The following is a 280,141-nucleotide window of genomic DNA, read 5'->3' as shown; positions in this document are numbered from 1 at the left end:
CGGCCCAAATCAATCACAATTATGGTCAAGCTCCGAGGGTAAGCTTTTAATCAGAATAGTACCATGTTTTAGTTTGGAGCAAGCTTTTTCCTATCCAATTAATCCCACGTGACACCCTTTTCGCGTTTTTACAGCAGAACGTTTCACGCGAGACACCTTTTCGCATTTTTGATTTTTTCGACAAAGTATCAACACGTCCCAAAATTGGCCCAAATCAATCGCAATTATGGTCAAGCTCCGAGAGTAAGCTTTTAATCAGAATAGTACCATGTTTTAGTTTAGAGCAAGCTTTTTCCTATCCAATTAATCTCACGTGACACCCTTTTCGCGTTTTTACAGCAGAACGTTTCACGCGAGACACCTTTTCACATTTTGCTAGTCTAGCGACAAAGTATCAACACGACCCCAAATCGGCCCAAATCAAGCACAATTATATAGTCAAGCTCCGAGGGTAAGCTTTTAATCAGAATAGTACCATGTTTTAGTTTAGAGCAAGCTCTTATCTATCCATTTAATCCCACGTGACACCCTTTTCGCGTTTTTACAGCAGAACGTTTCACGCGAGACACCTTCTCGCATTTTTGATTTTTTCGACAAAGTATCAACACGTCCCAAAATCGGCCTAAATCAATCGCGATTATGGTCAAGCTCCGAGGGTAAGCTTTTAATCAGAATAGTACCATGTTTTAGTTCAGAGCAAGCTCTTTTCTATCCAATTAATCCCACTTGACACCCTTTTCGCGTTTTTACAGCAGAACGTTTCACGCGAGACACCTTTTCGCATTTTTGATTTTTTCGACAAAGGATCAACACGTCCCAAAATCGGCCCAAATCAATCACAATTATGGTCAAGCTCCGAGGATAAGCTTTTAATCAGAATAGTACCATGTTTTAGTTTGGAGCAAGCTTTTTCCTATCCAATTAATCTCACGTGACACCCTTTTCGCGTTTTTACAGCAGAACGTTTCACGCGAGACACCTTTTCGCATTTTTGATTTTTTCGACAAAGTATCAACACGACCCAAAATCGGCCCAAATCAATCACAATTATGGTCAAGCTCCGTCAGCTTTTAATCAGAATAAACTTTTATTTTTTTTCAATCACCAATCAAAAATTACAAGCGGACATCGTCAGTGCCAGAAAGGCACGTCCGCCCAACACTATTAACAAATTCGCATCTTTAAACAAGGAATGTCCTTTCGTCTCTTAACTGCGAACGGTTTAACATAAATTCAAATGCCTTCAAAAGGTCAACTCGAAATGACATTTACTACCGATGTGCAAAGTTTTATTTTATTCCAATAAGCCAATCAAAAATTACAAGCGGACATCGTCAGTGCCGGAAAGGCACGACCGCCCAGCACCATAACGAATTCGCATCGTCGAACAAGGATGTCCTTTCGTCTCTTAACTGCGAACGGTTTAACATGAATTCAAATGGCTTCCATAAGACGCTAACTTGAAAGTGCAACTAGTGGGGCATACAAAGTAACGGGAAAAACTAATAATTCAATAACATGCGGGCATAACCTGTGGTTATAAACGGGGCATACTCTGTAGAAATAGTAACGTGAATAATTTGGAACACTGCATGTGATTACGTCGCCAGCAAATATATTGAGACAGCCTGCGAAACATTGGGAACATCAGTAAAATCATATGTATGTTTTGATTGACTTTTTGCTGCTTTGAATCTCTGATCCTTCCTGCCTTTTGTGACACATCTGTAATTTTTTGTTTATAATTAAACCTATCGCTTCTCATGAGATTTCGTTAATATATTCATACTTTGCGTGTTATGATAATGTGGCTGTTTCCTGCACACAACAGCAATTTCAAACCATTTGTTAGCGCAAAATAAGCCAATCCAATATGTCCACAAATAGTAGACCTATTAGTGAAACATTTTTGTTGTCTTTGTGCATTTACTTTCATGTTTTTCTGGTTCATTTTTTACACACGTGTAATTATAAAGTGAAACAATTTGTAAAACGTAAATTACTCGATTCCCAAATCAACAAAAAAAAATTCGTTGATGCTGCTTGTTGTTAGCGTGTTGTGTGTTTTTAAGTGTAACAGCCAAGCTAGTTAGTTTTAAGCGAAGGTGTTTTACAGATACTTTGGTTTTAAGCAGTTTCCAAAGTAACACAATGCAACAGTCGCTCGTCTATGACGTATAAACCACAATACTTCATGACAATGAATTGAATTACTGACATAAAATAAATGTCAAACGTGTTGTTGAAAACCATCTTTCGAAGAACGTTGGCGTGAAACGTTCTGCTGTAAAAACGCGAAAAGGGTGTCACGTGGGATTAATTGGATAGGAAAGAGCTTGCTCTGAACTAAAACATGGTACTATTCTGATTAAAAGCTGACCCTCGGAGCTTGACCATAATTGCGATTGATTTGGGTCGATTTTGGGTCGTGTTGATATTTTGTCGCTACAATACCAAAATGTGGAAAGGTGTCTCGCGTGAAACGTTCTGCTGTAAAAACGCGAAAAGGGTGTCACGTGGGATTAATTGGATGGGAAAGAGCTTGCTCTGAACTAAAACATGGTACTATTCTGATTAAAAGCTTACCCTCGGAGCTTGACCATAATTGCGATTGATTTGGGCCGATTTTGGGTCGTGTTGATACTTTGTCGAAAAAATCAAAAATGCGAAAAGGTTTCTCGCGTGAAACGTTCTGCTGTAAAAACGCGAAAAGGGTGTCACGTGGGATTAATTGGATAGAAAAGAGCTTGCTCTGAACTAAAACATGGTACTATTCTGATTAAAAGCTTACCCTCGGAGCTTGACCATAATTGTGATTGATTTGGGCCGATTTTGGGACGTGTTGATACTTTGTCGCTAGACTAGCAAAATGTGAAAAGGTGTCTCGCGTGAAACGTTCTGCTGTAAAAACGCGAAAAGGGTGTCACGTAGGATTAATTGGATAGGAAAGAGCTTGCTCTGAACTAAAACATGGTACTATTCTGATTAAAAGCTTACCCTCGGAGCTTGACCATAATTGCGATTGATTTGGGTCGATTTTGGGTCGTGTTGATATTTTGTCGCTACAATACCAAAATGTGGAAAGGTGTCTCGCGTGAAACGTTCTGCTGTAAAAACGCGAAAGGGTGTCACGTGGGATTAATTGGATGGGAAAGAGCTTGCTCTGAACTAAAACATGGTACTATTCTGATTAAAAGCTTACCCTCGGAGCTTGACCATAATTGCGATTGATTTGGGCCGATTTTGGGTCGTGTTGATACTTTGTCGAAAAAATCAAAAATGCGAAAAGGTGTCTCGCGTGAAACGTTCTGCTATAAAAACGCGAAAAGGGTGTCACGTGGGATTAATTGGATAGGAAAGAGCTTGCTCTGAACTAAAACATGGTACTATTCTGATTAAAAGCTTACCCTCGGAGCTTGATCATAATTGTGATTGATTTGGGCCGATTTGGGTCGTGTTGATACTTTGTCGCTAGACTAGCAAAATGTGAAAAGGTGTCTCGCGTGAAACGTTCTGCTGTAAAAACGCGAAAAGGATGTCACGTGGGATTAATTGGATAGGAAAGAGCTTGCTCTAAACTAAAACATGGTACTATTCTGATTAAAAGCTTACCCTCGGAGCTTGACCATAATTGCGATTGATTTGGGCCGATTTTAGGTCGTGTTGATACTTTGTCGAAAAAATCAAAAATGCGAAAAGGTGTCTCGCGTGAAACGTTCTGCTGTAAAAACGCGAAAAGGGTGTCACGTGGGATTAAGTGGATAGGAAAGAGCTTGCTCTGAACTAAAACATGGTACTATTCTGATTAAAAGCTTACCCTCGGAGCTTGACCATAATTGCGATTGATTTGGGTCGATTTTGGGTCGTGTTGATATTTTGTCGCTACAATACCAAAATGTGGAAAGGTGTCTCGCGTGAAACGTTCTGCTGTAAAAACGCGAAAAGGGTGTCACGTGGGATTAATTGGATGGGAAAGAGCTTGCTCTGAACTAAAACATGGTACTATTCTGATTAAAAGCTTACCCTCGGAGCTTGACCATAATTGCGATTGATTTGGGCCGATTTTGGGTCGTGTTGATACTTTGTCGAAAAATCAAAATGCGAAAAGGTTTCTCGCGTGAAACGTTCTGCTGTAAAAACGCGAAAAGGGTGTCACGTGGGATTAATTGGATAGAAAAGAGCTTGCTCTGAACTAAAACATGGTACTATTCTGATTAAAAGCTTACCCTCGGAGCTTGACCATAATTGTGATTGATTTGGGCCGATTTTGGGACGTGTTGATACTTTGTCGCTAGACTAGCAAAATGTGAAAAGGTGTCTCGCGTGAAACGTTCTGCTGTAAAAACGCGAAAAGGGTGTCACGTAGGATTAATTGGATAGGAAAGAGCTTGCTCTGAACTAAAACATGGTACTATTCTGATTAAAAGCTTACCCTCGGAGCTTGACCATAATTGCGATTGATTTGGGTCGATTTTGGGTCGTGTTGATACTTTGTCGCTAGACTAGCAAAATGTGAAAAGGTGTCTCGCGTGAAACGTTCTGCTGTAAAAACGCGAATAGGGTGTCACGTGGGATTAATTGGATAGGAAAGGGCTTGCTCTGAACTAAAACATAGTACTATTCTGATTAAAAGCTTACCCTCGGAGCTTGACCATAATTGCGATTAATTTGGGCCGATTTTGGGACGTGTTGATCCTTTGTCGAAAAAATCAAAAATGCGAAATGGCGTCTCGCGTGAAACGTTCTGCTGTAAAAACGCGAGGAGGGTGTGTCGTAACGTCAACGGGACAGAAAAGAGAAAGCTCTGGGCTACCGTATTACATTCTTCTGGTTAAAAACTTAACTTTCACAATAATTGATTAATCGTAACCTGTTTACGCTAATTTTAGGTTGATTTAACGCTGACGGCTATGATTTCTACTAATGTTCGAAAATTCTAAAAAAGTCGCACACTTAGCGCGTAGACTTTGCATAGCTTTATTTTTTTAACTTTTAACTTTTATTAATAAAATACGTTTAATTTTTTCCTTTATTTGTTTTATTTTGGCATTTTTTGTTATTGTTTTGCAAGTTGTTATGGTACCTGAAAATTTGTGGTTAAGTTTTTGTATATGGGGGAAATTATTCTGCCAGAACAATACCGGTGTTCTACTGCAGTGCACACGTGAGTGACGTGACTTATCAGCTGGTGAAACCAATAGTATTCTATGGTGAAATGTGAGCCATAATAATGTTATTTTCAGTGTGCTTGTACATACATACACTCCAAAATATTTTTGTCTGGTAGGTTCAAGTTCGGGTTCAACACTAAACATATATGAGGTTCAACTCAAGATCCGGTTTTTAAGAAAAAGTAATTCACAAACAAGTTCGCCATTTCTAGTTCAGTTCCGGTTTGAATCGTTAAAATGCGGTAAATACCTTTCAGAGGTTTTGCTGATGCTTTTTTTGCTATGATGCATTTTTGTTTTTGAAAAAAAACACCCCAATGTTAAAGAAAAAAATATAGGTTTGTAAAATGACTGTGATTGGTCAATAAAGCGTGGGTGCCTTGTCAACAAGAAATTGCCAGAAGTCTTTGCTGCGCAGTTTTGCTGCAATCTATTTATGACTTATATAAATACTGCATACAGGGATATTACTGCCTAAGTTTCAATTATTTTTGCCAAATGTAATTGATAAACACATTTTGTACCAGCAGCTAATGCAAACTTTGTGAAACAATACTATTTCGCTTTTTGTTGATTGTCAACTTTTTTTCTTTGCAATTTGCATCATGTTTGGAAATTTCATCAAAGACTTTGAAGAGGATCCCTTTTTTAGGTACTCGTTTTTTTACCTTACTAACACAAACTAATGTACTTTTTTGTTACATTTGTTAAGACCAATGGTCGTTGTATTTTCATGAACATTGTTATTTTTCAGTGGTTTTCCATCACATTTTGGAACCAACTTGCCTATCAGAAACGCTGGAGAAAAGATTGACAGGTAAGTAATAGTCAGTGGGAAAACAACACAACTTTTTTGTTTTTTTGCAATAATAAGTCTAAAATGTCATAATTGTGATTATTTTAAGATCTGGTGACCCTTTCCAGTCAAGTTTTGGGGATATGAGTAAGTTAATGTCGGAAATGCATGGAAAAATGAATTCTCTGAAGGTAAACTTGATCATAAGTTCCATTTGGAAATAATGTTATAAAACTGTGATGTCTAAAAATTCAGTTTTAACAAACATAATAGGAATGCAAATCATTATTCAAAAAAATGCTTTTTTAACTTTTAACTAGGATGATCAAAATGGCTACAGCTTTTCATCCTCTTCAGTTATGTCTTATCAAAATGATGGGAAATCTAAACCAAAGGTGTTTCAAGCATCAACTTCTACAAGAAAAGCTCCTGGGCAGGTTTTATTATATCTGAGTTATTGTTTATACACCATGCATGATACAGATGGGTAGCAAAGGATATTCTATGTCATTGTGTATGTTGTACCTGTTTTCAATGATATTAAATTATCACCCGTTCTTATTTGTATTTGGCACATTGCAAATTGAATTTGGCACCAGTGGTCAGTTGACCTTAACTGTAATATAAGGCATTTTGAACCAAAACTGTTTTACACCTACTTTTCAGCAGCAGCCTTGCTCCTGGATTGGATCAGGTAGATCCGAGCATTAGGTATTTTAAGCAATAAAGAAAGACTAAAAACCTGTTGTGGTAAAGTTTTGTTTTTTTAGTTTTAAAAACTGATTCAAGACTGCATGACTTTTTCAATAAATTTTTTAATTGATTATGACAGGTAAAAGAAACTCACAAGACCTTGCGTAATAGTGAATCTGGTTTTGAAAAAATGGCAGTGGGGCAACATCTTGGTGGAAAAGGAAGAGTTGTAGAACGTAGAAGACATCATGAGGGAAAAATAGAGGAAGAAAGACAATACATTGAAATGGATGAAAGTATGTATTACAACAGGGAATGGTAATGACCTGTAGGCAGGTTGTTGCCCACCAAACAGTATTATATGGCCTGCATTCATCCAAGAACTCATGAAAACTTACTTAAAACTATTATAACCTGTCCTTTTTGTGTGTAAAATAGTTTTTGTTTCATCACAATCATTTGCCTGCACTTAACATTTAACACCACAGACAAAAAAACTTTATTCCAGCAGTACTAATTTTATTGGGGGTTTACAAAGAATGCATTTTGAGGTAGTTTTGCTGCTCAAAGTCTGGTTTTTAATTTCGATTTTTAACACTGAATCTGTGATAACTAGTGCAGGCAAGATATTTGATAATGGAAAATTAGTCTGACCCTCTGCAACTTTGTCTTTTTTGCATGCCCTTTGTTATTTACACCTGTCCCTTTGAGACGTTAGGTGCACCAAGTTATTATGGTTTTCTTTAGATGACAATCACAGTTTCGACAAGGAATGGGAAGATCGGACACGAAATATATCTATTCCCACATTTGAACGAACAGGAATTGGCAGCTCAAATTATCACAAGAAACCTCCACATACAAGGTAGAAGCAAATTTTGGTTGTATTTTCTGTACCCTTCTAAAAAAGGTGGGAAAACAGACCAATAATTGTTTTATTTGTTTCTTTGAAGGCAAATACAGCACGTTCAGGGAGGTGAGCACTCTTTAAGACCGCATGGACCAAGTAAAAGTGGACGCAACAAGCTTTAATCACACAATTTAAAAAATTGTAAATGTGTCAATATTTGTGGAATAAATATATGTTGTATTCGCTTCGTTTAGTATGCTTGTGTAATAAATCTTGTCAACGTGCTTTGAAACATAACGTTTGGTTTGAAGAAGTCTTTTAATGGAAAAGAGAAAATTCTGGTTTGGTGCATATAAAGCAGGGGCGGGCAACATACGGCCCGCGACGGGATTTTGAGCGGCCCGCAGACAGTTTCAGGTCTTACATGATAATGTGGCCCGCGGCCACAGTCTGCCGCAATCCCCCACTACTTGCTTACTGCGCCAAATTATAGTTGTAAATGTAACGGACAGTAACGCTCCCCAATAGCAAAAAACTTTCCCGCCGTTGTTACCATTGCACCATACGTCCATTGTTACGACCAACCTTGTGTGTGGCCTGCTTTCACGGTTTCCTTTGTTTCCACACGTGTAGCCTAGTTAGTGTTTCAGCAGTATCTAAGTCTGTGGTGTATGCATTGAATTTACTGTGGTGAATAATTTTATGTTATGTCAGTTAGATTGTTTGGACTTAATTGTAATGTTCTTGAATGTATTTGGTTTGGGTGGTCAAAAATCCGTTTTAAATCACTGGATAAAAACGCGATTAATGTATATCGATTCAGGAATCCGGCCCGCCAAGTACTTCATTTTCCCATATCAGGCCCGCCGACTGGAGAAGTTGCCCGCCCCTGATATAAAGCAATGTTTCTCAACCTTTTGTTCTGTACCTTCCCTTTTACGTGTGCAGTATATGTAAACGCCTCCCTCAAAATTGACAAAAATCAAAACGATTATATTTTACGTACAACCTCAGTGCGATAATTTAGAGCCCTATTCTTAAACAAGCAATATTTGAGCACTTAAATCTTAAAATGTAAATATGATAATGGGTAATGCAACATGATGCCAGTTACTGCAGACAGTGCTCATTATTTCTAACTTGGTACCCACTGAGCGTTGAACGAATAATACACCAAGAAATATCAAGCACGCCTTAAATCAGGGGTGGCAAACTCGTGGGGTCCGGGGGCCACATTGCAGTTTGGAAATTATGCCGAGGGCCGCATGTGATTTTGAATCTTAAACAACCTTTTCGCTACGACGGCCGCATTGCAGATCCTAATTATTTCACCAACAGCCGCCAATTATCTGCTAGTTTTTGTTTTAAAATTATAGATGTAAAGAAAAAGGTTTATATCATATTTAATGTAACGACCGCTAGGTGCGCAGCCTGGCCCTGCGCCGTTCGTCACACTAGATAACCCTTTTTGTAAAACGCGCCCGTCCTACAGCCTGTCCTCCAAGACGACCCACTCTTGCAGTTGCACCGAATGTTCTTTTTTGGCGATAAAAGGCAACGCTGACGAATAAACCAAGACGACAACGTCAATAGCAACGGCAACGGTTTTTCTGTAACCACAAATAACATACATAAGCCAGACGTACACATTATGACGTCATAGCGACCATCAAACAATAAGCAGTTTTAACAGTACACACAAGGTTTTAAACTAAATCTACATTAATCGGTCATATTTTACATTAGATTACTTCCAAATTACTCATAACAAGTCAAGTTACTGTTAAAACTGCTTATTGTTTGATGGTCGCTATGACGTCATAATGTGTACGTCTGGCTTATGTATGTTATTTGTGGTTACAGAAAAACCGTTGCCGTTGCTATTGACGTTGTCGTCTTGGTTTATTCGTCAGCGTTGCCTTTTATCGCCAAAAAAGAACATTCGTTGCAACTGCAAGAGTGGGTCGTCTTGGAGGACAGGCTGTAGGACGGGCGCGTTTTACAAAAAGGGTTATCTAGTGTGACGAACGGCGCAGGGCCAGGCTGCGCACCTAGCGGTCGTTACATTAAAGTTTTTCAACTGTTGGGTAACCAGGGCTTTACTAGCACGCGGCTAGAGGTTCCACAACTGACAATTCAGCATTTTAGCTATTGCTCTTAACATTTACAGTTTCACTTATTCAAATAGAAATTAGGATAAATTCACTTAAATTGACTGCAAACCTAGCAACTAACGCAGCTCACAAAAACGTGGCGTTCAAAGCACATGCTCTGTCGCGGATGAATATTTCAATACGTCACGAATAAACGAGAACTTCCAAGCGGAAATCACCCAAGCGGAACAATTAATTCTCGCTGTAACATATATACTATCTAATGGCGCCCAAAAATCCCAGATTAATTTCCACCTTGATGCACATGTTGAGCTGCACAGTGTGAAGATCAGTTTTAACTGTTTATTACGTCATAATCAATATTGTGACGCTTTTCGTGCATGTTTTGTTTGCACATTATAGGCCTACAAAAGTCTGACGCATATGGCTGCTAGGCTGGTAATACTCTTTTCAGTAACACAAAATCTGTTTAGGGCAGTTTAAAAATCAAAGTTTTGGCAAAAGAGTTTCTTTATATAACGGCCGCCAGTACATATATTTTAATGTGACCGTACAGCCTCAGGTGGTACACCCTTGACTGAAACTTTTAGGAACGGTTTAATTACCATCGTTTCTGTTCATAACATATGAATTTGTATTTATAAATCAAATTTTGGTAAATGTCTGTTTAAATAATAACTTTCACTTTGAAAAGTAACAAAAATTTAATATAATTAGATAAAAATCTGACAAAATACTACAATTGATGTTGACTGTTCGTGGGCCGCATTGGAGGGCTTTGTGGGCCGCGAGTTTGACAGGCCTGCCTTAAATAATACCTGCAAATATCACTCTTACATAGCGCACATAGGCCCTGACAAGTTACTCTGGCGCACACATTTAGAACTACTGATTTAAAGCGACGATATCATTATTGCGTGGCAACGACAGACCGTCGTCTCGGCCTGGCTAATTGTGATGTTTTCGAATTAGGCAAATAGCAAGTTATATTTACAAACACTGTATTTGACAATAAAAACGTAAATTAGTTTATTATCCCCGAGATTCATGGGCAAAATGTTTGAAAGCATTTGACCTGAAAAAGTACGGCCCGGTAACGAACTCCCCGCGGACCGGCACTGGGCCACGAAACGGAACTATTCTGCGACGCCCTTGTAAAATTGAAACGTCGCACCAGGGCGTCGCGACGCACAGTTTGAGAACTACTGCTTTAGAGAATTTAGAAACCTATCCAAAGACTGGAATTTTTTTCGCTTTGAACAGCTGTTCTGCAGAACAAAGGAACAAGATTTATGCGACGCAAAATCCTTGTTCTTACGTTTGTTTTTGTGAATTTAATCTGATTTAAATAGTTTGTCACACATAGACTTGCAGCAGCTGCAGTTCTTTGGTGTGCGTCAAACTGTGCAAAAAATACGACGTTTGCACACACTGTCACGGTTGGACGCTTTTGTTGATGCGGTCAATCGGGCAATCACATGACAATGGGCCTGACGCCTGGGCTGGCCAACAAAGGTTTAAAGCTGCGAAGATTTTTCATTTCTGCTTGTCTTGTTTTTACATCACTTGCAGAAAAAGTGTACGTATCATTTGCTGTTACGTTCGACATTTACTTCTCTGGCAAGATAGTGGCGCCGCGTATTTAATGTTAAATTTAGAGTGATCACATTGCGATTGCGGGGGGGGCCGGGGTAGGTGTGTTTGTGTATGCATGGCTGCCCTATGTTAGCTCAGGCACATGTACTGTACATACACTGCACACATATTATACATACAATGTGGTAATGTTTACTAACGCATTAACGTTGTGTTTGGTCAGGAATTGTGTATGTTGTGTAGCCAGCCAGTTTATTTCATACTTTGTTGTTTTTATGTTTGTTAAGTTGTTTAAATTTGTGTTTTGGTAAACAACCACAAAACGATGTGGAGCCCATATCAACTTTCGATTGCTGTTGGAATGGTGATTACTGGTTCAATAAACACATTAGCAACCAAGTAAGTATTTTTGGTGCATTTGGTTGTTTCCCTATTCGTTCTTAACACAAATTTTCAGAAGTCTTTATTGTGTTTGTAAAATAGATGGGCAGATAAACAAAGTGCACCAGGACCACAAGGCACAAACCACATCTTTGATCATCCCTTTCTGCAGGTATTATAACAATCACTTTGTGATCCTGCTTAGTGTTGTGCAAATTTAGGAGGTCTAAAGGATTTGTACACCTTTGTTTTTCCAGGCTGTTGGAATGTTTGTTGGGGAATTTTCATGCCTTTTGGTGTTTAAGATATGGTACTACTGGCACAAGTACAGAAAGAATGAAATGAATTTTGGCAATCAAAATTTCAGTCCAGTTTTGTTTCTTGGCCCTGCTTTGTGTGACATGACTGGGACATCTCTAATGTAGGTCTACAAGGAAAAACGTACTTTTTGGACTCTGATTAAACAAGTTTACATCAATTGAATTAGTGTCATTAACTACAATATCTTAACCTTTTAAGCAGTGTGGTTATGTGGTATTTAGACCATCCAAAAGCAAGTTTCTATGATTTGAATATATTATGTTACTGTAATTAATATGCATCCCCTTCCCTGAGGGGGACACTTTAGTGTTTTGTGAAATACTAAATATGTTGTGCAAAATAATAAAATCTGCCTGAATAATGCACCGTTAGATATTACCTTGTTTGTTTATTCAATAATTTTTTTCAGGTACATTGGATTGAATTATACATATGCTTCAAGTTTCCAGATGTTAAGAGGGGCAATTATTGTTTTCACTGCATTACTTTCAGTCGCATTCCTTGGTAGTGTAATTAAACGAAGAGCCTGGTTTGGAATATTTTTAACCATCATAGGTTTAGCTTTAGTCGGCATTTCAGACATAGTCTTTTCTTCAAGTGATGAATATGGACCAAATGAAATATTGACAGGTAAGTTTGCAAATGAATCGTGATGTTTTTTAGTTTTCTTTCCTGAAAAGGATACATATCATTTTGTTGGTTTTTGCTGGAGTGTTTGTTTCTTTCTATTTGTGAAGAAAGAGTGGTTTAACCTCAAATAGATAGTTATTCAAAAGTTGTGCAAATTTTGGTCACAGTTAACCCACTGGTGAACACACAGGCCCCAAAATGTTAAACTTTTTAAACAGCTACACTGGCTAATATACAATACCCAAGTTCGCTTAGTTTGTTTGTTAATGCATTGTATAGTATGCTTATAGTTCATTATACTTTGCAGGAGATTTGATTATTCTTATTGCCCAAATTATAAGTGGGGTTCAAATGGTTGTTGAAGAAAAGTTTGTCAATGGCAAAGACATTCATCCTCTACAGGCTGTTGGATGGGAAGGTAAGTAGCAGTCCCTTTGCAAAATTGGTTTGATGAATTTCTTATCTCCATAGCTTTATGATGATGTTTAGAACTAATAATTTGTAATGTTTGTCATGTAATTATTGCAGAATGTATACAGTCCTCTAAATTGAAAATTTAAGGCCTTGGTTCCACTTTACTTCATGCTAGCTTTATTGGGTAAAAATGTTTTGTCTTGTAGTTTTATTGCCCCAAACCTGTTTGACCACCTGTGGTAAAGTTCTTTGCAGAGCTTGTGAAAGCCTGGCACCCTTTGTATCATCTAAACAGCTGGCCATGTGAATTTAATAAAGTCAGCTGACATCATTGCTTTTTTTTCAAACATGATTTTCTATTTCAAGTTAATGGTTAATGTTTTATAAAAGGTTTCTTTGGAATGACCATCTTGGGAGTTTTGCTTATTCCAATGTATTACATTCCTGCCGGCGAGTTTAGTGGAAACCCGCGTGGTGTCCTGGAAGATGCACTGGATGGTTTATATCAAATTGGTCAAAATTCAACACTTGCTATTGCCCAGATTGGAAGCATTTGCAGTATCGCATTTTTTAACTTTTTTGGAATAAGTGTGACAAAGGAATTAAGTGCTACTACAAGGTTAGTTGCACAGTACTGCTTTTACATAAAACAAGCTGGGCAATCATTAAAGAAAGTTTGAACTCCTCTATTGTTTTTAACGTTTATTAAGATATGTAACTCTGTGTTTTACTACTTCCACTGTGCCTATTAAAAATCACTCATACATTGGGATTCCAACTGTTTGATTAGTATTTGCTGATATATTGAAATGCAAACCATGTGATACAGACATTTAAGTCTTGTTGCTTTCATTAATATGAAAGAGTATGAAAAAAGATAGTTCCTTATAGGCAGTGGTGGAATTCCCCAGCCAGTTCGCACCAGTTCTATAGAACCGTCTATGTCATTTTGTAAGATCAGCGAACCGGGTGGCCTTCACTGGTTACTGTCAATGGACTTGTAACAGAACCGACTGAAAAATACGACTTTTGTGATAGAACCGGCTGACAAAAAAATTGAATCCCACCACTGCTTTTGGTGTTTATTAGCATAATAAGCTGGTGTTTCCAATTTTTGCAATTATTCCAATTTTTTTTGGCAGAATGGTTTTGGATAGTATTCGAACATTGGTAATATGGGGTGTCAGTTTAGCTGTGCAGTGGGAAGCCTTCCAATGGTTGCAGGTATGTTGTTCTTTTCAGTTGGGTGTTGTGCATTGCTTTCAAATGGACCGATTTTGCAGGTTGTTGGTTTTGCAATTCTTATATGTGGAACAGGCATATACAATAACTTGATCCCAATTCCATGCCTAAATTCCACATCACCTAATGTTTTGGAAGTGAATCAGCCTGAAGAAGAGGATAAATCTTCAAATGAAAATACCCCACTTCTATACAACACTCAAGAGAAAGCATGATTTCTACTATGATTTCACCTGTGTCAATTATACTTTATGCATAAGTATTGATTAAACATAGGATTGAATGAAGTGCCAAGTATCATTCATATTGCTACATTGCTCACCAGAACTGCTTTATAGCATTAAAGGCTGCTACAGGCATTATAAAAAACCGCTGCCTCGGCCCTTTTTGTGTCTTTAAAACATTTCAAACAATTTCTAATCAGCTGAAATGACTATTCTCCTAACTGCTTGAGCAAAATATTTTAAGTTTTTTATGCGTATGCGCGTTTTTATGCGTTAACTGTGCAATTTCAGTACTCTTGCTATTTTATCTTTTAACTCTTAGTTTTGGTTTAGCAATTGCTCTGTTTTGTGAACGTTTAACGAGCCCTGTTAATGTTATATCACTGTATGACATCAGCCTGTGCAGCAAAACCGATTCGCCTTTTTTTCCAATCCGACAAATCCGAAATTTTGTTAAAATTCGTCATCATCGACATTTTTCAACATCACATCATTCAACACATTTATGCATCGCCGGAAGCAACCATTTAACATTTCCGCATTAAATTGCATGAAAGTGTTTTTGTGGAATTGAGTCTAAAAGCTAAGTGAGTAATTCAGTTTGACGAAACAAACATATGATTGCTCTTGGGCATTGTGTTAGCGCGTATGTTTTCATTTTGTTTTGCCAGAGTGCAATGTTGAGTTGTTACCAATAAACATACGCTCTCACCATCTATTATTACCTTTAATCAGCAGTTGGTCTGCACACTTTGAAGGACTAATGTCTCGTTGGTCTATTAGTTGGGTCCTAATTGATCATGGGACTTCTTTGTTCGTTGGCAAGTTGCGATAATAGATTTATAATGTAACCATTTGGACCGAAGTTGTTTTGTGGTCTGTTCCTTTTGTGGAAAATATACGGAGGTCTTCGTCAGTTATAAGTTTGTTTTACTAACTTGACAATGGCTACAATCAATCTGCTGCTCTTTTTTGTTTTAAGTTTGGAAACCTTGGTCGGAGCTTATTATGGTAAGTTTATTTTGTTATTTTCATTCATACCTAAATACAAAAAATGGCTTTTGACGGTAGACGTGTTTTTAAACTGTTTTTTTTAACAAGTGTGAATCTCAGCCACTGCATCGCACTTATGACACCAAAAGTGCAAAACCTGACACAGTGTATTAACAATAATAATTTTATTTCTGTTTCAGGTTTGTGCTAATTGTATTTACGGTAAAAGTTTCGCGTAAAAAGTACTTGAGTATAAATCTTGTTTATAATTTGTGTTTGGCATCCTATTTTTCTTCAGCTTGTCTAGCCTATACCTTGCCTCGCACTACAAAAAAATTAAATTAAAAAGACTTAATAAGAGAGGTGTTTTTAATGATTTTGACTCCCTGCACGCTTTGTAACACGTTGTTTGCTGTTCCATTTAGCGTTTCAGTGGCACGTCCTTCCCCACTTATAATGTTTAATAAAAAAATGCTTTGGTATATGAGACAACGTGTTGCCAAATATGCCCAATTTTTTCTCAATACGGTTCGAAAAGCCTTCTATCAAGTTAACTAAAGGCTCAGAAACAAACATCTATTTTTAGCTGGTGGATATTATACGAATGACCAAGACAGTCCGCAAGACACAAACAATGTGGCTTACGCAGTCACGACCACTCTCATTTCTAAAAGTACCGAAGTTGTATCAACAACCACGTTATCAAATGGACGGGATACATCAACGCAACCGCCAACTGTCGCTTCGACTTCCGAACCAAAGACACCAACTGCGACAATTAATGTTGCCAGCACTACCACGACCGCTTCTTCTTCATCATCAACAACAGGAACACCAAATGTAGGAACCGGTTAGTCAACGTTTACATATGCAAGAGTCAATATCACCTTGTAAAATGAATTTATATTTTATATTTTATTTTATAGTTACCACAACAAAGTACAAAACTACCACATTGCTTCCAAATGACGTCGACAGTAAGAAGATTGATTTTACCGAGATCGAGAAAATTGAAAACGAAATTTTAAACTTGGCCCAGCAATGTTCCACCTTCAATTCTACAATCACAGTCACGACTAGTAACATGGAATTGTATCTTACAAACAGTCATGTAACAAACAAAATACAAAGTTTGACAGAAAATAAAACTGTTATTGCCCCTGCTGGTCTTACAGATGTCAATGAAACCTACTTCATCACAGTAGGGTTTCTAAATCTATCATCTGATATAATTCGAGTAGTGAAAAACGAAATAATTGGATCCTCAAATATCGCCAGGCAAGAAGAAATTCGAATCTCATCCCATTTAAGTGTGAACTTTTTCCTAAACAAAACAGGGCTCAAAGTTTCTGCTCCTATTGCATTTTCTGTTGAAAATAATGTGATGGACACTTTACAAAAAGAGATAGTACCCACGTTAAGTAAAATGCTTATGGTGGATGTTAAAGTTCGATGTGCATTTATCAACTTGGCGAAAAAAACATACTCTAGTTTTGGATGTAAAGAAACTGTGGATGAAAATTTCGTGTCGTGTTATTGTAATCACACAACAGTTTTTGCAGTTCTACTGTCTGTAACCTACATTGAAGTCCCTGATGGAGTTAAGGTAAGTACTTTATTTGAGATTTGTAGATTGCCTTATGAGGCACACAACATTCGCACGGACATGACAAATTAGCTGGCCTATAAATTTTAATATCTTTTGAAACGGTCGAATTTTGTTCATTTACCAGCACTTTATTTAATGCATTGATCTGTTTTTTGTAGACGACATCGTTAGTTGTGGAAACAATTTCGGTGATAAGTTTGGTCATCACGGCTCTAATCCTTATCAAGTTAAGGGCACGTATTCGCAACGATCGTACCTTTGTACAAATTAATTTGTCCTTGAGTCTCCTGTTTTTGCACGTATTTAACTTGCTACATGATTACGCCCTGCAAAACAACGTCACTTGTCAAATTGCTGCAACTTTAGTCCATTTCTTCATGCTGGCTTCAAGTAAGTCGTCCGACAATTCGATTTGCGTAAAGCCATCACAGAAATCCTGTTTAGAAATTCGTTTTGTTCTACAAATATCGAGAACAGTTTTATGACGTTTTTCTTCTTTAACACAAGATGTGCTTTGCAACGAAAATAGATTTTTTTGTGTATGCATACAGAATTAGTTTTTCCTTTTTTACATATAATGGCTCCAAGTCGCTATACTATTTGTGGTACAATAGTACATGTACATGATTTGCAAATCTGCAGCGATCGCCGCAAATCTCAAGATTTAGGTTATGTGTGCAACCCAAAAACACCAGTGCAAGCAGCATATATATTTCGCGTTTGTCTATTGTTATTCAGGTTTTTGGATGATGCTAGAAGGAATAACACTTGTTCTTAAAACAACCAACCAATCTATGATGCTCACATCACAACATCAAAGAAAGTTAAATGGGATTCGGTTTGCCTTAGGCTGGGGTGTACCGGCTGCTGTCGTCAGTGTAGCGCTAAGTATCGGCTACACTCATGATATTTACATGGACAAACTGGACCTAACCACAAACGGTTCTGTGATATACAAGAGGTGTTGGCTTGCCCCTAACATGGTTATCTATTCTGTAATGGTACCAATCGGCTTGGTGCTACTAGCCAACACCGTGATTTTAGTTAAAGTCGCATACTTCGTGCATTTAAAATCTTCCCAGGCAAATCGATTTAAACCTGCAGTGAAACGGCGACAATCTTTTGTCAACTACGAAGATCTTTCTGCTACTTTAAAAGCTGTCCTGACGCTGTTACCCGTTCTTGGACTACCCTGGATTGTTTCATTTTTAGTCGGTAAGTGAATTTCATGACAGTTCTTACCCATGTTATGTAACTTAACTGTTGCAATATCAAGCCCTGCGATAATCATGTCACTGACCTACCTCATACTATATAGAAATTTAAACACCGATAAAAGCAACACGTATCGTGCAAACTGTTTTAACGGAAAGGTTTGCATGTAAGCTTTGTCCTGTAGAACAGTGGTCGGCAACAGCCGGTCCGCGAGGAGTTCTTTACCGGGCCGTATAATTTTTCAGGTTAAATGCTGTGAGCATTTTGCCCATGTATTCCGGGGATGATAAACTAATTTAAGCGTTTTTATTGCTAAATATTTGTAGTTTTTTTATGACCGGTCCGCGGTAAAATTTTACTTTCAAAAGCGGTCCCCGGTGCAAAAAAGGTCGCCGACCCCTGCTGTAGAAGCAAGTCGAAAACTTTTTTAGAAAAAACGTATCTTACTAGTTATTAAACCAAATGCCCTAACTGTGACTTGTATTACGAAACCTAAAATCCCACAAAACGTGTTTCTGTAGGTTTTGGAGAAAATCCTTCCATCATTCTCATTTACGCAAACGCAGTGGTGAACGGCCTGCAAGGCTTGTTTCTTTTCCTGCTCTACTGCATCAACTCCCGTGTTGTTCGAAAGCTTATCATGAGAAAGACGATAGCAGGTGCCTTAAGCAGGCCATCAGGTGCCGCAACAAGTGTTTCTGCTGGCACCGCAATGACCTCCAGCCAGTTTCGGAACGGAAGCAACTAAGATTCACAACAGTCTCTGGTGAAAAGTTCAAACTTTCTGACAAAACGGTTTCTGGAAACACAGCAATGCAACAAATTGATCGGCCTTGTGTGTTGTAAATATGATTGCGCCCTTTCAAACTGCAGATAGATGTAGTTAAGTGCACAGTTTTTCCTTTTCAAAATTGATGACGCACACATGTGCGCTTTTATAACGACTTGGGTTTGGAATATAGATTACACAAAGGCATTGTTAACACAAATGAGGGGTCTTGGGAATATAGGTGAACTTCGTAATCAAATAAGATCTTTTCCCCATTGCCTAATCAATTTAAATCAATAAGTAAAAAATATGACAACGTAATTTTGCATCTTCACTGCCTGTTTTTGTCGACAATTACATATGTTTGAAATATAGTAGCGACCACGTATGTCAAGCCATGTAAAGCAATTTATTAATTGAAATGCGTCATGTAAATAAATAAATAAAACAACAATAATGCGCTTATGCGCTACCAAATATGTTGCAGAGATTTTCGAAAGGCGATCGATACATAAACTACAGCATTAAATGCTAAAAGCTTTTTCTATTAGGTTGTTTTTGCCCGACATTAAAGGAGTTCGAAGTTCATGCAAATGTTAACATCGTCGCCCTTGTGTGTTTCGGACCTGGTTTGGTGCATTATTATCAACAAATCATGTCATCAACAAAATGAAACTATGCATACTCTTATTATTTATACTATGGCGCTCTCAACAAATGCCAGTAAACGACCGGTTGGCCTTCCCGGGCAAGGGCCTGGGACCATTGCAACTGACCGCTCCAGTTGTCGACCCCGTCACCTAACTTCACAAACCCAAAAGGAATCCAAATTCCCTTAACGCGGTCTTTGACAAATAATGTTGCCATAATAACCAGCTGGTCGTTAGACATGGAGATAATGAACGATTCTTCGAAAACCGGGTCTTTGTCGCGATGTGATATTTTGGTTTGCTTCTTCGAACTTTTTTCAACTGATGGCTCCTCGGTAAGCACAACGTAACAATCTACCAATATCAGAACAAACTTTGAGTAACACTTTATTTCTTTGTGTATAACTTTTTGTATATCATTTTGGGTCCAGTATCTCAAAATGATATAATAAGAAGGCCATCCCAGTAAATACTTAAGATTGGTCTTTGATCCATTATAAAGCAACGCCCAAAAATGGCTTTGTACTCGTCAATTACACTGCCATATACCCATAATAATCGATATTAAATGTGAATCTTAGAGTTCTTTATGTCCACTAGCGAGAAAGTCGGTTATTCGCCATTGCGCATCATGCAGGCTATACGCCCTTTTAATTTTTTTTATCGGGATCAACAACCCGACAAACTACCGTTTTGACTGATAGTTATGTTACCTTGGTATCTTCCTAATGTTCCTTTAGGCACATTCCGCACAGCAATGACTTCAACAGTGACAAAACCCAACATAGCATGGTAACACAACGAAAGTTGAATGTGGGGTAAATCCTGGACATATCAACAAAATTACGGTTTACAAATACTTAATTTGCTTGTTTTAAGTATATTCTAGACGCGTGTGCATTTAATGCACCTCTTGAACGGATCAACTATATTGTAGCGAGCTGTAATAAGAAGAAAGATAGATACCTCCAACTCCGACGGTTTTAGGTCCAGCCATATGTCGTTTGAGTCAGTCAACCTGTAATCACTTAATGGCACAACAATCGCACCTAATGTCTTTTTCGATTGGCGAAGTCCACCCGATTTTTCTTTGCAGGAAATCTGCAATGTTAAAATATATTTTCCAGGAAACCAGTAGTAAAGCATACTTTGTTATCTAATTTGTGGTATTTACTATTTACCCATAATAGGTTGGCCGCACGAAATTGTAACATGGCCTAAAATTTTTTACTCCAATTGGAAAATTTGAGAGTTTGTTTTTCAGCCTTTGCGGTATTTTTTATCATGCCTCTAATTCTAATACCACCTCTTCGTCCTCTTGTTTGGGAGTAATAAATTTTGAAGTTAATTATTTACCTTTTATAACACACGCCAGTGATGCTTGTGGTTTCGAAACATACATGGGTGTTAGAGACAGTAAAACGACAGTTACCTTTACATCACCATTAGAATGACATTACCTCGAGTGACACGTGACAAATGTCGTCGATCCCAACGGCATCAAATGAAAACCTCTCTTTGATATCGATTCGCGATGTGGAAAGTGGAAACAGATCGCTTCGAAAACTTCCATAAGAGCGTGGAAGAAGCGACACCTGCACGAAAATTGTGACCAGTAATGGATTGATCAGCAATCAATAACACAACAATTAAATTAAAAATGATTTACATGCGACAATAGGCTGAAAACCAATTTTATCGAGGCTCCTACCCAACGCCAAAAAAATAAAAAAGAAGGCAAAACGTCGTCCTAGCACAGTTGTCCTTAAGCTTTAAAAGAATCTAACGGTCCCATTTTCGTTATCTCCAAGACCAGTGGTCCAAAAAGCTTTTTCAATGTATATTTTAGTAAAACGCAAACTTGAATCAACAAACAATAGCTGAGTTTCTCATTTCCCACTGGACAATTCAAAATTTTAGCTGGTTTTGCACACATAACAATCGTCCAAAGGCAGATTGTGGCATTACCGAAAAGACATACTTCAGGGTTATATAAGCTATTGCTGCCAGGCATAATATCAAGTTTGTAGAGATCTTCTGGCAAATGTAATTTTATTCCGACGTTTCGACGTCCTATACAGGTCGTCTTCATCAGGGTAAATAACACTGAATGCGACTAGTACAGTGCACGATAAACGAAGGGAAAAAAGAATGAAACGCAACACGTCACAACGCAACGAAAACACCGCGCGATAACGAATGATTGGGCATCTAATCTTTAAGCAGGTGCATGTAGCCAGGGTTGCCAATTTGGCGGATTTGTCGCCAAATTCCACAGAATTGGCGTTTTTTGAGAGTGGTTGACACCAAAAAATGCAGCTGGCGGTTTGGCGGATATTTTTGTAAAATTTGGCGGTTTATTGAACTGGTTGGCAGTTGGCACCCAAGTGATTACTTTGGCGATTTTGCTTTTTTAATGAAAGTTTTGGCATTGTTTGTCAAATCTTTTTGATCCAACTAAATCTAGGTTAGATTCCTTAGCTGCGCTTTTACAACGCAGGTTAAGGTTATGTTTCATTGAATTACTGTCTCCGTCATGAATGCTCCTGTCTGGCCAACAAATACAATTGTAGTCTCTGATTATACATGAGAAAGTATGATGGGAATCCGAATGTTTGTGACGGAAGTGACATACAGCGAGTGTGGCATCGAAGTTAAAAAGTTTTTAATGTTTCATATTGTTATCTAAAAGTTGAAACCAGCTTACCACAGTAAGCAAAAGTGCATGAAAGTGGAAAACCACTTCTAATTAAGCTATTGTAAGAATTCAAGCCAAACTAATGTTGTCTGGCATATTGCATGGACTTTACTTTCACTAAATTGTATTGCGTTAAATATGGTAGTAATAATCTTGATTTTGAAACCCTAATAACTACGTTATAAAAAATCAGGTTCAGTAAATGGGTGGATTTTTATTCGCCAAGAAAATGTTCGTGTGAATAGGTGCGTATGTATGTTTACGGCTAAACTTACAATCGCCAACAGTTTTCATGGGGCACCATATAATACTTTTGTGAATATTTGTTAATGAAATTAAACAATACAACATTTTACAGTCAGGTAATGTTGGTTTTTGAACTTTTTTGGCCCGGGAGCCTGACTACAGGAAAAGACTATTTCTTGAGTCATGGAATATTCACCAACGGGCGTGATGCTTTCAGCGTGCTACAGGTACCTGTTTAAAGATTAGAGGCCTAATCATTCGTTATCGAGCGGTGTTTTCGTTGCGTTGTGGCGTGCTTGGGTTTCATTCTTTTTTTCTTAGTTTATCGTGCACTAGTCGCATTCAGTGTTATTTACCCTGATGAAGACGACCTGTATAGGACGTCGAAACATCGGAATAAAATTACATTTGCCAGAAGATCTCTACAAACTTGATACTTCAGGGTTGTGCGCAAACAGTTTCATTTTTGTTATTTGCGATAGAATGAAAAGCATTGTTTAGCAATAAAGAGCGTCCATCTTAAATTCTATTATGATTCAAATTTATTCATTCGCACGATCTCACATCAAATACCATTGGAGAAATAATTCTTGTCCCGTGAAAATAATCCCCGTGAAATTGCTTTACGGACCCCTAACGGACCGTGGACAAGAGTTTAAGAACCGCTTTTCTTGCATAAGGGAACACTTTGCATGCCGCGGTGACCATTTTTTTCCTGTGAAATTCTCCAGGATGTTAACTGGTTCGTCCACGTTGGTGTTTCACAAAAAGGCGATTTACAAATATGGAAGATTAGTCCGAATTAACAGAAATTAATTAACGCTAATTCCACTGATTGATTGGATAGTTTTGTTCCTTGACATTGTATTGATCCGCATTATTTTTCTTTGTACCTAAGCCTTGTTTATGTCAATGTACCATAATAGGCGCGTGTTGCATATTTTGACATTTAAAATCGATCCACTTGTCGTTAAAAATGTATTGAAGGTAGTAAACAGGGTTGCAGTAATTAGTTGTTTTAGTGAAAATAAAAAAAATGACAACATAAACTTTTGTAGCATTAATTATCCGCCAGTCCGCCACTTACTTTCAAATAACCTTGCAACCTTTCGTCAACGAAGTTTTCTCCTTCCAGGATTGAGACGTTTAGTTTCTGTTGGGTTTGTAGGTAAGTAAGTATGATGTGGATACGTGGTGATTTTGAATGATCTACTTCTGTGCTGTATAACGCTCGTGCTGCTGTTGACTTTGCAAAAACATTCGAAGCACTTCGACTTCTTTTTACAGTCTTGCCTAATAAACGTGAACAAAATAACTTCAAAACTAAATACCTCCAAATAAGACATTTACTAAGAAAGCTAAATCACTCGTTCCAGGCAGGTTTGCTAACTTGTTGGAAAATAATCTTAAAGGTTAGTATTTTAACATAGCGTTTGACAGTTGTTGTCGAGCATTTTTTTAAATGCATTGAGTACTAAACTGCGGTTTTAAGAAAATTGGCACAAATTTTGAAACAATTGCGAACACATTTCAATTGGATGATATACGTCGCCGTTAAACAACACCCGTCCATGTTAAAATATTAATATTAAAAAAACATTTTTTCAGGCACAATCATGAGCAGAATATGAGATCCTTATTTAACAAGAATATAAGATGGAATTCCCGGCTATTTTACAGAGTGCTGTTTTAATACCCTGTCAAGAGAAAAGCACTAACATGCGCGTCGCATTCGAATTACAATCACTTGTGTAATTAAATTCCTTAAACCGCTACCAGCAAAATATCAATCGTGTTTACCGTCACTTTCATTTTTGCCAATTCCCTTGCCGGTAAAAGCGGACTGCTCCGTCGGAACGATGTTTTCTGTCGCACAAGTGGAATTGTCGTGAAAAGCTTTTCCTGAAATCTGCATAGACATAGCACGCGCATTAGCTTGTGCCGTCCGTCGACCGTGTACGCCTCATTAAATATGCATTAACTTGTCGCTGGGTGAGCTCATACCTTGCGATGTTGAACAGGCGAGGAATGGCAAGAAGAGTTGCTGTCGCTGTCCAATGCACTCCTGTGAAACAGTGCAGTTAAGTGCAGTTTCGGCAAATTGGCAGTTGTTAGCCAGAATTCCCATCGATCTCGTGCGTTCACAGCTAATAAGCCGAGCAATTGGATTATTGCTGTAAAAGTGGTTTCTGACACAAGCTGTTTGTGCTGGCTTTATCTCGAGTGTGAACGTTGTTTGCCTGACACAAACTAGCGGTATACGATTTTTCTTTCACGACACAATGCATAAAATTGTTCTAGCGGGTTTTTTCCTAAGTGTATTGACTGTGCGATTGTAAAGCTGCCATGTACGTTTATGTATTGTCCTTGACTGCAGTGTTTTTTAACCTAACATTGTTCCATTTGAACCCCTGTTCTACAATTAGTATTATCTCCCGCGTCGTATTTTGCGTTTTGTTTAAATCAGTACGAAACGATGTTTTTACCCCTCATGCGCCAATGGCAAATGATGATTTCGTGCAGCTTACCTGCCAAACAAACGCTTTTGTTTTAATCTTTCAATGAGCGGGGACGAGGAGGGAGATACGGTACGGCTCAGATCCGAATCTGAACTTGAAATGCCAATGGCGTCGACGTTTCTGCAACAGACAACCCGCCCAGACGTCAATCAATAATTTGCTGAGTATAACTTTTGGTCAAATACTCGTTGATTGATATATTGTAGTTCAATCAGGTGCCAAAATTCTTTAACTTTAGTGTTTCTCGACAACTTCTTATTGAAAAAATACCTAGGCAAATACTATGTAAAGTGTAAGTGTTTCATACCCAGACATTGGAAGACTTCCTATTTCGGTCATGTGATATGATGGTGATGGAGAAAGAAACAATGATTCTTTTCGTCGCGTGTTTGGACTTTCTGTCAGCGTCGAAAACCCTGACTTTGTCGACAGCAAATGTTGAAGGGCTAAGCCCGGTTGATTTTGCTGCAAAAGTTTGTGTACCAATTCTACCAATGTACTTTAATTCACATAGAAGTAATTTTGTGACCTTCTAAATGCATTTATTATTTTGCAGTAAATGGTTGTGGTGACCCTGGTCAATGAGGGCCGGGTAAATTCGAATTCGACTCACCCGGTAACTGTTAATTTAATCATGCAAAATCACAATAACAACGCAAAAGCAAAAAAATCATGAAATTGCATCTACGTTAGCTGTGAATTCCCAATCATTTATTAACTTTTACACCTAAATTGGTTTGAAACACAATTTTGCATCACTTACTTCCTGATCAAGTTTTTGAAGATTTTTGCTTCGTTTGGATGATAAGGAGTGGCAGTTTTGATCTGAAGGCGCACAAATCTGTGAGAATTTTTATTTCTACCTATTTTATGATTTATTCAGTTATACTTTAGCCGATTAAGTACAACTTACTTAATGTACAAGATCGTCTAAAAACCCGATGCAATACCTCACTTGGATGATAAACAACTAGCGTTTGCAAAATAGGCAATGGTTTTTATTTCATAAACGGTTATATTGCTTTTATAACAGCAGTAACTATACATATGCATCAACGTTTTACCTTTGTTGTAAACTGTCAATGGTTTTAACGAGTCATCCATCCTGGCCTGTGTTTGAGAGTGCGCATCTTGTTTTTTACTGTCGTTACTACCATCACCTGATTCCAGCTCCTCTTCACTTGCGTCGTATGTAAGCAGAGGAGGGAGGGTAAATTGTGGAATGCTGTTCGGCGTCACAACATTTTTCATGGCGTTCTTGTGCGACGACTGAAGATTTCTGTTTCTATCTTGTTCCGACGTGGATAGGCGATCAGAAATATCACGTACGATATTTGTTGCGTGGGCCTGTACACTTTCCCTTAGATGTCCCCACATTCTTAACAGCTAACAAAGTCCAACCTAAGCTTAAACACAACACAATTGCCCGGTATAGGCGATACGAACCTCCTTTGATTTGCTATGTTTAAGTGGTTAAAATTTCTGTCCATCTGGTATCAAATCTAGTAAAATGGCAAAAATATGAAAAAATCGATTTAAGGCGCTGTCGACCAGTGAATCGTTGTACAGAATGTGATTGTTTTAAAACCGATGTAAGCGGCGCAAGGCAGGTGGTGAAATCGATAACCAGTCAATCACAACAACAAATGTAGGTAAATTTGCATGAGGAATTTGTGCGTCTATCAACGCTACTTGGTTATACATGATTATGTAACTAAATGCGTAAAACCTTCTTTAAATATTTCATGAGTGGCGCCGTGCTTAAATGAAAGCTGAAGAAACAATAGGCTGCACGGTTAAGTCAGTCTTTTCACCAGTACATCAGTTGAGAAAAAACAGTAATCAGTAATATGTACAAAGCGCATAGTCTACCTACGCTAACACTCCTTGCATTTTACACAGCTCAAAGTACATTTATCCCAGAGCCTTTTGGGTTCGTTTGTTTTCACATGAACAATGACCAAAAGACATTTGAGACACAGTCAAAGGAACTGCAGTTATATGCTTTGTCTTGCAGCTTAAGCCTGCTTACATGGTATGAGGTGATAATGCTTGCTGCGTTTGCCTATTTGTGCTGTAGAATCATGGATAAGGCAAATATTTGCTTTTCCACATCGCAGCCGCCAATAAAACGCGTTGCCCACGCGTATTCTTAATAAGGGCGAATGATAAGAATTGTTTTCATTTTATTATTGACCTGACACCATGGTTCATTACGCTTACTGATAAGGTGTGACAAACATATTAAACTTGTCCACTGTGACCTGTCAAACAAAAGCTATACTGCCCTTGAGATCATCGGCATATGAATTGCTGTGCTCTTAGCTAACTCGTCTGCAAGTGTGCTCATTTGAACCAAACTGACGTTTCGGTCTCCACGCAGTATTTTTTAACTGTAACAACGTATCTACACCCTTCTATCATGTCAAGCAAACAACGACTGATATCAAAAAAAAAAAACGCATCGTAAGTGAGCCAGAATTGATCCAATATGTGCGGATCAATACACGATCCGATTTACTCAACGTTATTGGCAATTATGATAAGCCGACTTTTCTATCATCAGCAGCCTGTAGTTTTACAAACAACGGCAAAATTTATAATAGAAACTTCTATATCACGTACCTTTTAACCTATTTTTTGGTTTATTTGTTTCATAATTACATAGCTACATAAGTTTTACTAAAAAATTGGTAACAGATTTTACATTGCCATTTATTAGTTTGCTGCCCACACTTTAAAAATAACAATAAGTGCATGCGCATCGAAGCACACAACGGCCACTAACATATTTTTACAACCCGGTAGTTATTTTATGTGTGCATACAAAAAAAGGAAATTGATTGTCCTTTAGAGGGCGGTAGCTATCTCCAACACAAATACAACTTTTTTTGTTCTTGCCACAAGACCACCCCAACAATAAGCTATTGCAACTGGAAAACGAAAAGTAGTTCAGGAAATGACTATACGGATTGTAGCCTACATATAAATAACAATTTACTATAGAACTGAAGTTTGGTTCAAATTTAGCCCAAGTAGTATTAGCGTACATAAAGGGTATGTAGGTTTTGCGCTTGTTACTAAAACGACCGAAACTGTGACATGTATGTGTACCTTGATAATGACACAACAAACTAAGAGCAAACAACGATGGTTTGAAAGATGAACTGCGAAAAATTTATTTGGGATTTAAACGTGGTATCATCCATTGCGTGAACTTTAAAAAGGATGCAAATAATTTCCTTGGATTCTAAACGTTCTTTCCCGAGAATTGTCTTTCGAAGTAAAAGATTGGGAAGTCTCTTATACTGACCAGCTGCTGTAAATTAAGTTTAAAAATCGCTTCAGGCAAAAACTTAAAATCACTGAAATTTATTTTCACCATTTTTGTTGTTTGCCGAATGTCCCAAAATTTTACGAATCCCTAAACTATTTAGATATGTTGTACATAAAATATTTTGTTTAATGCCAGAATGAACTTTGATGAATCTCGGGTCTTTGTTATTATTAAGTAAGGTGACATTTTTGGGTTGTTTGTATCCTAAAGCATTAGCAGTCAAATTAAAAATGGATAGAACATAGAAGTTTTATCGTTTTTGGTATTTGCATTGAATACCGCCCAACTTTTGTGTGCTGTTTACTCCATCGAAAAGCGTTCTATATAGAGAAGAGTAGGAGCACGTCACTGCACCAGTGCTACTGCAGGAAACAGTTGTAATTCATCAAAACTACCTGATGTATTATAGATTTTTTTAAAGATAGTCGAATAACAAGTTCTTGAAATAGTTTTCTATCAAGCACGATTTAATACACTGAGTGCGTTATTTACGCACTATCATTGTTTTTAGAGTTTATTTGTTGTTGGTGTCCAATCGTTTGTTAACCCACAGATAGCGTGCTGGAAGCTTCCGGACTCCAAAAACTGCGCAAATCAGAGGAAGCAAGCGCGTGATCATGAGAGAGGCGGACTGGCCTCCGCCCCTCACATTAGTTAGCAGTTAAGAGAAGGCAACCAGCAGATACCTCTTGTTAACAAAACGATATTTTTAGATTATTCGGAAGAATTTATTTAAAAAGGCATTTAAAAACATGGCAAATCTGAGTATGGACAGCTGTGGCAGCAAATGTCTGAAGTATTTCATCGCTGTTTTCAACTTTTTTTTCTTTGTCGGAGGATTGTTGTTGGCAGGATTTGGTGAGATAAAGTCTATAGTTTAATCATAAAATTATATTAGTGATATAGGCTACAGATTACATCAGTTTTTCGTGTTATCACCGTGTCGTTTGTTGCCTTTAACATATCATTCTTATAAACTTAATTTCAGAATATCAACTTCGTTTAGTCTTGAACAGTCGTGTTAAAACCTTTACGCGTGTTAACTTTATCGCTTTCAGCACCGAATCAATGTAGACCACTTTTGATAAAACAAATCATGTTTTTTAGCTTGTGTATAAACAGTATGTTCTTTAGGATATCAACATGGTGTAAAACTATCCCTAAGCTGACATGACATAAGAATTTATTCGTTTCAATGCGATATTCCTAGGCTCGACCATCTTTTTGGCAGCCATTTACAGCAACCGCCGGCCCTATCACGGACTGAAAGGCCCTGATGTTATAATTTCACGATTATTTTGCTCCGTGATGAATAACACGCTTTGCATTGTGCGCGTGAAAAACTTCTTGCGGAAGCTATCAATTTCACCCACTGATTCTTTGTTGATCGTTTTCAGCTGGGTATGAAGCTTTCAATCCCTCCAGTACACTCAACCAAATGATTATGAGCCTAAACGCACCCATTCTCAAGGATGGACTGTACATTCTTATGGCTGTGGGCTTGTTTCTTGCCATGATTTCGTAAGTTTTGACATGCTGCGCAAATTAATTTGGTGTGTTTTGAGATAAGTGTTGGTAAAAAATGTAAATTTACCACCATAAAGTTTCCATTGATACGACTCTATATGCAGTGCTTACGTCGTTGGTGAATGTGAAGAAACTTTGTCTGTTTCAAACATTACCCAACTTTCTTTCACCCTTTTTCCTACACATAATTGTAAATAAGTGTTCCTTGTTTTGGAATCTTTCACACGCGAAAAATGACAGTCGAACAAAACATTTATTGCGTCAAAGGTAACATATCTTTTACAGTTTTTTCGGATGCTGGGGAGCACTGGGAGAGAACAGATGTTTGCTGATTACTTACCTCACATTTGTTCTCCTGATATTCATTTTGCAAATGGTTGGCATCATTATCAGTCTTGTTAAGTACAAGCAAGTAAAGGTAAACAAAACCATTAACATCATAAAACAAATCTTATTGGAAATGTGTTTTTAGGAGACGATGATATACGACCTGAATCATAATTCGTCAAGGTTCGGACCAGCTTATCTGGCGGTAAATAATAATCGTTTTTACCAATGTCAAGAAAAAATATATAGTTTAACTCTTGTCTGACAGGCAGTAAGTGCTCTTGAAATGAAGTTTCATTGCTGTGGAGTGACTGGTCCCAACAACTACAAAACAATTCCTGTAAGTTGTTACCCAACAACGCATAATGTAAAACGCAGGTAAGATCTGTTGTTTAAATATGTTGCAACTGGACTTCAGCAATTGACGGCAATGTTTATTTTTGTTTGAGCAGGTCTGCCTCTTCAACTACAGGGGGTAAGTCAAGCAACTTAAATTTTGCATTTAACTTCAGTTTGTAATTGTTCAGTTAAACGGAATTGTATAAACAACTTCAAAATCGAATTTTGACAGTTGCCTTGAGTTTTGTGAATGGTGTTATTTTTATGCTTTATCATCAGTTGTATCCGTCATGTAATTCGCAAATAATTTGATACCCTAGTTAAAATAAAATAGTTTTGGTATCCCGGTTTGACACTCATAAGTTGGATCAGATTCAATGACACCATCAGCAGTGGCGACTCCATTGACAACCTCAACCCAAGCATCAACCGCCACCACTGATACCGCTGCCGCCGCTGCTTCCACTACTGCCACTGCAGCCGCAACGGCCACGACTCCAGCAACAACGGTTGCATCAGCTCCTGCTTCGACAACCACTACAATGGCCCCTCCAGCTTCCACTACAATTGCGACAACTACCATAGTTGCAGCCGTAGCAGTCCAGACAACAACCACCACAGTCGAACCCCCACCGCCATCTAGCGCCCAAACTGCTAGTAAATTAATAAGCTGTTCTGTAAAAAAAACTTTATTCGAAATAGTTGAACAGTTTCTTCGTGTCTCGGATCTAAAACGACTAGTTTTAAGCTTAAACATAGAAAACCTAATATAAGAGTTTTTCATATCAGTAAATTTAAACATTTTGTTGCACGAACGTTGGCGTTATATGCATGCAAGTATGTGAGTCACATATATACGTATTTGTGTTGGTGCTGAAATGCGACATTTTCTGTTTCAGCATTTTTTTACAAACGCATTGATTATTTTGCGATAATTTGGCATTTTTAAGTGCTTACAAAAGTATTAATTGTATCTGCAGCAACATCGTCATTGGCACCAGCAACAACCATGGCCACAACAATGCCACTTGGAGAACCGTACCCGGATGGATGTGAGGCAGTTATTCGCCCTTACCTTTATGCTGCTGGGGGCGTGGCCATTGGAATTTTGCTCATTGAAGTCATGGTCATGATATTTACCTGCTGTCTGATTTCTGCTATTCAAAAGGGTTATGAAATAGTTTAAACAGTTTTTGACCTATAACTGTACATTGACCGTTGCATAAATATAAATTTTCGGATTTCGTTTTGGCCGCCGTTAAATTTGGTGGCATACTAAGATAAATTACAAGTTAATAAAAGTCAAAACCTAACCTGTTTTACCGCCAGTGTTGTAGAATGTAGATTACACAAACGAATAAACACAAATCTTACCAAACTGAGACGTATTTTTAAGCAACCAAATAACTTCAGAATATAGTATTGTTACCAGCCATGTTTCATAGACTTGTCTTTGCTCATCTGGCAAATATGAACAAGTCATCCGACGTTTCGACGTACGGGGCGACTACATCTTCATCGTCTCGCTCTCTTGGTGCTACAAGAACGACTTGAGTTAATAGTTGACATTACCCTGATGAAGACGCCCAGCATAGGACGTCGAAACGTCGGATGACTTGTTTATGTTTGCCGGATGAACAACGAAAAGTCTATTAAAAACCTTTAGATTTAGTACAGCAGCCGATATGGTGGTGACTATAATTATACGAAATACCCATTGGGAACAACTTAGACAGGCAAAACAACCCAATATCTTTTAATAAAGTTTGCGTCGATATAACGGACATGTAGTTATTTATTGAAGGTCGGTCTGCAATATATTACCCGACTAAAACCGAAACTAGCGAGACATGTCTAGTGCTCTAGCGAGAATTGCTGACCCCTGGTTTTCAGTAGTATTTTCGTTGTGCCAAACGGAAATGCGTAAATGAAACAATATCAATAATGCTGTAAGTCAGCGTCTGTCAATTATTAGATGTTTCTCAAAAAGCAGTAGGCGGGGCGTCGTGTCCTAAAAGTTTGTTTTGAGGTTTATGTAAACAAGAACCTTCAGTTCTAAGTACTATTGCTTAACGGACATATAACAATTCCGGGTAATTCCTTTTTTTGAAAAACAGCAAACAATTATTTTACTTTGTTTACTTTTAATCGTATAAAACAAAGTTTAATAAAAAACAGAAATACATATAAAAGAGCCAAATACATGAATTTTTTATTTGCCGTATTACTTTTCATAAATCATTGGTACAAATTAATAGAGTGGAAATCATAAAACTGGTTTGGAAGTAATGGAGCTTTTTCGATTTTTGTATAGTTTTAAATATTCTATGTTGTGCATCTGTATCCGGGCAAGTAGGCTACAGCAATTGTCATTTTTTGGGTAAAATATAAAAATGTTTGAACCAGACCATTAAATTTCTCAATGCCTTTAAAAATGCAAACTTACAACATTTAAGTTGCAGGATGTTGTGGCCGAATATTCGGTTTCGGCCCGAACCTTTTTAGGCGGGTTCGGTGCATCACTAGTTTATACTATTGGTTGGTTGCTTGTAGGCTAGAAAAGCATGCGTAAATTTTCAACCTGGCAAAACAAATCAAGTTACCTGTAAGAATGTAAAGCATGCCCTAAAGCAGGGGTCACCAAACTACGGCCCGCGGGCCGGATCCGGCCCGCGAGGTCATTTCATCCGGCCCGCGACCACATTTTTAAGGTTGCCAAATTGTATTGATAACTTTGTAACATTAAAAGTCAATCTACTCCTTACAAAAGTTTTTCTGTGGGAATATTCAGAATTGATATTACCGAGTTTCATCGGATTATGACGCCCAGGATTGATCCAAAGCCAGTTTGTTACGTCACAGAAAAGACTACAAGTATTAATTGTGCGCAAACAAGTGCCTTCTTTTGTCACTTGTGGAGTAATATACAAGCATTGCTCGTAAGATGAGACTAATTATACAGTTTAACAGCCGGTTGGCGCACCTAAAAACGCCTCGCGGGCTAAGTTTGGAAAGACGGCGCTAGGGCATGCATGTAAACTACGCGGCCCGCGTGAATCATTATTAGCACTCATCCGGCCCGCAGTGAAAAAAGTTTGGTGACCCCTGCCCTAAAGAGACCAAGACCCAAACCGCCCGGCTATCACCAACTGGAAAGCATTTACGCATTGACATTAATGAAGGTGTCAGTTAGCCTGCAAGTCACTTGCGTAGTGTGCATGAATCTCTAATGAAGAGATCCGTAACGGTAACGCGAGCCATAGAGCATAAAAATGGCATTTGAGGTGTTGATAAAAAAAACTATAGGCCTAACCAGAAAGGTCGTCCTTGGTGTCGTCGCGCATGACTGACATTTGATTAAGTGCGGTCTAAAAGCAGTGTTTTGTGGTTAAAAACAGGTCGCAAGAGTATATATTATTTTTATTATAATATATACGTTTCACAGATAAAATATACATAGTACACTGTACATCGCCCGGATGCAATTGGTCTGTTCAATATGCCAAGCCACAAAGGAGTTTAGGCTAAATGTGAAAGATGCGTGCGGCAGCCAGATCTGAAAAATAACCTACGTAAAATAACTGGAGCTCAGGAAATGTTCGCACTGGAACACAGAAGACTAGTTTTCCATTTACAATGCCTGTTATTTGGTGTAATATCCACGAGTCAACTTTAGCGAGAATGAGGTCAGGCAATTGGCGTCATCCAGCGGTTGACAATATTTGCAAAAGCTATTATTACATACAAGTGATTGCGTTAAGTTGTGAATGAAATAAAATAAGTTTTCTTACATATTTGTAAAATGTGGCACTTAAATTAAGCAACCCAATAATAAACTCATTTTACACTTTCCTGTTTAGGGAATTACAATTGCATTGTCCACGCGATGGCAGTATGTACCATACTAAGTTCGGTATTGGGCGACGCTGTGTTGGCGGCGAAGACCAAAAAATGTGTATTGTATTGTTAGCCTTCTGTTGTGCAGTGTTGCTGTTTGTTATGTTTAGATTGTGATCTTCTGCTTACATATTGTGTACTTTAAGGTAAAAATGAAAAAAATGTGCCACAAAAATAAACAAACTTAAAATGTAAAGTGTGCAGAAAAGTAAAGTAAGGAGAAAGTGCTTTTGTAGTTTTTAAACTTGTATTTTTTACCCAAATAAAATGACAATCAGGTTATGTCGTTTTTCAAACCATTTTGTAGTGTCAGTTGGAAACAAGTTATTTTCTTGGCCTTTGGTTAGCTATTTATAGTGAACTTTTGGGCATTTTTTTGTTGATTGCGAAAAAGTTGCAGCCATAAAAAAAAATTTTGCTGTAGCAATAAAAATTTAAGATTTTCGGCTGCTTGTTACCAAATTACAACACACTTTGACCTTTTAATTTGCATTGTGTTATATAGCATGAAAACTTGCCACCATTTCATTAGTGTTATCCCATAAGCAAAATAAACTATTGATTACAACATAATAATATTATCATCACAGTCAACATTTTGTACATCTTTATTGATAGTATTAGGGGTGTTTGAAAGGTAATGTTGAAACAATTGTAATTCAAATTTCCAAATTTATATTGCAATAAATATTAGTTAACCCACAACAACTTTGGAATGTGGGTAACTCTCTGAAAATAAAATAGAGCATTGAAAATAATATATTTCATCCTGTTTCCTCTTATTGCTGATACTTAGGAACAGTAAAATACAACAAGTTACCTTATGTGGTTACATTTTCTCTGGTACTTTTTTAAACTTTTAGCATATACTTGTATAATGTATGTATGTTGAAAAATTTACAAAATGTTAATTTGTCAAATACTTTATCAAATTTGACGGACCCTCCTGCAGTTGTTGTAAGATTTTAAGATTACCAAGTAGAAAGTCTTGATGTTTGTAAAAGAGCTATATATGTATGGTTTGTATTTGAATGAAGAGAGGAGGCATTTGAATTATAGCAGATTATTGAAATCAAGCTCGGATATTTCAATAGTTTGGGTTTGGCTATAGTATTAGAAGTTTTGTTTGTCGGTAATTGCTGAGTTTTTTTTCAGACAGGTTTTAACTGCTGCTTGTATTTTAGATACACATAAACATCACATTTTTATTGGGCAATGTGTAATGTAAGTAATGGAAGGCTTCTCAGGATCAGTTCGGATTTCTGTTGCCGAGGCTGTTGACTTAAAACCGACCGCTTTCAGTAAACGCTTGCCTGGAATTAACATATCAACACTTGATACTTATGTCGAAATCACAGTTGATGATAATGTGATCGGGAAAACAACAACAAAAGCTAAAACACTTGCCCCAGTTTGGAATGAAGAGTTTAAGGACGATGTGAGTAGTAAATGTTTTTCTGCTAAACTAACAGATAAAAGTGCAATGTCAAGTCAAGAGACATTTTTTTTGTGACCACACTATTTTGCACAACAAGAAATACTTGTTCACTAATATTGTAAACAAGAATTGTTATTCATATTTTTTTATCTAGGTTGAACATGCAAGAGCTTTGTCATTTCGTGTTTTTCATGATGCTTCAGTTGGTGAAGATCATTTTGTTGCCGATGCTCAAATTCACCTTGACAAAATAACTGAAGAAAACAAACAAAATGGCTACAAAGATGTTTGGGTGGGTAAAATTTGCAAACCTATATCAAACAGATGGTTGTAGTTAGCCATGTTTCAATCCTATGTTGTAGCCTGTTTTTAGTTGAGAGATTGTTTGGCCACTAGAAAAAAATTGCTATTTTAGAGTAACTATTAACCAAAATCATGTGTATCAAACAATTTATATAAGTCATGTGAAATATCACTTGGTATTTATGTTTATGTATTTATTTCTATTAAAAATATGTTTTAGCTTGACTTGGAGCCAACTGGAAGAATAAAAGTTTCCATTAAGTTGCAAAAAGGTAAATAAAGAAAGATGCAATTCCAGGTGTTTTTTATGTTGTGTACTTGAAAATGTGTAATTTTATCATTGCAGGTATGAATGCAAAACCTAAACAACAATTTAAGCAAAACAATCGTAAGCGTGGTCGAAGAAATGCTGTAAGGAGAAGAATACACAGAGTAAACGGCCATAAATTTCTTGCAACGTTTCTTCGGCAACCCACTTTCTGTTCACACTGCAAAGAATTCATATGGTAAATTATTGATTAAATTTCAGTTCAGTATGCATATGAACCGCTTGAAGCTGGCCAATTGGTAATCTTATTTTTGTTTTAGGGGTCTTGTTGGCAAACAAGGATATCAATGTCAAGGTACTTCTGAAAGTGAAACTAATCTAATTGGTACTTATGATAAACATTTCAAGCATTTTTTTTGTTTTTTAGCCTGTACGTGTGTTGTTCACAAGCGATGTCATACTCAAGTTTTAAGAAAATGTCCAGGTTGCAAGGGGGAAGTTGCAGTAAGTCACAGCAGTTCTTAATATGCCTTCATTGTTTATGTTACCGTGTTATCAAATATTTTCAATCATTCTTGTTTTGTTTAAGGAGGACCCTCTGCTTGGTAGAATTAACTTCAATGTTCCACACAAATTTCGATCTCATAATTATTCTTTCTTCACGTTTTGTGATCATTGCGGGTCACTTTTGTATGGATTGTATTCTCAGGGCATGCAATGCAAAGGTAGTTGTCATGTGCTAAAATTTTTTGTTTGTTTAGGAAATATAACATGGTCATATAAAGATGTATAAAATATGTTAAATTTGGTCATGATATACATAACAAGAAAATACCACTATACTACATATGGCCCGCAGTTTTTCCTGTTTGTAATTAATTTAGGTTTGTGCGTAAATAAATTATTCAATGACAAATGAGTTACATCAACTCAATTTACATTATTTTTTTAGCATGCAAGCTTAATGTACACAAGCGATGTGCTGCAAATATTCCAAATACATGTGGGATTAATGACAAAGCACTTGCAGACATCATCCAACAAATAAAGGATTCAAAGGTGTCGCTGTTTATGACATTTTCTTCATTGGTTTGTTAAACTCCCTGTAATATTTTATACCTTTTTAAATTTCAGGCATTAATGTCATCAGATCGTTCACCTTCAGGTAAGGCATCAAGCTGTTTTAATAAAGTTTGTTCCTGCATAGTAAGTAGTTTGTGGCGGAGGCAGCTGTTGGTCCTCTTGAGAGTGATGAGGTCACACTGCAACAGGAAATGATTTGATTTGCGTACCCTGCATGGGCTGCTTCACTTAGAGCGACTCACTTTTATTAGCCTGATCATTTTACTAGAATGGATATCATTCTGCCTTGTGTTGTGACTTGTCAAATTTGTAAACATTGTTCATTTTCCATATAGCGTACTATAATTTGAATACAGTTACCTTTGATTCGTATGCATACTGCTTTAATATTTTTTTTAAACTGAATACACTCACTTTATTTAGGCATGCAAAGTCATATGTAAACCAACTTCAAATGTATATCTTTTCTCATTTAGGAAATAAAACAAGAAATGGAACTGTTGCTCGAACACCACTTGCCTCAACATCAAGTGACTCCGATAAAAAACTTATTAAAGTTTCGGATTTCCATTTTATTAAAGTCCTCGGAAAAGGAAGTTTTGGCAAGGTTCAGTACCCAAAAGATATTCACTCAATTTGTAAAATGGTTGAAGTAATTTTTGGTATTTACTGCACGTTTAGGTAATGTTGGCTGAACACAAGGCAAGCAAGGAAATATTTGCAGTTAAAGTGCTAAAGAAAGATGTGATAAGTCAAGATGATGATGTTGAATGTACTTTGACTGAAAAGCGTGTCTTGGCTTTGGAACACCCTTTTCTCACATCATTGCACTCTTGTTTCCAAACCAAGGTATTAAGATAAAATTTTAGTTATTAAAGCTATATATACCAGTTAAATAAATTTATTTTTTAGGAGCGACTTTTTTTCGTCATGGAATATGTTGGTGGAGGAGATTTGATGTTTCAAATACAAAAATCCAGGAAGTTTTCTGAGGATCGATCGCGGTTTTATGCTGCCGAAGTTATATTAGCCCTTATGTTTCTTCACAAAAACGGAATTGTTTACAGGTAAGGTTTTTTTGCCACAGGTGTTAGCTTGGTAATGACTGACATAACGTAATACACAGAGACATCAAGTTGGACAATATACTACTGGACCAGGAAGGTCACTGTAAACTGGCAGATTTTGGTATGTGTCGAGAAGGTGTAAGGGACGGCAACTTGGCAACAACGTTTTGTGGCACACCAGATTATATTGCTCCAGAGGTACAGCATGCTCTCTACCTATCTATGCTATAGTACACAAAAATATTCAGCAACAGATGTTTATGCTGTCTTGTATTCAAAATTTGGTAAATAATTAACTCCTATCCGTGAAATGATTCATTAGTGTGTAATAATGTATTGCATCACTGTCATGCATTTATTCCCCACCAGTGACTTGCACTGCTTACTCACCCTCTACAAATGTTTTTTTTTTATAGCCACCTAAATGGACTTATTGGATGCTATTTAATTTGCCCATACTTGCATTTTAAATCTGTTTTAGTTTTATCCGGAATCAATAAAAAAACAGTGCATTCTTAAAAAAATACATATAAATACACTAAAACATATATCCATGTGACAAAATAATACAAAAGCCATTGTATCCCAAACTGTAAGTTTACAAAATGTACATCTGTACTTGATCAAATACTATTGATGGCGCAAGGTTTGAACTGACAATAACATGTTGCCCTTTTCCGTTTGAAGCCATACTAACCTTTGATCAAAACTCAATTTAATTTTAATGAAAATACATATTTTCCCTATATTTAACAAAATTCTTGATGTGTTAAGGCAAAAAAACAAACATCTGTCCCATATGGCACCCAAACAGTTTGTTTGGTTAAACAAGCACATTATTCGTTGTTTGCATTTGTAGTAAAAGCACAAAAACCCAGGAGAGAAACTACTGATAAACATTGCCCTTCACAAACATTTTGGCCTATGATAAAAGACATTGGTTGCACAACGACCTGAATCCCAAGGGTGTTTTCATGTGATGCAGATATTGCAAGAATTGGATTATGGCGTGTCAGTTGATTGGTGGGCAGTTGGTGTTCTTATGTATGAGATGTTGGCTGGCCAACCACCCTTTGAAGCTGACAACGAAGATGATTTATTTGAGTCGATCATGAACGATGACGTTCTATACCCCGTCTGGCTTACCAAAAACGCTGTGAACGTTTTGGAAATGGTGAGATATAATAGTGCATTTAAATGGAATAGGCAACCTTAACCAAGCTATTGAGGTTGCCTTTTTATGTTATGTGGTTAGTGCACATCTGGTGAAAGAACGATCAAATTACCCGTTCAGTTTTTTGAAGTGCTGTCTGTTAAACGTCCTTCCCTAATCGATATTAATCATCTTACTTTCAGTTCATGACTAAAAATCCAGCTCGGCGGTTGGGTTGCGGATCGGCTGGTGAACCCGCCATTCTCCAGCATCCATTCTTTGCAACTGTAAAGTGGAGCGATCTAGAGGAAAAGAAAGTTACCCCGCCCTTCAAACCGAATATGGTAGGCTTCATTTGTAGATTACTACACGAAACAGAAGTTGGTAAAAAAGGTGATGTGCTGGTTATGGTTCTTCACGACCCTTTGGTTGACGCGTTATTGCAGTTGTAAAAAAAGAAGTGCCTGGGGCAAAAAATGATCAGAGTTGCACTATGCGCTGCATGGTGGTGCATGACCCTAGTTCTAGCTGGTGAAGGCCTGAGATTTCATTTCCATTTTAAATTATAGGTTAATTTAGGTTTTGCAACTAGGAGTCCCGACACAAATTTGACCTATCAAGGGCCCGTTTGGTGGTATTCAAACATGATTTGTATTTTTCTGAACTTTTCCAAAAATCTATTCTCTTTTAGGTATTGATTTTTGAAATATGGATTTGTGTTTATTGCAGAAAAACCCTTACGACACAGCAAACTTTGATTCTGACTTTACTCGGATGACACCACGCTTTACGCCGATCCCCCAGCAAGCGCTCAGCGCCATCGATCAATCAGATTTTAAAAGCTTTTCGTACGTTAACGACAAGTACTCGTCGGCCAAAGAAGCGTCACCTGTCAGCCAAGAAACCCCGAAATCGACGGCATCGATCCCCTCCACCGATTTGTAATGTGATTGACTAACGGCGGATTGCCTGGTGAATCGTTCGGACTACAACCCACACAGAAAGCAATCGACCACCGCCACCCTATGTCCCTGCCATGTCGCCAGCACAAGCCTCCTATCTGCAAGCCTGTGTCCTCTTCAATTTTGGTACTTTCGTTCGCTTCGAGTTTTGTATGCCGGACTTGTGTGTAAATTTCACGTTACCTGCACTTACAACGAGTCGTGTTTTCCGCGAGTTTCGACAAGCATTTGTGTCTCCACGGACCTCATTATGAGTCGAATGCAGAATCTCTAAATCCCTATTGTTTGTCACGAATCCGCGGTTAGGTAATTAAGTGGTGAAAACATGCTTTTGCCCAAACCTGCATTGCATCAATATCTATAACGCTCATCATCATGTTCTGGTGCAGATGTTACTACTAACCAATTAAAATAACCTATATCTGGTGCAGGCGAAAGAAATGTTATTTACCATTCACTAACATCATCACCACCGTACTAGTTGCCCTCGCCGCTACATACGGATTTTTTTATCTGCATGTTACTTCTTTTGTTGCGCTTTTCTGTTTTGTATTTGTTTTCTGTAAATTGTTGTTTACTTTGCCAGTTAAGTGAATGTACAGCATGAATATCATGATTTGCCGCATATTCTAACGTTCGATTGAGATATATTCAACTTTAGTTTTTCTGTGTCTTTCGCCGCCGCCATTATGATAACCCAACCGCTCGCTTGTCGAATAAATAAGCTAGGAGAGTTTTATTCCAATCGTGTTTTTTGCTTTATCGTGATGAAATGTATTTTATATTGCCACAATAAACTTGTTGTGCGTCTTTTAGTTGCATTGGTGTAAGAAACGCTCGTAGCTTTAGCGAAACTTTTGATGAGCGAATAACGTTGTCTTCAGTCAGTTTCTGATCTGTTGTTACCTCATGAAGAGCAACAGGAAATAAGATGACGCAGTTACAACAAAGCGAAAGTGCAGCTCACCGGTCATCTAGTTAAATTTGCCCTACAGGAATATGTTTTAACTAACACTAAAAATGTTAACCTGTCAAAGTTAGTGTTAGCAGTTTAGTATATTTGGTACTGTTTGCGAGTCTGAGTTTCAGTTGGTGGCAAGCAAGCAGGTCTGAGTAATGCTTCCCGGAAGTTGACTACTACAATGTATAGTAGTGACGACATGATCTGTTATCGATTATTGTCATTGTTTTTACGTCTTGACCTCCATGGCACCTTACAAGTTAAACTCAACCAATTTTTTTATTGCAACCTGAACCCAGAGACTTGTGTATTTCGCTTGGTAAAGGTAAACCTTGGGATACAATAGAACTATAACAAACACAAGGTTTATTTTTCACATCACACTTGGCCATGGCTAGCCAAATTACTTTTTGCTATATTAAACAAACAGATAATCTTGCTTATGTTTCTCAGCTATTATTTTTAACTGTGAGGCGTATTTTTAACTGGTGTACCCCTGTCGATGGCCTGTCTCAGTGTACTCTTCTACCAAACAACAAACAAAGTGCAGCGATCCACCCATAAACTGCCAGCAATACCATAAAAGAAAAATCATTTATTTAAAAATATTGTTGACAGAACTTACTAACTTTCACGTAACCGGCCTAAAGTCAGATGCGCTAAACTGATTTACCGAAAGACCCATGTTTGCAAAAAGCAAAAAAAAAAAATTTAATTGCAAAAAAACCCTAGATGAAGCCTCGCTCAATCTTGATCAAGAATTTCGCTTGCTAATCTATTGTTAAGAATGCGTAGGCCTACATGTCCAAATAAAGACACTTAATATGTGTTACAACCTTGAATATTTTACAAATGTCCTGACTAAAAAAGTAGAAGCTTTGAAGTGTGATCACATTTATTGTTTCAGCAAAGTGTACCACACTTGCACCAAGTTTGTTTTGTACAATGCTATAAAAGCTTTTTTGATGATACGTGAGCATCTCCTACAGCGTAATAATTGCCACTTGAGACAGCTGGGAAACAGCAAAATCATCTTCATCGGTCACACTAAGTAAATGCGAAGTCAAGACACCAAGCTAGGGTCTGGGACCAGCAACAAGAATCACGGTAAAATACGCAACATATACGGAGGCGACAGTGTCACACAAACGCACGATCGGCAAAACGACGTTTGCCACGTTTTTTTGAGATAGGCATTGGGGGAGCGAAGTAGTTTAAGGCTAAAAGAAAAATGAAGGCCAAAAACGTCATCATACACAGTAGCTGACGAGTTTGAAAACTCAACAAGCTCTAAATTAGTTTTTTGCATGGAATGTTATGCGTTTTCGGCCCGTTTTCTGTGAAGTAAACAAACGGTTATTCTGCATACATTCTATAACGCTGGGATTTTGTGATTTGCAAACATTGGCAGGTAAAGTTGATGTGTGATATGTGGCACTGTCAGAAAAAAGTGTGAAATATCGAAGAATTGGACAACGTAGCATCGTTGTTTCGAGGGAATGTCCCCAACTTTTAAAACTATTTCATCATCGACTCAGTAAACTTTGAAGCGATTATTACACTTCAAACTAAAACTTCAATGTACAAAAACTCACTTTTAACGAACGAACATAACATCAAAACAAACAAAGAAACGCTATCGTCGCAAAACCTATCACTTGCCGAACCTGTCTCTTTGGCAAGTAAACCTGAAAAACTGCAACTTATTCATTTGATAAAGGTGTTCCAGGTTGTGCCACATCCACTGTCTGGCCATTTATAGGAACTTCACATAAATGCAAAACGGGCATTGACTATTCTACAGCTTCAATTCATTGGCAATTTTGGAAGCGATATTTTTAAATGCGATGCTAGTTCCAGAAATTCTCTGCAAAAAAATGATTTTTTTTAGCATTTGCTGTATATCATGTATGTAAGGTTATAAACATCAAGAGGTAATTAAATCTGCATGATGTAAAGATTCAATGTTTAACTGTAATGTAGTCAAATGCAACTTACTTTAAATCTAACTCCATTTAACGAAAGTCTTGGCAGCTTGCAAACTTCCATTTCCCACTGCACAAGATTATCAGCATGGCCGTGTCCATGCACACAGAATAGCAGGTACTTTTCACGTTGTTCATAGTCACAATTATTCGAATTCAGAACCTGCAAAAAACATGCTTTATTACTTTTAAAAGTCACAAAAACCTTTCATAAAATTTTACATGACAATATCTTTCATGTGGACCATAAAACATATTAAAACTAACATGTCAAACAAAATTAGTGTGTGTCTAGCATGAAATTGCAAACATTGCAGAGGAAATGGACCAATAGAGACTGTACATAATGTTCATTTTCTAGACCAGTGGTTCTGAGACCAGTGCAGAAATAAGTTGCCTTTTGAGGTGAGTGGGATGAAGCACCAAATAAAGTCCACAGGTAAGAAAAATTAAAATGAACTGATTACTTTTCGAATTTCCTTCATCATTTCCTTTGGTTCCATGGCAGATGTAGTTTTCATTGACCAAGTAAATCGCAAAGACCTTGGTTTTGATTCTTTTTCAGTCTCAGGCACTCCTCTTGCAGCACTACAACATAACAATACACATATATAGAAACCTCTATAATGTTAACAATGTGCAACCTAGGTTTTAGTGCAACACTGCCACCACTAAGTAAGTTCACCAAGAGGATTAGTAGTTACTTGCATTGTCTCAAATTTAGTAGTTAAAACTTCTGCTTGAAATTGTTAGTAGGATAGTAAGTCTGCCAGGGTATTGCAAATGCTTCATCAGTACTGCCAAAGATACTGAAATGTATCTTTTGGGGGTGTTTATTCAACTACATCTACTGCAATGTAACTGTTTCAGAATACAGATAACTTTATTGTAGAAATTGACATGCATTTTCAAAACTAAGTGGAATTTATAATATATGTGTCATCTACTTTGGTTTGAACTGTTGCCTATCTCAGTTAGTTTCATGGTATGAAAAAAAAATCCTTTTTTAAAGCACTATGGTTCTCCATTTTATCTCATCAATTTTGTTACACTATAATATTTAACTAATACATAGCTATTGGATAAAATATATCAATAACTACAATTATTGCAAATATTTTACTAAATATTCATTAAAAATCAGAGTTCTGTTGGTACCGAAAACTATTCAACAATTTCAATCAATTGTTGAACTTTTCTAAATCAACACATAAGCACAAACATTTATGTTTATCTGTTTGCAGTTTCTTGTCGGAATAATGATGCTGCTTAATAAAAAAAAAACTATATTCTGTACATGCATTTGTGCATGCATGACCCAATATCATAGAAAAACATTGACCCTCAAATGGAGCAAAAAAGTGTGGAAGTTCAAAACTATTCAAGGAGTTTAAAAAAATGGTATAAAAGACAGCAAAAAGAAAATGTCTTTGCATTTTTTACAATACTGAAAAAAAAAACTTTCAGTAAAGCAGCCTAAAATGAAAGGGTAAAAAGACTTATCACTGAACAAATAAAAAATTATATCAGGGATAAACAAACTGCATTTTTGTGGCTGTTCTAGCCAAATGTAAGCGCCCCAGAACTAAGTCCCGCTATGGGTGAGCCCAATACCCAGTTTTCAATCTGATACCAGTACTCGATATTTTACACAAAGGCGCTGCAATTCCATACCCCATACTAAGTGACTACATATGATAAAACAATATTGTAACCAAATTTATCAAATTATTTGGTAATAAATTCTTTGCACCACCATTAACGCAAGGTGTGTGGTGTGATTATATGATGTTGTGTAGGTTTGCATTAAAGATTCCAAAGCCATGTTAAATGTATATTTGCAAAGTACTGCAACAGCCTAAACTTGATCTGGGAAGATATATGTTTAGGCACAATAATTTATCAATGCAAAGTAGGCCATATTTGACAAGTGGTCCCCTTTCACTTATACGCCCCTGTCATAATAAAATTTAAAAAATGCCGATTCTGCAAATCCTCCCTTAGCTACATCAGCAAACATCTCAACAAGACAAAGAATGTGAATTTTGCAAACTAATGTGGCAGAAACAACAGCCAAAAATACATTTTACTTGTGTATAAAAGGTAGCAGTATTTGGTCTGATACTGCTCAAGATATCAGGTATTAGCACCGATACTGTATTAACCGGCCAATCCTAGTCACAACCCAACAATTACAAGCCTGAAACCCAGCCCATTTTTTTTAATCAAAAGTTAGATTTACCAATATGAGCTTATGACACAAATACAACAGATTGTGCTGGATGGAAGTCAGTTAATTCAAACTTAGAGCATGAGGAAGCTTTAACCTGACCTAAAAGTTATGTGTTTTATTAACAACTTAGTCAGTGTATAGTGTTATTGTTTCAAAAGTTTAACATTGAAATAATTGTCTCATTCATTCAATGTTTTGGCCAAGAGAGGTATTTAGAGCAGCAACCAATATTGCTTATGGTGTCATTGGGCTGTTAACCCCCTAACTGCTATTGACAAAATTTTCATTCAATAATGTTAGCAGTTCACCACCAAACACTAACATGTATTGGAATACACTTATTAGGCCCAAACAGCAAACTTTTTATTTGGGGTGACTGGCAGCATGCAAAATATGAAAAATGTTTTACTCATTTGGGGGTTAACTGGGTAACCACTAGGGCTATTGAGTCAAATAAACCATATGATACATCTCCATGATTATATCTACCAACTGTTAAGGTATCATCGCAATTCATCAACAATTTCATGCCAAAAGTAAATGTTTATTATATTGGGCTTTTCAGCTGTTGACATACAATTTATATTATGCACTGTTTTAAAACCCAACTTGTTTAGCAAATTATTATTGGTTTGTATTTGTTCCATATACAGTAATGAAATAATTTTGCAATTCTGGTTAGCAAAACCTTTGCTTATAATAGTGGCCATTTCAGCTGATGACATACAAAACATATTGATTCCAGGTAAATGACAAAGATTAGTTTTACAGTTCCTTGTTCCAGCAGTGGATTGAAATACTTGTTTGTGAGATAATTTACCAAAGAAGAGAAGAACAGCAGTTGTTCTTCACAAAAAGACCCATGGCCACAGAGCCACTTGTGAACATTAGTTGACAAGAGAAAAAACTTCAAAATGTTTTATAAATGAGTAGTCAGTATTGCTGTAGTTAACATGCTCAATACATGCCAGTCAATCTACTGACCGTTCACGCTCATATCGACGCGAAAATCTCAATGATCTCCTGCAAAGCATCAGTGTCAAACAAACAAAACGGACATGTATAGAATCAGAAAAAATCGTGTCTTGGTTGTATGCACAATTGCAGCATTAAAAGTCGGAACCAAATTACCTTCTGTTAAACTTTGAAGACAGCTTACTGAGGAATCCACCAGGGTTGTCACGTGAACCTTGAGGTCCTTTTGATGACATAGCTGCACCATCATTACGATTCGACGCACCAGCCATACAATCACTAACAGATGGCGAGGTGGGTGGTGGACCATTGTATGTAGCAGTGCGGCGTTGACGCTCATGAGTCTGCGGTCCATGGTATGTGCGACGCTCTCTGGCATTTCTCGGGAACGGTGTGGTTGATGTTGGTGTGTGCCTTGCATGAACTGATGAGCGACTTCCTGGGGCAACACTTGTTGTTCGAATAACAGGAGAAGGCAACTTGCCACCAGGTGAGGTACTGCAAAAGGAGGAAGTTGGCACTTAAATTCATGATCACATACACATACTCATAGAAATTTCCATTTGGTCTATACCAGGGGTCACCATACACCGGCCCTCGAGGTCATTTCATCCAGCCCACGACCACAATTTTTGGTTTGTCAAATCTTACTGATAACTTTTTAACATTCAAAAATAATCCAATCATTATGAAAGTTTTCCAGGATTGATCCAAATCCAGTTTGTTATGTCACAGACAAGACTACAAGTGTTAATTGTGTGCAAACAATTGCCTTATTTGTTACTTGTGACGTAATATATAAGCATTGCGTGTAAGATGAGACCAACTATACAGTTTAACAGTCGTATCACCAGATTATAAATAGAATTGTAGAAAGACCATATCTTGGGGCCTCTATAAAAATCGCCTCGCTGGCCAAGTTCGGAAAGACGGCGCTAGGGTATGTAAACTTTGCGGCCCACGCAAATCATTATTAAACTTATCCGGCCTGCAAAAAAAGGCTGTGACCCCTGGTCTATACAATAATTTCATAACTTCAGGTCTGATAGTTTTGCAGTGAAATTCCTCATAATGATTTTTTTAAGGTAAATCAAGTAAAAACCTTGCATAGAAACATTTTTGTATTGTGAATTGAACATGACCTTATTTTTTAGTGGGTTTCTATTTAATAACCAGGAATTTATTCCCAATTTCAACATTTACAATAGGAGTTTTTTTTTAACTTACGTAGGCCTGGAATCAATATCATTGGATGGTGAAATCATTTTTCCACCAGCTGTGGTGGAATGAGATTTATGATGTCGACTTCGCATTGGATCTTCTGGTGGACTGAAAAACAAAACAAAAAAGCAAGTAAGTCAAATGTCATTCCCAATAACCATCATTTTATTCAGCACTACCTGGCATCTGGTGGAAGAGTTTGAGCACCTTTTTTATCTGTACAAACATACGTGTTTCTCCTTGTCATATCCGACCCCTTCCATGGCTGTGAGGTAAACAGTGAAACAGTGTTAGCAATGTAAATAGAGAAACACATTGCTGTTATTCCTGTATATTTGAAATTATGTACTTCATTCCATTTTTGGGTACCCACATACATTACTTGCTGTACTTTTACATATAGGGTTTATAAACTTAATTGATGAAACAGGAACATGTAAATTGTAATGTAATACTTATGTTTGGAAAGACAAATTTAGTGGTAATCACTTGGTCGATATTGCTAATTTTTTAACAACAAACCAGAAACATTCCCTCAACAACAGTTTGAAATTTCAGCACATTAGAGATAGTGTGTCTCTAATCTAACAGGCCCATAAAAATAAGAACAGATTTTTGGATTGGTAACAAAAGGGTAAACTCAACTAAACATTACAATATGCTTTAAAACAAACTAGAAGGGTGGCTTAGCACATATAGCCCTTGCATATACACTATAACCTATTTTAAAACATAAATATATTTCCTATGCTTATTTTGTATTGGGTCCCATATTAGCCATCGTCTTTTATAACTTTAGTCGTTTCTGCAGGCAAAAACTCATGGGTCCCCACACATGCAAAGTTGAAAATAATGCAATTCAAGAGATAACCATGAGAAAGTCCGGTGTTGTAAAGTAAAACACAGTGATCGGCACTGGGCTTAAATAATAATACTATGTAGAATACGAACTATAAAATTAGATTCACCCCAAATATTGTTTGAAGTATGTCCTATTTAACGTTTTAAAAAACTGACCCATTTTAGGGGGCTAGTAGGGCAACTAATTGGGTTCGACACACAAACTAAAAAACATATAAAAACCACCATGATTCAATCAATAGTACTGCAAAATTTCAGCCCAATCCGCCAATGTTTAAAATTTCGCCCACTAGAGGTGTTTTGAGCAACAACCGTTTATGTTTCTGACGTCATAGGGCTGTTAACAAGCCCCTAACTGCCATGGCGCAAAAACGACCACCAAGCAACCCACCAACGAGCAACATACAACTGGTTGCCCTTGTAACACTATTGCTCCGAAGAAATCTTTCATTTGTGGTGCCCAGTAACAAATATGTTTTACACTTTAGGTAATTGTGGGGTAAATGTTAGGACTACAGGGTTGAACACAACAATCGACACCTATAAATAGCATACTATACAAGAAATCCAAATTTCAGCCAATTCTGACACTGTTTAAAAACTCACCCATTTTAGGGGGCTAGCGGGGAAAATACTGGGGTTATCAACAAAAACAAAGTGGGATGCACATCTACATGAATATATCGACCATCTGTGTAAATTTCAGCCAAATCCATCAAACATTTGATGGAAAAACGAGTCGGACAAACTTCGGGGCAAAAACACCCATTTTAGGGGGCTAGCGGGGTAAATACTGGGGTTATCAACAAAAACAAAGTGGGATGCACATCTACATAACTATATCTACCATCTGTGTAAATTTCAGCCAAATCCATCAAACATTTGATGGAAAAACGAGTCGGACAAACTTTGGGCAGAAAAAAAAACAAAAAAAAACAAACAATTCGAGTAAAATCAATATGTGTCCCCTTCAGGGAAGGGGACCCATAATTACATGAAACAAACACTTACTGAAAAGCAGAAAGAAAACAAAGAGTAGTAAGTAAAAAATAAACAAAAACAAAATGTGTTCCATTTAGGAAAAAGAAATTACAAAAATTAGACAGTAAACACAAGTTTTTCATTAACAACAGAAGTACAGTAAACTATGCTGGGTATATTTGTTGATTAAGAGTATATGAAACTCAAGTGTGTACTAGGATGGAGTCACTACTGCATTATTACAGTTTAATCCCAAGTTTTCAACGATAACAAGTATAATAATAGATAAACCAAATTAACTGTAAATACCGTCTGTTAATAAACTGTGCATGTTTAGACACTGATGATGATGTTTAAATATTATTGATTTCTATCACCTGATATAATGAATAAAATTTTGACTTGAAATCTACTCAGACTAGACTTTTTATATTCATCAATTCATTGCACCAACTAGTTTAAACAAATTAGGCAATCAACAGTATGTACTATTAACCTAATAAAGTTCAGTTATTTGTAAACCTCAGATCAAGATTTGTATTTTTTTAATCAGACCAGATTGTAAATGTGACATTTATGTTTCAACAATCAGCTTCTGGTACAGTATTTGCAGATAAAAATTCAGAGAAAAAAGTGGTTCATAAGATAGTCATTAGACAACATTCACACCTTGGTTGCATCAGGTCTTTGTGACAAAGGAATTTCAGCCTTGTTAGGATTGGCGGCAGTAGATCCAATAGCAGCAGGTTTCAATGCACTGTTGCAAATAAATGTTAAACATTTTTATAACTGCCCTGCCATATATATATTACTTTACTATCCTAAGGTGTCAGCTTTACTTGGTATTTTGTAACTTAACAGTTTTTGTAAAGACATACATGCGTCACACAGTGATAATAAGGGAAATATAATCGTAATTTCAAATTTAGGAACAAATCATAACATGAAAATCAGTTGTCACAACCCTTGCTTAAAGTTTTTGTTAGGGCTAACAATAGAATAGCAGTCAAAAATTCAATAAACCCAGATTATGGAAGAACTAGTTAACCTTGACTAACATCAATATTTATCTGTATAGGATGAGATGTGAAAAGAACATGCCAATTTTTATGTTAGTTGCAAAATTTGAACAACAATTCCTGGTTTATTAAGTAACAGGCAAATGAATGAACACTGATTACACCATAACAATTACTGTGCTCGAATTAGATTGTAATTATATTTGACTACAGTAAATGTGGTAACAATTTCGACAAAAAACTCAGTCAGCACTTAATGTGGAACATTTTTCACTATTTTTGAGTTTTCAATATAATTGATTGTTGATGGCAATAACAATCCTAAATGCACTATAAAAACCCAATTTTCATGTTATTTTTTGTACCATATTGTATAAATTTTTAAATGATGTTTGTAAACTATATATTTGAAGGACTTACTCAGAACCTAAGTCTTCAGAAATGGAAGCAATTGCTGAATGAGTTGATTCACCATTTCTCACATTATGATGATGAGCAGAGGTGGAACGTGCAACACCTTTTACCACATTGTTGCTGGCTTTTGTGTCTACAACACAGAAAAATAATGTTTACCTAAAATTGGCATGTTGTTTGATAAGGATGAGAATTAATTTGTTCAAATGGGGCGGGAACTTGGCCGAATGGCCTGGCGCGCCTGACCCATATACACCTGATTGGGATTCGTCCCCAGGAGTATCCTGGGTTCGAACCCCGTGAACGACAAACGGCAATTTTCAGTTCTCGGACTGCCGCCTGATTGTCGAAAAATACAATAAAAAAAACGACAAGATGACATCCAACATTAACACTGGAACATGATTTATGACATATGCAATTTAACACAGTACATATTCGTACTGTTTTTTTTAATATTTTATGTTTTGGAGGTCAATATGTAGACTAATGGATCAAACAGATTTAAAATTTACAGAAATCAACTTCTAACTACAACCCCTGGCATTTAAAAACAAAAATGTATCTGGAATGTAATGCCTTTAATAAAATTAACCAAAATTTAAAACTCCCTGTAGGTTATTTTTGACATCATTAACATTTAACATTTGGCAGCAAATAAGAACAGGCGAAAAACCCATAATCACGAAATGAAAGTATCATACTCAGTTTTACCAAAGGAACCAGTCTGAACCACTCTTCTCAATTGGAGATAGTAAAAGGTTCCTTGAACCCTAAACTTTTTTGTTTCTTTTTTTATATTTCATTGTTTTCCTTCTACAAGCACTGCTCTAAGCAAATTTAAATCTACTCTTGTAGCCAGTATTTACATGTATGCATACATATTCTGCAAATCAATGATTTCGACTCCCGGTCTGTGGTCAGGCTTTGAAGACATAATCCGACCGACATGTGAACAAGGGTTGCAACACACATGTTATACAGACAGTAATTATATTCGTGCAATAACTAAATGAGTATTTTTAGCAAAACCTATAATTGCCATTACCTCTATTGCTTTCAGTAAAGCCTAGTCTTATCTTACCTACTTGTTTAAACATTACACACTAAACTCATTCAGCTGAATGGTTTTAGTTTCAAAGCTTGCCTGACTATTTAATGTAACTACACAGCCAATGTATGAGTAAACTATTGTAAAGCTTTGCTCTAAGCCTAAGCAATCTTGTACCAGATCAACAATCTGCCGCTTCATGAAGAGCAAGCACCTTGTTCAGAGTGATGATGCAAATACTCGCGTACTATCCTCATTTTGTCTCTCTGCTGATTGATTCCTGGCAGTACTGACAAGCATGTGATCATCTTTTCTGGACAAGCCTTCACCAACTCATCACAACCTGATTTAAAGCTGAAGCAATTTAATGCTGAATCGTTGCTAACAAAATTGTGTGGTCTCTACCTAATCTGTTGAAAAATGATACCAAATGCTTCCAAAAATAGTAAGTAAGTATGATAAAATTGCTAGTTGACAAATTGTTGGTAAAACAGAAAAAAAAACTTTGTGCAACTAGAAAAGTGGCTTTCTGATATACTTCCATTTTATATATTCTATACAATATTTACCAATTTACTACACTATACACAATTTTATCTACATACATGATTGTTTTTGCAAGCAAAAACGAATGGGTCCCCACACGCGTGTTTATGCGGATTTACGGTAAACCTATGTGGCGGTTATTTTTAGATTCTTAAGGACAAAGCATAAACTTAACTTTAAAAGTTTTTTTCCATATTCTTTTAGCATCATCATTGTCATATAATTAAAAAAAATCGGTGAAAAAAGAACGGGGAAAATAAATTCAATTTAATCTCTTGCTTTGACCTTGATATTGTGGTTCAAGTTCAGTTTTTAAACACAGATTTTCCTAGAAAGCCTCAACTGTTGTATTAGACACTACATAAAAAAGTCGTTTGCTACAAAGGTATACATAACAACTTGTTTTTCACTTAACTTTGTTTCGCAAAAACGACCGTTTAATGACCTTTTGACACTGTTTTTAATAGCATGCAGTCCTTAGTGTTCAACAATACCGTTCAGCCTAATTTATACATGACTTAAGTACTGATTCTTGAATTAATTTGTCAAAAATAAAGAAGATACGTTATGACGAAAAATTCGTAACGGTGTTGTAATGCCTACAAGTTGACCTTTAGTGACCCATGGTTATGAGATGGCCAAGCTGACAACGAGAATTTAAAGACCATTTATCGCGGCATTCGAAAAAGTTGTTTATTAAATTTCATATTTATGTTGATCAACGATGTTTTGCCTGACATAAACGAAACCGAAGTACGTTTATCGAGTTCGAATTACATCTTAGGTGTAAAACCTGCGCCAAAACTGAAAATGTGCGTGATAACTCAATAAAACGACACAGCATTGCTGCACAAAAAAACAGCTGATTACTAATCACCGAAACGACTGTCTTGTAAAACGTCTGTCCAGACGTCAAGCTGAGCACTCCCGCTCTGCCGCCTTAATCGTAAACCAGTGAATTCAGTTATATCTGACTGATAGCGTACACATATTATGGGTTGTAAAGGTAACAGGCAAAATTTTAAATACTAAACGAATATCCTGCTTAAACAATTGTTAACTTTTTCAAATATTTCTGCACCATAGGGCATGTATTTCTGCCTTAAAACTAAAACCGTTTATTTCGGGGTTTAAAGGGTAAAAAATGGGTGAATCCGAAAAAAAGATACAAAATTCTTTAAAAAACTTTACATTGCACCAAACAACAAAGCATGAAACTCCAAGATGCTGTACTTTGGTCCGTACAGCCGTTTCAAAATTTTTACGTTTTGGGGGCCTGTGGGTGAACCACTGGGTCAATCGGGGTCAAACTTCAGGAGGATCAAATTTGGATTAATAACTAACATCTCTGTAAATTTGAATAAATTTGGAGCACTCTTTCTTGACCAAACGCTTCTCACAAGCCAGCGTTAGACAGAAAAGAAAAAAAATACGGACAAAAACAATATATTCATAATTACAGGAACTGGTTAAAAAATGTATTTTGAAAAAAAAAAGAGTCTGCAAGTCTGAAAAAAAATTGGCAAATCAGCAGCAAAAAATGCAATTCGACACAGGTATTGTAAATTGACTGTTGTAAGAACTGCCTAAGCTGTAGTGTAAACTATCCTCTAAAAATTTCTTTTGGGGGGCCAAAATAGAAACACATGGGTGGTTAAGTCAACAAAAAGGATAGTACAATCTAAAGTCATGTTACAGAAATGGACCAACTGAAAGGCCAAAAAAGGATTAAGTTAAAATCATCTTGCACCTTAATGAAAAGCCCTTTCGACAGGTTGGTATATCTAACAAAAAAGGTAAACTTTAAACAAAAGTAATTGAAGTAACAAAGCAAGCTTGAAAAAAACATGCTAAAACAAATTTCACTCCCTCAAAAAATAAAAATCCCAGCAGATAGTTCTTACTTTCTGTGCTCATCCGCCTCTGTTTCTGATTTGCAGAAACACTGCGATGTACTTTTCGGGGGACTTGGTTTGATGGAGATGGCTGACCAACTTGCTTTAGGGAAAGTGCACTGCTTGAACGAGATGTCGCAGCGTCGCATAGCTTCAAACATTTTGAATCGATGTAAATATCTGGAGTGCTAAACTAATGGTGGGCAACTCAGCAAAATAAAAAGAATATCAATTGACTGAAGCGTATAATACTTGACTAGATAAAACCATGCAGACAATTTAGGTTTATTTTTAAATTGATTATGTGGGCTTGGGTAAAAAAGCTCTTTTCTAAATGTTAAACCCATTGCATTTACAGGTCAAACTTTCTTTTTTAACAAATCCTTCAAAAACATTTTCAATACATCCTTCAAAACAAGTTTAGTTCAGAAAGATGTACAAAGCAAGTAATAGATCAAAGACAGCATTCTTTCCATACTTCTGAAGGTTTGGTTCCTAATAGTAGGTATGTGGCAAAAGGGTCGTCATATGCACGAGTTCGCAGAGATCGCTCAACTTCTGCTTTGTCATAACCCATTTCAACCATTTTTTCTGAAAAAACATTTAAGAAAACTGTTTAATGTCGATGTCTATAGCAGTGCAATAAAACAGCAAGCACAGTGTAAAGCTTGGTATAGCTGTTTCCATGTCCTTCAAAAAGATGACACAAAACATAACCAGGTAAAAACAAGATATTTTTAGTTTTGTTTAATGACAAAGACATATGGACAACTTGAATATCATATCATCACAATATACTGGTAGTTATTACCAAATTGTATTGTGCTTAAGAAAAGCTGACATTATCGAATAATGATTTATTTTTGGTAAATAAAAAAACTTCAAAGCTTAAATTTTACCAAGTCTGGAATTATCCTTGTCATCAAAAGGTGAATCTACAAATGGTTTCAGTGGGTCGTCATCATGTCCGATGTTCATCCACTTGTCTAACATTGCAGCCTTTATAAACAAGCCAAGAGGAATGAGGCAAGGCACATTTAAGACAACAAACTAGCAGGAAACTACCACTCATATTTTGTCATAGGCACTAATAGCAGCTTCATTGTGTGGTTTTGTTAGGGTCATAGCAACCCAGATGCTGTAGTCCACACAATTTAGTTGTAACTAAATGCTGCAGTACACATTATTTGGTGTAGTTGGAAATACTGTTAGACACTTATAAAATCTTTTAGTTTTGTCTAGGACTCCAAGTGCGCAACCTACTGACAGTTACATCAGAGGATTTTATTTCAACAACATGATTTGCTAAATGCTATTTTAACTATTCATCTTGTATTGCCTGTGTTTTTGAATATCTTTCAAGCTTTAAAAATTCGAACCAGACCAGTTATTTTTATGGCCACAGGTTGCGCACTCCTGAATTAGATAAGACAGTTTGAAAATATGTATTTTTAACTTTCAATAAAACACAAGAAACCAACACAACTTACAGTTAACGTTCCTCGCTTGGAGGGGTTTAAAATAAGGAATTTTTTCAACAACTGTTCACAATCCGTAGACATGTAGAAAGGTATTCTGTACTTTCCTCTAAGAACTCTTTCGCGAAGTTCCTGAACATAAAGCCTCAGATTAATTTTATTTTAACTTTTATTGACAAAAATCATGGTTTAAATTGAATACAACACATCACACATATATCCTAGTCTTAGTTCACCTTCAAGTTCTGTCCATCAAAAGGTAAAGAGCCACTGACAAGTGTGTAGAGTATGACTCCCAAAGACCAAACATCAACTTCAGGACCATCATACTTTTTGCCCTGTCATGAATACAAAATAAAGTTTACCACAGGGACAAACTGAACAAAGTAAAACTGCCAAATTTTCTGAATGAGATATACATGTTTGTAGTGAACTTTGGTTACTAAAGATCTTTCAGGAGTGTTTAAATACTGTTCTAACAGGGTACATGCAATGTTATGCTGTAACCTGTACTGAAAATGGCACAGGAAATTGAATCCAGTTTACAACTTCACACTATCTTGGTGATGGTTAATTAAACGGTGTCTAGATGTTTGTTGTTTTTGGTTCTGTAATTAAATTTCCATGACAGTGGTTTCATTTTTTAAGTGTTTCATTTTACCTGAAATAACTCAGGTGCAGCATAAGGTGGGCTTCCACAAAAGGTGTCAAGTTTTCGACCTGGTGTAAACTCGTTGCTGAAACCGAAGTCAGCTATTTTTATATTCATGTCAGCATCCAGCAACAGGTTTTCAGCCTTAGAAAAAATAAGGAGGATCAAAGCGTGGCGACACCAATAATGTCAATGTACTGGAGTGTTTTTTTTTGTGTAGAATTATTTTTAGTTCTATCTGTAATACCTTTAGATCCCGGTGCACAATATTCTTGCTGTGTAAATATTGAACAGAAGAAACAATCTGCAAAATACAAAGTTCAATGGCTTGGCAACAAAGCACACATGGGGTAGTGTATAAAGGCAGGTAGTTAAACAAACCTGTCTGAATTTGGCACGTGCTTCTTTTTCCTTCATTCTTCCATGAGCGACTAAGTAATCAAACACCTCACCTGGTAAACAAGTCAGTATGATTTTGGTACTCGCACGTTGGTATTGAAAACTGAGGCAAAATATTTCGATACTGAGTACGAGTATTGATACCAATGAAATCGTTTGATACCGAGTACCGGGTACCCGTCCCATCACTAGTGTAATAGTATTCATAAGGGGCAAATCTAACTGAAAATATGTTTTAAATGTAAGGGTTTAAAATTATTTTAAATGTAAAGGTTAAAAAAATGTTTCAAATGTAAAAAAAGAAATATAAATAGATTTGTCATATATGGGTAACAGAACACGAGTGAGACTTGAAGCTTTACAATTAAAAACTTGATGTTTTGCATTTAAATTTTAACAAAGACAAATAAAGAGAAAAACAAAGCCTGGTTCAGAAATGTTATGTAATCAAAAGTCTTACCCCCATTTGCATATTCCATGACCAAAAGTAACTGCTTGCTATTTTCAATTACTTCGTACAGTTTAACTGCAACACAAAACATCAGTTGAAAAACATCAACAACTTACACGTTTTTACACAAAAAATGCGTCATTTTTAATTTAAATTGAAGTACAAAAAAGGCCCTATTTGTTAAGTCAACAGACATCCACTTAAATATTGTTACAGACTTATATGAACGGCTGTTAAACTTTTAATGGTAGATCAATTAAACAAGTTTGCAATTATGTGTAATTATGTTGCCAGACCGGACAACAATAGGGCATAACCAAACAGGCAAAAGAACCTGACAACATGATTGATGCTTATAAATGAAATCCCTGTCAAGTACAGCTTTATGTTTGTTGATACAAAATGTTTTACTTTTATTTTAGTTTACAAACCAATATTGGGATGATCCAAGTTTTTCATAATGCGTACTTCACGGAACAACTAAAAAATAAACAAATTGATTTAAATCTTTAGTGAAATCAATTTTAACAGTTTTACATTAGTTTATCCAACCTTTTGCAAGCTGCTTGGATTTAGTGCCTTCTTGTCAATCATTTTGATGGCAACCTGTTTTAGTCAACATATATTTTACTCATTTATCTAAATCATTACCTTCTCAAATTATGAATCAGCAATTTTTTGCCTTTATAGATTCACAAATGTTTCATTTTCTTTTACCTCTCTTCCAGTCAAAACATGCCTGGCAAGTTTGACTTTTGCAAAATTTCCCTTTCCTATAGTTTTCAGTATCCGGTAGTGACCAATATGTGGTTGTTCTTCCCCAGGCATATTTCTCGGTCTCAAAATTTGGTTGCTTGATGATGAACGACCTTTTTGGGAGCGAGGACCATCACCACTTCCCTAAAATATTAAAATCAGAAACTTTAGAGTAAGTATGTTTGCCATCAGAGGACACGAACATGCAACAAAACACCACAAAAAGAATTTGACAATCGTGGAACAATAAGAGCTATTAATAATTTAACCGCTGTGAGAATAAAGAGAAAAACTCCTTCCATGAAACTTCACCAGAAAAGTAGCACGGGAAAATCAAGTACGGTAAATTATACCTCAAGTCCAGTTTGACAATATCAAAAACTAAAACTCTTATATCACACTTGTGTCCTATATTACACAAAAAATGCAAGAGGACCCATAACTATTGTTTAATACGAGGTAATGCGAAATGTTTGCCCATAGTGCAAATAATATTACTAATAGACTGCTGTTTCACTAATCAATACACAGGGATCAGGGTTTTGTAGAAATTCCATTACAGGTAGTTATTTTACATACAACTGTAAGAAAACTTTCATAAATAATTCTATCACAGCCTTGTCAAATGAAAATCTTAAGAGAGAAAATACTCCCACAAGTTCAGAACAAATTTAACCATCTTCAAACCTAGCCATAAGGAATATTTTTAAAAATCTTGTTCGCAAATGCTTTCTGACATAGTGAACACCATGTATTTGGCAATAATCATTATCTATTCATGTTCATTTTCACCCATACATGAACATGTTGGCATTAAGCAAGTTATTTAAGCAACCGTTTTAGGTGTGCATAACATGTAGTTTAGATAACCTTCACAAACTCACCCCTCTGTCTTCAGTATTGTGACGTGACATATCCAACTTTAGATCAAATTCATTTCCAATCAGATAATTAAAATTTGCACCACCTGGTTTCTACAGTGTATTGAACCAGAGTGGACAAAACTACAAACGTACTGGGAAAACAAAAGTTGAACATGTCAAAAATTTGGAAAGAAAAAAAAACATTAATATGTGCAAGAGGTAACAAGAAATCTGAAACACAGTGGAAACCCCACGACTAAAGTCTTAAACACATTGTTTTGATGGAGACCACATCATACAACATCATGTAACATCACACAATATACAGTCCAATTTGCAGTGCCATGTTGAACAGCTTGAAGAGTGGTCAAAGAATCAACCGCATTGCCAATACATCTTAAGGCAAGAAAAATAGACTTTTATTTTATAGTTAAACCAAATTACCAATAACCTAAAATTCCCAACCATGTCATGTAAATATTTCAGTCAAAGGTTTCATACAAAAGTCAATTAACCACAGGTAATGGGCACTATTTTTTTCAAATAATTTACCATGAAAACAATTAATGGGCTGACTCAATCTCCAAGGAATTGAAATCAATTTGCCATTAAACTTATCAAGCATGAGGGACCACTAACAGACGCCCATTCACACTTGAAAAACAGCCTCCAGCTATTTCAGCTTTAGGCGTTCAAGTAGGTTCAATACATGGTCAGTTAAAACAAAAAACACAAAAATTATATATATAATTAAATGGTAAACCAATCTCACTAATAATAATAAAAATATGTTCTCATAATTCTTGGAACCAGTTTTAGCACACCTTTTAGTAGCAGTGTTTTGTTATTTTTAAACTTTCATCTTGTATTTTAAGACAGTGTCAGGGCCAAAGAAGTCATTTCACAAATTCAGCAGTTAGCAGTCTGAACTTGACACTACTTACTTGAACAATTGTTTCCTTTGTCCAACTGTGAACAACACTCCAATACCCTAAGTGATTTTCTCCTATCTTAAGTTAACCCTGGCATATAACATTCAGTAGCTACACTGTAAGTTTGAAGAAAAGCTTCAAAGCTTCTACAGAAATTTGACACAAATAACTTATAACAGCAGGCTTATCACAAAGTGAATTATAACAGCAGGCATATAACAAAAAATTGTCCATGTCCATTCTGCATAGACCAAAAAACTGACTTATGAAGATGCTTTTGATTCCTAACATGGTAGTTGGGGCATTGTTGGCTTGTAGTGGTTAGGGTAAATACAGATACAAGCCCATTTTAACTGTGAGTTTTTCAATGCCAAAAGTCCAGTCAGGCTTAAATCATGTAACCACAATCTAGTCTTATATTGACTTTTTGACAGTGAGCGAGTACATCTACTTGTTTTACACTGACCCTGAAATAATATATCAAATAAAATACTGAAAATAATTAGGAAACATACAACGAATTGGGAACAGTTGTTTTAAGTCTAAGATAACAATCCAAGTTGCATATTAATTTCAGCACACTGTAATTCAAAATTTATGTTACAAAAAACGTAAATCGCACTATTAAACCAGTGTAAATACAGAAGTAATATTAAAAGCTAATTAAAGCGTCATTCATCAAGGCTAAAGACATTGTTTGTTTTTGTGTGTGTTGAAGCAGAAGTGGAATATCATCCACTACACGCTGCAATACTACAGTCATAAAATCAGCCAATTACTTGTTATGGCCAAAACCAACAATATACGGAAACCATGCTGTAAGTGTGTATAAGCCAATAGTCTTGTACACAATTTATGTCTTAATTATTTATTGTTGGACTTTGATGTCTAATATTACAAAATTGTGCAAATAACATGGAGGGCTTTTTTATAAATAGGGGATTTCATGCTTTCCAATTTGGCTGATTTAAACAAGTTTACAAAAGCAAGACCAATGACCAAGTCTGTAAAATTATCAACAATCCTTGCCTTGCCAGTATTTAATAAATGTTTTGATAACAGTATGCCTGTCCCCCTACACTAATTTACCCAGATAAATTACAAAAATTTACACTGCTTCAATAAAAGGAGAAAAGGGCAACTCAGGTAAATTTAAGGGTAAATTTTACTGAATACTTTTCTCAACCAGTCTGTGGCTCTATCTCGGGGGTCGGCAGCGTTTGTAGTGCAGCATGCCAATTTAATTGTTTCATGATATTGGCTATGTTGTCACATGCCAACATTTTTATGTGTAAAGGTGGTTTTGTTAAAGAATATTTGTGCGTGTAGGCTGGGTTTTAGCACTATTACCTCATGACAAACTGATATAAATTCTCTGTATGCACTCCAATATACTCGCAAATCATATGGCTGGCTATAAAAAAAAATGCTGAAACCTAATCTATGTGATGCAATCATTTAAAAAAACATGTTAGTAGAAAGTTTAACAAGATTCACAATTGCACATTGCAAAAATCAATCAAAAAGTTATTAACTGCCAAATGATTAAACTTGTAATTTAAGCCAAAATGTAATTTAAGATTTACCCAAAATGTAATTTAAGAAACTGGAATAAATTTAAGAGCAAGTTTTGATATTAACCCACTTATGTGAACAGACCTAATAGCTTGTTTTGCATTTAGTTGTATTAAATATTAACAACATGTTTAACACCCAGAACACGTTCTACATTGCATTAAAAATGCTATACACAAAATACAAAGCCAAATTTGTAAATAAATGCCCACAATGCAATGTTTTCCAGAAGAGATCCTAGTCCTAGAAACCCTGACCTTATGTTTGTTTTTAAACCATTGGCAATAACTTTTCCATCATCACAAAAGCTAGTTAAGTATCAAAGACCACCTCAAGTCATCAACATCGTGTTTAATAAAACAGATATTTCGACACAAAACACAAACAGACTTTTCTTATAACTGTAGACATGGAAACACAAGAAATCCAGACTTTTATTGGACATAATGCGCAAACAACTCCCTAAGTGACGGTACCCAACACATATCACTCATAAAAATATACGTACGCTACCTAAACTTTCTTAAGGTTTACAACAGAAAGGACTTGTTAGTCAACCCAACCGGAAATGTTATCTCGGACTGACGCATGAATCGTTCGCTACAGCGAAGTATTATTACGTCATTTACTTTTGTGTGGGGATTGTCTTGGTTTAAAACGCGAAAACAATTCGATTTGTTTTGTGGAAAAAGAATTCAACATTTATCCAAAACTCCAATTTCTTGCTTTAAGTACAAGTATGATACAATTTACTAACCCTTTTTTAAGACCATCCTATTGATAATGGAACAATATTTTTACGGCATATTTCGGTTTGCGTGCTAAAAATTTTTATTTAAAAGGTTTCGTGTATTTATGCTTTAATAGGCCTAATCATTGGCTATTTATTCATATTTTTTATCTAAACACTCAATTCATCACAATATGGACCCACTATATTAAGCAGGGAGTCGAACCGCTTGTCATACGGGTTCAGGTTCGGTTCGGGTTCACTTGGTTTTGTTTTTAAGGGTTCGGGTTCGGTTCCGTTTTTTAAAAATGTGTATTTTCGGGTTCGGGTTTTGTTCCGGTTTGGGCAAATTATCCGGTCCGAACCGGTTTGCGGTTTTTAAACCGGTTCAAATTTTCATTCGTTTCAGTTTAATTCTACCTATCATCTTCCTGGCCTTATCAAACCCCACAAGATTTTTGACCGTGCCCTGTTATTTTTGACACGCCCTATAAGTGCTATCTCGCGTATTCTTAAGTGCGCTGTTTTGAAAAAATCACAAAATATAAAACAGACTACATTTTTTACTGGTTCAGTTCCGGTTCGGGTCCAACGCCAAACAAAATATAGGGTTCAGCTCCGGTTCGGGTTTTTAGAAAATCGTAATTAGCGGTTCGGGTTCGGTTCGGGTTTAATGAATTTAACCGCTCAAACCGGTTCGCGGGTTCGGGTTCAGTTCCGGTTCGACTCCCTGATATTAAGTGGCATTTTTTGTTCCAGGTGATCTTTTTTAGACCAAAGATACATATATGGTCGGCAGCCTGAGGGGGTAATGGAGGGCAAACCGACTCCACATAACGCCCTATGGAAAATTTTCTGACGCTGTCCAGATGCACAACCTGCGGCCGTGGGTACAAATTATGCGGTTGAGCACCTGTTTAAGTTACGTTGATGCGTTATTGCTAAATATGTGGCTTAGTTAACACAGCTTTGGTTTTTATTTCTGTTTAGCCTATGCTACCGTATTTATTATTCTCAATTTAGTTTGCCTAAAACATGGGCTAATTGTTGGTCATACCACTATCGTACAGAAATTCACAAACGTCTACTCCCTTCCTTTTAAATACTTTGCAGCAAATCCTGCGTTAACGAGAGTTGTAACCAAAACTATTGTAAGTAATCCGATAGAAGGGTGGGCAACTTTTGCTTGGAAATGAGATATTTTTTGTACTCTACGTAGATCCACTGGCCTTCGCAGTGTAAAAAACTGAAATATGTTTTTTTTTAATCACACTCACACAAAAATTATAAAACGGCAGCAGGCAATTTGGCTGTATTTTATTGATAAAAGCAACGGTGACCTATAGAGTCAAATTGAAACAGTCGTAGCCAACTTTATAAATAAAGTGTGCAAGTTTAGGTTAAACACAGCAAGCAACGCCTTAATGTTTTCATGTCAAGATAAAAAAACCAAAAACGGTAAATTTAGGTTTTTCCTTAACACAGAACATGCTTTTTAAATGAATATTTTTATATGTTTTGTCGATTAGACGCATGCAAATTCGCCACAGGTCCAAGCATGAAAAATTACCTAAACACATAAGTGATTGAGAACATCAACAAAAATATTAAGTTTAATGCTTTGCTTCACATTGTAACAACTTTCAAACTCGTTTAAAACTGAATAAAAATCACAGTGCTGGCAATTTCTTGGAACTTCCTGAGGGATGGCTTTAGTTGGTCTTTTTCACTTCTGTAGACAAAACACGAGCAAATATTCATATAACTTAGTACCATATAAATATAAATTAATTAGATTCGTAAATTGGGTACAGTTTTTTTTTAAATCCTATTTGTGACTTCCCTCCTCCATTGTCGTATTTTTCGTTAGGCGAAGTAAAAAGGCTTTTTTATTTGTTTTTGTTTTTATTCGGGATTTTTGAACATAACAAGGTTTAAGTTGAATAAATACAAATAAAAATCGTTTGCATTTATCTTTGAAATTCCGTTTGCATAAGTTTTAGTTAGAAAATCACATTTTTTGCCAGTTCGATGAGAGCCCTGTTTGAAAGCTACAAAATACCTTCCACTTCAACGCCGACCGCCTCATATTCATTGGGACGAACTTTCATTGGGACAAATGCGTTAAATGAAGGTTCATGTGTGGGTGCAGCCATGTTAGTCTCTGTCGAACTGTTTTGGATATCCATCTGTGTTACAAGATCCCATTTAGTGGACAACAAGATTATTTATTTGATTGTTCGCATCAAAGTGTATTTACCAGAACCACTTTGTCGAGGAAGTCATTCATTTGCTTGAGCGATAAAGAGTTGTGCAAAGTTTCAAGCGGTCGAATAGAGGAGGCAGAAGCTTCGTTTGTGTCTGCAAATAAAATAAACAATATTTATGGTGTTTGACAAGACAGGCAGTGTCGTTTTTGTTTAATAAGGCAACGTGCAAATATTTGAAATCGACTTCGGTTGTGTCAGAAGTATTTCCAGGTATAAAAATTAGGGGTTCATACCAACAAAATTTTAGCTCTTCCGGCAGTTTTTATTTTAATATGCCAACGTTTCGATGCCCCATACGAAACACCTTCATCAGGGTAAGGGTTCATACCTTCTGCAGAGTCAATCTTGGGGGTGTTCTTTTTCTTGTTGAGATTAGGAAAGGAAGCAGAAGCAGAAGCACTTGTTAGCACTCGGTTGCTGAAAAGTTTGCTACGAGAACCTGCGCGTCGAGGTACGTTTCAAACAACAATTTTATTTAACGTTTTGATTAAGAATTTGAAACGCAATGTAAAAGCGATTGAGCTTTGAAGTTATGGGCAAATGGGTGATCGCAGAAAACATAGCAGTTACCTAGCCCTCCTTTAAACTCGTATGGACGCAGTGGATTCATTGCGTAATGGTCGTCATTTGCTTGCGGACGCAGCGTTCTAGCGCTGTATTTCCGGCTTTGCTCCTGTACAAGAACATTTACAAAACCAATGCATGACATGATATATAACCGCTGAAAATATGAAAAAAAAACTTATTATAAAGGTGAAAAAAGTATTGACAAGCAAGTAAATCCCATCAGCAAAATTCCACTTTAAAAAACTAGAAGGGTGGCTTAGCACATATTGGCTTAGCACATATTGCCATTGCACATAGCCTACACTGTGACCTATTTCTTAACATATATTTACATCCTACACTTATTTTATATTGGGTCCCATATCATCCACTGTCTTTTATAACCTTAGTTGTTTCTGCAAGCAGAAACTCATGGGTCCCCACACATGCAAGTTGTAAAAAAAAATTTGCATTTCAAGAGATAACAATGAGAAAGTTTGGCATTGTAACGTCAAACACATTGATCGGTACTGTGCATAAATAAATATGCTATATGGAATACAAACTATTTAAACTCATTCTATTCATACATTCATTAAGGTTTTTCTATTTTATGACTATCTGAGAAAAAAGTGTTAAATAGTGAGAAAATAGGCCAAAACACAACAATCAGCTCCTATTAATGGTGAATTGCACGTGACTGTAGGGGTCTAGTGGAGTAAATGATAGGTACTAGTACTACAGAGTTTAACACAACAACCAACACCCACAAATGGTACACTCAACAAACTGTCCAAATTTCATTTAATTCATACATTGTTTAAAAAATTGAACCATTTTGGGGGGCTAGTGGGGTAAATGTTGAGGCAACAGGGTTAAACACGACATTCTACACCTATAAATGGCACATTGTACAAGCTATGTGAGTTTCATTCAATTCTGACATTGTTTACAAAATGGGCCCATTTTGGGTGGCTACTGGGGTAAATGTTGGGACGACAGTGTCTCTATAAGCCAGGGGTGGGCAAACTACGGCCCGCGGGCCGCATGTGGCCCGGCAAAGGATTTCATGCGGCTCGCCAAACGTTAGTAAATTTGAAAGAGAAGCTTACCGAGCACCGCTAAATAGTATCATGAGCATAGGCGTAGAGTTTTAAAAGATACTCGAGTGCGACTTGCGGATACCTATACCAGATGCAGTATCTGTTCCCGTACAATACTTTGGGACTAAACGCAGATACTTTTTTGCGTGCTGCAGGCCTGCAGCCTGTTGTTTCTGCCACGTAATTTTGCAAATAGTCACTTGACACAATTTCCTAAGTTCAGTTTCGGACGTTTGGTTTAGGTCTTTAGTACGCATCTACGTGTTGAATAGACGATTTGCAGAATGAGCAATTTTAACAACGATTTAGTTTTTGGTAATTTGTTACGGCGTGGAAAAAAAGTAAAAACAATTTACGGTTTCAAATGCAGCCTACTTTACACTGTTGACACCAAAACTTTGGTCACCTTGGATCAAGTTTAGGCCGTTGCAGTACTTTGCAAACGGACATTGAACACGGCTATAAAATCGTTACCCGCACAAAAGTAAAGATGGATACAAAAGTAACTTATTAACAAAAACACGTAGTGCAGCCTATGTTGCAATAAATGCCCCTTGGTTTTAAAAAAAATAGAATTGATGCGTTTCAAACAATGTTTGCACGATCAATGGAGTGGCAACAAACGTATTTGTATGTTAATATTTTGGGTTACTATGCGGCCCCCTGAAATTTAGAACTTTTGAATGCGGCCCTTGCACTGAAAAGTTTGCCCACCCTTGCTATAAGCTGTCCAAATTTCATCAAATTCGGACAATGTTTTAAAAATTCACCCTTTTCAGGGGATCAGTGGGGTAATTGATGGGGTTTAACACCCAAAAGTATAAAATATGAAACCATGATGACCCAATCAACAGTCATGTAAAATTTCATCAAAATCGAACAATGTTTAAATTCTGACCACTAGAGGTGTTATTAACAACATTCCTCAATGCTTCTCACGTCATAAGGCTGTTGACACCCCTCTGACTGGCATATAGGAAAACGTCCACCAAGTAATGCACAAACACAAGTACCATATGTACTGGTGCCTTTACTATACTGTTACACCACAAAAATCTTTCGTTTGTGGTGCGACGCAACATACAAAAACGTTTTACACTTTGGGGTCTAGCGGGGTAAATATTGGGGTTATCAAGTCAAACGAAGCAAATGACACATCTGCATAACTATATCTACCATCTGTAAAAGTTTCATCCGAATGCACCAAAGATTCCAAGCCAAAAGTGCATGGACAAACTTCATCGGAGAAAAAAAAAACTGAGTGAAATCAAGATGCTTCAGGGAAGGGGACCCATAAATATCAAATGGCGAAAACTGCCATAATTTTTTTAGGGTAAATTATTTCATTGGCAAAGCAAACACAGCTAAAACACTAAAAATTACTTACCGGTTGTCTGATGTGCACAGCAGGTGGTGGAGCGGATCGATGAGGTTTACTTGTTCGCAAAAATGCCCTCACAGCATTTGATGTATTTTTGAAATCCTCATCCTCATCTTCATCACCACCATCATCATTAATCACATCATCTTCATCCGACTCTTCTTCCTCAGAATCCGTATAAAACAATGGACGTTTCTGTAAGAGTGGTTTTAATACAACAAACCCCATTCTGGTAACCTTTAGGGCTGGTTACTGTTATGTTGTAAACCAGGGGTCTCTAACATGCGGCCCGCGGGCCTGATGTGGCCCGGGAGGCAATTTTCCGTGGCCCGCGGCGTCATTAGCAAAAAAAAATTCGTATCTTGTCAAAGATTACCAACTTTTTTTGTTTTACTCACCCGTCGAGTGTTCAGCAAAGGAAAATATATGAAACTTTAACTCACACCAGTATATCACTAAGTTAAAAAAGTCAACTTTTGTGATTCATTATGATGAAATAATGTGAATATTGTCTGATCATGAAAACCTAAACTATAGAATCAGTCTGGTTCTTTGTGTTTACTGGATAGGTTTAGCTCATGGATGAGGAACTCTTACTATTATAAAGGCCAACCAACATATTATTGACACGTGAGTATGCCTCATAGACTGTTTCAGATGCCTAGGACAAAAACCATTTCATATTCATAACAAACATTGTGTAATTTCCCGGACCTGGACTCGCATCCAAGATAAATTCAATGCTAAAGCTAATTAAAGAAAAACGAAATCTTTAAAGCCGTTAAAAGTAATTTTCGCTTTTATTACTACAGCTCTTAGGATTCATTTCACCGAAATAACATTTGCTTGGTTACACATATTAATTATCTACGAGTGATTTGTGACTTCACAGACATTGCTTTCATTGTTACCTTTGATGAAATGAAAAAAGCCTTGATATAATAGAAGCGACAACAACTAAATGGCCAAAGACTTTAGTTTGGAAAGAGCTGAATGTTAATAGAGTGGTATAGCGTGCAGTATAAAGGTCTTACATTTTGGCATCTAAGGGCGCATGTGGCCCGCGGCTTCAACGCAGAAAATTGGCCCTGGACAAAGTTTGAGTTGGAGACCCCTGTTGTAAACTATATGTTTTTTACTATCTTAGAATGTCTGTTTCTGCTATAAAGCCATGTGTGTTTAAACTTTAAATTATACTTAGGAGATTGTAAAAATAGTATCACTTGGAACACCTTAACTTAGTGGTTCTTAACCTTTTTATCACGGCCGAACCGCTCTGATATTCTTCAGCCTTTAGTCGAACCCCAACGAGTTACATCCTGGATTTTTAACCCATTTTGTTTTGTGTGTCACAATTAGCTTTTTAACAAACATAGTGGCAACAGTTACTGTTTGTCATTTTGTTAAATTTTGACATAATAATACAAACAACTTGTTTCAGGATTGCTTTAATTCCGGTAATTTTTAGTTTTTATCAAAATGAAGCATTGTATTTTTGCAAATGTGCACAAACACAAAAAAAATACCTCCGTCGAACCCCAGATTTAGCGTTGCCGAACCCCGGTTAAGAACCACTGCCTTAACTGCAGCGAGTATTGAGCTCAATTATGAATTAGACTTACACTGCTAATACAATAGTTGCTGACCTACATACCTTGTTATAATCATAAACTGATTCATTTGATCGAAACCTAACAGTTAACTTTCTGCGACTTTCATTTGCTTGTTCTTGGTAAATGCTACAAGCACTTGTAATAGTCTGTGCTGCTTTATATGATGCCAAAACTACAGCAGTGTGCAACATATCTGATAAATGATCCACTTCTTCCTCATCTACTGAGGCTTGCATAAGGGAAATTTGTTTCTTCCCAAAGACTGCCTTTTGCAAATCCTGCACACATGTAGATGTATTGAATATTATAGCGCTTGTTAAGTCATCTTAATCGTATAAGATTGACTGACTTCTCTTTACAAGTCTCATCTTAATTCTTGTACAGTAAAAACAAAAGGTTAGATGCCCCTGGTCAACCTTCTACTTAAAACAGATGTATTTGATTAATTTGTAGAAATATGGGTGACTGAAAGCGCAAATGATAAATAGTTCCCTTATAAAGGTAAAGAATACTGGTTTACACAGGATCTATCTCTTTAAGTGTAGGCATGTTAATGTTTATGACCATTCAACGTTAAAATCTTCCTAATAACTGATTTTAATTCAGAAGCATTGCTTCCTATTAAACCATTACGTTCTTTTCAAAGGGATCAATAAAAAAAACGTGAAAAAACACTTCAATATACCTTGTCTTCACTTTTAAGATTGTCATTAGCATCTTGTTTCCGCTCTGGTGATTTTGTTACAGGAGAATGCTGTAATAAAAACATATTTTTACTTTAAAAGCTAACTTTAAATTGCCGTATTTGTTGTAGTTTAGGAAACCAAAGTTATGGTGTGAAAAATATATTGTTCATGAAATATAGCTTGCTTCTACTATTACAAAAAAACATATAATTTGTTAAACATTTTTTCACGTGTAAAGTGCATAATAGATAATCCTAACTGCTTCCAACATTGCAGTGCGAACTAAGAACAATAAATTAACTTTTTCACAGTAGCTACCGCTCGGCTTGGTGGTTTAGATCCTGGTCGAAACCCTCCACCCTGAGGAAAATCTTCTTCTGGCTGATTTCCTTTAGCACCAGCACTAAAATGAAGTTCAATATGGAAACGCTTTTCTGATTGTGGATCTTCATTAGGATCTTCATACAACATGATTACAATCTAAGAAAAAAATACATCATATACAGTACTGTCAGTTACCACCCCTAAAAAGGAAGCAAAAATGCTTGACCTATTTTAAGCAATTCACACCTGGGTCATATAGTTCAGCTCAGAAACAGCATCAACATATTCCATGGCTCCCTTCCACTGTGAATCTTCTTTTTCCTAAACCAAAATAAAAATGTGTTCAAAGTTTTATCAGGTCAATAAAGGCCCCTAAAAATTCAATGTGCATTTTGATATGTTGTAAAATTATGTAAGACATAACTGGTTTGTGTTTACTATTGTATTATTTCGATTGAGGTCACAATTCAGCAAAGCTTGAGTGCACCAGTTGTACATGTGAACACAACAGCAAAGGTTTTACCAAAAGAATTTCCAGAAAGCCACAACTACGTTTTACTTTCACAAGGACAACCAGCACACAATGAAATGTTTGCTGACATTAATGAGCAAAGTTTACCAGTCTAGCAATTCTCAGAAGTTTCAAAATCCAGATGATTATGGGAAGTAAAATATGCTTTAGTTATGAAACACAACAAAAGTTGCTTTGCACATAATATACAATGGAATTTTGTAATAACATTAAACGACAAATGAAGTTTGACACAGGAGCATTATAACTGATGATCATAAAATGCTTCCTTCCTTTTTCAATACTGATGATGGGAAAATATAAAGGCTGTTTATTAGATTTATCAGTGATGTATTAAATGAAAACATACATTGCATAGTCCTCCATACTGAAGCACAGTAAGTAATGAGTGAATGTGACTTTCACTTGTGAAGTACAGACGAGTTCTCACATGACGACCTGGTGACAGCACCCCTCGTGAGTATCTAGTGATGACAGCAATGCAGGGTTCATTTAGAAGGCAGCTACACATTATGAAATCTACCTTGGGTTTAGCCTATATGTGTCTTCATCAAGATTTCGTTGTAGGTCAACCCTCATTTTGCGAAGCAGTGGAACACAATATCCTAATGCAATTTCAAGTTTTTCATTTCGAGATATGCCATATTCCTAAAAAAAATGTTTATGTATTAATGGCTTCAGCTATTTTGTCAATATTGCTAAATGTGATTACCTGTGGTATTACAACATCAGCTAGGGATTTAGAGTCTCTGTAAAGGTCAATTGATTTATCCAAGCCAAGGTTTCGATTATGTTGTAAATCGTATCTGCAACAAAAACACAAGAATAAATCATAGCTTTCATTTTACAATCTATCACTTTGGTAACAAAAATTCATGCAGCTAAAAACGTTTACTTTATGGCAAAATGATTTAAACCTGAGTCCAAAACCTGAGACTCTTTAATAAATGTGACATGTAAAGTAATATCTTAATGTTTACAGAAACAACACTTTGATACTAAAACATACCAACAATAATTTTCTATGATATTGATTTACTTTATACAGTCATATATATCTGGTATTTTGCTGATGTCAAAAGAGCCATTTTTCATTTTGAAGTCCCTTTCAAGCTTGGCCCACCGCTGCAGCATGATTTCTAATGATTCATTGTGATACAACGAGTGCATTCCTGGTTGAGAAATTTAAGACACGTTTTAGACTTTGCAAGTTGTAGCAACAATATGCAATGTCATCAGTGACAGTACCTTTATCTTTTTGGGACAATAACTTTTTCATTTGGGAAGTTAATGACTGCATGTGGTTGTAAATCTTGGTACATTTTTCATTTGGATTGCCAACAAATCTAATTGCTTTTAATACAGATGATGACTGAAGTGGGACAATCTGTACAAATACAAACAAACTTTAACAAAATATCAAATGACAAACAAGATTTTTCTTTATTATGTTGAAGGACAGTAAATAAAAAAATTAGTCCAAAACACTAATTACTTTTATAAAAGAAACACTTCACTAAAAAGAATTGAAGTACCTGTTTAAAGTCATCATCAGTTAAAGTAGCTCGTTTGTTTAGCAAATCTTGTAGCTTTGCTTTTACTCTGTGTAAAAAACAAATATGCAAGTTAGGTTTGTTCCTTGGAAAATCTGCAGAAACTGTCAAAACAAACCTGGAAACACAAAGAAGTGTTACTCACACTACACACATATTGGAATTAGCTTATCTGGGATATTCTGTTTCCTAATTTTAGTTTTCTAAAAGCTTCAAGATAGTATAATGGTACTGGTGCTACTTAAACAGGGCTAAATGCACCAGTATGCAAGCAGGGCATCAAAACCAGACATTTCACTTTAAAAAGCCAATACTGGTGTATGGTTTGGAATGTTCAAAAAAGCATCACTAGTGCAGTGCATAGAGTTTTAGGTATCAATTGTTTAATAAACTAAAGCAACTTCAGGCTATAAAACAAATTTAAAAATGTTGTTTCTTAGTTTCAAATTTTAAGCATGCAACTGATGCAAGCAAGGGGAATTGCATGTCAATTAAAATGCAATAATAAACATGCAGATTTCAATTAGAAAAGGCACTAGTGTGTCAACTTTAATGAAAGATTGTTTCACAAATATATTTTTGTATGAACAGTTTTCCACTTTTTGTGAAAATTTTGTTATCCCAACTAAATATTTACTTTGAAAAAATCTGGAAAATGTTTTTTCAAGTAAATAGTACCAAAGTTTAATTTAATATCTGAAACGTCTCAATAAAAAAATTTTGTTGCATAATTCTGAAATAATTTTGTATGGTTGTTGGGAATACTAATTTTACTTTTTCCATTTTTTCCACTTTTTTAAAACCATACTTTATTCTAAAACAAAATTAAATTCATTTTGTTGCACAACATGCAAATTTCATCATCCATAATTCTTGCAAAAACATAACATACAAAGACTGCTTTTTCCCAACAAGATCATTGCTATCTTCATCTCGGTGAAGAAGGCTATTTATAAAATAATGTAAGTGAATAAAATTGAAAGGGCTCTCGGAGACACACATAGACAGAAAAATTAACGAAAGAAAATAATCATTTGTGCAAAATGTAGGTTTATCTAGAACTGCATTCGAAAGCAAGAAAAAATATGCCACATGTGCAAAGCTTGATAAACAAAAAATATAACAAAATTTCCTTTACTTTTGCTGGCAGTCACTCAAATTGTCACCCTCATTGTCCAAAAGACCGTTCATATTGGCACTCTTCACCATTTGTACAAGTATTGGTGTTAGTTCACCTTCCAGTGCCAGTAAACCCTACAAAAACATGTTTTAGAGCAGTGAACATTCAAAAGGGTTGAACGCTAAAGATTCACCTTAGCAAAGGCTGCTGCTGTCATTTGAACCCTGCCTTCATCAGATGCATATATTTTAAGGTCGTGTCGATAAGTGCTGTGCAATCTTAATAAACCACATCCAGGAAAGCCAGCATAATCACCTAATAGCAAGAATGATAAGTTGTAAAGTCTTAAGACAGTAACAGTGATATGTAACAAATAGCAGGCAATAGAAATTAAAAGCAAGATTTGGTAAATCAAGATGTCAGATTCTGATTTTAAACCACTTCTTGAATTTTTACATGCTTTGCCTGATTGGCATGCAAATAGACTAGAAACAAATTGTCACACAACCGCATTTCAGTTGGTCAGCCTTGGTCTGTATAAGTTGAAATTGCTCTGCAAAGAATTTAGCTTGGTTGCATGTTTTAAAACTCACCTTTAACTTCACCACAAACTATACACAGAGAAGGAAAAGAAAGAAACAGAAGAGCAGTGGATACATAGAAAAAGAAGAATAAGAAATAAAATGATCTTTATTAATATTAACAATATTAATTTGGTCACAACAGATATACATACCTTGGCCACCTGGATACATGCACCGAAATGCCTGGCCCAACTCTTCAGCCTGTCTTCTTCCCGCAGGGGTAAGCTCACCACCCCATTTAAGTATGAGAAGCAGTGATGGGCCAGAGTAACACTGCAAATCTGTTAACAAGGAGGATTGCAAATCAGCTCATAAATTTAAGGCTATTCCTTTTAATGCCATACCATCTTCCGAACTTGAAGTCATTGTACGAGTTGACAAATACTTAAACTGGACTTTACGATTTATTCCTGAAAAGTGTCCATACCTAGTAATGTGCACAAATAAGGCTAAAAGATGTAACTAAACAAAACCCAGCTTTACGGTGCTTACATTTCCAAAACACTTTTCAGTTGTTCAAGCTTATTTAATTTCTCTTTTACAATTGTATCTGAATCAGCCAGTAAGCTTCTCGCCACATCCAACACCTCTTGCAATTGTTTTGGACGTTTCAACTTTAGTTTTCCAGTTTTGTGCCCATTGTACTTTGTAAAAAGATCAAAAAACCTGGAACAAATTTTATCAACATGACAATGTCGTGTATTACTCTTATTTTAGTACACTATATATGTAGACTACAATAAAAGTTACTTTTGGTGTCTAACTTCCATCTTCATTTTCTGCTTGGGCGTTCTATCACCATGCCGAACAACCGCAATAACACAACGCAATTCCATCCTGCAAGATTTGTTTCAGGCAAAATGATGTACAAAAAAACAAAAAAAAATTAAGCAAAGACCTACATAGTTCCAGAGGTAGTTGGGACAATGGGTATATCTTCTGCATCAGTTGTAATTGACCATGGAATGTGGAACTGAGGTGCCAAGTCACGCATGATTATATTTCTGCAATGTCCAAAAATATTTTAATATTGTTAAGAAAACTAGCAATCAAAGTCCAAAAATACTGTAAATAAGCCTATTCACCCAAGAACTTTTGCACAATCATCATAGTACTTCATAGAGTTTTTAACAAAGCTAAATCCATTTACATCACAGACAAACGATTTTCCATGTGCACGGAGAAAGTCAAATCCACAAACTGTTTGCTATAAAAGAAATAAGTTACAAAGCATTTTATATTAATGCATGGGGTCAAGTAAATTACCTTGAAAGCGAGACAGACTTGTCTTGCAATGAGTTTTTCTTTGGCAGAAAGGATAACAGGAAACCGAACTTCTTTACCCTCACTGTCTCTTTCCACTTTTCCATCAAGTGCAGGTGATTTTCTTGCCTCTGCATGTGCATAATCAGCACCAACAGTATATACCTGCAAACATCCCAAGAAAATGACATTTGATCCTGCATTGGTAATGTACTCACACTTGCATACCTTGACATCTGTTCCATCAGTTGGCATAAAATCTTCATAAAGGTATGAGCCAGCCCTTCTTACACAACTCTGTGTTGAATACTGACTGCTTCGATTTCCAATCTGAAAAGCATTTTTTTATTTAATGATCAGATGCACTGGCTGGTTTTGTTTATCACTAAACAGAATAATTTACCATTTGGCAAAAAATCTATGTAGTAATACTTTTAACACAAGAATATCTTTGTTGTAAAGGGAATTCCCATGACACAAATAAACAGGATGGCTTTAACAAACTAATACTACAGATAAATTAAGGACCAAAATGTTTTAGCAAATATGCTTTTCCGCCAACATTACTACCAAAGCCATGGCTACATTTGGTGTCAGACCTCTGGGCACTATTGGTATTGATAAACATAAACACAAAAATTAAAAAAGTCACAAATACATTTTCCATGTTCAACACTAAATATATTGTAGACAAAAACCACAAAAGATTACCTTTCTAAACAACTTCTGACATCCCCCTCCTGCAGAGGATGGATAGTAAATGTGTATGTTGTGGTCTTCTGCATCAACTGGTTTTTCAACAAATGGTTTGTGGAAAACTTCATTGCCAACAACAATATGATCCTCATACTCCTCAAAGTGACAGCCTTAAACAAAGGTAAACATTTTGCAAACGTGAAGCATATTATTCAAATACATGGAATTTATAATATTGACCAAAAATGTTACAAAATTATTCTTAAGAGAAAACCAGTGTGCGAAGGTATAAACATAAAAATGGTTAAATGCCAGTTTCAGATCATTTGCACAACAACCAAGCGACACATTCCTTCTTTAAATAACACATGTATTGTAGCAGACATTGGCCCAAACAATTTTTTAATCGAATAAGCATAAAGTGCAAACTTACCTTTACCACTACTGCGATCACACACAGCATATCTTGGAGTTTCTATTCCATTCTGCTGTAACATTTTGTACACAATTCTTCTATCTTGCAAGTTAAATTGAGCTTGCAAGTCATTTATCAAAAATGGTTGCCTCAGTTCTGTGTACTCCAAAGCTTTTTGCAAGGGAAATCCTAAATCAATTGTATAGAAATGAAATTTATAGAAGTGATGAGCAATTGTTTTGTTCAGTTCAGCAGAGATGTGCTTCAAACACATTTTAAAACATACATTTTTTTAAACACTATACAATCCATATATCTATTTAATGTGAAATTAACATAAATATGTTTAAGTGCGGTCATAAAGATTGATAAAAAATACATAGTTTAAATCTTAACCACTCATCAAGTTACCTGTTGAGTGAAAAGATATCAAGCAATCACAGTGTGGCCATTCACTAACAGGAGAGTTCAAAATCACCGACTCATCAAATACATCAATAGAAATGTACTCAAACATATCCAGCCTGTTTAATATTTCTTGCATAGGTTTGGATTTAGTTTTTTTTGCCATAGCACATATACCAACAATGATTTGTTTCTGGTCCTGTGAAAACAACATTTATCATGAATAAATGTCCAACTTGTTTATAAGTCTTATTACGTAATGTGTACAAGCCATGAAGTAAATCATAACAAACAAATGTTAGAATTAACAACATAATAATGTCAAAAAAAACTACTTATGTAATCTGAAACATAATCAAATGTAGAAGTAGAAACCCAAGAAATATTTTGCATATAACTCCAGGTTCCAATGGTAGTATTTTGATGACTTTTAAAAACTTGATAAAATTGTATTGCCTGGTTGGAAGCCCTCCTTTAAAAATAAGGTGCCTCAGATTTTCCATTCATCTTAATTTGATTGTGGCCTAAAATTTACTATGGTTTCCTTTTCAAAAAGATAACCTTTTCAATAAGATAATAATAACAAATTTTTTTGAAGAAAACTACTATCTTGGAAAAGTATTTACATTTACTATTTTAATTCAACTTTTTTATTTAATAACCCATGAATAATGTGAGTTGAATTTGAATGCTTGAACTATAGCATTATAATTTTACAACATATGTTTGAAATAAAACAAAATGTTGTACCTGTGTGGACCTTCGATTCGTGTCTTCAGATTGCATAAATTCCTCTTCAACTTTATCCATTTTAACCTTTTCAGATAGGACACAACACAAACGGCTAATCAGCAGTCTGCATAAAATAAGTGACGCTTGTACCATTATTAAAAACAAATAACAAACAACTGACATTATTATACACACAGTCGCACAACAATTCACATCACTCAACAACAGGAAACATATATACCGCATCCAGAATAACATAAACATTAAACAACCAATTTTTGTACGTTCTCTTGCAACAGGGTACGTTACGTTACACTTTACAGTGCAACAGAGATTTGCGAATGCTCTACAAAGTAAGTTGTTAATCTGAAAAAAAAATGGTACCATAAAATAAGGTACCATTTAAAAAATGACCACATAATATTCCATTGTAGCTACTTTTGACATTTTTGGATGATGTATTTAACTTATATTTTTACTTAAACTATAAAACAATAATTTTGTTTGAAAATACTGATGTTATAATAGATAATTATTAGCAAAACAATTCAATTTTGTTTTGAATTTATGTTGTACCTTAGAAGTTAAACCGTTTGTGCCTTATTTTAGCAAAAAAGCAAAAGTGGTTCTTTCCCATGCATGAAACATTATTTTGTTTTGGTCGAGGTTTCTCCCCAAACGTTTTTGTCTTTTATTTGCTCGGTTTATCTATTGTTATTGTTTAAACGTCTCTTTTCATAGCAAAGTGATTAATTTGTGCGGTATGTCCGGAATTTTCGCGGAAAATCGGTGTTCGCATTTTAGGCTACTTTCTAAATGCACTAATGTCCGGAAATTTGCCATCTGGCATCCAGCAAACAAAAAAATTTCTTCCCAGGTAATTCAAGCAAAGCGAAAAATGTCTCACCACGTTAACATTTAAAACCCTTATATTACCATGCCATCAATATGTCCCCACTGTGGTTTCGAGAAATTGAAAGTGTCGCGGTTTTGGTCCTTTCAGATGTAGTAATATGAGGACTAGAGTCGGTAAAAGTCATTTGGACGAATTATCTTAAAAATTAAATTACAAATTCTTGCACAGCTATTTGTGAGTTTGAAAATTGTTACAGGGTTTTTAAGCCATTGACGGTAAAATTCCGTGTTGTTTTGGTTAAAAATCTATGAAGGAAATCTAACGAAAGTCTTTTAATAGGCCAACCACAAAGTTGAGTGATCGTGTGCAGTTTTATAAAACCATCATCAAAAACAAGGGTACGATACTTGTTTAATTTATTTCAGAAAAACAAACAACAGGTCATCAAACGTACAGAGTGTTTTATCGGCACAACACTGTCAAATGTACGAAATTCGTGAAAGCATGTTTGTTAAATACTGTCTGGAAATTAACGAATTGTCAATTTCCTGTATACCACGGCACAACTTGGCCAACAGAAACATATTGCACATCTAAATTTATGTGAGCAAAAGTGCCTAATACTTGCAAACCAAATCGTTTTTTATTTTTTTTTGTGTGTTTTGGCAAAAAATATGTGAAGTTCGTCTTTATACTGGAGAACACAAGTTAATAATCTGCAAAAATTACAGCAACAACGCTTGTCGTATTTTGGATTTAAAACAATAAGATGTAAGGACACGAAGAGCAAAACAAATATGGCGTCACACAACCAGTTTATTCTGGGGCAAACATGTTTCCTCGTTCACGAATACTATTATCAGGAGCAGGGATATATAGTACGACTTGCAAGGAACTAACCACAACAAAAATCGAATTCCAAATAAAAATTCGACAAAGCTGGGCCAAGTGAAATATAAGAGAATATCACAAACGTCGTCTTAATGCGTAACAATGTTGAAATTGCGAGCGAGAAGCAAAGGTGAAAATAGTGTAACTGATACAGCGCTTGTTAAATAATGTGACGAAAAGTACGTCACCGGCAAGTGTAACGAAAAATACGAGGACAACAACATCAATTACGTCAAAAAGCAAGAAATGAAACAATGTTGACTAGAGATTAGAGTCATAAACTTGGAGATAACCAAGTGAGCATGCCGACATCCTGCGTCTTTTTGCAAAAGTCTTCACTTTTTTTGAAAAGAGTATTTCCATATTCCCTATCAACCTTTTCACTCCATGTCACAAATGCATTGTTTCGCAATAACTCGGGGCGTACATCGCGGCATCGTTATATGTTCGTAAACAATCTCGTAGGGTCATACTAAAACTTGTCCCGTTACAAGACCTGGAATTTCCAGCCTTGGGTTTGATCCTTGTAGTCAACACAGTCAGAAACTGACGAGTAGGAATTGAGGCTGCCACCTGTTGTACTAGCGTGGTACGGATATGACTGAGACATGAATTGGTGGTGTCCAGCCCCGTGCGATTGCATTGATCCGTGGTGACTTCCCGGGTGCGCGTTTTGTTGTCCAACCATGGACATGTCACCCATACCTGTGGCATGTCCGCCGGCGTGGAATGGCACTGAAGGCAAGTACGACGCTTCCATCGATCCGAAGTAAGAATGGGATGGTGGGTAGTTCTGTGGATATCCACCTGTTGCAGCAGCTTGTGCGTTGCTGGACACAGAGTACGGCGAGTGAGTGGCGTGTGCTACCGCAGCTGCAGCGGCCATGTAAGGGGAGCTACTGGTAGCGGGGACACCTGCGTATCCAATACCTCCAACGTGGCTTGCTCCGTCGCTACTGGCCCCGGGTGAAACAGAAGCAGGACTCCATATGTTTCCCGTGCTGTTGTTCTGAACAATCGAGCCGCCGTGCACACTCTGTTGATGAGCAATAGTTGCTCCTGTGCCGTTCATCATAGCCGCAGACGATACTGAGGGAACTGATTGTCCGCTAGATGACGCTGGTGATCCGGGTACAGGCGAAGTAGATGATGCTTGCGGCAAGGGAAGGTGGTTGTTGGGTGCTGCTGCTGGTTGCGCTGGTTGGAGCGATTGTTGGAAAGGTGAGGTGCTGCTAACTGGACCATTTGTCGATGGTGTCGGGGTAGTTGGTGGACTTTTCTTTTTGTTGTTATTATTACTGTTGGTGCTGCTTGTGCTTGAACTGGTGCTGCTGCTATTGCCTGACTTTTGTTTTTGTTGCTGTTGTTGAACTTGCTGACGGCATTTCGCACGACGGTTTTTGAACCAAACCTATAAAGAAGCAAATATATTTAATTGGGTGTTATTTACATTGCTAACCACATACATTCGGATGGGTATATTGTCTGGAGGCAAGTTACACAACAACGCACATAATTCAATTGAATCGAAGTTTCCCAAGACTTAATTTAATCAACTTTATACAAGACAAAAACATAGCCAAGAACAAAGGGACAAATGCCCAACGTGGGAACTTCGAAGTTGTAGACCAAATAATAAGCCGATATCGCTGCATGGGGCTGCACTTTTTAATAAAGACGCGTCGTGCAGCTTTCCCACACTCGAGCAGCGCCGCTAATCACGCTTTCGCCCATTTTGCTTCTCGCGATCGAACCGACCCAACCAACCCCGCCCCGCCGCACAATGTGTTTGCCGGCGATGACGCGATTTCAGCGCGGTGCTGTTCGCAACGCTTGTGCGGCGATGGCTTGGTGAAAGGGTGGTGTACAGTAAAGAGGGATAAACATAATACTTTAGAAAGCGATAATCCACGGTGTTATGGCGTGGTAATCGTTTGCCGACCTACATGCTAACCTAAGCGAATAATGTGGATTTCATTACCTTAAAACATGCCTTAAGTTACATACTACATTACTTTCCACATCTGGACTCCCAAAAGAAGAAAAATAGTAATACAATAAAACTATTTACCTGAACACGAGATTCTGGCAGATTGATTTTTAATGCAACTTCTTCGCGCATAAAAATATCTGGGTATCTGGTTTTGCCAAAAAGTGCTTCCAAGATGTCCAACTGAGCTCGGGTAAAGGTTGTTCGTTCGCGACGTTGTTTGCGAGTTGTGCCTAAATGATAAAAGTAAACTATAATAGCAGCCTGTAAAATCTAATAGTACATTATTCGCTGCAAACTTACTGTAAACTGGGGGTGCTCCGAATTGCATGTTCTTTGCTCCTTGGTGCATTCCTTGAATGCCTGCCGATTAAAAAAAGGTAATTTAAGACATTCGATATTTGATCAATTTCGTCGCGCGCAGTAAAATGTGTGATTAGGATTAGTTTGTCTTCGGTAAAGATTGTCACCCTTGGGTATTATTCTGCCTGACTAAATAAATACCAAGTACTGTCTGGGGCAAGGCGTAAGCCAAACTACATTAAATACAAATATGGCAGAGAGCTTTAAATTTGTGTCGTCTTTGATTCTTCTTCGATGCCATTTACATAAGCGTGATTGAATTCGTAATTTGTATTTTAAGCAATTACTTACGTTGAAAGTAACAAGCCGCTGAATCTCCTGTGATGTTTTAGTGTAGATGCAGAAGTTTCACAGAAACGAGAAGCAGCAAATAAAAAATAAAGAAAATTTGATTAGCAAAACGAATTTTATCAACAATTGGTCACTAAAAATGCCACACTTGAAAAATAAAACAAAATCCTACGAAACCAAGCAAACAAACAGAGCCTATGTTACAGAATAGCAAGTCAGATTACAAACCTGGATATGTAACAGATGGGTGAAGTAGATTCATATCATGTCCCAGACCAAGGCCGTTCATGGCGTAGTGTGGGGACTTCAAGTACGACATTCTTCTCAAATATATCTAAAGCATACAATAAAAACTTAAGTAACTTGCCTTGAAAAAGTGAACAACGTTCAAACTAGGTTCTCAGAAGTCGTGCAATTTGTCCTAATTTAAACTTCTATTGTTTTTGCAGGAGATTGGCTTCGCGTATAGAACTGGCCGTGGAAAACCGGTGCATCTTGCGTGGCTCAAAAGTAAACAAACGTCACAAAGCACGGCGCTATGTGATAATGAGGCGAGGAGGTGCACACGCCAGGAGAAATTATCACGGGATAGTTCGATGTATAGGTGCGCATTACTGGGTGGACTATATACTTAATGGTCACCTACTATCAGATTAGTGGACTTATCTCTTGTAAAAATTGTTTGCATTTCATCACCTAAGGATTTGTTGTAAAACAAATTGCACTATAATCGCATATATGTATATATATATATATAGTTTTGTACACACACAACAAGATGATCTTGGCCACTTTTTTAGTTTTTCACATTACACATACCGGTGTGTTTACTTAGCGCATTTTTAAATAAATTATCGCTAATTGTTTTGGATCAATTTCTCACGGTATCCAATCATACATATCAGATCTTATCTGAAGGGAAGAGGGACGGCGAAACTTTCACACAACAATCCTGTTCGTGCGACTAGTAACCAAATAAACAAACCCCCGCAACAATTCATGGAGTTTGTTTATTTACAATTTGCATAGAACGCATTTTTCTTAGACCCAACAAAATAGAATAAACTTTTTACATTACCACAGAATTAATACTATAAACTAAACAAAAACAACAAACATTTAAGTATACGTTACGTGCAACACATATTATACCAATAGATATTTACCGTTCAAAGCGGTTGCTCCGTGGGTGAGGGTAAATGTGGACTTTATGAGTGTCGACAGACTATATATTTCAACACGTTTAGACAATAAACTACTGGAATTGCTGAAAAACAAAATACGTTACATGTTAGTGTATACCAACAAAACGGGAACGTAGTAATGCACCAACTCCTTTCTATATTCTCACACTATTTTAAAGATTTCTCACATACTTTAAAGAGTATGCAAGATTGTTATGCTTTCCGGCAATCATTCACGTGCATGAGTAAAGATGTCACTGTCAATATCTGAATAGATTACTCGATAAGATGAATAGATTTCTTGCTGTAGCTGTAATCTAATACTGCCAACCTCACTAAAAAACTGTGGTAAAATCTTTTATAGACACCTAGGCTCCAAATTTCAAATCATATCCTCTTTCATAAATCCTTGTTGCACAAACCTTTGGCTCAGCTCATTGCCAGTGGATTAAAAACTGCTTCTAAAGTCAGTCTACACGTCACAATCGGATAAGAGTGATGTGTTGTCACGAGGATATCAAGAGCAAGTAATCAAAATGCAAGCATTTGCGCTCGATTTAAGCTCCGGTCGAGTGATTGGAAAAACGAAAAAGGGAAGAGGCAAGGAGCGAATTGAGCGCTCGTTGCATGAAAAAAGAAACAAACCAGCGAGGGTGGACAGTACTCCTCTCTGCAATGAAAGAAACAAGGAAATAGGAGTGATAAAGAGAAAAAAGGTCGACAAGGAACTCTGGCCCGGTCCGAGGGTGACAACAATCGGAACCTAGGCAAAAAGGTTTCAACCATTGAATCCAGCCTTTACCATGCAGGTGCGCTCCCCTACTGTGCTTTTATGTCCATCGCCAACCCTACTTTGAATTGGTGTTCAGCTGCACGTTCAATTAGCACGCACATGTCGGAAGTATTGCCAATTACTGCAGCTTTTACGAACTTCACATTTTTAGGGTCACCCACTCAATCATTTGGTCAAGTGTAAAAAGTTGAGAAGATTAATGCAAGTCGTACAACTTTGGCAAAATGCGACACTCGTATGTGCGGTAATGCGAAGCCGAAGCGGTCTTTTGATGGCCCAAAGGCTTAAATTACCCTCTTCATGTTGGACAAAGCCGGTCAAGTATGCAATACTTGAAACCACAAAGGGTTGGTCAGTTGCGAACGCGATGGCCTACGATTCGTCCGGACAGACAGCAGAGGTCGTTTAGGGTGTAAACTCTTGCACATGTCACTAAACATGATCTCTTTGATTTGTCTATTGGGGCAGGAAAGGTTAGAGCAGGCCGTAACCGGGAACAGACTCCGCAAACAAAGTCTTCGCGTGTTTCAAAGTCCCGGTCGTTGTTTAATTCGACTGCTACCGTACAAACACAGACAGAGCAGGACATTGCTAAAATGCGTGCACAAATATAATTTGACATCAGATTATTCAAAGTCGTTGACCAATACCATTTAAATATTACCAAAGGCATTGAATTCTTGCTTGTTATGTAACTTTAAAAATATTTAACAGCGCAGAGCATAACACCAACAAGACTGACAAGTTAATTGCACTGAGCGTTATCAATTTCTGGAAGGAAGAGTTATCATGAGATAAGATGCCTTATCGAAGGGGAAAGTTTTCGAACTAAATGCAAGTGCAATCACTTAGTTTGGCCAAACTTCCCTTCGCACCTGATACGCCAGTGTTTCGGTGATATGGAAGAGGTTCTGGGCGAATCGTGGCGCGAACGGATGTAGCAACGTCCATATCAGCGGAAACACAGCAGGTAAGCGAGGGACAAAGGAGGTTTACCTTCGCACTGAGAGCCATCACTAACTGCGAATTACATCTTGTTGTTAAAGACCAATTACAAATAACCCACAGTGAGAAAACAGCATGATATACTTAGGTCGCAATTACCTAAACGATTAACTGTGTTGATGTACTGCCAAACCTGGAAACCTTCGATGCCATCTTTTTCAAACATTATAAGTGTATTGTACATGTTTTTTTTAGATTAAAAACATTTGTCCATGTACACTATTTAAATAACATATTTAGATAAAAAGTCATAGTGTCCACTTGTCTAACGTATTATATTTGTTATAGATTTTCAGATGGAAATGGCTTGGTTGGGTTGTGAAGGCGAAGATCGGTTTGTCCTACGAGAAAATACGTTTCCAACAAAATGGCGGTCAAATTCAAGTGCAGCATGATTGCCAAGACTGTACTGCTAACCAGTGCTAAATTGGTCAATGATTTTATTTTGCCGTATACACTTAACGAATAACGTTAGCGTCATACAATAAACTTTAGTTTTACTTGCAATTCAATTTTGTTAATGGTCATAAACAGCGAGTACATATCAGTGCATTTATCGCGTTCATTTCAGGCGAATCGTATGACGGCGCCGACAAACAAAACTCGATTCTGATTTTGTGCCATAAAACTTGCGCGGACAGCGGAGTGTGTTTGTTTAACAAACCGGGACTATTTTGTCTGGCCGGATATCACTTCATTTCGCAAAGTCAATTATCTATTTATCCTGTCTTCGTACGATACGAAAAATAAATTCAAAAGACAACAATTCACAAATTTTACCTACTGTTCGATATGGCCACATGTCCAACGATTTACAGTAAATGACTCCAATTGTTTTTAGGTATGTGTTTCAAAGATGCCGTCGCACACAAGCTAATACTTTTATTAGCATCGGTAACAGGTGGTATATCCGGTCCAAGTAATTGGTAGTTGTTTGTTGTCGTACTAAACGTGCGGTATTAACCTTTTTTATCAAAATCAATCCAGGATTTTGTAGTCCAAGTAAAAGTGGCGTATACTCTCAACAAATATGTCAAATTCCGACCCGCTTAAACGTAGAGCAGAGAAACAATGGAAGTGCGCTGCTTACAAATTTAACGGACTCACTGTTTTAGGACGTGCAATTTGCTGCGCGGTGTGTGACGTGAGCTCAATCTCTGGCCGACCACTAGTCGCATATCGTGTTAATCTCCGTCACAATGCGGACCTCAAACCTAATTGGTGGCATGGCGGGCCGCCAGTTACAGCACGATACTGATTTATCATACACTAGAACGCACGCCGGCCAATAAGCAGCGGGGTACTGCAACAACTTTGCATAACGCCCCGCTGATGTTGTTGCAGCCACATAGCACGACAAATGTGCAACACAGATGCCCTTCATTTCCATTTTCGACGCATCGGTAATTGCTTTTGCTTCGTGTGAGGTCAAAGCGCATCTGCTTATTGCTATTGTCTCATGTATTCTAATGACAGCATTGGTTTTAACAACAACATGTAGGTAGTGGAAATGAACGCCTAAGTCAGGTGCTGTTTATTGGAAACGTTACATTGCATATCACAGAGTGGTAAGCCTCTGCATTACTTCTACAGTTTTGGGGTCATGATTTCCAAATTTACCCTGCAGCGTCTATTTGAGGTTTAGATGCTGTTGAGAGAAATTTATAAATTTCCAAAATTATTTGAACTAATTTTAAACCACAAATCGCATGTTTCTATTTAAAAATTTTGTCTATATTTTTTAATAAACTAAATACATAGGGATCATTAAAATAAAATGCATTATTTTGGATTACATCCATGTCGTTTGTAATGACTCAAACGCGCAACGAAGAATATTGATTTTTTTGGGATTGTTTTAATAAAAACAGCAAAATCGGATTTGGGGAAAACCTAATTAATGACCATTTTAAAACTAAAAGTTTAAAACACACTATTTCACAGCAAACTGCAGGCAACCGTTTACTGAGAAACGTCGTTTGTTTGAATAATGAATGTTAAAAAAATATTCGACGAACAAACGAGGTGTGTTCTGCCAGTCACGTGCAGTAAGCAGCAGTGTTTAATGCTGGCCGTTTTCCCTCACGGCGGTTTGTATCGTGCTGCGAGCGACAGCCTGGTTGGTTGCCGTCAGGCTTTGTACGATGCCTGTCAAACACGTCATGCTCAGTAGTTTGCGCTCATTCGAGCGGACACAAATCAGCGGGATGTTGTGGTGTGATTTTAATACACCAGCGGACGGCGCACAAATTTGCCAACAAATTTAATAGGTTCGACGGAATGGCGATTTCTTTGCCTGGACTTCGGTAAAACTATTTTTCAAACACGCCATAATTGTAAACCTTTAACAAATACGAAGTGAAAATGTTGTTGTATAAGTTTAGTTTATCTTACATTTAAAAATTTAATTTTAGCAGGTAAACTTTCTAGTACTTGATTCGTCGGTAATTCCCCATTTTAAATTTAACTCCATTGACTGCAATTGTCTCAGGGGAATATTTTATTCAGTTTGCACATTTTTAAGACCTCCACAAAACGGTACTATTCGTCTAAAACAATGCGTAACGATATAAAGTCATTAATTTAGGCGTACTTTTTTGTACAACCTAATGACTTTCTCAATGCACTGCCATTATGACAATAACCGGTTTATGTTGACAAAAAAATGATTGGAGACTCGACATTAGACCCTGAACTATACGTTCAATGCTAAAATCTTTTGTAAACCACGTGAGTGCTATGTGTCCGGCACTTAGACCCCAGTTGAAGCGTGAGATTTGACCACCCAAACATGACTTGGTCAGTGGGGAAGTGGCCTCTTCAGCGTTTGCAGTGGATGGCGCAGCCGAAAAACTGTTTGTTATGGCACTTCAGCGAATGAGATTTGACACGGCTATAGGTAACTACATGTCTAATATGTTCACTGACAGATCAGCTGCAAGATGCCCATTTAGTCCTGACTAAAACAAGATGCCTCATTATAGAGAAACAAATTTCTCACTACCACTATTACATTTAATGGACACTATATTGACAGACCAAGTTGAAACTAGCTGAGGTTTATAGCGCCATTTTCGCAATTGTTCTTTTAGTTCGTTAACAGAGGTTAGGACGGCAAGCGTTCGCAGCTGCTACATTGCTACTTTCAGGGCCATTCCAGCCTTATAATCCATTTTCATGTGAAGGTTATTCACATTACAACATTTTTTATCAAAACATGCTGTCAGAGAACATTCACCATAACGTTAAATCAAAGTTTGGTCTAAAATAAAACAGCCACCGCCTCATATTTTAAAAACAATAAAATGGCGTCGAATTTGGGTCTGGTTACAGTTGGGTTGCTTTAAACTTGCGAAATTAGTTTTAGAAACCTGTTTTAGGTTATATTCCCGTTTTTTAAGATTTTATTCTGATTTCACAATCAAAGTGATTGGAACCAAGATGTTACCGACATTTTAAATTACCTTATATTACCTGGGCAAGTAAAATGCTGTATAATTATCAGCAACTAGTTCTGGGTGCTACAGACATAGCTTAGGCTAATTGAAGACTAAGAACAGACAAATGCCTTTAACCATGCCAGGTAAACAACTAACCAAGGTGAATCATCAAATGTCAGACTCCAAGTCTTCCCATGACAGAAGCTTGCTTGAGTTACCAATCTGGTAAATACACTCAACTATATGCTGCCCGTATAAGCTAGATGCGTACTCTAATTTACAACCAAACACTTAATACGCGAGAGAAAAATATTACTATGGGATAACTAATTCAACTGATAACCAATTTTTCAGCGCGTTTCTTTCCCAAAAAAATAATCGACAGCACCAACGCTAAATATTTAGGTCAGCTGTAAAACCAGGATAAAGCAGTTCTATTCAATATTGTTTCCCAATGTTGTAAATGTATATTTTTCATGTACAAAACGGCTCCTTTCTCGTCTCACGCCCCAAACCTCACACTTTTCGTGTCATACGCTCGCATGGCTGTGATTAATTATGATCGATTGCCGGCGAAAAACTAGACAGCCTGGGAGAATAAGTACACCCTCACGCAGGGAGAGGTGAGCGAAGAGCGGCGCACTAAAATGTTTGCAACAAGTCAAGCGTAAACCAGTAAGATCAAACGGGTCATCACGCTACTTTTTACTTGTTTATTTCTCTCCCAATTACATGTACAAGTTTCAATAGTGCAGAGTACGGTCTTATTTAATACGCTGACATGCGTTTTAGTTATACAGCTGAGTATAGGTTCGGGCATAAGGTATATACTTACGTTGACATTGTTCCGCCTTGCATAACTGCCTGTTCACGGTTCATAGGCTTCCTGGACCGAGCGTTTAAAAACTCTATGCACCTTACATAAGTCAAGGATAGACACAAGTCAAGTTGTTACAAGATTTTTCCATTTCTATCTGTCTATATGCTGACGTACAAGTCGACAGTTAAAGTGTCGATCCATACAAATTGCTTTTGATTGCGAAAGCACGCACCATGCACTGTTGGGTAAGGGGTCTCTTGGTGGATGCCCAGCTTAACAGCACTAAGAGAAAGCGCGCAATGATTAAAGATAATAAGCCTCAACTAAAACCGCGAAGAGCATTTTTGTGTTTAGGAGAAAAGTGTCATCGTCCTGAGCGAGTCTGCAGTACGTCTTCACCGTATTAGCCTACATGACTGCACAAATAATGGAACAACTATAATAGTATCTCAAATAGATTGAATAGGCATTATTCAACGAACACCTCAAAAACCTCATTGCAATCGCTTTTTATAGATCGTTAGTTTTAATCATAACAATTTGCTTTGAATAATAGCAGCCAAAAGTTTTGCCACGAGGCAATATGCTGACGGAGCGCGTGAAAACGGGATTAATTTCACGCAAGACTCCCTGTGCGTTGTCGTTCTGCAAATAGTGGGAACTACGCGGTGGAAAACGGCAGAAGCAAACCTTCAAAGTGACCAGCCGTGAATAGTAATGGGATACTGATTCAAAGCGTTCTGCGCAAACAAATGGACAGTTGATACCGACTTAAAACCCGAAGCACAATTTTGCAAATGTTGACATATTGCTGCTCTCTTTAACGGCGACCCGAAAAAGATTTAGTTTCGAGTCCACAGAAGGGCAAATTCACATCAGTGGCAAACGCAGCAAACCCATTTTATGAAAACTTAGTTTCTGTCTGTTTGTGTTAACTGGGTGAAGCTAAATCCAATAATGCCATTGACGACTTGTCCAAACACAACGGCAAAATAAAAACAACAATTAACTTAAATGTTTACATTAATACACATATTTGCAAAACATCAGTTTCTCGTACCTACAACTTTTGACATGTACATCAGAACGACATCACGCAAATTTCTACAGTATGAGTAAACCTCTACAACGAAGCCACCATTTTATAAAGTGTGAGACACCGACATGTGGCGCGCAAAGATGCGGGAAAGCGCGATTACAAACTAGGCAGAACAATTCACCATATCTTAGACTCGCACTGTTGACTAGTCAACGCCCTGTATCATACCAGCTCGACCATATCAATATTTTACCCCTTTTGCCAGCAACAATATTATTAAAGCTGTATATTTGTTTATCTTGGGTCAAACATACAAAATAGTACTTCGGCACAGTTTAACACAGCACAATAACGTCCACGATCTCAAGACTGAAACATTCCAGTTTGATTCGGTGCCCTGGGCGCGTAAATGGCCACAAAAGTGTGTTCATCACCACCAGCTTGTAATTGAACAAGAGTTGAACCGAGCAACGCAAATTGGTATTCGGCAAGACGTATATAATTAGTGAACCTCACAAACATGCTACAATTTTGCACTAATGTAAATGTCAAGTGGTCTAACTGAAACAATTCACGCCCTGTAAACCACCGCTATTGAACTTGCTTAAGGGATTCTCTATTTTTTAACAAAATTTAAGTTTGTCCAAGATAATTGTTTTGCAGTGTTTAAAAAAGATGACGATTACAACAAGTTAATTTTTTGACTTTTTATCCAACATGCATTTGACATTTATTTTAAATTTTATGGAAACAATGACTAAATTAACAAAAATATATTTTAATTGATAACATAACACAGTAGCAGATGAGTATAGACAACAAATAAAAATACCAAATTTTCTACACATTGTGGATAAGCTTCATCAATCCTTATCTCATCAGAATCAGTGTTCTGTTTGTAATCACCTTAAACAAAGGCCTAATCAGGATAAAATCGCAAAAGAGCATCTTCGTTGATTTTAACGCTACTTTCCAACAATTAAGCCTTCTTTTCCAACAAAACGACTTATTTTATACACTATAATCATGCCATCGCCAATCCTGCTACCTCACGCCTGCCGCCTACAAGTGAAGTGAGGATTATCTTCAGCCAATGCTCTCCGCCAAAAGAGCCCCTAGAGGTCGGTCTTTTTCTGAAACGCGTTTTTCGCTCTATTCACCGTGCTTTTTGCTCGCTACGTCAACAGCAGAAATTGAAAATCGCCTGCAGGTTTTACGTTCCATGGCGCATAAATTTTAAATTAATTAATTACATGAAAAATATACCAATTAAACTACTACTCTTTGTAAAATGGTATTTCATTTTTTAACAAAATGTCGTCGTAAAAACGTTGGTACAATCACATTTAAACCACGTTTAGTGAATCTGTCACTAGAAGCATTTTATGCGGGTAAATTTAAAAAATCGAATTTCTTGTTTTCGACAAGATTGACGCTTCCAAAGTGATTCGGCAGTGAAGGGGTGGACGGTAGTCAAGTGTTCTCTACCGAACTTACGTGTGGCCTAGGGCTCTTTAAACATGACAAGAGTTGCAAGGTCATTAAGTCGTGAAATTTTTGGAGAAGTTACCACTTGGTAAAACCACAACTTTAACACATGTTCCACAGAAATAAATAAAATTTTGTGAATGGTTTAGCAGGTATCTCACACAAGGTTAAAAATTGAGATTCGAGTTTTTTGAATTAACATGAAAATAGGTTAAAAAAAGAAGAATTTTAAGTTATCGATCGGGTAGACATCGTTGTAGGTTTCACCAGAACGAGTTTTTTGTGGAGTGGGTCGGATTAAAACTACTTCAGACGTGTGAAAATTGGAGTCGACTTAAAAACAACGTGCGAGTAGAGCGTCCGTCAAGAGCGTCGTTGTTTTGACACTGGACTCGTTCCCAAGCCTATGCTTACAAAGTAAGAACAAAAATCACGGCCCATCAAGTGGTCCACTCCATCAGGTCCATTCACATAAGCATGTACTTGGAAATTTTCGCACCTCTGCCTGTGTTTTCGTTGGCCGAATAAACTTGTGCCTACTCTATCTTCTTCTCACTGACAGCAACAGCTCATTACATTGACAAACTACCAAACACTAACTAACTTGCAACTATAAACATATTCAATGTTGCAAATTCGTGGTAGCTCTTCTTTAGGTTTTACCAAAGAGCATTAACAACAAAAATATTTTTCTGCGAACTTAACAAATTGCGCACAAACACGTTTAAGGCAATGCCCCCAAAAGATGATAAATAACACAATATAAAATAATTATATTAATCTACATTTGTGAAAGGCTGGTAAGAACTCAACATCGGACTAAAAATTAGGGTTCAAAAAAAATATATTGTAAAAACATTATATCAATAATTGGCCTACTGCAATTTATAATGAGACTTTATAAAAAGGTGTAGCCTATGTTCGAAATGGTGACTGTTAATATTTTCAAAATGTTTTATTCCATGTTTAAACAGCTTTTGCTAAATCTGTTTGATGTCAAAAGCTAAAATAGAATAAATTGCCAAACTCAAGCTTTATTTCTTTACATAAGGAAGGATGCATCATGCTTGTAAGCGACATGAGACAGGATAGTAAAAGAAGTCCACTGCATTGAATTTTAAAATTGGTGCAAGCTGATTAAAGTGCGTGTCCGTGCTAAATTGTTTCCTGCTCGATCGCTCCCACAACGACAAATCTTCACATGAAATAGACAATCGCCATCGATATTAATCTCTCAACGGGAATGCAATATTTTTCGTTTGCGATAATGCGCACCTAATCTGCTTGGCCTCAATATCTCATTCCGTGTCGTTGCTTCCGCGGCGGGTTTCCAAACGAGCAAACGCATTTGACCCGATATTACATGCAAGCAGCCTTTGAGCGATTATACCTCATACACAGCAAACTCCGTGTAGCGTCAAATGGTCTCTAAGTTTCAATACACCTTCTATATCTCATGTAGCATATCTTTACATGTTTACAGTGTGTGACTGGTGCGAATTGAACGTCGACGCGGAACCATATTTGTACATTGAGGTCTTCTACAGAAAAATCTCCCAGAAGTGACGCGTGTCGTGGTATTGTGTATCATTAAAATATGTCATTGCAGTTATAATGCCGCTTTGTGAGCTTTGTTTGTATACATTATAAACATGCTCTGCACGTACACGAATTCATAAACTGGGCGAAAATGCGATTAACAGTGGGACTGGCAAGAAATTCTCCTGTGCTGAACCGGTGCTCAGATACTAGCGCACTAATTACAAGACTACGGTATAAGTTAAGTGGAAAAATTCCTTTTCAGTGTTTCCACGCCAGTAGATCACAAGTCAATTTCCACGAAGGATTTGGTAAGCGAATGCGCACATGTTCGCACCACGATAATAATTAATAAGCGCTATCAAGTGGTCGTGCTCAGCTATCCTAACTTACGCGGCGTTGGAGGCACTTTGTCTCCATTTTTTGTGCGGCCAAGAAACTACTTGTGGCCCTTCTCGCAAATTATTTTGAAAACGGTAATTATTTACACGATGAGATTGAGCTGCGCCCAAACTTGCGCTGCGGTTGATCGTAATTATCACAAAATGCCGCAAGATAATCAGTAATAGTCCGTTTTCTGGTTCTGCCACTGTAACAAAACAATTTTTCTGCAACATACAATTAAAGTTATTTTGCCACAACTGTTAACTTAGGCACGTATTTTAAAATATATCCGTACGACACAGACAGCCCACAAAAAAGCAGTCTAAAACTGCAGTTTTAGTAACTGCCAGCACCTCAAAAAACAAATTAATTAAAAACCGAAAGTGATTATTTTACTGCGGATTAACAATATCCACCCCAAGTGGATCTTGTAAAGAAATAGAGAAAATGGTAATAACATTCATTTAAAAAATACGAAATCCAAAATAATGGTTTCGTAATTTGGCTTTAACGAGTCAATTTTGTTTCTAGAAACGTTACCATGTGGCACAAACTCTAATGCTGCTTATATTTTGTCAATAAAGGGATACAAACTCTACCTTTCGAAATTCTGCTTTTTTTATTTTTACATTCATTTAAAGGTAACGATACTACATTACACTTACTTCGACACAGAGCACACAAAAATGTCAATAACAGTAGCAGATGGAGACCTGAGCATAGTTTCCTTTTTTTAACTAAAACCAACCGTTTATATTGTTATTTTTACCAAAGACCAATTTACAAATATATCAATTAGTAAGGCGATATCTTGTTCAGCGGATTATTCATTCGATTTTCTGATGCCGAAAATGCACCCAAGTGACAAATTAGTGCCGCTGGTTTTCCCAAAGCTCGCATTAAAATGTAAATCCTGTTACTTCTCATATGAGATCTAATTCAACAGTTTTAAACCTTTCGGACTGCGTGAAATGCAACTATGGGGGTTTCTTCCTCATAAAGTAGGTTAATCTGCAAATAAACTTGCTATTACTGTCGACTGTCTTCAGGTATTTTTATCCATTTCCATTTTTCATCCAACTACAAACAACTAATCGCACCAGCGATGAGTTTAAACCGTTCAGCGACTTTTTTCTCGGGGAGGGGGGGGTGTTTGTTTATGAAGAGATTCTTTTGCAAGGCCGACGCCAGCGAACGTAAACATAATATTATACTTGCTACAAACAACTCGTGCCCGCTAAGCAAATACTTCGAATAATGTAAAAATAAAAGCAATGGAGAGACCGAAAGAATTCTTATTGCACATTCTGAATTGAAAGAACTAGTTAAAACATTTGTTATTTTTTAAATTTTTTGACGGGAGTGAATAGTCACGATCGAAATAAAAATTTATTTTTTGAATTAAGTTTGTCAAATGGTTGCAATTTTTCAGTAACGAGAAGGTATATGGTTTGTTATGTCACAGTCAGCCATTTTGTCTCCACAAGAAATTTCGTTAACGTAGGAAAAATCGTGTTGTAAGATTTTTGCACATATTTATTATGCAAGTGTAGTCATTTTCAAATTTCTCGGGTGTGTCGTGTGTTGTTAAAGAAACCACAGAAAGAAATTTGAAAATTAGCTTGAAGCTATGAGATAGTTTAATTGCAGGCGTGCGTATTGTCTGCTAATCGCCGTAAAAGCAAAAGTCCAATGACGCATAAATGAAAATTACACCTTTGTCATACCTTGAACACGACTTCGATCCTGTTTGGTTTAATGACAACATACAAATCTCATCCTATTGCGACAAGCCAAGCGCCAATTACCACAATGAACAAAAGCTTATGGTTTGTTTCAAGTATGCAATGCACAAAGCTGTGGCAGATTATACTGAAATAAAAAAGAAGCCTGTGAATCAGGAAAACATTTAATTATACGTTGCGTTCCGACATCTAACCGCCAACGTTGAGACATTTCGTGTCAAGTATATCCACTGCAAGTTATTTTAAGTCGGTTTCTCAGTAAAACGCCGGCGTGTTGATTATACCAATGTCTTACTTAGAAGCTACTTTAAATTACCATAATTTTCATTGGCAAACGTGATTAACTAGGTTCAAAATATTTCAGAATGTTTTGTTTTTTGCACAACATGGTGCGTTGCAGCAACGTGGATGGCGTTTTTGTGGTATTATTTCAGCACGCGCCAGGGCAGTTTACTTCGGGCGATCATCGAACAGGCACGCGTTGCAACAGATCGCCTTTCAGGTACAGAACAATGAGTGGTTATAAATCTCAAAGCAAAAGCAGCGATTAATTTCAACGATAATCGACCAGTTGCAGTTAATCCCGTTCGAACGCGTGACGACATGAACGATTCATTGTTTAGCAGTAATTCGAACAAATGGCGCTGATGGCAGGTGCTGGCCGTTGCCCCTCCATTCGCACGCGCTTACTAGTACACGCCCAGCTTCAACGAAAACGACATCGTTGCTCCAAACGATTGTTCGTTGGTGCAAATCTGTTCGCCAACAAACCGAATTAGCGGCAACAAAATGCCCAATTAGTATCTAATTAAAAACTAGGGTAAAATAGAAGGACCGAATAAAACCACCGAAGCACCAACTGGGCGTAACGGTAATTATAAGATTATTAAACTTTTGCGACAATGTTCTAGATAGTGATTAGCAAGGATTGAAAATAAATACAATAAATATCTTTCAACAAATTCCCGCCCATAGGATTACTGTATGCCAGCAAGTAAACATACTTTAATTGTTTTCTATAAACTTACCTTCTTCAAAAGCGGTCAGCGAACGGACGGTATAGAAGCAACAACTGCAGAAAAAAATACCTAATACAAAAACAAAACTTCTAAGAAACCCTTGCTTATTCATATTACACCAAAAACATATTTGATCAAGCCTTGAGTTTCATCTCAGGTAATGAAAAAATATACTTCCAAGGTTTTGGTATGTTTATGCGCAAAAAAACTCACTGTCAAAAAGTTACTAATACACTTTGAACACACCGTCCCAAATCAAATACCTCTCTAAATGTTAGAGTGCACCACCCCAATTGTCTCGCTCGTCCACAGAAAAAGATACGATCATTGGCTTGTTGCTTGGGCAAACAGTGATTTCTGCAAAGGACGCCTAATCGCCTTAACGCGAGTTTTTTTTACACTGTCGACATGGGTGATCACCCAACCTAAAGTGATGCAGGGATGAACATGGTAATTCAGAAACAAGGTTCGCGGCCTCGCTTATCTGGATAAGTCGTAAATTTCCTTATAACTAATCCCCATGTAATGGTAGAAAAATATGCAAATTTTCCATAGTGAACGCCATTTTGTAAAGTACCCGTGAGCCGGAGCATTACGGGTAAGGCAAGAAAGGGGGGCATTTTTTGATTTTTGTGTAATGTGGGCAAACGTTTTATTCATGGCCCGGAATCTTATCCACCAGAAGCTTTTAAACTTTCCCGCCGTGTAGCAGGTCCATTAACATTTGACACTTTAAGCTGGATTTGCGGATTATAATTGTCGGTTTCATATAGAATATATATCCAACAAAGCAGATGGTTTTGAGTATTTTTTCCGATCCATCTGTTATCTGCAGATATGAAAACTCCGTATGGATTTTGGCTCGGATCACATACAAAAGGCGGAGGAGAAGCAAAACACAACTTGAAACTTAAAAAATGCAGTGGTCGATCAGCATCGGCAAGTACGTCAATTACCAAACGAAAATGGCGTGACAAACTAAGAGCGCTGCTCGTGACGTCACCTGTGGAAGCCGCACGCAGCGGTAGTTAATCGCAAAAACAAATGTTGTGATGTCGGGTTTAAAAGGCCCTTTCTGATGCCTCTAAGAATCAAACGAAATAGCACAAGTCCGTTATCACAACAAATTCTTGTCGCACGTGTACCAACGATTTTAGTAGTTTGTCCGAGTGTCTGTGACGTCTACAAAGGGTGTTTATAACAAAGATTTAAGACGATAATTGTTTCTGTTACAAGCCACGAACAAACAGGACAACATTGAATGGAAGTGATCCAATATTGTTTTACGCAGTTTAAACCAAGCGACTATGGAAGGTTTATATTTCTAGATTTTTCAATTCAACTAAAAATCTATTTATTGGAATTTTTGCTTCGCTTTGATCAATTCATCGTTCTGGCCTTCGCTGGCAGTGGCGTGCATTATGAAATCTTAGAATGAAAATCACCAGACTGCTATTTAAACAAGTAAAATCGGTTGTGATTAAGATTTTTATCTTAATTTGTAAAATGATACGAGCACTGCAGAAATTTATGTAAATTGAGTAAGCATGGGTGACAACCGTCGTGCAATAATTTTACCGAGCTTTGTTGAAAGATAACTTTTTGATGGGATTGCAAGTTTTTACGAGTGCTTTTCTTGTAAACAAAGGGACTTGGCCGTACATCATAATTTCGCCTAAGTGTGCGCCGGGCTCGTTTGTCGCGACAGGTCTATAGAAAACGCTTCGCGCGCGTTTACCACATCAAAGTTGACAGGTAATAATTAAGTCGGTTACAACTGGCCTCCAATCTCGTCGCAACATGACTGACCACCAGCACTTGACGCAAACAAGTGCTCGGCTGCACAGCATGCCCGAAACTCCTCCGTTTCGTTTATAAACGAAGCAAACTTACTTGCAAGTGGGTGGCCTATCAAGCACTGACGCTCAACAAACTAGGCGCCTGTAAGTTTCCGACGTTGACAGAGTAAAAACAATCGACTGTACATAATTTAAAGTTCGGACACGAATTTAATATTATTAAAAAAGAAAAAATGTTCTGTACTTCAGTTATTCTCTTAGTTCCCATTAAAGTTTTCACCGCCTATCTACAGACTACCGCTGATACTGGCTGAACTAAGCCAACGCCTTTTCGTCCACTTATCTTTCGGCAAACGGAGGTTGAACGCCACAACAGAGCGGAGATTGATTCTTAAGATATGGGCACATGTTTATGCTAATACCCTACTAAGAAGCTTTATCCTGTGTACAAAATTACAATCTCTATTCTACTGTTGTTATGGTTTACAGATCTCAACGCGACTACATTGTATACGTTTGAAACGTTACCAGTTACCACTCCACGTCTTGAAATCCCCTCTAAGTGACGTCACAATCCCGCAGTGTGTCAAGGGCAGTTGTTGTTCCGAAATATTTTCGACGGTGTGAGTCAGTGGTTGTGAGTGATCGTTGAAAAATCAAGCACTGACGTTCGCGGACAACTCTGCGCGCTGGGGTTCGACAAACTCTGCGCGCTGGGGTACAAGAAAGTTATTTGTGATGTCAATAAACATCGCGCCTCTATTTTCGAGACGAGTTTGTATCGCATCTAAATCTTAACACTGCGGCTAAAATAACCTTTGCACATTCGCAAATAAACCAAGATGATTCCTTAAAAAAAAAAAAAAACTGTGAATGTGAACGCAATTTTTCCTCGGGTAAGATAATTCGTTTATTGCGCTAATTCCGATGAAAAATAACTTCCGTTTAGGTCTACCGATTCGGTCAATAACAAACTTTTCCACTTAACATGAGTATTTACCCGTTAAATTAAGGGAGTTGTTTGAAAAGTAACTTTTAAAAAGTTTATCACTCCACATTTTGTTTGATCATTTCGCGTTTTTAAACAAAAATGGCTAGATACTGCTATAAAACAAAGCATGGAAATGGCTCAATGTATTTCAAATCCCCTCAGGGTGGCTTCAACGCAATAGTCAATCTGAACACGAATAAATGCGCATCACAAGTTATTGCAAGCAAAATAAGGTACGCCTTACAACAGTTAGTTAAAACCAACGATGACCTCCAAAAGTGCTTTGTGGCCGTGAAAACACTGGGAACAAACAATACCACAAGAACTGCAAAATTTAGCAATACAGATATATGAGTGAAATCTATCAAGTTGTCATATTTTTATCGAAGGAACAAAACGAAAAGATGATGATTTAGTATTCAACACTGATGTACAAGAAAATAAAAACAAAACAAAAACATACGGAATTGGTATTGGACAATGCAAGTTTAAAGTCAAAAATTGCACTTATTTGTCGTCTGTTTGGCTTGGTGGAACAATTACAAGCGGCGCAGCCACCAAAAAGGCGTGGAAGCGACAAGAACAAACCAACAAGGAAAATAGAACACGACATTGGACCGCAGTTGACGTGGCGTAAACCGCACCGCAACTCCATCGTAAGTAGTGTAAAGAGCGGATGAAGTCCAAGCACAAAAGCTTTCACGCTTTAAAGGCGGTTGAAGAGAATTTAGGCAATTAATATCGCCCATGGCCAGTGGCACGTTTCAGGCACATCGAGCAAGAACAAATTTGTTTCCACTTCAAGTTGGCAAGCTGAGAACATCGAAAATTGCTGCACACGCAAGTTTTTGCAGCGAACTGCACCTTCGTGTAACAGGAACAGATGTCGAATCTCAGGTCGTCACATCACCACGCACTTTTCATCGTCCTTTATAACTTTCGACATGTTTTCACCTAAACTTGTCTGCAGGCGCTCTTCCTCTTCCAAAGCCCTGTATGTTTGAAATATGTAAAGCCAAGTTAAACTAGCGCTAAACCTTTGTTAATCACAAAACATAATGTAATCTATGAAAAATCTTCACACACTTCCGTCAACTTTGCAATGACTCCATGTTGCACAGACAGGGAAAACTTTGTCAGACTCTTAGTAAGTAACTAAATTAATTTGTTGCAAACTTTACGACAAAGGAAAACTTACATCTGCTCCTTTTCATTCATATCTTGCATAATTCGATCTCGTTCATTCACCAAGCGAAATTTCTCGTCAAGCAAAACCTTTTCTCGTTCTTTTTGAGCAAGCGTCTTCATAACATCTAATCATAAAAGTTGGGGTTAGTTTGGATGGATTGAGATGCTTGTAAGTAAAAAACAAGGTGATATAATTGTGAAACAATTACGAGTTACAAAATCATCTTCGGGCTGGGTGGTCGAGCTTAATTAAATCTCACCAGTCAAAAACAATCGCAAGCATGTGTCGTCATGGCTGGACAACGCAGGTATGATGGACGAGATAGAAAGGCCGGTGACAGCTTATCACAAACAAGTTCAACTCATACAAGCAAGTTACAACATTACAGGAGGCACGCCGTGTTACGCAAGCGGAGCGGTATAAACGACCAACCTGGACAACTTTGGTGACTAATTTCAAGTTCCCGACTAACATTGAAATGACCGAGGCGGACAAGGCCAAGCGAGCGCTTGAACGTGGCTATTAAACAGACCGCAGCGCAAACCGAGCCACGCCCGGTGAGACAGCTAATTAAAACGCTCATGTATAATTTAGTTCCCGCGCATATTTACATGAACAGCAGTGGCTAACATTATAAAATCAAAGGCGTCCACAGAAACAGTGGTAGCACGTGATTTTGACCGCAAAACGCTTGGCGAAAAAATGTCCACGCCCGAGAGAGCCGCCGTTGCCGAACGACAATTACACGGTTGAGAACAATGCGGCGCGTACACAAATCCGGCTTTAATCCAAAGACAATGCGTGAAAGTGGTGCACTCGAAAAACACGCTCGGTGGTTATTAAAGCAAGAATCTTCCTAAGGCCTTTCAGACGTTGTCTAGTTGATTGCTAAATTACCCCCCAAACTCGCGACATTGTTAATCCAGCAATACAATAGCTCGTGGCGCAATTACAAGTCGTTGGGCTTGTTTGGATGACGGGCACGGCAGTATTACTTGGGCAAACAATTAATGATTAAGGATTCCATCGCGTTGTTTAGCCATAAATCGCGGCGGCAGATTCGACACGACTAGGCGATTCATCAGCCAAACACAAACAAACAAAGGCGATATACATATCGCGGCGTATGTTTGTGTATAAAACAAGCGCAAGGCGGCGGGGCGAGGACTGGGCGCTGCAAAAGACCGCGAGCTACCTAGAACCGAACATGAACTAGCGAAAAACATTTCTTGGAAACAAGAGACATGGCGGATGCGCATATTTGAAACTACGCAAGCAACTCGCAATGGCCCAACGCGCTTTTTCATCACAATCGATTGGCTCGTGACAGACAAAGACGATGCGTTGCCATGAATTTGACTGATTACGTTCGCCGCAGCAAAATTTCAAGTGGCCTTCACCTTGTGAAGAAGCTAAAAATCGATAATTTACGATTCATGGTGTGCTCACGTGACCCTTATCCTTGGCAACGGTAAACAGAACCGGCAAGACATTACGACGCCGCAGTGATTGTGACGCAGAAACTACCAGCGATTGATGACGTCAGTGCCAGGAACGACGCCACGCGACAAGGTCCGCGAGTGACAGCGAGCAACCGTTAATTTGTGTTGAAACATTGCAATTCCCATTGTGTATACAAACAAGCACGCTATCCCGGCAGCTTAATGGCATGGCAGGAATGGACGATCCGAGGCGTTGTCGATCAAAATTCTGCGCAGATCTAATCACGATTGCAAACGCGCGACACCAAGCCGTTTAGCAAGTGGATTAAGCAGACTCGGCCCACCACCTTAGCCCGCTTATATATGGCAAGTGTACACACGTGAGCAGCAAGATTCAGTCGATAGCTTTGATCCGAGAATTGTAATCCGATTTCTGCCACCATGACCGATTCACACGCGTCAAATAGCGAGGGTGAAAAAGCGCATCCGAGAGCCGAATCACGATGAAGAGGTTTCGGCTACGCAACAACGTTGAACGACGATCGGCTATGATAAGGTTGAGCTTTCTTAGTAATGACAGAAAAGTCGTTGTAATAACATGCAAATGCCGGGATTTCCTCAACTTTGACTCTTGCGGAGGGTAATTCCCTGTCGAAACGAGTCCTTGCCCACTACTTAAAACAAAACGCCTTGAATGTGAAGGTAGGGTTTCAAGGCGTCCCTTTAGTAAACTGAAATAGACGGTAATGCAGTTCGGAATGTTTTGAATTTGTATTAGCGCGTGATAACTTTTGTATGCGTTTCAACTACGCCCTGATGCTATGGCAATAATTTATACCTTTAGCGGCAAAAGTCCGAACGGTATGGAAGCATAGCTTTCGTTTGAAAACATTGTTTAAAATTTTTGTCATGAAGCAAGCAAGTTTTTACTATTATTATACACAAAACGATAAATCGGCTACACAAGATGTTACACACAATCCACCTAGAGAAAAACTCGATGTTTTTGACCAAAATAGCCGGACTTTTCGTGCTCACGCAAGAACCACAAAACAGCGTCGGAGAACACCTGCTTCCGGTTCGAAAACTCATCAGCAAGCAACGACAAGCGGCGGCAATTGGACAAAGTCCCAATGTAATGTCGACGATAAAGTGTGCGGATGCCACAAGCTTTTATCCACTCCACATCTACATGCGTTTAATCCTGTTTATGGACAGATTAACATTTCTTAATGTCTTGGTGCGTCAACACGGAGCGGGCGAGACGAGTCGAATCCTGTTTCTTGCGGTGGATGCGACACGACCGAACAGGCGGGATTATACGAGAACGAAAACGCTCTGGTGCGAAAGAACAAGTCCGTTTGGACAAAGTTAGGATAGTTCTTTGTTGTTGATAAATGATGAGGTTTGGTTATCGACGCCAGCTAGCGTCGCCGATGCAAACCGCTAAGCGTTTAAAGTGTGTTCGGGCGACGATGTAGGCGAGTTATATTTATCCTAGTCTTGTTGTGTCAACGGAATGTGCTGGCAGCGAGACGACACGATCCTGGGATTTAATTAAGTGCATCGACAACTTTCAATCCGCCTTAAACAATAAACATGCCAGACTCGTTGCAATTTCCATATCTCGCTGGTGAGGTTTTACAGTTTCTATTTGTGGGAGCGAATTTCATTCAATCCTGGTTTGCATGCGTACAAACAACGGAGACAACCTTGTGCAGGGACATAAGCCTTTTCTAATCACAATTCAATTTTCAATTCTGGCAACAACGAACGAAGAACAATCGATTTCATTGATTTCGCGTAAAGCATGCGAATGACATAATCGTATGCAATTAATTTGTAGCCTTTGCAACTGAACTGTTGTTGGATAAAAGCCATGTGGAATATCAGTAAATTATTTCGGAAAACTTCATTGAAACAATATCAAACGTATAAATGCACTAAATATATGACGGTTGGGTTTGTTACCTTCAATCTCCATCAGAGGTATAAGTTCCTCGTGAATCTTGTCAACCTTCTCCAGTATCTCTTGCTCCTCTTCCCTGCAAATCAACATACACAACAACATCATTATTATTATCATAGCGCGGTGTTGACGCAAGCGATGGCTTTGATGTAGCGACGATGGGGAGTGGAGGGCGATTTACACGACAACCGACCGACGTACACAGTCCACCTTTCACCCAAAAATATCACCGTCCACGCTTTTAGGATTTTCTCAAATCGACCGTGGTTGCTTGATTTCAGCAAATTTGCTTGCGTGATTGGTTGCACAGCGGCAAAAGTCGTCCTAACGCTGTAAGAGTGGCCCCGCACACGTCCGGCTTAAAACGCAAAAGTGCGCAACTCTCCCGAGAACAAATAAATAGGAAAGACATTGATGTCACGCATGCGCATGTCCAATACTGGCTAGCCACGAGTTTTGCATCCTGCTTGTTTTATTAATAAACAAAAATGTTTCTTCTCGGCAACAACACATATCCAATATCGTTGGAAATCTCGAGATACCCTTAAAGCGATTAAAAACAGCGCTCATATTTCCAGCGGAGCACGATTCCATGCAAGCAGCAGGAAGCGAGGTTTCCCACAATCAACAATGAGATTTCCCAGCTTAAAAGTTTCTTGCCAAGTAATGCACTTTCATCAACAAGGTCATACTTACATCAGCGAAAGTTGATCCTGTTGACGAAGGATTGCGTTTTTCTTGTGCACCAACTGAAACCATTCCTGCATAAGTTGCCCTTCCCTCTGCTTATTGCCTCTGTTATCTAAAAAAAGACAACAACTTAGTGGGGTGTACGTTAGGTGTCGTAAAAGGTATACAAGCTGCAGAGATGGCAAAGCGCATATCGCCGTTGACGTTTCGCGGCCGTATTGTTTAAATAGCGGCATCGTCACAATGAGCGTTACGTCACGCGAGACGAGGGTCGCGTGAAACAAGTCAACAGGCGTGGGAAATAAAGATCGATGGCCCTGGAGGTGAGAAAAAACACAACAACAATATCACACAAGTCATTCACTAAAATGTACTATCCAGCAATCAAGTCAGTAAATCCAACAATGGGTATCAACGTTGATGGAATTCAAGTTTATACCACATGTATGCACACTGACTGATAGTTTTATCAAGCAATATATTTTGTCGTATTTGGAATGCCAAAATGGGGATTTTTTACGAATTTGTTTTTACTCCCCTGTTCTGTCTCTTTTTCAGTAATAAACACTTTTATTAAAACCGCAAGAAAAGATCCTCGCCAGTTCTTTTACGCAATAATATTTCATCATCTTGTATGAAGTGATTTTGACAGGGGAAGTTTTACCCAATTCCCTGAAGCACCCCAGGGTGTTGATATGAATTCGCGCAGTGTTGTGGATTCAAACATGTTTTGCGACTTTATCGGTGTAGACCAGTAATAAACAGGTGGTCGGCCGAATCGACGTGTAAAAATGCGTGAAAATCGCTGTCGCCAAATTAACATCACGTTTCACAAATAAAGCACATCGCCGGCGCGCACGGTGGTCGGACGTGGCGTTCTCATCGCCCTGTTGTAAGTTGGACAGCCTGCGCCGAGCCGGAGACTGCTGAGCATCGGCGAAATGAATCACGCACTTATTTCTTCTCATTGATCCGCTGCTGTCGGGAATTGAGACGCCAGTCTACCACACGACACTCGCCATGATGAAAAATGAATGTGTGCCGGGCTCCGATTGAAGTTTACTGAAACTGGGAATTTTTCCAACACCGGCGAAGATTAACACCGAAAGGCCTAGGCGCGTGGCGCCGTCTTGTGGTCACGTTCAAAGCGATTGCAGCGAGACAACGTCATGTTTTTGTGAAATATACCAAGTACCGACCACTGAACCGAAACGCAGTCAAAATCGTAACAATAAAAAGACCAAATGCAACCAATCACATTTTAGGACATTCTGTTACTTTTTGTATCTTTTTGGAGTTAAAACAAACGTGACCATCAGAACCGCAAGGAGAAACCGTCGAAATATATTGAGCAGATACCGCCGTGCCAGGGTTACGGTGATCCCGATCAGCTTGCCCTCAAAAAGATATCGCTTTACATAAGTGGGTGGCAATATAAATGCATGACGAAATCGGCCAAACAGCCAAGGGAGTCTTATGTAAGAATAGTTTCGATGATAGCAGCTTGTCACGCGATCAACAACTTCTAAAAGCGCACAACTTTATCGAAATTCATCATTCACAAACTATATATCGGTAAAACAAAAGCTCAGTTTTTTTTGGTTCACCCAAATTGTCCCCGGTTTTTGCTTCAATAAATATATGGAACGCCCGTTTTCCTACTTGGTCCACACTTACAAAATGCCTTAAACGAGGAAGTAAATATTTAACAAAAGTAAGAAAACCAATATTTTTATTCTGCTTAAGTTACCCAACTAAACAGAAATAAAAACTGGTAAGAAAAAGGAATTCAACAAAAGGGGCCGATGTGGATACGCTCACTTGAATGAGTGACAGGTCGCCCTCAACAAGCAAACGAGTGGCGGTCAGTCCAAAACGACAAGACTTCAAAATGTTTGAAGAATGCTGGGATAATGTGCGGCCACCCACACTGGCGCCAAAACCTTTACACATTCACCTAAAGTTTGGTGAATATTTAATAGTTGGGCGTAGACGTGTTGGCCGGAATCAATGGAGGCGCAAAGCGACAGTCGGCAGCTGCAACACCAACAAAGTATTGTGGGGTTGTCACGACACACTACAGTGCGCTGACTTGACGGGGGTTGGGTTGGTAAGGTAACATCAAAACAGCAACCCACGCTACCAACTTTCGACGTGTCACTTATGTGGGACGTGTCCATGTGTGGCACGTACGACCTGGTCGAAATTGAAAGCGGAAAAAGCGTTCTGGTGCGCTTTGTCCGTCGTTCTTGTCAAAATAAATCGCCAGCGAGCGACTCGTGTAAGCGCACACAGATTGAAAGGTAAACGACGTGACATGAAATCCGAAAGTCAAACGATAACTCTTGGTGGAAAAGCAAGACCACCAAGGCGGCATCGATCACATGAATTTAAAATTAAACCACATTTTATTGCTTTCAAACTGCCTTATAATTTCACGATTTTTGTGAACGATCAGAAATCAATGAAAATTGAATATTCGTAAATAAAAGTTCAAAATAGTAACGTAGTCATGTTTTACACACAAATACTGGCTCTGATTTTTTGCTCAAAGTTTAAAATGTTGGAAGAAAGCAAATTTTTTTTTAGAAAGTCACAAAACGTTATCGGTATACGTAATTTAGGAAAATATTTAAACAGCCCTGAAAACCTTGTTCTCCGTTGGATTTAGCCATTTAACACAGAAGCGGCTATGTGTGGGGTAGACACACGTAACAACCGCTGTGACCAATTCATTTCAAGCTAATTTAGCTGTTACGCACATTAGCAAGCCGCCAGCAGGCAACCCTGTAAGCATGATTCACGCAGGGTAAACTGCGCTGAACAGAATGAGACTCAGTGGGTCGTTGAGTCGGCGACGTTTGGTCAAGGTAGGCGGTCTCTATCCAAGTCGGTCGGCCATATTGTGAGTAGCCGATAGCATCATATGTAAACTTACTGTTGTAAACAGACTTGGCGCGATGAAAGTGCAAAACGAGCCACAAATGATCAGCGTAACGTTGCACAACAAACAGCTAGCAGTGTGTGGTACACTTGTACACCAAGCAAGCAGTGTATGAATTTCGCTCTAAGAGCAGTCAATTAATCCGGATCAGAGTTAATCTCGACACACAATCAAAATACATTTGAAAGTGTTGCCAATAGCAGGTGCTTGGGAGAAATGGCTGTGCGGTGATCAAACTCCTTCTTTAAAGCGCGAAAATTTTATCAGCGCAGGGATTTGACAAGTTTGATGGGAACACTGTTGGCAGCGGCATCGACATATCGGAAGGCATAAAGGCCACGGCTAATTACGAAATCGTGTTCGATGGAACAATCTACAAAAATGGCCGACATGCCACTTGCATCTTCCTGACGTTATCGCGTGACGTGGAGGCCACGGGCGCCGACGTCTGAATAAAATTGAGGAAACAGTAGAACATGACGCCCAGCCGAAGAATGTTGGAAGAGTTTACACACTAACCTAAATACACAGAAAGTCCAAAACAGTCTGCTACATAGAATACTGTTTGTGTTTTTAAAACGGTTAAATTCCTACACTTGCAAAAGATATTGATTTAAAACCCATGTAATTTTTTGGCAAACATAAAACAACGTTGCAATAAAACATATCGGTTTACAAATGCAACTATCAAATAAAACTTATGAGAAACAAAATATTATGTTTAGGAAAGAGGAAGAAGAAAACTATTATGAAGGAGAAAAATAAGTGAGAACCCCAATACTCTAACTGGCAAATAAAAAGAAATGCTTGCATGAAAAAAATTGGCAAGCTCGAATACACTGAATATGTTGGCGTGCTTACTTAATCCCAACAATATCAGCTATCGCACTTTCACTGTAACTCGAGATGTGCTGGGTGCTTGGGTTGCATGTACGGGAGACTCGGCTTGCTCCCTGACCTTACCATGAGCAACAAACAGTAAAGAGGTGAAGAGAAAATACACAAGGGAAATAGCATGGCGGATGGTTTGTGCATGAAATAGCCATTGTCTTGGCTTAAACGGTCGCTATAAAGTTTTACCATCGAAATTCAGTACAAGGATGGGTCATATACTAATGGTTGAAAATCAGTGCTAAAGTTGGCTGTGAAGTTGCTAAGTGAAGTTTCATGGCAAGCACTCACAGGCGCGAGAGCAGGAGCGGCGAGACGAGAATCTCTCTAATCCTGACTGACAAGGGGTCGACCTTGTAACTGACATCGCGCGCAAGATAGCATCGCCAACAAATTCGCGACAGCCAAGCAAGTCGCACGCGCAAAGCAAAACCGTGCGCTACGTGTTCTAAAGCAGGCGACAAGAAAACAAAAATTGGCGAGAAGAGCCGAGTGGCGTCAAATGGGAAAAGAAATTTGGCCAATTTCCCCCAATGCTACTATCTTCTTGACGAAACGATGCCATTCTCTTTCCAATTTAGCGCGTTCCGCACTTAAGATCCGATGCACGCGACTGATCCGCCCTCACAATTGTGATGAAAGGAGCAGAGAGACATCGTTACATCAGCCAATTTATCAGCCACGAAAATGACACCTTACACAGTTTGCATGTAATTTTAAGCCACGTATATCCAATACACAATGTTTCAGGATACTTACACAAAGGTTAACTGTTAACGTATATTCTTCCTTCGGCGTCGGCCATTTTGTTTGCGAAGTCCAACTAAACATTTCTCTAAGACCAACTTTTTTCTGCACACTGCGTCTCAACCATTTTTTATAATCGCACGTTTCTAGGAGTCACTCGTACATCCACTGCATTCATAGTCCAATTTCGGCGTCTTTTGCCAAATACTAGATCCGATACTCAGCGCAAGTTTTGAAATACACGTACTCTCAAGTCGTGCTAAGTCGAAAACTAACGTGGCGGCAGCATAGGCGAGGACATATAAAGGACAGTTAGTTACGGGAAGGGGATTTAGGAGCAAAAGCAGATCGACGGAGCCGATTATAATTTTCAAGGAAAACCACCTAAATCCGATCAAGGATTTTCAAGGCTGCTAGGCGCCGATTTGGATAAGGCGCGCGTTACATCAATACAAAGAGAGGTGAGTTTGCTTCGGGAAGACTCAGTCGCCGTATTAGTCCCAAGTGCGGGTCATTAAACTGCTACAGGTGTACGGGGGAGATAAAGCACGAAGATAGGTGGCTTAAAGCAGCTTCATGTCAGCAATAATAAGATCAAACCTGGCAAGCGAGCTTTCTATCCAGACACGACCTGACTGGGTAGAAAGATATCATCAAGTGTTTTTGAACCAACTAAGTGTAGCTTCAAGTTTTAAAGTGCTTAATTCAGTTCAACAGGATTATGGGAGCAAATTCGATTTTTTGGTGGATGATAGGCAAAGCACAGACCGGACACTTGCGTTCAGCTTAATAATGCATCATACAAAAAGCAGGGTCCTGCCAATTAAGACCAACCAGTTCCAATTAGCCGAAACGTTTAAACACGACAACGGACCGGGGCAGATTACGAAACTGAATCGCCTCTTTTTGCGCGCGGGATTAGTTCCTATAACATTACAAGATTAGCGTGAAATTTTAATGAGCTCGAATATGGAAGTGGTAGCAATCGAATGGGCACAGATGGGGAAAGAAAGCTTATCCATCCTTTTGCTAACTCAATAGTATAAGTGAGTTTGTAGAAAGTTTTATCTTCACGACACATTTATTTTTCACATTAGTTCATTAAAATGTCTTACCGGGCTTTCACTTGGGTCTTGACATGAACAAGCCTTTGAAAATCAGGCTTCGCGTTCAAATTCAAAAACTGTCTTACTAGCTCTGTTTTCTATAATTTTGATAGACTGTGTCACAAACCAAGATTCCCTGCCTGTGGAGATATACGAGGTAGATGGTATTTACCAGAGCTAAATTTGCTTAAGCTGCCAACGGGCGTTAAGTTTGGTCTGATTCCAGGATACCACTCACTTTTAGAAAAAAAGTGATGCAGGATCAACCAATAGGAAGACAAACAAATTTAGAACATAATCGTAGTTGCGTATTGTAGTTCAGTATGCAACTTTTGCACACAATATTCTGTTTGTTGATCATCTGCTTTTAAGAGACGAATTATACTGCAAACCATGCTGACAAAACTCACAACTTACTTGTATTTTTCAGTTCCTGCAGTTCCATCTGCACTTCAATCGACCGCTCCTCGACAACCTTGTGTTCCTTTTCCAACGAAATGCGTTCTTTTTCGAGCTAAACATAAAAAATATTTGGATATATCTCGAAATTACATGATGCAAAATGTCCTCAACTTACTTCGCTTACAACATCTAGCGTCGGATTTTCGGAAATTGATTTCTTTTGTAAAGCTGTGCTTAACCTCTTATGTAGTTCGGAGGTACTTGCAACAGATAAACGATCAACTGCGATAATCATATGTTGAAAAGTCACAAACAAGTTTCACAAGGAATAGGAAAATAAATTTAAATTTCAGTGCCAAAAATAAGTGATAAAAATCTTATCACCCACCAAAAAATCAAGAACTAATGGGGCGCAAAAAGCATACAGGAAAACAAGGTACGTTTTGTGAGGTAAGTAAAAGTAAAATGCGTGTGTAAGATCGCAGTAGCTCCTACCAAGCGATGTTGCTGCGGTTTTTTTCCTCCTTTCAACTTGCGGAAGTGGGCTGATGGTGGAATTATCATCTAACTGCTGTACACCATCTGTGCCGTAATATAAAAAAACATAATAACATTCAGTGCCTTTGTCTACAGCAACAAATATATTATATGACAGATGTAACTATGTTACTAGATACGATTAATACCGCCCATACTTGTGTAGTTTTCAACAGGCTGGGATTCGTTTACTTGCGACTCAGTCGATAGGATAGTCGACCCGTTGCCCCGATGTTCTGCAACACAATGTACTTTGCACAAAACAGCACTTGAGATCAGTTACAAAACTCTACCATTGCCTGTCACGGCTTCGGCGCTTGCAGACAAGAGCGGATCGCTGGGCGGAACGCGTAAAGTTTCAGAAGACGTCGACAGGTCGTCTACTGCGGGAAACACTACTTGCTCTGAACTTATGTGAGGAATGTGTGGCTCGTTTAAGGGCTCGGATAGTAAAACCCGTGTTGAACTTTCGTTTGACGAGGAAGTAGCCACCGTTTTTATTGTCGGTGATTCCGGTCGAGTCCTACATGGCTCTTTAGCGACACTTGTGGTCGTACTGGTTTCACCAATGAACACATCAGCGTTGTGGGATACAGTTTTCTCGCACAAGCTGTCGTCGGTACTGTCACGGTGCTGTGATGATTCAAATCCACTCGAATTGTCGCTTTTCGAAGTGGAAAACCTACTATTGTCGCGGAAATTTACAACGCTATCAGATTCCGAGGTAGTCGAGCTTTGGGATTTCGTCTCGTCAAGATGTCCGTCACTGGCCTGTCGCTTTGTTGACGTTCCTTCCACGCTTGACTGGTCGCTGACGGACGGTGCTGCTGAAAACACGATGACAGTTAAAGAAGACCGCATCCGCAGTACAAACAAGCAAACACTGAAGCAAAAGCAAAGGTTTTTGCCCAATTTACTGCACAACCAATTATCCTTACTTGAGCGAAGGGTCGGAGAAGTTGCATTCGAATCGCAGCTTTCATTTAGTTGCATTTCTTCCGGGTATTTAGGAGGAGATGAAGAACGACCAAGAGTGGCTCGAGCTTCGTCAATTAATCGCTGCGCTCGTTCACTTACTTCTCGCTTTGAATTCTGTTTCGAAAAAGTAAAACAAAAAACAAACATAAAGAGCGCTGCAAATAATCGGAACTCGCAACATTTTTCGATGTGAGTCAGCATCGTGAGAAAGATCGTTCCTTCTGCTGCAAAGTTCAAGTTGCAAGCGCGGTTCGGCTTAATTGAATAACTCGCGTAACGTTAAACCTTGACAACACACGCATCAAGATGACGTCAAGGGGTGAAGGGAAAGGGTGATGGACAGGGAGGTGGGGCAACAAAAACTCTTCCTGTCGGCAAGAGGGAAGATCACTGGTAGTAAAGTTCGTGAACCCAGTGTAATAGGATTAGCGCAATGACCGTGGCAGAAAAGCAAACAAATGCTTGACAAGGGTCAATAATTATTGCTTTGCTTCATCCAAGTCCCATTTCTAACATACATATTCGGGCAAATTATATTCAAACTAAGGTAATTTATACGCTGCAAATCATTTGCATAAATGTATATTTAACAAAGAATCAACTGGGTACTTTATACTGTATTGCAATTTCAGTAAAAAGTAAATTCCCTAATGCCAACAAGACTATGTAATAATTAAGTTATGATGAAGTATTTTTGACAGTATTTTTTAAAAACAGTTAAGAAGTCTTACAAAAAAATGGTTGCTGGGAAAAGGGTGCGCTTCCGTCCCATGAGGCCTGTCAGGGATCACGCGTATCTAATTAAGTGCGTGAAACAGTAAATGGTTCGGAAACGGGCCTTATCGAGACAACGCTGCTTAAAAAACGTGAAACCAAAGAAGTGACCACTTAGCACGACTACTCGACCTGCACTAGGCATTAAACAAACATACACAAGCGGCTAGAAGAGCGGCAAAGTTAAAAATCGTCAAGCACAGGCGGATTACATGGGGCCGTACCAAGGTCACTACGAAGCGCACCCTTAACAATGTAGGCACAAAGCAATGAAAAAAGATCAGTTTTAAACCATTAAAACGCAAAAACTTTCACGTAAAGCGGATCGAGAAACAAGATGGCGGGGTGGGTTGACGTCTCGTGGAAAGCAACGCAACACATAGAGCGAGTTATGCAACGAGGTTTGGGGCGGAACGGTTTAATTCCGAGTGACAAACGCGAGGCTGACAAAGCTTGGGACCACCGCTGAGTGGAGAGCCCTACACACTATGGGTGGCTTCGACCCGCTGACAAATGGGGATTTCGCTAAAACATCTTTTCACTGTCGTCAAATAGCGACGCTATGATGTTGGTAAGGATTTTTTTCTCGTGTTCCAGTGCATTTTTTGAACTCTTACTACCATAGTATGAAGGCCAAAAAGACAAGTAATTGTTTGGTATCAAATTTTAACATTAGAACCATACGTTTTAAATTACTATCATGAAAATACGACATAAACGTATAATCAAACCTGTCGAAATGTATTTTGACCTAACAAAGTGACAAAGGCAATCCTGTGCAAATAAGGAATAAAAGTCAGAAATCTGCTAAATCATTACCACGTTTACTTGTGACTTGGCTTTTTCAATCAACTCCAGGGTTTTTGCTTTCTTATTTCGAGCTGCTGATGATTTCTGCACAATGTGTTGAAAGTTAAACAATTATGTTTCAGATGATAGTATTCGCCGACCTACCAATAATTTATCCACTGTTTCACGAAGAGGATCATCAGATACAAGTTCTTGTTTTTCTGATTCAACTTCAGCTTGTTTCGGTTTAGCTTCGAACTTTGTTTCAAATAAATTTAATTTGTTATCAATTTTCTGCTGATCGAAATTTGAGGAAATCTAAAAAACAATTGCGATTTGCTGATATTATTTTTCGCTAATTGTTTTGCAACGTGTAGAGCAAAAAACGTTAAAGGAAAAAAGCAATGTTTTTACTTCGGTTATTAAAATAACTGTAACCTACTTTGTTCAAAATGGGTTTGCAACATACCATTGCTTCCTCTTTTAAATTGTCATCATCATTTGCAAGTTTCAAAACAGTGGACGGCAAAGCTGTTTCCTTATCATGCGATTTGGCAACAATAATTTCCAAACTTTCTGAATGAGTTTCGTAAAAGGAAGTGTCTGAACCACATTCGATGGCAGAGTCTTTGCTCAACGAATGTTTATTGATGGGAGAAACATTTGATTTGGCCGACTGTACTTTGTTATCATGTAAGTTAATTTCAACAGGCAAACTAAGATCTATATCGTCGACATTTTTCACACTTGCATTGTCGTCACTTTTAATGCTGGTATCATCACCATTGCCTTGAACCAAGGTGGCGATTTCTTGCAGCTTTTCTGATTCATCTGCATGTGACCCACAGTTTAAATTGCTTTCTGTTTTATCATCCGGTTCTGTTGTTATCGTTTCTTTTATGTCTGGTTGCGATAAGTCAACTGGTGCATTTTCAATGTCGCTTTTGTCAGAAGCTGTTGCATCAACGATGCTGACCTCAGTTTTTTCCGTTTTAACTTGCAAACTTTTTAGTACGATATCGATAGGTAGTTCGGCGTTGACTGTGTGAGGTTCAACAACGGGAATCGCTGATGATACTTCGGGCAAAAATACGGATTTGTTTTCATAACGGAAAGTTTTAACAGAAGTTTCTTTCGGGGTTGCGCGTTCTCCAAACGGACCAGGGCTAAATTGTTCCGAAAATCCGTCGCTGTTTTCTTCCAGCGCGTCATCGAGAGCAGCAGAAAAAACGTCATCTTCGTCTTCTTTCTCCTCGAGATCTGACAACAACTTTACCCGCGCACTTTCGTACAAACCAGTGTTTGTTTGTGTTTTGTGAAGGATAACTGCTGGCGATGAACTTGTCGCCTTTGGATCTGGTACTTTACTTGGTAACTACAAACAAACAAATGAGTTTCTTTATGTTGACTTCAAATGAGTTTGCAATAAACTGGTATGCGATTTTTTAAGCTTTCAGAGGTTAAGCAAAAAGATACAAGCCGGTATTTGAGTGTAAAACATCGCAAGGTTTTATTTCACCTGACGATGACGATAGAAACTGTCGAATTGTTGTGATGTTTTACACTCAAATACTCGCTTGTCGCTTTTCGCTCTGAATAATTAGAACCGTTCATACATAGTGTACCTAATTTCGGAGATTTGGTTTGACACCACAGATTTTAAAACCAAAATATAAACAGTCTTATTACGGATCGGTTCTTGATAAATAGACATGTTTTTCATTTAAAAAAAGCAAGCTGTTTGATTTACAAATTGTCTAATGAACGAAACATTTTTTTTGTATATATTTGAGATAGAAAGTATTTTATGAAAATTGTTAACTGTTACTGGCAAAAATATTTGACAAAGGCCCAAACCTTTTTTTGTTCCAAGCAATTACGAATTTGTGTCAGAAACGCAATGAGATTGTTTTTGTCAGATAAATACATCGGTGTTACGTCTTCAATGCCGGATAAACACATTGAATTAAAACCATCAACTGCCTTGAAAAGAAACAATGATAGTAGAATAACTTGCTCAATACAATTAAAAACTTTTCATACTTTTCTGATATTCTGCTTGCCGTCAAATGATACAAGTGTGTCGTAATCTCTAAAAATAGAAAAAAAAATAATTTGAATACATGCACATACAATTAAGCGAGCTTGCTTCCTTAATTATCTGGCGAAAGACATATGTACGCATTAGAAACACCGTTACGAAAGCAATAAATTTATGCACAAAACACGACTTTTATCATTTCCTAACAAAATGCTAACATAGTTTTGTTTGGATTTTAATTCGTCCGTTCAATAAAAATGGTAAGTAAAGGAAAAATTATCGTGTCATCCCAATTTTAGTGTTCAAACTCACAAGCTTGCTCGTACGTCGCTTACACTGGCGTAAATGGCTTATTGGTTACTTACACTAAATCAGGTCGGTAATGGTGCACAATTGCACACAAAGCAAGCCCGTTGCGCCATGACGTGGTAAAGTTGGTAACTTTAACTCCACGATGATTTTCTGTGACTCTCTGGCACCACTTGAGGATGGATTTTTGGTTTTCTGTCGCTGGTGAGTTGTTCGTTGAATTCAGCGATTCCGCTGGCTGGGAGGAAAGGAAAATAAACCACTTAACTAACATGTAAAAATTCGTTGGAAGTTTGCAAATATCACAAAAACTTGTAGCTAACTGAAAACTTGATTTTTGCAGTACTATGATACACTATTACATAAAAACTAAAGTCTGTTTCAAACGTTGCAACAGAATTTTCAAAATTAATTGGGGAGGTCAGCACCCAGCAACAAACAAGTTGCAATTAAACGCGCCTTCTATAGGGTTGTCCGGTTTTATGGAGTCTACTTTACAGCTTTAGCCGTCTGGATGACGGTTGTTATATAGGCTAACAATCGGCCAACCAGCCCTATTGACAAGTTTGGTATGTCAGCATAAAAGTACATCGGTTCTTGTAACCAGAGACAGTGTGATTTTCACACTTCCATTACCCCATGCATTAAGCAACAATGATACAAAAAGCATCCTTATTAGTCATTGCATTACATGTTTCTGTCAACCACACATTAATAAGTTATTTGGGTGTAACCATTGTTGTCATGGCTACAAAAAGATGGCTCTCTTCCATCAATGAAGGTCTGATGACAATCTTGTGACAACCAATCATACAAATGTTCATATTATTCGGTATGAGTTAGTCACTCTGTTCCTTATGTAGGTTATGTTTTTAGCTATACACATGCCTCCAAAATTCTCTGGGATAGTACATTTCTTGATGATAAATATATCTTATTCTTAGTTACCATAGAGAAAAAAACATATCAGTGTCAATCCAAAAGCACAAGAAAGAGGGATGGCAAAAAAAACTAAAAACAATTAGGGTTGTACTGCCAGTAAATGTTTGCACATGCCTGCAACCGGCAACAGAAACATACTATGTGCACTAAGGAAGGAAAAAAGCAACAATCTAAGTTGATGTGCAAGTCCACTTACCTCCACTTGTGAATGAGGTAAAAAATCAACAGATGGACGCAGCCTGCGCTTTTGCTTCGGAGTTGATGCATGAGATGAAGCTGAATATGCAAATAGTTTAACCTTCATATTATTAAGTGCCAACCGATAGATAAAATTTGTAAAGGCACCAAATAATTTATTTGGGTTCAAAGTGTTAGAATTCGTTAACATTATTACTTTAACATATGTGTTGTCATTATAACAGCAAATGGCAACAAAAATCACCTTATTTTTTTAACAAAAATGACATCACAAATATTATTAAACTGTTTTAGCAAGTGAAAAAAATGAGATATAAAGTCTTTTTGAAGTTTTTTGAACAGTCGGCAAGACTATGTAGGTGTGAATATACCTGCATCAGATGAGCAGCTTTGTCTTTTTTCTTGACCCACAGCAGATGTTGTTGTGACTTCATTTTCATCCAACTGTTCTAACCTATGACACAATAAAAAACATTGAGTCTATTACTTTCCCAATCCTATGAAGGAATAAGCGCAATAAATTATTCATCATTTTTTAAAGAACAGACCTTTTATTTTGCAAACTGGAATCTTGACTGACTGAAGTGTGTTCTGATTGTCCACTGCTTGTACTGGCATGTCGGCTTATGGGCTTCAAATTTAGGCCTGTTCAGGACAAAAAAAGTTACCTTTAAATTGAACTTACAGAAAAAACAAGTAAAAGTTTGTTTTTAAAGATTTCAGCATTTCTTGTGAATATCAAATTAACCACCGATAAACAAAAACTAAATTGCAAAAACTGCCACTCATTTGCTCGTAAAATGGTAAACAAAACACAAATTGACATTTGAGAAAACAAAAAAACAAGTTGACCTTCAGTGTTATTAATGAGATTTGATGATGGTGAGAAATTGCTTGGATCAGCATTTGATTGACTGAGTAGCTCTATTTTCTGAGTCAGTTCATGCAACTCCGATTGTGCAAACGATGAATTAGAAATGCTGTTACCTCCAAGAGTGCTACCACGAGAACTTCCATCAACTGGGTCAAACGCAAAATCATGGCAAAATTAGAGAAATTATTGGATGATGAATCAAAAATAAAATCAAAAAATAAATCTGTAAAGCTAGGCTACTAACTGTCTGTGTCATCCAGATCGCGAACATCTGCTACATCTATATTTCCCAACCCAATTGTGTCTTCACTTGTTGTACTTCCTGCCATTGAGGCAAGGTCATAATCCCTGATAAATGCAACTATGTTTGAATAAATTAAAAACGCCATCATTAAATTGGGCTTTTGCAAATTTAAAAACAAAATACTTCAAAACTTAAAAGGCTGACGTAACATATATTGGCATTGCACATACACTATATTTGACATTGGGTGTCATATTTAGCATCGCTTTTATAACAATGTTTGTTTTTTTAATCAGAAACTAATGGGTCCCATGTAAAGTTGTTTATTATGTTGCTTCTTTTGAGGTTAAAAAGGGATAAACATGTATAAATTTGTCACATTTTAGTCGACAATAACACAACACAATAATTCACACCCCACAATAGCACACTCTACAGTACACTACTTCTTATGAATCACAAAACCACAGTGACTCAACCAACAGTCTATTAAAATGTCGAACCCAGAGGATCACTAATTCATATTTTTTGCTATTAAGCGCAGAATTAAAACAATTTGTAATACAAACTCTAAACATTGGTAACATCGGTTTTCACTGAGGTATTTCTTTGTAAGTAGCAAAACCATAATTCTTGGTCAGTAATATAAACCAATTAAGGCACCTTCTAAAAACATGTACTCCTGATGTATGTAGGTGAGATTGATTTGTTCTTATTAGTTATAATAATGTTACTCAAGAATGTCAAACCGGCAACCTGTGGACAGCTTTTAACTTTTTTATGACCAGGAATTAATTTATCAAATTATGTGCTAACATAACTCTATGACCAAAAGCAACTGCTACCACTTTACTGGGTTCAAAACAACAGGACTGTTTGGATTAATTGAGACAGCTTAAACATACAGACAAACATATCGCATGTAATCTATTGCATAATTCAAGGGATTTGTAAACAAAAATTGAATAAAAGCAATTTATGCCCCCTTCAGGAAGAGGAATCCACACAAATGGCAGTTATAAAGCTTGGTGTAGAATTGAATACGTATTGTACAATATTTTAACTTGCACTTGAACTTAAAAAAAACTTACGTTGCAACTCCTTCTGACATGAAAACACATGTCAATGAAAACTGCAAATTTGCTGATTTTAGCTTATTTGTAAGTGGTTTTAGTGGCAAGTCCATTTGTTGCACAGTTGGAACATCAGTAATGTATTGTGCCATATCAAGTCGAGTAGTTGCAATAGCTTTTCTCTTGCCACTCTGTGCTTCCTGTTAAAAAAGAAAGGAGAAACTGTTGGTCAATGAAACTAAAATAATATAGAAGAATCAAACATGAAACTTTGTTTTTATTAAAAAAGCAAATGAAAGATACAACTTACATTTTCAAGAACAAATACCCAGTCTTTTGGCATAAAACCATTTTCATGCTGATTTTGAAAAAATGTAATGTTGATTTCAAGGGATTCTTGATTGTGAGCAGCCCAATTAACAGTCCCCTTATATGGATTTTCTATACTTGGTCTCCAACTTTGAGCCTGCAAATAAACACAATTTATCTGCAATCACTAACAGTAGAAGTCCTGTGAATTGTTTTAACCAAAAAAAGCCATTTTCTATTTAATCATTAATCCAATACACTATTTGCTATTCTTATAATGGATATAATATTTGTTAAGTTTCAATTTGAGTGCAATTGCATTTAACAACGCAATTACTTGTGCAAACAGAATACAATGGGTCCCCATACTTAAATAAGCAAGTTGGTAATGTTATTTATGTGTTGCAATTTTCAGACATTTTCAGACAAATTTGTGTGTTTTTCATATTTAAGTTTTATCCACCAAACATTACATAAAAAAAATGCAAAATACCCCAAAACATGCAACATCAATATACAAACCTACATACCTTTCCAGATAATCTCTTTTTACGCCGTGTACATACAATTGCAAGCTTAAATGGTTGCCTGAAAGAATTTTTAAAATCTCAAAAATGTCCAATCTTGGGCAACATTTTTTTAACCGCTTTGTCTTACCATGATTTTGTTCCGTGAACATTAAGTTGATGAAGGGTAGCGGTAAATTTATACCTGGATGCTTTCTTTCCCACATGTTTCAGTTTACGTAACATTTTTCGTATCCATGCAAAGTTTATTTACAAACAAAATCTCTGCATTGAAAAAAATCACACAATAACCCTTCATTTTTAAGGCATATATATAATTAATAATTTAACTTTTTAGAAACACATAAATAACTTGTAAAAATCTCAAACACACACATGTGTGCAAGATGGAGAAATACAGTGCCCAAACGAAGACAATTTTGCTGAGGCAACAACCTTCAAACCTGAATATGTGGCTTTCGTATATATTATCAATTTATGAATTCAATATAATATTCAATGATTTACTATACACACCATTTGACCTAATAACTTAATTTTTGCAAAAACAAGCGGGTCCCCAAACATGTCTGTATGTCAATTAGCAACGGTATTAATGTGATGTGAATCTTTTTTAGATTTGAAAGGACAATTTATCACAAAGCATCAATCAATAGTTTTTGACTAACTTCGTTTTACATTATCATAATTTTACAAATTTACAAATGTAGTGGACAGAAAACACTCCTAATCCTCTTTTTCTATCTATCAAATTTAGTCTTACTACTTTGCATCCACATACATTTAAAGACAACAGGCCAGAACAAAAAATACATGTTCTGTTTTGGTGCACCAAACCACACCAATATCATTAATATTTGGTAATTTTAAACATAAACAATAGGTCACTGGATATTCTTGAATAACCAACTATAGCTTCTATAACAATCACTAGACAGAAAACAATCCTCTTCTGCCTGACATGTTCCTTAAAGACTTCTTTAATCCTCATAATAAAATGTAGAAAAAATGATATTATAGGGAATGGTGTATTTTACACACATATAAGAGTAAAAGTGTCAATGCTGCGTTTACTAAACAAGAAAAATCTGCAAAAATAAAACCTGACTTTCAATGTTTTTGAACAAATTATACATTTAACCAGCAGTTCCTCATCTCTGTAACATACACAATTTGTGTTAAGTTGTAAGGTTGTTTGGTCTTCAAAAACATATTTTCTATTTTAACCCCTAAAAAACTTTACCAAATGTCTGTAGTCTGTACATGGTGCAACTTTGCTGCATAGTAATAGTAAAACAGTAACAGGTTTACAAAAACAATGAAACAATGGATAGGCAGTTTAGTATTTTGCTACTTAGCAAAGGTGCATACTCCTATTTTAAACATGCACTTTGAGGGCAGTCTTTCATTAAGGCCCATTTTTAGCACACGAAAAATAGTTATTACAAGTTTATTACAATAAATTTTACGAATTTCACTGTTTGATATATATATATATATATATATATAATATATATAACATAGTATATATTGCATATTTTCGAGGAGCCCTTCTCACAAAGTTTAAATAAAAGCATGCAAAAACATTTTTCTTTAAACATGTTTGCCAACACTTAAACGTTAAAGTTCAATACAGTTTAAGTTTTTTAGTTGAGGTTGAAAAAGTTTGCTCAGGTTTTAAGCACAAGCTCAGCAACTCTGACTCTGACTCAGTAATCAGCATTTTCCTATGTTTGTCAAAACATTCTGTTTTATTTTTAATCTGCAGTTTTCTGTTTTTTCTGCTTCCTAGTTTTTATATGATCCAACACAATTAAGTAACACCAATCACTCATTAGACATCATCACATCACTACAAACATTAAACCGTATGCTTCAGCCTCTAGCTCCAACTCCAAGAGCATTTGTTGATGTACGGCTGTACGCGGTAGAGCTACTTACACCATAACTCACGTCAGTCGCACATTTAGCGGACCCCTTTAAAACATAAAGTATCGCATGTACAGCATGTATCGCATGTATCGCATGTATAGCATGTATAGCATGTATAGCATGTATAATCGTTTACCGCATGTACCCGGGACTTTCCCTAACTTGTGTTGTAAGAAAATTAAATGTGAGTAGAAGTAGACTGTACAAAGTAATGTTGTTAAAATGTGCCTGCAGTTAAAAGACCTAGGCTCACTAGTCACTAGTTTAATTGGTGTGTAACAACAAAATTAAGATAAAAATTGATAGGAGTTTGACTGGTGAAGTGGTTGTAATTGGTTTAAAGTCAGTACTTTGTGCAACCTCTTGCTTTACGAAACTGATCAATGCTCCACTGCAGGCACAATTTTACTTTATAAAATGTACTACTTTCTGTGTTACATTTTGTATTGCAGATTGGTAAAGTTTTTGCGATCAATAGTAAATCATTCATTGTTGCTGTTTTTGTTGCACAAGTTCAGACAGTCATTTTATTAACTTCATTTTAAAAGTCTGGTATTTTATAGTGATGCACCGAACCCGACTAAAAAGGTTCGGGCCGAAACCGAATATTCGGCCATGAGGCCGAATAATTTCGGCCGAATCAGGCCGAACCTAAAATCCCCTTTCTTATGGATGTTTTCAACTAAACCTTGCGTTGTTGATGCGAGAGAACTTAATTTTGACAAACTAAAATCACTTTCACAATGTATAAGCTTTAGTAAAATCTAATATTTTGCAGACAACGTGGCTTGTATTTTATAGATACAACAAATAGTTAGTTCCTGATGTTTCGCATGGGCGAAAATAAAATTTAAGGCCTAAATTCAATGCAACAAAAAAGTTCGGTTTCGGCCGAATTTTTAAAAAAGTTCGGGCCGAAACCGAAACATTGGAAAACAGCGGATTCGGCCGAAATGTTTCGGCCAACCGAAACTTCGGTGCATCACTAGTATTTTAGTCTCATTGTTTTTCATGCAGCAGATTCGTAACAGAGTGGTGTTAATTTTAATTGTATTAATTATAGTGTGTACACTTTACTATGCTTTCTGGTGCAGGATTTATATGTTTTTGAACTAATTCATGATTCCATTTTTCAGCTTAACTTTCAAGATAAATGTTTAAAAAGTTACTGCTAGACAAGTCCAACAGTTTTTCTGAAAACATATTTGGTTATCATGTTTTAGTTTATTGACAGTGTTGTCCTAGTAGCAGTACAAAGATTCCAGCTGTTAATTATGATTGTACTGTTTACTCATTTGCTGACATTATCAATAATATTTTGTGTTTTTTATGGTGCTTCTTTGTATTTTTTTATTGTAACCCCAAAGACTAAATTGTAATTAAAATAAATTAAAAACCTAAAATACTTGTTGGAAACTTGAATTAGGTTTGCAAGTACTGCACAGATGGCTAGGGTAAATTTAATTTCAGAACATCAGCTAATGACTGCATAATGTATCAGTTGTCCATAAGTGGAAAGTATTGTACAGATGCTGAACGGGTTTTGAACTATATAACAATGCAGAATAGTTGACAGGAGAAAATTCCAAAAAATGTCCACTAGTATGTCAGTGCATTAAAATCATAAACGACGTGCAGATAGGTAATAATATAATTTATTCAATTTTTAGTCAGAAGGTGCAGTAAAAAATACCAAATACACATCAAAAACATACTAAATTTAGTTAGCAGACGTGGAAAATAATGTGGTAAAACAAGTGGGGATAAAGGAAAGAATACTTTTTGACAATCATAAACCATTAGTACCAGAAAAAGGTGAAACACAGCAGATAGAGGTTGATATATATGCCGCAGAACTACTGAATCAAAAAGGACTTTATCAAATGCACAACAAAGCAGCACCTATTTTGTTGTAATTATAGACAATACTAGGTACTGCTTAAAGCATATGCATTCCAAACCATTTCTTGCTTGTGGACCAGCAAGGATAGAAAAAATCATATTTTATCACACTGACCAACTTCCAGAACCTATCATCAATGATGACTAGACTTCTGCGTCTTCTCCATTCTAATGCACTAATCTTTGCCAGCTGACAATCAATTAGAAAGTAAGATAAAAGTTGAGACTGATAAGCAACAAACTTTAAAGCCAAATTCCAATGCAAGTCATCATCACACTTCTTTGTATAATCCAACTTTAATGGACCAAACTTTGCCAAGTTTGTTTCCACATTCTCTGAAGGACCCATGACCATAAAATTGCCACCAAAACAAGCTGATAAAAAGCCAGGAAAACACAAATAAATGTTTTAGAGTTCTGAGATTTGAATTTCATTCATTTTGTTGTTTGCTTGTTTTTGCATCGGCAACTGTGAACTGATTCTTCAATAAAGGATGTTGAAATAAAACACTGCTTGCTTTAGTTTTCTATACCCTTGCTTGCCTAACACATGTAATAGACATCCTGTAAGACAAAAGTCTTTAGATATTAGTTGCAATTGCAGCAGTAGAGCACATGAAGACTGTTACATTCAGCCTAAACCATACTCAATAAATCAGTCAACTGCAGTGCAGACCAAGACAAAAGACAAAAAACTCGTACCTCATGTAGTTATAGCATTGCAACTGCGTAGTAAAGTACATGCGGTTACTTACAATACAAGTTGGGGAAAGTCCCGGGTACATGCGATTAGATTTAGTATATAGGCTGTGTACATGCTATACATGCTATACATGCTATACATGCTATACATGCTATACATGCTATACATGCTATACATGCGATACATGCGATACATGCGATACTTTATGTTTTAAAGGGGTCCCATTTAGCTAATTTTCGATAAGTGGCGCAGGAGCTGAATTATTTATTTAGCGGCAAAATAGGAGAAAGGTTAGGAAGTAGGTTTTTGAATATTTTTCATTATATTTATTCATTATTTGAGTTGATTTTATTAATTTTTTTACGATAATACCTAACCCCCACCCTAATAGTAACAATCGTTAGATATACCGTTTTTAATAGCTCTTTTCGCCACTTATCGAAAATTAGCTAATTGTGCGGCTGACGTGAGTTATGGCTTGCTTATGGTGTAAGTTATGGCGTTATTAGATTTACCGATGTACGATTCTGCCATCCATAGATAACTTACCAGAAAAATATTTCACGCGTCAGTAAACATGAGGTTTGGAACTTTGAAGTCGCTTTAGCCTTTATGTCTAACTACGGGGGCACGTCCCCTGGGGGGCGTGTATCAATTTTTAGGTGGGCGCGAGCCCTGACCTGTTTTGCAAATATACTGCATTGTTTTGAAATTTGCATTTTTTGCCTTCTTTGTGGTTGTTCTCCTATGCTGCGTTAGTAAACCGCCTAATTAATAAACCAGGCTTAGTCAACGTATGAGGTCATATTTAGGAATGTACCGAATAATTTTCGGTTCGGCCGAAACCAAATTAATCGAATCATTTATGACGTCACGCGCAGTCGCACGATACGCGTTAGATAGGAAAACCTCAGTTTATCTGCCCGGCAAACAACTCAGAATACCCGTGTTTTGTCGTTATTTTAGTTCTGTGGGATTTAGTATTGTCTCGGGTTTGATTGCCAGCCTGCCAATGAATTACTGATTTGTTGATTGGAGTGCGAAAAACGATAATACATTAAAATTTATAATACTTGACGGCTGACGCGATTTTAGTTATGGCGTAGTTTGGAACATTGTGTGGTACCCTACAAGGCTGAAGGGCACGTTTTCCGCATCAAAATTATGTTTGAGAAAGATGTGGTTTCGGCGAAATCGCAAGACATTATTCGGCTAAAACCGAATCTTTTTTAAAATAGCCGATTTTAAAATAGCCGAAAAATTCAGCCAACGGAATGTTCGGTAACCTATACATCTCCAGCCATAATACACCCAACATAGCAAACGTGATTACTTTAATATTTATAAATGGCAGTTGCAAGTTGATTAACGTATAGGCTACCTTGTTCCGCAAATATTATTCAGTAAAAAAACGACAACGTAAGTCAGCAATTGGTGAAAGTGGCAGTGTAGTGTATCCTACGTAAGGAGATCGAGAATGGGCACATTCTTGAGAACAAGGTTAACTTTTATTATGTTTCAAAACTTTTATTAAATACAATTTCAACACTGCAAATTGTATTCATTTGTAATTGCAGAGGAGGGGAGGCTTGAAGCGGATAACCATCGTTCAAGGTGGACGCAGTACCAAAACGGTAAAGAATCGATGCTTTAGTGTTTATAGATTGTTCGAAAGGTACGCAACATCGTGGCTCTTGAATTTTCAACTTTTTTGTCCATTTTTAAAATTTCTTTGAACAAACACAATTTTCGCCCTAAAACAACCTGTACATTGCAATTAAGCACAGTTTTTTTCCCACTTATGTTACATTTAATTAACTGTTACAGCGAGAATTAATTGTTCCGCTTGGCTGATATAAGTTCTCCTTTATTCGTGACGTATTGAAATATTCATCCGCGACAGAGCATGTGCTTTGAACGCCACGTTTTTGTAAGCTGCGTTAGTTGCTAGGTTTGCAGTCAATTTAAGTGAATTTATCCTAATTTCTTGTGACTATTTTGTTTATAGTGAAACTGTAAATGTTAAGAGCAATAGCTAAAATGCTGAATTGTCAGTTGTGGAACCTCTAGCCGCGTGCTAGTAAAGCCCTGGTTACCCAACAGTTGGTATGTTTTATGTTCTTACTTGATTTGTGTTTAACTTGTGTTAATGTGTATTTTAACAGTAACTTGACTTGTTATGAGTAATTGTAAGTAATTTTAATGTAAAATGTGACTGATTAACGTGGATTTAAGTAAGACTTGTGTGTACTGTTAAAACTGCTTATTGTGTGATGGTCGCTATGACGTCATAATGTGTACGTCTGGCTTATGTATGTTATTTGTGGTTACAGAAAAACCGTTGCCGTTGCTATTGACGTTGTCGTCTTGGTTTATTCGTCAGCGTTGCCTTTTATCGCCAAAAAAGAACATTCGTTGCAAATGCAAGAGTGGGTCGTCTTGGAGGACAGGCTGTAGGACGGGCGCGTTTTACAAAAAGGGTTATCTAGTGTGACGAACGGCGCAGGGCCAGGCTGCGCACCTAGCGGTCGTTACATTAAAGTTTTTCAACTGATTGAAAACAAAGTGTTCAATCTACGGAAATCGTTGAAAAATAAAGTTTTTCAACTCACGGAAAAACTGTTGAAAAAATAAAGTTTTTCAACTACGGACACTGTTGAAAAAAGCTTTTCAACTGATCGAAAACGGAGTTTCAACTTTGGACTTTGAATTGTGCATAAGCAAAGTTATCAAGATGGTTGAATCTCAACACACTCTTGTCAATTTGGTAAAACGTCTGAACTTGGCATATCAGGATGCAGAGGAAATTATGATTGATTCCTCGAATGTACAACAGTTAAAAGAGAAGATTTCATCCATTGATGTTTTGTACGACGAATGTGTTGGCAAACATGCAACACGACTGGATTTTGTAAAAAAGAAAAAGGAAAGAAGGACAATTAATGCTGCGCTCTCAAGTTTGCGAAGTGGCAAGCAAGAATTTGATGCGCGCACAAATGAATGGTTAGAGGAAGTAAGGCGTTCCAAACCGCCTGAACATTCGAGTAAGGAACCGTCGGTCAGCGATTTTGGTTCAAGAAGTAAGACTGGTTCATATGCTAGCTCGAGGTCGAGTTGCAAGCGTACTGAGGCGCGTGTGAGAAAAGAGGTCGCACTTCTAGAAAAAGAGTTTCTGCAGAAAAAGATGCAAGCAGAAAGCAGCCTTTTGCAGAAAAAGATGGAAGCAGAGACCAATCTTTTGCAGAAAACGATGGAAGCGGAAAACCAGATAAAAATTCTCGAAGCTGACCACAAGATAAAATCCGCCACAGTTGAAGCAGAGATATGGGAAAGGACGTCTTCATCTGGGTCATGTTTTGCTGGATTTCAGCCAGAAAAGCAAGTTGATTTACCAGTCCTCTTCTCACCTGAGACCAAACCCGAAGTAGTAAAAGAGGAAAAGCAAGCATCAGACTCCGGCATTATTAATAGAAGCAGTTCAGAAGCGCAGGTAACGGACATTCCTTCCTCCTCGCGTTGCGAACCTAAACCAAAAACGGAAGTGCTGAATCATGAGCCGGAGGTGAGTGACCTGTGTCGTGTTGCTGCAGTCTTGAAGGCAGGGATGGAGCTTCCCAGGCCACAGCTATTGTATTTTGATGGTGATCCGCTAATGTACACGCGTTTCATGATAAGCTTTGACGAAAATATTGGTCGACGTGTAGACAGCGACAGTGTGAAGCTTAATTATCTCATCCAATACTGTAAAAAAGAAGCACATGCAATGATTGCCTTCTGCATTGGCCTTGACCCTCCGGAAGGTTACCGAAGGGCTCGAGAGTTGTTATTCGAGCGTTACGGACGTCCTATCATTATCGCACGTGCATACGTGGATAAGCTAAGTCATTGGCCTTATCTGAGATCCGATGATACCGACGGACTGATAGAGCTAGCACAGGCATTAGAAGAGTGTCTGGTGACCCTGACTCATCTGGGATACTTCGCAGACATCAACAATTTTGAAAATATGCTGAATATAATAAAGCGATTGCCGTTTGCACTACAAAGTCAATGGAGAAGACATGCTGCTAAAATTGAAAGGAATGGGGAAGAGCCTCGTTTCTGTCACCTTGTTGAATTCGTTAAGAAAGAAGCGTACATTGGAACCACGATGTTTGGTCGAGTGTTGGGTCCTCGGAAGGACAGAGATACGCAGAAAAGGCGCAGCAAATCTCCTACGACGAGGACAAGAGCATCGACTCATGCGACATCGGTTGCTCCGGGAAACGAGCGTAAGGCTGAACCGAGAAGGCCTCAGAAGCAGGGATGTCCTTTGTGCAGTAAATCACACGACCTTGGCAATTGCGACGTGTTCAAACGGAAAACCTTTGTAGAGCGAAGAAAGTTTCTGCGTCAAGTTCGGCTGTGTGACAATTGTTTCGTAAAGGGTCATATAGCAAGAACATGTAGTTTACCAAGCTCTTGCACCATCGGCGGATGCCGTGGAAAGCATCACAACCTTCTGCACTGGACAGAATGGAAGACTTCTTCGACTGCACCCGTGCGCGAAGCGTCTACGCAGGCCTCAGAAGAGAAACCGACATCATCAAATGCAACTGTCACCTGGACTTGCATGAGCACTCATGCAGAGAGTGTGTACCTTAACATAGTGCCGGTAAAGGTTACAGCCAGTAATGGCAGAAAGCTGGAAACTTACGCCTTTTTGGACCAAGGATCGACTACAACCTTGTGTGACAAACGACTGATCAAGCAGCTGGACGTCGGGGGGAGAAAGACAACGTACTCCTTGACCACTGTCAGTGATAGGTTACAGAGAAGAGAGGGTTTGGCCGTCGATTTAACGGTGGCGTCGCTCGACGGGAAGCAATCCGTACGATTAAACGACGTTTTGAGCGTGGACAGTTTGCCAGTCTCCCCAAACAGAATACCGGAAGGCTCGCTTTGGCGATGGCCTCACTTGCGTAATTTAGAGTTTCCTGTCTTGCCCAATGGGGAAGTCATATTGCTGATTGGAGCAAACGTTCCCGAGGTGTTCTGGATAAATGATGAACGAAGAGGCGGAAGAAAGGAGCCAAGTGCCGTGCGTTCTATGCTCGGTTGGTCGCTTGTAGGTCCTTGTCATAGTAATGGTTCAAGAAGTTCACAGATACGGGTGAATTTTGTAACCTCGCAGGACGAAACGTTGCACCAACAGATAAAATGCATGTGGGAAAGCGACTTTGGCCAAACCGCGTTATCACCCAGAACGACACTGTCGAAAGAAGACAGATACGCATTGAAGCAGATGGAAAGCTCAGTGAAGTGTCATGACGGACACTACCAACTGCGATTGCCGTGGAGGCCAGGTGCTCCAAACTTGCCAAATAACCGTGCTATGGCAATAAAGCGTTTGTCATACTTGAAACGGCGATTGGAAACTGATTCGCAGCTGTATGAGAAGTACAAGCAAACGTTGGATACCTACTTGAACGAGGGATATGCCAGACGTTTAAACGGCGACGACAAGGAGCCGGAAGATGGCGCTGTTTGGTACCTGCCGCATCACCCGGTTGTACACCCGCAGAAACCTGGAAAGGTGAGGGTCGTCTTTGACTGCGCCGCCAGATATCATAATATTTCGCTGAATGACCAGCTTTTGCAAGGCCCAGATTTACTCAACAGTCTTTTTGGGACGCTTGTCCGATTTCGCCAGGAACCAGTTGCTTTTGTCGGCGATGTTTCACCAGGTAAAGGTTGATCCGATCGATACATCTGCACTAAGATTCGTTTGGTGGCCTGAAGGCGATTTATCGCAAGAACCCGTTGATTACCAGATGCTGGTGCACATATTTGGTGCAGCCTCGTCTCCTTGCTGTGCTGGGTACTGTTTGCAGAAAACTGCTGAAGATAACAAGGAGAAATTCAGTTCTGAAGCGGTTTCGACAGTGAAACAAAACTTCTACGTGGACGATTGTTTGAAGTCCGTAAGGAACGAAGACGATGCAATCAAATTGGCTGGAGAGTTGCGTGAATTGTTGCAGCTCGGAGGATTTCGGCTCAGAAAATGGGTGAGCAACAGCGAGCGTGTGTTGTCGTCAGTCCCAACCGAAGATAGATCTGTACAGTCCATTATATTAAATGTTGATGTAAAGCACATGGAACGTGTGCTTGGAGTGTTGTGGAATTTTCGCTCCGACGTGTTTGAATTTGACGTAAAGGTCAAAAAGAAGCCTGTAACGAGGAGAGGAATACTTTCCGTGGTCAGCTCCTTGTTCGATCCCCTGGGTTTCGTTGCGCCTGTCATATTACATGCGCGAAAGCTTTTGCAGGAGCTTTGCAAAGAAAATTATGGCTGGGATCAGGAAGTTCCACCGGATATAGAAAAGAGATGGAACGCATGGATTTCTGAGCTTCCAGGTCTATCAGAAATTAAGATTAAAAGGTGTTTTCAGACCACTGGACTTGAAGTCAAGACGCACGAGCTGCATCATTTCGCAGATGCGTCTTCCTGTGGATACGGAACAGTCGCATACTTGCGAACAATGGATGAACAAGGCAATGTGCATTGTTCTTTTGTTACTGGAAAGGCCCGTCTTGCGCCTTTGAAGATGGTGTCTATTCCCAGATTGGAATTGACCGCAGCTACTCTTGCTGTCAAGATGGACCAAGTTTTAAGGCAGGAACTTGACTTGGATATCGGACGATCCGTGTTTTGGACTGATTCAACTGCAGTTCTCCAATCCATTTACAACGTAAATAAACGGTTTTGTACCTTTTTCGCCAACCGACTGGCGAAAATTGAGGAAGGATCCGACGCGTCGCAGTGGAAGCATGTTCCTACTGCATTAAACCCAGCTGATGACGCATCTCGTGGGTGTACTGTAAAGGCTTTTCTCCAAAACAAGCGTTGGTTCACCGGACCTTCGTTTTTAGGCAGCGATGAACGTCACTGGCCTACGAATCCCGTGAATACCAAAGATGTTCCCGAGGAATATTTAAACATGAAACCGAAGCAAATGTTGGCTGTGCATGTTGCAGAGGAGCAGTGTTTGTTTGATGATTTAATTTGTCGCTATTCTTCATGGAAGAAATTAAAGAAGGCAGTTGCTTGGCTCCAGCGATTCGTTGACTATCTGCGTTCTAAGAAGAACCAACACCTATCCAAAAGACTGACTGTCGCTGATCTTGAAAGTGCTGAGCTAGCGATTGTCAAATATGTTCAAGGAAGACAGTTTTCTGACGAAATAGAGGCATTGTGCAAGTGCGAAGACTTAGATCGCACCGGGAAGAAGAAAGTCATGAAGAAACTGCCATCAAAAGCTCTTCATAGACTCAATCCTGTTTTGATTGGTGGTGTGTTGCGAGTGGGTGGCCGCCTGGAAAGGGCACCGATTCCCTTTGAAATTAAGCACACGATGATTCTCCCAAACGCACATCACATTACTACTTTGATTATTCGCGAGACACACGCTAATGTTTGCCATTCCGGAATGTCGCACACTTGGGCAATTGTTCGTCAGAGATATTGGATTGTGCGATGTGGTGTAGCGGTAAGAAGAATCCTTGGAAACTGTGTGTTCTGTCGAAGAAGAAATGCTTCAGTCTCGAAACAAATGATGGCCGACTTACCTGTTGAGCGCACGACTCCGGGTGAGCCACCGTTTTCGTCTGTGGGTGTGGATTACTTTGGACCCATACTCGTGAAACAAGGAAGAAGCGAAGTCAAACGATACGGTTGCATCTTCACGTGTATGACCGTGCGTGCTGTGCATTTGGAAGTAGCGCACTAGCTTTCTACTGACTCGTTTATTGACGCTTTCCGAAGGTTTATTGGAAGACGGGGAAAGCCCAGGCGCATTTTCAGTGATAATGGAACGAACTTCGTCGGCGCTGAGCGCATACTGCGCGAGTCTCTTGAAAAATGGAATCAAACTCACATCGAAGAACGTCTTCGCCAGTGGGGCGTTGACTGGTCATTTAACCCACCTGCCGCCAGTCACATGGGTGGCGTCTGGGAACGTCTAATTCGTTCGGTGCGCAAGATTTTGAATGTATTGTTGGGACAGCAAGTGCCTTCTGACGAGACGCTGAGTACGCTGCTTGTTGAGGTCGAGTTCATCCTAAACTCGAGGCCCTTGACTCCCATCAGTCTTGATCCTGCCGACAGAGAGCCTCTGACACCGAACCACCTGCTTTTGATTGGGCGACATGATATCTCGCCACCCGGAGTATTTGTGAAGGAAGACAACTACGTTCGACGGCACTGGCGCCAGGTCCAGTACTTGGCCGACCAGTTTTGGGTCCGATGGACAAATGAGTACTTGCTGACGCTACAGACGCGTCAGAAATGGCAATTTCCCGAAGAGAACCTCGACGCTGGTGATCTGGTCCTGTTGGTCGACAACTCGGCACCACGAGGAAAATGGCTCACCGGAAGAATCGTGGAAACGTACCCGGATAAGTCCGGGTTTGTGCGAAGTGCTTTGGTTAAAACGCACGTTGGGTCGTTCAAACGACCGGTCGCAAAGTTGTGTTTGATTATGAAGGCTTAAAGTGTTGTGTTTGTTCGTTACGTTTTCCTTTCTCGCTGTTTGTGTGTTGTAAAGATGTTCTCATGGGTTCGCACATCGTCGGGGGGTATGTTACAGCGAGAATTAATTGTTCCGCTTGGCTGATATAAGTTCTCCTTTATTCGTGACGTATTGAAATATTCATCCGCGACAGAGCATGTGCTTTGAACGCCACGTTTTTGTAAGCTGCGTTAGTTGCTAGGTTTGCAGTCAATTTAAGTGAATTTATCCTAATTTCTTGTGACTATTTTGTTTATAGTGAAACTGTAAATGTTAAGAGCAATAGCTAAAATGCTGAATTGTCAGTTGTGGAACCTCTAGCCGCGTGCTAGTAAAGCCCTGGTTACCCAACAGTTGGTATGTTTTATGTTCTTACTTGATTTGTGTTTAACTTGTGTTAATGTGTATTTTAACAGTAACTTGACTTGTTATGAGTAATTGTAAGTAATTTTAATGTAAAATGTGACTGATTAACGTGGATTTAAGTAAGACTTGTGTGTACTGTTAAAACTGCTTATTGTGTGATGGTCGCTATGACGTCATAATGTGTACGTCTGGCTTATGTATGTTATTTGTGGTTACAGAAAAACCGTTGCCGTTGCTATTGACGTTGTCGTCTTGGTTTATTCGTCAGCGTTGCCTTTTATCGCCAAAAAAGAACATTCGTTGCAAATGCAAGAGTGGGTCGTCTTGGAGGACAGGCTGTAGGACGGGCGCGTTTTACAAAAAGGGTTATCTAGTGTGACGAACGGCGCAGGGTCAGGCTGCGCACCTAGCGGTCGTTACAATTAACCATAACATCGAGTATCGTCGTACGGTACACCAGAAGTGCCACTCGGTTATGGATCGCTTTCATACGCTGTCAAAAAATATGTAAAAAATAACCCGTATTGGCTAAACATATAATTCATGTTGCATGTTTGTAGTGCTATTAAAACAAAATAACTTAAAACTCAACCACAAAAGGACATTTTTATGTTGTTAAGTTCTGATTCCAGTCTCAACTCTTTTATATTACTGTAGTCGTCGGCCCCTGTACGCCAAACAATTTACGCGTATCATGTTTAAGCACACTTTGACAATTAAACATTTATCATGCTTGTTTTCACTTTGTTATGGTGCTATGATTTAAATTTGCTGGAAGCTATCAGTATTTTTTATTAGTTTTTGACATAACAAACCATATCGTAGACAAGTCAATAAGACTTCGCACAGCCTAGTGCTAAAAGCAAACGTTTTTGTTGCTTATTTCGATAAAGTAAAAGCCGGCAATTAATATCATCATTGATGAATAAAAACAGCACTACTGAAAAATATAAATGGCCACTCGATTGAGAGTGCCGCGACACCGTGGTTGGGATATCGGGTATATAGACGCGCATCTTTTCAGATCATCCAAAAAATGCTAACAGTTTATAAAAACTTGGAATGGTACTTTCAGATGTTTATGATGTGAACTTAACATGTCAAAACTACACCATAATTTGTCAAAAAACGAAAGTCATAAAATGTATTCCAAACCACAGATAAACACTCACCCGTAACGTGAACAAGACACACAAACATCTGCCATCAAATATCTGCATCAGATTGTTTTCAAGGCCGGTTTGCCAGCAATAGGCCTACACAAAAAATTCGCCACTTTTGCGCAATGATAGAAAAAAAATGAAAATAGACGCGCATTATCAAATGTGTGTCACATCATAGTCTGTACATTTGCAAAAGTAACAATTACTTCTGCAAATATTACTTTTGTGACGTTACCAAGCGCCTGCTGAGTATTTGTGGTGCGAACATATCAACACATTCTAGTGATTAATTCGCACAATAAAGACACATTGACCTATGTACAGCAACATTTCTCAAAAATATTTAACAAAACAACTAGTTAACGAGTTTGTACAGGCCTACTTTCCCATCACTAAAGCCTAGTTTTTCAGTTTTAAGCAAATTCGAAAGCAGGTTTAAAATGGTTGTTTTGCCTTTTTGTTTACCCATTTTTTGTCATATATTTGTAAATTGCGACGTTATTATGCATCGATAATAATTATGCCCTCATTGACCAATATTTCCAAATTTCTCTTTCAAAAAAAAAATAGATTTTCAAAATTTTTGTTTACAACAAGAAAAAATTGTGCAACACTTCTAACGTAGAAAATAAATGTTTCTTTTCGTTGGAAACTAAATTTTGTTGTGATATGAAATAATAATTTCTATGTCTTTAACCTGCTACGAGACTAACTTTACTGTCTGACATCACGTGACAGTCTTGTGACGGCTTAATCCGCAACACTGGAATTAATATTTTTGGAAAATGCATTTAGTTTTGTTTTCTCCAAACTCCATTTTCTTCATTATTTTTATTGTATAGACTCTATTCATTATTTAGTTTGTTATTGTTTTGAAAAAAAAGCTGTAAACGGGAACTTTATGGCGGTTGGTGACAAAAATATCATTGTGAGGTAGCGGATTTCAAAAAATATATTTCCCTACACCAAATGAATGCAAATCAGCCGTCGAATCAGGGTGTTGACTGTTGACTGAGTAGTAAGTACACTTGCATGGCAAAGAATTTCGACTTCGTACAGTACTGTGCATCTAATTTACGCACGTTTTATCTGCAGTTTTAAAGTATACTCTTTATTTGAGTGTATATTTAGACAGATTTAGGTTATTGTTTAGTACCGATAGTTAGGTAACGTAAATGCACTATGCACATAATAAAAAGCTATATTGTTTTGAGTCTTGTTGCAATTCAATTAAAGCTTTGAAATGTGAAAACAGGAAAAATATTTCACGATTTTATTTCATGTGATTTGGCAAAACTTGACCTGCAGTTACCTGGAACTGGAATAGCAGAAATACTTGCACATGAAACGCAAAATCGGCAAACTGCTGATTATTTAGGAGGATAGCCAATAGATGGATTTTTCTGCATGTGTGTAACAATACGATAGATTTATCGTAATGCCGCAGTTTGCTTAAAATGAAGTACTAAATTTCTGTTGCCTTTGAATACCACAGTTGCGCTTGGTAACCTTTTTTCGTGCAAATCTCGTGCAAAAAAGTGCAATTCAACTCATAGTAGGTGCCGCAAAACTAGAAAATACTGCAGCTGTCCTTATGCGATAAATCATACATACTGTAGTTAACTTTAAAACATGCAATACTGCTGGTATTGCAATAGTCCTAACACCAACATTTTTAAGTTATGTCACACTAACTTTTTCTCTCATCAAAAAAGATTACCTGCAGTATTTACGAGCATTGGTGCATTAAAATGAATTACCTGCAGTATATATATATATATAATATATAATTTCCTATCCAAGTACGTAGCGAAGTACCCAGTGGACTTAGCACACTAGGTGGACCTGCAGTATTTGAATGCACACAAAAATTCCAATTCAGCAATTTTGTGTTGCCCTTTGCCCCCAATAGTGTGTAATATATTTAATAGGTATGTGTCATCAGGTACATTGTATCCTGATTTTTATCCTTATCTTTTGACATTTTAGGCCAGATAACTATCTGAAAATAATTTGGCCTTAATAACGTTAAATCTGCAACATGGGAAGTTTGTTTCGAAGTGAAGAAATGTGCTTGGCACAACTCTATTTGCAAAGTGAAGCAGCTTTCGCTTGTGTTAGTGAATTGGGAGAACTTGGATTGGCCCAATTCCGTGATGTGAGTTTTGTGTATCTTCATATCAGAGCTTGTCAACCTTTTTGCTTCAATGCACACTTTGTTTTTCTTGTTTAAAACATTAAATATTCGCCCACACAGATAATCTGTGGTATTGTATAGGTAATTTGTATTGCCCACTTACACACAAAGTGTTTGGAGGTAGATACTACCTGTTTCCTGAAGTAATTGTTTTTTAATAATATGATTATTATGACCTCATTGACCAATATTTCCAAATTTCTCTCTCCCAAAAATTTTTTTTTATAATTTTTGTCTACAACAAGAAAAAATTGTGCAACACGAAATTTCTTTTTACCTCTTGTCTATAATGACGGACAGAAGTAAATCCAATTGTAGTAATTGACATGTAATCTGAAGTAAAATTGACAGGCTTTTTTATGCATGCAGTGGTATGTTATGCATGTTATTTAAACAAAATTCCAAACAATTTTTAAACTTCACTTTTTCACACGTTTTGGCACATTATCTTGAAACCCTTGCTTCAAAGCTTTGTATCCCCAGGCGCTAAACATGCCAGAACTTATACAATTTATTAAATATATAATTGCAAAAAATAATTTTTCAGCTCAATCCTGATGTCAACGCATTCCAGCGCAAGTTTGTAAATGAGGTGAGAAGATGTGATGAAATGGAGAGAAAACTGAGTAAGTGTTATACTAAAAACCCGACCCTTCATTAGTTTGACTTTATTTTTTATAAAGTTTTCTTTTCAAAGGGTTTTTGGAAAGGGAGTTAAAGAAGGACAAAATTACAATTGATGATAATGGTGAAAATCCACTGGCACCTTTGCCACGAGAAATGATTGATCTGGAGGTATTACATTTATTCCAACTGTTTTTGTTTACGGACTAGATCTTAGTGTTTCTTTCCATTCATTATTTATTTGGTATTTGTAGGCCAAATTTGAGAAATTGGAAAATGATATGAAAGAAGTGAATATGAACCAGGAAGCTTTGAAACGAAATTTTCTTGAGCTGACTGAATTGAAACATATTTTAAGAAAAACACAAAACTTTTTTGAGGAGGTAAGAATACGTACAAAACTTTAGGATCCTTAAATACACTCTCTACTCCTGTGTTTATTTAAACTTTACAATAATATTTATGGACACCCATCTTTAATGGATTGTGATGTCTCTTTCACAGCTGGTTGAAGTAGTCATGTAGATGTGTCTTCTGTGTTGTTTTACTATAGTCCCACCATTTACCCGACCTGCTCTTTAAAATAAGTCAAACTTCAAACAATGCCTAATTTGAATGGATAGTTTGTACTTGACATAAACATAAACATAATACTAATCACTATGTTTATGGGACTCAATACAAAAAATAATACAAGAGAATATATAAACGTATGGATGTTCTAAAATAGGTCATAGTGAATGTGCAATGGCAATATGTGCTGTACTACCCCTTTAGTTTTGCATGAATACATGTTGCATGTTTTTACTTGCTAACTTGCTTTGTTGTTTTTGTGCTTCATGCTTTTTAATTGCAAGCAATGTACTTAAGTTTTTTTTAATGTTGCGCATGCTTTTTAAGTTTTTAAAAATATTGTTTTTGCAATGTGAAAGTCAGACAGAAAACCCAGGAATGTGAGAAAGTTTTCAGGATGGAACTAGAAGAGTAGTCTGTTTAACCAATATTGGGTTCAGATAAATGTGCACATAGAAACAGATCTTTTGTTTTCAAAAAAGTTGGCTGCATGTACATTGACCAAGTCCCATCCCTCCTTTATTTTGGATTTTAATGTGTTGTTTTTTTGTTGAGCAAAATGTTTTGTTTTTTTGAATATCATGTCTGTTTGCAATTTGAGGTCATCTTTATTTTCTCATTTGATGCCACCTCAGGATCCATCATGTGTATACTATGCTTACTGGCTGTTGTTTGTATCTATTTGTCTTGAAATGCACGAAGGATTAGTTGGTAATATTAAAAACAATCCTTTCATAATACCACATATAGCAACATGCAAATATGAGGTACTGAGCATGCTAACCTCCTGCATGTGTAACCCTACAGTTTATCAAATATTTATGCTATTCTGTTCTAAGGTCTTGAATTTCATAGTGGTAATAAGTAAATTATATTGTGCCCCTTCATTTATGGGTTATACTTAAATAACTACCAGTTGAATGTTGTGTAAATCAAATGTAAAACAAATATGTGTATAAGTTGTGAGTATATATGTTGTGTTCTTCACTTGTTGTGCATGTTGTTTAATCAAGGCTGCAGTGTTACATGACCAACAAGATTTAATTGGCCCTGGAACTGGAGACGAAAGTGCTCAATCACTTCTAGCTAATGATATGGGTCGCGTGCCTTTTACTAAGCTCGGGTGAGTTTTACTAAGCTCAATGATATCAAAAGAAGAATGAATTTATTGCAATTAAATGAAGGTATTATTTTATGTATGTCAGTGCTAGTAATTTTAGTGCAGACATAAGAACAGTTACAGATTTTTTTTAACTTCTAGCCTTCATATGGCAAGTACAGTGTATATAGATTGGTGTTGATTTGTATCTGTTTTGTCTTTTGTGTGTGTGCATTTCTCAGCCTGCTCAATTTCTTTCAGCTTTATGGCTTGATTTGCCTGGGCTATTTGTGAATTACTAAGTAGGGAGAAGCAAATGTCAGTAAGTAAGCAATGCAGAACAATTCAGGTCTTCATGTTGTATGATGTCATGTGATTTCTTACTCTCCTAGAGATCATAGCTGCATGTTTGCTTTCACCTCATTCTGCTTTCCAACTTAACATCTGTACTATTATTATCTTTCCTCTGCTTGATTACTCATTACTAACCAGCTTTATCAATTGATTTGTTGACACATCTTGCTTTGACAAATGGATGCTGCACTCTTTAAATGCATTTCTGTTCCATTCTAACCTTTAGATGGAAAACTATGATTCATATGAAGAAGATGCATTAGATGAATTTCGCCGTCAACAACAAACCTCACTAAAGCTTGGGTAAGACTTGCAACTGAAAGTAAGCAGACAAAAGTCAATCCCAAAAATGTTTAATATGACAGACAGTGAAAGAAATATTGAGCTTGACAGATTGGTGCAGTTGTAATTTACAGAAAAAAAGCATACAAAGTTGTGTTGTTACTATATGACTGCATATATTATTATATATATTCCAAGCAACTTATATATTTTTTTAGATTTGTTGCTGGGGTTATACTTAGAGAAAAGGTGCCAGCATTTGAAAGAGTACTGTGGCGTGCTTGTAGAGGAAATGTGTTTTTGAGATATACTGAAATCGAAACTCCATTAGATGATCCATATACAGTAAGTTTGTTTGTGAAAGTTGCAAAACAAGCAACTAAATTGAACCTGTGTTTACTACAGGGTGACTCTGTGAACAAATGTGTTTTCATCATTTTCTTTCAAGGTGACCAACTGAAAAGCAGAGTCAAAAAAATCTGTGAAGGGTAAGAAAAGATGGTGTTCAAATATAAATGTTGGAATGTTTTCCAAACGTAAAAACATAGTATTAGCACACACACAAATCAAAAAATTGTTATAAACCTCTTAGAAACAAATGCTTTTTTACCAGATTTCGTGCCACGCTTTATCCATGCCCTGAAACTCCTCAAGAGCGTCGTGAAATTGCTGTTGGTGTCATGACTCGCATAGAAGATCTTCAAACTGTAATTACTTGCATTCATTTTAAGTCTTGTGAAGAGTTTATTATGGGTCCCCTTCCCTGAAGGGGACGCATCTTGATTTCACTCAGTTTTTTTTTTTTTTCTTTTTTTTTTCTTTTTTTTTTTTCTTTTTTCTCCGGTGAAGTTTGTCCATGCACTTTTGACATGAAATCTTTAATGAATTTGGATGAAACTTTCACAGATGGTAGATATATTTATGCAGATGTGCCATTTGCTTTGTTTGACTTGATAACCCCAGTATTTACCCCGCTAGACCCCAAAGTGTAAAGCGTTTTTGTATGTTGGTGCGCACCACAAACGAAAAATTTCTGTAGTGTAATAGTATACTAAAGACACCAGTACATATGGTACATGTGTTTGTGCATTACTTGGCGGACGTTTTTGCACATGCCAGTCAGAGGGGTGTTAACAGCCTTATGACGTCAGAAGCGTTGACGAATGTTGTCAATAACACCTCTAGTGGTTAGAATCCTAAACATTGTTCGATTTGGATAAAATTTTACTTGACTGTTAATTGGGTCATCGTGGTTTCATATTTTACACTTTTTGGTGTTAAACCCCATCAGTTACCCCACTGACCCCCTAAAATGGGTGAGTTTTTTAAACGGTGTCAGAATTTAGTGAAATTTGAAATACTTGCAGAATTTGTCATTTATAGGTGTCAATTGTTTTATTTAACCCTGTAACCCCAATATTTACCCCTCTAGCCCCCTAAAAAGGGTAAAATTTTTAAACATTGTCAGAATTTGATGAAATTTGGACAGCTTATAGAGTGTGCTATTTATAGTTTGTGTTTGCTATGTTCAACCCTGTTGCCCCAACATTTACCCCATTAGCCCCCCAAAATGGGTCCATTTTTTAAACAATGTCAGAATTGAATGAAATTTACATAGCTTGTAGAGTGCTCCATTTATAGGTGTCGAATGTTGTGTTCAACCCTGTTGCTCCAATATCTACCCCACTAGCCCCCCAAAATGGTTCAATTTTTTAAACAATGTCTGAATTGAATGAAGTTTGGACAGTTTGTAGAGTGCACCATTTGTAGGTGTTGGTGTTCTGTTAAACTCCCTAGTACCTATCATTTACTCCACTAGACTCCTAGAGTCATGTACAATTCACCATTGATAGGAGCTGATTGTTGTGTTTTAGCCTATTTTCTCACTATTTAACACTTTTTTCTGAGATAGTCATAAAATAGAAAAACCTTCAAAAAGGTATGAATGGAATGAATTTAAATAGTCTTTACTTCATAAATCATATTTATTTAGGCACAGTACTGATCACTGTGTCTGATGATACAATGCCAAACTTTCTCATTGTAATCTCTTGAAATGCATTATTTACAACTTTGCATGTGTGGGGACCCATGAGTTTCTGCTTGCGGAAACAACCAAGGTTATAAGAGACAGTGGCTGATATGGGACCTAATATAAAATAAGTGTCAGATGTACGTATATGTTAAGAAATAGGTCACAGTGTATGTGCAATGGCAATATGTGCTAAGCCACCCTTCTAGTTTATATCCGTAACACTATGTAGAATAAACATTTTTTTAATGAAGTCCATGGTCAGAAAAAAATAATTAATAATATTGTTTTTGTAAGGTACTGAACCAAACTGATGATCATCGACGTTTGGTTTTGTCTCAAGTGGCTCGAAGCATTCGAATTTGGTTCATCAAAGTTAGAAAAATCAAATCCATATATCACACTTTGAATTTATTCAATGTTAACATTGCTGAGAAATGTCTGATTGCTGAATGCTGGATTCCTGTTGTTGATCTTGATCGTGTGCAACTTGCATTGCGGCGTGGTACAGTAAGTAGTTAATTAATTTTAAAAAAATCTTGTTTGCTGTTATTTGATAAAATTGTTTGTAGGAGATGAGTGGTTCTTCTGTTCCTTCAATATTACAACAAATGAAATATGAAAGTCAGCCACCAACATACAATCGAACAGATATGTTCACATATGCTTTTCAAAACTTAATTGATGCATTTGGAATTGCAAACTATCGGGAGGTAAATCCAGGTAAGTCAGGAAACATGAGTTAAACATTTTTATTTTATTGCGGATCCTTTACTTTAAAGGGACGCATATTTATTTCACACTTTTTTGTGTTGACTCATATAGCTGGTTATCCATTAGCCACTTAAAATGCATCATGTCAGCATTGCAGTAGGGCAGGGGTGGCCAACCGGTCAAAGCCTAAGAGCCACATTCTTTACTTTGTTTCAACAAAGAGCCACATTATGCACACGGGCACACATGTTCGTTGCCTCGTCCCTTCCTCACACAGAGACCTGCACTTAGCCAGGTTTATTCTAAATGTCGCACACCAACATATTAACGACACAATTTGACTTGTACAGACCATGTGACAGTTTTCAACAATAAATGGTTTGCATTGTCTTTCACACAAAACTCCCATTTCAACGAATCCCAAAAGCAAAAACATATGAATTAAAATATGCTCTTTTTTCTCATTCTATCAATAACGTGCAGTGAGATTCATGTCTGATGAATTACTAAGACCTTATTTCTCTCCCATTTTAAAGGCTAACTGGACAAAAATTGTTTACTCAAAAGATCTTCCCTGCTGAGGAAGCGTATTTTCATCTAACGCGCAGGTGCCCTTAACTTATGCGCCGAGTTTTACAAAAATTCCAAGTGGCGAAACTAAATTCATTGCGACGTCACTAATGCATTCACCACCAACAATCGCTCACTTCAAACCGAAGAGAAACTGCCCGTAAAATATAACGTTCGTCATAACCCGAAAAACAACGGATTGAAGCATTATTTACTTTGCAAAACACATTTGTTGTAAATATTGCTGTTGCTTTGTGTCTCATTCGCATTGTACGCAACAATGAGCAACCATTCATTGTTCATCAATTGAATATATGCCATCATAATCAAGGCATTATTGCCACATAAGGTTGCAGTTTTATGCCATGGTTTGTGGCCATACCGATAATAAGTTTGTTCAAAAGCAAAATTGTTAAATCTTTACTTTAAATTTAACGATTTTTGTACCAGATCGCCACAAACTAACCCAAATATACACAATGGCTGCAAACTTCGACAACAACTTAAGAGCCGCATAAAACCAGGCGAAGAGCCGCATGCGGCGAGCCGCGGGTTGGCCACCCCTGCAGTAGGGGCTGATAAAACAGTATGGTATTTTGACCTACATGTTATATGTAGCGCAGGCACTCCACTAGCTTTCAAAATTGGATTAAATCCATAAACATGCCTGAATTGCATAAAGTTTGAACACTTATGGCATATATACTTTAAGCATATTTATTGCTGTGCTTGACCATGAGCTCCAGCGTTTTTGGTGTTTATTAAACAATTAGGATGTGACATGACCAGTGTGTTTCTGCAAGCAGAAACAATTCTTGCTGCTAAAAAAACTTAAAAATATGTAATGTAAAAGTAATGCATGTGTATATATTATATATATTTTTCACTTCAGAATTTCAGTGTATGTAAAAAGAAATAAGAGGAAAATTACCCCTCTAGGTACAACTTTTATCTGTTTTTTCAGCCCCCTTTACCATCATCACTTTCCCATTTTTGTTTGCTGTCATGTTTGGTGATGTTGGACATGGATTTTTGATGTTTCTTTTTGGCCTTTACCTGGTTATCAATGAGAAAAAGTTCCTAGCAAGCAAAGATAATAATGAGGTAGGAAGTGTCTTTCATCATACTTCTAAGCTTCTTGTGTTTGAGTTTAGTTGTGTTAAGGGAAAAAATAAAGCTGCACTTTCCTCATGTGCCTTCCTGATCCAGGACAATAAGTTTCATGCTGCCAAATTTGAAAGTTTTTACACTTTTTTTCCTTTGTAGATTTGGGAAATGATGTTTGGTGGACGCTACTTGATACTGCTTATGGGTCTCTTCTCGATGTATACAGGATTTTTGTATAATGAATGTTTTTCTCGTTCAATAAATATATTTGGTTCTTCATGGAATGCCACTGCAATGGATTATTCGTATGTCCTGCTTTATTTAATACATTTTTGTTAAATTATCTTCATCACTTGTGTGTAAAATAGAACTGGGGCACTAAAGTCTGCTACTTTGACATTGGATCCAGCAAAAAATGGAGTGTTTCGTGGACCAAATTATGCTGGTCCACCTTATGCATATGGAATGGATCCGGTTTGTTCAGCAGTTTTTCATTATGTTTATGACACAAGATTGTAATATTGATTTATATTTAGGTTTGGCAATCAGCTTTCAACAAAATTACATTCAGCAACAGTTACAAGATGAAAAGTGCTGTTATCCTTGGCACTGTTCAAATGATCTTTGGTTTAATACTTGCTTTTTGCAACCATGTGTAAGTTCATTCAACATTGATTAAACTCGCAAATAAAACACGTTTTGCTTTTTTATTAAAATGAAATATGTCAGTACGCAACTTTTAAGTTTGGGTTGTTAAGTGTCCACATGTATTGAGCCTTTTGTCACCTTAGGTACTTCAAAGACAGACTGACACTCTATTGTGAATGGATCCCACAAATGCTTTTCTTACTTTGTGTTATTGGCTATTTGTGTATAATAATCATCTACAAATGGATTGCTTGGAATGCCAAACATTCAGCTGTAAGAGTTAAAATACTAAATTTGGGTAGATGTTTTAAAACTTTTTTTATATTGAATACAAAATCTATAGTGTACATTGCTTAAATATTGATCATAATGTAATGTTTTTAGGCAGCACCAAGTCTCTTGATTGGCTTAATCAACATGTTTATGTTTACTGCACCAACTGCCAAAGCACACACTTTATTATATTCTGGACAAAATCCAGTGCAAATATGTGTAGTGCTTTTGGCAATTATATGCATTCCATGGATGTTATTTACTAAACCAATCATTATCTATATTCGACACCGAAAGCAAAAGCAGCAAGTAAGCATGCTTTTGTATTTATGTGTGCATGAAGACTGCTGACTTATATGTTTACCTGCACTTGGGTGACCACAAATCAGTATGCTTGAGCATTCAATTGAATTGTTGATGTTGGTCAAAATGAATTTGGCAGCTTGATTTTGTCCTTTGCTTTCGATTGATACGCGTATTTAGATCAGAAATGTCGGTAATGTTTACACTTGCTGTGCATTGCAAAGCCCAATTAATGAAGCTTTATGGGAAGGGATAAAGATTGGTATACTTAATTTTTTTTCATCAAGTGGCTGCTTACATAAGATTACTTGTAGATTGTACTTGTGGGTTGGGATTAGTTGTAGATGTTTACTTGTGGGTTGGGTAATGGGTCAGATATTAAAAATGCTCAAATTATATGTCTTACATGTGGTTTTTGTTGCCCTGTTAATTTGTTAGTGTCGATTCATAGTACTGTGACTGTATGTTTTAGTGTATTGTTCATGTTGATCCTGTGTACAATCCTGGCAGTACAGTCTCCTCTAATATTCAACATGGGGTATGTGGTGACTTGTAGTCCACATGTGCAGTTCTCTGTTTTTCATGGGTTGTGGGCATGTTAATTTCATTGTAGTGATGGTGGCTATTACACTACCATGTAGCATCCATACACAATGTTTTTTGGGGTTAAGTTATTTTTTGTTTTGTACAGGCCAATCAATGCATCTCTGCTTGATTTTAAAAATATAAGTCAAATTTGGTTGTAAATTTAGTTTTGAAATCATGTTATCATTTTTCTTTGATTTTAATTCTGGTAATGTGAAGGTGGTTTGATGCATGGGGTTTGTTTTGGGGCCTGTGTATTAATTTCATTTGATTGTATTGCAAATAGGGTACTACTACATATGCTGGAATAAGGGTTGCAATAGATGATACTTCAGATGAAACATCTATTATTAATCATGACCATCTGGAAAATGCTACAACAATTGACTCAACTGACACGGACAGTGTTGCTGAAAAAGAAGAAGAGGTTGGTTAAACTGATAATTCATATTATAGGGTTGTTATCTATGATCCTGTTTAAATTGGCAGTTCGCAACTAATACTTTTTGACGTTTGTCGCAAAAGTCTCATTTTTTTTAGTTCAGCATGAGTGAACTAATGATTCACCAGATCATTCACACCATTGAATACTGTCTCAGTTGTATTTCTCACACTGCATCTTATCTGCGTCTGTGGGCTCTCAGTTTGGCTCATGCTGGTAGGATTTCGACGTACTAAACCTGTATGATTATCCTTCTTAACAGCATAGTTTGTTTATTTTTTAGAGTTGTCAGAGGTTTTGTGGACAATGGTGATGCACAGTGGTCTTGGAATGAAAGGAGTTGTTGGGGCATTTATGACCTTTGCTGTTTTCTGGTAAGATTTTAGTATGCCATTTTTAATTTACATTCCTTTATTATTATCTTATTCTTCATTATTAATGATGGACATTTGTTTATTTTCAGGGGCTTTGCTGGATTGACAATTGGAATTTTGCTTGTAATGGAAGGTCTGTCAGCTTTCTTGCATGCTCTACGTTTGCACTGGGTGGAATTTCAGAGCAAGTTTTACAAGGGGGAGGGGTACATGTTTGCTCCCTTCTCTTTTGAAATTATAGTAGAAGGAAAAGTGGATGAGTAAAATGAAGCAGTTTGTGAATTTACAATTATTATTGTTGTGTATTGGCAATGTGTAGAATATATGTATTTGAACTGTTGTGCAATAGTTTCATGTTGCAAGAATTGTCCGTGGAAACAATATATATAATAAGGCAGTAACTTGGTGCATTCTTGTGTTTAAAAGCTGTTTAAGTTAGCGGCCAAAACCTATTTGAAAACAGTAACACTTATCCATTATACCAGAACCGATATTATTAGTTTCCCAGCATCTTAAATGACGTGGGGAAGAATTTTTTTTATCTAAGTTGTAGAGGCCCCGCCCCGCCCCGCCTCAACATTGTGACGACCATCCGATAAGCGTTTTATCTTGTCGTCTCCAGTATAATAACAAAGTACGCAAAAGGAAAACTAGAAACCACTAAAATAGATAGGGGGTATTCCCTGTATCAGACAGGTGGTTTGCGCGGAAAAGGGTTTCAAACTTTGTAACGTAGTAAGTAGGGAACAAATAGACAAAGTAAGACAACTAAATAAGTAGTAAATAAATAATAATACCCGTTGTTGTTGGTAAGAGGCCAAGTTAGGTTTTATTTCCGGCTTAGGTTTGCTGCCAGATAAAATATGAAAAAAATCTGTTCTATGATAGGGATATAAGCATGGGCGCCGCCACGTAGGGGCAAGAGGGGGCACTTGCCCCGCCTTGGAATTTCAGTGTACCTCAATTTAACATATTTAGCAGCAAACCTAATCAAAGTGGCAGCGTGGGGATTTGTGACATCGTTCAATGCTTTAACTTTTAGGCAACTCAATTGTAAAGTACACGATTTATGGCTTCAAATGTAACAAATTCTTGATGCGGTAAAGTATCAGCCAAAATTTGCCCCCTCTTGCAAAATTTTCTGCCGGCGCCCATGGATATAAGATATGATATTTTTGGATTAAACGAGAAAGGTATCGTTGGATAGTTCTAGGTAGATATTTAAATTATCCGAAGGAAATAAGTTTTTTCATGGAATAATTTCAGTCATGGTTTTTAAAGTGAAAACATGGGGTGTATATGGGTATATCGTTTTAGGTATATTACATTTTTGCATGTTAACAGTTGCGCATTATGAGTAAGTTGCAGTGGGGAAAAACTGGGTCCACTGGTCGAGTCCTGGTAAAAAAATGGCACGCAGACACACGACGTCAAATAGATGTCGAAATGTCGTCGCGACGTCGAATCGACGAACTTCGACGTTCGGTCGTTGTCTGTCCGTAAGAACTAGGTCTTTTAGACGTCCAGTTTTGGTAAATATCAGACCAAACCAGAGAGTCAAAGTTTAGACGTCTTTTCGACTTACATATTTGGTCGAAATACGGGCCAAGTCACACGTCATTTGTTCGGACATTCTTGGACGTCGTATAGACGTCAAAATTTGGTAGATTTTACGTCGGTCACATATGAACTAGTTATCGACGTCCCTAGACGTAGAAATTTTAACTGATCTTCGACGTCATTTTTTGGTAATTTGCAGTCCTAGCCTACATCCAATAAAGGTCAAAAATTAGTAGATTTTAAAACTTGGCATAAAGTTGTGTCGTGACAACGATGTTTTTCAACAGTCCTTTCTTTGCGAGTTCAAAAACACTACTTTAGACTCAGTACAAGTTGAATGGATTTCGACGTCAAATTGACGTCCAGCTAAACACGTCTTAATTTGGGACCGTTATTGACGTCTTTTGCGTTTGCACTTTCGACCAAACATGTACCAGGTTTCGACCACTAGTAGAAATACCGAGTAAGTTTCGACGCCAATTCGACGTCCAGTTAAACACGTCTTAATTTGGGACCGTTATCGACGTCTTTTGATTTTGCATTCACCAAAACTGTACCAATTTGCGACCACTGGTCGTGACCACAATTCGACGTCTATATGACGTTCATGTGTCTGCTGGGAAGTTACGGCAACGTAGCTAACCTGCAACGAAACAGAGCTAACTTGCCACGCAAGATAGTTAAGTTGCTGCAAGTTAGTTAACTTACAACGCTTAGTATTGTGGGACATCTCCATACATTTAGATATGAATTTCCCACAATAGCCAGGGGTCGGCAACTTTTTCTGTGCCATTAAATAATACTGAAAATTTATCGCGGACCGGCCTTCAGTCCAAATACAACAGATGTGTAGGAAATAGGTAGGTATGTGTATTACGTGTTCTTTATTCGACTTGCGCTTCCGATTGTGCTAACAGCAACAGTCCAGCCGTTGGTTAGTTTTGTTTTATTATAACACCAACACTAATGCAATTTAAACGTGGCTTGACGTAGTGTGATTCATACGCCCAACCGAAATCGAACAATAGAATATGTATGGGCAAAGGCTGGGGCGAAGCCCAGTCAATTCTGCCCAACGAGAACTTGAAAGATACGGTATATAAACACATATCAAAACAACGTCATTAAACTACGCACGTGGGATCTGTGATTGGCCTGGAGGTACAGAACATTTACACCCTATGTCAAAACATCAATTAGCAATTATATGGGATGTACCTCTGCGGTCTCACGCAATCAAACACTTGAGGTATATAAATCACGTAATGGGAAAACTTACAAGTCACGTCCGCTCTTACTCATGACCTCAATACGAATATTAGGTCATTTACGTTACAGATGTTTAGCAATGAAAAGTTTTCACATCTCATAAGTTAATCAAAGCATTTACCCTGAAATAGTGCTGATTTCGACACACTAGTTTTCTAGATTTGACGCATAGAATTAATGAAGTGCTCGAGGACCGGAAAAAATACCCTGGTGGGCTACATCCAGTCCAGAACGTACTTTGGAAAATCCTCTAAATCAGAAAATTTGATTTCGTAGTGTTACTATACGGACAACGTTTTTGTGTATTTTCGGAACCGCCCCGCTAGAAGAAATTTTTAGATTCGCCCATAAGATCTAGAAATTTACCACATAAGATTTTTACAACGAGCTTTCCCCGGACGGAAAAATAAATGTTGGTACTAAAAGATAATTAAATGCTTGCAATGAAAAACAAATGTCTGTAAAAAACTGTTGATTTACCCTTGTGTTAGAATTAGATCAAGATGAATCTAGCCTACATCAGACGCAGCATTGTTTGCGTTATACAAAAAAGGCAAGTTGCTTTAAAAACAAGTCCCAATTACGGGCGTCTGAGAAGGAGTTATGAAGGGAGACCGGGCACCCATAAATAAGGTTGATGACTCTTGGTTTAGGCTCTAATTTTGGAGCAATAACGAGGTGATGGCTGAATGTTCAAATTCGGGGATCCAACGAAATAAGTTGTTATGTTGGGAATTTGTGCGGCATTTCTGACAGTGCTTAGGCTAGCCAGTCATGGGTTCCGAATCCCACAACGGGCTAGATTTATGTACCGTATTTACCCGATTGTAAGCCGCCCTCGATTGTAAGCCGCATTTGGGGGTGTTAAAAAAATAATGTAAGCCGCCCACGATTGTAAGCCGCACGCTGGAATTTTAGATACGATTGTTTCTTAATACATGTTTCTGTTGTTATATGGTATGACTATTTGCCCATATCTGTTAGCTACGTTGATAACTGTACCCGACAGAACGTATATCGACGTATAATATGTACACGCATACATGTTTTGAACCCCAAATAATTTAAAATGTTGGAGTGTAGAAATAATTTCGGTATAAAATTAAAGTATAAGCCTCCCTCGATTGTAAGCCGCCCTCGATTATAAGCCGCACAAACGGCAGCTAAAAAACAATATAAGCCGCGGCTCACAATCGAGTAAATACGGTACCTTATTATTTGAAAATGCTTCTTGTTTGAAAAAAATGTTTTTGGGGGGTGGTTGGAACAATTTAACAACATGGTATATTCAAACAGTTTATAACTTTTCACATAAAATCCATTAATAGACTTTGAAAGATAACTACATCAAATGTAATTTGTTTTGTTTATGCATTGATACTATGTGAACAATGATTTTAAAAGTACTTTTAAAATCATTGATGTGAACGTTGTCAAAAATTATTCAAGCATGACCTAAGAGGTCAAATAGAACTGGTCAAATTGTGGAGTAAAATACAGAGAAAGAAGTTTTCGCTCAATGCACGTGATTGTTTTCGTCACCTGACGAATAAGACGATCTCGTGACAAGTCCGATCCTCAAATGCCAGTGCGATAGCGAAATTTTATTTTGTAATCTGAGTGTTGTAAAGCGTTTCACGGTCTAATTGTTCACTATTGAACTTAACTACAAGAATTGAAACAGTGTAAGATATTCGGAGAGGTCGAGCCTGACTTAAATAAGCTTGATCTGCTCGTTTGAGCGTTTTATTCATCATGGGGAGCATGTTTCGAAGTGAAGAAATGTGCTTGGCACAACTCTATTTGCAAAGTGAAGCAGCTTTTGCTTGTGTTAGTGAATTGGGAGAACTTGGATTGGCCCAATTTCGAGATGTAAGTCATTTTTTGATACCTTTTTTGATAAAAAACAACAGTTGTATTATTGCATTACTCTGTTTCAGCTCAACCCTGATGTGAACGCTTTTCAGCGAAAGTTTGTAAATGAAGTAAGAAGATGTGATGAAATGGAACGAAAGCTGAGTAAGTGAATTTAAGTTATTTCAGTATGTTTGTGGTAAAAAACTAATTCAATGATATAACTGTGACCACAAGCATACTTGGCAGCCAGTCTGCAGAATATGACAGTTCCGATGAGATTTCAGGCATGCAGTACCACTAAGTCTGGCATGTGTGTATTACCGCTAAAAATTTTTTCAAAAGAGCTCACACCTGCAGCTGCCATACTCTGCACACTGGCGTGACAGTATAAATCTTTCTTTTTGTAACCGAATTTGTAGTTGCACATAGTGACATGAATAAGGTAATGTATTTGTACCTTGTATGGGCTATCTGTAAATACCACTTGTATGCTGTGACCAACCTGTAAATACTATATGAATGCTGTAAATACTATATGAATTAGTGGTTATACTCTCCCCAACCCAAATAGTCATAACCACCAGCATGTTATGACACAAACAAAAAACGATACTATTAACCACTGATTTACAGGTTGGCCACCTTGTGGCAACAGGGGTTGTGACATTTTTGGGACACCTGTCACGTTTGGGACAGGTGTCACGGACACCCGTTGTATGTCACCAAATCAGGGACAGGCTGTCACTAAAGTCGCTGCGGATTTGGGTGTCCCTAATTTTGGGTGTCCCTGATCTTGAGTGTCACCAAGAATAAATAGCAAGACATGAGCGGGTAGGCGCAATTGCTTACTTGCAAGATATTTCTTGACTTTTGTAAGTATTATTGTTTAGGAAACGGCAGTTAGTATTGACATTTGTAAGTATTATTGTTTAGGAAACAGCAGTTAGTATCGACATTCGTAGGTATTATTGTTTAAGAAACAGCAGTAAAACAATGTCCAATGAAATAACGAGAATCACAACCAAAAGTCGATTGATTATATGTCCAAAAATGCTCACGGTTAGGGCTATTAGGGTCGGGGTAAGGTATTAACACTTAAAATTAAATAAAACTAACCCAAAAAATTAGTTACTAATGTAAAAATTTAAAAAACTTATTTCCCAACCCATTTATAGCCGCTAAATAAAAAATTCAGCTCTTTACGCCCCCTTGTGAAAGCGAGTTTGTGATTCTCGTTATGGTGTTAGTCGCTCTACCCAAAATCAGGGACACCCTGTCACAAATCAGGGACACCCTGTCACAAATCAGGGACACCTGTCACAAATCAGGGACACCTGTCACAAATCAGGGACACCCTGTCACAAATCAGGGACACCTGTCACAAATCAGGGACACCTGTCACAAATCTGGGACAGCCTGTCAGTGACAGGCAACGAGTGACACCCTGTCACTAAATTGTTACAGCCCCGTCTCCCTTGTGGTGCGTAAATGACTACTTTGTGTTCTGTTTGTGGTGCATCTAAAATATACAGGATCGCTTGGATCACTTGGATCGCTTGGTGCATTATTAACACAGCTTGGTGCACCGTTATATAACTTGGTGCACCTTTATATCACTTAGTGCATCTTAACATACTTTGGTGCACATTTAGATTACTTGGTTTACCCCTATATCGCTTGGGGCACCTTTACATCGCTTGGTGCACCTTTAATCCACTTGGTGTACCTTTATATTGCTCGGTGCAATTTTATTTTGCTAGATGCACCTTTGGCTAACGATATAAAGGTGCACCAAGTGATATAAATGCGCACAATGCGAAAATAAAGCTGCACCAAGCGATAGAAGGGTGAACCAAGCGATATAAATGTGCACCAAGCGACATAAAAATTACCAAGCTGTGTTAATAATGCACCAAGTGATCCTGCATATTTTAGATAAACAAATCTGTTAGAATGTTTGGTTTGTTTAGACTTACAATTTTGTTTTTTGATTATGTTTAGGGTTTTTGGAAAGAGAGTTGAAGAAAGATAACATTACAATGGATGACAATGGCGAAAATCCTTTAGCACCTTTGCCAAGGGAAATGATTGAGCTTGAGGTAACAGTTAAAACCCTTTTTTCTAGTAGACACACGAATGTGCCAAATAAGTTTATTTGCGTATAACAACAGTTGACTAAATGCTAAGTTACTGCATGATATGCGATATGAGAAATATTAGACCAAAAGGGATTTCTGAGATCAGATTGAACATGATTCTCTCAAAATTCCAATCCTAGAAGCCTTGTCATATTAATAATGGTTAATACATATTTTTACCAGGCCAAATTTGAGAAGTTGGAGAATGATATGAAAGAAGTCAACATGAATCAAGAAGCTTTAAAGCGAAACTTTCTTGAATTAACAGAGTTAAAGCACATTTTGCGAAAAACACAGAACTTTTTTGAAGAGGTAAGGCTCATACTGGTTATCACCACTGGGTATAGGTTAAATCTTTTGTCTTATTCTGTTTGTCCAACAACTTTGCATATGCAGGCCCCCATAAGTTTTTGCCTGCAGAAACAACTAAGGTTATAATGGCGCTTTATATGGGATGCAATAGAAATAAGTGTAGGAAATATATGAACATTTTAAATATGTTATAGTATACATATGTGTAATGGCAAAATGTGCTAAATCGCCTGTTGTGTTACTTTTTTATTATTTTTGGTACAATTGGTATCACACTTTCTATCTATTATTTTTAAGGATTGTATGGACTTGTGCACACAGTGCATTAAATCTCATTGACATAAACAAACCGATATGCCTGGGGAGAACCCTGTAATAACTTCCTATTGCTCTTCCTAAATATAAACAGTAATCCAACGTGCAAATGAACAGGCAGCAAAAGATGGTGCTGTTAAAGTAAACCTCTAACATGAAAATTTTGTTTGTGGCATTTTTAGTGCTCGCCAAATACCATTTTTCACAAAACATTGTTTGTTTGTTTTAGGCTGCAATGTTTCATGAGCAGCATGAAATTTTTGGGACTGGGCCAGAGGATGAGAGTGCTCAATCACTTTTGGCAAATGATTTTGGACGTGGACCTTTTACTAAGCTTGGGTAAATTTCTGTATCTACGCAACAAAATCGAAAGAGTAACATTTATCTTATATTTTAAGATTTGTCGCTGGGGTAGTTCTAAGAGAAAAAGTGCCAGCATTTGAAAGGGTACTGTGGCGTGCTTGTCGGGGAAATGTGTTTTTGCGCCACACTGAGATTGAAACACCGTTAGAAGATCCACACACGGTATCAGTAAACACTAAATTATTTATTATCATGTAAAAAAATAAAAATAAAAATGAACTTGTTTCAACTTTAGTTTTTGACATATTTTTTTTGCAGGGTGACTCTGTAAACAAGTGCGTTTTCATAATTTTCTTTCAAGGAGATCAATTGAAAACTAGAGTAAAGAAAATCTGTGAGGGGTAAGTGACACCTGTTTTAGTCCCAAAATTATACACATAATTTGATTTTTTGACATAGATTTCAGGCCACACTTTATCCCTGTCCTGATGGTGCTAATGAAAGACACACTGTTATTGGAGTTTTAACTGCTCAAATTCAAGACATTCAAGTGGTAAATTCACATTGGTTCATCAACCACAATCCTGGGTGCAATACCAAACCTATTATAATTGTCGACTTAATGGAAAAGTTTGCATTAATTTGCTGACATTGATTTTGCACCTGTTACCATTAACTAAGATATGTCAGTGGTAGACAGAATCAAATAGATCGTGCATTTTTGTGTGTGTGTAATATTGAAAAAAAAGTTGGGAATGGTAGAAAACCAATGTGAATTTACTGCCAATTATTTTGTTGACAGTTTATATTTTAGTCCAAAACTTATTATGGGTCCCCTTCCCTGAAGGGGACACATATTGTTTTTGTCTATATTTTTTTTTTCTTTTTTTCTTTTTTCTTTTTTCTTTTTTCTTTTTTTCTTTCTAACGCAGATTTGTTCCCACGTTTTGGTCAAGAAAGAATGGTTCAAACTTTTTCAAATTGACACACATTACAGATATTGGTCTAAAGATGGTCCATGTGAATTTTGACCCCGTTTGATCCCTCGGTTCACCCACAGCCCCCCAAAACGTGAAATTTTTAGCGCGGATTTGTTCCCACGTTTTGGTCAAGAAAGAATGGTTCAAACTTTTTCAAATTGACACACATAATAGGTATTGGTCTAAAGATGGTCCATGTGAATTTTGACCCCGTTTGATCCCTCGGTTCACCCACAGCACCCCAAAACGTGAAATTTTTAGCGCGGCTATTGTTCCCACGTTTTGGTCAAGAAAGAATGGTTCAAACTTTTTCAATTTTACACACATTACAGATATTGGTCTAAAGATGGTCCATGTGAATTTTAACCCCGTATGACCCAGAGATTCACCCACAGGCCCCCGAAACGTAAATGTGTCTAACGCTCGTTTGGTCAAGAAAGACACTGTAGGCAGAAGTACCAAGAGAGTAACTCACTGGTTTACGATAGCGGGAGGGCTCAGCTTGACGTCGGACAGACGTTTTACGAGACATCGTTTCAGTGATTAGAAATCAGCTGTTTTGCACAGCAATGCTATGTCGTTTTATTAAGTTATCACTCACATTTTTAGTTTTGGCGAAGGTTTTACACCTATGACGTGATTTAAGCCTAATAACCGTGCTTCGGTTTTGTATATGTCAAGAAAAACTTTGCTAATAAAAGTTAAGATGAAAAAATTAACTTGACTTTTTTGCCAAATAAATGTTTTTTTAAATGCTCGCTGTCAGGTTGGCCGCCGCATGATCACGGGTTACTTAAGGTCAACTAGTCGGTATTACAAACACAGCTCAGAACTTTCTTCATAACGTAGCGTTTTTTTAACAATCAATTTAGGAGTCAATACTCAAGGCATGTATAAATTAGGCTTAACAATATTGTTGAACACGAATGACGGCGTGCTATTGAAAACGGTGTCAAAAGGTCAAACAGTCGTTTGGCGTGTGCACCCTGAGAGGTTACTACAGGTCAATGGTACTCGTTTTGCGAAACAAAGTTAAATGAAAAACAATTTGTTATGTATACACTTTTTAATTTAAAGTGTCTGTAACACAACTGTTACAGCTTTCTAAAAAAAATTGCCCGACCTTGGAGGACTATATCTGGGTCAAAGCAAGAGATTAGATTTAAGTCTTTGCTACGTTTTTTTAATGTTTTTGTAATTACATGACAATAATAGTGCAAAAAGAATATGAACAATTTTTTTTATTGTTGGGTTAATGCTTTCTAAAAATTTGTCCTTAAGAATGTAAAAATCACCGCAACATTTGTTTACCGTAAATCCGCACAAACATGCGTGTGGGGACCCATTAGTTTTTGTTTACAAAAACAATCATATGTGTAGATCAAATGATGTGTATAGTAAATTGGTAAATATCGTATAGAATATATAAAATGGAAGTATATCAGAAAGCCACTCTTCTAGTTTTTTTGGATTCTGTTTTGCTTTTGTACACATGTAGATGTGTTGCTTTTCTTGTCAGGTTTCGGGCTACTCTCTATCCTTGCCCAGAAACTCCACAAGAACGCCGTGAAATTGCTATTGGGGTTATGACACGCATTGAAGATCTCCAAACTGTAATTATTCAATTTCACTTATTGTGATCTATCATGGCTTTATCCTCAATGTTACTTTTATAATAAAAACACTAAAATCAGTTTCTAAACTTTTTGCTTTTTGTGCATTTCTAAAATCCAACCAACTTAATTAAACTCAGTTTACAAATTGTAATTGACAGCCTTGAGTTCAGTCATCTTCGGTAAATGGCTGCAGTGACCTATTTTGGCCAATTTTATCAGTTTAATAACAATGATAAATAGCACTGATACATTACATTGCAACATAGTTTTTTTCAATCAAAGTTGACTATTTGGATTTGGAAGTACATGCATGATTGTTCTGCAAACCACTGACATATTTTACAATCAACCTTGCAACATTTAGATTCACATCTTTCTTTTGTGTAGGTTTTAAACCAAACTGATGATCATCGACGTTTGGTTTTGTCTCAAGTGGCTCGAAGCATTCGAATTTGGTTCATCAAAGTTAGAAAAATCAAATCCATATATCACACTTTGAATTTATTCAATGTTAACATTGCTGAGAAATGTCTGATTGCTGAATGCTGGATTCCTGTTGTTGATCTTGATCGTGTGCAACTTGCCTTGCGCCGTGGTACAGTAAGTAATAACATAGTTTGAAAAAATCTTGTTTGCTTTCATTTAATAAAAATATTTGTAGGAGATGAGTGGTTCTTCAGTCCCTTCAATATTGCAACGAATGAAAACTGAAACAGCACCACCAACATACAATCGAACAGATATGTTCACATATGCTTTTCAAAACTTAATTGATGCATTTGGTATTGCAAACTATCGGGAGGTAAATCCTGGTAAGCAAGAACCCAGTTTAATTTTGTAGTTATATATCATATTCGGTGAAGGGGACATGTGTCATAAAAACCTGTTGCTGCCAGGCATATTGTAAATAAAATAATCGATGTTTCGATATCCCATACAAGACACATTTATTAGGATAATGGCATATCTTAAAAAACAAATTTCTTATGAAGCGACAAAACCATCAAAAGACAAAAAAGCAGTGATAAAAGCTTGTACAGCTACAAACTGGCACCAACGCAGTGATAAAACAAAGTTGAATGGTGTTAAAGCAGCTGATGGTTTTGTCGCTTCATAAGAAATTTGTTAGAGCTTAGAGCTTCACCCCACTATCCCCCTAAAATGAGTGAAAGTTTTAAACAACGTCTAAATTGGATAAAATTTAGGCAGTTTATAGAATACGCCATTTTGAGGTGTTTGTTGTTGTGTTTTACTCTTTTAGTACCACTGTTTATCCCACTAACCCTTAAAATGAGTATAATTTGTAAACAAAGGCCAAATTGGATAAAATTTTGGTAGTAGGTATAATATTCCATTTCTATGTTTTAATTGTTGTGTATCACTATGTACCCCACTGTTACCTTATTATCCCTAAAATTGGGTACAATTTGTAAACAATGCCAAATTGAGGTAAAAGTTTGACAGTTTGTAGAGTGTTTTATTTTTAGGTGCCAATTATTCAGTTTTGACCTTCAACCCCCATTGACACCACTTTAGCCCCTAAAATGGGTGAACTTTTCAAACAATGTTCTTGATCGCTCTGTTTCAACTTAGCAACAAACTTTATTATGGTTATTTGGTGAAATGCATTATTTACAACTTTACATGTTTGGGATCCATGAGTTTCTGTCTAAAGCGATAAAGTCATTGGCTTTTATAGCACCCGTTATAAAATAAGGGTAGGGAACAAAATATATGTTTTGAAATAGGTCATAGTATATGTAAAATGGCAAAATGTGCTTTGCCACCCTTCTAGTTTCACTTTTATCTTCAGCACCTTATACCATCATCACTTTCCCATTTTTGTTTGCTGTCATGTTTGGTGATGTTGGACATGGATTATTAATGTTTCTGTTTGGCCTTTACCTGGTTATCAATGAGAAGAGGTTTCTTGCCAGCAAGAACAACAATGAGGTATGTCCAATTACTTGATTAATGTTGCATCACCTAACAATGCGGTTTGGATTTCCGTAGATTTGGGAAATGATGTTTGGCGGACGTTACTTGATACTGCTTATGGGTCTCTTCTCGATGTATACAGGATTTTTATACAACGAATGTTTTTCCCGTTCAATAAATATATTTGGTTCTTCATGGAATGCCACTGCAATGGGTTACACGTAATGTCTTTTTCATATGCGCAGTTTGTGTTCTTTAAACAACTTTAGGTTGCTTTGAAGGGCAAAAGATTTATCTGAATTCGAAACACTGACATTGGATCCAAAAACAAATGGAGTATTTCGTGGACCAAACTATGCTGGTGCACCTTATGCATATGGAATGGATCCGGTTTGTTCAGCAGTTTTTGCATTATGTTTATGGCACAGGGTTGTAATTTTGATTTATATTTAGATTTGGCAATCAGCTTTCAACAAAATTACATTCAGCAACAGTTACAAGATGAAAAGTGCTGTTATCCTGGGCACAGCTCAAATGATCTTTGGTTTAATACTTGCTTTTTGCAACCACATGTAAGTGCATCACATGGACTCATAGTTAACAATAATTATGTGCACTTTTTACAATAATTATGTGAAATGCTGCTGCTAGTTCTACCAAAGTACAGGGTCCAGGAGTTTCGCACTTTGTTGCTTGGTGTATTGCAAAATCAATCCATTACGTCAGAAAACAAGCCCTATTGTGCTGAAATTATAAACAATTGTTTTTAGGGCGTTTCTAGGGCGTTTAAAATTTTAGCCTGATGGGCCCAGTGGTTACTTTTACAGCCTATAATATGTGCACAATGTATGTATACACTAGACAAGGGCTTCTCAACTGTGGGTCTCGACCCAAATTGGGGTTGCAAAATTATCATTTTAGGGTCACGAAAGATAACGCGTTATTATGTCATTGTCACAATAAATGGTATACAAGCGTACTAAATCATTTTCTCGTCCTGTTCCATCATCTTTAAGTTGTTGTTATGCCCTTGGCCCTAGCTTGGCTATTACTCTGTTCTATGCCATTGATATTGTTAAAATGGTTATGAAATCACAAAGAACTGTTCACCAAGTATTTTCTGTTCCAGTAGGTTCTCGTTTATTTTTCATGGATGTTTATTAGTTAAACATCGTTCATGCACATAGGCCCATTGAGGGGTCACATAGAAATATCTTTTCCAAAATAAGGTCACAGAGCAAGAAAGTTTTAGAAGCCCTGCATTAGATAGACCCAATTGAGTGTCTGGTTGAGAATCGAGGCGGTCATGAACAAAAGATTTACTATTCAGTTTTTCGGTGATAAGAAATCAGCGTTTAGCTCAGCAATAGTATGTGGTTTATTGAGATACCTTGCTCATTTTTAGTACTGGCGAGAGTTATATACCTTAGATGTGATATAAACTCAATAAACAGTACTTCAGTTTATTGCATGTCACGCAAAACATGTCAGGCAAAACATTGTTGATTAACATAATGGTATAAAAACTAGATGTCACTAAAGAAATGAACTCCGCCATAAATGGATATTGTCGGCTTGGCCCCTGCATGATGAGGAGTTATTGAAAGTCAACTTATAGGTATCGCAAAACTCATTTACATTTTTTTTAACACAACGTAGCTTCTTTAGCAGAGCGAAGAAAAGTCTACGAAATATGCCTGGAAACAAATGCTATATTCGTAGCCCTTTTGAGGTTTGATAAATTAACTTTAGAAACAATACTTGTCAAAGTTAGGCAAAAACGCAAAGGACTACATGCTACTGAAAATATGTCGAAAGGTCACTAAACAGTCATTCGGCGACCGCATGACAAGATGCTTTTGCAGGTCCATGATACATGTTTTGCGAAACAAAGTTGAGTAAAGAATAATTTGTTACATATACCTGTGCTGCAAAATTGCTTCATAATTTGTCAGTGTCTCTAATACTATCTGGGTTTTTATTGCATAAACAGATGTGTGGGTTTTTTTTACCCATTCGTTTTTACTTACAAAAACAATAACAGGTGTTTATAGTAAATGAGTTAAATAAAATATAAATATTGGAAAGCCTCCTTTCCAGTGTGTAATTGACTGACTGTAAAAAAAACTATTAAATAATGTTTTCTGCAATTCTTTTATTAGATATTTCAAGGACAAGCTTGCTCTGTACTGTGAATGGATCCCACAAATGCTTTTTTTGTTGTGCATTATTGGCTACTTGTGCATTATGATCATATACAAATGGATTGCATGGACTGCCCAGGATTCTTCAGTATGAACTTTTTAATTTTTACATGTATAATCATTGATCCAGTTTGGATAAAGTTAATGTTTGCTTAAAGGCTGCACCAAGTCTTCTGATTGGTTTAATCAACATGTTTATGTTCACTGCACCATCAAAAGAAAACCATACTTTGTTGTATGTTGGTCAAAATGCAGTGCAAACATGTGTAGTAGTGGTGGCAGTTCTGTGTATACCATGGATGTTGTTTGCCAAACCAATTGTACTCTATCTTCGTCACAAAAAGCAAAATCAGCAAGTAAGTGTATTGGTTTTGCTCAAATCTTGTAAGCTGACCACCAATATTAGGTGTGATGTAATTTTCGGTCATGATAGACAAAAAAGTCATTTGAGTGTTATTACCAGAAAATAAAACAGTTGGTTTTAAAATATGTTTTTGACACCTATGTAAATGTAATTTTAGTATGTTGTCCCTGTTGATCCTGTGTACAATCCTGACAGTACAGACTTTTCTCATGCTCAACATGGGGTATGTTTTATCATGTTAAAAGCATGTGCAGTTTTCTTTTCATTACAGACAGGATTTTGTTACTTTATTTTTGGCAGCTAGTGGTTCTTGGAAACTGAAATATGCTTTAAGGCTGGGTTGGCATGTTGTTGTGTGATGTGTGATTTATCACATTGGAAACACATCATTTTGAAATTAGTTTATGATTCTTTCTTGTTTTGTTTTGCACTTTTTAGTTCCCTTTATTTTCACTTATGTGCTGTATCAGTTGTATTGCAACCTAAATTTGTATTTAACATGTATATAGGGTGGGAGGACTTATGGTGAATATGCTCGGGTTGCAATGGAAGACAGTTCTGATGAAGCATCTATTATTCATCATGATCAACTGGAACATCCCACAACAATTAATTCAGCTGATTCTGCAATTGAAGTTAAACAAGAAGAGGTTTGTTTTTGACCCTGAAGGGGACACATGTTGTTTTTTTCTGTATTTTTTTCTGTCTAATGTTGGTTTATTATACACATTTGGTCAAGAAAGAGTGCTTATTCTAAAGTATTCTAAAGAAATTTGTAGCTTTTTATTGGATTCACCAATTTTTCACCCCTTAAACCCTGAAACTTTTTCAAATGCCGCGATAAATTGTCTTTAAATTCTCGTTGTCAACTTGGCCGTCACATAACCACGGGTCACTAAAGGTCAACTTGTAGGCATTACAACACAGATACAAATTTTTTGTCATAACGTATCTTCTTTATTTTTGACAAATCAATTCAAGAATCAGTACTTAAGTCATGTATTAATTAGGCTAAACGGTATTGTTAAGTGAAAAACAAGTTTTGTATTTTTATGTATACCTTTGCAGCAAACGACTTTTTAATTTATAGTGTCTAATACAACACTAAGGCTTTATAGGAAAATTTGTGTTTAAAAACTGACCTTGAAGGACAATATCAAGGTCAAAGCAAGCGATTAAATTGAAAGCATTTTCCCCGTTGTTTTACCGATTTTCCCCATTGTTTTACCGATTTTTGTAATTATATGACAATAATGATGCAAAAAGAATAGGGACAAAAGCTTTTAAAGTTAAGTTAATGCTTTGTACAAAATTTGTCCTTAAGAATCTAAAAATAACCGCAACATTTGTTTACTGTAAAACCGCATAAACACGCATGTGGGGACCCATTCGTTTTTGCTTGCAAAAACAATCATGTGTGTAGATCAAATTATGTGTATAGTAAACTGGTAAATGTCGTATAGAATATATAAAATGGAAGTATATCAGAAAGCCACTTTTCTAGTTCGTTTAGTATTTAAAATTTTTCCTTAATTGGCCAAATAGTTACTTATACAAGTTTAAAGAGCTCTTCTGGCAAATGTGATTTTATTCTGACATTTACAGTCCGTAATATGTGTACACTGTCAGTCAGATAGCACCCTCAAGGGAATAATTCACTGGTTTACGATTAAGGCAGTTTAATGCAGAGCGGGAGTGCTCAGCTTGACGACGCTGACTTTTAAAAAATTCTGTTTGAAAACTGACATTGAATGACAAAATCAAGGTCAACGCACTAGAATAAATTGAAATTATTTTTCCCATTCTTTTTTACTCCTTTTCCTAATTATGTGACAATAATAATGCAAAAAGAATGTGTTAAAGTATTGGTGTTAACTATTGGTATGTTAACATTAAAAAAGGTTTTCTAAAGCTCACAAGTTTGTGTTGTTTTTATATATTTTATATATATATAAGCAGGCAAATATTAAATTTGCTAAAATCTAAATATTCTATTTTTTAGATTAAAAAACAGAATGACAACAAATAATGGTTTTACAGCCATACCTGCTATTTTACATTATTGGTTGTTAATACCTTAGCCAGCATATTACCCACTTTTAAGTTAAACTCTTTTTTTTTAGTTTGTCATGAGTGAGCTAATGATTCACCAGATCATTCACACCATTGAATTTTGTCTCAATTGTATTTCTCACACTGCTTCTTATCTTCGTCTGTGGGCTCTTAGTTTGGCTCATGCTGGTAGGTTAATGACCAAAATATAATGTATTATGTAGAACAATTATAATAATCACTTCAAATAATTGTTTATTATAGAGTTATCTGAAGTTCTTTGGACTATGGTGATGCACCTTGGTTTGTCAATGAAAGGAGTTCTAGGAGCAATTATGACTTATCTTGTTTTCTGGTAAGCTATTCAGGTTATATTGCCTATGACGGGCCATGTTAATATTTGTTTTTAGGGGATTTGCTATGATGACAATTGGAATTTTGCTTGTAATGGAAGGCCTGTCAGCATTCTTGCATGCTCTACGTTTGCACTGGGTGGAATTTCAGAGCAAGTTTTACAAGGGACAGGGATACATGTTTGCTCCCTTCTCTTTTGAAATAATAGTAGAAGGAAAAGTGGAAGAGTAGAAAAGTTAATACCGCTTGATTTTTATTATCCGTGTGTTATATTGCCTTAATTTTGCAAACAGTATAATTTCATTTAATGTCTTGTTACAAAAGAATTGTGTGGAGGAAATAAATGGTGTACACTAGCAAGAGTACATTGTGTGTCCTGTACGGTGTTTAATTTTAGGACAAATCACAAAAGATTTAAGCCACATCATTTGCACAAGAACATAGCATTGTTGATGACAAGGTCATGGTCAAGCTGTTGGTTTTAATGTTTAGTAAGGAACTCACTGATGCAAGTTGCTTGGATGATCACTATATTCACAATTTTGTTCATAAGTCCTTGATAAGCCTTTTGTTCTTCGAACCCAAAACTCTAGGAGAGAATGACCACCAATTTTGTAATATCAAGAGCTCGGGACAAACAAAATCCATAGGGCAACAATATGTGCTTGGGGTAACAGCACTATTGCCTAATTTTAAGACACTTGCCCACCAAGTGAGAATGGAACTCGAATCCTAAAATTGTAGTTGTAATACTACCTCTAAACTGGATGAATTTGCTTAACACACTTTACCTTTTGTAAAACCACACATACACATACATGATTCATCTCAAATCTTGTACTCATTGCACAAAAAACACATACAAGTAGGCACATGTAAGATACAGTGATGTGAATGGAGAAAATACACTACCATCAAATGAACAGGTTCATAAAATATTGCAAAGTACTTTAAAAAAGGCAGTTTAAAAGCGCAAAGAGTAATCAACATTAGGCAAAAGGTTTGGTAAACCACGATGTTGTGTATATATATAGAATTAGGCAAATAAAAAAATGGTGGTTAAAAGTAGTGTTGTGGTGTTCTTTTTTCTGCTTTCTGGATTCTCTGTAAAGTTCATTGGTTTAACATTTCCACCATTTTGTTTGCTTTACTGGTGGTGGAATTAAATTACAATTCAGTATGTTGAGGAGCCTTCGCTGACTGGGTTTGGTGTCCAAAACGAGCCCTGCATTTAAAGATGAGCATAAATCAACTAAAAATGGCTTTCTTATGTGTGGTCAATCATTTCCACTGTGTTATTTTCAACACACATATGCCATTTGCTGTAATTACAAGGATAAACATTTGTTATTTTAAATTGTTTTCAAGCAAACTGACCCCTACCCATCTGTACATATATCCAAATGGGTAATAGTGTTATTATGGTGCAAAAATGTTTAGATTTAAAAAGGCAAACTGGTAAATGGCATGGAATGCATTTGTTGAATTTAATCCAACCCTTATGAAACGTATCCATTTTCCTTTTCGCGTATTCAAGCTGGGGCAAAATTTACAGGGACCAACTTGAGGTTCCTGTGAAAGTTTGAACTACTTTGAAGCACTTTTAGTCAACCAAACATATGTTAATTTCAGCAAAACAGGAAATAAAAATCTAGATAAAAACAGTGGAAAGGGACCATGTAAGTAAGAGGCTCTCTAATGAAAAAAACAACAACTTTACAACATTTATGTTGGTATAACCAAAATTTCTTCAGTCCTGTGACCAACACCACAAATTCGTTTATTTTTGGCTAAAAGCATGGCTTGACACTCATCTATATGGACAACTTATGACTCACGATTTCACTACAGGTTTGACCATTTCTTCCTCAGCTGGTTGTCCTGCAGCTGGATATGTACCCTCTTTTTTCATCATTTCCAAATAGTCATAACCTGGATGCCTAGGTTTCCAACTGTGTTCACGCAAAGTAACTAAACACAACAAGAACCTCTTTGTAAATTACTAAGTTGGGTTACATGTCAAATTATCATCCCCAAAACATAAGGGGCATATTATTTCAAAATTGAAATTAAGGTCACAGATCTATAATTAGAGGTACAATATAACAACATTCAATGAAACATTACATTAGAATTGGTTGAATGTCTCAACATGTCCTATTTGTATTATGTTCTTACTGCAGCTTAATATAGAAGTGTATGGTTTACTAAGGGTAATTGCATGTCAGTTCAGGATTATAGGCACCCTTGTCATTAGCCAATCCACTATTACCATATAAATTTGTAGCAGTTTTTCTCCTTCAAAATCATAGTGTGGTTACACAAAATAACAAAGCTTAAATTGGTATGGTACTTACACGAGGTTGCTTCTTGCCCGTTTAAACATTGGTTTATCCACAAAGTGACTTCATCTATGGTTGGGACTTTTTCAAACTTGGCAATAACTACAGAATTTTCCTGTGCAAAATTTTGTACATGAGAGACACACATTTCCCATATATTTAAAATAAAGTTTTTGTATGAATTACAAACACACCTTTTTGTTTAAAAATACAAGGGGGAGTTGCGTTGATTTTGCCCCAGAGTACACGTACCACACATATTCCCCAACTGATCCAGCAGACCTGCAAATGGCACAAAAACAATATTTGCAAACCTAGCAAACATGTGTACTCAAACACAATATTTAAATACGTTTAATCAAACAAATGCCAGATAATTTGTGAATTTAGAAATGTTTCAACAATCGCTGATGTCATCATCAGTACAGATGGTCACCTAAGCTTTCATGTAAATTGAGTACATAATTAAGAATCAAAATAAGGCCTTGAGAAGTCACATCAGCCATAGTGATAAAAAATGATCTTTTTCGAGTTAAAAAATGGCAAACCTGTGGCAAGTTTGAACTTACAACATTTAACAAGCAATGATTTTTTAAACTTACAGATCCATCCATGATAGAATGGCCTTGGATGTAATTTCCTGATTGGACGCCATTTTCTTCAGTGTTTTGGACAAAGCATTTTGCTTATTGACACCAGATGAAGTTTGGTTAATGAACTGAATCACCAAAGGCTTGTCTTCATCCAATATTTTGTTAAAGTTCGAAAGGGTTATTTCATTCTGAAAGTAAAAGACAGTATATTATTCACACAGATAGTTAATATACTGGTTAAGTGTGCTTCCATGCTAAAGATGTCATAAAGTTCCAAAACAGATATTACTTATAGGTATCATAGTATTCTGAAACATATCCTAATAAATAGTAGGTCTACTACATAAATACCCATTGGTTATCAGCTGGAAGTTCGATAAACTTTTGAATATCAGAAAAGCTGTTAAAAGGGACTGGCCGCTTAGAATGGTCTACTGAGTTTTGAATTAAAAAATTCTTTCCATTCCAGCTTTTGATATCATCTGCTTCAGCACTGGGCAAAAAATATACGTAATAACAACTGGTAAAAGTGTGCAAAACTCAATTAATTAAAATGTTGCAGTTTGTTTTAGACACCAAATAACACATTTGTACAGAACAACATGTTTACATGATTTTTGCATCCTCATCTTTGACCATTAAAAAAGGTGCTTGTTTGCCATAGTATCTTGCTGCCTTAACAAAGTCTTCCTCCCCTGTAACAGTAGAAAAATTAGGAGTAAAATTTAAGTACAAAAATCACATCCAATGTTTGTGCATCAGTGAAAACCAACAATAGTAAAATCCTAAAAAGAATATGCAAAAGTAACCTGTTTTTGTATCAACAATTCCAATGACCATATCTGTATTCTCAGGAAGGGTTTCAAGCAGTTTGTCTTTAAGTCCCATTATCGGCCAAGGCATTGAATAACTACAAAAATGATGAAAATTCTGGTTTCAAAATTGGCCTGCATATTATACTCTACTTGCTTTTACCATCTGGACCAACAAACTGTCAGGAAGGAAGTTGTTAATTCACATGCAAGTAAGCCTAGCAGCTTGGAAAAAAACTTACTAGTGAATGGACTGGATCATGTCATTAAAAGACCAAACGCCTTTATACTCATGAGCTGTTCTTTCTTCATTCTGACGATAAAAAAACATCCTAGGAAATGTGTGCAGTTTTTCCTTTTTGCATATGTCTGGCCAGTCAAAGCACTCAACACGATACAGAGGAGATTTCATTTGTTTTTCTGCAGAAAGTGATATTATAACTTTACCTGTGCGAAACATACCAAACACAACATAAGATGAGTCTCATAAAAGATTGATAAAAATGTGCATAGCGGTGACATAAAGTTGTACTACCAACTTACTTGTGTAACCCTCATGAATTTCGGAATAGATGGACAAAGCAGCTAGGGACTTTGGGTTGACTGAAAAATAAAAATCAATTTTATTAGAACAAGCAGTTTAAAGTTTCATTGAAGCACATAAACATACATTCCAAAGTAAAAAGCACAACTGCAAATTCTGTTCCATTGATAACTTCTGTATAAGTAACATCAGTCAATCTTGGTAGTGTTTTAAAGTCATACAAGTACAAATCAAGTATCTTTCTACTAGTGTGCACAGAAAACGCCACTGGATCATCCTGTGTTGTCTCAACTACAAAAATAGTTTGTTAGTATCACTGTGAATTGCAATGTACACATAACATAATGTTTTACCCCCAGCTGGTTCTTCTTCATTTTCTTCCTCGTTTTCACCCGTTTTACTGTCATCTTCATTTGGTTCATTGTCCTCCTGTTCTCTTTGATTTTTTGTTAATAATTGGTATTTTTCCTCGACCTCTTCAAATGTTTCACTCAAAAGAAATTGTTCACTTTTTCCTGATTCAGCCTAAATAGGATAAATATGTTACTGTATAGTTTGTGAAAATATCCAAAAGGCAATGTTTTATTGCACAGGTCTTACATGCCCAATGATGGTGACATGAATTCTGTTCTTCTGTACCACATTGCCTGCAGCACTTTTCTGGACATCTCTGCACAGTCATAAATAGTTGAAATAATGCAATAAACAAGATATGAATGCAATTTATACCCATTGACAAGAACACATCGAGCAGACAGAAAATACTTGGCACAGATTTGGTTTGCTATAAGACGTGCCCTGTCCATTTTTCCATTACCAGCAACAAACAAAAATATTTCAGATCCATCTTCGAGCTTTTTTTGAACATAATTATACATTACACTGGCTTTGTCATTTCCATCAATTTCTTTCTGTGTTAAAATAATGTTTCTCATTGAAAAAAAACTACAAAAGTGTGGAAGTAATAAACCATTTACCACAAGCTGGTGATCAAAAACCATGTTTTCAAATGTATCGGCCAACAGTTCAGACTTTAGAGGATGAACAAATTGACTGAGTGGGCATTCACCTTGCACTAAACCCACTGTGCACATGGATATCCAAACCTCACAAAAATAAAGCATTAGTTACAAAAGAAAAACCTGTGATTATTCTTGGTTTTATGCTAGTAAACTGTAAACTTTAGCCATAAAAATTAAAATAAGTAACTATATTTGGTACTTAAAATGTAAGTATATTCGGTACATGAAAATTTGTGATAATTTTTTTAAAAAAGCACATTGTTCACTTACTGCCCCGTTTTCACCAATTTTTGGTGACTTTGGCATTAATGAATTTACAAGTTCAAAATCAGTACCATAAGCAAATTCAATTTTACCCTTCCATTTAAGTGCAGATTGAACAATCAAGTTGTGGACTAAAAATAAAAATCTCATGTTAAGAAATGATTTCAAACATAATACTGTTTCTAAAAAAAAAAACTTACATTCTGACCCCATGACTTTTACATATGCAATAACAATGTTTCTTTTTCCAGCACACTTGTTTCTTAGTGACACCCAATTGTCAGTGGATTCAATTGGAACTAATATTTCATGATTAAGTAGGCTGCACAATAAACATACATAAGTTCTGGTTAGTGATGCAACAGATCAGAATTGGGATACTGATCATTTGACTGAATATTTTAAGACAACTAAATTGTGTGTGTTTAGTTTACAGTTGTTGGTTTTGGCTGAATCAAAGTCAAACATTCAGCTAAATCTAAATTAAAGTTGCACAACTAAGCCATTCACCAAAACAAAAACCTTAAAAAGTGGTATTACTAGCTTTGATATGGAATAGGTCAGTTTTTGCAATCAGTGATTCATGTTTTTTCAACCAGTAAATTAAGTAATACTAAAACAGTCAAACAAAAATATCACATTATTGAAACTTACTGAAGAATATTTCCCTCAGCTTCATCCTGAGTGGTAATCTGATCTGGCTGCAAATCTCCCACCATCTTACCATTCCTTTGTAAGAAAAATATATATAGCAACAAATCTTGCCTTTTTAATGTGGCCCCCGTCACAATTTTATTAAAGTCTACAACATAACATTACAAAAAGAAACAGACAAGAAAATGTTTATGTACAAATATTTTCTTGAAATGACTTCCACATTATTGGTAATTTATTTGCAATATCTTCCCATTCTACATTATGACCTCAAACTTCCATAAACAATGCTACACATTCAACCACTTGCTATAACAGTCACTCGATTGCCTCTCCTTGCAGTAACAAATCATTTGCCGTGTAGTGTTAGTTTCAAATTGATTTTAGTGCTAGTAGCGTGTGACCGTTCCATAATATATTTATGGGAAAAAAGGACAGATCGGTAACAGAGCTAGAGGTTTCCAGAAAGAATGGATAAACTATTTTTAGTCGAAATAAGTGATTAACTTGTATATGTAGCAGCAAAGAAAAATATATTTGGCCCGCCCAAAAATGTTGCAATTCATGTGGCCCACAGTAGTAAGTAGGTTCCCCACCCCTGATATATAGGTGACTTACCTGAAAAGAAGTACCTCGGTTGCATGATCAGCACATAATTCGGACTGTGAGATTTTACAGTCAAGTATGCCAATATTTGTTCCATGTTTTTGCAGTGTTGCAGATGCTTGCTGGAGTACTTGAAGGGATTGATTGACAGCTTCGTTTTCTTAAAAAGTCAATAAAATGTATTCAACATTTGTATGTATTTACTGTTTCCAAACAGTTGTTAAATTTGCCCGAGTATTACACAAATGACATACCATTTTTTGGTATTAGAATCACACCAAATCCTGTTGATGATTCTTTACTGATGCTAAACTCATTATCAGTTATGAGCGGAACTTTTAATCCATTTGCTCCAATACTTAGGTAAAGTAATAAAGCAGCAATGGCCAACATGATTAAGGTTTCAGGACAAATATTGCCTGTGAACAAATTAGGTTGACTCAAAATATATCGGGAAACATAGCTTGTCATTCAATGTACACCAAAGTTATAGAGGCAGATTGCAAACACCAACATTCTTGCAAAATCTCTCATGGTGAGCCACACACAGTAATACAGTAGTAAATAAAATGTAGTAACTAAATCCATAGCTTTCTTGATACCGATACTAAAACCAGATAAAAAACTTAGCACCACAGCTTATGCTTTTTCTGACAACATTTATCTATCTAAAGATCAACTTTTAGGTATTCAGTGCATAACCATATAACCGGTAATTTCATTGCACAGAACGTAATTAATACAACTTATGAACAGCGAATGGGTTACAGACAGTGTTAAGTATAAGTCCATGAAATTCTGAAACGCAAAACTACATCTACTCTTTTCACATGAGTTGGTATTGGTAATATACTGACACGAAAAAACCCAAACGTATTTTCCACATAGGTCCTGTAAAATGCTCCCCAAATTCCGTGAAAAAATGTGCACAATAAAGACTGCACGGATTTGGGAAGTTGGCCAATCTGCTAACAACCTCACCACACTCGCACTCCTTCGAAAGAACATACGGCGACAGGAAGCTACCAGTTGTAGTACGGATAAACCTCGTCTTACCACTATCCCCACATCTCCTTTCTGATTTCTGAACTAGCGTATGTTAGTACTTAGCAGCTTCCACCTTCCGGATTCGCACAGATGGATGAGATGGGAACTTGTTTAAGGTTTGCAACTGTACAAACGTATTTACTTTAATGTATCTCAACCATTCGGCAGGTAATACAATACCAAAATATGCTCTGACTGAGTCTGAAACGGTCACGTCTAAAACTGCGGGCCCACTTGGATCACTTGGCCCGCTTGGCCCAGCACTTGGCCCGCCTCATGCAATTGGAAAACTGCGGGCCCGCTTCTTGCAAGTATAAAAACTGTAGCCCCACTATATATCCAGTGCTTGGCCCGCCTCTCGTATCGAAAAACCGCGGGCCCACTATATCCTGTGCTTGTCGCGTCTATCGCAAGGAAAAACTGCGGGCCCACTACATCCATTGCTTGCCGTTCAGATCTTGTCGAAATCAAAATTTAATGACATGTGACAGGCGTGTCCACGGCTTTATCAAGCCGGCCCGCAGTTTTTATACTTGCATGAGGCGGGCCAAGTGCTGGGCCAAGCGGGTCAAGTGCTGGGCCTAGCGGGCCAAGTGGGCCAAGTGGGCCCGCAGTTTTAGACGTGACCCAGTCTGAACCGATATTTAATGATCAGTAGCAATAATATTTCTATGTTTTTAACCACGCATGACTAAAATTCCCTAACGGTGTTTTATTATTTCAAAATCATTTCACCAGGGCTGCCAAAGCTTGGGTTTTGCCCCAAGATCTTGGGTTTTTACTTGACGTCTTGGGTTCTTGGGTTTTATTTTGAAAATTATAGCAATTCTTGGGTTTTGAGTCTTATTGATGAAATAGATATATGTAAGAACTATTTTAACGAGAAAAGTTTTTCCGGTAGTTGCACTGTTTGGGCCATTTTATCATCTCTTTTATTTTCTCTCTATTCTAGACCTTAATTCTTTCTAGATAAGTATACAGTGAAAGCAATCGTTACACTTAAAAATGCAACTAGATCAATGTCCGTTAAACATAAAAACTGCGAACCATCAAAGAAGTTTTAAAGCTTTTAAATATACTGTAGACATTACTAATTTTATGAAAAAGAAAACAGATGATGATCATCAAACAGCCAAGAGTGAACTGGCGATTGCTGCATATTTTATTGAACATAATATTCCCTTTGCTTGCATTGACCATTTCCTACCAAAAGTTTGTAAAGTTGCATTTCCGGACTGTAAATTGTCAAATATTTGTCAATGAAACGAGTAAATTTCCTAATTAATTGCATTTCTAACCACATTTTGCATTCTTGGGTTTTCATTTAAATTCTTGGGTTATTTTGCTGGGAGTCTTGGGTTTTGTTGAAATTCTCATTGGCAGCCCTGCATTTCACTGCTCACTGAAGAGTAGATCACTTTGTGTCAGTTTGGCCAGTGAAAACATTTTCTGGGTGGTTGTATGTGTTACTCAACCAGCGCAACCAAATATGTTGTCATTATGAGCTGTTTTATTTCTCTTGGCGTTAGAAATCGTAGCAGCTTAATTGAATTATTGAACTCAAACAACCACATGACTTTTATTGAAAAACATTACATAATTTTATACATTTTAGATGAGGATTTTTTTTTATATTTTTAGTAGTTCACAGGTTACGTCTCTGTCACAGCGTTAGCACTGTGTATTACTGTGTGGCAAACTATCGTTAGTGAAAAGATGGAAGTAAATTTCGCTGCCATAACCATTCAAGTAAGCAGTATTAAATCAGTTGAATACTATATATCTTGATCAATAGGATTAAAAATTTGAAACAACTTTATCTTTATTTTCTAGAAAGCATGGAGAGGTTTCAGAATTCGAAGAGGTTTTGAAGAAGTTCAACAGCACTACTACGATCTAGCTGCAAATATTGATGGATCTGATATGTACCACAAGCTACCAAAGTTGTGTAGAATGCCAGAAGGAACCCAAGTGCTTAAAAGGCCTGGTTTAATTTACACTGACCCATTTCACAAATCTGATAGGACAGAATTGTTTCAGCAATCTGCAGGTACACATAAAATTATGGCAGTTTTCATTTGAATTCATTTTTGTGCTTTATTTTTAGCACTGTCATAGATAGTGTATTGTATATTTTTATAAATTGCAGATTTTTCAATTAATGGTTCTGAAAATTCTGTTGAAACAATTAACAAAGGGTCTGTGGAAGAAAGTCATGATTTCCATGTCAGTTACAATGAAAGTGTTTGTGCTCAATCTACCACTAGTTTATCCCAGAAACAACTACTAAACAAAAAAAGAGATGTCACAATGGAACTGCTGTGGGTTCAGCAGGCAATTGAAAGCAGACGAAACTATTTAAATGTGAAAAAGCAACTTGCAATATAATATTTCAAAATGTCTGTTGTTGTTGACATTATATAACACTGTGACATTATTTGATTGAATTTGTAATGTATGTGTTATTTCATACCTTTCATTTTTATGAAAAAAATTAGGAGTGATGATCAAATAAACATAAGAGTGCAACGATAAAATTGTTTTAATCGGTTTCACTTCACATTCCACTGATGCTATTTTTTGTCACTTTTAAAAAAGAGCCACATTAAAACTGTTGTGGGAATTTATTGTGATGATGACATGCTTTTCCTTTTTCAACAAGGCAATAAACGATTTTTCACCAAACGATTTCGCGGTGCTTTATGACACATTTATGACAACTACATTGGTGAATTTTATTGTTGTAATACTCACGGCCTACACATACAAAACTGTCTGTTTTCTGATTGATATTTTAGTCAGCCGACACATACGGCGTAGGGCATTTTTCTTAATTAAGTCGGTCTTACAAGCATTTCATGTGCAAAGGCCTTCAAACCTACACTTGCCGTGGATTCAAATCCACGACAGAAGCCTATTCGGAGCGTCAAAGATGGGCAACAAAGTCGTAGGTGCTTGGACCACGGAATTGCTCGATTATTTCGCCCCGGCGCATAACCTCTAGGACCACGTTTTATGTAAAATGCACGTGCATTTATTTTCCACTTTATACAAGTTACGCGCAGGATGTAATTTAGCACAAGAGGAAAAACAATAGTATATTTGGTCAAATTGTTTTTTTTGCACGTAATTGAATTTACTATCTGTTACACGAAAGGTAGGCAACTAGAAAACGTTTGTCATAATGCAATTTTACACGAAGTCCTTTCTCGTCACCGATTCACTGTGGGAAACAGACATGCTCGTGACAAAATGCACCGGAACTATATGCATAAAACTGTTCGAACGTTGTGCTCCAGTTCATAGCAGCGGCCGGATCGTTTTGTAGCGGATTAACCGGATAAAAAAGGAAATACTTTTGCATTAGAAATATCGCTGACGCAGAAGCACAGCTTTTTAAAAAACTTTTCGACAATTTTTGCTACTAACGTTGTGATTGGGTTAAAGATTTGCAGGATGTGGATGATACGTGCAGGGCAAAACTAACTAAACTACAAAATATGATAGAACGAGTGCATGGCATTATTGGAGTTATTTTGTTGGGTGTTATATGCTGCAATGCAGGTTAGTATAATACTGGTGGCAAGATATAACTTATAACTAAGCTGTAACTGTAAGACACAAGTCGTATTTTTAGAGTTCTACGTAGCCTGCAGCGGATCTGAAAGCACAGGATTCGAAAAAAAACTGACATGGAGTAACAACTGTACACAAGTTTGCCAATCTGATTGCAATAGTACGATGGGTAAGGTACCTGTTTTTATGTTACGTAATTTGTCGTAGTTTACGCTTTCTTACTCCTTCAACTTTCTGAGTTCTGAATTTTTGTCATTAAAGTAATACATTTTCAAGTATGTATACAAACATAGTGTTTATGCAGTGCTAGGCTGCGTAACTGTTTTCTTTTTAACTTTTAGAAACATTAAGCAATTGCACCACGAGAGTTAGCCAGACAAGCTGTGGAAGTACGTCGACATGTGTCACAAACCAAGGTTGTGTATGCAATGATCCTATAGCATTCAAATCCACACAAGCTTTAACCATTACAAGAGACATTTACTGCTACAACAGTTCAGTGACCGTCAGGTAAAATCCTTGCCAAAGATAGTACGAATTATTATTGCTGCACTTTTTTTTGTAAAGATGGAGATCGTTAAATTTTTGTTAATTTATGTAGACTGGATAAATGTGCGATGAAGCATTATGGTTTTGGATTAGGAGATATCTTTTTTGGGCAACCAAGTGACATGACATATGCGGAAGTTTCAAGCTCATCCCCCAACACATCATGTTACGGTTCCACAGTGTACACTGATGGTCCCATGTACCAACTATCGTTTACATTTGGCAACAAAGATTTGTGCAACATTGTCACTGAGGTTGTTAATGCCATGTTTCAACACGACTTTAGTTCTAAAAACTACGCTATGAATGTTTTTTTTATCAACATAACACAATTCTTTTCAGCAAAATTCGTCACACCTGACATTTAGTGTTGGTGTTCACGCATATGCGGGGGCAATTGCATCTGGCATAGATCGGACTACTACGCTGTTCCTTCAGTTTGACTGCCATTATCCAAGAACCTACACCAAGTCGTATGGAAAGGTTATGCCACAATGCAACGAAACGTTTGTTAATGGCAGTTGTACAGGTAATTACTACGAAGGCGCAGAACTAGAACGGTTTCAATATCTATGATTATTTTAAGGTTCGACGTTTTATGCTGGAAGAATAGCAGTAACCAACTTGGTTTTTGACGAACGATTGTTGGACCCTTCTTCCACATATTACAACTACACAAGCTTTGCAATGAGAAAAATAGTCAGTGTCAACAACAATTACTAGCTTACAAAAGCATTTGTAGATTAAGCCGTGCTTTGTAAATACGTTTCAGATTACCCAACTGTTTTTGGCCATTGGCGTTCCTGTCAAACGAGTGGTAATATTTGGACTTTCCAACGGTAGTGTTGTTGCGGATTATGTGGTAGAAGTTGCCCCGGCCTTAGGTGGTGCCGGGAATGCACAAACTGCGATACAAGACATCACACAATATATTAACAACTACACTTTTACAAGTCAAATACCGGGCGTGGACTCCAACTTTTTAAATCAGTACAAATTTGGTGCTGTTATTGTTAAAACAGCCGGTAGGTGTTGAGCATATATTTTTTGTTGTCTCAAACACTATTGCATAATTCCATCATTTTTGAAGATGCTACCGTTACACAACAAATCCAGAATCCCTGTTACAGTGGAACAGCTACATGCGACTCAAGGGCAATCTGCACACCGTTGTCGCTTGGTTCCTATACCTGTCAGTGTGCGTTGGGTTACGTTGACGTGCAGCCATCACAGTAAGTGATTGCTTTTCAATTTTTATGACAGATTTAGAAACGTAACACGCATTAATCAAGCACGGACTATGAGTGATTTAAATATATACATATATATAAGGTAGCTATATTTTCTAAAAAAACACATGAGAAACAGGATTTTTGGGCGGAAGCGGAAATCGCTCGAAACGATTGTTTGAGAACTGGCGCACTTCCTCTGACTCATGCCCAGTAACAAGTGTTTTAACGTTACAGGCCGGGTCGTGTATGCCGTTCTACATGTTCATTGACCGCTGGACCGTTTTGCCTTAACAACGGAATTTGTATTATTAATCCAACAAACGGATTGCCTTCGTGCCTTTGTCAAGGACGATACGAAGGAAATAACTGTGAAAATATCAGTAAGTATAGGCTATAAAATCTATCTCACATAAATCCGGTTTTGCACATAAATACATTCCAGAGCAAACCACACGTGAGGAAGTTGTTGCTATCCTGCCGTGGATTGCGGTTGGTATTCTACTGCTTTTCGTCATTGTTATAATGGTGATGTACACACGACGGCGAAGATACTTTCGGAAAACTTTTGCAGATCACTCGTTTTTGCCAGATGCCGGGTAACTAGGCTATTAGTTTTTCACCATCTTAAATTTGTTGAGTTTTCCACTAGGTTATTGTTTATAGCCATGTAAGCTAGGCTATGCTAAAGAAGATATGTGCCATCAGTAGATCTTGAAATTGCTCAATCACAAAAGGAAAGATCTAAGTTAATAAGAATACCAATTAAATCAAAAATAAGCTTACATATCAAACTACGTTTTATTGTTACAGACCTAGCAACTCGGATGCCGTTGTTGGATTAATGCACCACGGACCTGGTGGACATCATAGTTTTCTCGAATAAAAGCATTTATCCATGTATAATATATAGATTTCATGTTCATACTAGTAAATATCAACACATTTTTTAAATCCACATGTTTGTTGCATTGGCTACTGGGCGAATAAGTTTAATTAAGTGCAACCGGTAATCCGACTCTAATCTTTTGAAAGTGCATGGGCATAGAATTACATGCAGCCTAATAACGCGAGCGCCCAGTTAAAAATAATTTTATTGCTATGTTCGCAAGCAATCAGTGTCGTTCTACACTGCAAAAAAACAAAGAGCGGCTTGTTTTGGAATTAGATGAAATACAATTACATAGACTGTAATTTTACTCAAAATCTAACAAAAACGTTTTCATTCCTGAATAAGCCTTCTTCACACCGACAGATGGCTCGTTTTATGATAAGTGTGGTTCCAAAGGATCAGTCAGTCAGATTAAACAGATAATCGGCAAGCAGTAGAAACAGAAGGGCATTAGGAACCGTACAATTTCAGTTTGGTTGGCAGGTTTGAAAGACGTTTCGTTGCAGAGCTTTACATTTTATCTTATTAATGTGTTCACTAGAAATAACAACGGATGGAATCATACAGAAGTGAAATGTTGTTTGTAAACATGAACAGTTTCTTGAGGTTTTTTGTTTATTTTGCGTTGTTTCTACAAGCGTTCTGCACAGAGACAGGTATGGAATTATTTTCAAACATATAAAACAAACAAAAGTTTTGCATTAGTCCCCATTATCTATGTAACTGGAAAGCGTCTCTGTTCAAAAAAGATCGTTTAACTGAACTTAAAATTGACGTTTTTAAGTTAAAAAACAAAAATTTAAACCATGATTTACATTTAAAAGTAAGTATTACGAAGACTGCTAACTAATCAATAAGTACATTTTGTATCTATGAATTCTCTTTAGATGCAAGAAGGGGTAGTAATAACGCTCCTTCGGTTTCATTCGTCACGATGTCAAGCGGAAATGAGTTAAGAATATCGGACAATCCAACGTTAGTAGTGAACGAGAAACAGCCAGTTTCACTTATTTGCCAGTTTGCAATGGCAAAAGGTGCAATCTTACGCGAAATCGTCTGGTACCGGGAATTTGACGACGGGACCAACGTGAAACTTTTAACGTATGACGCAATCATGAACATAACCCAGGTACACCACACCCAAGTTCCTAACAATTTAGACCTTTATGGAAATCTATTAAAAATAGAAGCGAGTGACTAACGCTATACGTAAGGCTTATTTTAATAAATGGTGTTAGCAATTTTTAATTCCCGAAGTTGATTTACTAGGTTAACGATTTGGCAAGCAAGAATATAAAAGGCCGAGGGCCAACAACACTGCAAATCGACAGTACTTCACCTACAGATGATGGCTGGTATCAGTGTCACGTGGGAATATACATAAACAGAAAAATTTTAGAGAAGGTCGGATACATTTATTTAAATGTTTTAGGTAAGTTGTCTGTTGTAACCTAAGGCAAAGAAGAGACAGACACCGTCAGATTTTTTTACAATTTTGCAAATTGATTTTTAGTCCCCCCATCAAAAGTCCGGATAGCTGTGCACAATTCAATCGACGGAAATTCGCTGTTTCGGCACAATTTTAGCCTGGTTTGTCGGGTGGAGCAGTCAAAACCCGCAGCAAACCTTGTATTCACGCGCAACGGCAAGGAAATCAAAGAAATTAATCACGTCAATTCTACAACCCTTCTGGGTGGTATGGCCGAAAGCTACGCAGATTTATTACTTACCAAAGGTTGGTGGTTTATTTCGTTTGGAATATTTAACAACAAATTATAAAAAAATGCAAACATATGGTTCAATCATATTTTCAACATCATTTGATCACCAAAACATGTGCTGGTACGTTATGCCCTTGACACGGATTATGTTGTAATGGCCGAATATATTGACAACAGACGTGTCCAGTGACGTAAAAGCATCAATAACATCTGGAAATTTGGAAATTAAAGACCAGGAGACTCAAGTGAAATCGATAATTCGTTACACAGTACTTCACTTAAAGGTAAAAAATGTTTTGTTACTTGAAACATGCTCAATATCAACAACCAAACCGTAAAATATTTTCAGTATTCTAAAAACAAAGCGGATATCCAGCTACATCAAAAAATCATACACAGGTCCTATCATGCAAATTTGTTAGTAAAACATCTTGCAGTGTAGAGCTTTAAATTTGGTGAGGCAACAGTCCATGCGTAGAGGTCGAGAATTTCGCGGATATCAGTAATTTATAGTAGACATTACTTTGCTTACCGGCCATCAGCAAAATATCAGTGGGTGTAACTTCATTACAAGTTAACCCATGGATGAAGGTAGTCATTAACACGGAATTATGTGAACTGTGTTTGCCCAGCCAGTAAGATACATCGTTTTTGCGTTTCAAAACAAATTTTGCACGATTCAGCACCGATGTATTAGGTTTTCGGACTTTGGACCTAGTGCACAAAAAACAAAACACCCACTATTACGCATTGTTTTCATCGACAGGCGCAGATTAGTGGGACCAAGATGTGGGAAAGTTCAAGCTATCTTCTGTGGACTCTCTACCCGCAGTACGATACCGATTCGGAATATGGCTGTCTTGCCAAACACGAAAGTCTGGAAAAAGCAAAATACGCTCTTCAAACTTTGAGTGAGTATAATAATAAAGGAAAAAATATTGTTAGTGTTTTGCAAATTAGAAAAACATTGGACACCACAGTCACACAGACACACATTAAAGAACAATAAAAAACTTTACCACCTTGGACTATTGTTATGAATAAAAGTACTTTCCTTATAGGCACAAAGGTATAATATATTCCCATTTTTTTTCAAAATCTGTAACCATACAAGAATAAACACCAGATATGTGCAACAATTTTGTATGTAATGTAAACATGTCAATCTAACTTATTATGCCTGTAGCCAGTGTTTTTTTTAAGGTGTTTTATCCGTTTCGGTCCTCCAAATTTCTCCAGCGGTTTCCCAAAATTTGGACTTGCAACTACAACTACAGTTTTTGGTATTTAAATGAAACACTTGTGGTCTCTTAAAACTACTTAGCGGTCACCCAAACCAAACCTTAAAAAAACCTGCCTGTAGCATATTTAAAAAAGTTCTGACATTAGACAGAGAAGGCTTAGCATTTACTGTGTAAAGTCATGTTTCCTGCAGGACCACCAACAGAAGAATCACTTCAAATTGAAGTAAAACCTAATCAGCCATCACTTGGAAGTAATGTAATTTTGCAGCTTAACCCTGATTTACTGCAAAATATATTTCCCAAGCCAATTTTACTTTGGACAAATGATTTGGTAAGTTTTGTCATCATCACTATAACCTGTTACATTTTTACTATAATTCATTTGTAATTTGAAGGGACACATGAAAAACAAACAAAAGTTTTATGTGGGGAACAAATTATTGTTGCGAAACGTCCGAAGGAACAATACAATTTATAAAGTGCAGGCCTTCAATGCCCTTGGAACAGCTAGTACCAAAACTATACTTGTTTTAAGTGGTAAGTTTGCAGGTGAACAATTTGGAGATAAACAATCCAATAACAAACAAATTTAACTGAAACCATACCTTAGTTTAGTACAAATAAGGCTAAAAGCGTAAATATGGTAACATTCTGTCAAAAATGATGAAACTTTCATTTTACATTTCAGATAAAGGAGAGTCCAAAAATAATAATGCAGGTAAACAAAAACTATATCACTTTCAAAAAATCAATTACATGCGATGTACTTACAGCACATTCCATATCACTTAATTCCAATATTTTATATTTTCAGGTCACTCAGGAAGCATAGCGTCTATTCTAAGACAGGATTTACATTACCAAAATCGGATTTGTCTGCTTGTTACTATTTTTGTTCAATTTTTAGAAATTGTGGTCTGTAATGATATGTGGTAGTGTTCGTTACAATTATTTGCCTTCAGTTTGAGTACAAAAATAAACTGCTTACCATAGTTTGGAAATTTATGCAAATGCAGTGACAGCTGTTTTGCCTTCATTATTAAGTAGACGGTCCTTATTCACCATGGAAAAAAACTTGAACTTTTCCCCCATTTTCTCAGGATTTACCAACATATCATAGCTTCCAATAAGTTTTCTTTTCATCTCTTCGCTGTCACTGTTTCTTAGCAACATCTGAAACACATTTGGTACATCAGTTTGTAAAAAAATTTCAACAAGTGAATTTCATTAAATTAGAAAGTTAAAGAACAATTTGTATAGGTCCCCACACATGTGTTTGTGCAGATTTACTGTAAACAAATGTTGCAGATATTTTTAGATTTCGGACAATTTTTTAGGACAAATTATTAGATAGCATAACTCAACTTTCAAAAAGGTTTGTTTTTTCATCTTTATGTTCATCAACAAAGTTTTGCTTGACATATACGACACCAAAGCACAATTATAGAGTTTAAATCATGTCTTAGGTGTGAAACCTTCACCAAAACTGAAAATGCATGTGATAACTTAATAAAACGACATGGCATTACTGCGCAAATACAGCTGATTTCTAATCACCGAAACAACTGTCCACAAAAAGGTCTGTGGGGGCGTCCTCCTGCTCTGCACTAAACCGCCTTAATGGTAAAGTTACTCCCTTGGGACTTTTATCTGACTGACAGTGTACGTATTTTATTCGTTGAAGGTAACCATTTGGCCTATTAAGGCAAAATTTTTAATATTTACTAACTAAGTAACCTACTGTAAACAATTGTTTAAAATTTCAGCACATTAGGGCTTGTATTTCAGGACTAAACTAAAACCAATTATTTCAGGGTTAAAGGGGTAAAAAGGTAATAGTTTTAATGCTAATAAACTGTCATTAAATATGAAGTCAAAAATCATTGAAAAACACCTCAAATTTTAAGGTTGGCTTGTGTGCTAGGGGTTGTTGACACCTGCTTTTCATATAATACGAGAAAAAATCTAAATAGATTATAGTGTGCAAAAACACCCTTGCAGTACATAAAATAACACTTAATCACACCTACCATTATTCTGGTATCTATTCCCATGTTTTTCAAAAAAGATTGTTGTGTGATTGGGCCACATGTCATAACATCACACCTTTCAGCAATTTCTTTCAAATATTTAAAATCTACATCAGCTGTAACATCTGCTTCACCAACATTGGTCAAGACATCAACTATTTTATGTGATTTAAACCCCTAAAAAACAAGTATGTTTGTAAAGCTTTTTTTTCCATTTTTTGCCAACATTTACCCTCAAGGTATGTTCTTTGGATCCAAAATGACCATAATCAGCAATTAGTGCAGATCCCCCATTATGAGCAATACGTCTAGCAATTTCTTCAATGATTATGCCACTTCTGGGGGAGACCTCAATCTTCTGTCTATGTTCATTTGGCTTTTAAGTATATAACATATAAGTCCGTGAAAACAAATTTGCTATTAATTTATAGTAGTATACCTTACCTACCTTAATTAGGGTGCGGCAAGCTAAAGTTGGATGAGGTAATAACACAAAACGAAAGTTTGGAAAATTTGATGTTGTGCATACATCAACATAAACCTCCTTCCAAATGTTATTATCTTTTACAAACTGGTGGACTGGAAGTGCATCAAAGAACTCATGTGCAATAAAAAAGGTAAACTTTTTTGCAGGTACATCTTGAATTCTGTCATGCCAAAACATATCTTGACCGTACTTGCTTTTTCCATGTAGCGTATAGTGCAATCTAGGTTCAACCTTGGAGGTCATTTTATCAGAATTCACTTGGCACAAGTTTTTGTGCTGAAGATTTGAAAGATAAAGGCTGATTTCCACCAAGTGAATGGATATTGAAATGTTTTTCAGTGTATTTCCTAAGGAATTAAACGTCCGAATGACATCCTCCATTAACGTTCCACGACCAGGCCCCAGTTCAACAACCTGAACTTCAGTTGGTGAACCACATGCCAACCATTCATTCACTATCCATATAGCAATTAGCTAAAAACACACAAAAATGTTACTATCTCACATTGAAGGAATTATTTAAATGAAAAAAATACTGACATGCTCATTCAATATTAGATTACGCGTGTATTAACTGTGTAAAGTACAGCCCCATTACCTCTCCAAACATTTGACTTAGTTCAGGTGATGTAACAAAATCTCCATCCTCTCCAAACATGTCCCTTTTCATGTAGTAACCCTAAAAAGGTGCACTACATGCAGCATACTTAATGCCTTTAACAATTAATAAAATATTTTCCTAGTTTTAGGCATCTTGACACACTACATTCTATTACATATTTGACAACATACAAATGCATCAAAATACTTACCTCGTCTGGGTCGGTTAAAGCCTGAAGCATAAAATCTGCAACTGAAATTGGGCCTGTTGTTTTGATCTTATCATGAAGATGTTTTTTCAAGGAAATTGTTTGTGCTTGAACATCTTTCTGGAAGTTTTGGTTGCATGTTGCGACACTAGCTATTGAAGCAGCAAAATGTTTTTTCTTCAATAAAAGTGATTCTTTCAGAAGTCTCAACATTGTTTTATTTTATGTGCACAAACAAGCTGAAATTATATTTCACCCCAAAGTTTAACAACAAAATATGGTGTATAAAAAACATTTTAAAGTAATGTAACTCTCAACACACTGATTTAATTGCAAGCAGAAACGAATGGATCCCCACATATGTGTTTGTGCAGATTAGTTGTGGTTCAAAGATAGTGCAATGCAATGATTCTGATTTCTGAAGGACAAACTAGTAGAAAGCAACGACCTAAATTAAAACCTTTATATTCTCTTTCCAACATAATGGTGTTATACAAGTAACAAAAACACTGGAAAAAATAATTTCAATTCTTCAAAATATTTAATTTTTAGCAAAATGTTCTTAACAGTGTTTTTTTGCAACGCCTGTAAATTGACCGACAGTAACCCTTCGACATGAGACGACATCCAAGCTGACAATGACTGTTTATTGACCACTAATGAGGTTTTGGAAGACAAGTATCTTTTAACTTTTATGTTCAACAACGTTTCGCCAGATTTATAGGAAACTAATTATCGCTTAACGAGTTTATAACTCAAAAGTAAAACCAAAGGGAGACTTTGTGGTCACGTGATTTGAATCTTCTTGCATGCTCGATTGGGACATTCCCTATTTGTATTTTTTTTCTTTTTAAGTCACTAGAAAAGTAAATATCCAACTGTTGTGTTCGGTGATCAATCCTTTGGAATCCCACAGATCACCCGAAAAAATGCATCGCAAACTTGGGTTTAATTTTAAAAAAATCGAAAGAACTGATCAGACACGCATAAAAAACTACACAAAATTTATCACGCATGACCGATATTGCAAGATCAAAACCAGAAAATGATGTTGACAGTGCACAGTGGTGGAACCACGGCTTTTTAACTCGACCGCACACAATCGGCCATAAACAGTATCGTCCAACCGTTAGTCGTGATCAACAAACTGACCTAATAGTTTATCAAGGTAAACGTCACTTTTCTAAGTTGGAAACTAGACTTAATAGCAAAACATGGAAGCAGGACGAACTCCAACTTCGGCAGCAAAACGCAAAGCTATGTATAAATGTGGTTCACCAGTCGCTTGGCGGGAAGAATACAAAAATAGGTGTAAAGAGAGGCTGAAGGGAAGCAGATCTAAACTCTTGGACAAGTACCGAAAAATAGAAACAGCACAAGATAGTGGCCTTGAAAAGTTAATGAACGAAGAGTGGCTAAAAATGCGTTCTGAAGGATTTCCGTCTCATCATTTTGAAAGCTTTGATGACATACTAATTACTTTAGAAAATATTAAAAAAGAATTACTTGAATGGGAAACAGAAACAATTTTACAAATGGAGTCTAATACAATTAATGCTGATATTGACCACCATGAACTGAATGATTCAAGTAGCACTCTACTTTGTCCCATCTGCAATGCAGGTTATCTTGCTGTACAAAGTGGCTTTCTGATATGTTCATGTGGATTAAACATCAATCTGGAGCAAGACTCTCTGTCATTAGCAAACGTTAAAGCATGTCTGGAGGAAGGAGTTTCTGGTCATTCTAAAATTTGTAATTTGCGTCCACAATTTAGTCTTGTTGACAACTTTGGAAACTCTAATCTTATGGTAACATGCTCAGGGTGTGATTTCATGTTTATTGTTGTGTAAGTCCATTTTTGCTCCACAAGTATGTCACCTGTGATAGACCTGATGATATGTTTTGACAAAATTTAATGCACAAATTTGGACCTAGAAACTTTATTGTTAAACTTGGTGTGATAATATTTTATGTTTTTTTTTTCTTTTGGAATTTAATTTGTTTATTGAACCCCTTAGATGCATGAGTGTAGACATACCTTAACTTTCTTCCAAGAAAATCATACAAACGAAGTTAGGCAGATAAAAATGCAAATTTTTTATCTACACTGTGCAGTTTGTTCAAACTCTTTGATTTATTGCCCATAAACATAAACACAAAACCACTGCAGTCTTTTTTTAAAAAAAATTAAGAAACATCATCCAAAATAAATTTTCCAAGTTTTCCTTCCCTGTAGGCTGTCAGGAAAACTTCTGCTGCAGCTTTCTCATTTGGCATTTCTACCAGTTTTTTTCCGGTTCCAGTAAGGACTGTATTTTTACAGAAATAGTTCCTATCCTTAACAATAGACATCAGTACAGTTCTTGCATTGTCAGAGGGTTCTGATAAATTGAAGTATTCAACATATCTAAACAAAATTACAATTGATTTGAAAAATCTTTGAAAAGTTTAAGCTAGTTTACACAAACCTGAATTGTTGTTTCTTATTTAAACAAAACAGAAGATAGTCCATTATAAGTTCAGGTCCAAAAACATCACTTTTTATGGTGTTGCATGCACCCAATTTCATCGCATCATGAAAATTTTTAACTTTAGGTTGAAAAATGCCTGGTGTGTCAAGTAACCACACTTTTGGTTTGTCATACACCTGCAAAGAGTAAAATTGTCTCCACCTCCTCTTGCTTAAAAAATAAATATCAGGCTGTGACCAAAACTCTTTGGATCTGTCATCAAAAATACACAACCCACTTGTACTCGGTGCATGACAGCCCTTGTATGTCCTGGGGATTTTCCAACTGAGGTTCCAGCTTCCTTGTTTAATCTTTGTTTGCGAATTGCATTAATTAATGATGATTTCCCCACATTAGGCAAACCAACTACCATAATGTGATAATCCATTTCACTGGACAATCTTTGTACTCTCGAACCTTTAATTAACTCAACACAACTTGGAATAATCTAAAAATACATCTTTATGGATTAAAATTATTTTCACATTTCATGTTTTTTAATGTAAATGCCAGTAGCAACGTAATTCATCAAAAATCCTTTCAAGTAAAATTTGAACTGTTACCTTTTGTGCTGATTTGTGAACAGACTTTTTAAAAGCACAATTAGCAAACAATACTTGTTTTGCTCCTTTTTTTCTGTAATGGTGATGTATTGCATCAATCTGTTTCTGTGTTACCTGTTAATATAGATGGAAAATATCATTGTTTATTACCGTTGAAAGTTTGGGATGATCTACCTCTATTAGATCAGCTTTGTTTAGCACAATGACGTATGGTTTTCCACCCAATGATTGACTCAAAACAGGGTTTCTTCCAGAAAATGGAATACGAGCATCATGTACTTCAATCACACAGTCTATTGCACTTACTTGGGCTCTCATCTTTGTCAACCCTGCAAAACACGAGGTGGAAAAAATAAACAAATTTCAAAATGGTCAAAATATGTTAAACAATTATTGCCAGTGTATCTACATAGATTATGAAATAGGTACTACTTGACATGTAAGATGCAGCCAACAAAAAGGCATCATTTATATAAATGCCTTTTTAAAGGTTTTTGTTTAAAGTCTCTGTATTTTATTTGTTTGACATTATCTAAGTTTTACTAATTTTAGGTCATTTTATTTAAAAGTTTGTGAACCACCATTATAAACCTTATGACAACCGAGTGCTGTAGTTTAATGCATGTTCATGTGATGTTTTTAGCTTATGAATTCCTGTAACAAAAAGTTGCTGCTTGTTGAACATCTCTTTGATATTGCAACATGATACAACAAAATGTCATGTGAAAAAATTTGGGTGGGCACAGTTTTGCTATTAATTAATTTCTGCCTCATATTTAGGTTGATCAAAAAGAATTGAGAAGCACTGGTACACATCTTTTACTACCTTTTGACATGTGAGCAGGAAACCAATGATTTAAGGATTTAATTCCACCAAAGTCAAATTCCTTTCGTACTTTTAATGTTCCAGGTGATGATGTTTGACAGAAACAGCAGTTGCCAACACGCAACAAAACTTTATTTGCAGTTTTCACTACAGTCTTACCAAACATTGCCATTTTATCAACAAACTGCAACTCCACATGTTACAGAAGCAGTTTTGGTAAAGCACAGCTTGTGTTTGTTGCACGTCAAGTAACAGCTGTACGGTACGGTATCCTAAAGAAATGACACGATGTTTTTAAAAAACTGGACACCAAGTTGTGTGAAGGGGAAATACCCGATTTGTTTATTGCATAAAATACAGTGATATTTTGATTCGGAGTTCGAAAAGATCTTTGATTTAAATTCCTGTAAAATAATGTTTTTTTCTGAACAAAACAAGTATTAGGCCTAAGAAAGACCGTAGATCGCGTAAGTCAGTTGAAACAAAAAAAAACATTTAGTATAAGATGTCTATTGTCCCGTCATGCCTTGCAAGTTGCTAACACATAGCATTAGCAAAGTCTACAAACTCTACATGAAACAGCAAAGTTATGTATTATGTATACCATATTTACTCGATTGTAAGCCGCCCTCGTTTATAAACCGCCCTCGATTGTAAGCCGCATATTGAGGTGTTAAAAAAATAATGTAAGCCTCCCTCGATTGTTAGCCGCACTCTGGAATTTTAGATACGATTGTTCTTTAATACATCTTTCTGTTGTTATATGGTATGACTATTTGCCCATATCTGTTAGTTATGTTGATAAATGCACCCAACAGAACGTATATCGACGTATAATCTGTACCTGCATACATGTTTTGAACCCCAAATAATTTAAAATGTTGGAATGTAGAAATGATTTTGGTATAAAATTGATTGTAAGCCGCACAAACGGCAGGTAAAAAAAAATATAAGCCACGGCAATCGAGTAAATATGGTACTTTGAGCATTGGAGGTCCTTGTCCCTGCTCCTGATGCCATGGCTATTAGTGACTGGGAAGTAGTTGTGTGTCAGTAATTTTTCTTTGTCGAACTTGACGAACTATATTATGATATCAACCAGATTCGGTAATCAGCTTTTAAAATATATTGTCCATTTCTATGTTAAAACTGCCTAATTACCACTTGTCCTCAAAAACCATGTAACTGTAAGTCACTATCATAAAAAAATCTAAGAAGAAATATTGTAATGTCATATTTTTTGAAAAAAGTGTTTAACTGCAATGAACATTGAAGAGCAACGTTAAGGTTTTTTCACCCATAAAGAACAAATAAAATAAACAACAGGTACCCAGTATGCTTTAGTAGAACTGCTAATCTTTATGTTAACATAGAGTATAGAATTCCATAACATCACAGCCGCTTGTTGATAATAAGTTCAGGTTTTCACTGTTAATCTGGGCAAAAGAAGTCACACATATAGACATTTTTAAATGAAACTTAGCAGTCGAAAAGTTTAGACCAGTGGTTCCCTACCGGGAAGGAATTCCTCCCTAGGGAGGAATTTTATGAGTTCAGGGGAGGAATTTCATAAAAACTGCAAAAAAATTACATTGGAAATGTTATACAGAATATTTTTGTATGTACATTATTATGTCCATTATAATTTGGACCCGGTTCACATTTGGTAAAGGATTCTGAATGGACATCCCTAATTATAAGGTCTATTTCAAATTGCTATAATTTTTTATGTTATATTTGTTTTTCTTCTTATGGGGAGGAATGAATAGTTCGAAAATGGGCGAAGGGAGGAATGTAACAAAAAAGGTTGGGAACCACTGGTTTAGACAGTATTGTAAAAATGCCTTGTTGGCTACATGGAACCCATATATGTGGCCCATAGTTGGACACTCCCGTGATTCAGAGAATAGTTTTTTTACTCACTTAATAGTAAAAAACAATAGTTGCTGCTATCAAATTGTTAATGTGTTCATATTACCTGTTTAGTTGCAGTTGTGTAAGTTTTCTATCGCCAAGCTAAAACGTTTTTTAAAGTTAATTTACTGGTTATTTTGAAATTTTTGTAATCTACTTTTGTGCGTTTTAGGCATTTTAATTACTATTATTTAAACATTGTTATGGAAATTTTTTTTGGTCAAAATGTACATGACTTTGAAGAAGATGGTTATGGAGTCCAAATTTAATGGTATACTGAGAACTGTTGTTACCCAAACATTTGTGCTGAATCCAACCCATCTTTCAACAAAAAATTCAAAGTGCATCATATACACAACATGTTACGGTGCAAAAACATCTCTGCTAAGACCAACTGTTTCCAAATTGGAAGGACCGTTTTACAGCACATCTTCTAAAATTAAAAAGAGTTTAAACCCAAAAAGCGAACTTGCTCGACTTTTTGAAATAGCTAAACCCGAACTTGTTAACATTTCAGGTTTGTTGTGGTGTGTTGTTTGTGTGATTGGTCTGATAATTACACTGAATTAAATGTCAATGAAAACATTGATGAGTGAAATATTGGTTTCTGCTATTTTGCATTGCAATGATTAAAAACAATTGTTTAATTTGAAAAGGAACTAAGCTATCACTAGTAAAAATATAATTACTTTTGGGCCTCTAATCTTTGAGCAGGTTCCTGTAGCACGCTGAAAGCATCACATCTGTTTTGATGTTCATTGTGTTGCCCCGTTGGTGAATATTCCATGACTCAAGAAATGCTCTTTTCCTGTAATCAGGCTCCCGGGCCACAACAGACGCCGCATTGAAATCAATACGGTGGCCTTGTGATACCGCATGATTGGAAAGGGCCGACTTCTTACCATCACTATTGGAAACATCCCGTTGATGCTCTTTTCGTCGGGTGTTGAGTGACCTTCCAGTCCCCCCGATATATATTAACGGACAATCGACGCAGGGAATATAATATACAACACCACGTTGTTCAAAGGTATTGATTGGATCTTTCGGGTGACTCAGTAGCTTGCGGAGAGTATTGTTGGATGCCAACTGCTATGCCGAAGTCATGCAACATACGCCGTAAAATATCCGTCAGTTTCGGTATGTACGGAAGTGTCACAAGTTGCCCGTCGGTCACAGAGAATCCAGTTGGGGTAGCCGTTAAATTTCAAGGCTTTGCAAAACTTTGTTAGTTCCGCTTCACAGTCGTCGCTATGAGTGCACAAGCGTCATGCCTGATCTTTTAAGGAACGAACCACCCCTCTTTTCTGGTATGTGGGGTGATGAGAACGAAAATTTAGATAACTGCTGGTACTCGTTACCTTGTAGTACACTCTCGAGTACAAGACACCGTCATCGGTTCTTGTGACTTGAACATCTAAAACCCGACGAAAAGAACATTAACGGGAAGTTGCCAACAGCGATGCGAAGAAGTCGGCCCTTTCCAATCACGCGGTATCACAAGGCCACCATATTGATTTCAATGCGGTGTCTGTTGTGGCCCGTGAGCCTGACTACAGGAAAAGACTATTTCTCGAGTCATGGAATATTCACCAACGGGGCAACACAATGAATATCAAAACAGACGTGATGTTTCAGCGTGCTACAGGCACCTGCTTTATGCAGTTAGTGTTATGAGATCATCTTGAGTATTTTGAAGACAAATGATGGACTGTTTTGGTATTTATTACCCTGATGCAATAAAATATTGTGCAAATAACTGAATTTACTGTATCATATTTGTAAGAATTTTTTTTGCTAAAACCATTTTTTAATTAAAGGGGCCATTGCACTGTTGGTGGTCAGCAGCTCCATTACACTGGCAGTTCCTTTTTGTATGGGTAAAATCATCGACTTGGTACAGTCAATAGCAAATGATGCTATGCCTCAAAGTGAAATGCAACCTGTGGTAACAGGTTTGTGTGCATTGTTTGTTCTTGGAGCAGTAGCAAATGCTGGAAGGATTTATCTTTTACAAACATCAGGTAGATAACGTGAGAGTTTTTAGTTTTGATGTTGAAGTAAATCTTTTTTACAGGACAACGGATTACAAAAACTTTACGTGAAAGAGTTTTTGAAAGCATTATGGCACAAGACATGCAATTTTTTGATCAATCTGCAACTGGTGAACTTATTAATCGATTAGCTTCAGATGTTGAGATTGTTAGTGGTGCTGTGACACAAAACCTTTCAGATGGATTACGTTCATTGGCACAAATATCAGCTGGGATTGGAATGATGGTATAAATTACTTTGCGAAATTTAATAATTTCTGCATTGATATCATAGGTTTGTTGTGTAGTATTTTATGTCTCCAGACCTTGCAAATGTAATTTTAATGGTTCTTCCGCCAGTTGCCATTGGTGCCGTGGTTTATGGCAGGTTTATTCGTCAAATTACTAAAGATACACAGACTTCCTTGGCAAGAAGCACACAGGTAGGTGTGATAATTTGTTTGGTAGTTTAAACAAATCACAATGAATTAAAAAAAATAATGTTTGGTTGTACAGATGGCAGATGAACGGATCAGTAATATCAGAACTGTAAGATCTTTTGGAAAGGAAAGTTTTGAGTGTAAAATGTATTCTAGAAAAGTCAATGATGTATTGCAATTTGCCCTAAAAGAAGCAAAAGCTAAAGCTGTGTTTTTCGGCATGGTAGTAGAGTCAAGTGCCAACAATGTACTTATCTAGCATTGTTTTAAGTTACATTCCTTTGCACACAGACTGGTCTTGCAGGAAATCTTATCATGGTTTTGGTATTGTACAATGGTGGAGTAATGATGCATTCTGGTCAAATAACTGTAGGTGATTTGTCTGCATTTCTGCTTTATTCTGGTTATGTTGCCATTTCAATTGGTGGTATGAGCAACTTTTTCACTGCCATAAACAAATCACTTGGAGCAAGCTCACGTCTGTGGGAATTAACTGATAGTGTCCCAGTTATACCATTACAAGGTTAGATTTTGTAATGAATGCATATTACTAAAGCAGAGTGTAAAGCAATTTATATAATTTAACCTACTTTTTTTGTCATTTTTTTGTTATGGCTTATATCAGGGGTGGGGAACCTACTCAGTACTGCGGGCCGCATGAATTGCACAACATTTTCGGGCGGGCCAAATATTTTTTTATGTTCAAATTCCGTGTAATCTTCGAATTCCGTGTAATAATACCCTAAGCACACAAGTGATTTTATATTTCATAGCTCCAGATTGGATTTTTTCTTTGCTGTTACTTGTTTGCAACAAACAAGGCTTACAGGTTCATCACTTAATTCGACTAAAATCTGTCCATTCTTTCTGGAACACCCTAGCTCCATTTAAAACTAACACCACATGGCAAATGATTTGTTACTGGAAGAAGAGACAATCGAGTGACTGTTACGTCACAAATACAGCAAGTGGTTGAATGTGTGGCAATTTTAATAAGTTTGGCGTCAAATATAGAAATGTCGAAGTCTTTTCAAGTAAATATTTTTACATAAACATTTTATTATTGTTTTTTTATGCTACGTTTTATGCTGTACTTTAACAAAATTGTGACGCGGGCCACTTTCAAAAGGCAAGCGGGCCGCAGGTTCCCCACCCCTGGCTTATATTGTTCATGTTTACCAATGTGTGATGATTATTTTCAGCTGGAGTTTTTCCTGACAACACATTGTTAAAGGAAGACATAGATTTTAAAAACCTTTGTTTTGCATACCCAACTAGGAAGCAACACAAAGTATTTTCTGATGTAAATATTTCATTCAAGTCTGGCAAAGTCACAGGTATTGTGTCTTCAGTATCAGTATTGAAACATATGACATGACAGTACACAGTTAAAATGTTGTGTTTAGCAATTGTTGGTCCAAGTGGTTGTGGAAAATCTACAGTTGGTGTTTTGCTTTTGCGATTTTATGACCCTGATACAGGTGAAATAGCCATTGGTGGCCAGAACATCAAAGGTATAAGCCCAGCATGGATTCGCAATAATGTTGGCATTGTATCGCAAGTAAGTCACAATAGCCTGAATTCCAAACAATGGTATGTGGACTATGTGCAATGTACATTGACACAAAGCTGAAAAAATAAAATGCACACTTTTTTTATTTGCAGAACCCCATTCTGTTCTCTGGAACTGTTGGGGATAACATTACATATGGCTCCTTGTCCCACAACCAAGCTACTATGCAGCAACTTGAAGAAGTTTCAATACAGGCCAATGCTTATAAATTTATATCATGTTTGCAAGATGGTTTTAACACTTTAGTTGGAGAAAGAGGCATAACTTTATCTGGGGGACAACAGCAAAGAATAGCAATTGCCCGTGCACTCTTGAAAGATCCCAAGATTTTATTACTTGATGAAGCTACAAGGTAAAAAAATTTTGTTGGTTTGTATTATGGGTCCCTTCCCTGAAGAAGACGCATATTGATTTTACTCTGTTTTATTTATTTTTTTCCCCATAATGTTTGTCCATGCACTGATGTCCTGAAATATTTGGTGGATTTGGATGAAATTTTTACAGATGGTAGATATGGTGATGTAGATGTGCCATTTGTTTTGTTTGATTTGATGGCCCCAATATTTATCCCATTACCCACTAAAATTGGTGAAATTTTGTTCAAATTGGATAAAATTTTGACAGTCTGTTCATTTTACAATGTTAAGCTGACAATCGTTGTGTTCACCCTGTATTTTTATCCCACTAGCCCCCTAAAATGGGTGAATTTTTTAAACGATGCCTGGATTAGATGAAATTTGAAAAGTTTGTTCATTGTGCCATTGTTAGGTGTTGATTATTGTGTTTCACCCTGTAGTGCTAATATTTACCCTTCTTACCTTCTGAAACAGGTGAATTTTTCAGAATATTTAAGTGAAATGATGTTTTGACAGTAAAATATGCTTTTTTAAAATGTCAGTGTTTCACACTATGTAGGCCTGCAAACAATGTCTGAATTGCTTGAGATTCAGACAGTTTGCATGATTATTTAAGGCGCACTACTGATCACTGTGTTAGACTTGGTTATTTGTTTACAACGTTGCGGTTTTGGGGACCCATGAGTTTCTGCCTGCAGAAACAAATAAAGGTTTTTAAGAATGTTGGTTAATATGGGACATAATGTAAAAAAGCATAGGTAATATATTACCATTGAAAATTGGTTGTAGTGTATATGCTATAGCCATTGCAAAATGTGCTAAGCCACCCTTCTAGTTGTGGTATCATATTTTATTGGTTTGGGTGCAGAACCCCATCAGTTACCCCACTTGATCCCTTTAGTGGTAAATTTTTTAAACAGTGTCGGAATTGGCTGAAATTGGGATAACTTTTATTTGCCATTTATAGGTGTCAATTGTTGTGTTCAACCCACATGTTCCCCAACATTTACCCAACTAGCCTCCTAAAATAAGTGAATTTTCTGAATAATGTTCAAATGAAATTTGGACAGCTTATAAAATTTGCCTTTTATATGAGCTGATCATTGTGTTTAACCATGTAATCCCAATATTTACCCCATTAGGTCTACTTTCCTTTTTGATACCAGACGTATTTTAACCATTCTTAAAAGTATGATTCTTTTAATTTGTATCAAATTCGTAAATAACACAAAAGGCCAGTCAAATGGTAAACAATGCTCAAATAAACTGATACCTAACCTGTTATAACATTACATGCTAAAGAGGCAAATATAAATTAGATGTTTTAAAAGACAATTTAGTCAATTTTAGTACATAATTGTGAGTAGCATTTCATAAATCTGCAACTGGTTGCACAAAAATGTGTGTCCCTTACCATTTGCAAAAATCATGCAGTTTTTTAACATAGCTGAGGCCAAATGTCACCATTTGAGTTTATTTTTAGGCACGTCAATTGATTCTTAATTTGTTTTTAACATTGTCGATTAGAAGAAACATTGCAAAGGTTTGAAATACCTGTGTTATGTATTACAAGGCATTGATTTTTTATTTTTACTTACTTTTGTATCCATTCATTTGAAAACAAAATTTGTAAACCCAAAACCACTTTTGGAAAGACAATGACAGCAATAACGCTAATGAGAAATATTGGTTTGTTAAATTCTATTTCTAAGCAGAAATTGTTAAATCCAAATCCAACATATACACATTTGAAATATGTTATTAAAACAGTTTTAGATGGCCCACTACAAATTATGTTAAACTGCACTGTTCCAAAACAAATCAGTTGCAACTCCCAAAATATTTCAGTGCTCTTGATGCTGAAAGTGAAGACCTTGTTCGTGATGCACTGGAAAAGGCAGCGATTGGTCGAACTACAATTATCATTGCACATCGGTTGTCAACAGTTAGAAGAGCAGATAAAATTATTGTGTTTGATGAGAATGGGTCTGTTTCAGAAAATGGCTCCTACAATGAATTAATGAATCATGAACATGGAGTTTTCAAAAGAATGGTTGAAAAACAGAAAATATTATTTTCCTAACCATTTGCTTCATATTTTGGTATTTTTGGGGTAAAAATATTGTTTTTGGTTCGTTAAAAGTCAGATGTTGTATGTTTGTTTTGTGCATTGTCTTGTTGCAAATTTATTTACCGTATTTTACGGACCATAAGGCGCAACTTAAATCATTTTTTTCCTCATAAATTGATCGTGCGCCTTATAAGCCGGTGCGCCTAATGTATGGACCAAGTAGTGCTTTATTGCTTTGTTTAATGAGCTTTATACGGTAACCCATACTCCTTAAAATACGTTGCGTTCTATAGCCCGGTGCGCCTTATGTATGAACAAAAAACTAATCAAAGCAATTTATTGACAGTGCGCCTTATAATCGGGTGCGCTTTATGGTCCGTAAAATACGGTACTATGCAGAGTGCTTACACATTTTGTGTTGTGTCCCCTTTCTGCTCTTTGGCAAAGATGAACTGAAACAAATGTTTAAAAAAAACATGTATTTCCGCACAGTTTCTTTTTATCGCTGAAAAAAACAACCACTTTGTAACCAGTGTAAAATTTTTTCCAAGTTTTAGAACCTTGGTTAACCTTTATCCAACATTTACTTTTTGCAAACCATGTGTGATTGCACTTTTCATTAATGATTTTTTTTTCTGTTAATTATAGAAGCAAATTAAACAAACCTCAAAAAACTTGTTCAGATCACTAAGCAAAAGGTAGGCATTTATATTGTCTGAAGACAAAATGACTAGTAATTTCTTTAAGACCTGGAGATGTTTGGCTTCAACCCGATGTTCAATCCCACCCTCAAGCTGTATTAATATGAGCACAAGTACACAAAATTCCAAAGTTTATGACATTGTGATAGTTGGTGGTGGAATGGTTGGAGGTGCAATGGCTTGCGCCATTGGTAGGTTGTTTTTTAAATGCCAGAAAATTATTTTAGCTATTGAAATTTGTTGACAATTTAATATGTTTCCTATAAAGCCAATATATTAGCAATCAATATTTTATTCTTGAAGGACGCAGTAGTTTTTTGTCACAAAAAAGAGTTTTGTTGTTGGATTCTATGAAAAAGAAAAACCAGAGCTTATCGAAAAAAAATGGAGGTACATATGGGACCCGAGTTTGTGCTATTTCACCAGGAAATGCTGAATTTCTTGAAAAACTAGGTGCATGGAAACTAATTCCCCATTGTGCCCCAGTTAAAAAAATGCAGGTATGTAAGTTTGCTTAGCTACACAAAATTATTAAAGGAAATATTTTTTTGGCTAATCAGGTTTGGGACTCATGCTCCAATGGAATGATTACATTTGAACAAAACAATATGTCCGAAGACCTTTGCTACGTCGTTGAAAATGACATGATTACTGGCAGTTTTTCGAAATTGCTAGAATCGAAATTCAATGACCAAGTAGAAGTCCAGTACAACTGTAAAGTAGTTTCCTGTGAAAACCCACAAAACTTTGCTTTCAAAGATGGTAGGCAATCTGTTCCATTAGTAACACTCAAGCTTAGCGATGACACCGAAGTCAAAACCAGACTTTTGGTAGGGTCACATTGAAAACTTTGTGAAAACCAATAGTCTTTGTTTCAACTGATTTATAGATTGCCGCAGATGGAGCAAATTCATTTATAGCACAGTCATGTGGTGTAAATTACTTTAAAAGACCATATGACCAATCTGCAGTTGTCAGCAACTTAAGATTGCATGAACGCGGTGAAAATATTGTTGCCTGGCAAAGGTTTTTGCCTACAGGTAACTAACAGAGTAGTTGTTTATGGTAACCTTAAGAATACAATATATGCATGTTAGAGGTATAATAGTATATTTCTGGAGTAACAGAAGCATTTTTATTAGTGTTGTATTTGATCAAATGTGCAGTGCCCAGGCATGTTTTGCCACTGCCACTAGGGTTGGGATTTCACAACTAAATTAAAAATTTCAGAGATCAGGATTTCACTCAAGTTGAAAAGTAAATTGTATTTTTTCTGCTTGGGTGCATTAATACTGTAACTCATGTGACAAAGATGCGCAAATAAATAAGCAATTAAATGTGACATGAATAAACACCAAAGCACTTACCATTATTATTTTAATATCTCATGAGTTACCATACCACTTATAGTTATCATTAGGCAATGTGCCACAGTACATCCCAGAAAATTGGCAGTGTTTCACAATTTTAGCATTCTTTCCAAAATGAAACATCACAAGTATGCCCAAGAATGCTGACAGGCATTGTATGATTGTCAAAGAAAAGGAAAAATTATTTAACACCTACAAGGTGTCAAATACTTGCTTCCACCTCCAGTACCAAGATTCCAAAAAATGGGATTTGGGGACCAGGATTAAAGTGGACCCCAGACCAAACTGTCACCATAACTTTTAAATGTTTGGTCTGACATTATAGCCCAGTAAAATTTTATTTGCTATTGCATGCACTTGGTCTTTCCAGTGTTCCAGCTATTTTATTCTCTCAGGACCTATTGCCTTGCTTCCTTTGGATGAAACAACAAGTTCTTTAGTTTGGAGTACAACACACCAACATGCAAAAAAATTACTTGAAATGCAGGAGGACGAATTTGTGTCTGAAATTAACAATGCTTTTGTAAGTTACTTTTTTGTGTTTACAAGAAACACAATTTATTGCAGTAATTTTTTGCTGGGATTAGTTATATTGGTCCCCTTCCTTAAAAAGGATCGCATCTTGATTTCAATCAATTTTTTGTCCATGCACTTTTGGATGAAACTTTTACAGATGTTAGATATAGTCTTGGATGTGACATCTGTTTCGTTTGACTTGATTACCCACTTATTTATCCCGCTAGGCCCCAAAGTGTAAAACATTTTTGTATGCGGCTGGGCACCACAAAAAAAAGGTTTCTTGGATGTTTTGTAGTTTAACAGCTAAAGACGTCAGAAGAGTTGATGAATGTTGTTTAAGATACCTTTAGTGCTCAAAATGTTAAACAGTGCCTTTTTTGGTAATATTTTACAGGACTGTTGTTAGGGTCATTGTGGTTTAATTATGGGTCCCCTTCCCTGAAAAAGAAATACGTTTTTGTCCGTATTTCTTTTTTCTGTCTAACGCTGGTTTGTGAGACGCGTTTGGTCAAGAAAGAGTGGTTTAAATTTATTCAAATTTACAGAGATGTTAGTTAATAATCCAAATTTGATCCTCCTGAAGTTTGACCCCGATTGATCCAGCGGTTCACCCACAGGCCCCCAAAACGTAAAAAATTTAAACGCTGGTTTGTGAGACGCGTTTAGTCAAGAAAGAGTGCTTTAAATTTATTCAAATTTACAGAGATGTTAGTTAATAATCCAAATTTGATCCTCCTGAAGTTTGACCCCGATTGACCCAGCGGTTCACCCACAGGTCCCCAAAACGTATTTTTTTTAAAACAGCTGTACTAACTAAAGTACAGCATCTTGGAGTTTCATGCTTTGTTGTTTGGTGCAATGTAAGGTTTTTTAAAGAATTTGGTATCTTTTTTTCGGATTCACCAATTTTTCACCATTTAAGCCCCGAAATATTCGGTTTTAGTTTTAGGCAAGAAATACAAGCCCTATGGTTCAGAATTTTTTTAAAATTTTAACAATTGTTTAAGCAGGGTATTCGTTTAGTATTTAAAATTTTGCCAGTTACCTTTATAACCCATAATATGTTTACGCTATCAGTCAGATATAAGTCCCAAGGGAGGAATTCACTGGTTTACGATTAAGGCGGCAGAGCGGGAGTTCCCGGCTTGACGTCCGGACAGACGTTTTACGAGACGGTCGTTTGGGTGATTAGAAATCAGCTGTTCTTTGTACAGCAATGCTGTGTCGTTTTATGGAGTTATCACGCGCATTTTTAGTTTTGCCGAAGGTTTATAAATTAGGCTAAACGGTGTTGTTGAACACTAAGGACTGCATGCTGTTAAAAAAGTGTCAAAAGGTCATTAAATGGTCGTTTTTGCTAAACAAAGTTTGAAAGTAATTGAAAGTATTTTCCCCGTTCTTTTTTCATTGATTTTTTTGAATTATATGACAATAATGACGCAAAAAGAATACGGACAAAAACATTTAAAGTTAAGTTAATGCTTTGTGAAAAATTTGTCCTTAAGAATCTAAAAATAACCGCAACATAGGTTTACCGTAAATCCGCACAAACACGCGTGTGGGGACCCATTCGTTTTTGCTTGCAAAAACAATCGTATATGTAGATACAATTGTGTATAGTATAGTAAATTGATAAATATCGTATAGAATATATGAAATGGAAGTATATCAGAATGCCACTTTTCTAGTTACTTATTGGTTTGGGTGTGGAACTCAATCAGTTACCCCACTGAAATTTTTTTCAACAATGTCCGAATTGGATGAAATTTGGACAATGCATAGAACGCATCATTTTGAGGTGTTGATTGATGTGTTTTACCCTGTAACCCCACCATTTACCTCTAAAATGGCTGAAATTTGTGAACAATGCCAAAATTAAATTAAAATTGGACAGTTTGTAGAATATGCAGTTTTGGGGTGTCGATTGTTAAGTTTTACCTGGTAGAAACCACCATTTACCCCCCTAACTCTAAACCTGCATGAATTTTTCAAACAATGTCTGAACTTGATGGGATTTGGATACTATGTACCTCATATGGTATGATTATTTTAGTAGAATATTGATTGCCATGCTTCAACTTACAGCCCCAATCTAATGATGGTTATCTCAGAATTTGCATGTTTTGCATATGTGGGGACCCATGGGTTTCTGCTTGCAGAAACAAACAAAGGTTAGAAAAATATTGGCTACTATGGGACAGAACATAAATATATTCATGATTCAAATAGGTTTTATGGTATGTGCAAAGGCAATTTGTGCTAAGACACTAGAGTTTCTTTCCCGGGATCCCGGATAATTTCAGCAAAAAATTTTATCCCGGGATTTTCTCTTTGTCCCCGGACAAAAATTGAACGCTTTTATAGTTGCACTCTTCAACCAGAGGTGCAACATCCACAGGGTTTCCGTGAATTAAAGGGTTCCCTGAGGTTTCTTGTAACAATTCAAACAAGAATGATAAATAGTTCTATTGTTGCGAACAGTACAACAGTGTTAGAACCCACGTTATAGCTCTCCAGTTGGTAAAAATCTAGCAAATTTAAAAAAATATTTTTAGTTTAAAAAAATTAACTTAGAATGTAACTGGCAGCTCGATGGCGGCCTCGTGATCATATTGCATTGATGCTTTGCCGGCCCACTAAAAATAAAAATGAAAAAAACAAAATAAAATTATCAATTTAACAAAAATCGAATAAAATCCTAGGATTTACCGGGATTGAGGTTGTTTTTGTCCCAGAATCCCGGGATGAGCCAAAGTGGCAAATTTGAGAATCCCTATAAGATACCCGTCTAGTTGGTTTTATGAAAAAAATATTGAATAATTATGTACTGTTAATTTATTGGAAATTTTTCATTTTAGTGGCAGGATTATTCACAACAAGATATCGTTAAAAGCCTTGAAAGTTTTACTTCAATGTTGTTAAGTTTCGCAAAATCAGGTCAGCAATTTGTTTCTTTGTTTAAAAAACAGTTAATAAATTTATTTTTTGTCACAGGTAATGATGTGGTTATGCAATATCCCCCTAGTGTTGCTAGCATTGCTGGAGATAGATTTAAATTTCCACTTGGTTGTAGTCATGCTAATGAATATGTCAAACCAAGAGTTGCATTTATTGGAGATTCAATACATAGGTATATATATCTGTTTGTAATTGCAGCAATACACACAAACTAAAAAAATCTACACATGCCTATCAGAGTACACCCACTTGCAGGACAGGGAGTTAATTTGGGATTTCGGGATGTTGACTGCCTAAGCAGAGTTTTGGATAAAGCTGCATATGAGGGAAAAGATTTAGGTAAAACTGTCCCGAGATTGTAGTCTGCAAATAAACTAATAGTCTGTGTTTTCAGGTGCAATAAATCATCTAATGGAATTCGAATCAGAGCAACAAAAAAGTAACATACCATTTGTAACAGCCGTACATAGCCTTAAACACATGTTTTCAACTGATTCTACACCCTTGGTGGCTATCAGATCAATAGGCCTGACATTGTGTAATTCAAACTCAGTACTTAAGGTAATTATGGATTTAGTACAAGGCAAACTTTGTTTACAAACCCATATGGAATCATTGCAACATTACTTTTTAGAAACGATTTATTGAGCAAGCAACTACATGAAAATCAACTTTTTCTGGAAAAAAATGACTTAAACCACTTGAAGTAAAAGCGCTGAAAAGCAACTTGAGCAGAAAGAAACAGCAGCTTTTTATTTCTAGTCTTCCATTCCCTGCAAGCAACATTTACAATAAAAATGGAGTAGATACAGTTTTAACTGTACTCGTCTACCTGTCATATGTTCTTTGTGCTTCAAGATTGTTGTGCAAAAAGTTGCGATGGAAAATAGCCATGTCTTCTGGCTCCAGCATTTTTGTTGTTTCACTTTGGTTTGATGATGAAACTTGTTTTTTTGCAAACCACTTTTCATCGAACTCCTCACGACTCTAATATAAATATGGCATGATGAGTTGTGTGTACAGACAAAAACATTTAAAAGAAATAATTGCACTAAACAGGGATTGTATAGATCTGTAACTAAAAATAAGGATTGGGAGAAAAATGCTAAATCTTCACAACATCCTTAACCTTTTCAACGGATCTATCTAGTTTTGACTTTTGTGCTAAATTGTCACCTATATTTTTTATGGGAGCACAAAGACAAAATAAAAATATTTGTAATTTTTTTAAGTTTTGGGTTATATAATCATATTATGCAATATGTTTTCCAACAAATAGAAGACAAATAATAAATGGAAGGATTTCTAGCAACATATTAACCTCTCATTATGAGTTCTGATTGGGTCTCATACTTGGCAACAACTTTGTTTCAAAAAAGAATGGGCCCATCATAGTTTATCACAGAAAAATCCTGAACTAGTATTATAACAAATAAAAAACATGATGCAAACAATATAGAACCAGCTGTTATATACCTGTTTGAAAATAATTGCATGCAAACTGTGTAAAAATATAACAAAATGTGATGTAACAAGTGCATCAATTTTTGTATGACTAAGTAAAGAGGTTTTCCCAACAGTACAACTACAATACATGAAAGTCAGTTCATTAAGTTTCATGGCCAAATACGCTTCAACAATTTTAAGACATTTTCTTTAATTTACCTTGCTGAACATTTTATTATGGTTCATCCAAAATTTATGATGCCATTGTTGTGTGTCCATCTGCAACTCTTTCAGTTGTGTTTCTAGGGGTGAATCATTTTTATTTTTTAGAATTGCCAAAGGTCTTATGTTTGATATCTTGTCAGGTTTTCCCACATATACTCTCTGTGCAACAGTCCTACTTGTAGCAGTGGCAGTAATTGCAAATTGTCTCCTTGTAATTAAAATGGCAAAGTTTGACATGATGCTTATTCCTTTAGCTCCATTTGCAGCATATAAAAATTTCTTATGTCTTCATTTGTTCTAATATTTTGTACAAAAGCTTGGTGGAAAAAGAAATAGTTTTGATATTTTTGCAAAACATGCAAGAAAACTCGAAAAACAAATTTCCTTTTGCTCTCCAGTACATTCAAAAGAAATTGTCACATATCAAATGCTCAAGACTTTTTAACGCAGAAACTTAAATGGCAAACTATGTTTTACATGTCATATACTAGTTATCAAAGGTCATCACTGAACAACCTATCTTAATTCTCCAGTTAAATATATAATTTTATCTTGCTAGTTTGCTACTGCAGGACTCCACAAAAATTTTTGCACGGCCCACAATAAGTGGTAAAATGTAAACTATTTAAATCGATTTATTCTTGTGGTAATCGTTAGATAAGAGGTTTTCACTACAAATCGTACCCTTCAGTAGAATACCACAATTAATTGGACTCTAAGTTAAAAGTTAGTACAGCGAGTTACTTTATTAGCTATACTGTGATGTAACAATGGAACAAGAACAACGTTGTGTGAAAACGAAATATTGAATAAGTCAGATATTCATCTACCTATGCACCAACAAAGTGAGTATCTTTATATATACACAGTTGGATATTAACGACCCAAAGTGAGCGGTCACGCCTCAAATTTGGACTGTGAACCACGCTTTGTGGATCCCAAAGCTGCCATCATCAAAAAGATAAAATATGTTGTATATTCGGGGATTTCCCTTCTAGTGAAACGAAACGTTCTGCAAAACAACACCACCGTCATTTCGCCGAAATGGGAATTCGAGTTTTTTTTGTGGAAATGTATGTGATTTACCCGTTTACCATATACATGTTTCTAAATGTTTTTTGTTTTTTTGACAATCAGGCGGCAGTGCGAGAACTGAAAATTGAACACAATGTTTATTTGGAAAAAAAAAAAATTTGTTCGGGACAAATTTATTTAAGTTTAAAACATTATGGCCATGCTTTTTAGCTAAATTTATTTTATCTTTAACTTTTAAGTAGCTAATCGGGAACACTAAATTAAAATTCTACCTCAAAGTTTGCAACTTTTAACCAGGACTTTCCAACCACGCCCAGGAGGCAGTCCTTGCGGTGGTCGTTCGGTTTTTTGTTAACCCAGGACCTTTGCCAATAGCCGTATTTTACCTGGGCCTACAGTTTAATAGGTTTGGTATGGAGATCTGCAGTTTTTTATTTCGTACTTGACTGTTGGGTTTTTTCAAAAGTATTACAGGATAAGGAGAAATTAGCAGTAGCAACGTCGTACAACGTTTCGTCGCGGGTAGCCTGGTAGTAAATTATAGCCTCACGGTTTACAACTATGTCCAAAAATTCGAGCAAATTGTAATTTGTTTTGTTAACAACGGATTTTAACAAGCTTTGTTTCCAAATTAAATTTAGTTTTAATTCTAATCCCACTCTTGAAGAACTAACAATTTGGCCGTCTGAAAATTGGCGGTTCCTAATTTTTTCTCGGCACAGGAAATGCTTTACGTATTGCCACAAATTAAAGTTTTCAATTTTCGAAATATTGCTTTTCTCAAATGAAAAATTTTGATAATACTTTTTTAGGTCGCTTTTTGATAAGGTCAAATAAAGGCAGTATCTGTACCCAGCAGTTACACATTGGGCGTTGGTCCAGTTCATACTCATATCACGTAGCAAGTGTTCTGTTACAGTATGATAAATTTCTCTGTCCTTGTTGTTTAAATCCAGTTCAGTTATTTTACAAATTACATCTTCTGAGGTAGCGTGGTACAACGGATAATTTTCAAAAACATTTTTTTCAGAAATTTGAGCGTTAGCGTGGTGTAAGTTAAGTTTTCTTTTTATTGTGATAGGGATTTGGCTTTTACTTGGCATATTCTGGGGCATTTGAGATAATTTAGTGTAAAACAAAATGTATGCACCACTCTGTATTCGATGTTCAACGTTGTCCCAATTAACATGTTTGATTTTTTTGTCATTATATTCTAAAATTCTTTGCTCCGCAAATGAGTAGGCCATGTAATGTCCGGAACTGGATTGCGCGCCAACGTGAACAATTGCACATTTTAAAACAAACACAGCATCTCCTAGAGTTCGCAAATCCGGTAAAATCTTTTTGGTGCATTTTCCGTTAATACTGGATCTTGGCAATACGATCGGCAAAACGTCGGAAGTTGAATCGAGTTTTAAACTTTTTTCAAACTGTTTTTTGCTGCCGCAAGTGGAGCAGTTTGCCAAAACGATTCCATTGCAACATTTATCGAAATACTTGCTTAATTTACTGCCAGCAGCTAAGTTTTGGTATATAGGAACAAACCAAAAGTTTTGCTCCGGTTCCATACAGGACTGAACGCTTTTACAAGTTTTGCAGGTGGTGGTTGACCGAAATTGATGTCTTGGATTAAGGCCACAGTTTTCTAGCAGACTACCATTTTTATTTTACATTAAAAATTCGCCAGCATCATGTTGATTATTAAAGTTCCATTTAAGATTATTACAGATATCTTTAATCAAATGGCGATGAACCTCAACGTCGTACGATTTGTTACTCAATGAATGTAAAAATTTAGCAACGGGGTCAGAAACAGCCGTACGAGGTGATTTAACAATTTTTTGCCCCATGAGGAATTTGAGTGATTGGAACACAGCGTTTGACCAGCACGTGTTACCAAAGTTTTGCAAACCGACGGATTGGTCATTTTGTTCCTCTAAATGTCGTTTTATTGCAAAATTACACTGTGGTGAATTTTCGACTAGGGCGTATGCAATCAACTGACGGAAAAACTTAGGGTCAAATTTCCCAAGGGGTTGTTTTGATACGGTCGAAATAATCTGGTCTACTCCATAACAGACGCAAACTCCGCAACTTAGCTGGTCAGTTTGTTGTATTAAAGCGTCCGGAAAAACTTTATCTTGGAGCCTGGGTCTGTAATTTTATTTAAAAATGGCACAAGATAGGACTGTATTATCTTAACGAGTTCGTTTTGGGTATCTTTAGCGGAATCGAATACTTTTAGTTCCATTTTATCTTTACAAAATCATATGAACATGAAATGATTTTTCCATAAGACAGGCATAAATAAATTGTTTTTAATTTGACCGTCTGTTGACCGAGATATGGGCTGCATCGCTCCTTGTAAGTTTTTAAATGGCTTGTTTTTTAAAATTTGTTCAGTAACGCAGCAATCCAGCATCCCAAACTCAGATTCCAAAAAAGTGTTACCAATATTAACCGATCGGCGAATATACGAATCTACGACATTACTAGTAAGCCATCCAAAAGTATCCTTAGTGTGAACATGTGACAGAAGTGCGTCGCGTGTGGAGTTTTTTGGTTCGGTGCACAGTGAACACAAATCTAACCAAGTTAGTGAACTGCGGTTGGGCGTTATTAATGCCTGACTTAAAATTGTTGCGTCATTAAATGTGACATGGTGCCAAATATAATTTGCCAAGGATTTCACCATATTTGCAGATGGACAGATGGCGTTGACGTAACAAAGGAAAAATGTGCCAGTGTTGGGGTCCTGGTTAGAGTATTGTTACCTTTATTTCTAATATTCTGAAATCGAATTCGTTTTGCCAATTGTGGGGAGGAATAAAAGCTTTTCGAGTTTCGTTTACGTTTTTTAAACTGCGCCAAAACTAGAGGTGCGGATTTTTCGTCTGTTTCAGTTTTTGACGCGTTGATATTTAAATGCATCAAACTGTCAGCAAATTGTTTTTCCTGGACTTTTATCGCTTTATGGTATAAATCAGCGGTTCCCAAACTGGGGTCCGCGGTCCTTTAGGGGTCCGTGAGGCAATTTTGGGGTGACCGCGAAGCGGGTAAAGTAATTCTATGACCTTATTTAGCGTCAGTTTGTCCCACTGAATAAGTTTAAATCAAGAGAATTGAGAAATCGACTGTCTCCATTGCTAAACAATAGCCATTATTGAATGACAACTACCAAAAATGCAATTGTTCGTACAGCTTTTTGTCTTGTCTGTAATGTCAGAAGCTGTCTTTAGAGTTTAGATCAGGGGTTCTTAACCAGGGGTACGTGTACCCCTTGAGGGTACGAAGCAGTAAAGCAGGGGGTACGACATGCAGGGTGAAATCATACCGTATTTAGGCATATTTGTAAAGAATGCGTCACAAGTTACTTTGTTATATGTCTAAAACGGGTTGGTTTTGTACTACTTATTATACTGTATTAATGCATGCATCCAACACGCAAGTTATAAATAGCTATTATTAAAATTATGTTAATTCCAATTATTACGATTTTATTAACTACCGTCGGCGGTTTAGACAGGGGGTACGAGAAAAATTTATGAAAGCTCCAAGGGTACAAGCGCTAAAAAGGTTAAGAAACACTGATTTAGATCATTATTATGCGCAATTTTGCATAACTAGCGAAAATCCTGCAATCAACTTTCGTGTTTCTGAAATACACATTCCAGCTTAAGGACCGCGAGCCCTCGAAATAATGGCAAAGGGACCGTTTTGACAAAATAATGAAAAAGTTTGGGAACCACTGGTATAAATGGACAAAGTCGTCTATTCGTGCCACCCTTTTTCCGTCGATATAATTTTGTTTCTTGTCCCCGAAATGCTGTTCTATAATTCCTTGTGTGTTATTGTTTATCAAAATGGTCTGAAATTTTACATCACCTAATTTGTCACATTTTTTGGAATAATTTTGGTACAGTTCATGCTGCTCAGGTGACGTGTCGTCGGCAACATGGCGAGATAAATCCCCTAGCAATAAATGAGATGTACAACAAATTATGCTTATTACCCGTTCAAGTAATATTTTGAAAAAAGTTTGATTGTGGTACAAATTTTGTTCAAGATTTGCTGACAGTTGTATGTTATACTCGTCCGAAACAATGATTTTTTTAACATTCTGTCGTAACGATGAAAAAATGGGGATTTTTTTCTGGCAAAGCATCATCACTTTTTCCAGTAAAAAAATAATCTGCATCATCACCTGGGTCCAATTCAAAGGTGTCATTGTCAACGTTTACATTTAGAGAGTTATCGAGTCTATGTTTCAAATTGTTGAAATGTTTTTGTACAAGGGGACTGTTTTTTTCACAGTGGGTTAAAATGATTAAACTAGCAACAGCATCATCTAATTCCCCAATGGTTTTGCAAGTAAAAAGCAAGTTTATCCAGTATAGTGCCGACTGAGCTAATTTCTTATCGGACCAGTGTTTCAGGCAAAGAATTTTGGCTGCTTTCATGGCATGACTGTAACAATTATGCACTATTGTGAGTTTTAAATCATCTTTAAGCGGCAACCCAAGTAATATGCGATAACATCGATTGTATTATTCAAGTCGCGATTCTCTACATAGGGCTTTAAGAACCCCATTCCACATGGCCATGGATCCATCAATAATTATAAAAGCCGGTTTTCTAGATACTTTACAAATTTTTACAACATTCATTAAAAACGACTCGAGAAAATGGCTGATGCTGTTATGACAAGTGGTAACGTTTGTTGCCACCGGAAGTGCCACTTCCCCTTTAGTAGGGTTTCTTACTAAAAGTGTATACACCTGAAAATCGGAGTATCCATTTTGACTACGGAGGCAACTTCCGGTAGCATCAAAGTACACGATATCTTTCAAACAAAGATCGAAATAGAGTTTTACTTGTGGATTTGAATACAATGTTACAGATGGGGGGTGAATGCATATTAGGCGAACAAAAGCTCGTTTTTTTAACTGGAGAAAGTGCAACAAATTTACAAACCATAGTTTGGAATAGTGGAACATGGATTTACCTTCGCTTTTTATGTTGCGAAGCACGGATTGGGAGGGTAAATAAGTATGTGCACCTAACCACCGTTCCGCTTCTGTTAAATCGTCAAATAATTTTCTTTGCAATTTATTCGCACTGAAATTGAAGTTGGCGTTTAAGTTGCTCCCGCCTTTTACCAGATACCCGCCGTCTCCGTTTGCAACCCTTTTGGTGGTTTCGCATGCCTCTTACAGTTACTTGGCCTTCAACTCGATCCACGAACGAAATCAAATCCACACATATTTTTATTTCACAGTTGCAGCATCTCCCGTGGGCACAATACAGTTTTATTGCTCCTTCGAGGTAGCTGTCGGAATTTGGCTTGATAGTGTTGACATTTTGGGGATCTCGCAAATAATGACTTTCAATATTCGGTACGCAATTATCATATACTTGGCGTAATTTTTTTAAGATAATGTCTTTATACGCATTGCTTCCAAATTTATTTGAAGTGCGTTTTTTCGTAACGCTTTTCCAAGTTTCAAGGCCGATGTGAATTTTTTCTTGCAGATTTACGTAAACATTATGCATTACAGTAGTAGTTTGCTTTTTTAATTTACCAAGCTCGTTCAAAACATTTGTCGAAATCCATTGCTCATCAGACGAACTATTTTGAGTTTTTTTTTCATTTGTCGATCTATACTAGAGTCGCTTATATTATCCGAAAAATCACAAAGGTTCGGGTGAGCTGACTCGGCGTCCGTATCAGGTGAGAGGCTAATGTTATCCTCGGAAGAATAGTTAGAACATAGCGGATGAGTTTTAACAATATTTTTGAGAACGGGAAGTTTTATATTAGGGGATGCTGAGGTGCTGTTACTGATTTCTGCGCCAGTGGGGGCATAACGGTACACGTGTTTTGGGTCGGCATTTACAATCTAACTATTACAAAAATAATGAAGCATGTTCCATTGCTCGTTGCTAAATTTTTGGGGGGTGACATTTTTAAACACACACCGTGGATGAAACCATTGTAAACATGATTCACATTCTACCATTTGTTCTCCGCACCAAACAGTTTTGCAAACACAATATGTTTTTTGGCGTGGCGTCCCTTTATCGTGTGAAACCTCGGAATTTGACCGTATATCACCTGGGTTTAATTTTAAATGTGACCCTTGAATGCATTTTCTAAATGCCAGGTTTGTAACCCATTTATATCGAATCATTTTTAACGTTTGCTTAGTAATTTGAAAATGGCATTTTTGTAGATATTAAGCAGTTATCGCATTTTTAGGTAAAGAAGAGTGATTAGGGTATCTAGTTAGTTGCTTTGCCAAAGCATCAATACACTGTTTGTTATAATCTTCGTTTCTTTGAATGCCATTAGTCTTTTCATTTTTACAGAACGTTTTAATAATTTTAATATTTTCCCTTTCAAACGCAAAAAGCTTGTTCACACGGTCAGAATGAGATTGATTTCTCCAAAATAAGTTTGTTTTTAAAAAGTCTTGAGCAGATCTATCGTCAAACTCCGAGATATCATGTTTTCCAAAGAACAGGGCAATCGCTTTTGCCAAACGATCTATTACGTTTTTGTGTGCCCCACCAATTTTAATGAGAGATTTGTTGTAAGCTACACACCCACAATGCAAAGCTTTAACATTTTGCATAAAATTGTTTATTTGAAGCTGTTCTTTTTTGTGAGGGGAGAATACAAATGGTGATTTCATCCACGACCATGTTTCGCGTGTAAGAAAACAGTCCGTGAGAAAAAAAAAAAAAAAACTCATACACAAACCGTCGGCGACTTCTGGGAAGAACACGCACAAGAAGCATAGGTAGATTCTGAAGACACACATGAAGAAAGGGAGGAACAGCTGAGTCCTGTGGATTAGTGAAAACCCACGGCTAGTATTCTTTCCTCTCGTCGGTATGCCTCGCACCACCTTCGTCGGAGCCGTCACTTTCACCGACGAAGCCGCCACCTTCGTCGGAGCCGTCCCTTTCACCGACGAAGCCACCACCTTCGTCGGAGCCGTCACTTTCACCCACGGAGCCGTCACTTTCACCGACGAAGCCGCCACCTTCGTCGGAGCCGTCACTTTCACCGACGAAGCCGCCACCTTCGTCGGAGCCCAAACGTTCGTCGAAGTTGGACGCTCCAATTTCCACATCGATCGACGCGACACAAGGTAGTCCGACACAGAACCAAATATGAATCCTCCTGTCGCCAACAATCACTTTTTTAGCTTTACTCTTTTACTATCTACATTGGCGCAAAGTCTGCTTCTATTGACTTACCACGTTGAGTTGATGGCACAGGATTATGCATCGCGGACAGCAACGTCTCGACTTGATATTCGAGGCTACTCATGTATTGATAAAGCCCCAAATCGGAAAGATGTAAGTTCCCATTCCAGCAATCATCGAGGTCTGGAATGGTCGAAAAAACTGCAACCATATCGTCTTGCCAACTTTTCTAGAATTACGTTGACACCGGCAACGCATTCCATATGGTCTCCCGCCTGCTGGAGGATAGCTGCAACTGCAATCTACACAGAAAAAAATCTTTTGTAAATTCATAAATAATCATAAATGCAATATCAACAAAACACCTTGGCCTGTGGATAGGCTTTCTTGCACGCGTCAATCAGTTTCTCTCCTTCTATATCGATGTGGTGGGTAAAACGACACTGCCCAGATGCAATGTCGTTTGTTCCCAGGGCAAGAATTATTAGGTCCACATCAATAAAGCGGGTTCCTCCAGCTAGCTCCAAACATCCGTGCTTCATTTTTCCACCTGGAAGAGAGATTGCAGATAGAGTGAAGATTTCACTCTGATTACTCACCACGCGAGGGCGGACGATGTTTCTGCCGTTGCTGTCCGTCACCAGCAACACAGAAGGAAGTGGCGACTTCGCAGCACGGAGATAACATCTGCTTCTCGCTGACACCAAATGCATAATCAACAGGACGTGTTCTCTTTCCTCGTCGATGAGCCATGCTTCTTTCTTTCAACCAGTTTACTGTTATCAAATACTGTATTGTATCACTGAACAAACAAACTTCAATTACATTTTTTATGACCAATTACTTTGATTACTTTATGGAAAAACAATATTAACAATTAGGACAATCAATAACCACAAACGTTTGTCTTATTAACAATTAAGATCAGATAAAAAAATCTTTTATTAATAAGCAAGTCAGGCATGTAGTACGTTTTATGTAAACTTTAGTCAGGACTAACTATACCACGAGCAGGGCTGCCACTTTGGTTTGAATGAAATATTCTAGTCTGACCTCAAAAAATATCTAGAATCATCTAGATTAAAAAACAAAACATCCAAAAATATATCTAAACATAAAATATTCCAATTTAATGTAATATATTAGCCAAACAACAACGTGTATGAAGGTTTTCAATATAAATTGATCTATATTTGATGCTAAAGAAGCTTACTTCTTCCTTTTCATCACTCTATTTTTTCTGTTTCAGTCATAACATTATAACGTTGAGGCTTTTGTGGTTATCTGGGTGGAACATTCGTAGGCTTGTACAGTTCCTATGCTGTTTACAAACGTCAAAAAAAAACTATCTAGATTTTGCATCCATCATCTAGTTCCCATTTTTTACATCTAGGCTTAACCAAAACTTTTTAGATCTAGCTATAAAATATCTACAGTTAAGTCCTGACCACGAGACAAGACCTTTGTAGACGACAAAAATATCCTGGAGCGTACAACCTTATAAGCAATATATATTTTAAAATACATGTTTTTAAAAAGATATTGCAAAACAACGCATACGTATAGATACAATCAAGTATCACTCAGCCATATAACAAATTTGACATTTGAATTACTGTATGTTAAAAAAAACAAAAAAAAAACTCCAAAAACATCAACCTTATGATCTCTATAAAGAATAAAATGCTGTCAGAAAATTCTGGCATTGTTAAATATTAAAGCGCTAGGGGTGGTAGGTTGTAGACATATTCGTCCGATTTTTATTGCAGAAATGGATAGTACCCTACTATATGTTCTTAAAACACTCGTCAATATCTTTCCCTGGGGGCCGGAACATAATTTCGTTGTTCGTCAAACTTTCAAAAAACGTCAATTTTGATAGGCCCCCTTAAGCAGCACATTGAAGTGCTAGGGGTGGTAGGTTGTAGACATATTCGTCCGATTTCTATGGCAGAAATGGATATTACCCTACTACATGTTCTTGAAACACTCGTCAATGTCTTTCCCTCGGGGCCGGAACATAATTTCGTTGTTCGTCAAACTTTCGTCAAACGTCAACTTTGATTGACCCCCTTAAGCAAATGGAACACATTGAAGTGCTAGGGGTGGTAAGTTGTAGACACATTCGTCTGATTTTTATTGCAGAAATAGATAGTACCCTACTATATGTTCTTAAAACACTCGTCAATATCTTTCCCTCGGGGCCGGAACATAATTTCGTTGTTCGTCATACTTTCAAAAAACGTCAACTTTGATAGACCCCTTTAAGCAAATGGAGCACATTGAAGTGCTAGGGGTGGTAGGTTGTAGACATATTCGTCCGATTTTTATTGCAGAAATGGATAGTACTCTACTATATGTTCTTAAAACACTCGCCAATATCTTTCCCTCGGGGCCGGAACATAATTTCGTTGTTCGTCAAACTTTCAAAAAACGTAAAATCAAAAAGGCGCTCAAATCAAATTTGGTCATGTTTGCCAACCTAGGGCGGTACCTTGTAGACATATTCGTCACTTTTTTATTTCAGAAATTGATAGTATACAAGTAGACGTTTTCTAAACAATGGTCTAAATCAGTGGTTCCCAACAAGGCCCATGGCCCCCCAGGGGGGCCACGAGCTGTGTTCCGGGGGGCCACAGGTGTAGATTCACAAGAAACACTCACTAAAAGCCATTTTCTTTTTAACTTTATTCCCAAATTCAATCGACTATTTCACATGCTATTTGTCGACAGTGAGGTTTATCACAATTACGGATTCTTGGTTACTCTATTCGACCTGTTTAAAGTCGAAATTAGTACCGAATTCCAACACGAGATTGCCTTTTACATTTTTCAAGGGGGCCACAGGTCCTTCAGGGTTACTTAAAGAGGGCCACGAGGCCAAAAAGTGACTTTTAGGGGGCCACGGTCTACCAAAGGTTGGGAACCACTGGTCTAAATCGTGCCTTCGGGGCCGGAATATGATTTCGTTGTTCTTAAACTCGTCTAATAACGTAGAATTGACGTTGCTTTTCCTGTACCACTCATTTGTATACATTTTTTTCGTAAATCAATACTTTTCGAATGGATTTTGTTTAAAATATTGTTTGTTGCGGAAAATGAAACGAATTTGTGATTTGCTTTTTCATAATCGAGGTTTTGCTGAGAATTGAAAAATTCAACCGTTATGTGGTAAACTGCGTAAGAAAAAAATTTCGTCTAAAACCTTTTCGAGTTTCATTTCGGCGAAATGACATTTGTAAAACAACCACCGATATAGGATATACAGCAAGATGTTATCATGTTCAAATACGGGTAATTTGACTTAAATTAAAACCTTTAAACATAAATAAATTAGGCATACGCCAACCCTGTGACTAGACTTGTTGTTTTTAAAACTAATAACCTTGTTCTAAAAAATGTCTTGATTACAATTGTTTGTTTTAACAGCCATCAGCCATGCAACATTACGGAACAAAAATGCGCTGGGTTAGGATTAGAACAAATATAAAAGGTGCCAAGATAGAACAAATAAATATCGTTTCTTGTATCCACATTTACACTAATTTGAACAATTATATCGTACAGACCAGCCGTATACACTCAAATTTTTGCCCCTTTTAAGAATCTGAAACCAAATAATTGTTTATTGCTTTAGCTTTGCATGTGACTCTAGTATTACTGCAATTGCAGTTGCTGTACCTCGGAGTTTTAGGCAGTTGTATTTCCTACCATAGTGTTGGAGACATGTAGATATTGATTTATTAAGTTTATTCTGTTTAAAATTTTGCTCATATACATCAATACATTGATTAAGGTTTAATTGGATTGAATGTGTTGTCATATTGTGAACTGCACATCTGCTGCTGCACGTGCACTCCCACAATCACCAGAAGCATGCTTCTTTTCGCTACTACTATTACTTCCCATGAATCCATTTCCTCAATCAAAATATCAGTGGAAACAGCAGTCAAGTGGATTAACCCAGCATATGTGTTCCAATGCTTTGCAAGCTAAAATCGTAAGTCCTTTCAAAATGAATGTAAAATGATTTTTTGTCGTATTTTTATGTATTTTTCAAGGTTATCTTTGTACACTGATCTGTGTCAGTTTCAATACGATTATGTGGATAGTTTTGGCCATATTTATTTTCATCAACTGCTGTCATGCTAAAGATGATCCAATTGGACATAATCAATGGTTAGGGTACCACAGACCTTCTGAAGGTCACATTGATGTGATTGGTAGGATTTTGGGTTATTGTATAAATTAAAATTGAGACGATTCCAAAGTTATGTATTACAGAAAAGATGCTTCATCCAACAGTGTTCTGGGAAAAGTATGGTAGCATTGGAAAGCCTGCATTATTTAAAGGAGCAGCATTTAACATGCCTGCAATATCAAAATGGACAGATGACTATTTGCTACAAAACTATGGGGAACTGAGAGTAAGTTTCGACATTATGGTTGATTGTAATTTGATATTATATTGTTTTCTTGCTTGTGTGTGGCTAGGTGAAACTTGAAAGCAAACATGAAAAGGCATTTAAACCAGAAGGCAACTTGGGTATGGGTCAGGACAGCATTAGGTATTTTATAAACACATACAAAAATAAAGATAAATACATGGTTTCCCAAATTCCTGACCCACTATCTAAAGAAGTAACTGTACCTCAGTGCATTTTATGTGGGACACTGAGAAAGCGCATTTTAGAAGCTAACATTTGGATGAGTTCAGGAGACACTAAAAGCATCTTGCACAGGTATGCTGTTCTACATAGGTCATGAAAAAAATTCCTATTATAATCAATCTTTAACAGAGATGCAGATAATGCTTTTAACTGCCTATTGAATGGAACCAAGGACTGGATTTTAATTGATCCAAAGCATCAAGATTTGCTTCCTATTGCTGTTGAAGCGGGTAACAGAAAATGCCAGCCAGGCCTACTATATTTATTTATGTACATCTTAACTTTTACATTAGGTACACCTTATGGAGGATTTACCTTGATTAACGTAAACAAAGTTGACCTGAAGAAATATCCCAAGTTTAGAGACGTTCCTTGGTATTATGCAAATATTACAGCTGGAGACTGTCTCTTTTTGCCAAAAGGTTTTTTAATTCCTAATTTTAAGAAGAAAAAACATTCTCCAAGATTTTTTTTCATTTAGGACATTGGCATCAGGTTCGTTCCTATGGCGAAAAAAATTTGGCAGTGAGCATTTTGTTTTCAAGAATAAATGAGTTTGATGATGAAGGGTGCTCAAAGGATGATTTGCCTCCAGTGGAAATGCTATCTGATGTGCCAATGGTTTGGACCTACGATGGTTTTGCTGCACAAACAATGGGAAACACTGATCCATTTGAGTTAAAGTATGTCAGCCTTAGTATTTTTTCCATGGAAATTGATACTTACAACAATATGATGTATATTAGTTTTGGTCATTGAAGACTTATTTTTATTTACCCATGTGTCCACAAACATTCAGTAACAAGTCTCTGTATGTTAGTGACACTGTAATTGAACTATGTGAGAGTGGAAACGGTGTAATAACTCAAAAAATATTGGATGATCATGTAATGACCACTGCTGAAGTTGTGGAGGATGAACATCACGGAACAATAGAACTAAATGTGAATGACATATCAATACCAAAGGAGAACTTCGAAATATTACATGAAAGAAGCATCCAAGTAAGAAAGTGATTTTATCAACATGATGAAGTTGTGCAAACATAACCTGTTCATGCTTCTGCAAAAAGTTGTGCATAGCAAATTCAGATGGTGTGTAAAAATAAGTCATTTTAAAAGATGTTAACATTGTCTTTGGTAATTAGATAATGAAGCTACTTGATCAACAAGATTTAGGATATTTTCCATGTGATAATATGAGCCATGTTGATGTTGAAATGCTGAAGCAAATTGCCGACATTCTTGATCCAGATCCCGCAAACACCAAAGACTATGAATTTTTGAGCATAAAACCATCTGATCTGAGGTTATGTACTTGAACAGATTGTGTTTTGTTTTTGGAATTTGCAAAAGTTCTTTACAAGATTTTGTCTTATTTACAGAAAAACGATTAAATCTTCGGTGAAATTATTGCCACAGGAGTTTACACAAAAATATGTGGTTCAGGGGGGTTCTCGTTATGGTGCTGATTGGGTTCTTGGTGTGTTGGATGCTAACAGTGATGGAGACATAACACTCTCTGAAATGAAGACAAATATGGAGAAGGTGTTGGATAGATATAAGAAAAAAATGATGAAGGACATTTCAGGTAAACTAAAATTGCACTTCGGTAAAGATATGGAATGTTTACTTTTACATTGTTTTTATTTTGTGAAGGTCCACAAATGGACAAGGCGATAGATTTTGGTGCTGATCGAAGTGAACTGTAGTGGATTTTAAAACTATTTGTCCTGTTTAGGGAAATTGTATGTTTTTCCCGTTTTTTAATTAAACAGAAAAGGGTATGTAATTCTACATAAGTATCATTTAGTCAAGAGTTATACACCAAAAATTACAGCAGAAGTCGGTCGTTGGTGGAACCAGTCAAGTTGGCATCTAATCTAACCACACGTTAGGGAAAGAGGGTGGGGTTCGACAGGAAAAGAAACCCTGCCGGATAGTTTCGAGCGTCGGAAGAAAGGGTGCAGCAAACACACTGTGGATGTTACCTTTGAATTTGTTAAAAATTCTAAAACTTGAAAACTAAATCACACAACGCAAGTGATTTTGTTAGGTAACCCACGTGCACACACATACTAAAACAGGTGTTTGTGACAAACCAAACTTTTATAGGCTATTGGTGTACAGTTAAAAAATACCGATTATAAAATCGTAGCCGAGAAAATTAGTGGTTAAGTGATACATCAACAGTGGCAACGCTATTACAAAAAACATGTTAGTAGTGGTAAAGTAGTAGTAGTAGACTAGGGATGCCATACGTCAGGATGTCAGGGAATTTAGTGTTTAAATCTGCGACAGGGAGAAATGTTAAAATGTACTTAAAAGTCAGGAATTTAAGAAAAAATATTGATATACTATGAAACTGATGTACCAACGGAGACAATTTCTAATAGTTACCCACAACCGCGTCTTTACCATGAAACGTAAAGAGGTAAACTGGCGGCGGGCAGGTTAACGGCTTAACGCACAAGGTTACTGTTTCGTTTTGCAGTGTGTGTGCGAGCGTAACAATACCTGTTTGTTACTAGTTGTCTAACACAGTGCTCTTCAACCGGTGTGCACGGTGCACCAAAATATGCATGGGGTGCACCAGTACGAAAAGGTATACAAGGGTGCATCACAAACTTTTAATGGACCATCATAATTTGACTTTAAGGATAGAAAAAGATGTAGCTTTCAACTGATGAATAAATGAACCTCTGTATTTTGGCGTATATCTACGTCAAAAGCCGTTTTGAGCAGAGTGCGATTGACATTAATTTACGTCAAAAGTTCTTGGTCACAAATGCAGCTGCCCGTCAATGTACATCGAGAACAAACAGGCCACGGCATTTTTCATATCGCTTTTTACCTCAGTTTATCTTTTAAGTAAAGAGGGTGCATGAGTTCGTCACAACAACTATAAGGGTTCACCAAACCAAAAAAGGTGAGCACTGGTCTAACAATCCGCGTTAAATACAGAAATCTCAAGAAATCACAGCGTTCGATGCTACGTGGGCACGTGGGAAGTTTCATTTGCTTTAACTGTGTACCTAATATGGAAGGAATTAACTAACAACAAAAATTCGGATGTCGTGAGATATAAAAACGTTTTTACAGTGGCATTTTATTTCAAATTTAAAAAGATCTTTAAAAGGGCGGCTCTCAGTGTTTTTTTTTCTGTGACAATTTGAAATTGGTCCGAATAGTTTTTAGAGTGGCAAAGGTTGGCGACCCGTGATGTATGTGCATATTGTTTCAAGGATAGTGAGAGTAGTAAGCTTAGCCTAATAAACTTAACAGAAGCCTACGCAGAAAGTTAATTAACAAGGATCCAAGGGCGTCCGCAGGTTTTCGGTTAGGGGGGGTCAAGGTGGGTTCACTCTGACCTTTCGGCCGGATGCAAATTTTTTTTGAAAATTTGACCATTACACCATCCAGACAATTTATCATTTTTATCAATGTTTACATTTCTACGGATTTTTATCAAAATTGGCCAGAGCACAAATTATCAGAGTTATATAATCGTTTTATTGCACACTATTATCATGTTCAAGTGAACCTTGCGTATGGTGTAATATATACATTTGGGGTAATAATGCACTTTGTTTTGTCATAATTCATAACTGCGTGGTTTCCGCAGCGATATCAACAGCAAATTTGAAAATTAGCGATTGTTCGAATAGCTTAGTTTCAATCTGCCAAGGACTGGTAGAAGTGTGGCAAGCTGTAAATGCAGTTAACCAGTAGCCTATATGTGGTGATTTAAGATTTGCAGTGAGCCTAAAAACATTTGAGCATTTGGCACTAATCCCCAAAATCAATTATTCTGATATCTACGAACCACAAATCACCATATAACTGCATTTGTCAAAAAACTGAAGAAATTGAACAGCAAGGGTATGATAGAAATTAAAAAGCAAGCGTAGGCTAATGTGTATGATTATGTGGATATCGATGTATCCACAGAGTAGGCCTAAAAAGTTTCTCGGTTTAGAACTGTCTCGTTCTTTCGTGGGTATCAACAAAAAAGAAAGTTGCCTATTGGTACCGGAAATAGTTTTATTTTAGCAAATGTTTAGAATTAACCCCTCTCCCCAACGTATTGATAGATTTGCGCCACGCTCTGATATATATCAAAAACATTTATTGGAAGTGTATCCAAACTTAATTGTTGTTCGAATTTTGCTGGCAAGTCTCGGTACTTGTACGGTAGAAAGATCATTCAGCACAATGAGGCGGGTCAAAACATGGCTCAGATCAACCATGTCTGGAGACAGGCTATCCGGCTGTGTATGATGAGTGTCCACAGAAGCCGAATAAACTCGGAAAAAAATTCGTTCATCCAAAAAGTCATCGAAAAATTCGGCAAAGACCCACGTCGACTTAACTTTTTATTCAAGAACTGATTAACTAAACTGGTGGCTGATTGTTCTTTTCTGTATGGTTCAATGTTACGAACAGCTTCATTGAATTCACGAAATACGAGATGATTTTATCTGAAACTATAAGTTATCCTTCTTCAGATTTTTGTAAGATAAAGCCAGTGTCCGCACTAGTAATGTGGTTCTGAGAGTAGGCTACAGGAGCTCAAGTTGTCGAATTTTGCGATTACGGGTAGCTCGTAGGTATCTTCGTAAATTAATAGAGGAAGTGGGATACTCCCGAAGAAGGGTGATGATCACAATCGGAGAGCTTGACCAGCCAGTCATCACTCGTATCACCTTTACCCCTCCCCCCTTTCAGAAAATTGCCTATACTTTGCATGTTCTCGCTTTTTTATTTTTCATCCAACAATTTTCCAGGGGGGGTCAGCTGACCCCATTTGACCCTATGTGCGGACGCCCTTGATCGTATCTAATGTTTTCTCGTGTCGCTGTCCGTGTTACTTCCGAATATTCTAAATTTATTCCGCAATAGAAGCAATTGGATCGCAAAAAAGGTTAACCCAACGGTTCTCAAACTGGGGTCGGTGGTCCTTTAGGCCTTTAGGGCTCCGTGAGGCAATTTTGCGGGGACTGCAAAAAGCTGGAAGTAACTCTAATTTAGCGTCAGTTTGTGCAACTAAATAAGTTTAAATCAAAGTGAAATTGAGAATCGACCGTCTCCATTGCCAAACAATAAGCTTTATTGCATGCCAACTAACAAAAATGCAATTGTTCGCGCACAATGGTAATGTTTTTGTCTTGTCTGTAAAGTCAGATTTGGATCATTGTTATGCAGAATTTTACATAACTGGCTAAAATCCTGCAATCAATTTTCCTTTTTCTGAAAAACACATTCAGGCTTAAGGTCCACAAGCCCTTGAAATAATGGCAAAGAGACCGTTTAGAGAAAATAACGAAAAAGTTTGAGAACCACTGGGTTAACGCAACTGCGGTCCCCGCAAAATGCCCCAAAGGACCGCGGGCCCCAGTTTAAGAACCGCTGCGTTAACCATTTTTGGGATCCAAACACTTCTATTCCGGAATAAATTTAGAATATTCGGAAGTCACACGGACGGCGACACGAGAAAACGTTGGATATACGATACTCTAATCCTTGTGAATTAGCTTTTTACTGGCTTCTGTTTAGTTAAGTTTATTAGGCTAAGCTCACTACTCTTACTATCCTTGAAACAATAAGCACATATATCGGGGGTCGCCAACCTTTACCACTCTAAAACCATTCGGACCAATTTCACACAGAACCAAAAAAACAATGGGAGTCACAAAAGACCTTTAAAAATTTGAAATAAAATGCCAGTTTAAAAATGTTTTTATGTCTCACGACATTCGACCTTTGGTTGTTAGTTAGGTTCTTGCATATTAGGTACACAGTTAAAGCAAATGAAATTTTTATTTGTGTATTTAACGCATGTTGTCAGACAACTAATAACAAACAGATATTGTTACGCGCGCACACACACTGCAAAACGAAACAGTAACCTTGTACGTTACCCTGCGCGCCGCCAGTTTACCTCTTTAAGTTTCATGGTATAGACGCGATTGTAGCTAACTACTAGAAACTTCGTTGGTACATTAGTTTCATAGTATATATATATATATATATATCTTTTTTTCTTAAATTCCTGACTTTTAAGTACATTTTAACATTTCTCCCTGACGCAGATTTAAACACTAAATTCCCTGACATGCCAGGGAAAATCCTGACGTATGGCAACCCTACTTTAATGTCATAACCAGGGAGTCGAACCGGAACTGAACCCGAACCCGCGAACCGGTTTGAGTGGTTAATTTCATTAAACCCGAACCGCTAATGACGATTTTCAAAAAACCCGAACCGGAGTTGAACCCTATTTTTTGTTTGGCGTTGGACCCGAACCGGAACTGAACCAGAAAACAATTCAGTCAGTTTTATATTTTGTAATTTTTTTTCAAAACAGCGCACTGAAAAACACGTTAGATAACACTTATAGGGCGTGTCAAAAATAACAGTGCACAGTCAAAATTATTTTGGAGTTTGATAAGGCCAAGTAGATGATGGGTAGAATTAAATCGAAACGAATGAAAATTTGAACCGGTTCAAAAACCGCAAACCGGTTTGGACCGGATAATTTGCCCAAACCGGAACAAAACCCGAACCCGAAAATGAACATTTTTGAAAACCTGAACCGAACCCGAACCCTTAAAAACAAAACGAAGTGAACCCGAACCGAACCTGAACCCATATGACAAGCGGTTCGACTCCCTGGTCATAACTACGTCCTAAAAATACTGATAAATGTACTTTTAACGACTACGTTAGCGTGCGCTTGACTGAATTACGTGGATTATTCGAGAAATAAGGCTTGTGACGACATAGAACTTCATTGTCGAACGTAAATGTAAAATTTTACAGAAAGTTTATTGAAGTTACCTATGGAAGCTGTGCTAAATTGCGCGGACAACATTTTCTGCGCGGATTACACGTCAAACGCCTAAATTTGCGCGGGTTACAAGGGAAAATCCGAAATATTGCGCGGAGGATAAATCCATCCTACGTTCAACAAAATACATCAGCGGAATTGCGCGATACACTAAATATCGCTTTCAGTGGCGACAATCGAGCAATGTTTTGCAATCGAACGTTTTATAGGCAGCACTGAGCGCACAACTTCCGTTTTGTCGAAAAATGCCCGAAATTATACCGCTCGCGCTCAGTAACGAATGGACCGACACCAGAGTCCGCGCCCCGGTGGTAGCTGACCACTGCAGTACGTGTTTTTGTGTCATTTCGGCAAATCGGTTTTCTAGATCTGACGTATAGCCTTGAAGAAGATTTGAAAGCCAGAAAAGGGCCTTGGTGGCAGTGGCGGCTCGTGCCTAAAATTTCATAGTTTAAGCAAAATAATTAATAGCTTCTTCCTTGATTTCCAAATGACAACCAAGAAACTGTTTTTTTTTTATCTATCTAGTGCTATCACTGCAAGTGCAAGTCTTTTTGGAAATAATGGTGTTCCTTAGAAAAATTAGAAACATAACATGTCCATTATATCAATACACAAGATTGCACTTGGTTGCAAATACTGTCCACATGGTGTGTTAAGAAACCAAAACTTGAAATTGTCATCACTAAGGAATTTCAAGATTCCTGTTGCTTGTGTTGTCATCCCTAAGGTATTTCAAAATTCCTGTTGCTTGTGCAATTGTTCTGCATTTAATATTGCCTGAATTTCAGTGAGGCATTTAACTTCACAGTGTGAGTAGTTCTTGTGGTTGCTTATTCCTGCATGACATATTTGGAATAGAAGATGTTTTATCCCAGTTTTCTTAACTTTTTATTCAGGTTTTTATTATAAAGGTTAATCGTGACTTTTCAAAATGTTAGATGACCTTTTTCTTTTTGGTAGATACACTTTCTAATTCAATGATAACTGCAAAAACTAATGCCCACTTACAGTCATCTTAAAAATTCACGACTAACCTTCAAACAAATAAATTAAAACATGGCAAAAAAATTGTTTAACTGTACTCACTGTCGAACTTAGAATATAGCAAACGGGTTAGGTTTTGGAGCACAATATAGACGCGGAACAGACAACACAACTACAGCGGCCGGTTCACACGCTGCGTGATTGGTGGAGCTGCGCGAGCCGCAGCACCCTGTCGCCTATTTCGCCCGGCATGTAGCTTTTCCAAGTGCGCACAAGTGGAAAACGTCATGAAACGTCACGATTCGTCATGAAACTGGAGCTGCAGTTCCACCATAGATAACATATTAATGCCATATTTTTTTTAAATGAAAAAAATGCCGATCAAGGCGGAAATTATACTTGTAAAAATTATACTTAAGAATAAAAAATAAGTATCATAAAAGTTATCTGTATTGTTGTGGTAGGAATATTAGGTGAAAATATCTAGGGGGTGCTGCAGCTCCGCAGCACCCTACCACGAGCCGCCCCTGCTTGGTGGGCTACATGTGGCCCAGGGAACGTACTTTGAAGAAACCGCAACTACAGGATCGTACGTAATTATTTCGTTTCATTATAGCCCTTCTTGGTCAAGTTGTGTGTTGTTTTTACAACAAATAAAAATGGAATGCGACACAAAACTAGTTTTTGGTTAAACCCCTAAAAAACATGATTTTTTTAGTATGAACAAAAACATGCATGTTTTACTGCAAAATCCACGACATAGCTGTCTTTGACAAAATACTTCACCGTTCACGGCCATATGACAAAAACAAAGTGGTTGCTGTATTTGGTGGAAAAAAATTCCAACGTAACAAAACACCTAAATTCATTGGTGGCGAAACCACTTTCTTTTGGGGATTTATTAAACTGGTATGTCAACGAAAACCATAAGCCTAACACATGCTGTGAAATGGATCAGGCTCAGGGCTGCCACTTTTGTTTCAATGAAAAAATCTAGTTTGTCCTCAAAAAATATCTAGAATCATCTAGATTGAAAAATAAAACATATAAAAGTATATCTAAACATAAAATAATCCAATTTAATGTAATATATTAGCCAAAATACAACATACATGAAGGTTTTTATTAGAAATTGCTTTATATCAGATGGTAGAAAGCTAATTACTTCTTCCTTATCATCACTAATTTTTTTCTGTTACAGTTATAACATTATAACGTTAAGACTTTTGTGGTTATCTTGGTGGAACATTTGTAGGCTTATACTGTTCCTATGGTCTTTACAAACGTTAAAAAAACTATCTAGATTTTATAGCCATCATCTAGATCCCAAATTTTACATCTAGGCTTAACCAAAACCATCTAGATCAGCGGTTCTCAAACTTTTTTAATTGTTTGTCATAACGGCCCCTTCGCATTTTTTGGGGCACTCGCGGTCCAAACTAAATATAGATTCTTTAAAATTTCAAATAAGTTACCTTTGCAAAAGAAAAATGTTTAGTTACCAAATAATGTAATTTATTCCTTTCGAAAGCATTCCCACAAAAACAAACAGAATTTAGTTTAGATTCGTAAGATCACTTTGCGTGGGAATGTTTCAAAGGCGATTTATTACGCTACAAACAAGACTAAAACAATATGAACATAGTGCGCTAACATTCGCCTCTGTTTGTTACTTGAAAATGAAGTAAAAAAACACTTCTTGTAGAAAACTAAACACGTAGAAAACTCGTTTGTCTATCTAATTTTTGCTCATATACTCGCAAGATCTCATATTGCAGGGCTACTCGAATAGTTTTTTGAAAGGCGCAGATAGAAAAGGTAAAAATACCAAAGGTCCAGACACATCTGTAAATAATGCAACATGTCTTAGCCAACTTTGGTTATAGGTAATGAGGAAAATAGTGGTACAAAATTACCACATTTCTGCAAGCCAAATGTTTCTGTCAGCATAACAAAAGCTTGAATTTGGCACTGACCATAAATTAGGTTTTGGCACGACGACATACAAAATACAGTTTATCTAGTTTTGCAGGATTACTTCCTAAGCCCTAAGGTAGTAATTCAAAATTCAGTTATTGCGTCATAGATACAATTGTGCGGAAACAATCGCCGTTTCATTAATAGTCTATTGGAGTTTGGAAATACTTGATGCGGTACTCCGCTGCAACTATCAAGAAATTAACACACAATATAGCGTATGTGGCCGCAATCAAAAGACCGTCGGGGTCCAAATCCAACGCCCCAAAGGGCCGGATTTGGACCGCGGGCCGCCATTTGAGTAGCCCTGTCATATTGCATATGGTTGTAGAAATACTTTAAGTTCCTTGCGGTCAGTGGCGTAGCAGCCACTTGGCGGTTCTGGCTCTGCGCCAGGGGCGGCAGGCTGCAAGGGGGCGGCAAAATGACTTAAGGGGACACTTCTGGATAAAAGTCAATATTTTTCAAAAAACGTTTTTTGTTCTTATAAAAAAGGAAATTTTATCAGGATTCTGAATCTGTAAGCCTTTTTTTTTTATTATTATTTATTTGTCAAAACTCACTTCAAAGTGAGGCACCTAAGACCTACAGGGGCACCCCCAGTTGTAAAGCACACAGAACATGGTTGTCTCTTACAAACACAAGTCCCTTGAGGAAAAAAAATAACTCAAACAGCTAGATTCAACCATTTCCAACAGGTTTTCGCTGGAGCGAGAAACTGATCTTTGTTTTTCTGGTGAACGCAGTATCAGTGAGGTTGTGGAATGAGAAGGTGTTGCTCTTTGTGCTAGGAATTTTTCGAGCTAGAAAAAGCTTTACTCATGATTATATTTTTTTAGGCAAACACTTGGCTTAGTGAACCAGTAGTCTAATTGCTCATTAACAGATACTTTTGACTCTATTACTATAGCATAGCTTAACCTACCAATACTGTTGTGAATAACTGCAAAAATAAAAGCCGTGAGAGGATTTCTCAAAGCTCAAAATGATAAAGTCTTATTTACGTTATACCATGAATGATGATCGGCTGTCAGCTCTATCGATTCTTTCTAGAGAAAGAGACTAACGTTCAAAAACTTGATCTCGAAGATATTATCGCTGATTTTGCTTCGGCGAAAGCTCGAAAAGTTCAATTTTGAGGCAACTATTGATCTTTTATTTGCCTGATACATTTGTTCTCCATTTTTTGTCATTTATTTTTGGCCTTAACGCTGAGACAGTGAGGCTTCTTTCTCGAGCAATATAGAACTTCTGAGACGCGGCACATTATTTGTAATTATTTTTATTGAAAAGATTGCTTGAACATGAAACTATTTCAAAATTTGCTGCAGTCTACTTAGGGCGGCATTTTCAACGAAAGCCAGGGGCGGCAGCATATGCTCCTACGCCACTGCTTGCGGTACCCCTGAAATCGCGTGGCGGACCCCCAAGGGACCGCGGACCCCAGTTTGAGAACCGCTGATCTAGATCTACCTATAAAATATCTAGAGTGGCAGCCCTGATCAGGCTCTAAGAACGATTGTTTCGAGCATCACAGTCAATCGTTTTCCTGTTTATGTGACAAATCGACTAATAAAGACAGGTGAAGGATCTGGTGCATGACAGTGGGAACACGTTCCAACGGCGCTCAACAAGGCCTTACAAACCTCTATCGGGATTTAAAAGTTACTGCGTTGGTAAAATGCGAGAGATAGTTTGCCGGACCATTGTTTTTGTGCAACTGGGGTGATCCATGTTCTGCAAGTCATTTTAGATGTTATACCCAAGCAGTTTGTTCTAAAAAAACGAAGAAAGTTTATCAGCATAAATTAGTTGATCAATCGAAAAAGGGTGGCGAACTGAAAAATCGGGGAAACCTGTCCCAAAGAACTTTGACCTGTCCTACCTAGAATGGGTCGGTACGAAGCGTATTGCTGAAAACAAAACATGGGATGGGACTTCGAAGTGGCTAAAATGTGGTGTGAACAGCCTGTTTAGTAGTTTGTAGTTGCACCAATTTTGTTCGGAAATACTTATGTAAAGTCCGGAACGCAACGCTAAGGGGAAACTGAAACTCTCTTCCTAAATACGGTCGAGTGCGGTAGTTTGGTGACCAATTCGTTAAAAGAGACCTTGTCAAGACGTAGTGCATTGGTCCATGAAAGTCATGTTTAAACGAAAAGAACTAAATCGGCTTTTAATCGGATTGCAACACATGTTGCAGTAGGTAAAGGTAGAAATTCATAGAAATCAGCAATTACTGGCGCTTTTAGAACCACTCTGGACCAAACAATTAAGTTGCAAGTGTCGCTCGTGTTTTTACATCTCCTGCTACTTTGTTTGGTAAACGGCAATTTGGGCCTTCAAGCAGGACACCGAATTATTCAATTGGTTCTGTGTTTAAAGCCGAGCACAAAAATGCATACCTACAAAACAGAAACCAGAAGCATTTGCTCTGGTTTAAGCACCTGGTTCCATTCAGTAATCCTCTCTGCCAAGTTTATTTGGTAGTAAAACATACAAAAACTGTTCCAAGTCACTCAATGAAGCAACAATGAAATATATTCTACTTACATGTTCTAATACGAATAGAAAGGACTAAAACTTCCCCAATTAAAATTAAATTACAAGCATATTTTAAAGGCTAATACCTTGGGATGCGTTTTCAAACAACCTGTTAGTGTTTAAATCAGTTTTTTTGCATGCACTTATCACATTTACATTTTTGTAACTTATTGCAGGTGTAATCAGATGTTTATGACCAGTTCATCTGAATTACAGTGCACTGTTATAAGCTTCAACACAATCATGAACAAACAGTACACAGCACATTAATAATCAAGTAGTGGTCACTGTAAAATATAAGTGAATATTTCTATCTATGAATGGAAAGATAGCAATAAAGTCAATAAAGGTGGTAATAATAAACATATTTACACACTGACAACACTAATGCATCAAAAAAGCAAAGAAACCACCAAGGAATAATTTAACTATGGCCAAGCGTGGGTGTATGAGGGCTAACAATTACATACAAATGTCTTTTAACCGCTAACCACACAATGATGCATCTTACAATTTTAAATATTGCCTTCAATGTAGTCACAAAACAATTGCAGTTAATGACGAGATTGTACTCACAAATTCTGATCCGAATGTCATGTGTGTACATTTGTAACAACTTTGTTGACAATTAATACATAAAGACAAGGAGACATTGATGTACTTAAAAACATCAAGAAGCAAATAGCAATTTTATCCAGCATCATCCCACAGTAATGACATGAAAGTATCCGAAGATCCAGACAGCAATTATATGACTGATATGCAACTTAAAGCACAGATATTTGCTTGCATCAGCCAATTGGAGTAGTTCCAAACTGAATGAGTCAGTCCAAGTAAAACAGGGTTGCCCCATTAACAGCACCCACCTTTGTTTCCATCCACAGGTTTACTTGTTATGTCAACATTCGCGCGTTGACCTAAAGACACAAAGTACATTTGACTTATACCCTACATTCCAGGACATTTTGTTTTTTTAGCAGGATTGTTTCTGCTGACCCACACCCAAAACATGCATTTTTGTGACAAACAGATAAAAGAGGAAATGTCCAAAAAACCAACAATAAAAGTACTGAGCCACATATAAGTTGATGTTCGTTTTAGGAAATTAATAGCAATTCTAGAAACAACAAATTTTCTATAGCCTAACAAATTCAAATAAAAAACAAACATTTTTTTAGTGGTAACATTACCACAACCAACATATGTTCACCTACAAATTCAAGAAAAGTAAATAAAAAGGGTGGCATTACCAACTGTAAATGTTTCATCAATGTAAAAAGCTACAGCAAAAAAAAACTGGCTTTTCATCATTTGTTTCTCACCAGGTGAGGCTGCTGTTCCAGGACCCATTCGATTTTTGATTTCAGCTGCCATTGTCATAAAAGCTTGTTCCACATTGTTAGCTGTCTTTGCGCTTGTTTCAAGGAAGGGAATTTTTAAGGTATCAGCATATTCCTAAAATTAAAATAGGATGTAAGTCTAGCGTTGTTACATGGCACTGTAACATGGTACCTTTGCAGTTGTGTAGTCGACAACTTTCTTTGTGGTTAGGTCACATTTGTTTCCAACAAGCAGCTTGTTAACATTTTCACTGGCATATCTATCTATTTCCTGAAGCCATTGCCTTACATTATTGAAGGATTCCTGAAAGAATTGACAGCTTTAAATAATCAAGAAGCAAAATTATAGTATACTTTAAATAACAAATTCAATGGTTTTGTGTACCCAATTTTAGAGGCTAGAAACCAAATATATATCTGACGTCATACTTCACAGACATCACTTCTGTCTAACATTTATAGGTTACCAAATAAACTCAATATTTTGTTTTTCATTTGGACAGCATGAGCATGTCGCAGTTCAAACAGGATTATTGAACTTGAATTTTACAAAAGTAAGGCTTACTTGGTCAGTAACATCATACACAACAATGATACCATGGGCACCCCTGTAGTAGCTCGATGTTATGGTTCGAAATCTTTCTTGGCCTGCTGTGTCCCACTATAATTAGAAAGAAAAGGTAAAATTATACATACTTGGCATGTTTGGCAAGTCACACATTGAATTGTAGTTTCTGTAAACTGTTAATAATTTTAGTGTTATGAAGTGTTAACTTTGATCATTTCTGCTCTAACATTGTACCAGGCAGTGGCATATCCAGGGTGTTTTGGGGGCCCAGACCCCCTTTTAAAAAAACTGTCTGTAGATTAAATATGTCAAAATTGTATGGCTTATTGCAGCCTGACAGGAAGTCATTGTTTGAAAGTCATGTGTATTTCATCTTTTTTATGGCTTATCTAATCATCAACTATGATTTTTTCTTCTAAAATTAACATATGACACTTAGGCTTTTAATGTTATATTGTTATGATGCCAAACTAACTGCTAGTTGCAAATATTTTATTATTGTTATGAGAATATGGTAACCTCCACAGTTTTTGTCTTCTTGTAACAAACTTTAAGTGTATCTGTGACTGTAATTGTGCTTTTTGGAGATCTTTAAAGTTTATATTAATGAACAAACGAGCATATCTTAATTACACATCAGTCACGATTATCTTGCAGCTGCAGTTTAGCTGTCCTATGCTAGATAGTGGCATCATGATCTGTAAAAAAGCTTTTGCTAAAATCAACTATTGTTCTCTTTGTCAAATGGATGACTGGGAATAATAGATGCTGGTGTCACTCGCCTTAGCAACCTTGAGCAGTAGACAGTTGCAAGTTGAATTGAGTTCCAGGCTTGCACTTTAGAGTTAGACAAAGCACATTGCCGCTTTACGATTTGAATTGAAAAATGGAATAGGCAATGAAACAAATACATACTGGTTGTTTGACATGTAAATTACAAGTATTCACATGTGGCCAAGAACATTTATAATGAAAATTTCCCCAAGCTGGATAAATGCCATTATAGAGCAGTGTTAGGGAAATTTCCAATTAAAATGTTGGTAATCCCCGGTACCAGGGCTCGAAATGATTCGATTTTTTTAACTGTATTTGCAAGAAAATATTGCAATATTGCAATAATGCTTTAATGTCTATATTTGTAATCAAGTGTAAATATTATGTAACCCCCCACAGTCCAACCATACATTCATGTAAACTTACAATTTGAAGTTTAATCGTTTTTCCATCAAGCTCAATTGTTCTAATCTTGAAATCAACTCCAATAGTACTGATGTAGCTCTCAGTGTATGTATCATCCTGAATAGGCAAGTGTCAAGTTTTATGTGATTATAACAATACTTATTTCAGATGTTAATTCTACAAGGAAACTTTTTCATGTGCATTTTGCGTTAACATTTTTTGCCTCTCATTGCAATATACAACAAAATTTTAATGCAACAGCTAATACTGCTTACTGCAAATCGTAACAGCAAACAAGACTTTCCTACTCCAGAATCTCCAATCAGCAGCAACTTGAAGAGGTAATCACTAAAAATACAAATTATTCAATGAAAACGATGGAGAGTACATTCTTGAAGAAAAAGCTGAATGTTCTTGTTGAATAATTGTTGAATAAGAAAAAAACAAATTTCAAACAAACTACGAAGGTGACTTTCTGATATACTTCCATTTTATATATTCTATATCCTATTTATCAATTTACTATGCACATCATTTGATCTACACATATCATGGGCGATTCTAGAAGGGGGTGTTTGGTGTTTGGACACCCCCCTCAGAAAATTGGTGAAACTCGCCGTACTCCCATTTTGAAAAAGATGTGCGTAGATTAAATAGGCCAAAAGGGTTAAAATGAAGAGTATATTGCGCTGACAATACAAAAGTGATTATCTGCCAAGGACGCTAAGTTTAAAGTGCTGACTGCACTAAATGTAATGTATTAAAATGTTTTTGCATTTAAACAAAGTTAAATCTGACTAAACTGGTTTAGAACGTTTGATGCTATATTGTTTATGAGTAGTCTAACATGTAATGTTTGTCACAAATATTTGATCGATGTAAATCATGTTGTTAAGGTACAGGTATATAATTGGTAACTTGCCAACGCTTGGCATTTTTTATGCCTTGCATGGAAACCAACTTTATTGCATTCGTAACGTTGCGCAACTTAAAAGGTCAACCAATGTTTCAAAACGCGTTCAGTTCAGGCCTTAATAGCAATGCAAGTTTTTTTTAAGTAACTAACCTAGTTTGATACCTGACAGTAACGTTTATCTTGCAACAGCAGTTTTGCTGAGTAAGCCAGATAGTAGAGTAGTAGTTGGGAATTTTAACGATTTCGCTAAAATCAATGGTTGTTTATCTTTTTTTATCTTTTGGATAACGGGTAATAACAGATGGCACTCGCTTTGCGGCATGCCAAAGTTGCGAGTTAGGTTTCGGTCTTGTCTTTTCTAGTTTGAACCTGCTTGCAATTCTGGACAAAGCACTCTGCCGCTTAACGCGTCGTTTAGAACCAGAAAATGAAATTGGCAACGAAACAATTAACTACTTGCCATTTGAGGTAAAAATTAAAAATGAAGTATTTCGCGTGAGGCATATTATGATATAAACTTGTTAAATTTTTTAGTAGCAAACATCAGAATAGAGCGACTTCAAAGGTGCATTGGGGTAATAATATTTAGGTCACATAACGTGGAGACGATTAAACAGCAAACTCAGGTTTAAGTACAAAAAAGTTCCTCTTTTTGCGGCCCACCAAAAAAATTTATTGGTAAACATTTTGTGTTGAGTTAGAGCAGGGGTCGCCGACCCGCGGCTCCGGAGCCGCATGCGGCTCTTTGATCCCTCTGATGCGGCTCAGTTTTTGAATTTACCAAATGTTGTACATTTGAATAAAAATTATGTGACGATTATGCCGAACACAAAAGTCGAACACGAAAATTGAAGTGCAGTAGCATGACTGTACTCACTTGTTGTAGTTACCTGCAACCCCATCTCTATACCATCAAACGTGAAATGTGAAAGAGGCATACTGGCGGCGCGCAGGTTAATATGCAATATGAGACAATACTGTTTTTGTTTGCAGTGTGTGTGCGCGTGTAACAATAGCTGTTTGTTAATTGTTACGTAACAAACGATTTAACAAATGAATACAAATCTGCAAAAACAGAATATGCAACGCTCCGTAAAGTTGTTTTCACTGCTGACAAGACTAGTATACCAGTGTGTCTAATATGCAATGAAACACTAGCTAACAACAAAAAGTCGAATGTCATAAGACTAAAAACGTTTTGCATTTTGTTTTAAAACAACTTTGTGGCTCCCAGTGTTTTTTTACTACGTGAAACTGGTCCGAGTGGCTCTTTGAGTAGTAAAGGTTGGCGACCCCTGAGTTAGAGCAATGTCCTTTAAACTCCCTATTTAAAGAAACGAAAATGATCAGGGCGGGAACTATAGGTTATGTTTTTGAATTTATAAACAATGCAACATCACAAACTTCCCGCGTCAATGAAAGTACAACAGTTTTTCCCAAGCCCAAATCTCTGCTATGCATTAAGCACTGTGTAGTTACAAAAGTGATACCTTGCGACCAGAGTTTTTTGGTGCGTGAGTGACGTCAAGGTTATGACATTTTAGCAGGGGGAATACCCAAATCGTATTATCGCATCGAGGAATTTCCCAAATAATTGTTGGACAACCCCCTTAAAAAATTCTAGATATGCCCGACACATATGATTGTTTTAGCAAACAAAAACAAATGGGTCCCCACACGCCTGTTTGTGCGGATTTATAGTAAACAAATGTTGCGGTTATTTTTAGATTCTTAAGGAAAAATTATTACAAAGCATTAACTTTAAGAGTTTGGTCCGCATTCTTTTTTCATTATTATTGCCATATAATTACAAAAACAGTAAACAAGAACGGGAAAAATACTTTCAATTTAGTCTCTTGCTTGACCTTGATATTGTCCTCTAAGGTCATTGTTTAAACACATATTTTCCGAGAAAGCCTTAACAATTGTATTACAGACACTGAAGCCATTTGCTACAAAAGTATACATAACAAATTGTTTTTCACTTAACTTTGTTTTGCAAAACGAGTACCATTGACCATAGGCGTCGATTTAGGGGTGACCGGGGTGACATGTCTCCCCTCCTGAAAAAACAGGGGTGACAACATATGTATTGTCTCCCCTGTTTTTTGTTTGAAATAAAGTATTGCCAGAAAAACCACATACACGCCTATGCCGTAAACCAGCTGTTTGTAAGATTGAAGGTCACAATCAATGACAAACGCAAGTGTCTCGTGGTTTGTTATGCAACGTAACAATGGTTGCAGTAACAATCGGCATTGTTATGTGATAGTTAATTGATTTATTCCCAGCACAGGGTGGTGGTTAAAGTATCTTATATTTGCTTTATGTTAACTGCAGAAATGACTAGTCCAGGGCTGTACAACATCTTCGCCATGACGGCCGCATTGCAGATCTTTATTTCACCAAAAGCCGGCCAATTGCCTGCTTGCTTGTGTTTTAAAATTACTGATGTAAAGAAATATTATATATTATATGTCAACCATCTAATGGCGCCTAAAAAGTTGAGATTAATTTCTAACTTGAAGCGCAGATTGACCTGAAAAGTCTGACGATCAGTCTTAGCTGTTTATGACGTCATAATCTATATTGTGACGCTTAGCGTATCTGGTTTTTCCCATTGTTTGCATACAACAGGCATAAAAAAGTCTGCAACGTATGATCCCTAACTGGTAATACTTTTTCAGTTCCATAAAATGTGTTTAGAGCAGCTTGAAAATCAAAATATTTGACAAAAGAGTTTTTATTTACGTCACGGCCGCCAGTACATATATTTTAATAAACATGTTCACGCCCGCAGGTTGTGCCCCTCTGTTCTAGTCAAAGTAATAGGCATTTTTGCAGCCAAAAGCAAGCAACCCTCGAATAAGACGTTTTCTGTTTAATGTTGAGTCATTTGAAAATCGTCACACGCAATGTAAATGAACATCTTGAACAACGTACACTTAAATCCTGTCGCAATTTCACTATCTGACTGTGTGAAAGTTTGCTCTATCTGCCAGCTTTATTTTGTTACGTGCAACCAAATATGGGTCATAACTTAGATCGTGCGGTCGCCAGGACAACGGAGCAGTTAACGCAACTGCCCTAAAATTATGGGTTTTAACGGCTGATGGATGTTTTCAAAACATGGAAAAGTCTCCCCTAAAATGTTGCCAATAGTTAAAAAATCGACGCCTATGCCATTGACCTGTAGTAACCTCTCACGGTGCATATGCTGATGACCGTTTAATGACTTTGCGACACCATTTTCAATAGCACGCAGTCCTTAGTGTTTAATAATACCGATTTGCCTAATTTATTTGTACATGACTGTATGGTTCTTGGATTGATTTGTGAAAAATGAAGTAGTTATAACCAGGGCAAGAAAAAATGCAAATTTCCCAGGAAGCCAGCAACAATTTCCCGCCACTGTTCGGTAAATCCCCCTCATAGATGCCGAACACGGGTATGCTGCATACCCGAGAATCGGACCACCGTTAGTAATGCGTTATATTTGCGGAAATTATTCTAACACAAGCCAATACGTAACATACACAATTGATTACAATTTCAACAAGAATAGTGGTTTTCCTATATATTGCCAGTTTATATATACTACATCATATTTAACGATGTATCACATATACCATTTACTATATTTATAATGGATATATATTGGGGCCCTATCTTTTTCCTGGCACCTTATAACATAATTGTTTCTGCAAGCAAAAACGAATGGGTCCCCACACGCGCGTTTGTGCGGATTTAAAGTTGCAACTTTTACAAAAATTAACATGTTATAGCTTGTCGCTGTTGACCTGTGCCCCGCCACAACCTTAAAATGTAGAGACATCACGCATCATGAGGTCGGCTGTTTGAACAAACTACCAGAAGCTGGCGGAGTAACGTTATTCTACCGCAATATTTATTTTTGACTTTTTGTCCACCTGTCAGACAAACGGCCAATAAAAATTTCCCTCGAGTAGGACAGATCGAGGGAAGAAGCATTCCAACTTCCCCACTTTTTCCCACCATGGTCATGACAAAAAATCGTTCTTAACTGTGTTTGTAATACCTACAATTTGACCTTTAGCCCTGGTCATGCCACAGCCAAGCAGACAACAACAATTTAAAGACCATGGATTGCGTTATTTTTTCATCTTCATGTTGATTAACAACAATTTGCTTGACATATACGAAACCGAAGCATTTATAGAGTTTTAATCACGTCTTAAGTGTGAAACCTTCGCAAAACTGAAAATGTGCATGATAACTTAATAAAACGACATGGCATTGCTGCGCAAATACAGCCGATTTCTGTGAGCCAGTGAGTTACTCCTTTGGGACTTCTATCTGACTAACAGTGTACACATATCCTGGGATGTAAAGGCAACTATTTGGTCGATTAAGGCAAAATTTTAAACACTAAACAAATAACCTACTGCAAACCATTGTTTAAAATTTCTGCATATTAGGACTTGTATTTCGGGCCTAAAACTAAAACCATTATTTCGGGGTTTAAGGGGTCCAATAAAAAGTTAGATTTTCTTTAGAATGCCTTACATTGCACCAACCAACAAAGCATATAACTCCTAGATGATACTTTAGTCAGTACAACCGCTTTAAAAATTTTACATTTTGGGGGCCATTGAAGGGGACCCATAATGAATTAAGTATCTGAGTACATAAACAAGAACATCCAAAGCAAGATATTTTACTTACTACTCAGGATTCATTGTCATGACCTATCTTGTACGACCTGAAAAGATGCACACACTGTTTTCTGCTTTTATATCAAATAAGCAGTTTTTGAAACAGCAGAATGGCAAAATTATCCAAAACAAATTTGACCTAAAAAACAAATTTTCAGATTTATAGTTTTACACATCTTTCGGGCAATGACAGTTTTAGGCAGTAAAATCCTAACTATTAAGTCAATGAAGGAGTTTCTGCATGAAAACAGAAATATTAATACAGACACTGACAAATTAAGAAGCTGTTACAACAAATCTGTGTTTTATATGTATATATATATATATATATGTTAACCTGCAGTAAACTATGGTGATGGTAGCCATGCTGACAATCAAGCAGCAACTTCTGCCAGAAAACCCTTGACCAAATTGCTGAGCTTTTCATGCAATTAACCAGATTTGTTAATCGTGTCCCGAAACTAAATGGCTAAGATGAGCACAGGGGCAAAACAACAAACAAAAAGGTACCAAAACAACAACCAAGCAAGACATGAAGCCACTGGATGGACGGCATCTGAACACACTTTTAAATATGTTTTGGATTAAACCCTGGGCACAACTTTTTCTATCACAAGGGCAAATTTAAATTTGTTTTACCCACTCATGAAATCAAATGTGGGTTTTCAGCAAATACCACTTGACTGTTGTAACTGTTGACAGCTGTACCCTTACCCCAACCGAAATAGCCCCAATCGGCAACATTTTTACAAAAACAGCAGTCTACTGGTATTTACAGGTTTGCAATAATGGCCACAAAATATTTACAGGTTGTCCATAGCATTTAGGGAGTGTACACTAGTTTGGAAAAAATACGTGAAGAATTTATCCCCTGGGCAATATTTAAGATTTTTCCTTGTAATCCGTGCAAATTTAAGATTTTGACTTGTAATCTGCACACAAAAAATATTGGGTGTTCAATTTCCAAGAAGTCTGATAGCACAAAATTTTTGAAACGTTATAAAAACGAAATGGTGTAGAGTTTAGCAGAGCAACTGTGTTCGCAATGGAGCAAAACAGGTAAAGTTCTTTTATTGCATTTATTTTTGTTATTCTTTTTGTTGAATAGTCTTGCAGGCATAACATATAAGTTGCGTCAGTCGTTAAATCCTCGAGCATGCACAAAAATCTGTGCAAATATTTTGATGAAAACAAATCCTCCATACCTAAAAATACTTTCCAATCTGGTGTATATACAGTAGCGCTCGCGAGTAGTGATTCGCTAGCAAACCAGCACAAAGCGACTGTAGGTCTGTGTTATAGATATAACGCATCTAAGCGTGACTACTGCTTGGGAAAGGTGAAATTTCAGGGAACAGGAAAAACTGGATGGGCAAACTGAGAGTTACAGACTTGCACAATTATCATCTCAACACTTTGTGACACCATACACCATCTAAAAGTTGCAGCAGGCTAGTGCCCGCAAAAAGTTGATTCCAAGTAACAAATGCACATGCACACTTTTGGTCTGTTTTAATGCCACACTGTTGAGCTTCAAAATCAAACAATCCTTTGTTGGTTGTGAAATTGTTTTAATGGTCCCAATAAAAAAATAGTACTTTTTGATGAGATTTATAGCAGACTTCTGCTGGGTTATTCAGCTGAAGTTAAGGTAATATCAATGTAATATTTGTGTTAACAGAAAATTTGTCATTCGCCATAAAATACAGACTTTCCCAAAATATGCACGATTTTTACCCTTGTCATTCTAAGGTGCATTTCATCACTAAGACAGCTTCAAGTGCTAAGGAAATCTTTCTGACCACCTGTTCCAAACGTATCTTATTGAACAAATTCTGCCTAAACGAATGTATATCGTTTTTTTCACAAAATTGTACCGTTACAAACGATTTCTTTCACCAAGAGTTTACTCTTTGACGTCAGTGAAAAGACGTGGCATGATTTGCCTTTCACGCAGTCATGTGACACATCCAGCTCTAATCTAGAAGCAGCCTTTGTTCGCCCATTTTCGTCTCTACCACAACCGTCATAAAAAATTCGGCAAAAAATGTGCAACATTTGTTTTTTGCTTTACACTATTTTTTTTTAATTAATTGAATATTTAAAATGTTTAATAAAAAACAGGTACAATACATTATTTTTTCTTAAAAACAGAAATATATATTTGGCCGTATGAAAACTTGGCTCTCTACCAGAGTTGGGCATGGATCCGGATACCGGATCGTGATCCGGCAGGATCTTCGTTTTTTGACGGATACCGGATCGGATCCGGATGCTACTTTACAGCTGCCGAATCAGGATCCGGATTATCCAATCCAGTTTTTGTACAACATACTCAGGGAAAATAATATAATATTTGTGAATTTTTGTTGTATAAAATATTATTCTTCCCCCCATGCATACTAAGTGCATACTGCATATAGGCCTAGTGCACAAAATATCAGGAAGGATTACATTTTTGTCAAGAAGGCTGAAATTGTATGGGGCAAGTATTCAAGTAACCGTCGAAGGCAATATAAATAGAAACTTAATTGAATTGAACATATTTGCTGTGTGTCGTGTGCAGTCGTGCACCCTTATTACTCATAAGGTTATGAGTGTGTTCTGTGTTTTTTTGTGTTGTTGTAAAATCTGGTTATCACATGACATAGTAGGCCTACCGTAAACAGTAACGTGCAACAAGGGAGTAAGGTCATACGCGTTATACGCCGTTATAGAAGGTAAAAATTTGATGACTAAGAAGTTGCATACTTCAATGGAGGTTATATTTCTTTTATGTTGTAGGATGTTAATATTTCTTTGTTGTTTCAGGCTAGATGTTACATTTAGATAATTTTTGTAGTGAACTAAACAGTTCTAATACAATTAGAAAATTTTCGGATATTTTTCGGATCGGATCTTATTGTTGCTCGAAAATTTTGGATCAGGATCGGATCGGCGCGGAATATCACAATTCAGGATCGGATTTCGGATCTCAAATTTCCCGATCCACCCACCTCTGCTCTCTACTGCATGTTCAATTTTTACAGAAACTGGTGATGCCTGTTTTTATACGGAGAAAATTTACTTTTGTATGGTCATCAGAAGGAGACCAAGGTGACTTCAACAATTCACACTTGGCTACATCAGAAATGTCACATAAATTCCCGAAATAACATCGTATGTCGTTGGACCACTCAACGATTGTTAAATCCTTTGAACTTCTTTCTGTCGACTTGGAACAATCAGCAACAATGTTGTTACTTCTATAGGATTCAAACCCTGACCTTGAACAACACAGGTTTTCTGTACCCACACTTTCGCTATCATTTAACGGGCTTATTCGCTTACTAATAAACCCATCTAGGGTAGGGTTGCCATGTTTGATAATACACAATCCCTGACAAATTTATCTCAGTTTTGCTTTATTTAACCTTTGTGGTGCACAGATTGAGCTGCACCGTATGAAGATATGTCTTGAGTGTTTATGACAGGGGTGTCCAACCTTTTTGGCCAAAGGGCCACATGCGATTTACGAATGATTGCGCGGGCCACTGAGTGTTACTGCTAATTTGGAATCTTAGAAATAGCTGTCTTATAATTTCTAATTAAAATCCTCAAACCGAAATTCTAATCTTAGAAATGTGTATTATCCTCGTTTACAGTTATAAGAACAATAAACACACCAAGATATAGTTAAGTCAACAAGGTTTTTCCCACACGTCGACATTTCAATGTGAAGTTTGGCACTGTTTTTTCTCTGACAAGTTTGGTAATATTCAGTGAGATGGACGATGGAGCAATGCAAAGCGATTTTTCCATATGGCTGTCAGAAATTACTGATCTTACAGGGGATTTAAAGTCACATGTCAACCTTTCTTGGAAAGTTCTGATAGCGTTACTTGCTTTTTGTTTCCTGTTTGGCATAATCTATATCACTGCAAAGTGCGGAAGATGTTTTACTGCTAAATGCGTTTTGCGCGAGTCTCTGATACCAGATGTATCTCAATGAACCACAAGTCAGATTGTGACGTAACAATGTAAAAATTGTGATGCGTAACAATACGCATTGTGACGCAATAAAAAGTAACTTGAACAGTTGTGTATTACTACTCTATTAACAAAGAAATAAAGCAAACAATAAATGCCAATTTTTCGGAATGAAAGTTCGCCATAAATAACGTAGGCGATTAAGTTGCCAATATGAGTCATTTCAAAAAATACCGCGCGGGCCACTCAAAACCTCCGCCGAAAATCCTGCGGGCCACGGGTTGGACACCCCTGGTTTATGATGTCATAATCTATGTTGTAATGCTTGTGGTACCTGTATTGTACGCATTGTTTGCACACAATACGCGTACAAAAAGTCTGACGCTTATGGTACTAGGCTTGTAGCACTCTTTTTAGTACCACAAGAACTGTTTAAAAAATCAGAGTAGTATAAAAATCAAAATACTTTGCAAAAGAGATTTATTTACGTCACGGCCGCCAGTGCATACGTTTTAACAAACCTGTTCACGGCCGCAGGTTGTGCACCTCTGATTTACAATATTCGAATCACACGGAAGGCGATACGTGAAAACGTTAGATACGATAGTCTCTGATCCGTGCCAATTAAGGCTTATGTTACACTTGGCCAACCATTTTCGTCAGCAGTGAAAGCAGATGAACTACGTAGCATTGAATGCTGTGTTTTCTTCTGACGCGGATTTTTATTTCTGTATTTAACGAGTATTTTTAGACAACTAGTAACAAAGAGGTATTGCACACTGCAAAACGAAACAGTAACCTTATGCGGTAACCTACGAGCCGTCAGTTTACCTCTTTACGTTTCATGGTATATAGTAGACGCGGTTGTAGCTACTAGAAACTTTCTCCGTTTGTACATTAATTTCATAAAATATACATAAATATATGTTTTCCTAAATTCCGGACTTTTAAGTAAATTTTAACATTTCTCCCTGACGCAAATTTAAACACTAAATTCCCTGACATGTCAGGGAAAATCCTGACGTATGGCAACCCTAATCTAGGGTTGCTTATTGACACCTTCGTTTCATTCTGTACAATATGAAATGCAAAGTTATTAAGCAATGGCATTAAGTTAAAATGGGCAGTGCTGCGTCAAATACCCGCTGTTGCACTCTGTTTTTATCCACGCACGGCGCAAAGGCATTTCATTGTGACGCAACAATAACGATACTGTGACGATACACGTCAAATCCAGTCTGGTGGCACGCGCAATTATCAATTTTAAAAATCTTTTTGTTTGATAATGCAGCAGATTTCAAAACACGACGGAATGTTGTAGGGAGGGCTACGACACAACGAAATTGTGTTTCAATAATATCTGGGTCAAGTGTGTTTCATGCCGCTCATGCGGCCCAGAATATTAAGGTAAAAACCAGAGCATAGCGTACGTTTTACTTGTTTCCGAAGAGATCGGTATTTGGTCTTATAAGGTACCGCCAAAGTATCGGCGACCAGACAGTATTCCATCCCTATATTTTTGGGTAGAGCTACTAACACGATATGTTTCAGGAAATTCAAAAGTGCTTAATTTTTGATAGGTGGCGTAAAGAGCTGAATTATTTATTTAGCGGCTAAAGAGGGGTTGGTTTGGGATGCAAGTTTTTGAAAATGTTACATTAGTAACTAGTTTTTTGCTAGTTTTATTGAATTTTAAATGCTAATACCTTACCCCGACCTTAACAGCTCTAACCGTTAGTATTTTTTGAGATATACCGTTTTAAATGAAAAAAGGGCTCTTTGCGCCACCTGTCGAAAATTAAGCACTTTCGGATTTCCTGAAACATATCGTGTTAGTAGCTCTACCATTTTTGCCCTATTTATTTACACGGCATATATTTATTCAAGTAATTTGACGTTATAATGTTTTTGCCGTTGTTGACAATGTTTACCAGCTGTAAAAGTTTGGTCTCAATTAATCAAACATATCATATCAAAATCAAATGCAAATATGTTGAAATTAAACTGTGTCTTCTTCGGTCGAAGCTTTCCGGGAAGCAGACCGTTAACTATAATCTGTGGACTTGCTCGGTAGCGGATTCAAGCTTTACAGTATGTCTTGGAGACCATCAAGAAGTAGGTAAGAAAATTCGGCAAAACTGCTCTGCGAACGAGACAACCGACAAATTTATGTAAGTTCTATCTGCGATTTCAGCACCCGTTTTAGTCTAATTGTGTTTCAACTTTTAGAGTGCTATTGTGAACCCAACAAAAAAACTTGCACTGCGTGCTCAGTTGCCTTGTACTGTAATTGTTAGCAGATGACTCTGATAGTGGTGCCACTTCGATACTCTCGAGCAGAAACGAAAACCCATTTCTTTTTTTTTCTTTTTTACGTTTTATGTTTACTGCTATATTGCCTGTTCAACTAACGTTGCCCCCAGTTTCTATATTATTGTGCGCTAACCTGTGAGTCCCCGAAACATATAAGGTTTATACGGAAGGTGTAGCTGCAGCGCGTTTAACATCCACCATTTGTGTCCTTTCCTTGTTGTCGTTTAACATCTCAACGCTGTGTCTCGATCTCGTGAATACTGTGCTTTAACGATTTGTTTCACATATCTACACTTACCATCTCAGTCAAGAGTTAAATGTGATGACTCGATTCGAGTTATACATATCTAATGTTATAATTAGTAAAGTAAACTCAACCGCAACACAGAAACACGTCTGCGCAAATTTTTGTTTTACAGTACGACTAGGCGTCATACCGACACAAACCGGTGTCCCATGCGACAAGGTCGAAGCTTAAAAACTCAGGCCTATGGTGGGATTCAAACCTTCGACCAGATCGGGCCTAACAGGGGCATACGTACGCTCTATCAACTGAGCTCAATAGCAGGCTGTGTTGCCTGTCTATATCAGGGCTCTTCAACCGGGGTTCCGCGGAACCCTATTCCGTACTACCCTTACAGGGGTTCCGTGATCATTAAGCGTTGCACAGGGGTTCTCACAGGTTCGGTGTACAAATCCAAACGTAAATGTAACAAATGTCATTGTTGCAAACAGCAACGTTTGTCTGTACAATCTAGTTAAATTTGGTTGCACCATTGATCAATTGTGACGTAATAAACACAGCCTTGATACACTCAAAAAAAATTGCTAGATAAATCTAGAAACGACCGTTACAAGTAACATGTCAATGCGTTTCAGTGAATCGTTGAATTAAAGTCAACTTATATTGTGTGCTTGGAGTGTGGTAAAAATGCATGTTTTTTCTTTGATGTAGCCTACTTCTATTACATTCATTAAAATTATTTTATTGGGGTTCCGCAAAGTTTGACAAATCACTTTGAGGGTTCCGTGCCACAAAAAAGGTTGAAGAACACTGGTCTATATTGCTATACGTTAGAAACTTAAATCTAAACGAGGTTCCCCCCCATTGGTGTTTACTATAGTAAATAGGCCAAATCGGCCACAGTTAAATCACGGTAAAAGCTTTCGCTGTTAAACGAAATAATAATGCGCGTGGTATCAAATGTAAAGATCAATGAGGTTTTTGAGGCGCCGTTTGTAAAACTATCTGTAAGTTAATTAAATTAGCTAAATCGGAATGAGCGTGACTTTGTCGTTCTGATATAGCTAAATCGGAATGGTAGTTATACATCCCGTTTTGACATAAAAAACGCATTATTTTACAAACGGGGACATTACTAGGTCCACTGAACGACAATTTAAAGTTGTTATAGCCCCATGAAGGTTTAATTTACACAAGTTATGTTGCCCCACATCACAAAAATATGTGATCAATCATTGCTGACATCAAGGAAGCAATCATGGGACGGGAGGCGTCAAATGGGCCCGCATTTTACATCCTGCGTTGACTGTTTCCTTATCTCACAGTTCTGCCTTTTTTCTTTGTGAGTGCGCATCAGCATCTGGTTTCAGCTTTGTTATGACAGTTTGTAAAATCTAATCCAAAATTGGCGTTGCGAATCGTTGTAATTGTAATTGAGTGATTTAAATTGAAAAATGGCCGCAGAGCACGGAGGTAAGTTGTAATGCAATGTATAACAAAAAAACACAGACGGGAAACAAGACTATATCTTTAATATTGTGTTGTATTTTGTTCACATGCGTCTTAATGAAAACACATTATGATAATGTAGTAGAAACACATAAGACACAGCTCTGTAGTTATACGTTGAAACAATAGTGAAAGCACGGAAACAAACGCAAAAAAGTAGCAGCCGAATCTAATGAAAAGAAATGGACCTAGTAACTGGGTTTTTGCATAATTTCGAAATTACTAACAAAAACGCACAACATATAAGTTAGTAAAGAACAACGAGCTGTTTAAAATATAGTGTAAACTTTTTGCTTGAAAATCACCATTTTGTGGGGTTTAGCATGGTTGTTTCGTAGCCTAAATAAAAAGCCAGCAGCAGAAACAAGTCTAGGCCAGGCAATCAAGCTTTTATGACAACTGCAGTCTGTACGAGTTTTTAAGAATACTTTTCGTCGATGCATTACGCATTTTCTCGCAACGGGAAAATCGTGCTTGTGCTTCATATAACATCGGTATTTCAGCATTCGACACGCACAATAGTACCAACAGACAGGAGCCCTCTCGGGAATAGCGCGCATTTTTTGTGCACATGAATAATTTATTATTTCTTCCTATATTGCCACTCGCAGATACTCAAAGTTTTATGAGCTAAACAATAGTCTTTTGTCTAAAAAGAATCTTAAATTGGTGTTTTTAATATAATTTTTATTTAAAGTTTGTGTTTTTTACAGTTTCCTACGCAGCTGTTTGGTTCCTTGTCGTCATAGTGATAGTGAGTGCCATCATTGTGTTGTTCTACATGTTTTTCACGAAGAAAGCGTGCTTTAAAAACTTCCGGGCTTGCGATGCGTTTCTTGAACCCCAATACCAAGCAGCTAACAAAGCACTAGGTGGGGAAACTGCTTTTACGTTGGTTACATAAACCAGTAGTTCTCAAACTTTTTTTGTTGCGACGCCTCTGGAAAAGTTTTCTAGACTTTCTAGACTTGAGGTCACTTATTATTAAAGTTGTGTTTATTGATACAACAACAAAAAGCCATCAAACGGAATTATTCTGCGAAGCCTTTGGAAAATTGAAACGACGCACCAGGGCGCCGCGACGCACAATTTGAGAACTACTGACATAAACCATTAACTTGAGTATACGTTAGTTGACAATGGCTCAAACACTTTTTTACTATTTAATGATTGTTATGATGCAGAAAATATTTTTTTTTAATACCGGTAGCCCTACTCAACGATTCAGCTGGGTGGTAAATTGGCTGCACAAATTCTTTTTCGAAATTTTGAAGGCTCATTCACTTGGACTTTAGAGTAGAGGGTCCCAACCTTTTTGTGGCCACGGAAACAAACAATTGTATTTGACAAAAGCAAAGGAAACTGAAAAACACAACATCAGTCTGTAACAGTCATTGAATTCTGGTCATAAAGCTTGTCGCAAAAAGGGTTGTCCTAATGTGGTAGGCTACGATGTCGCTGTATAGGACAGTGGTTCTCAAAGTATGGGTCGCGACCCAAACATGGGTCGCGCAGGGTCAAAAATTGGGTCGCGCTATAGTGATTCAATTCTGAACGAACTATTACTGCATTAAGTAAACACAAACGAATTTACCTCATGTAGAAATAAAGTCACCTCACTCGACCACGTTGTACAGTAAAATGAACCAATCATTGCCACATACAGAAGGCTTCCAACTTTACTGTTAAGCAAATGGCGATTGTAACGTCGTAGCATGGGAAATAATAGGACAAGTTAATCATGCGAAACTGAACTTGGAGATGTAACAGTTAGCGTTTAAGGATGAGTAAGCATTCGTACAAGGAAACATTTTTAGATTTGGGATTCACTTCTATCAACGATCATGGTGCTGCAAAGCCACAATGTGTTGTGTTATGCCGTGTTGTGGAACGAATCGACGTCGTTAAGCCTGCAGCCATTTTGACATGGGCAGCCTCCTATGCGGCGACGACGTGGCCTCAAAATTGCAGTCCGCCTCGTTATCGAACAGCACAGTTAAAAGTCGAGTCACAGACCTTTTACTGAACATAAAATATCAAGTGGTCTCTTGAATGAAAAATAGAGCCGTGCATTGAAAATTTATGAAAGAAAAGTTTCAATTTCAACAAACCCGCTAAAATCAATCAATCATTTGTTTATAATAAATAATTGTTTCATAGTACTGTGTACTGCAAATGGCCGTCTGCGTCTTTTTTCATGCATATCAGAAAAAATACATTTTTTGATGTTTGAGGCTTGGGTCGTGAGATGTTCATAAAATTCAGATTTGGGTCGCGGTCAAAAAAGTTTGAGAACCACTGGTATAGGATAACAATCTCTAAACCTTGTCAGTAAAGTAGCCTACAAATGGTATTACGTAGTAAACAAATATAGTTCATTGCTATGTTGAGTTACAAGCAGGGCCCACAAAAGGGGGTGCATCGGGTGCGCCGCACCAGGGCCCATATTGGAGTTCAAGGGGGGGCACCTTTAAAATTGAAATCTGCAATTACGCAGGTAATTTTTGTTGCTGATTTAAAGCGGGTAGTCGAACCGCTTGTCGTATGGGTTCAGGTTCTGTTCGGGTTCACTTGTTTTTTTGGGGTTCGTATTCGGTTCAGGTTTAAAAAATGTATATTTTCGGGTTCAGATTTTGTTGTTTTGGTCAGGGAGTCGAACCGGAACTGAAACCGAACCCGCGAACCGGTTTGAGCGGTTTATTTCATTAAACCCGAACCGAACCCGAACCGCTAATTACGATTTCTAAAAACCTGGACCGGAGTTGAACCCCATATTTTGTTTGGCGTTGGACCCGAACCGAAACCGAACCAGTAAAAATGCAGTCTAAGTTATATATTTTATACTGGTGATTTTTTTCAAAACAGCGTACTGTAGAAAACGGGAGATAACAGTTATAAAAGGCCAGGTAGATGATGGGTAGAATTAAAATTAAACGAATGAAAATTTGAACCGGTTTAAAAAACCCAAACCGGTTTGGACCGGATAATTTGCCCGAACCGGAACAAAACCCGAACCCGAAAGTATACATTTTTAAAAACCTGAACCGAACCTGAACCCCTAAAAACAAAACAAAGTGAACCCGAACCAAATCTGCACCCATAGGACAAGCGGTTAGACTCCCTGGTTTTGGTTCGTATATTTTCGGGTTCAGTTTTTGTTCCGGCAAATCACCCGGTACGAGCCATTTTACGGTTTTCATACTGGTTCAAATCCCCTTTCGTTTAATTTAAATTCTACCTATCATCTTCATGGCCTTCATTAAACTCCAAAAGAAGTTTGACAGTGCACTGTTGTTTTTGACACGCCGTATGGCTTTTATTTGACGTAGGGATATATTATATATCATATATACTTCAGTCAGCTGTTTTGAAACAAACTCACAAAATATAATACAGGCTGCATTTTTACTGGTTGGGTTCCAACGCCAAACAAAACACAGGGTTCAACTAAGGTTCGGGTTTTTAGGAAATCATAGTTAGCGGTTCGGGTTCGGTTTGGGTTCACTGAAATAAATTGGTCCCGCCCATTCAGCGTTTTAGTGTCACCCTTTTTTACAAGACCTAAAAAATGTGACTTGAAATTGTTTTTCAATGAATCACTTTCTTCCGTAGACCTTTTCCGCCTCAAATGTAAACAAATTGTTTGCGCTAGTACCTCGTATCAATCGCCAGTCACGATTCAATTGGTGCGAAGATAGCCCTGGGCAATGCAGTGAACGCGAGAGGCCGAGAGCATCTTCTTGTAAGGTGCAAGTCAAAATCCGAACCAAGTACATTACCGTTAAATACCACAGTTGGTTCCCTATTGAGGCAGATCGAAGCATGTCGACACAAGAGTTAGTTTTCTTTATTGAAGCGGGCGTGGTGCGCCCAATTTTAAAGCCGTTTCGCGCAAAGTGTGAAACTGTGAAGCCATACTTTTTGTAATTTGTACGGAACTGACAAAATTCTTTTCTTGTAGCATGTCGTCAATGGTTTCTTTAAATGACGCTAGTGTTGGTATAAAATCCGCTAGCATAGATACGTTAGATTCACTGGATGACGATAGCCTGTGCGATCCAGACGAGTTTCAAGAAGGCAAACCTAGATCTAAAGCAAGTCTAAATGAAAGCGCAGTTGTGTATTCCGACGCTTCTTCATCCAATATAGGAAACCTTTTCCGTGCTTTGAGCAGAAGTATATTCACTGTACAAAGCAATAACAGCACTAAATCTGCAACGACAGTTGCTGATGGACAAGGTATCAGTAGAACTACTGCATGCAGGCTACTGTAAAACACAACCACTTGTGCTATGCCAAGGACTTGCAGTCTTGTTTATTTGTTTTTTATTGTTGTTAACTACTGATTTCCTTTTCTAAAAATGAGACCAAATATGTTTTAAATTGGTCAAATTTAATGAGACATTGCAGATAAAAAACTTTTAGACTAAAGTTTATTTAACTATATTTGTTTTTAGCAAAGTCATATGATGAATCAGGTGATAGTGAATCAAGTTCAGACAGTGAAGAAGAAACCATTCGGCACATGCAAAAATCCATCCGAAGATCGCGAATCTCTCTTCGGAGTTCTTTATCACAACAAAAGTCCACTGCAGGTGAATACACATTATTACAGATCATGTTCAGAAAAGCTGGCCTCTTTGTACAAGAAGAACACAAGTACAAGAACAAATCAGCAAAACTTAAAACCGATATGTTTAATGTTTGGCTTTTGACTACATATTCTTTAAAGCATCACACATTAATTTATGAGACATTGAAGGACACCAGTGAGTGATGAAGTACTGGATTGATCCCAAGAGGAATTTTATTAATTTACAGGCAGTCATCAGTCATTAACACCTGGAGATATTTCAGGATCTTCATTTACCAATTCTTTAGCAAGTCTAACATCAAGAGAACAGGTAAAAAGTGGTGTGTGTGTAGAGTTAAAAAAATGTGATTGAACAACCGAAAAATAGCTACTTTCCTTGGTAAAAATGCAAAATCATCAAAAAATACTGACATAATGCTTCCTTTTTTCAATTTCTTTGTTTGTCAATGAAAAAAACAACAACAAATTTTGACAAATTAAAAGAATTGCAACCTCTCATTTTGTTTTATAGGTTGAAACTCCATTGTCTCTTTCACCCATTCATGGCAATGTGAATGTTGCAGAGTGGGATCTTGATGCAGGACAAAGCAATTTGGATCTCATGATGCATGAAGTAGGCACAATGTGATAATTGTGGCAAAGAGCATGTCGTTTTTATATGCTTTTATGTAACTTTTGTTGTGCACATGCTTTTCATCTACCTTCATAAATATTCTGCACAGATAGATAATTGATGGTCAATCCCATAATCAGCTAAATTGCACAGGGATTGTGAACTGTAGCCCATCAATTGTCTGATAATGGCATAAAAAGCTTAGCAAATTGGTTATTATGGGTCCCCATCCCTGAAGGGGACACATCTTGATTTCACTAAGTTTTTTTTCTCTGGTGAATCTTCAATGGATTCGAATGAAACTTTCACAGATGTTAGATATAGTCTTATAGATGTGCCATCTGTTTCGTTTGACTTAATAGCCTCATTATTCCCCCCCCCCCCCCTAGACCCCTAAAATGGGTGAAATTTTAAATAATGTCTAAATTATGTGAAATTTGGACAGTTTATTTATTGAGCCATTGTTAGGTGTCAATTGTTGTGTCACCCTGTAGTCCCAATATTTACCCCACTAGACCCCTAAAGTGGGTGATTTTTTTAAAATAAAGTCCGAATTGGATGAAATTTAGCATTTATAACTGTCGATTATTGTGTTTCACCCTGTAGTGCTAATTTACCCTTCTAATCCTCTAAAACAGGTGAATTTTTTACAATATTTGAGTGAAATGATGTACAGTTTGTAAAATATGCTTTTTTTAAATGTCAGTGTTTCACACTATGCAGGCCTACAAACTTAAAACAATGTCTGAATTGCATGAAATTCGGACAGTTTGTACTACATAACCTGATTATTTAAGGCACACTACCGATCACTGTGTTGGTCATTTGTTTACAGCGTTGCGGTTTTTGGGACCCATGTGTTTCTTCTTGCAGAAACAAATAAAGGTCATAAAAATTCTTGGCTTATATGAGACCCAATGTAAAAAAGCATAGGGAATATATTACCATTGCAAAATAGGTTGTAGTGTATATGTTATAGCAAAATGTGCTAAGCCACCCTTCTAGTTTGATACTAAATTCATCTGTGTATATTAAACTTTTTTTTAATGTTTGTTTGTTTATGCAGGCAGAAACTGATGGGTTCCCACACATGAAAATTTGTAAATAATGCAAATTTTATAACCTGTCTAAATTTCATCTAATTTGGACAATGTTTGAAATTCACCCACTTTAAGGGTTAGTGTGAGTAACTGGTCGGACTGCAGGGTAAAACACAACAATCCTATAATCTGTTTTAAGATTCATCCAATTCAGACAGTTCAATTCAGACACATTGTGCAATAGTTAATTTAAACTAATCTAATACCAAACCACAATAAATCTGCAGTCCTGTGAAATTTCATCCCAATCGCACGCCTAACGCTTTAAATTTTTGCCACTGGAGGCATATGCGGTGGCGCCACCACCTTGGGTTTGTAGAGCACGGTGGCGGCTACCGTGGATATTTTGGTTTGTTTGTATTGTACAAGAAATTTGGGAATAATTCTGCTCTTAAACAAGCGTACTGGCGAAAAAGCAACAAATGTGCCGAAACTGCAACAAGTTTTCGTTATTGCCTTGTTTATGACGTCAAACACACAGTTGTTGGCAGTGAATGTTTGGCCATTACAATGCAATTATACTGTTAGAAGTAGGTAATTTGGGTGATACAAGAGCAACAACTTGAAGAAACAATTTCTTAAAATTGCTAAAATAATAATAAAGTTAAAGCAAAATGTTCCAAAAGATTACTATTTCAAAAAATATTTGTTTAAAGAATTTGACGAATGTTGCATTGTATTGAAAGTTTATTGGGCTTTGAGTTGGAGCTCTTGAGGTTGAATCCATTAGTGACGTCATGATTTACGTCCGCCAACTTGCATTTTTGTAAAACTCTGCCCCTATGACTGGAGGTGTTTTTAGTAGCAATTGTTTATGCTTCTGACATCATAATGCTGATATTGCGCTGCGAAGTGCCAAACTTCGCCCAAATGGCATGGTGACCCGACCACCGAGTGGCAAACATACTTTTTGTCTTGCCTACGTATTGTTCTTGGCTATACAATGAAATTGTGACATAATATATATATAATGAAAGGTGGAAATTGTTGCAACATTGGTAATAGAATAGGGACTGAATCCCAGAATTAATTTACCGAAACTTAACTCAAATATAATGTTACCTTGCCCAATAAGATGTAGTTTCCCAAACTAAATTTGGCAACGAAATCCAGGATGAAGTTGCAGCAGCAATGGCAGTGAAGCCACTAATGGAGGGTGAAGAAGATGACACGACAGCTTCACCTGGAAATGTTCCGATATCCGCATGTGGAACACTTGAAATAGCCCTACAATATTCTGTTGCGGAAAGAAAACTTCAAATAACAGTTGTTGAAGCTAATGATCTTCCTTCAAAAGACCGAGGTGGAGCCAGTATTATTCAGGTATGGTTTACATATTAATAATATGAACTGAAAGAGCATTTTTGACTGTGACAATTTTTGCATCTCAGATACCTTTAAATGTTTGTAGTTGCTAGTTGGTGTACTACATTGACTTATACAGTATTTAGTGTGTTTTAGTTGTATGTATTTTCTCCAGCAGCAAAGTTAGCCCACACAGTTTTATCTCTGACACAATGATGTACACCTTTTTTCCTCAAAATCAGGTCAAATGAAATGTGTGTTCTGGACTGTCAGCAAGCGTATTAAAAGATCATGAAGCAATATTTGGTGCATACTGGTCACATTGCAAATAGTTGTCTAATGTTTCAAAATTTTATAGATTTTACATCATGAATTGCAATGTTTCACTTTTCCTTTCTACCAGTTACCACACTAGCTTCTGAAATAGGTAGCTTCTGTTAAAAGATTCTGTTTTGTCTCATAATTAAAGTACTGCTGTATGTTATCAATGATTTTTACTGTGCAAAACCATGAAGAAATGCCACAGTCACAAATTTTAAACCTTTTCAAAAAAAGTTTATGAAACTTAACATGATGTGTTTGCACAGGTTCGCTTGGTTGTCCTCCCAACAAAACGAAAACGTTACAAGACCAAGGTCCAACATATAAACTCACCAAGATTTGCTGAAACATTTAAACTGTCCCAGATTTCACCAGAGGACCTCAAAGGACTTGGTTTAAGACTACGTCTATATGGAATTGGAAAGGTAAGATTTGGTTATTTTAATTAATTTAAAAGTACTTATATTTATTTTCCAGCCAACAAGGATAAAAATTAAACAATTTAATTGACGTTATCTAAATTGTAGGTAAAAGATCGACTGATTGGGGAGGCAACTGTTCGATTTGATGAACTCAATTTGATTAAAGATCCCCAACTCACAGTCACTTTGCAGCTAGAACCCAGAATGGATGTCAATGTATGTATTTTTATGGGTCCCCTTCCCTGAAGGGGACACATATTGTTTTTGTCCGTATTTTTTTTTCTGTCTAACGCTGGTTTGTTAAGCGCATTTGGTCAAGAAAGAGTGCTTCAAATTTATTCAAATTTTGTCAGATGTTAGTTATTAACCAAAATTTGATCCTCCTGAAGTTTGACCCTGAATGACCCAGGGGTTCACCCACAGGCCCCAGAAACGTAAAATTTTTAACGCTGGTTTGTAACGCTCGTTTGGTAAAGAAAGATTGCTTCAAATTTATTCAAATTTGGACATATGTTAGTTATTAATCCAAACTTGATCCTCCAGAAGTTTGACCCCGATTGACCCAGCGGTTCACCCACAGGCCCCTGAAACGTAAATGTGTCTAACGCTCGTTTGGTCAAGAAAGACACTGTAGGCAGAAGTCCCAAGAGAGTAACTCACTGGTTTACGATAGCAGGAGGGCTCAGCTTGACGTCGGATCAGAAATCAGCTGTTTTACACAGCAATGCTGTTTCGTTTTATTAAGTTATCACTCACATTTTCAGTTTTGGCAAAGGTTTTACACCTATGACGTGATTTAAACCTAATAAGCGTGCTTCGGTTTCGTATATGTCAAGCAAAACTTGTTAATCAAAATAAAGTTGAAAAAATAAACTTGACATTTTTGCAAGATAAATGTGTTTTTTAAATGCTCGTTGTCAGGTCGGCCGCCGCATGACCACGAGTTACTTAAGGTCAACTAGTAGGTATTACTAACACAGTTCAGAACTTTCTTTCGTCATAACGTAGCGTTTTTTTGGCAATAAATTTAGGAATCAACACTCAAGGCATGTATATATAAATTAGGTTAAACGGTGTTGTTGAACAGTAAGGACAACGTGCTATTGAAAACGGTGTCAATAGGTCAAACAGTCGTTTGGCATGTGCACCCTGAGAGGTTACTACAGGTCAATGGTTTTTCAAAACAAATTAAATGAAAAACAAATTGTTATGTGTACACTTGTAGCAAATTGCTTTTTAATTTAAAGTGTCTGTAACACAACTGTTACAGCTTTCTAGAAAAAATTGTGTTTAAAACCCGACCTTGGACGACAATATCTGGGTCAAAGCAAGAGATTAAATTAAAGTATTTGTTTCGTTCTTTTTTAATGTTTTTGTAATTATATGACAATAATAGTGCAAAAAGAATACGAACAAAAAATGTTTATTGTTGGGTTAATGCTTTCTAAAGTCACCGCAACATTTGTTTACTGTAAATCCGCACAAACACGCATGTGGGGACCCATTAGTTTTTGTTTACAAAAACAATCATATGTGTAGATCAAATGATGTGTACAGTAAATTGGTAAATATCGTATAGAATATATAAAATGGAAGTATATCAGAAAGCCACCCTTCTAGTTGTTTTTCAATTTTGTACCTATTGTTCACCGTCACCAAGCCTTTTTTATAATGACAGCGAAGTGAGCCAGATTCTTCCGCAGCATCTCAAAGCGAAAATGACATGTCATCAATATCTACCTTGACTCATGGTGGAAGCTTGCCGGAGCTTCTTCTTTCTTTGTCTTACAATGAAATGACTGGAAGATTGTGTGTCGAAGTGGTGAAGGGTTCCCATTTTCGAAATCTTGCAATGTCCAAACCACCAGGCAAGCATTACACAGTAGCATGATTTTTTTTTTAAAAACATAGGTTTGCATAATTTTAATTGCTTCACTTTGTAGGGATGACTCTTTAAATTAGTATATCCGGATTATTCAAATCCTAAAAATCTAAATTTAAAATGTCAATTCAGCAAAACTGCTTTACTCTTTAGGCTTAAAAAATGTGGAATTAGACCACATGCACAGACATTCGTTTTGTCCATGTGTTTAGGAAATAATCATTTACCCACATGTTATTTATTGTTGTGTGTAAAATCATATACTTTTGGGGGCTAGATTTACAGTTACTTTTCGAGATTAGGTGCACTGCATGGGGCACCTAGAAGTGACATTGGACTAAAGTCCATAAGAAAGACTATCCAAGTCAACATGTGGCACCTTTTCTGATCAAAATTTAAAAAAATAATTGCTGTTTAAAAATAAAATATTGGGAACATCTAACATTTAATGTGTGTGCTAAATCAAATGGTGAAAAATTTGTTTTCATTTGCTAGATACTTACGTAAAAATTGTGCTACTGAACTCATCATGTCAGGAAATGGCACAAAGCAAAACCACAGTTCGGCGCTCCCAACCAAATCCGGTTTTCAAAGAGACTTTTTATTTTCAGGTATAATATTTCCAGTTAAAATTCTATTTGAAGTCGCTTTAGTTATTTTTTGTAGGTTGTAACATGTTTTTTTTATCAAATGGCTAGGCATACATAAATTGGGGGTTATCCACAAATTGAGGCTTTTTATATTTTTCACTACCCTAAAAATGATATTATAGTACTGAATCTACATTTTCTACAAAAAGCTGTGATTACAAGTTAAACACAATCGGTAGTTATTATGGGTCCCCTTCCCTGAAGGGGACACATATTGATTTTACTCGAATTGTTTGTTTTTTTTCTTGTTTTTTTCTGTTTTTTTCTTCCTTTTTTTTTTCTTCCCAAAGTTTGTCCGACTTGTTTTTCCATCAAATGTTTGATGGATTTGTCTGAAATTTACACAGATGGTAGATATAGTTATGTAGATGTGCATCCCACTTTGTTTTTGTTGATAACCCCAGTATTTACCCCGCTAGCCCCCTAAAATAGGTATTTTTTCCTGGAAGTTTGTCCGACTCGTTTTTCCATCAAATGTTTGATGGATTGGGCTGAAATTTACACATGTGGTAGATATAGTTATGTAGATGTGCATCCCACTTTGTTTTTGTTGATAACCCCAGTATTTACCCCGCTCGCCCCCTAAAATGGGTGTTTTTACCCAAAGTTTGTCCGACTCGTTTTTCCATCAAATGTTTGATGGATTTGGCTGAAATTTACACAGATGGTAGATATATTCATGTAGATGTGCATCCCACTTTGTTTTTGTTGATAACCCCAGTATTTACCCCGCTAGCCCCCTAAAATGGGTGAGTTTTTAAACAGTGTCAGAATTGGCTGAAATTTGGATTTCTTGTATAGTATGCCATTTATAGGTGTCGATTGTTGTGTTCAACCCTGTAGTCCTAACATTTACCCCACAAGCCCCTAAAGTGTAAAACGTATTTGTATGTTACTGGGCACCACAAACGAAAGATTTCTTTGGAGCAATAGTGTTACAAGGGCAACCAGTTGTATGTTGCTCGTTGGTGGGTTGCTTGGTGGTCGTTTTTGCGCCATGGCAGTTAGGGGCTTGTTAACAGCCCTATGACGTCAGAAACAGTAACGGTTGTTGCTCAAAACACCTCTAGTGGTCAAAATTTTAAACATTGGCGGATTGGGCTGAAATTTTGCAGTACTATTGATTGAGTCATTGTGGTTTTTATATATTTTTTAGTTTGTGTGTCGAACCCAATTAGTTGCCCTACTAGCCCCCTAAAATGGGTCAGTTTTTTAAAACGTTAAATAGGACATACTTCAAACAATATCTGGGATGAATCTAATTTTATAGTTTGTATTCTACATAGTATTATTATTTAAGCCCAGTGCTGATCACTGTGTTTTACCTTACAACACCCGACTTTCTCATGGTTATCTCTTGAATTGCATTATTTTTCACTTTGCATGTGTGGGGACCCATGAGTTTTTGCCTGCAGAAACGACTTAAAGTTATAAAAGACGATGGCTAATATGGGACCCAATACAAAATAAGCATAGGAAATATATTCATGTTTTAAAATAGGGTATAGTGTATATGCAAGGGCAATATGTGCTAAGCCACCCTTCTAGTTTGTTGTGTATTCAATTTACTAAAAGGGTTTAGCTGTGCTTCTAATATAATTGCCCATTTGAAATAGTAATCCACCCAGGTAGCTGTGCACAGTCATAAATGCACCCTATGTTCTTCACAAGAAAATAGAAATTGCTCTGCGCTTGGGCAGGTTAACTCTTTTTTCAATATTGTATTTTAAAGATTAAATTAGAAGTTTTCTGTAAAACAGGGCTCAGAAAAAGATCCCAAGATTTTACATCAAGCTTGAGTCAAAAAGATTGAGCATTTCTGCCTCAGAGGATAAATACACTTGGTGTTTTTTTTCAATGTTATTATATTTTGGACAGGTTGCCCTGTTTCAGCTGGCTGAAGTGTCGCTTATGGTAAGCGTGCATTGTACGCGCACAATTAAACGCAAATTCATGATTGGTTGGATTTCACTTGGTCAAAACAGCAGCAGTGAATCTGATGAACAACATTGGTTGGAAATGAGAGAAGCAAAGGGGAAAGTTGTCAGTCGATGGCATACACTGGTAGAATCTTAGGCACTGTCAGAATTTGCATGTTCCTTTTACCTATTATATTTTTTTTATTTTTTGTCTATACTTTTGTAGTCTAGCAAAGGACAAGCTAGTGCTATCTTCATCTTAACTAGGAGTATATATATATATATATATGAGTGTGTGTGTGTTTTATTTTGTACATGCTATTTACCACAACCTGTATCTTTTGTCATTTTTAATAAATTGTCTGCCAACTACAAAAAGTAAATGCAGTATCGAAAAAAGTAAAATATTCTACAAAATCAAGTGATGCAGAGCTGAATGTGCAATAATTTAAACTCTGTATGCTGTGATCTTTTCACACAGTCCCCAAAATTTTTTTTTAATCACTGCATATTCAAGTTTAAATTTTATTGTTAATAAAGAATCCAGCAATATTGTTTGTGTGCCAATATTTCCAACTTTCACATGTCCTAATGTTACATGTACAAAGCTCATTCGAATAGACAAACTGATGTAACAAAAGTGCAAAAACATGTGCTTTTTGTTAGTAAAAAGGCTAAACATGTAGGTATGATGTAAGGATAGCAGCAATGTACCACATTAACACAACACAAAAATTAAATCAAGCATCATGGTGGTTGGTTAGATGTTTTCAGTTGCATAGCAAGCATTGACAAACCTCGAGATAATTTGGAAAAATATTAATTGCACAAACTATAAGTTCAAAAAGGCAAATATCACAAATTTTTGAACTTCAGTGTGTTGTTTACACTCACAAGCATACTAAACAACATCATTTTCATTTGCTAAATTTTGCTGTCTTGCTTCATCCAGAATATCTCTGGCCCCCTTTTTTAACAGAAGCAAAGCTAGATCACGCCCAAGATGCCCAGCGGCTTTAAGAAAACCAGCATCCAGTAGCTTATGACTAGTAGTGATGCTTGCAAACTCACAACATGTGTCAGGATCCACTGGTTCAATCTTCAGAAAAAAAATGTAAGGATTTCAAAAGTGTATGCAATTATTCTAGTTTACACAACCCTTTTATCACAAAACAAATACCTGGACAAGTATAAATTAATTTGCAGGTTTCTTTGAAGATTACTCAGAGCCTGTGATTGATTACAATTTTATTTTTGATGCAAGAAGTAATATGGGTTTACATATGTTGCTTTCAAACACAGTCTTAATTAGTTGATAGCTTGTTAAAGCCAGTTTTGCTTACCACACTTGCTTCTTGATTTGGCAGCTGTGTTTGCATTGTTTCTATCAACGACCTTGATCCATTAAGATTAAATACTCCCCCAGTCATATAAAGCTGTGATTAATTGACATACAATCATAGATTAATAGCACACAAGTCAGACATTAAAGTCAATTCAAAGTATTTTTTCACCTTATATACAAAGGAATTTCCCAATTTTAATGAAATAACAATTACTCTAAGTTTTGGGTGGACAATACTTTTCTTCCAAACTACAATGCAAATTATTTTCATCTTGGTATTTGTATTTACATATACCCTGCAGCTATGCATATAATAATGGTATTAAACACCAAAATAAAGTGTTATGCAAAACTATTCGAGGTACCACTTGAAAATAAAATTCAATTTTGTAATGGATAAAATAATAAAAAGAAATACCTGTGAATCATCAATCCATGTATGTACTGCCTGTGGCACTGAACATCCCCCACCCTGTATGAATTGTTGCATATTATATTGCAGGTTTTATTGCCAAATTAAATAAACAAAACCATGAAATACTGTACTGAAATTGCAGACATGTCACTTTAAATCAGTGCTCTTCAACCTTTTTAGTGGCACAGAACCCTTGAAGTATTTTGTCAAATTTTGCGGAACCCCACAAAGAAAAATCTTAATAAGCATACAATAGGCTCCAGAAAATGTGTGCATTTTTAACCAGTGGCGTGGCCAAAGGGGTGGGAGTATACACATGTTAGTTACTAAATCGGCAAAAAAGGAAATATTTTTTAAATTTTTAGGAAATAATTATCAAAAAGACACTTGGTTTTTTATTAGCTCTCTGAGCATAGCGATGGAAAGAAATTGTAAGACTTTAAGTAAATATTAAAGTAAACAACACCAGTCATTAGACTAGAGAAAACACATTTTACGCCTAGTAAGGAAGGGCCGAGCCGAGCCAGAACCCGAGTACTCGGTACCGAGCATCGCTGTTTTTTTTATGCGCGGCCGAGCAGTTGCACAAACTGACCGCCGCGTGCTCGGCCGAGCATTAACGTGAGATGCTCGGTGCTCAACCAAACAGAACATTTGCAGTTTTAGCACATCCCTAAGACCTAGTGTTACTCAGGAAATAGGAATAGCAGATGATCTTGGATTTGTTATTCAACAACTTCAATATTTGGCACCCCCAAAATGTTCTGTTGCCTATGACACTGGTTTTAGTCAACACACCCCAAGCACATAATATAAGTTGACTTCAATAAAACGATTTGCCATGTTACTTGGATTGGTCGTTTGTCGTTTCTGTATTTGTCTCACACTCCGGCCACAGAGTAGCAAAGCTTGGTTTATTACGTCACAATTGATCAATGGGCTAACTAGATTTGGTAAACTAGACAAGGTTAACTAGATTGTACAGGCGAGCATTGCTGTTTGCCACAATGATATTATGAATCATTTTTGAATTGGTACAAGAAAGCTCGGGGAACCCCTGCGGAACCCTTAAAGTTCATGGAACCCCTGAGAGAGTTGTACAGAACCCTAGGGTTCCGCGGAACCCCGGTTGAAGAGCCCTGCTTTAGATAAATCCCATTTTAAAAGGATTGATTAGCATCACATTTTTTTGTCAAATACTACTAATTAATTTTTGTCAAATACTACTAATTTGTCAAATACTAGTTTTCCAGATAATTATTCAAACTGAATTACCAAAGTTTTCAAAAAGGCACGTTCAGCCACAGTTCGTATAACAGTGTCACGATCATGAAGTTCCTCAACAAACTTTATGCTCTGTGCATCATCAGCTCTTGTCTCAATAGCCAAAGCACCTTGACCAATTGCATATAGGCATTGATCTGTCTGTTAAAAACAGAACACTGTTTATTAAACATATGACATAAAAGCATTGAAAAAAGTTGCATGGGCTTTTTGAAAATAACAAATAAATTGAAATACATGTTGGCTCACAGGTAAAATATAAGAAATTCGTTCACTCCACCCCATTCTCTTCACACCAGCAACTGCTAATATTATTGCTGAAAAAGTATCAGCAGAGTCCAACTTGTGAAGTCGAGTGTTTAGGTTACCACGCTGTAGACATTATGCATTAAGGAAATGTTTTGGTACAACTTGCATGAATGATTACACACATAAAAATGCACACTTTTTTACACAACATATTTTAACAGTAATCAAGGATACAATGCTTTTAAACTTCAAATGAGGAAAAAGTTTCTTCAATTGAGCAATACGACGCAAGGAGCTTGTTCCAACAACACTGTAAAGCAACAACTGAAATGAATACTTAGCATCAAATGCTTATCACTATCAACACACACTGTTTCAGGAGTGAAATTAAAATTTATTTGTTTAAGAAAATACTTCACTCAAAAAGCTTTAGCCGCAGTTTATTACAAACCTCCCTGTAGATAATTCTTTAAGCGTTTTTCCTTTGTTTGTAGGGTGCATGATAACAGCATCCCGGGGATCTTCCCGTCTATAATACCAGATATATACATGGATTAAATCAGGTGAGGATAGTAATTAAAATGAAGATAAAAAAAATTGCTGATACATGTATTGTGTTTTAGGCTCCACTAAATTTGGAATTAAAATAGTAATGCAAACTATCACTTTATTCTTTTAGTTGGTGCCTTTTTATCTGCAATTTTTTTGCACAGAAAATATATTTAAAAACTACAGTTTAAATGCTGTTTAATATAATCAGACATCTTTTGTGGTTATTGCAAATTGACCTTTTTTACATGACAAACTGCTACTACCAAGACCTTAGATGTACTGTGGTAATTTACAAATCCTCACATTTGCTACCCTTATGAAAGCATTTTTTAAGAAGTTTCTTGAGGTGACTGACCCTTTACCAAACAAATATAATAACTAAGTTTTTGCATCAACACCAAATACCCTCAAAACTCATTTTTGATGTAAACTCTTCAAGTCATTTTAAAGTAAATGCCCACAGAAGATCTATATAATTCACGCTTAGCAGCACTAGTGATTTTAAAACGTCAACTTTAGGGTTAGCAAACTTACTTGGATACAGCTGATATGGTCAAATTGGTAGGCAGTGTAGATGGCATATCTTTCAGAGAGTTTACAACAAGGTCCACCTTATGAGCAAGAAGAGCATCTTCAAGTTCTTTTGTAAAAAGACTTTTCTCACCGGTCTAAATCAAAACAAATGTTATTTTCTAACTGTTTAACAACTGTTATTTTCTATCTAACTTATCCAATGTATACTCATAGTAAAGTTTTTTGGGGGCCAGTCTGTTAGACAAATGTTGGGTGCAAACACATGTTTATTACCTTTGAAAGAGATTTATCCAAAATTTTGTCCCCAATTGTGCTCATCTGAACTGTACGAAAATAACAGTGTTCAACAAAACATACAATAAAAGTGACAAGTTACAAGAACAAAAGGCTCTTACTGATTTCAATTCGAAGGTCATGGTGCAACTTTTTTAACTCTTGTACCACCCAGTTGGTTTGAATCATGGCCAACTGTACAGAAAAAACAAACAATTTAAAACCAAACCATTGTTGTGACAATCGATAATGACGTTCTACAATGTAGATGATTTGCTACATGGTGGAAAAAGTTATATTCATATACATGCAACAAAGATAATGTCAGTCTCTTCAAAATACACAAGTACAAAAAATAAAAATCATATACTTTATCTTACCTGACTTTTTCTTGTCCCAACCTTAATTAGCTTATTGTCCATTATATGTTCCTTCCAGTTATGTGCCAGGGTGTGAAAAAAAACCTACAAATGGAGTCTCTAATCTGCGATAGTAAATGAGTAAATGCTTGAACGGAATGCTGCTGAGTCACTCTGTCTGACTCTGGAGTCTGGACTGATAAGCTGGGCAGTCCAGATTTTAGCTGCAACGAAACGGCTTTTTTCTTTCATTCTTGTAAGAAAGTAGCGAACCGGATGTATTGCATTCTTTCCTTCGCTCTCGTGGCATGAGAATGACAGCAGTTCAGTAGAGGTCGTCGCGCAGGCACGATATTTCATGTCATGCATTAATTATACACGAAAAAGGAGGCGGATAAGTGAGGGATCTGTAGTGCGGCGGCTACGGCTGTTGACGAGGAACATATTGTGCAACCCTAGCACACTGCATCTACCCGGTAGATATAACTAATAGCCTAGTCAGGTTTTTGTTACTGTAGCCTCTAGGTCACATGCGGCGAAGAGGCGATAAATCTCCAATCTCTAAACCATGTCTACTCAAATAGTTGTGTAGCGGTCTTGCGGCTTCAGTTGTACAAAGGTAAAAATACAAAAGTTAAAATTGTGAAGTCATTGCATTTGCATAACTGACAGGGGTGATTAGGGCTAGATCCACAGGATTCCACACACACGCTTGCGCGCCAGCGCATAGTCGGTTTATTCTTTTATAGCCAGCGTTTTACGCCGGCGCGCGAGCGTACGCTTTGGACTCGGCTGCAAAGCGTGAGGTTTCGCTCACAAGGTGGCGCGGAGCTGGAAACCACGCTCGCGTTTTGCCGAGCCGCCCGAGCGCGCGAGCGCTGGCTAAATAAATTTGATTTAGGCTAGATCCACACAGGATTTCTCGCGAGCTTAGCGTACGCCCACGAGCTGCCCCGCTGGCGCAGTGACGTCCACACAGACATAAAACTCGAGCTCGCGCGCTGGCGTTCCGGCTCACACAGCCGCACTTTCACTGGGATCTCTTTTACATGTGCTTTTCACATGGTCAATGTTTGGCTGTACCATATCGGTTAATATAGATAAAGGTTATTCTTTCTATCCTTATTATTTATTATAATTTGAATTTAGTTCTGTCTGGTGTACTTATAACAGTGATTAAGGAAGTTAGCTCACGCCGGCAAGCCAACGCAGTTTTGAAGTGTGAACTTCTGATGTTCAGTAACTTCACTTGCTGGGCGAAATGCATATCATGTGTGTAGTGCATAGTGATTTTTGGGCATTGTTAGCAAAACACATGTTGATTTTGCCAATGCAAACTTCCTTAACCATTGCTTGAAGTATTGTGGGTGTGTTCTGCCGTAGGATCGCAACCGACCGCACGAACCTGGCGGGGTACGTCCGGTTGCATAAGACGGTGGTTGAACCCGCGGGTTCTGCTGGCCAAATGAAACCCGCCTAAACGGAAACACCAGCTCGGTTCCTCGGAACGTTTCCTGTGATCCCGTAATAGGCAGACCCGGGTGTCCCGAGGACAGTTCGTTGCGATGGAAGTTGGATCAAAAGTGGCCGTCGCTCATCTCCTCTGCTTCTTAGCTTTTGTAAGATCGATGGCGGGAATCTCAGATGTTGATCGATGTGGAAGTGGAAGGTGATGACTGTTCTCGTCCCGGTTGGCAGATCTGAAAAAGTCAAATCCTACGGCAGTACTTTGCTCTTTTATGTGTGACTACGTAATGTTGATCATATGTATTATAGACAAAATAAGCAAACATGCAAAAAAAATAACGATAACAATAAAAGCACACTGGGATAAAACTGTAGGAGGAGAATGAGAACCAAAAATCAGTGTATGTGGAGAAGGAAACAAAGCTGTGAGTTAATTGTTCTGGTGTGACTGGAAGCCTGGAAATGGAAACGGAGGTGTATCACTGGATTGGTGGTATTGCATCAGTAGATGCAAACGGTATTTTTTTACAAAGGAGGAGCGTGAGAGCGACTTTGTGACGTGTGGTATTTCTTCCTATACTTTTGGACCTCGATAGCAAGTTGACCTTGAGCCAATCGCGGTGCTTACACGGGGATGAAAGTAATTCTGACTGTCAGCCCTTCTGGTGTTGTGACTATGAACTGACGAAATAGGTGTAAACAGGGTGTTGTATGTGGAAGGTAGTGCACCGGAATGAAACGCGTGCAACAGTTTGGCTAACTCTAGTTTATAAATGTCTCTAATTTTCAGAAGGCGCATATGGTAATATATGGGGGTGGCGCGACAGTCCAGATTTTAGCTGCAACGAAACGGCTTTTTTCTTTCATTCTTGTAAGAAAGTAGCGAACCGGATGTATTGTATTCTTTCCTTCGCTCTCGTGGTATGAGAATGACAGCAGTTCAGTAGAGGTCGTCGCGCAGGCACGATATTTCATGTCATGCATTAATTATACACGAAAAAGGAGGCGGATAAGTGAGGGATCTGTAGTGCGGCGGCTACGGCTGTTGACGAGGAACATATTGTGCAACCCTAGCACACTGCATCTACCCGGTAGATATAACTAATAGCCTAGTCAGGTTTTTGTTGTGTTGTATGTGGAAGGTAGTGCACCGGAATGAAACGCGTGCAACAGTTTGGCTAACTCTAGTTTATAAATGTCTCTAATTTTCAGAAGGCGCATATGGTAATATATGGGGGTGGCGCGACATCGGTAGGTGATGCGAGTGATGGCTCGCAGGGTTTTGTTGTGTTTAATGTCGTCACAATTATCGTTGCAGTTGCAGTCAGTCATTTTACCTTAACAGCCAGACAAAGATCTTTCCCGTTTGACTTACTGGACAAGATACGACGAATCACCTTCCATGAAACAAATTGAACTGAATCCAATGAACGGGGATGGCAAGAACGGGGTTGTGATAACTAGACAGGAAACGGGAAAAGGAGATTTTGAGAATAATCCAATGCCAAAAAAGGAAACTGTTGATGAACCAACGGATGAAGAAAACGAAATGTCAAGGTGGAGAAGCATAGGTTGTGGAATATTCCGATTTCTGTGCGGAATCAGGAAAGAATGGGATACATCGGATGAGTCGGAGGTTGTATTTCCGACGCTGTACCAGAGAAGTAGAGAGAACCGGACTTTTGTTTGGTTCGAACACATTCCGAGGTTTGTTGCTTGAGAAAATACCCCAAACAAAAGTGAACAAAGCCTTCACTAAAACCATTTTTTTCAAGATTTGTGGGGCTAATAAACCAAAACACATAACAATGGAAATATTTTGTCATTTCCAAATCGTCCTAGCAACGCACAAAAACACAATGCACACACACGCAAGGCTGATGACAATCGTGTGTACAGCATGCCTTACACGGACCAGAAAATGTAAAGGAAAATTCCAGCTCCCATGATCACTACGAGTCCGGCCGTAAGAAGGACCTTCTCTCTACTTCTCTGGTACAGCGTCGGAAATACAACCTCCGGCTCATCCGATGTATCCCATTCTTTCCTGATTCCGCACACAAATCGGAATATTCCACAACCTATGCTTCTCCACCTTGACATTTCGTTTTCGTTTTCTTCATCCGTTGGTTCATCAACAGTTTCCTTTTTTAGCATTGGATTATTCTCAAAATCTCCTTTTCCCGTTTCCTGTCTAGTTATCACAACCCCGTTCTTGCCATCCCCGTTCATTGGATTCAGTTCAATTTGTTTCATGGAAGGTGATTCGTCGTATCTTGTCCAGTAAGTCAAACGGGAAAGATCTTTGTCTGGCTGCTTGGTAAAATGACTGACTGCAACTGCAACGATAATTGTGACGAAGAAGAGCATTGCAGAGTAATACATGTAGTGAAATTTGGAGAGGAAGGCTGGTGTAACGTTTCTAGGTAGCCTTTTTAGTCTAAATTAACTATTTGAGCTATCATAAAAACGCCACTAAATTTAGAGTATAATCTTACGTTAATGTAGATTATATTATCTAGTTTATTTAATTATTACGTGAGTTCACTAATTCCCTTATTGCTTTTTGTGTAAGAACGAACTTTTAGTTAAAGTTAAATTACTTTATGAAGATAAAACCTGTCTATAAACCAAACCTAGTTCCACTCCACCAAGTGATTTTATTAAAAGAAAACACACAAACAATTATTATACACAAGACATAATGTTAATACATACAACTGCCAAAACCACAGTAATCTGACACTGAGTCCTAAAGAAACTGAATTCAACAAGCGTACAACTTCACAGGCAACAACAGGGCAATCAGTCCAGCATACACGCTGGACGACTGCCCGAGGATAATTAACACTCTCCCTTTCGTAACGAAAGAAACGGTATAAATACTATATGTCGTAGGTATGTGAACGCAAGAAAGGGCGATTACATGAAAAGCGCCAATACAAGAGAATGATGAAAGTTACACAACTAAACAGAATTAGCAGGACTGCCGCATAAACCACCACAAAAGGCACCCTTTTCAGTGCACCCTTTCCATAAAATCCATCGTAAACGTCTATGCTACGTTGCGCTATCCACCGGAAATTAGCGAACCTGTGGTGTGAGTTCCTGTGTTTTTTTTTCACTCGGTTCAAACCCATGACGCTCCGGGGACGAATCCCGACGAATCAATATTCTGTCACTAATTTCGAAAAAAGGCAAATTCCAAATTACAGGACGTTATCCACGACTTCAAGGTGTTGCAGCTTGTTGGCTGGTACGAGGTGCAGTTAGTACGTTGGAAAAATGCATTTATTTTATTGTTAAAATAAAACACCGTTAGCTGCAAAAAATAGGACAAATGGTGTTTGCGGTTGTAATCAACAGCTGCTTAAGATTACTACGCAGCTGTTTAGGACTACTGAATAAATTTAATCCATTTGCTAATTTCTGTTATTGTCATGTTCGCCTGTTTAATAAAGAGCAGGCAAGCCCCAGCACACCAAGTGATTTACGAGTTCATATTTGGATACGTTTTTCGACAGTTTGAGCAACCTTTATAGTTTGTCGTTAAGTAGAGCGCAAAAGTGAACCCGCTATTACAGTTTGTAAAAAAGTCTCTTTTTTCTAAAAAAAAGTAGACTTTGTGCGTCCGTTGGTTTAGTTTAGGATAATATAGAGTCGTGGTTGAGTCAAGTGGTAAACAAATTCACATTTTAGTAAATTTGGAAGCTGCAAAAACGTCTTTTTAAATGACATTTTACCAAACATTTGTTTGAGTACCTGTAGCCTACGGATCGTTATCATATAAAACTATTTGATGGACAAAACTGTACCATTTCGCGCAACAAGTTTAATTTTAGTGGAGTCAACTATTATTTAACTTTGTCTACACTAAATAGTATGACCACATTAGTGCCGCACTTATTGTAGTGAATTTTGTCTGCATCGGACCAAGGAAGTTTTAACCACCACTAAAATGTGCAGGTTTGTAATAACAAATAAAAACGGTTGCGTTGAATAGTTCAGATAAAACATTATAGCATCTAACGCGTTCAGACAGTTCAAACAGTGTTTACTTGATTGATTTGTTTCGATAAAGACTGGTAACCATTTTTGCACAACAATACACAGTCCGTTTATTGCAGCGGTTCTCAAACTTTTTTTAATTGTTTGTCATCACGGTCCCTTCGCAATTTTTTTGGGCACTCGCGGTCCAAACTAAATATAGATTCTTACAATTTCAAATAAGTTACCTTTGCAAAAGAAAAATGTTTAGTTACCAAATAATGTAATTTGTTTATTTCGAAAGCACTCCCACAAAAACAAACTGAATTTAGTTTAGATTCGTAAAATCACTTTGCGTGGGAATGTTTCAAAGGCGATTTATTACGCTACAAACAAGACTAAAACAATATGAACATAGTGCGCTAACAATCGCCTCTGTTTGTTACTTGAAAATGAAGTAAAAAATCACTTCTTGTAAAAGACTAAACACGTAGAAAACTCGTTTGTCTATCTAATTTTTGCTCATATACTCGCAAGATCTCATATTGCATATGATTGTAGAAATACTTTAAGTTCCTCGCGGTCCCCTGAAATCCCGTGGCGGACTCCCAAGGGACCGCGGCCTCCAGTTTGAGAACCGCTGGTTTATTGTGTTTAGCCTACAGCGCTTTGAAACTTGTTTTTCTAATAGTTTTTTTGCTTGAATATTCGGTCGTTTTGTCATAATCATATCGTTTGACGGTGGATCATGAAATTTTTCAGGTTTATGTTTAAGGTCATTTAACAAATATATATTAGGTAAGTCTAGGAATGGACTGGGATTTTTGCTAATACATAACAAGCAAGGTGAGGATGACCTAATAGTACGAATGGTAGAAAGTACAAGATGACAACTTGCCTGGTACATGGTAATTGAGGTAGATAACATCATTGGGCCACTTCGAGACGCAGTGGCAACAGCAGAATACAAATGGCGGGCTTCATAGGGTACTGCCGAAGTCCCTTTCTGTATGTTTATTTACACTCCAAGCACTTTGATGCCCGAAATACTGCTTGATTAAGCTAAGTCCAATAAACGAAATGGTGTTTAATGTTAGTTAGTTCATTTAATATTTCTGAAAAAGAATTGGGATTTTGATAACGTTGAGTAATGTGTTGATACAACTCATGCTAATATATTAATGAAGGTGAGCTTGACGTAACGGTGCGAATGATAGGAAGTAAAAAAAATATCAAATAGTGACACCTGTCAATTGTGCGTGAGAAATGATAGTCATGTGACGATGACAAAATGAAACTTGCAATCACGTGACAAATAGCTTTAGTGTGACGTTAACACACCTGACGAGGAAAATTTATTAATTTCGTTTCAGTGTGTTCCGTTGTGTTCTCAATTATAACGCTAATTTATTATGGTGTAACCAGACCCCATTTTACGGAAATCCCGAGACTTGGTCGTGAAACTGATACGGAATAACAAGCAATGGACAATAAGACAAACTGGCAAGCTTTTATGTGCGAGCCTTAAGGATACGGTTACAGCGTGACGCTAAATTTGAGCGGTTTAAATGAAACTGACTAACAAAAGTCAAACGTCATCGGTGTATATTAACTGTTTTATTAAGTCAGTTCAGTCGAAGTCCACCGGATTTCTGTTCATTTATTAAGAGGTCACGCATAAAATATCGTAATCGTGGAGTTCAACCTTTCGCAGTTGTGTTTCACGCAGTATTAAGTCAGTTAAACTTTAGTTTTCAGGGTACTAGCGTGCGCTATACTCTAACTTTAAACTCAACACCGTACTCAACAAGTACTGGTGATAAAAACACTTTTTCCGTAGTAATTGCGCGGTTTTGAGTTAATAAACTTTGTGCAATGGACTAATGTCTCGTAATCTTATTATTTTCTCCAGTTTCATGCACGCCAAAGTTCGGTAACCCCTAAGTGGTAAACATGGCTGAAACATTATTTGCCGCAAAGGTTACTTTTGATTAGTATCTCCGCAAACGAACGAAGTCATCATCCAAAGGGACTATAGTTCGTGCTGGACAAGTCACTCGCCTCTGAATGGGCTTTAAAGACTTGTTTACAGCACTACATATCACACATTAAACAAAATAGGAGGACGGATTTTACTGCGGGACTTAAACAGTCTAAAAACGTAAGTATGACATACTTTTTCGAAATATTAAATGGCAAATTTGGCAGCTTTTTTAATGCAAGAATTCTGTTATTCTTAAAAAGCACCATTCGTAACTTCATTACCCTTTACGTAAAACACTACTTGAACTTTTAAAGAAACCTTTAGGCTAGATTTTGATCATTTTACAGTAAACTTCAGTTAATCTTACAATTGCAATGTTATTGTTACCCCCACCACGTCTGAACCAAAAGTTTTGCATAAATTGTATGAAAATGGAAAGTGGGTGCGTTTATAGTGGTAAGTGGGCCTTGATGCGGAGCTGCAGGCCACTTACTAGACGACATAGGCGTTGACAGTGTTTTTTAAGGTGTTTTGGGGGACCGAAACGGTCCAAAATTTGGCAAATATGGCTATTTTTTGGTATTTAAATGAAACACTTGCGGTCTCTTAAAACTACTTAGCGGTCACCCAAACCAAACCTTAAAAAAAACCTGGACGTTGATATGATTTTATTCGTTGAAGACTCCCAGTTAAGTTGATTTAGTTTTTTTTCTTTTAAGGCTTTTTTTTATAAAACCAACGTATCTGGCACCGCAGAAACTTTTATATGTGATACTTACAGACTGCAAAAAACTATCTTACTGTAACGTGGTTAATATACGCTTTTCGACCCAACATGTCTAGATATACTGTAATACAATTTTGTGTCCTTGTAGTTAAAATGTACTCTGTATTTGGGGTGCCTAAATAAGCACATGCTTTCAATTCATGGGTTTTAATTCCCGGTGCGTACATGTTTTACTAAAATTAGGGTACATAAGCTAATTCTAATTGGCCTTATTTTGATGGATTATAGTCAACGGTTTGGGCTAAAGGTCAAACACATCAATTGACACAGCGTATCATATCGTGCTCTGTCTGACCAATACAGACACTTTAAAAATGATCAAAATTAGAAAGCTAGCAACTGCGAAGTCCCAAAGAATACAACAAGCACATCAAACGACGCACGGCAATGTTATGTCGTACAAACTGTCCATAGGTGCCTCTTTAGCACATTTAAAAAATCATCAGGGGTGTCAGCGAACAGCGAATATTCCAAACCGCAATTGTCAACAACACAAAAGCACATAGTAAAAACACACCAGAACACAACCGAACATTAGAAAGCATGATTAGGGGAATTTTTGTGCAACCGAATATAGCCGAATACAAGTAAGGTTAAATAAAACTAAAAGAGGAGAAAAACTCATGTAACACAATCAATTGTGCAAAAAAGCCATTTTATTTAGCTCCACTTAAAAACAGCAGCATTTTAACCACTGCGAAACAACCAGCAGCATTTTAACCACTGCGAAACAACCAGTAAAATGGAATGTTGGAGATAAGCTTTTGGAACAGAAACGATTTCCTGCTATGCTCAAAGCGGAATTTCCTATAGTGAAACAGAGCCAGATGAGCACCACACAAATGTGTTAACTCTCAGAGCAAAAATGACTACATTTTGTTTTTGCGAGGTAAAATTCCCTCAAAACCTTAACGCCTATAAAAAGGTCAAGTCAATTCTCCTAGGATGATAAACAAAAAAATTGAAAGTTGGGGCTTAGTGTTGAACAAAAAGAATGTGGTGCTTTCCAAAAGTACCAAGAAACAAATAAGTTTGTGGTGCTTTCAGCAGTACCAGGCAAAAGTTTCACTTTCCGTTTGGTTGCTTTCATGCCATTGACAGATTGAGGAAAAAATCCCTACACCAACAGACCGTAAACCGAAAAATCTTGGAGTGTCTGTTCAGTGTTAACCAACAAGAACTTTGATAGTATTATCTTAGAGATTAGCTTACATGCATTTTTCGAAACCGAATAGGCCCGGGATTTCCATGTTATTTTTTCATGGGCCTTTTACGATCACTCTTAGCAATTTTTATTTCTTTTTTCCTATTTTTAATAGGCATTTCCGCCAAGCGTCCAATTGTCGTATGTCGTAAACAAAATGCTGTAAAAAACGTATGCCTAGGCCCAGCTATAGCAGTTTTCAACTAAATGTGTGTTTTTATCGTATTTGTAGTCATAAAGTAACTCCCAAGTTCAAATACTATACCCATCAACTTGTAGTCGAAAAACAACAATCACGAAACTGGCATCTTATGCATCTGTCCATTTGTGTTTCCCATTAACGAAAGGGAAAGATACTGCGTACACTGTGTGCCGTTTTCAAAAAAACAACAAAAACCTTTCATTATGGGTAGAGCTACTAACACCATAACGCAAATGACAACCAAAGTCGATTAGGAGGCGTAAAGAGCTGATTTTTTTTATTTAGCGGCTATAAATGGGTTGGTTTGGGAAATAAGTTAAAAAAAAAAAAAATTTTACATTAGCAACTAATTTTTTGGGTTAGTTTTATTGTAGTGCTAATACCTAATTACCCCGACCCTAATAGCCCTAACCGTGAGCATTTTTGGAGATATAACCAAATCGACTTTGGTTGTGATTTGCGTTATGGTGTTAGTAGCTCTACCTTCATTATGCGCGAGCATAGCCTATTGTCACGATTCTCCTTTTACACACTTACTGAACCATGGCGCTGGTGCTGGTTCACATGTTTTTGCGCAATGAACCGAAACAGTACCTCTAAATACTGGCGCGGAGGAGAGTCGGTTTGATATGAAATAGTTTACATCAGAAGCATGTTTTTCCCTGGTATTTAAAGTATACACTAACATAACAGGCGAGTTACTAGTATATTTCTGAACAGATTGTTTTGTGTTTACACGATACAGTGAGTTTTCCTCTTGGAGGAAACACATTTCAACGGACAGGAAACATGTGTTACAGGCGGTTTGTGTCGTTTTAGCTTTCGCAGTAACATCGTGTTTTGCACTGTGCGTAAAAAGCACTAGTGTATTGTGGATAGTCTATGTGCCGCCATTTTGCTCTTGATTGTTCATTGCTTGTCATTTTTAAAGGAATTCTAATTTCAACCGTATTTAAACTGTCTAGGTCAGATTGCCGTTATGACTGCAGGTGAAACTCGTGCGAGATGGAGCAGCAAACATCAGTTTCTTTTGGCATGCGTTGGTTATGCTGTAGGATTGGGAAACATCTGGAGATTCCCATACCTTTGTTTCAAGAGTGGAGGAGGTAAGTAAATAAGCATGCTTTTGCCAACATTTTAGAAAATTAAACGTTTTGTAAAACAAACTTTGACTTTTCTCACCGCGTTTTTTTTATATGATGCTTGGTTGGTTTTCAGGAGCTTTTTTAATACCTTATCTTACGATGTTGATCGTATGTGGAATACCACTTTTGTACCTTGAAATGGCAATTGGGCAATATACAAGATATGGACCTGTACAGGCGTTTAATATACTTTGTCCGCTGATGAAAGGTAAGCAAACGTTACGCGGCTCATACATTATTTTGGAAGATTTTCAGTACAAAAAATCGCTTGGTTACAATTGTTTTTTAGATCGTTTCATAGTGAGTAGCATTAAAAGTCATTGTGTATTTACAGCGTTGTCAGCGTGCTAAAAGTTTAAAATTCAATGATCATAAACCGGTTTTCGAAACTAAGTTCAAATTTGTGCGCTTAGTTGTATGGGTAAGAACGTGCATGAATGTATCAATATGGTATAAAACACTAAACATAACCGCCGACCAACTATATACGAACATATTGCGTCGATGAACACATGCTGTCCCACAAATTTAGTTCAACTGCTGAGTGGCGACAATCTGGTGGTGGCTAGCCCGTTTAAGCTATTTGTTTCCCGAACAAATGAGGTAGCTGAGTATGAGTCTTTACCGCGCTGTGTTGACCAAAGTTGAACAGGGTCATGCCTTTTTAACAAATATAAAGCTGCGTTTAACTGAAGAAAAACATTCGAAAAACATTTTATTCATTCTCTTCTGTTCAAATATTTGTGAATGACATGGGTCCCAACCAGTTGAAATTTTGGAACTAGTGGCGCCTTTTTATGACAAAGGAACTTCAAACTGTAGGATTGTTTGTTTAACCCACCACAAGTTCCCAGTAGAAAATTGGCCCGGAATGACGTTGCGAAATATTTAAAATCTCTTCGCTGGTAACATAATGCGAGGTGCTTTTACTGTCTGATCCCGTCTATGACGTGGCAATAACCACATCTTTGTTAGGTGATTAGGTTTTTTAGATTTATTATTATTTAAACACGCATCTTTCATAATCTTTTTTGCAGGTGTTGGTGTTGCCACCGTGGTAATAAGTTTCATTCTGTGCACTTATTACAATGTCGTTATCACATGGGCTTTATACTATCTCTTCAACTCCTTTCGTGCTACTCTGCCTTGGTACAGCTGCAACGAAACTTGGAGCAGTTCGAATTGTTTGGAAACAATTAATTCTTCCTTCAATTCCACAGAATCGGTTGTATCTACAACACAGGACTTTTTTGAGTTAGTATTTTTGTATTTTGGCGAACCGTCTTTTATATACTGAAACCGTTCCCCTCTGTGATCGAAAAAAAACATTAAATTTCGAGCGTTCGAAGGAAACACAAGCGTGCATTTTAAATCAGTTAATATTTCCGCTGTTTAAAGTAAATTGTGTGCATCTTACAAGAAATAAGTTACATGTTGAAATAAGTTATATGATTGTCTTTAAAATCGAATGACGAACGGGTGATCCAAATTTGCTTGGTTGTTTGGGAACATATTTTACGTTTTTCAGTCCGGTTTTAGCTATATATATATATACATGAAAAACTGTTTTTTTTTCTGTTAAAGCCGTATGGTATTGGCGAAAACCAGTGGTATTGAAGACATGGGATTTATGCAATGGAAACTGTTTGGATGCTTTGTTTTAGCCTGGGTTTTAGTGTACGCTTGCATTTTCAAAGGAATTAAATCTGCGGGAAAGGTTTGTTTTCTGACTTTACCAAATGTCACGAACATTGATACCACTTTGACGGGTAAAATATAAACATAACCTTTGTCATTTAAAAAACATATACGTGATTTCGCAGCAAACTTAAAATTAAACGCCACAATCTTTCATGTGTCATTTAAGTAACCATTGTTTTGTTTTTGCAAAAAAAGAAAGAAATGCCTTTAAACCAGTTTTCGAACATTTTATTACCAGGTCGTCTATGCCACAGCAACGTTTCCGTATGTAGTTTTGATTGTGTTGTTGGTCGCAAGTGTTACCTTGCCTGGATCCACAAACGGAATTCTGTATTTTTTAAAGCCTGTATGGGGAGAGCTACTTAATGCCGAGGTAAACAAATCCTATATACATGCAACACGGCTCCTTGACATCTATAACGTTCCTGGTTCTCTGTTTAGGTTTGGGTGAACGCGGCAGCGCAAAACTTTAACTCCATAGGAATAAGCTTTGGTTCTCTTGTGGCATTTGCAAGTTACAACCCACGCAACAACAATTTATTAAAAGATACTTTGTTTATTTCCACCATCAACAGCTTTACAAGCATTCTAGCAGGTGTGAACTTTGTCTGATCGATAATGGACATATGATTAAATCGCAAAAACACTAAGGTCCAAACGGGTTTGTGGGTTTCAATCCCACCTCGCATTTTAGCGATCCCTAAGGAATTGGATAGGTTGTGCAAAAAAGTAAAAAAAAATCGTTGTCGGACTTCAATGCTGGCGAGTCAACCCAATTTAAGTAACACTTGTTTTATTTGCAGAACTGACATTGTGAAATGTAAAATGTCCCGAATTACAAACTTTATAACAATTAAGCTATCGTGAATCATATGTATCACTACGAACCGAGGTTGTCTAAAAACGTTGTCTTCAACTTCCAACAATTGAGCTTTCGAAATTTAATTATATTTATGTGTTTTAGGTTTGGTGATATTTTCGGCAATGGGACATATGTCATACATACTAGGCAAACCTATACAACAAGTGGCAACACAAGGTCCTGAACTTGTATTTATTGTGTATCCACAAATATTTGCCAACCTACCAGCCGCACCGGTATGGGCGGTGCTGTTTTTTTTCATGTTGATTTGTCTTGGAATTGACAGTCAGGTAAGTTGAAAAAATTTTTTACAATTTGAAATGTGATTAAGATTCTAGAAAAGGCACCAAACCTCGTTTAGTTCAGTTCAACAAAAACAAAATTATTACCCAAACCATTTCTCTCATTGGACCCAGCGGTTGTTGTGATATCCTTTATTTAAAAGCCAGTCAAATATGTCAGCGGTTAAATTTAAATTATGTTGTGGTTTGTGAGACGAATTGTTTTGTTTTTACTGTTTTCAGGAAATGCGTGCTGGTACTGGTAACGTCGGGTTTTGTCGGTCGAAATTTAAAACGTTGTATTGTACATTTACGCTTGTTCGTAAATTTGCTTTCAATACGTTTTGGTTATTATTGTAGTTTTATTTACTCGTTTGTAAACAAACATGTATTTCAGTTTGCCATGGTTGAGGTGGTAAATACGACGATTATGGATTCACGGTACTGTCGCCTCCTACTAAAAGTTTTCAGGAGAAAGGAATTTATTTCTTTGGGGGTGTGCATTATTGCCTTTCTGTTGGGAATTCCCCATCTAATGCAGGTAATAATAGTTATTTGTGGTGGTACGATTCGATTGGATATATTATTTTCAAACGTTTATCATACACTTAGGGCGGTATTTACGTTTTCACATTGTTGGACCAGTACACAGCAATTGTATCTCTCATGTTCCTGGCTTTCTTTGAAGTCGTGGCTGTGTGCTGGTTATACGGAGGTTGGAATGTTGCAGCCAATGTTAGGGAAATGACCGGCCAAGCCCCATCGAAGTTTTTCACTGTATGTTGGGTTTTTGTTTGCCCAGTGCTGATCGGGGTACGTTAACGTAAACTTCTAACATTGCAACTAGGTTGAGTTGGAGAGCATTCGATTTGTTTCTTGCAGGTCATTCTGGTCTTCAGTATAATTCAATATAAGCCTGCCAAATACGGGAAAATGCATTTTCCTGATTGGGCAAATGTAATTGGTTGGTTCATTGCCCTTGCGTCGATGATGTGTATTCCAATTTGCGCTATTACCACTCTGTGTGCTCTGAAAGGTTCTTTCATTGAGGTATTATATGTCGATACTGCTTGATTTCGCTGATCATTTGCACAATGAAATATTCCTCTTTGAACATTGTGTCAGTAGTTAACAAATTTCATAAGTTATAACTTTTCGCAGAGATTAAAAAAATCAATTCAACCACGGACTGATTTGATACATTGGAACGATTCACCTGGAATAGAACTAAAGTTTTCAACAAAAGACAATACAGGTCATCTTCTAGACAACAAGGATTCAGATATTATTGGCATATAAACACCACCACATCGTACCGCACTAATAATAATTTGCATTTTGTACGACACTAATTACAATGTGTAACTATAGTCTTATATTATACTCAAGAGTGTATTTGTTTGTTAATCGTGTATATGCTGCATATTATCTTTTAGCTGAACATATATGTCAATATCGATGCAACTACATTTTATATGGTACGTGGTTTGCTTTGAATTCATTTCTTTTTTGTATACGTATGTATGTCAATATCAGTTAAAAATATTCCACTTTGTGCAAATAAGCGCATACTATTTTTAAAATATTCCATTTTGTGCGATTGAGCGCAATATACGTGAATATAATTTGCTGCTGTTTTGGCCGTTAGGGTAAAATCACTGCTTGGCAAACCTCACGCCGACAGTCACCAAAAGTTCACACGAGTGTGCTATTTAAAGTCAACTTGCATGAAAATACACAAATAAAAAAAACTTTAATTCGTGCATCTTCGAAATATGTTTTACCAGAGCAAGAGTTCGAAAACTTACAAGCAGAAAGAGTTTTAAGCTGCTCTTCGTTTTGTATATGCACTAAAGTGATTTTAGGCAATGTTTTGCTGCCGTCTCAGTTACTATACTAACAGAAGTCATGGGAAAAGTTTTGATGTTACGAATAAAATCATTCCGAGTTGGGTTGCGTCTTCGCGACCCCTTCAAAAATGCTTGGCGACCCCTTTGGGGGTCGCGACGCCCAGGTTGAGAAACACTGCGTTAGTCGAATACACTTGCAATTGTGGATAAGAGACGG

At 37.1% G+C, this 280,141-nt stretch overlaps 28 protein-coding genes and 1 long non-coding RNA gene across 43 annotated transcripts; 18 read left to right on the top strand and 11 right to left on the bottom strand.

Annotated features, from left to right (window-relative positions):
• Positions 1-5,158: 5,158 nt before the first annotated feature.
• Positions 5,159-7,794, top strand: LOC145215104 (myeloid leukemia factor 1-like). The gene is made up of 7 exons (XM_080083758.1): positions 5,159-5,823; positions 5,926-5,988; positions 6,077-6,158; positions 6,288-6,404; positions 6,800-6,956; positions 7,408-7,525; positions 7,614-7,794. The coding sequence occupies exons 1-7, from the start codon at positions 5,777-5,779 to the stop codon at positions 7,690-7,692; spliced, it is 663 nt and encodes a 220-aa protein (XP_079939884.1). The 5' UTR covers positions 5,159-5,776; the 3' UTR covers positions 7,693-7,794.
• A 3,556-nt stretch (positions 7,795-11,350) lies between these two features.
• Positions 11,351-15,148, top strand: LOC145215012 (solute carrier family 35 member F6-like). Its single transcript, XM_080083666.1, has 8 exons — positions 11,351-11,619; positions 11,704-11,773; positions 11,859-12,022; positions 12,332-12,552; positions 12,860-12,970; positions 13,357-13,585; positions 14,109-14,190; positions 14,250-15,148. Exons 1-8 carry the CDS (start codon positions 11,546-11,548, stop codon positions 14,421-14,423), a joined length of 1,125 nt encoding a protein of 374 aa, XP_079939792.1. The 5' UTR covers positions 11,351-11,545; the 3' UTR covers positions 14,424-15,148.
• A 68-nt stretch (positions 15,149-15,216) lies between these two features.
• LOC145215010 (putative adhesion G protein-coupled receptor E4P) lies at positions 15,217-19,365 on the top strand. The gene is made up of 6 exons (XM_080083664.1): positions 15,217-15,443; positions 16,012-16,275; positions 16,352-17,031; positions 17,193-17,424; positions 17,773-18,249; positions 18,771-19,365. Exons 1-6 carry the CDS (start codon positions 15,377-15,379, stop codon positions 18,995-18,997), a joined length of 1,947 nt encoding a protein of 648 aa, XP_079939790.1. The 5' UTR covers positions 15,217-15,376; the 3' UTR covers positions 18,998-19,365.
• Positions 19,366-19,408: 43 nt separating this feature from the next.
• LOC145215011 (uncharacterized) lies at positions 19,409-26,508 on the bottom strand. The gene is made up of 11 exons (XM_080083665.1): positions 26,196-26,508; positions 25,895-25,956; positions 25,439-25,596; positions 25,141-25,251; positions 24,617-24,677; positions 24,413-24,521; positions 23,700-23,905; positions 21,129-21,263; positions 20,635-20,769; positions 20,382-20,493; positions 19,409-20,022 (listed from the first exon to the last, which is right to left on the bottom strand). Exons 1-11 carry the CDS (start codon positions 26,506-26,508, stop codon positions 19,718-19,720), a joined length of 1,707 nt encoding a protein of 568 aa, XP_079939791.1. The 3' UTR covers positions 19,409-19,717.
• Positions 26,509-29,142: 2,634 nt separating this feature from the next.
• LOC145215013 (tetraspanin-18-like) lies at positions 29,143-35,743 on the top strand. Of its 2 annotated transcripts, XM_080083667.1 has the most exons (8): positions 29,143-29,326; positions 29,866-29,989; positions 30,281-30,413; positions 30,468-30,527; positions 30,591-30,700; positions 30,775-30,797; positions 31,034-31,318; positions 31,642-35,743. In XM_080083667.1, exons 1-8 carry the CDS (start codon positions 29,221-29,223, stop codon positions 31,845-31,847), a joined length of 1,047 nt encoding a protein of 348 aa, XP_079939793.1. In that variant the 5' UTR covers positions 29,143-29,220; the 3' UTR covers positions 31,848-35,743. The 2 variants fall into 2 exon arrangements, with proteins under 2 accessions (XP_079939793.1, XP_079939794.1); XM_080083668.1 differs by lacking the exon at positions 31,034-31,318.
• LOC145215009 (calcium-independent protein kinase C-like) lies at positions 35,723-41,647 on the top strand. The gene is made up of 16 exons (XM_080083661.1): positions 35,723-35,996; positions 36,151-36,288; positions 36,520-36,571; positions 36,646-36,805; positions 36,888-36,922; positions 36,995-37,071; positions 37,157-37,292; positions 37,520-37,626; positions 37,702-37,732; positions 38,127-38,257; positions 38,332-38,499; positions 38,563-38,717; positions 38,777-38,915; positions 39,703-39,891; positions 40,074-40,214; positions 40,600-41,647. Exons 1-16 carry the CDS (start codon positions 35,790-35,792, stop codon positions 40,813-40,815), a joined length of 2,082 nt encoding a protein of 693 aa, XP_079939787.1. The 5' UTR covers positions 35,723-35,789; the 3' UTR covers positions 40,816-41,647.
• A 1,023-nt stretch (positions 41,648-42,670) lies between these two features.
• Positions 42,671-59,745, bottom strand: LOC145212514 (MAP/microtubule affinity-regulating kinase 3-like). 2 transcript variants are annotated; one of them, XM_080080652.1, is made up of 22 exons: positions 59,595-59,745; positions 58,672-58,854; positions 58,507-58,560; positions 58,386-58,434; positions 57,964-58,029; positions 57,486-57,556; positions 57,352-57,408; positions 57,114-57,248; positions 56,689-56,790; positions 56,465-56,584; positions 55,874-55,973; positions 55,453-55,565; positions 54,984-55,125; positions 51,489-51,615; positions 50,719-50,806; positions 48,387-48,472; positions 48,214-48,315; positions 47,143-47,484; positions 46,996-47,034; positions 44,246-44,366; positions 43,792-43,941; positions 42,671-43,660 (listed from the first exon to the last, which is right to left on the bottom strand). In XM_080080652.1, the coding sequence occupies exons 1-22, from the start codon at positions 59,622-59,624 to the stop codon at positions 43,592-43,594; spliced, it is 2,346 nt and encodes a 781-aa protein (XP_079936778.1). In that variant the 5' UTR covers positions 59,625-59,745; the 3' UTR covers positions 42,671-43,591. The 2 variants fall into 2 exon arrangements, with proteins under 2 accessions (XP_079936778.1, XP_079936779.1); XM_080080653.1 differs by lacking the exon at positions 46,996-47,034.
• Positions 59,746-64,112: 4,367 nt separating this feature from the next.
• On the bottom strand, positions 64,113-78,201 carry LOC145212702 (inositol hexakisphosphate and diphosphoinositol-pentakisphosphate kinase 2-like). 3 transcript variants are annotated; one of them, XM_080080925.1, is made up of 31 exons: positions 78,052-78,201; positions 77,308-77,500; positions 76,915-77,085; positions 76,497-76,651; positions 76,014-76,115; positions 75,789-75,950; positions 75,608-75,729; positions 75,425-75,526; positions 75,273-75,359; positions 75,015-75,188; positions 74,867-74,949; positions 74,675-74,803; positions 74,532-74,549; positions 74,132-74,253; positions 73,957-74,072; positions 73,711-73,764; positions 72,801-72,867; positions 72,514-72,652; positions 72,305-72,437; positions 71,978-72,071; positions 71,789-71,913; positions 71,615-71,729; positions 70,980-71,054; positions 70,728-70,889; positions 70,409-70,477; positions 68,117-68,305; positions 65,651-65,753; positions 65,409-65,519; positions 65,071-65,171; positions 64,873-64,999; positions 64,113-64,542 (listed from the first exon to the last, which is right to left on the bottom strand). In XM_080080925.1, the coding sequence occupies exons 1-31, from the start codon at positions 78,184-78,186 to the stop codon at positions 64,523-64,525; spliced, it is 3,555 nt and encodes a 1,184-aa protein (XP_079937051.1). In that variant the 5' UTR covers positions 78,187-78,201; the 3' UTR covers positions 64,113-64,522. The 3 variants fall into 3 exon arrangements, with proteins under 3 accessions (XP_079937051.1, XP_079937052.1, XP_079937053.1); XM_080080926.1 differs by lacking the exon at positions 74,532-74,549; XM_080080927.1 differs by lacking the exons at positions 73,711-73,764; positions 74,532-74,549.
• Positions 78,202-79,288: 1,087 nt separating this feature from the next.
• Positions 79,289-83,725, bottom strand: LOC145213682 (homeobox protein OTX2-B-like). Its single transcript, XM_080082044.1, has 6 exons — positions 83,591-83,725; positions 82,653-82,758; positions 82,425-82,451; positions 82,074-82,133; positions 81,852-82,003; positions 79,289-81,191 (listed from the first exon to the last, which is right to left on the bottom strand). The coding sequence occupies exons 2-6, from the start codon at positions 82,741-82,743 to the stop codon at positions 80,268-80,270; spliced, it is 1,254 nt and encodes a 417-aa protein (XP_079938170.1). The 5' UTR covers positions 82,744-82,758; positions 83,591-83,725; the 3' UTR covers positions 79,289-80,267.
• Positions 83,726-99,798: 16,073 nt separating this feature from the next.
• Positions 99,799-120,929, bottom strand: LOC145213332 (EH domain-binding protein 1-like). Of its 2 annotated transcripts, none has more exons than XM_080081561.1 (25): positions 120,776-120,929; positions 120,649-120,706; positions 120,120-120,275; positions 119,828-120,009; positions 118,737-118,840; positions 118,471-118,638; positions 118,167-118,263; positions 117,990-118,072; positions 117,617-117,696; positions 116,535-116,716; positions 116,172-116,220; positions 115,986-116,111; positions 114,598-115,503; positions 114,294-114,446; positions 114,159-114,233; positions 112,526-112,679; positions 111,881-112,414; positions 111,746-111,823; positions 111,546-111,632; positions 111,226-111,332; positions 111,066-111,162; positions 104,967-105,072; positions 104,273-104,346; positions 100,869-100,983; positions 99,799-100,662 (listed from the first exon to the last, which is right to left on the bottom strand). In XM_080081561.1, exons 1-25 carry the CDS (start codon positions 120,868-120,870, stop codon positions 100,572-100,574), a joined length of 3,957 nt encoding a protein of 1,318 aa, XP_079937687.1. In that variant the 5' UTR covers positions 120,871-120,929; the 3' UTR covers positions 99,799-100,571. The 2 variants fall into 2 exon arrangements, with proteins under 2 accessions (XP_079937687.1, XP_079937688.1); XM_080081562.1 differs by having other exon boundaries at positions 111,881-112,411.
• Positions 120,930-127,916: 6,987 nt separating this feature from the next.
• On the top strand, positions 127,917-133,713 carry LOC145213106 (uncharacterized). Its single transcript, XM_080081344.1, has 3 exons — positions 127,917-130,757; positions 130,909-132,908; positions 132,987-133,713. Exons 1-3 carry the CDS (start codon positions 127,917-127,919, stop codon positions 133,711-133,713), a joined length of 5,568 nt encoding a protein of 1,855 aa, XP_079937470.1.
• A 3,536-nt stretch (positions 133,714-137,249) lies between these two features.
• Positions 137,250-147,838, top strand: LOC145213331 (V-type proton ATPase 116 kDa subunit a1-like). The gene is made up of 21 exons (XM_080081560.1): positions 137,250-137,418; positions 138,005-138,083; positions 138,155-138,252; positions 138,336-138,464; positions 139,668-139,777; positions 140,608-140,734; positions 140,795-140,877; positions 141,003-141,096; positions 142,719-142,931; positions 142,994-143,144; positions 144,670-144,809; positions 144,972-145,117; positions 145,181-145,286; positions 145,349-145,467; positions 145,604-145,733; positions 145,845-146,042; positions 146,509-146,574; positions 146,908-147,048; positions 147,162-147,279; positions 147,347-147,437; positions 147,527-147,838. Exons 1-21 carry the CDS (start codon positions 137,302-137,304, stop codon positions 147,699-147,701), a joined length of 2,631 nt encoding a protein of 876 aa, XP_079937686.1. The 5' UTR covers positions 137,250-137,301; the 3' UTR covers positions 147,702-147,838.
• Positions 147,839-151,717: 3,879 nt separating this feature from the next.
• Positions 151,718-165,061, top strand: LOC145215636 (V-type proton ATPase 116 kDa subunit a 1-like). Of its 2 annotated transcripts, none has more exons than XM_080084364.1 (21): positions 151,718-152,138; positions 152,207-152,285; positions 154,125-154,222; positions 154,445-154,573; positions 155,118-155,227; positions 155,287-155,413; positions 155,510-155,592; positions 157,691-157,784; positions 158,175-158,387; positions 158,449-158,599; positions 159,601-159,740; positions 159,801-159,946; positions 160,007-160,115; positions 160,179-160,297; positions 161,888-162,017; positions 162,088-162,285; positions 162,451-162,516; positions 162,803-162,943; positions 164,417-164,534; positions 164,610-164,700; positions 164,756-165,061. In XM_080084364.1, exons 1-21 carry the CDS (start codon positions 152,022-152,024, stop codon positions 164,928-164,930), a joined length of 2,634 nt encoding a protein of 877 aa, XP_079940490.1. In that variant the 5' UTR covers positions 151,718-152,021; the 3' UTR covers positions 164,931-165,061. The 2 variants fall into 2 exon arrangements, with proteins under 2 accessions (XP_079940490.1, XP_079940491.1); XM_080084365.1 differs by lacking the exon at positions 157,691-157,784 and adding an exon at positions 155,651-155,744 and having other exon boundaries at positions 151,741-152,138.
• A 457-nt stretch (positions 165,062-165,518) lies between these two features.
• Positions 165,519-171,976, bottom strand: LOC145215637 (thioredoxin domain-containing protein 16-like). The gene is made up of 20 exons (XM_080084366.1): positions 171,791-171,976; positions 171,549-171,696; positions 170,931-171,005; positions 170,477-170,598; positions 170,283-170,407; positions 169,968-170,096; positions 169,720-169,901; positions 169,591-169,660; positions 169,344-169,515; positions 169,117-169,281; positions 168,990-169,049; positions 168,689-168,866; positions 168,444-168,544; positions 168,245-168,329; positions 167,986-168,127; positions 167,644-167,822; positions 167,236-167,323; positions 167,057-167,156; positions 166,538-166,670; positions 165,519-165,924 (listed from the first exon to the last, which is right to left on the bottom strand). Exons 1-20 carry the CDS (start codon positions 171,927-171,929, stop codon positions 165,867-165,869), a joined length of 2,451 nt encoding a protein of 816 aa, XP_079940492.1. The 5' UTR covers positions 171,930-171,976; the 3' UTR covers positions 165,519-165,866.
• A 2,200-nt stretch (positions 171,977-174,176) lies between these two features.
• Positions 174,177-175,268, top strand: LOC145215639 (IQ domain-containing protein C-like). 2 transcript variants are annotated; one of them, XM_080084368.1, is made up of 3 exons: positions 174,177-174,332; positions 174,417-174,633; positions 174,781-175,268. In XM_080084368.1, the coding sequence occupies exons 1-3, from the start codon at positions 174,300-174,302 to the stop codon at positions 174,969-174,971; spliced, it is 441 nt and encodes a 146-aa protein (XP_079940494.1). In that variant the 5' UTR covers positions 174,177-174,299; the 3' UTR covers positions 174,972-175,268. The 2 variants fall into 2 exon arrangements, with proteins under 2 accessions (XP_079940494.1, XP_079940493.1); XM_080084367.1 differs by having other exon boundaries at positions 174,733-175,268.
• A 647-nt stretch (positions 175,269-175,915) lies between these two features.
• LOC145212151 (uncharacterized) lies at positions 175,916-179,131 on the top strand. Its single transcript, XM_080080190.1, has 11 exons — positions 175,916-176,147; positions 176,221-176,328; positions 176,501-176,669; positions 176,761-176,962; positions 177,051-177,237; positions 177,295-177,407; positions 177,481-177,733; positions 177,799-177,940; positions 178,175-178,320; positions 178,383-178,536; positions 178,751-179,131. The coding sequence occupies exons 1-11, from the start codon at positions 176,084-176,086 to the stop codon at positions 178,821-178,823; spliced, it is 1,611 nt and encodes a 536-aa protein (XP_079936316.1). The 5' UTR covers positions 175,916-176,083; the 3' UTR covers positions 178,824-179,131.
• A 109-nt stretch (positions 179,132-179,240) lies between these two features.
• On the top strand, positions 179,241-182,786 carry LOC145212152 (immunoglobulin superfamily member 21-like). 3 transcript variants are annotated; one of them, XM_080080192.1, is made up of 11 exons: positions 179,241-179,312; positions 179,371-179,485; positions 179,717-179,958; positions 180,099-180,261; positions 180,343-180,564; positions 180,728-180,834; positions 181,317-181,461; positions 181,971-182,125; positions 182,190-182,331; positions 182,483-182,512; positions 182,609-182,786. In XM_080080192.1, the coding sequence occupies exons 2-11, from the start codon at positions 179,383-179,385 to the stop codon at positions 182,728-182,730; spliced, it is 1,431 nt and encodes a 476-aa protein (XP_079936318.1). In that variant the 5' UTR covers positions 179,241-179,312; positions 179,371-179,382; the 3' UTR covers positions 182,731-182,786. The 3 variants fall into 3 exon arrangements, with proteins under 3 accessions (XP_079936318.1, XP_079936317.1, XP_079936320.1); XM_080080191.1 differs by lacking the exon at positions 179,241-179,312 and having other exon boundaries at positions 179,314-179,485; XM_080080194.1 differs by lacking the exon at positions 179,241-179,312 and having other exon boundaries at positions 179,319-179,485; positions 181,986-182,125.
• Positions 180,548-185,391, bottom strand: LOC145212154 (protein arginine methyltransferase NDUFAF7, mitochondrial-like). 2 transcript variants are annotated; one of them, XR_013856653.1, is made up of 8 exons: positions 185,124-185,391; positions 184,910-184,990; positions 184,273-184,785; positions 184,057-184,200; positions 183,825-184,001; positions 182,783-182,967; positions 182,566-182,711; positions 180,548-181,427 (listed from the first exon to the last, which is right to left on the bottom strand). XR_013856653.1 is itself a non-coding variant. In XM_080080196.1 (7 exons), exons 1-6 carry the CDS (start codon positions 185,331-185,333, stop codon positions 182,797-182,799), a joined length of 1,296 nt encoding a protein of 431 aa, XP_079936322.1. In that variant the 5' UTR covers positions 185,334-185,390; the 3' UTR covers positions 180,548-181,427; positions 182,783-182,796. The 2 variants fall into 2 exon arrangements, 1 of the variants encoding a protein (XP_079936322.1); XM_080080196.1 differs by lacking the exon at positions 182,566-182,711 and having other exon boundaries at positions 185,124-185,390.
• Positions 185,392-186,152: 761 nt separating this feature from the next.
• Positions 186,153-187,349, top strand: LOC145212156 (RPA-interacting protein B-like). The gene has a single exon (XM_080080198.1). The coding sequence runs from the start codon at positions 186,335-186,337 to the stop codon at positions 186,971-186,973; it is 639 nt and encodes a 212-aa protein (XP_079936324.1). The 5' UTR covers positions 186,153-186,334; the 3' UTR covers positions 186,974-187,349.
• On the bottom strand, positions 187,239-189,326 carry LOC145212155 (mitochondrial ribosome-associated GTPase 1-like). The gene is made up of 6 exons (XM_080080197.1): positions 189,023-189,326; positions 188,371-188,525; positions 188,197-188,310; positions 187,872-188,081; positions 187,592-187,770; positions 187,239-187,530 (listed from the first exon to the last, which is right to left on the bottom strand). The coding sequence occupies exons 1-6, from the start codon at positions 189,192-189,194 to the stop codon at positions 187,311-187,313; spliced, it is 1,050 nt and encodes a 349-aa protein (XP_079936323.1). The 5' UTR covers positions 189,195-189,326; the 3' UTR covers positions 187,239-187,310.
• Positions 189,327-191,086: 1,760 nt separating this feature from the next.
• Positions 191,087-198,093, top strand: LOC145212149 (ATP-binding cassette sub-family B member 10, mitochondrial-like). The gene is made up of 10 exons (XM_080080189.1): positions 191,087-191,453; positions 192,757-192,960; positions 193,014-193,216; positions 193,278-193,412; positions 193,486-193,632; positions 193,701-193,932; positions 194,612-194,746; positions 194,816-194,970; positions 195,075-195,334; positions 197,187-198,093. The coding sequence occupies exons 1-10, from the start codon at positions 191,162-191,164 to the stop codon at positions 197,419-197,421; spliced, it is 1,998 nt and encodes a 665-aa protein (XP_079936315.1). The 5' UTR covers positions 191,087-191,161; the 3' UTR covers positions 197,422-198,093.
• Positions 198,094-198,135: 42 nt separating this feature from the next.
• LOC145212153 (ubiquinone biosynthesis monooxygenase COQ6, mitochondrial-like) lies at positions 198,136-204,262 on the top strand. Its single transcript, XM_080080195.1, has 10 exons — positions 198,136-198,301; positions 198,414-198,610; positions 198,671-198,940; positions 199,000-199,150; positions 199,876-200,003; positions 202,858-202,936; positions 202,994-203,129; positions 203,196-203,296; positions 203,352-203,518; positions 203,592-204,262. Exons 1-10 carry the CDS (start codon positions 198,136-198,138, stop codon positions 203,619-203,621), a joined length of 1,425 nt encoding a protein of 474 aa, XP_079936321.1. The 3' UTR covers positions 203,622-204,262.
• On the bottom strand, positions 203,581-204,941 carry LOC145212157 (cytochrome c oxidase assembly factor 8-like). Its single transcript, XM_080080199.1, has 3 exons — positions 204,623-204,941; positions 203,790-203,944; positions 203,581-203,730 (listed from the first exon to the last, which is right to left on the bottom strand). Exons 1-3 carry the CDS (start codon positions 204,863-204,865, stop codon positions 203,625-203,627), a joined length of 504 nt encoding a protein of 167 aa, XP_079936325.1. The 5' UTR covers positions 204,866-204,941; the 3' UTR covers positions 203,581-203,624.
• An 11,167-nt stretch (positions 204,942-216,108) lies between these two features.
• LOC145214867 (uncharacterized) lies at positions 216,109-219,339 on the top strand. 2 transcript variants are annotated; one of them, XM_080083475.1, is made up of 13 exons: positions 216,109-216,172; positions 216,308-216,371; positions 216,675-216,878; positions 216,940-217,101; positions 217,163-217,305; positions 217,373-217,620; positions 217,678-217,778; positions 217,842-217,970; positions 218,030-218,231; positions 218,369-218,552; positions 218,696-218,856; positions 218,933-219,138; positions 219,207-219,339. In XM_080083475.1, exons 4-13 carry the CDS (start codon positions 216,981-216,983, stop codon positions 219,257-219,259), a joined length of 1,548 nt encoding a protein of 515 aa, XP_079939601.1. In that variant the 5' UTR covers positions 216,109-216,172; positions 216,308-216,371; positions 216,675-216,878; positions 216,940-216,980; the 3' UTR covers positions 219,260-219,339. The 2 variants fall into 2 exon arrangements, with proteins under 2 accessions (XP_079939601.1, XP_079939602.1); XM_080083476.1 differs by lacking the exon at positions 216,308-216,371 and having other exon boundaries at positions 216,115-216,172.
• Positions 219,340-229,825: 10,486 nt separating this feature from the next.
• On the bottom strand, positions 229,826-238,768 carry LOC145213461 (ras-related protein ORAB-1). Its single transcript, XM_080081746.1, has 7 exons — positions 238,613-238,768; positions 233,268-233,340; positions 233,014-233,109; positions 231,811-231,906; positions 231,418-231,549; positions 231,228-231,360; positions 229,826-230,822 (listed from the first exon to the last, which is right to left on the bottom strand). Exons 1-7 carry the CDS (start codon positions 238,630-238,632, stop codon positions 230,758-230,760), a joined length of 615 nt encoding a protein of 204 aa, XP_079937872.1. The 5' UTR covers positions 238,633-238,768; the 3' UTR covers positions 229,826-230,757.
• A 7,758-nt stretch (positions 238,769-246,526) lies between these two features.
• LOC145212594 (synaptotagmin-16-like) lies at positions 246,527-259,995 on the top strand. 3 transcript variants are annotated; one of them, XM_080080766.1, is made up of 11 exons: positions 246,527-246,601; positions 247,351-247,509; positions 251,095-251,232; positions 251,459-251,541; positions 251,743-251,844; positions 254,058-254,267; positions 254,837-254,995; positions 255,098-255,208; positions 256,671-256,860; positions 257,370-257,485; positions 259,403-259,995. In XM_080080766.1, the coding sequence occupies exons 1-11, from the start codon at positions 246,583-246,585 to the stop codon at positions 259,598-259,600; spliced, it is 1,485 nt and encodes a 494-aa protein (XP_079936892.1). In that variant the 5' UTR covers positions 246,527-246,582; the 3' UTR covers positions 259,601-259,995. The 3 variants fall into 3 exon arrangements, with proteins under 3 accessions (XP_079936892.1, XP_079936891.1, XP_079936893.1); XM_080080765.1 differs by lacking the exons at positions 246,527-246,601; positions 247,351-247,509 and adding an exon at positions 250,572-250,876; XM_080080767.1 differs by lacking the exons at positions 246,527-246,601; positions 247,351-247,509; positions 257,370-257,485 and adding an exon at positions 250,572-250,876 and having other exon boundaries at positions 259,403-259,465.
• On the top strand, positions 251,852-252,891 carry LOC145212596 (uncharacterized). The gene is made up of 2 exons (XR_013856745.1): positions 251,852-252,066; positions 252,163-252,891. It is a non-coding gene; the product is annotated as an uncharacterized LOC145212596 (long non-coding RNA).
• Positions 259,400-264,695, bottom strand: LOC145212595 (porphobilinogen deaminase-like). Of its 2 annotated transcripts, XM_080080769.1 has the most exons (12): positions 264,476-264,695; positions 264,218-264,290; positions 264,096-264,145; positions 263,823-263,956; positions 263,188-263,265; positions 262,971-263,046; positions 262,737-262,859; positions 262,479-262,628; positions 261,207-261,260; positions 260,787-260,879; positions 260,624-260,673; positions 260,372-260,542 (listed from the first exon to the last, which is right to left on the bottom strand). In XM_080080769.1, the coding sequence occupies exons 1-12, from the start codon at positions 264,515-264,517 to the stop codon at positions 260,431-260,433; spliced, it is 1,035 nt and encodes a 344-aa protein (XP_079936895.1). In that variant the 5' UTR covers positions 264,518-264,695; the 3' UTR covers positions 260,372-260,430. The 2 variants fall into 2 exon arrangements, with proteins under 2 accessions (XP_079936894.1, XP_079936895.1); XM_080080768.1 differs by lacking the exon at positions 260,624-260,673 and having other exon boundaries at positions 259,400-260,542; positions 264,476-264,690.
• Positions 264,696-270,664: 5,969 nt separating this feature from the next.
• On the top strand, positions 270,665-279,839 carry LOC145214013 (sodium- and chloride-dependent GABA transporter ine-like). Its single transcript, XM_080082434.1, has 12 exons — positions 270,665-272,069; positions 275,051-275,191; positions 275,304-275,438; positions 276,268-276,484; positions 276,815-276,947; positions 277,170-277,304; positions 277,373-277,526; positions 277,896-278,083; positions 278,472-278,615; positions 278,687-278,887; positions 278,957-279,124; positions 279,236-279,839. The coding sequence occupies exons 2-12, from the start codon at positions 275,065-275,067 to the stop codon at positions 279,371-279,373; spliced, it is 1,740 nt and encodes a 579-aa protein (XP_079938560.1). The 5' UTR covers positions 270,665-272,069; positions 275,051-275,064; the 3' UTR covers positions 279,374-279,839.
• Positions 279,840-280,141: the final 302 nt, after the last annotated feature.

Source organism: Phallusia mammillata, chromosome 2, assembly GCF_965637545.1.
Source record: "Phallusia mammillata chromosome 2, kaPhaMamm4.hap1.1, whole genome shotgun sequence".
Classification (NCBI taxonomy): Eukaryota; Metazoa; Chordata; class Ascidiacea; order Phlebobranchia; family Ascidiidae; genus Phallusia; species Phallusia mammillata.
This window is presented reverse-complemented; position numbering and strand designations above follow the sequence as displayed.

Excerpts from the sequence above, each read along its gene's own strand:
- LOC145215104 (XM_080083758.1), top strand. The coding sequence starts at position 5,777 with ATGTTTGGAAATTTCATCAAAGACTTTGAAGAGGATCCCTTTTTTAG. Across the intron at positions 5,989-6,076 it reads GCTGGAGAAAAGATTGACAG|ATCTGGTGACCCTTTCCAGT; the intron begins GTAAGTAATAGT and ends GATTATTTTAAG. Across the intron at positions 6,159-6,287 it reads GAAAAATGAATTCTCTGAAG|GATGATCAAAATGGCTACAG; the intron begins GTAAACTTGATC and ends ACTTTTAACTAG.
- LOC145215012 (XM_080083666.1), top strand. The coding sequence starts at position 11,546 with ATGTGGAGCCCATATCAACTTTCGATTGCTGTTGGAATGGTGATTACT. Across the intron at positions 11,620-11,703 it reads ATAAACACATTAGCAACCAA|ATGGGCAGATAAACAAAGTG; the intron begins GTAAGTATTTTT and ends TTTGTAAAATAG. Across the intron at positions 12,971-13,356 it reads ACAGGCTGTTGGATGGGAAG|GTTTCTTTGGAATGACCATC; the intron begins GTAAGTAGCAGT and ends GTTTTATAAAAG.
- LOC145215010 (XM_080083664.1), top strand. The coding sequence starts at position 15,377 with ATGGCTACAATCAATCTGCTGCTCTTTTTTGTTTTAAGTTTGGAAACC. Across the intron at positions 15,444-16,011 it reads CTTGGTCGGAGCTTATTATG|CTGGTGGATATTATACGAAT; the intron begins GTAAGTTTATTT and ends ATCTATTTTTAG. Across the intron at positions 16,276-16,351 it reads AACACCAAATGTAGGAACCG|TTACCACAACAAAGTACAAA; the intron begins GTTAGTCAACGT and ends TTTATTTTATAG.
- LOC145215011 (XM_080083665.1), bottom strand. The coding sequence starts at position 26,508 with ATGTGGGGACATCTAAGGGAAAGTGTACAGGCCCACGCAACAAATATC. Across the intron at positions 25,957-26,195 it reads ATTGACAGTTTACAACAAAG|ATCAAAACTGCCACTCCTTA; the intron begins GTAAAACGTTGA and ends GTGCGCCTTCAG. Across the intron at positions 25,597-25,894 it reads TTCAAAAACTTGATCAGGAA|CAAAATCAACCGGGCTTAGC; the intron begins GTAAGTGATGCA and ends AAACTTTTGCAG.
- LOC145215013 (XM_080083667.1), top strand. The coding sequence starts at position 29,221 with ATGGCAAATCTGAGTATGGACAGCTGTGGCAGCAAATGTCTGAAGTAT. Across the intron at positions 29,327-29,865 it reads ATTGTTGTTGGCAGGATTTG|CTGGGTATGAAGCTTTCAAT; the intron begins GTGAGATAAAGT and ends GATCGTTTTCAG. Across the intron at positions 31,319-31,641 it reads ATCTAGCGCCCAAACTGCTA|CAACATCGTCATTGGCACCA; the intron begins GTAAATTAATAA and ends TTGTATCTGCAG.
- LOC145215009 (XM_080083661.1), top strand. The coding sequence starts at position 35,790 with ATGGAAGGCTTCTCAGGATCAGTTCGGATTTCTGTTGCCGAGGCTGTT. Across the intron at positions 37,072-37,156 it reads GTTGCAAGGGGGAAGTTGCA|GAGGACCCTCTGCTTGGTAG; the intron begins GTAAGTCACAGC and ends GTTTTGTTTAAG. Across the intron at positions 37,733-38,126 it reads ATCAGATCGTTCACCTTCAG|GAAATAAAACAAGAAATGGA; the intron begins GTAAGGCATCAA and ends TTTCTCATTTAG.
- LOC145212514 (XM_080080652.1), bottom strand. The coding sequence starts at position 59,624 with ATGTCACGTCACAATACTGAAGACAGAGGG. Across the intron at positions 50,807-51,488 it reads TCTGAAGACTTAGGTTCTGA|TGCATTGAAACCTGCTGCTA; the intron begins GTAAGTCCTTCA and ends TATTTGCAACAG. Across the intron at positions 48,316-48,386 it reads ACTCTTCCACCAGATGCCAG|TCCACCAGAAGATCCAATGC; the intron begins GTAGTGCTGAAT and ends TTTGTTTTTCAG.
- LOC145212702 (XM_080080925.1), bottom strand. The coding sequence starts at position 78,186 with ATGGTACAAGCGTCACTTATTTTATGCAGACTGCTGATTAGCCGTTTG. Across the intron at positions 72,438-72,513 it reads ATTGTCCCAAAAAGATAAAG|GAATGCACTCGTTGTATCAC; the intron begins GTACTGTCACTG and ends TTTCTCAACCAG. Across the intron at positions 72,072-72,304 it reads GATATATATGACTGTATAAA|ATACGATTTACAACATAATC; the intron begins GTAAATCAATAT and ends TTTTTGTTGCAG.
- LOC145213682 (XM_080082044.1), bottom strand. The coding sequence starts at position 82,743 with ATGTCGTACTTGAAGTCCCCACACTACGCCATGAACGGCCTTGGTCTG. Across the intron at positions 82,134-82,424 it reads AGCGGCTTGTTACTTTCAAC|GCATTCAAGGAATGCACCAA; the intron begins GTAAGTAATTGC and ends TTTAATCGGCAG. Across the intron at positions 82,004-82,073 it reads CGGAGCACCCCCAGTTTACA|GCACAACTCGCAAACAACGT; the intron begins GTAAGTTTGCAG and ends TTTATCATTTAG.
- LOC145213332 (XM_080081561.1), bottom strand. The coding sequence starts at position 120,870 with ATGTTACGTAAACTGAAACATGTGGGAAAGAAAGCATCCAGGTATAAA. Across the intron at positions 120,707-120,775 it reads GTTCACGGAACAAAATCATG|GCAACCATTTAAGCTTGCAA; the intron begins GTAAGACAAAGC and ends AAATTCTTTCAG. Across the intron at positions 114,234-114,293 it reads AAACAGTGGATAAATTATTG|AAATCATCAGCAGCTCGAAA; the intron begins GTAGGTCGGCGA and ends CACATTGTGCAG.
- LOC145213106 (XM_080081344.1), top strand. The coding sequence starts at position 127,917 with ATGGTTGAATCTCAACACACTCTTGTCAATTTGGTAAAACGTCTGAAC. Across the intron at positions 130,758-130,908 it reads ACCCGCAGAAACCTGGAAAG|GTAAAGGTTGATCCGATCGA; the intron begins GTGAGGGTCGTC and ends ATGTTTCACCAG. Across the intron at positions 132,909-132,986 it reads CGATACGGTTGCATCTTCAC|GTTTATTGGAAGACGGGGAA; the intron begins GTGTATGACCGT and ends CGCTTTCCGAAG.
- LOC145213331 (XM_080081560.1), top strand. The coding sequence starts at position 137,302 with ATGGGAAGTTTGTTTCGAAGTGAAGAAATGTGCTTGGCACAACTCTAT. Across the intron at positions 144,810-144,971 it reads CAAGCAAAGATAATAATGAG|ATTTGGGAAATGATGTTTGG; the intron begins GTAGGAAGTGTC and ends TTTCCTTTGTAG. Across the intron at positions 147,280-147,346 it reads TCTCAGTTTGGCTCATGCTG|AGTTGTCAGAGGTTTTGTGG; the intron begins GTAGGATTTCGA and ends TTTATTTTTTAG.
- LOC145215636 (XM_080084364.1), top strand. The coding sequence starts at position 152,022 with ATGGGGAGCATGTTTCGAAGTGAAGAAATGTGCTTGGCACAACTCTAT. Across the intron at positions 159,947-160,006 it reads GCCACTGCAATGGGTTACAC|GGCAAAAGATTTATCTGAAT; the intron begins GTAATGTCTTTT and ends GTTGCTTTGAAG. Across the intron at positions 164,535-164,609 it reads TCTTAGTTTGGCTCATGCTG|AGTTATCTGAAGTTCTTTGG; the intron begins GTAGGTTAATGA and ends TGTTTATTATAG.
- LOC145215637 (XM_080084366.1), bottom strand. The coding sequence starts at position 171,929 with ATGTTGGCCATTGCTGCTTTATTACTTTACCTAAGTATTGGAGCAAAT. Across the intron at positions 169,050-169,116 it reads TGTGCTTTTTACTTTGGAAT|TCAACCCAAAGTCCCTAGCT; the intron begins GTATGTTTATGT and ends TTTATTTTTCAG. Across the intron at positions 165,925-166,537 it reads GTCAAACCTGTAGTGAAATC|GGCTCGTTTTGGACACCAAA; the intron begins GTGAGTCATAAG and ends CTTTAAATGCAG.
- LOC145215639 (XM_080084367.1), top strand. The coding sequence starts at position 174,300 with ATGGAAGTAAATTTCGCTGCCATAACCATTCAA. Across the intron at positions 174,333-174,416 it reads TCGCTGCCATAACCATTCAA|AAAGCATGGAGAGGTTTCAG; the intron begins GTAAGCAGTATT and ends TTTATTTTCTAG. Across the intron at positions 174,634-174,732 it reads ATTGTTTCAGCAATCTGCAG|ATTTTTCAATTAATGGTTCT; the intron begins GTACACATAAAA and ends TATAAATTGCAG.
- LOC145212151 (XM_080080190.1), top strand. The coding sequence starts at position 176,084 with ATGATAGAACGAGTGCATGGCATTATTGGAGTTATTTTGTTGGGTGTT. Across the intron at positions 177,238-177,294 it reads TGTTAATGGCAGTTGTACAG|GTTCGACGTTTTATGCTGGA; the intron begins GTAATTACTACG and ends GATTATTTTAAG. Across the intron at positions 178,537-178,750 it reads TCGTTTTTGCCAGATGCCGG|ACCTAGCAACTCGGATGCCG; the intron begins GTAACTAGGCTA and ends TTATTGTTACAG.
- LOC145212152 (XM_080080192.1), top strand. The coding sequence starts at position 179,383 with ATGGAATCATACAGAAGTGAAATGTTGTTTGTAAACATGAACAGTTTC. Across the intron at positions 180,565-180,727 it reads AGATTTATTACTTACCAAAG|ACGTGTCCAGTGACGTAAAA; the intron begins GTTGGTGGTTTA and ends TATTGACAACAG. Across the intron at positions 182,332-182,482 it reads AACTATACTTGTTTTAAGTG|ATAAAGGAGAGTCCAAAAAT; the intron begins GTAAGTTTGCAG and ends TTTACATTTCAG.
- LOC145212154 (XM_080080196.1), bottom strand. The coding sequence starts at position 185,333 with ATGTTGAGACTTCTGAAAGAATCACTTTTATTGAAGAAAAAACATTTT. Across the intron at positions 184,002-184,056 it reads CCAAAGAACATACCTTGAGG|GGGTTTAAATCACATAAAAT; the intron begins GTAAATGTTGGC and ends CTTGTTTTTTAG. Across the intron at positions 182,968-183,824 it reads GAATAGATACCAGAATAATG|ATGTTGCTAAGAAACAGTGA; the intron begins GTAGGTGTGATT and ends AATGTGTTTCAG.
- LOC145212156 (XM_080080198.1), top strand. The coding sequence starts at position 186,335 with ATGGAAGCAGGACGAACTCCAACTTCGGCAGCAAAACGCAAAGCTATG.
- LOC145212155 (XM_080080197.1), bottom strand. The coding sequence starts at position 189,194 with ATGGCAATGTTTGGTAAGACTGTAGTGAAAACTGCAAATAAAGTTTTG. Across the intron at positions 188,311-188,370 it reads ACAAAGCTGATCTAATAGAG|GTAACACAGAAACAGATTGA; the intron begins GTAGATCATCCC and ends CTATATTAACAG. Across the intron at positions 187,771-187,871 it reads CTGTCATGCACCGAGTACAA|GTGTATGACAAACCAAAAGT; the intron begins GTGGGTTGTGTA and ends TACTCTTTGCAG.
- LOC145212149 (XM_080080189.1), top strand. The coding sequence starts at position 191,162 with ATGTACATGACTTTGAAGAAGATGGTTATGGAGTCCAAATTTAATGGT. Across the intron at positions 193,413-193,485 it reads CCTTGGCAAGAAGCACACAG|ATGGCAGATGAACGGATCAG; the intron begins GTAGGTGTGATA and ends TTGGTTGTACAG. Across the intron at positions 193,933-194,611 it reads CCCAGTTATACCATTACAAG|CTGGAGTTTTTCCTGACAAC; the intron begins GTTAGATTTTGT and ends GATTATTTTCAG.
- LOC145212153 (XM_080080195.1), top strand. The coding sequence starts at position 198,136 with ATGACTAGTAATTTCTTTAAGACCTGGAGATGTTTGGCTTCAACCCGA. Across the intron at positions 200,004-202,857 it reads CTGAAATTAACAATGCTTTT|TGGCAGGATTATTCACAACA; the intron begins GTAAGTTACTTT and ends TTTTCATTTTAG. Across the intron at positions 203,519-203,591 it reads ATTCAAACTCAGTACTTAAG|AAACGATTTATTGAGCAAGC; the intron begins GTAATTATGGAT and ends ATTACTTTTTAG.
- LOC145212157 (XM_080080199.1), bottom strand. The coding sequence starts at position 204,865 with ATGTCAAACTTTGCCATTTTAATTACAAGGAGACAATTTGCAATTACT. Across the intron at positions 203,945-204,622 it reads ATAATAAAATGTTCAGCAAG|AGTCGTGAGGAGTTCGATGA; the intron begins GTAAATTAAAGA and ends TATTTATATTAG. Across the intron at positions 203,731-203,789 it reads GCACAAAGAACATATGACAG|GGAATGGAAGACTAGAAATA; the intron begins GTAGACGAGTAC and ends TGTTGCTTGCAG.
- LOC145214867 (XM_080083475.1), top strand. The coding sequence starts at position 216,981 with ATGTGGATAGTTTTGGCCATATTTATTTTCATCAACTGCTGTCATGCT. Across the intron at positions 217,621-217,677 it reads ACTAAAAGCATCTTGCACAG|AGATGCAGATAATGCTTTTA; the intron begins GTATGCTGTTCT and ends AATCTTTAACAG. Across the intron at positions 218,553-218,695 it reads TACATGAAAGAAGCATCCAA|ATAATGAAGCTACTTGATCA; the intron begins GTAAGAAAGTGA and ends TTTGGTAATTAG.
- LOC145213461 (XM_080081746.1), bottom strand. The coding sequence starts at position 238,632 with ATGACAATGAATCCTGAGTA. Across the intron at positions 233,110-233,267 it reads GTTTGCTGTTACGATTTGCA|GATGATACATACACTGAGAG; the intron begins GTAAGCAGTATT and ends TTGCCTATTCAG. Across the intron at positions 230,823-231,227 it reads TGGAACAGCAGCCTCACCTG|GTCAACGCGCGAATGTTGAC; the intron begins GTGAGAAACAAA and ends TTGTGTCTTTAG.
- LOC145212594 (XM_080080765.1), top strand. The coding sequence starts at position 250,600 with ATGTCGTCAATGGTTTCTTTAAATGACGCTAGTGTTGGTATAAAATCC. Across the intron at positions 254,268-254,836 it reads GTGGAGCCAGTATTATTCAG|GTTCGCTTGGTTGTCCTCCC; the intron begins GTATGGTTTACA and ends GTGTTTGCACAG. Across the intron at positions 254,996-255,097 it reads GTCTATATGGAATTGGAAAG|GTAAAAGATCGACTGATTGG; the intron begins GTAAGATTTGGT and ends TCTAAATTGTAG.
- LOC145212595 (XM_080080768.1), bottom strand. The coding sequence starts at position 264,517 with ATGGACAATAAGCTAATTAAGGTTGGGACAAGAAAAAGTCAG. Across the intron at positions 263,266-263,822 it reads ACCATATCAGCTGTATCCAA|ACGGGAAGATCCCCGGGATG; the intron begins GTAAGTTTGCTA and ends CTGGTATTATAG. Across the intron at positions 262,629-262,736 it reads GAATTTCTTATATTTTACCT|ACAGATCAATGCCTATATGC; the intron begins GTGAGCCAACAT and ends TGTTTTTAACAG.
- LOC145214013 (XM_080082434.1), top strand. The coding sequence starts at position 275,065 with ATGACTGCAGGTGAAACTCGTGCGAGATGGAGCAGCAAACATCAGTTT. Across the intron at positions 276,485-276,814 it reads ACAACACAGGACTTTTTTGA|CCGTATGGTATTGGCGAAAA; the intron begins GTTAGTATTTTT and ends TTTCTGTTAAAG. Across the intron at positions 278,888-278,956 it reads TTTGCCCAGTGCTGATCGGG|GTCATTCTGGTCTTCAGTAT; the intron begins GTACGTTAACGT and ends TGTTTCTTGCAG.